Below are 288,358 nucleotides of genomic sequence, written 5' to 3' on the forward strand. Positions count from 1 at the left end.
CCTTTTTAGGCGCTAAAAAAAATTATCTCTATTTCCAGATTATTAAACTACATTTACTGTGAATAATTCACAAACCTTAATAACACACATACCAGTTGTTAGAATAAATGCTTGTTGCAATCCCATGCAATGGTACATATTTCATCAACCTCGAATGAATGAACGTCTCAGTAGGCCCAGCTGAAGTTAGAACCTTCAACCTTGATATTAAAACAAGCCTTTGTACTGGCACATTGACTCATTGAATCATAAGAAGGCACAACCTGCAAATATATATCAAACCTAAATGTATGCATTTACTGAAGCCTGAGACACTTTAAAAAGTACTCTGAATGAAAGAAAATGCAGTTTAAACAGTGCTTTTGCCCAAAATCGACTTTGATATTTTAGGCATTAAAAATCAATATCCTACAATTTTCTTGCATAATATGCATTACCAGAATGTCTATTACACAATCCATGAGTCAGCCATTGAAAATATTACTTATACTTTATAGAAATGAGCTTGTTTGCTCCTGCGCCAAGGGAAAATTGCACATACAAATGTCATTTTAGCGGTGCAACGTAACTTAAATTAAATTTTAATGTTAGGAGGTCATAGTATAGGTATTAAGCTTTATAAAAAAAACGATTTTGAAAGGCACTTATTTTTTAAATAATTTTTCCATAATTAATAATTTTCTTTAAAAAAAAAAAAAAAAAAAACAATTATTCTTTTTTTGTGATAATTCCACATATAAAAGCAAGCTGCATCCCTTGCCTATTATTTGGGATACATTAACTCACAAGCCTAAGCGCAGAAGCCTAACTTGAAATGCGTCACATTTTTGCGCCACTTTCATTTAAAAGGAAGGTTATGCAAAATTCCACCCATGTTTAACTGGGAAAGTGCTGGCTGAATTGAACATTCCTATCAAATAGACTGCAGCTGAAAAGTTTGCCTGTGAACATCTAATACAATGCATCTAAGAAAAATGCTGTAAATGTATTTATTTTTTTGCAAAAATAGATAATTTCGTTTTTTTTTTTTTGGGGCCCTATTTATATCTATTGAATGTGTTTTCTAATTTATTAAGCATTTAACGGCAGTTTTGTATATGTGCACAATTGCTCATTCTATAAATTAAAGAGCAACATATAGCTATGTTAGCACATCACATGGTTCATTTCTGGATTTTTTCTAAGTTTCTACTTAATATTAATTAACCAACATTTTACTTAACAAACTGTAAACATCAAGAAGACCCACAAACACACATTGAGCTCATTTCAGATATAAACAGAAAACACTCAGTACACATAATACAGCGCGCTTTAGCCATTTTTCATAAATAGCGCCGTCGCAATTTACTTACAGAACCGTTTGCAGATCCTAGTTGTAAGTCATATTTACAAGAAAAAAAAGAAAACTTTTCTCAATTATTTCCAAGAATAGCGGACCCATACTTTATTAAACGTGATGGGGCCCACTCCGTGCTTCACATATAGTTCATAGGTTGGAGTTCCAATCGGAGGAACCGGACATGAGTCCTCCAACCGGGAGTCCCTTTTACAACCAAGACAAAACAACTTTCCAAGTCTGCTAAGACCAGGCATCTTCGCTCACTAGTCTAGCTTCAAACTTCAAAGGATTATCGTTTACGATAGTCTCGTGAATACACGAGTCCTTCGGCTTTGGTACTTGCAAGTTCCAAATCAAAGTGATCCCAAAGGGATACCAAACCAAATGTCCAACTAAGGACCAAACCAAGTGTCCAACTAAGGACCAAACCAAGTGTCCAACTAAGGACCAAACCAAGTGTCCAACTAAGGACTGGGAGACGCTCCACTTATACTTAACTGAAAATATCAATGATGTCACCAGAAGACTCGTCTTATCGTTTCGCTCTTCCAAAAATCAAGGGTCCAAATCAGGGCGATAGCCAGGGCAGGAGTCCTTCATAGCCGTCGGGAAGCGGGGAACCTCGCAACAAAGACTTTCGGACCACGTCGACATGCAGGGGTCGATGAAGTGGCGGCCTTCCTCCAGAATTTTCACACGAAGCTCCCCACGGACCTCAGGCTTGGACCGGTACCGCTGGTATCGCCCCACGTTGGGCGCCAACTGAGGTACTGGGTTTTTCAGAACCGGTACTGATCCGGTAACCCAGCGGTGCCAGAGTACACCCAAAGACCTCGGGTACTTTCCTGATTCAGACTACAGAAACTCAGAGTCTTCTAGGTGAAGTCAAAGATCGAATTTATTGGCTGCAACCAATTGACAAGTGTCCTAGAAGTACAACAGCACGATTTGTATGTTCTCAGGAGACTGTGTTTCAATGCAAAGTCAGGTTTCCTTATATACAGTTTTTTAAGCTTCAGGCAAACATTCTTGACATTTTGGTTGGTCATTCACATGTTTTCACTACAAAGGAAAAAACAGTGTCATGATGAAACCTCATATTTCATGTCATCCAACCCATAATAAATTACCCGGCAAGGCCTAGTATTTTACATCAGATAAGTGTGGACCCCCAATAAAAACGGACACCTCCCCCTCGTAAAGTAAGAGGAAGAAAAGAGCAGGTGCAGGTGTGAGCAAGATTAGGTAGGGTGTGTGAGCGATAATAAGGGTTTTATGGCATGGTGTGCCTTGATGCTATCTGATTCGGCCACTGGGAGAGGGACTGACCAAACAGGTTTGGCCTGAGGCAATGGTTCCAGCTTGCCCAGGTCAGAGAAAAGTCAATCAAGGTGTACGTGTCCTTGGAATCAAATCTGACTGTATTATAAGCCTATGTGAGGGCAACTTTTAAAATGGCTGCCGTGTATAAAATGAGAGCCACGAGTGCAGGACGAAAATGGCGATTTCGAGGTGAAAACGCTGCTGGAATTGAGCGAAAATGCTCATGCTTAGTGTACTAGTCATTATCGGTCTTTTGATACTAAAATTGTACTGCTGTGGCAAAGTAAATTACATGGGTCCAGAATTTTTAGAACCACAACACTTCAAGTGCTATGAAATCCTCAAATGTCTCTTTCCATGCAGTCCATGTATCACCACTATTTCTTTTTGGCAGTGTTGAATAGTGGTGGGGCTTTGAGGAAGGCAACAGCATTGTAAACCAATGTGGAACTTACTTTCCTTGGCCTCTCTTCCTGGAAATCATGATCAGTTCTAATCATGCCCAGCCCTGTGATGAGCCAAGATGGGGGTCATCCTTGAGGGGCTCCATCGGCAGAACAGCCTTCTGCAAAGTTTCTGGCCGGTGTATTGCTCCTTTAGCACAACCCCAGTCACTTTCCTTGGGGCCACTGTCGACTGGGGTATCATGACTCAGTCTATCAGGCCAGGTATCTTATTAATTATATTCTTTCTATACTTCAGTTTGTATTGTTTTACATCTGGTTGATTACCCTACAGCTCAATTTGGTATCTGATAATTGTCTTTAACTGTGCTTTGTAAACCTGATTGAATCCGCCTTCAGTGCTAATGCTCTGTATATTGAATAACTTTATTTTGTGTGGCAGCACAATACCTTTTTGTAGGAACTTGGTTGTAAATTCTAGTGCAATGATAGACTTTTCCATAACGTTCTCTTTCCATTAACACACTTCACACCAGCTGGAGATGCACTGTGACTCCACATATGCCAACCATCAACTCAGCACTTCAATGAAGGCAGAAGTGACATGCACAAGCAGTTTGTTTATACCAAGCTAAACATTACATTAGAGCACTTTCTTCTTTGAGTTACTTTGAGTTACTTGTCCCCTATCTCATCGCCAGTTGTAGTGTCTTTCCCAGCCTGGTACCTGCTCATTAACAAGGTCACACATGGAGCTGTACATCACAAATCATTAATCCTCTGTGTGCAACTGTGAACCCCAACATTCTAAACCAAGTTTGCATACGTTCTATTCTAGCACACTGATACGGAGTCCTCGGGGAGCCAGAAAGGTTTGGTTCTAAATCATGCAAGCCAGCACAGGCCCCTGGTCATACCAGTTTTGAATATTATGATCCAATTTCAGCTCTTTCATGGCTGCTTTGTCCAGGTCACTGACAGTGCACAGACACACTGATCCAAATTCTGAATGTATTTACATCTAATATTCAGTGATAGTATGTTGTCAACATTATAATTTAGCAGCAGCTCATTAATATTATTGCTAAAAAAAACTTGTGATCCCCTGCTATTTCTCAATCATGAGTCCCTGTTTTGATCTAAAAGAAACTGTTTTTATGGATGTTGCATGGTGTAGAAAAACAAACCTTTTTCTGCTACATCTGTAATAAAGTCCAGGGAAGGTGATATTTAAATCAATCTGTTAAGAATTTGTTAAGGACACCATGGCAAGAAAGGAGCTGGATCTATAAGGGCCCGCCCTGAAAGGCTGGGACCATGGGCCAGGATCCACTTTCTACATCCCTTAAAACATCACTGTCTACAGGAGCAGTTTTGTTGAGAAATATCAATCACCTTAGTGGCTGTTGCTAAATATGATAGGCAAGACCAGTCTGCATTATACACCATCACCATCTGATACTTTACTAGTCAGAATTGTACACTACTAGTAAATATGTCATGTTCAATAAAAGACACAGAATACAACATTAACATTTTATGCTATGTGAACAAAACAAAATAAGTCAGTAGAACAATATCATAGTTGGGACAGCAGTGCATGTCAGAACACGCTTCCATTTTTTCTTTAGTACAAAAGACAGTATGACACTTCGGAATTAATTATTTACAACATATGTGCATTTTAATTTGGAATTTTTCAATATTTTAGTATAGAGCCAGATGTAGGAAAAATGTACCTGGGCAATTATTATTCAACAACAAATCCAAATGTGTGCCATTTGTGATGTATGTTTTATTATGTCTCATTTAAAACAACAGCAAGCAAATAGAACAAAGCAGTATGTAACTACATTTAAAGAATGTAAGCTTTTACAGGAAAGTCAATTTTGTCAATTAAAATAATGGAGAATAGCTATGTTTACAGTCTTGAAGTGCCAGTCTCTTTACAAAGTTGTCTGCTATCATATAAGTATCACCTAGACACAATAGTGCAAATGTTAGAGCTAGCATCATTGGCATGATTTCCCCTAAACACATTGCCTTCTGACCTTCGGTTTGATGACTTATTTTTTTATGGCTTTAGGACTCTGGGCACTTTACCACTGGTGATCAGTGCTGAAGTGCGTGTGTTCTTTCCCTAAAACATGATACAATTGGCATATCCACAATTGGCATATTTTGTTCACTTATAAGTCCTTACTAAAGTGCAATACATGTACTCAGGGCCTGTAAATTAAACAATTCTTGTGCCACACACTTTAGTAGCCTGTGTGTGCAGTTTTAAACTGCCATGTTGACAATACAAGTTAACCCCAATTGCCAGGTCCAAACCTTCCTTTTTAGTAGATATAAGCCACCACTAAGATAGGCCCCGGACAGCCCCAAGGGCAGGGTGCAGTGTTTTTAAAATGTTGGACATGTACATATTTAAGTTAAACATGTCCAGGTAGTGAAAAACCACTAAATCTGTTTTTCAGTACCACAAGGCCTATATCTCCCATAGGTTAACACTGGGATTGCCTTATTACATTGTTTTCAGTGTAATTCCTAATTGGAAAGGGATAGGGCCCTAAAGTTTGGTGTCTCTGGAATACCAATTTAAAATAACTACTTATGGTGTAGTTGGATTTTAAATTGTAATTCCAAGAATGCCACTTTTAGAAAGTTGGCATATTCTAACTTTAAATCATCTAGTGTCTTTTGCCTGTCCCTGAATACACATCTGGGTAGGGGACTGCTGGGCTCTTATGCATTCCCTCCACACACAAAGGGAGCTTAGGTGTGACTGAATAGCCATCTGCATGTTGATGGCCCATCGTGGGCAGGATGTAAGGGAGGAGCTGAAATGTACACCTCAATGGGCTGGATCCTGAGCCCTCACAAAGGGGTGCATAACCCCTTGTAGTGTGTCCGGAGCCAGGTTAAGAAGGACAGGAAGTTTGAGCACTCTCAAAGGCCTCTCTTTGAAGTCTCCCTACTTTAAAGGCACAACTGAGTATAAGTACAGGACCTCAGACACCACCAAATCAGTATACTTCTGGACCTAAGAACATTCTGCCAGGAAGAAGAACTGATGTGCTGCTGAAAGGACTGACAACCTACTGGAACTCTGCTGGACTTTGCTGGACTCTTGCTTTGCTGTTCCTGCCCTGCTGCCTGCTACCATCCTTTCCTAGGGTTGAGAAGGACTGGACCTGCATCTCAACAACCCCAGAACCAAAGTAACTTCAAGGACCTGTTGGCTTGCCTCCTGTTCTGAAGTCTCAGGGACATCAAAGATTTTACTCAGCTCTCCTACAGCTCCTGAACTCTGCCAACTATGAGTCCTACCCTGCCAAGTGGTGCCATTCCAGTCCTAGGCCCTTGGAAGTGGGTACTGCAGCTGTCTCCTACAGAAACCCATGCATAGTCATCACTGCGCCGGTCAGAACTGCTTGCTCTCTCCTCGATGCCAGCACATCGCTGCTGCCACATAGGACAAAGACATTGCAGCACCGACTGTGTGGCTCAGAACTGGTGCATGGCCCTCAGTCCCGAAGTATTGCCTTCGCATCACCAGCTGCCCAGCTTCAAGATGCATTGCCTTCATCAAAAAGGTTTTGACACCACACTGATGATCGAGGTCATCACATCAACAACTGCGCGACTCGACGATGACACATCTTTGACTGTGCAGATAGGAACTGCTGCATCGCCTTTGCACGGACCCCTTTGCTCCTCTCCTTGAAGGTGAAGCAACTCTCCACAAAAGGTACTATTTCAACAGGACAAGGTTGATCCCTGTAGTTGGGCCGAGCTCCATCACGGTTGGCCTGAACTTTGGATTTACAACGGTCTAGAGTGACCCGATAGCCCCAGTTGGCGATTTAACCTTTTAAGCACTACAATGACAGATATTCTTTAAAAATTCATATTGTGACTTCTGCGTATGAGATTTTTGTTGCTTTGGTCCAGTTTTGTTCATTAAATAAGATCTATTTGACTAAATTGGTGTGGATTATTTTTGTGTGGTGTCTTCACTGTTTTACTTCCTTTAGGGTTGTACAAATACTTTACAATTTGCCTCCTAAATTAAGCCAGCGTGCTTTGTGCCAAGCTATCAGCGGGTGAGCATAGGATAATATGTGGTGTGTAATAGACTTATCCTAACTAGAACTGTGGTCCCCATTTGGACAGGGTGCCTACCCCTGCCATCTAGATTCCTACTTTCTAACAGCACTAGAACATCACTAGAACAGGCAAGTCAGGAGGTAATTGTATGTGGTTTCCATATGTTATTAGGGATTTGATGACCTGCAGGGGTGAAAATGCAACATAGTAGTAAGACACATATTTGACCACTTTTTTTCCTAACGGAGAGATGGTATCTCCTTAAGGTATTTATAGAAGAGTTTGCCAGGCTTCCATGCATTGTCATAACTGTTAACTAATATTGTGGTGCATGTCTCTGTCAGCGCTCCACTTACCCTAACATGCTGTGACATAGAACATCATTCACACTGTTCATACAAATCATAACTTTTTTACTTACTAGTGACTTTTAATGATTTACCAATTTGCAAGCTGAAGTGGAACTGTTTAAGACAAAGTTGCAGATCCAACTGCTTCAGTGAACAGACTTTTGTGTACAGCAGCTTACCAGCCACACTTTTGTTTGTTAAGCTAATGAATCAGAGTTACATGGGAATCTGAGAGGCAGTTGGATAAGAATGGTGTCTTCAGAGTGCCTGTAGTGATTGAAGAATGCCCTTTGGTTTCTTCTCTGCTTGAAAGGCCTTCTCACTGCTATTTAGAAATTTAAAATGTATGAAGAGCTTTCACAAAGTGATTTGCACTAAAACTGTACATTTGAGAGGAAGTGTGGAAACGTTATATGAGCCCTTCACCTTGGACCTTTTATTTTTTCTACTCATGAAACAAGTATCTTGATTATAAGTTGCATAGTACTTACAGGTTGGAATGTCTGTGCAGTAAACATCAGAAGCACAGCATAAGTACTTTGCAATTGTTATTTAGTCCCCACAGAATAGGGAATAACTGTGTGGACCTGGTTCTTCCAGGTGCAATTCTGCACAGAATCTCCCATTTATCACCTGCTCTGAGCAGGCAGCAAAATGAGAGTGATGGGGCTGAACTACAGGGCAGCAGGAATGGAGGATGAGGTGGGTGGCAGGGGCCAGGGAAGGAATTGGACTGTGTGCCTTACCAACAGAGATAGAGATCGGGGACTGTGCTGTGTTGGTCTTGCACCCCAAACATTGAATGATCATAGTGGCCAGGTTTTCTGGCTGGTAAAATTGTGCCTGGCAATTCTGCACTCAAAAAAATTAATCTGAATAGAACAAACTACTTATAATTGTGAAGAAGGGAATTCCACTAGTGGAGACTGCTCCCCTCATTTCATAATCACTCCTCAGGAGGTAAACATTTTCTTAGTCACTCACTAGTTATAGTTTACAGATCTAACTATAACATTAACCTCCTAGCATGCATGGCTTATGACCTCACATATTACATCACTCATGCCATGTTAATGACATCTCTGATGACATCTCAAATGTCATAATCAATGACAACACTGATGCCTTCACTGATGATATCATAGTCATACACAGCATTGGGTTAGTGAGTGTAGCCATGTGGACTGATAGCATGAAAATAGTGTAATCTCTGGGGACAAGTGTATTTTTTGTATTTCAAAAGCTGTATGATGGACCATTTAAAAATCACTAAAGTTTGGATTTAAGTATTACTCCATGTTAAGCAAGGTAAAGACACCTAATGTGGGGTGCATATGTTTGAAACATCAGTGTGGCTTAAGGATATACCCTGTTCTTAGAAATCTGACACAAAGTCCAAAGCTGCTGTTGACAGTACATTAAATCCCACTGGATATCTAGGCACATGCCTGGGATAAATTGTCACACAGTCGACCCTCCAGAAGAGCAGCTGCGGCCAATCATCACCTGTGGAATTGTTAGAGTTCATTTAGTTTGTGGTGCAGTGGAGCTTGTACTTAATTACAGTGTGATAACTAACTAACAAATTCTAAGCTGACTGCATATTAGCCTTCATCTAGGAATGATTCACCCTATTCTCAACCGGGGCCTGACAGTTTGGTATTCATATTGCCAAAAGCAGCAGTGTACTGTAAGCTCGTTGGCTGCTTTTACTACTACAGAGCTGCCTGTAGTGCCTCCTCATGCTGCTAGGAGCTACTAATGTATGACTAATGCGTTTTAGTGCAGTGATGGGGATACCATTCCTAAAATGGTTTAGTCTAGTCCCTGATGCATGCTGCTTAGCAGGGCTGCAGCTTGTCGGTGTTGACTGAAAGCAGAAAGCATGGCTGCAGGAGGGGGGGAAAGACAGGGAAGGTGGAAGGACTTGCAAAAGGACAACAGGTAGGATATTTTTTTCACATTTCGTCAGTGTGGAGATTCCATGTTATGTTTGGCTCCCTATTACATTTCTGCCCTTCCGTAGCAGTTGAAAGCAGATGATTTGGGAAGGGAGTGGCATACATAACATAAAACTAAAGATGGATAAAAAGTGAATTATAGGGATGCCTTCCATCTCGGGATTCTGATTGAAATGTGTTCTAGTTGTTTATTTGATGTCACTCAGAACCGTTAATTGAAAACCTTACTAATAATTTTCTGTCACCCATATATAATTACATGTTGTGTTATGTACCATTTAAAGCAGCAGCAAGTAGATGGAACAATAGGTAAGTGCATTTCAAGAATGTACACTTTCACGGAAAAGGTGATTTTGTCAATTAAAATGAAGCAACACAACTATGTTCACAGTCTTGAAATGCCTATTTCTTTACATCCACGTCTGTTATAGAAGCGCCACAGAGACAATGACGCATAAGAGCAGGGTAATACAGAGTTTACTTTTCTCTTATCTTTTTCTACTCTGATCAGACAGTCTGAATTACAGTATAGCTACACCATGTTCAACACTTCCGTTTCTACACACTCTCGCCCGAGTCCATTATCTGAAGTCTTTATTCAAAAGCTTATTTTCATCAACTACTGTGCCTTGGGCAGCAGATGCTCAACCAGTTGGAGCCCACACCACGGGGTAAATGAAAAAAACGCATACAGTTTTTAGAAGAGCATACACTGAAAACCCTTCCGGCCCAACCTGCAGTTAATGTGATTAGACAGGTTAACACCCAAATGTCTGCATGTATTTTACAGCTTAAAAATAATCCACACCTTATAAAAAAAACACAAGATACAATCACAAGCGCAATGGGTGTGCTGTTGTTTTCTTTTTGAAGACCAGAAAAAAATACCAAACCAATTTCCTTCCTGTGCTGGTCTTTTTCCACTCTTATGTTGTGGTTAGCAGTATGCTATTTTTATGTTGGTGTTCCTCACATCTCTAGACTAATCCGATTATGTAGTCCTTGGAAGATTTGCAAGTGTGCTGGCAATTTCAGTGTGTAACTAGGATAAGTAGATGAAAGGTAAAATCTGACAACATATTACAGCCCTTAAAACAGTAAGGGCCTGATTCGCAAATGTAAACTAAACGTTTGTGATAGTTAACTCTTTTTCAGTAGTCACAAAACTGCAGTTTGATAGTAAGTTTTTGACTGCTGAGATTCCGACGTCATGGAGGAGAACCCTGCACATAAAAGCATAGGTTTGTCCTATTGCTCATTTTTGATAGTCATAAAACGTAAATATAACTTTATGACTGTGGAGACGCCAGAGTCCAGTCGAAGAACACCACACATTAAAAGATGGGCGTGCTGGATGTAGAGGTTTGTCCCTGGACAATTTGATTGTTGTAGTTATTTTATTATTTTATTTTTTATTTTCCGTAAGCACAGTAAAAGCACATTGGAGATCCCACAACATTGCACTTATTAACATGTTGTGCTGTGCCCATCACATTTTCTAGCAGTTTGCCGTTTTTTTGGGGTGTTCAGCTAATAAAAAAAACGTGGTATGTGAACAAAAGAGACACCATAGGAAGATCCTCAGTAGCAGGAAGAGCAGCTGAGGACCTCGAAAGAATCTATTGCCCGGCAAATCTTTCTGGATGGAGTAAACGGTGTTTCAGCTAAAGTGGTCACATGTAACCTGTGCAACAAAGAATTCAGATGAAATACAGGGAACAAGTATGTTTTTGGATTGTCAGGTATGATGAAGCACCATGTACGCGTGTCACAGTTGACAGTTTAATAATGCAAAGACGAGAAAGGAAGAGGAAAGACAGGTTTTTAACATCTTCCATTGCATGTATATCTGCACAACCTGGAAATCCTGTACTGCCACAAGTCCTTATAATACTGCACACAGTGCAACCTCTCTACACCAAAACAAGGTTGCACTGCACCCAGTGCTGTATGGTGATTCCTGTAAGAGAACAACGTCCTGGAGATTAGGACAAGCTTGTGGTTGTACATCAACGGTGCAAACAGTAAGTAATTGTATTATTATTGGATCCAGGTTCAGATGCCCTGTTTTTTATTTGACCCCACCCCCCAAAAACTCTAGAGAAAAATAAAAAAAGGTACACCCCCCCCACAGAAATGTTCATCTTAGAAGCAACTTTCTCGGTTGCTCACAGAGCTTGTCATCTACAAGCTCAGTGAGAAGAAGCTCAGCTGGGAGAATAGAGGACAATGCTCGTTTAGCACATTAACCATGCTTAGACACTTCAAGTGTAACCTTTGGGCAAGTATAATAGATGTCACTTGGAGAATGACTGAGCTGAGGTAGAGCAGAGTGGCAGTGAGTTGAGCATGCACCAGAAGTGTCTGGACTCCCATAAGGAAGCCAGCAAACCACCTGAGAGGCTCTGCACTATATGACATAGACGTGCACAATAAAAAATTAAAAAATAGGAGAAGAAACTGTGGTGAAGCACTACACAAAATATGACTGTTAAAAAAGTTGTTCAAAGTGGCTGTTTGCCAAAAGAGTTTGAAACCAACATTTTAAAATCACAAAAACGTTCTAACAAAAAATATAAAAAAACACAAAAATTCCTAAACCCCCACTTTTGTAAAGAAGGTTCTTTTGAGGACTACCCAATAAAACACTTATAAGAGCTCGTCCTGAGGAAGAGCCCTTTGCTATGCACGGCTGGAGTTGACACCTGCTATAAAGTGGGCACAGGACCTTGATGAAGGCAAGCATATGGATGGATTACTGGAAGAACAAAAGAGGAGCTTCCCCCTGAATGTGCAGTATCCTTAGAGGGGACATAGAAGACATATGAGAAAAACATGCTGGTGAGAGGTATAGTGAGCTGTGCACCAAATCATCTCTGGAGCATAAAACAGTGGAACTTAGAAATTAGTCAGAGTTGGAGTCAGACTACACAGCAGTCACAGTCCACCTAACTAACGTAACATTTGCCCCCTAAATACATAACAGGCCAGAAACAATTGCAATGCATCTAATAAAAATGGCATCCACAGCACTCAAATCTCCATTATATACTAGACATGAAGAACTGATGGACTCCTTCTACAGCACCAAGACACTTTGCGTAGACACTATGGGCCTCATTCCGCCAGGGTTGTTTTGGCGATTGTACCGCCAACAGGCTGGTGGTACAATCTGCCGTATTATGACCGCAGCGGTAGCAAACGGTTGCACCGCCGGGACCAGCGGTTTCCCGCCATGGTTGTCCCGGCGGTTTTAATCCGCCAGGGCAGCGCTGCCCAGGGGATTATGACTCCCCTTCCCGGCAGCTTGTCAATGGCGGTAAAGACTGCCATGGAAAGGCTGGCGGGAAGGGGAGTCGAGGGTCCCCCTACGGGGCCCCTGCACGGCCCATGCACTTGCCAAGGGCAGTGCAAGGGCCCCCAGGCACAGCCCCACCCTGCTTTTCACTGTCTGCACAGCAGACAGTAAAAAGCACGACGAGTGCAGCTGCACCCGTCGCACGGCCGCAACACCGCCGGCTCTATTAGGAGCCGGCTCCAATGTTACGGCCGACCTCCCCGCTGGGCCGGCGGGAATGTTGTAATGCGGCCGGCAGGATTGCGGCTGCATAGGCGGCCGCTCCGCGGTTCTACCTTGACGAGTGGCCTCCGCCGCCCACCAAGGTTGTAATGAGGGCCTATATCATAACTGAAAGAATACCAAAGAAAATAAAGCAATAAACAAATGACATAATCTAGAATTTGCCAATTCATTCAAAAAGACGTTATGGTTCAAAATTACGATAGCTGATTATGTTTTTAAGTCATATTTTGAATTCACTGACAGAGTTTAATGTTGCATCAGTTATTGCAGTAATGTAAGAGTGTACAAGGTCCTGATGCAGTGAAGACTGCGCTAGCCCTTGCATAATCACTCTAGTAGTACCTAGTACCACAATGTAGATGTATTCTTCAATTACCATAGTGTTGAAGTAGTCAAATCTAAATTCAGATAAGGGATATTGCCCAGCGTTAGAGCCCACATTCTCAAAGTTTTCAATGAGTTGACTATGCATGCCAGTGTGTTTTTGTGACTCCTGAATAAAGGCCTCTTTCATCAAGGGTCGCAAGTACAAGAGGTGTGGAGTTTACTTTACCCAGTAATTACTAGGTGTGATACAACTGGCATACCCTGCATACATTTCGGCACATCAAACCTAATGACAAGTATCAGGCGGACATGTCAAGTAAATATCGGGCATGCAGATTTAACTACAGAAAGAACCAGAATTTGCATTTTTTGTCCAAACCTTGAAGTCCAAATTAGTAACAGGTGAATTCTTTCGTATCACATTTTAATGCAATGAATATTGCATCCCCCATCTGGGCCCCTGTAATTGAGACCTATTCAACAATCAATTGTCTTCGGCTTTAACAAATGGTAAAGTATGAAACATTGCCCATTGAGCATTGGATTCAATACCAGGATATAGTAAGCGAACAATAGGAAAGGTGCTTCTCCTGTATTAAAAACATACAAGGTAATAAGCAATATCCGTCAAAATCAGGCAGTGAGTTGTTAATAGCTTTTTCCATACACCGTAGCAAGTTTGTGTTCTGTCAGGGGAAACTGTCAGAATAACTACCTTGCTAAATATTATTTTAATGTACTCTGTCAAAAAAAATTCCATTTACACCCAAATGCTGTGATAATGCATCCAACTGGAGCGGTCCCAAGTAATCTCATAGTAAATGTAAGTATCATTACACTTGGGAGATTTGATGAGTTGTACTTGAGTGCCAATAGGCAGTCAAATTATCCAAAGGTTTACAAACAGGCTCAGCCATATCATTTCTTTTTAATGATGTATTAACAGGGGACCACATTTCATTCATTTATCAGTTCACTCAAAATTATAAATTAAAAATATGCCTGAGCACAGGTCTATAATTCGTTTTCATTTTTCCCTTTAAATATGTAGAATTGAAAACATCTAGATGGCTGCCGGGCTTTATATTAAAGAACTTCTTTCTTCTTAAGCCAGATTTCCATTATTTTGTATTTGGCCAGAATAGAATTTCAGATTTCCACTAGGATGGAGTGACTGAGTTCTGTTGCCTGTTGTTTAGTTGGTGCCATGACTTTAGGGGTTGGTTTTGAATGTGTTACCTTAAGAAATTATACTTGCAAGTGGGGGTGAACCACCTGACATTTTGTTATTTTGATGCTCTTTTTTCATTTCAACTGGGGCATATCAACTACCAGTCATGCCTCCGCTATGGCTAGCGAAGGTATTTTAATCAAAAAATATTAATGAGGGTTTGTGTATTCTGAAGGAGGTCTTGGCCTCATGTCAAGCTGTATTTCTTGACGTTTAGGAAAATGGCTGTCCTAGAGAGTTAAACTGTGATTTTCTATTGTACTGTGTAAATGTGCCCGTAGCTAAAAGTCTTTCTCATGAGAACCGATTGCTAGAAGATGCTGTTTTTGCTAAAATGTAACATTATGAGTGCGATGTGCATTAGACTGACCTTTTCAGGAGGAGAACAATGGAGACACTGACTGCAGTATAAGCTGCATCTATATTGTTACCTGATGAGCCTGATGATGAGGACATTGCAGGAGGAACCAAACAGCGACATGTGAACAGAGTAGTGGTAGAATTCATAGATTTGAAGTTTTAGTTTTTTTGGACAAAGTGTGAGCATGCGATCCCTTGACCAATAGGGACTTGGGAAGTAGTTTTAGGAAATTTAACTTAGCAGGACTGCACCGAGGGAAGACAGCTCATTCTTGTCCATTTTCCATCTTGACAAGAGACGTGCTTAACCTTAATGCTTAAAGACGTTGGCCCTCATTACAACCCTGGCGGTAAATCCCGCCATACCGCTGTGCAGAAGACCACCAACATACTGTTGCGGCAGCGGAATTCCACTACAGGTATTACAACTCACAGCTCGGAATCCACCAAAATACAGACACCCACACAAGTCTGCCACACCAAAGGTCAGTGATAAACTGGCAATACCAAAACCTACACTGTCACGCCAACAGTAATACGCGCACACAATCACGACCCACGAATCAACGCAGCGCTCTTTCAACCGCGGTATTCCATTGCCGGTACACACTGCTGCGCTCAAAATACACACACATTTACAAAACACAACCACATTGGACAATTCAAAATACACACACCTAAATCCGATGAGCAATATGGCGTCGGCGTAACAGCGAGGCTCAGAAGCCCCGCCCGGAAACCAAGCCGCCGCTGTGTGACCGCTGAGCGGTCGCAACGAGGATCGCCCCAGCACTGTCTTATGGGGACGAGCGGGTGGGAACCCCCCTCGGCTTACCGGGATCACCGGGTGAAGGAGAGACGAGGTGGCTGCAGTCGCAGCGGCGCTTGGCTAAAGGACGCCGAGCGCCGCGCGGTAAATTTCAAGGAAACACCTAGAGCTGGCGAACGTGCTGGTTTTGGAAGAGACCCTGGATTTTTTGGAGGTGCTGAGAAGCTGGAGTAGAGGCATCAGCGTTCATGGAAAGGGGTGCATTCTGGCCATTTCTTGACCTAGAGGAGTAGAGGATGCGAGGAAGGATATCACTGTGGCTCCCAAATTGGTTTCTCGTGGAGCTTGCTGCAAAACAGGTACTGGGAGGAAGGCAAGTGGAGGAAAAAAAACAAAAAAAAGCTCTCTGATAGTGTGCATTGTAAATTTCTTTAGTCCTGACACTAATACAGATTATTTAAGTAAAGGTGTAGAGAGCAATAATAGTTGACATAGTTTATACCATCTGATATTACTCGACATCATCTGATATTGTTCTTTCCTCCCAGCTGGGAAAGAGAGGAGGTGGGGTTAAAATGTAAAAGTTAAGTAAAAAAAAAAAAAAAAAAAGGGGGGCATAAAAGGAGAACTGACGGAGCTAAGATGACACGTGTCGGAAGGGATAAAGGAGAGCCAGCAGGAGTAAAGAAACGCCTGACGTCTATAGCAGGGAAACCAGCTGTGAAAAATATGCTGGGATCGGTGAAAGACGCTAAGATGAGCAATAGTACTACCCCCCCCGCTCGAAATCAAGGGGAAAGGCAAAAGTTAATCTACTATTACGACTTTTCTTTCAGGCGGGGCTCAAGATAGCCTCGTTGTACATACCCCCCCCTCAGAAAATAATGCGCTAGGGAAAGAACCTACTCTCCCAAGTACCAGCAGCACGAAGTTGTGTAGTGAAAATAATGAATCCTTTATTAAAACTATACAATGCACCGAGAACCTGTCAGAGATTAAAGATAGTAATAGGGAGACAAGAGAGAAGGAGCTCGGTCCCCATGGGAGCAGGCAACCCCAAACACAACGATCTGATCAAGTCAAGCAACCAGAGCGTCAGAGTAAGGAAGGAACTGCAACTTTCCGCACTGGAAAGGGAAGACTTACATAAGCCCCTAGGAAGCCCTAAAAGATGGGGTAAAACAACTGGAAAGGAACCCCAACTCATGGATTGGGGCAAAGATAGCAGTGATAAATTTTACTCCTTGACTGAGGAGTCAGATCTTAGCAGCATCGATCACAGCTCTGGTGAGTCTGAAGATAGCGAGACATCTCAGGCTGGCAATAAATCCTCAAGTAATGAACATACAGTGCGGCAGGTGCGCCGACAGCGGAAACCAGGTAAAACAAGGCCTGCTCCTCTGGAGGGTTTTGAAAACTCAACATCTATGAGTGGTAGGACTTTAAAGTGGGACTATTCCGGTATTGGACTAGTAGACACTCCCACCATGAGTAAACAGGACTCAGTTAATGGTAAAATGGAAACAGATGTAGGTGCCCCTGCTGGTAATTCATCTATGATGGGCACTGAGGCAGTGATCTTGCAGTCAATATATAGCTCAATTAAAGAACTGCAAACAGAGACTAGGATCGAAAGTCGGTGTGCAAGGATTGCCACAAAGAGATTGCAGGGAACGGTCCGTAAAGTTGCGAAATCGTGTACAGGAATCGAAGCTAAGCTATGTTCTATGGAAGAAAGGATAGTGGCAGTTGAGGAGGATGTGGATACTCTTAAAGAACAGAGCGCTATGAGAGACGAACAACTGACGGATGTAATGTGGAAAATGGAAGATTTTGAGATTAGACAGAGAAGGAATAATCTTCGATTTCTGGGTATTCCGGAAGGGGTAGAAGGAAGTAATATACAGACTTATATGGTTAATTTTTGCATGGGGCCTTCCCGGAACTGGGGAATTGGGATTGGGAGAATGAGCTGCAGTGGGTCCACAGGTTTCCAACAACCCGGCGGGAGGGGGGCCAACGGGCAGATTTTAAATACTCTAGAGCTATCTTAGTTTATTTTGGGAATTACCTATTACGACAAGAGATATCTGATAAAGCTCGCCCTAATACCCCACGTACTGTGGATGGGGTTACTTTCTTCACTCGCCCCGATTTCTGTCATGCCACCGTTGAGCGGAGATGGTGGCTTCGACAGCTCATTAAGCCATTTTCAAACAAAGGAGGGGAGGCATTTTAGCTGGCCCCCGCTCGACTTAAAATAGTAATGAATGTAAAAGTAAAAGTATTCACTTCAGAAATTAAAGCCAAAGAATATTTGATGGGGGCCAAGCAATAGAGCATAGAGACACAGGGAAGGTAAAGGTGCTTGGGAGACTAGTGGGTGGGCGGGCCCACCTATACACAACACCAATATTCAGGCCATCGGTGGTCTAATTGCTCAACAGGGTGGGGGGCCAGTCTCGGGGAGGGAGGGAAGGAACCTGGGAGGGGGGTGGAGGAGACTGGTCCTGGATGGAGGCAGGGGGTAGGGGGAGGGAAGCGAGGGGGAGGAAAGGGATGGCGGGGGGAGATGGAAAATCAAGGGAATAAAATGGAAAGGAAAGGACCAAGGGAAGGGAGAAAAATGGGGGGGAGAAAATAGGAGGAGGGGAACAAGGAGAGAAGAGAAGTCAAGAGAAGATACAGTTAGACGTAAAGGTCTGGGGGGGCAGAAAGAGAAAAGAAATGAAACAAAAATATTAGCAGGCTAGACTTCAAATTGCCTCAATTAATATATGTGGACTAAATGACCCTCGTAAAAGAAGAAGAGTGGCTGAGGTATTAAAAACATTTAAGGCAGATATTTATTGCCTACAGGAGACACACGTGGAATATAAAAATTCTGAAATTCTTGGTTCGCTTGGTATGAAAGTGATCGCCCGGTCAGAACAAGAGGCTAGAACTAAAGGGGTGGCAATACTAGATTGGACCAATAAAGTACATTTTATCAGGCAGAAGGCGGACAGGGGCGGAAAATGGGTAATCGTAGAGTGCAGTTATGGGTATAGTAGCTTCACATTATGTTCTCTATATGGGGTAGTCATGGATGGCCCAGTAGTTTTAGATACCCTCGCTATCGAGCTAACAGGACGGGCCCCTCCCTATATTCTATGTGGCGACTTTAATTTTTATGGTTCTTGGGAGGGACCACAGGACTTATTAGCATCCACAACTAAGAAGTATCAGGGGCGTAAGCCTCGGGTATACAAGGCAATGATCGCCATTCAGAAAGAATTAGGATTAGTGGATGCCTGGGTGAAATTACTTAAATCAGACCCTGGATATACTTATTATTCCGCTCCTCATGCGAAATTAGCATGACTTGATTATTTTTTGATCTCTCCTCTACTTTTAAAGTGGGGTAGGATTGAGTCATACCCACGGATTATATCAGATCATAACCCCCTAGTATTCGATCTAGAATTGAATGGGCTAGAACCAAAGGCCAGGAGATGGACATTTGAAAGAGGACTCCTCAAGGACCCAGAATATTGTGAGCATATGAGAAAGTGGATAGTTGAATTCGTGGGGTTCAACCAGGGGTCAGCCTCAGTAGAGATAGTCTGGGATACCTTGAAAGCAGGAATTATAGGTGAAACGTTGAGTTTTGGTATTAAAAGGCAGAAAGACGCCAAGGCAGAATAAAAGACTCCCAAATGAAGCTGAGGGCAGCCGAAAGGCAATTGGTCATAGCTATAGAAACTGGGGCGGATAAAAAGAGGGCTCAGGAGGAAGTCGCTATAGTTAAAGCAGCAATTAACGAGGCTATGGCCCAAAGATTAGCGGAAAAATATTTAACACAGCGCTCACAAAGGTATGAGTATGGAGAAAAAAACGGGTGCTTGCTAGCGATACGGGCAAGCCAGAAGACAGCATCCGGGGTCATTAGAGAGATTAAAGATTGGCAAGGACAGATAGTATCAGAAGTGGATGAAATCAGAAAGGTATTTCATAGATATTACACGGAACTATATAATGATACATCTGTTTATCTGGAGGAAGAAATGTTGGAGTTCTTATACCCCATTAAGGCCGATAAGCTATCGGAGGGTGATAATCTATACATGGGAGAGCAGATAGATATCTCGGAAATTGATACGGCAATGAGCGATCTTGCCACCGGAAAAGCTACGGGTCCTGACTCGATCCCCTTAGAATTTTATAAAGCTTTCAGAGCAGTATTACTCCCGGTAATGGTAGAGATATTTATTCAGGTACAGAATGGAGGGGAAACCCCCCCCATCATGGGGTATGGCCAATATGGTAATGTTTTTGAAGAAAGGGAAAGCCCCGTTAAATCCGGCCTCATACCGACCGATTACACTAATCAACAGCGATGTTAAAATATATTCAAAGATACTAGCCGCTCGATTATCTCTGGTGATTAGGAAGTTAGTCTCCCCTAGGCAGCATGGGTTTGTCCCAGGAAGGGATACTACCAACCATATTCAGAGAGTCCTTGCACTCTTTGACGCTACGGAAGTAGCAGAGGAACCTATGGCAGTCGCATTATTAAACGCAGAGAAGGCATTTGACAGGGTGAACTGGAATTACTTGTGGTATGTAATGGAGTTTTACGGTTTAGGGAAGAAATTTATTGTAGCAGTGAAGGCTCTATCTAGATCACTGGCAGTGAAAATTCAATTAATGGGAGGACAATCTGAGAGTATCCAGGTCAGAAGAGGTACCAGGCAGGGATGCCCATGTTCTCCCCTCCTGTTTGCTCTATATATAGACCCCCTGCTTAGACAGTTGGAAGAAAATAGTAAGATTCCACCGATACAGAGGCAGGGATGGGATACAAAAGTTCCAGCTTACGCAGATGACATAGCTATATTAACACCCACCCCTGACTTGGCACTGAGAGAGGTTGAAGAGGTGACAATGAAATTTGGAAGATTTTCTGGATACCTGCTCAATAGAGCTAAAACGCAGTTATTGGCCAATCAATATACAAACACCCAGGATACACGGAGGGTGGATCACGCAGTATATCTAGGTATAAATATCACACCAAAAGTAGAAGAAATTGTTAACTTGAATGTGGATCCCATACTTGTGAAAACCAGAAAAGATATGTGCAGATGGAATAATTTACATCTGACTATTATGGGGAGGTGCAATATGGTGAAAATGATTCTCCTTCCTAAGCTGCTGTATCTGTTTTGTGCTGTACCATTGAGCTTTACTAACCTTAGATTTAAAGAGATAGACAGAGTGGTTATGAGATTTATCTGGACATATGGTAAGTGTAGAAGAGCAAGCAAATTTATGTCTCTCCCTCGAGAAAGGGGGGGTGGTCCTTACCGAATATAAAATTATATCAAATGGCAGCAGCTTTTCAGTATATGCGCCCATTATGGGGTCCTAAGAAAGAAGGGATTGCAGAAGAGGATTGCTCTAACATATACGAGTTGCAGATAGGAGCAGTAGCCAATGGGTGTTTGGCAACATATCATGAGCCTGGATATTATAAGAAAACTCGATATATGGTTTTGGAAGCGGCCTATAAGTGTTGGCGATCATGGTACAAGAAGAAAGGACTTGGTAGATATAATTATTATACTATGATTGAGAAGAATCCATTGCTCCCCGAAATATTAAAGGATAAGTGTATGGCAAGCTGGGCCTCTTTAGGTATTGTGAGGTTAGGACATTTTTTTGATAACTTGGGGATTAAGGCGTTCGGGGATATACAGGTACAGTACGGCTTAGAGCAAAGGGATTTTTTTTAATACTTAAAGGTACGGAAAACAGGGGGTGTGCAGGGATTTAGAAGTAATCAAGTGTTGAACGACATCCTGGATAATCCCAATATAGCAATTAGGTCAGTTTACCCATTACTTTTGGCAGAACAGCCTGATGATTTAGAGAAGAATAAGGAAAGGTGGAGGGAGAAGTTGGTGGATGGAAGTAAGAACTTTATGAGGTCATTAGAGCTGGGATACACTACTCTATTATCTACTTCCCTGCAAGCACAACATTATAAGACCTTGTTCGACCTATATCATACTCCAGCTCATATCGTCAAATGGGGGAGTCTATCAGGAACAAACTGTCCAAGATGTAGGTGTATGGAGCAGATATTGTACACATGATGGCTACATGTGGGGAGCTAATGGGGTTGAGGGTGGGTATTTCAATCTGTTTTGAATGAGGTTATGGGGTATGTTCTTGTTCTTACCCCCGAGATTAAGGTTTTAGGGGTCGCTGGAGAAGCGGGTGGTCCACATAGGGCATTTATCTTTGTGGCTATGGCAGTCTATCGAATATGTATATCAGCCGCATGGTTGAATGTACGACCCCCGTATTGGCAGCATTGGTTGGCTAGATTGCTGTCTGTATACCATTTGGAGATGGCATTATATGAACGCAAGGGGAAACATGCCAGGAGGAGAGGGAAAGCAATATGGGGGCCATTTCAGGACTGGATTCGGGCTCATAATGATTAATGTATAAAAGTGAAACCAGACTATCCTTCTTCAACTTAAATTAAATAACTGGATATTCCTCCCCGTCTGGATTAGTCGGACTGTTGTGTTTTTCATTATTTAGTCAGGTGGTACTCATCTCCTGATGTTTTTCTCTTTTGGTTCAGAATTTCATTTATCCAGTGTAAAATGATTCAAGAATGTATTTGCTGTATGATTCCTTTCCAAATAAAAAATAAAAAAAATAAAAAATATCAAAATACACACACCTGATACACATACACACACCACACCCACACACCCAATCCAATATAAAACAAACACCCACATCACCCACAAACCCTTACAACCAAAATTCAGAAAGAAGGCCAGAGAGAGAGACTACCTAACACAACACCAGCATCCACAGACACACAACACCATCACTCAAACAACATCGATGCACCTCAAACAACACACACCAACACATCCCCTCACACATCAGAACAGACACCACCTCATACATCACCCACACCACATCATGGCACCTCAAAGACACCCCAGGTTCTCTGAGGAGGAGCTCAGGGTCATGGTGGAGGAAATCGTCCGGGTAGAACCACAGCTATCCGGATCACAAGTGCAGCAGACATCCATTGCAAGGTAGATGGAGCTATGGCGCAGAATTGTCGACAGGGTTAATGCAGTGGAACAGCATCCAAGAACACGGGATTGCATCAAGAAGAGGTGGAACGACCTATGGGGGAAGGTACGTTCCGTGGTATCCAGACACCAGATTGCTGTACAGAGGACTGGCGGTGGACCTCCACATCCTCCCCCACAACTCAAAACATGGGAGGAGCAAGTGTTGGCGATAATGCATCCTGGGAGCTTCACAGGAGTAGCAAAGGGGTTGGACTCTGGTAAGGCAAACCTTTACTACTTTATCCCCCACACCCCACCTGCATGCCATCACATACTCCCACCCCCACCCTCACACCCATCACCCCAACAACCCACAGATGCCCCAGTAACACAACCCACACATCCTGAAATCAAGCCCTGCATGTAACAACAATGCATGGACATCCATCACCAAAGCATGTCCAGTAGAGAGACTCACTCATGCCCCAAAATCACCAATCACACAAGGGCCACGGCAATAGTGCAAGCACAGGAGTAGAGGGTCACTCACCCATTGCACAACATGGCACACACAGATAAAATAACTATGCATTTACACCCCAACAGGACCCCTACCCAACGTGACCGGACAGGAGGTGCCAGACATATCCAGTCCCCCCACAGAAGAGGCCCACAGTGGTGACATCAGCTCTGCACACCTGGATCAAGATGTCCAGCCCGGCCCATCTGGAACCTCGGGACAGTCGGTTCCCCTGACACGGTCACAAACCACCACTGAACCTCCCCCCCTCAGGAAACACCACCACAGCACCCACCCAGTGGGCCCATCCCTCTGACACCAGGACACGTCAATCAGCAGTGTGTCCACCACTACAGGGAACCCAGGCAACCCCACTAACACAGGACTATCAGGGACCTGGGGGCAGTGGCAGTGGGCACATGGTTCAGGGGACAGAGCACAGGATAACAGGGAAGCTGGGAGGACTGCTGTGTGACAGGGGGAGGACAGGCCCAGGGAACCCACTCTCCACGAGGCACTCTCCAACATCATGGGTGCTTACCACCATTCCCAGGAGACCATGGGCATGGTACTGGCCAAGTTTCAGGAGACCCCAGCGGCTGCAGGTAGAACACTACCTGTGGATCAGGGAGGACTTCAAGTCCATCAACACCACCCTGGTCACCATTGCAGGGGTGCTGGCAGAACTTCTCAACACCAGGAGGGACACAGTGGCACACCAACGGGCCCCTGACACTAGCCTGGATGATGAACAGCCCTCCACCTCTGCCGGCGCTAGTGGACAGGAGGCACCACCACAGGAACAACAGCCCACCAGCACCTCACCCCCTGCTGATGGAGAACCACCCCGCAAACGGTCCCTGAGATCCAGGAACAAGACAGAGAACATTGCCAAGTCCCCCGCCAGGAAATAAGACCCCCCTGAATGTTACCCTTCTGTCCCACTTTGTCACCCTGTCCACCTTAAACTGCCATTGCTCCACTTCCTATGCCCCATTGGACAATGCACCTGTGAAACCAATAGACTGGACTCTGCCATGGACATTCCCCCACCATCACCCCAGCCCATTTTACACACCTCTCCACTTATGTGCACAGAAATAAACACACTTCAATCACAAAACAATCTGGAGTCTGTCTGTGCTTTCACACATTTGTAATTGCAAACCCTCTGGAATATAGCATTGTCCATGTACTTGTTCACATACCAATATAACACAGGTGTAGGTCAGCAGTAAACATAGCAGAGGGCACAAAGTGGGCCCCAGCTCTGTGAAATGGAAAGGCAAAGTAACAAGTCAGGGTCAATACACTAAGTGAAAATGACAGACTTATGCTAGCTCCAACAATAGTATGAGATGTGGGAAGCAGTTACATCTTCTTACCTGTGTCTCACTGGAAGTATTGCATGATGATGTTGTTTCAGTTGTCGACATCTTCTTCTTCTGCCTCCTCTTCTTCACTGTCCACAGGCTCCACAGCTGCCACAAGACCACCATCTGGCCCATCCTCCTGCAGAAAAGGCACCTGGCATTGCAAAGCCTGGTTGTGCAGCATACAGCAGGCCACGATTAGCTGGCACACCTTCTTCGATGAGTAGTATAGGGAGCCACCTGTCAGATGGAGGCACCGGAATCTAGCCTTCAGGAGGCCAAAGGTGCGTTCTATAATCCTCCTAGTACGCCCATGTTCCTCATTGCAGCTTTCCTCTGCCCTTGTCCTGGGATTCCTCACTGGGGTCAGTAACCATGACAGGTTGGGGTAACCAGAGTCACCTGCAAATGTCGAGGGACAACTGTTAGACACACACTAACCCTTAGGAACACCTCATACCCAGACACCTATGTCAACTGTGTTGGGACCTTGGCCTCACCTATTAGCCACACACGGTGCCTCAGGAGTTGCCCCATCACATAAGGGATGCTGCTATTCCTCAAAATGTAAGCATCATGCACTAAGCCCGGATACTTGGCATTCACACGGGAGATGTACTGGTCTGCCAAACACACCATCTGCACATTCATCGAATGGTAGCTTTTCCGGTTTCTGTACACCTGTTCATTCCTACGGGGGGGGTACAAATGCCACATGTGTATCATCAATGGCTCAATCATGTTAGGGATATGTCCCAGGGCATAGAAGTCACCTTTCACTGTGGGCAAATCCTCCACTTGAGGGAAAACGATTTAGCTGCGCATGTGTTTCAGCAGGACAGATAACACTCTGGACAACACGTTAGAGAACATTGGCTGGGACATCCCTGATGCCATGGCCACTGTTGTTTGAAAAGACCCACTGGCCAGGAAATGGAGTACAGACAGAACCTGCACTAGAGGGGGGATACCTGTGGGATGGCGGATAGCTGAAATCAGGTCTGGCTCCAACTGGGCACACAGTTCCATGATTGTTGTACGATCAAGTCTGTATGTGATTATGATGTGCCTCTCTTCCATCGTCGACAGGTCCATGAGGGGTCTGTACACCGGAGGATGCTGCCATCCCATCACCTGCCCCAACAGACGTGCCCTATGGAGGAGAACAGCGAACAGAGGGTAATCCAACACTGAGGTATCACAATGTGTTATTTGCTGAAACGTTGGTAAATCGAAATGTGCCGGTATCTGTCTGTATTCCTGGCCTAGATAGGTGTGACGCAGTTTTTTACCATCCCATGTGGCCCCCTGAAATGGCGGTTGCCTGACCTGTAAGGTGGGACAAGGGGAAATGAGGTAACTGCACTGGCGTTGTACAGCGTTGCAGTGGGCGGTCGAAGACCGCGGCGCAATTCAACATTCGTTAACATTGGGCCCTATGGGTCCAAGGAGCCAATGACGATGTACGCCGGAGGTGACGGTACGCACCACCGCGGATGTGACCGCCATTTTCTTACTGTTCCCTCACTTGATACCTGACATTCAACAGGAGAGGACCTACACTGCAAGTGCTGCTGTGACCTGTGTCTGGAAGCGACAATGGCTACAGTGTCTGGGGAAAGGGCCCCTGCCTTCACTTCAGAGGAGTTGGAGAAACTGGTGGATGGGGTCCTCCCCCAGTACACGCAACTGAACGGTCCTCCAGACAAACAGGTGAGTACACTGTGAGCATGCTGCGTGGGCAATGCCTGTTTTGAGTGGTGTGGATGGAAGATACATGTGGGGGGGGGCTGAGTCCTACATGTGAGGATGGTGAGTGTACGTGCATCAGGGCATGGGTGGGAACTGGTGGGCAATGAGTATGATGGTCCTGACGTGTGAGTAATTTCCTTTCCTCCTGTACCTTTCCTCTAGGTCAGCGCCCACCAGAAGAAGGGTATTTGGCGTGCCATCGCCAAGGACGTCTGAACCCTGGGGGTCTACCATAGATGGAGCACCCACTGCCGTAAAAGATGGGAGGACCTGCGCCGCTGGAGCAAGAAGACGGCGGAGGCCAAGCTGGGGATGGCCTCCCAACGTTGAAGGGGTGCCTGTCGCACCATGACCCCCCTGATGTACCGGATCCTGGCGGTGGCCTATCCGGAGTTGGATGGGCGATTGAGGGCATCACAGCAGCCACAAGGGGTGAGTACCCTCTCATTCAGCTGACTCTGCGCGCATTACCAGGTATCTGGGTGCGGGAGGTGGGCTGTGGGTTCCCCTAGGCCAGGGCGAACTTGGTAGGCAAGGTCCCTTGTTAGGCAGGCTCTGTGGCACCCCAACCCCACCAGTGGTAAGAGCCATCTACACCTAGTCAGGCTCCTGTGACTTCCAGGTGTGCAGCAATTGGGCTTAAACCTCGTACCCCATGGGCATGAGAATTTGCTAGGAACTGTTAGTGCATGGCTTAGTGCAGAGGGCTGCTCCTTGTGTGTTTTGTCTGCCAAAGGTAGAGGTGTTGCATGCACTGAACATGTTTTTCTTCTGTCCTCCCCCCCTTTTTGTTTTGCCTCCCTTTTCTTGTGTGCAATAGCATCATCTGGCGGAGGAGCAGTGGCACCGGAGCAGGAGGGAACTGCAACCCACATGGCCCTGGAGGGTGAAGCAATGGAGTCTGAAGCCACCAGTGGGACGGAGGGCGAGGGGAGCTCCACGACGGGGACAGGAGCATACACCAGTGACAGCGACTCCTCCTTTGATGGGAGCTCCCTTGCGGTGGCGGGCACCATTGTGCCCCAAGCATCAACAGGAACAGCCACCACCCCCCTACCAGCACCGCCCTCCCAGCAGCCCCACAGCGTGTGTCCCGTGCCCGCTCACCCAGGAGGGTGGGCATCTCCTTCGCCCCAGGCACCTCAGGCCCTGCCCGAGTCAGCCCTGCTGCCCTCAGTGAGGAGGCTATTGACATCCTGAGATCCCTCACTGTTGGGCAATCTACCATTTTGAATGCCATCCAGGGTGTTGGGAGGCATTTGCAACAAACAAATGCATACCTGGAGGGCATTCATTCTGGGCAGGTGGCCCAACTTAGAGCATTTCAGGCTCTTGTCTCAGCACTGATGGCAGCCATTGTCCCTGTGTCCAGCCTGCCCCCTCCAACTTCCTCCACCCATACCCACTCCCCTGTACCTCAGCCTATCCCAAGCACACCATCAGACCAGCATGCACACTCATCAACACACAAGAGTGGACATGGCAAACATAAGCACCACACATCCCACAAGCACTAACACAAGCACCATCCCCATGCAGACACAGCAACATCCACTGCCTCCACTGTGCCCCCACTTCTACACTTCCTCCTCCTCCCTCCATGTCTTGTCTCCACTCACACCTGCATGCACTACATCCTCAGCCACTACCTCCATCACCAGCACGCCCATCACCACACACCGCTCACGTGCAATCACCACCCCACTACCATTCACACATCCCCAGTGTCCTCTCCCAGTGTGTCAGTGAGCCCTCCTCCCAAAGTACACAAACAAAGGCACACACCCACCCAACAGCCGTCCACCTCACAGCAGCCTCCGGCCCATGCACCTTCACCCAAATTCAGCAGACGTACACCTCCTACAACCACTACCTCTACCTCCACTCCCAAATCCCCTCCATCTTCTCATCCCAGTGTGTCTAAAAAACTCTTCCTGGCTAACATTGACCTCTTCCCTACACCCCCCCCCAGTCCTTCACCAAAGGCCAGGCTTTCCAGGTCCCAGCCCAGCACCTCAGCCACCACATCCCCAGGCACAGTGGTGCCAGCAACTGCGGGGTCATCGAGTGCGCCACCCATCAGGGCTGCCAGTATGCCACGTAGCGAGGGCAAGGACATTCCGCCACCTGCCAAGGTTAAAAAGGTGCCCACATCCCAGAGGGCGAAGCCAAAACTACCAGCCACTAAGGGCTCAGCAAAAACATAAGGGGATAGTGGCAAGACAACTGCGGAACCATCAAAGGTAGGAAAGGGCCAAAACCAGAAGAGCAGGTCAGGAGAGGGCATGGTGGCACCGACTGAGGGACCAGTGTCACACCTTCTGTCCACGACCACGCCAACCTGTACGTCGGCGAACACCGCTAGATGCCCCGCCACCACAACCGCCACCTGCACCGCCACCTGCACCGCCCCGCACGTCTACAGCCTCAGCGGCAGTCCCCAGGCTCTTCCCCACTGGGCAGCCGTCCAAAGCTGCAGGAGACGTCCTACTTTGGCCCTCAGCAGGTGCTGACCCATGCACCGCTGCCAGCACTGCCGCCACAGACACTGCCGCAAGCACCGCCGCCACAGACACCGCCGCAAGCACCGCCACTGGCCTAGCGGCGTCCTCGGACACTGGCACCACCGCTGACATGGCTTTCATCCCCAGTGGTCAGTCGTCTGAGGCTGGAGGAGAGGACCCTGGGCAGCTTCCATGAGGCATGACTTCCATCAGTGTTTGCACCTGCAGGCGGAATGCGAAGCCGCAGCAGTGTGGGGTATGTCGCTGCCTCCATGGTGTATCATGCTACCTGAACCTCGCCAATCTTGTGGCACGCACACCCAGGTGAGGGAATTGTACTGGCCACACTGCACATGGAGCACTCTGGGCACCATGCCCCCTCCAGAACCAGTGGAGTATCACATCCACTAACCCAGTCATTAACAGGATAAAGCACTCTGGGCACCATGCCCCCTCCAGAACCAGTGGAATATCACATCCACTACCTCAGGGCTTGGGAGACTGTGGCTTTGCACTCCCTAGGATAAGGCAGTGGGCAAACCACCCACTGGAGACACTTGAGAGACTGTGGCTTTCCACTTCCCAGGATAGTGCAGTGGGCAAACCACTCACTGGAGAGACTTGAGAGACTGTGGCTTTCCACTCCCCAGGATAGAGCAGTGGGCAATCCACCCACTGGAGGGACTTGAGAGACTGTGGCTTTGCACTCCCCAGAATACAGCGATGGGCAGGGAGCCCCCTCGTACAGCAGTGGCATTGTGTGTTCATCAGGGTGTATCCCTGATGTGCTTGTGTATTTTCGATCTGATGCCCCAGCAGTGTTCTCTCCGTTTCGAGTCAAGTATCATGTGTGGGCTTTGCCCATGCATTTTGGGGCCCAGTGGTGCACGGACAATGATTGGTACACTATCCGGACTTGTGTAGTTGGTGTACATATTTGTATATACTGAATTTTGACTTTTGACTAATGGATTTTTAATGTTTACAATCATTTCCTTTTGTCCTTGCATTCTTCCAGGGGGCGGAAGGGTGTATATGTAATGTTGCTGCATGTATTTGTGTGTATGTTGTTTGGTGTGAGGGTGAGGGTGGGGGTGTTGCATGCTGCGTGTGTGTGTCACTCTCTTTCCTCCCCCCTTCCCTGTGTTGTGGGTGCAGTACTCACTGTAGTCGCCGCCACCCGCCACCGTTTGTATTCCTGGTAGAAGAGGAGGTAAACCAACATCGGTAACACCTGAAGTTCGGGCTCCATGGTGTCCTGGTTCCTCGTTGGGTGTCGAGAGGTGAGTGTTTTCCCTTCTGTGTACTGCTTCCGCTGTGCTTTTGATAGTGTTGGTTCTGCCCCGGAAAAGGTGGCGGATAGGCGTCTTGAAATACGGTGGGCGGTACTTTGTCTTCCGCCTGTCTGTTGACTGAGAGCCTGATGTGATGCTGATCGATTGATGACCTGAGGACGAAGACTGATTCTGTTTGCCGACCCATACTGTGGATAGGTAGATATGACAATAAGACTGACATTTATTTTTGTGCCTTTTCTTTCTAGGTACCAACTGCGCTGTCTTAGTTATTTTTTCTTAGCTAGATGTTTTCTAAATTCTCGTTCTAAATTGTTTTGCATGAAGCCCCACATGCTGATGCTAATCTGGGTTAGGTGAGCTTTTCTACTTGACGATCGTCAAATTGCAGAGACAAATGTTTGACAGACTATTTTGCTGAACTTTATGGACCGTGTTGAAATATTGAAGCTGACTTTATTAATGATCTGCACTAATGCTTTGGAATGTATTGTGATACATGCCTTGATTAGATTGTGTTTTGACATCTTTTGGCTAATTAATACTGTTCTCACATGCATTTTGAATTGATTTTGAGTTTAATTCACAAGATTTAGTATTTTTTAAGATAAGGGAAATAATTTTACTAAATTTCACTAAAGGTGTGGTTATTTCATGGCTAAACGGTCATGATGTGTGACAATTACTGACTCCATTGATTGTTGATTATTGATTACAATATATTGATTATTGCTTCCTATACTAGAGCTAAGGTAAGATCATTTTAAATGAGTCAAAAGGTTCATTGACCTATACGCGTCCCCTTGTAAGTTTACTTATTAGGACCGGCGCGTTAGCACTGCTAAGACCCTGACTAAACACAGCCTGCTTGACTGACCCTCTGGAGTAATTTTTTCTCTCTCTATGTCTATAGGTGTGAAGTTAAAATCCTTGATGGATAACTGGTGGCTCACAGCAGCACAGGTTGATGTATTAAGTCAGTTTCAGACCCAAAATCAGTTCACTCATTTTAGAGCTTGACCACTTCTTTGACAGGAACGTATTTAGAGATGCTATTGCAGTCATTAATGCTAAGGAGCACTACTTCAAGGAGACTTGGCAAGGAAGCATTAGCATATGTAAGTATCTACAAAGAGTACAGAGGTGTCAGAATGCAGTTTAGGTTTGTATCACATAAATGATAATCAAAGTCTATGTAATAGAAAGTGCCCAGAGGACGCAAAGGGCCTTTGTGAACCTGAGGCAAATTTTTATAGCATCACAAGTACTTGTGCACCTCCCTCTATAATAAGTAAGACCAGTAAGCCATGATTGGCCTGGTTTCTCTTTTGCAAACCATTTCCAATGAAGTGAAATTGAGGTGCACTATTTTTGCCTAGTGCTCTAAAGAAACCAGCCCTGCTACTGTCTGTGCCTGTGGCAACCACTGTTTTTTTTTTTTTAATATTATTTTATTGTAGATACTGCAAAAGTGATACAAAATCCAAATGGGATCGAGGTCCCAACATTTACAAACAATGGTACAGAAAACAAAAAGAACCAAGAAATATAAGCAACTGGTGAGACATTGGAACATTGTCAGTTGTTCTTCGAAAACGTATCCCGATAATTCCAGTAGTATCATTAATAAAAATAAAGGTCAGAAAGAACAAGAAGGGGAACTGAAGAATGAAAGGAAAAGGGAGACAGAAATCGGGGATGGGGGTTGAGTAGAGCATAGTGCTATAGGACATCTTTGTACAGGAGGGCAGGGGAGAACAGGAGGGGTAGATGGTTTAATTTAGCGTAGTGGGGAGGGATGGGAGTAAGGATAGTGTTTCGTCATCAGGTCCCTTGGGAGTGGGGAGTTCACTCCTCTTTGTATCGATGTCCGGGATGTGAGCAAGTTGTAATGTTTGTAGATGGTGTGATATCGATTTGAGGTCGGGTATCTTTGTGTTGGAGGGCAGGATATCAGTGTGGTAGTATACGCCTAAGCAGCGGGTTGTCGGGGTAGCGGGTCAGTCTGGGTATCGGAGCCTGGGTTCTTTAGCTTCACTCGGCACAGTCCATGTTTATTACTTAGTGTTCTTATGCTGCCTCGGATGTATGGGTCTACGACTGACGCTTGCTAGTGAGAGTAGAAGAGACCTAGGTCATGCCCCTGATGGAACTGGGGGGAAGGGAGAGGAGAGAGGGAAAGAAAGAGAAGAGAGGGTAAAGGAAAGAAAAAGAAGAGGGAAAGGAGAGAAAAGAGGAAGAGAGAAAAGGAACTAGTAGGGGGAGGGAAGGAAGGGTAATCCACCAAGGGAAAAAAGGGGGGGAGGAAAAGGGGTGGGGGAGGGCAGATGGTTTCAGGCGGCCTGCTGGCGTCCCCCAGTGAGGAAGGGGGCCCATACTTGGTTGAACAATTGGGCTTGGTCTTGTACGTTACAAATGATTCTTTCGTGCATGGCGTTACGGGTCATAGCCACGATCCACTCCTCCGGGGTTGGTGAGATAGCCGATCTCCAATGACGTAGGATGCAAATTGTTGCAGTGGCTAGCGCTGTGTGCAGTAACGTCTTATGTGGTCTGGTTAAGTCTGGGAGAGATGTCATGTCGTGTAAAAGTATGAGAGAAAGGGGGAGAGGTGCCGGGAGTATCATGGATTCAGCCAGGGTGGAGCCCACCGTGTCCCATAGTGGTCGAACCGTTGGGCAGTTTGCTAGAATATGTTTTAGGTCGCAGTATGTCTCTGAACATCACCAGCATTTCGCATGCGGGAGAAGTCCCGTCCTGTTTAGCTTTGCTGGGGACCAGTGCCAGTCGTGTAGGACCTTAAAGAGGCAGAACTTTAGACGTGCCTCTCGGGTGCCTCTGTCCAGTGCCTTTAGGGTGTCTTCCCAGTCCTCCGGGTCTAGTGCCTGTTGTAGTTGAGTTTGCCATTTTAAACGCAGCTTATCAGAGAGGGGTTGGGAGTAGAGCTGTCGGATAATTAGGTCATAGAGACCCGCCATGACTCCCCTATGTTGTCCCCACTGTTGCAAGTAGGCCACTACGGGTGAAGACTGGGATCCCCATCGAATGGTCTTGGTCCCCTGGCAGATGCAGTATTTAAGTTGCAAATATCTCCACTCTTGGCTCGGTTGAAGATTGAATTTTTCCCGCAGCCTGAGGAAGGACTTGAGCGTGTCGTTTTCCAGGATCTGGGAAACCGTAAAGATGCCAGCCCTCCTCCATTGTGGCCAGTCAAGCACTTCACCGCCTATCCGGAGTCCGCTGTTACGCCACAGAGGTGCTTGGGCGTGGAGAAGAGGGTGGCTCCCAAGTAGGCGGTGGGCCCTTCGCCAGGCCCCTCGTGTCGCCTTCAAGATGGGGTTCACCGAACTGACGGATGGGAGGTCATCATGATAAGGCCCTCCGAGTCCCTCCTTGGCGGATAGCAGTTGCTTCCCCACGGCGATCCACTGGGGCGGGTCCGGCACTGTGGACAAGGTATGGGACAGGAGGGACAAGTGCAGTGCGATTGAATAATGCTCTACTGACGGAAGTCCCATGCCCCCGTTGGAGCAGCGGGCTAGGAGTTTGGCAGACGATAAGCGTGGTCGCATTGAGCCCCATACAAATGATCTGATGAGTACATCTATGTTTCGTAGCGTATGGAGAGGCACCTGTAGAGGGAGGAGTCCCAGCACATAGGTGAAACAAGGCACTGTGACCATCCTTACCGCTTGTACTCGGCCCCACATAGATAGACCTAATTGGCTCCATTTTGCGAAATCGAGCTTCGCCCGTGCAGTGAGGGGGTCGATGTTATCCGCCACCATATGCACTAGGCCCGGGTTGACTAGCACCCCCAGGTATTTGAGACGTTTCGGTGTCCAACGAAACGGGAAGCCTAAGAGTGCTGCTCTTGTGGTCATCCGCGAAAGGGAAGCGCCTCGCTCTTATCCCAGTTGATACTGTAGCCGGAGAGGATTGCAAAACCTTTGATGATCTCCAGCAGGGCTGGTATGGATCTTTCCAGGTCCGTAAGGGTTAGTAAGACGTCGTCGGCATATAGATAGATTTGTAGAAATACCTACCGGCAATGTGAGACCCTTGATGGAGGGAGAGGAGCGGATAGCTGCAGCGATGGGCTCTGTTGCTAGTAGGAGCAGAAGTGGTGAGAGGGGGCAGCCCTGCCGTGTACCTCTACGGATAGGGAAGAGGTCTGAGAGGAAGCCTCCACAGTTGACTCTTGCCACGGGCTGGTCGTAAAGTAGCCGCACCATTGAGATAAAGCTGTCTCCCAGGCCGCACCTCTCTAGCCTCCTGAACAGGTATGACCAGTCTATGCGGTCGAATGCCTTTTCCGATCCAAGGACAGAGCCAGCGCCTCCTCTTATAGGTCCCTAGTGGCCCATAGGGTATGGCATAGGGTGCGCAAGTGATTCCTTGAGGTGCGACCTGGTACAAACCCCACTTGCGTGTGGTGGATCAGAGACTGTATGACTTTGCGTAGTCTGTTGGCCATGATACTTGCTAGGATTTTGATGTCACTGTTTAAGAGAGAGATAGGTCGATAACTACCACACAGCAGGGGGTCTCTCCCAGGTTTTGGTATGATGGCTATCATGGCATTATTGGATATAGCCCCCAGGGACTGTGTTGAGCAGGCTTCGTTCAAAGCCACATGTAGTATGTCAGTTGCCTCCCTCCCTGTCCATTTATAGAATTCCGCCGGGAATCCATCCTCCCCTGGCGACTTGTGGTAGGGGAGGTCAGAGATAACTCTCTCTATTTCCTGCCTGCTTATTTCCCCTTCTAGGAGGTTGCGTCCCTCCTCTGACAGGGAGGGTAGGTCAAGGCCTGCCAGGAAAGCTGTGCACCGTGCTGGGCTGGATATAGTCTCTGATGTGTAGAGGTGTCTGTAGAAGGATGCAAATTCGTTGGCGATAGCTTGCGGGTGTGTTAATAATTCTCCGGAAGAGGCACGGATAGCTGGGATGGCAAGGGCAGCTGTCCTCTGTCAGAGCTGGGCTGCCAGCAAGCGCCCTGCCTTCTCTCCTTGTTCATAATGTCTTCCTTGTGGTCTCTGTAAAGCATACTCTGCCTGGGAGATATATAACTCGTTGAGGGGCATTTGGGCTCGCTCTAAGTTTCAACGCCCTGGTAGTAAGGGGTTTGCAGTGTATTGTTTGGTGAGCCGGCGGATATCAAGTTCCAGTGCCGCCTGTTTCTCTTTTCTGTCTCTGTTTGCCAGTGCCGCGTCCCGCATAAGTTGTCCCCGCACCAAGGCCTTGGTCGCGGCCCACATAATTCGGCTAGAGCTCACAGAACCCAGGTTGTTTTGAGCGAAGGTGGCTGCATGATCCTGTAGCTGTGACTTACCCTGGGGAGAGCGGTAGCGGTGGGCCGCAAATCTCCAAGGCTTATGGCCCGGGGATACAAGGTTCAAGTGGATAGCTATGCTAATCGGAGAGTGGTCTGAGAGGCCACCCTCCAGTATGCAATCATCCTGGGTACGGGCCACGAGGTTGTGGGACAGGAGAAAGTAGTCAAGTCGGGATTGGGTGCCATGCACCGGTGAGAGAAAGGTGAATTCTCGTTCTATAGGATGGGTCAATCTCCAGTGGTCCACTAGGCCATTGTCGATAGTATGTCGGTCTGCAGGGCTCTGTCTGTGTTGTTACTGACGTCCAAGGGGCCCGTTCTGTCAAGTACTGCATCTCTGACTATGTTCCAGTCCCCTCCTATTAGATAGCGAGATGCCCCTATCTCGGTCAAGAGTCGGTTGATTTGTAAGAAAAACAGGCGTTTCGGGCCCGTTGGTGCGTAGACCGAGCCCACACACAGTGAGGAGTCGCCCATCTTTAATTTAGCGAATACGTCATGGCCCTCGGGGTCAGTCCATGATCTAAGAACAGTATGGGGGAGGGTTTTACGCAGCATTAGCACCACACCACATTTTTTTGGGGTAGTCTCTGTGGTGGGGGAGGGGGAACTGCAGCTAAACAGGAAGGTGCCCACCCAGTCGCGTCGCAGTTTATCAGATTCCGGACCGTCTAGAAGTGTCTCTTGTAAAAGGGCAATGTCCGCCTGTTTGGAATTGAGATAGGATAGAACTTTTTTCCACTTTCTGAAGTGGGTGAAGCCATTTACGTTCCAGGAGATAATCCGCAGAGGTGCTGTTGGTACTCTGCTCGGATCGGACATCCCTGCGCCTTATTGAGACCTATCCAAGCATGGGGGCACTCGAAGCAGGGCAGAGAGGAGATACTGGGGGGAGAGTCGGGGGGAGGAGGGCTGGGGGCTTGATAGAAACTGTGGAGGTGAGGAGATTGGATAATAAGGGGAGAGGGGGGCGGAAGGCAGGTAGGGGAGGGGAAAGGGAAGAAGAGAAAAAGAAAGAGAGAGAGGGCGGTTGCTAAGGAATAGAACGGGTGAACGAAACTGAAGGGAAGGAAGATTAAAGAAAATAAAAGAGAGAAAGAGAAAAACGGGACAAAAGTCCAGATGTTCTAGGACTGTAAACTGCGGGTCTAGAACCCAGGCCTATCGAGCTCCAGTGCCCGACCAGCGGGCCCCCGACCGGGGGAGGCGGCGCATGCGTGGTGCCTCGGCCCCTCCCAATCTAGTTCCCCCATCCCCGTGCAAGTCTGTGTAACATTGAGGGGGGCACAGGAGGGGGGAGGCTGTGTATAGGTTGTGTGTGGCTACATCTCAAGAAAGGCGGCGTGTGGCAGTTTTATCGCTTTTATCGAAGCCGGGGGGGAGAGGCGTGGGGGTGCGAATGGGTTGCTGTTAGGGAGGGAGAAGCATTTCCCTGCCATTGTAGGTTATTCAGATGCAATAATCATTGAGGGCGATCAAAATTAAGGCAAATTAATGAATGAGAACAGAGTAACAGTTCTAAAGAGATGCTCGATATCTGTTTTAGCAGACAAACGGGTGTCATGTTACTGAGAGAAAATGCGTTGCTAGATTTCTAAGAAAAGGAGGAGCAGAAGAGGATATACTATTGCGCGTAATAATAAGCAAGAATGTTCAAAACACTATCAAGAACAAACAGGGGCAATGGCCCCCAGTAATAATATTTCTATAAGTTCACAAAATCTGGTACTCATCTCTCCCTTTCGTCTTCTTCGCGGCGAGGTCCCTTTGGTGCGGTCACGTCTGCCCGTAGTCGGTAGTAGGGAGAGTTCTGGGGGGCATGATGCTGTCTTGTCCTCAGGTGGGGTCCATTGTGGATTTCAAAGGGGAGCGGGATTTGTCTCTGTCCGATAGCTGCGTGTGCATCACCACTGCTTGAAGTACTTGACCCCTGTCGTCATAGCTTTTTGCGAGCCTTTCAAGATCTCTTCCCCTGATTTGAGGGTCTATGGTAAAGCGTACTTCAGGGTCAGATGCGGGTGCCGGGTGGCCGGTTCCCGAGATTGGGCCCCGTGTGGACTGGGGGGTCTGGACAGTCGTTTCCATGGATTGGGTTTGGTCTTGCAGACTTTCTAGAAATGCTCTCAGATCCTCCAGGTTGTAGAAGTTCAGTGATTCCCCATTTTTGGTGATCCACATCCTGGCCGGCTCGAATAGACCAAACTTCACATCTAAGTGACGGAGCTCTGTGCGGAAAGACAGGAAGGCTCTCCTCCGATCTGCTGTCTCCTTGGAAAAGTCTGTCGATATCCGGATCTCCAGATTACCCGATCGAGCGGCCCTTGCGTTCGCGCCACCTGTAATAGTTGGTGGGCCTGCAGGTGTTGTAGCATGCAGACTATAATTGGGCGGGCGGTCGCTTCCATCTTGTCTCTTAGGGACCAGCCTGTGCGCCCTTTGGAACTCCAGAGAGGGGTCACATGTTATGTCTGTTAGCTTGGGTAGTATGTCCCGCAAGTAGGAGAATATGTCTGCACTTTCGGCACCCTCCGGGAACCCAAGGAGGCGAACATTGTTCCTGCGGCTCCTGTCCTCCAAGTCCGTCAGCTTACTACGAAGGTGCGAAAGTTCGAGGTCTCTATCGTCCAGGAGGCTGCTTGAGTTTCCACCGTTGCCATGCGTTGGTCTAGTCCGGATATCTGCGATTGGAAGCCGGCTTTATCCAGGTGCATGGATCTCGTCTCCGCCGTCAGCGCCACCATGGCGTTGTCCATACCTTCCAATTTACGACTTATCGACGATATCTCCTGCAGTATGCGGTCCATTGTCGCACCTTGCATGTCGTCTGCCATGTTGGCGCTTGGGGAGGGGCGGGGGTCCTCTGCTGAGGGATGTTTCTGCTGGCAGAGGGCTTCAGAGAATAGTAGTTGTCGGGCTGGTTTACCCGTTGCTTTGCCCGTTGCCTTGCCTCTGGGCATTGCGGGCTCCCCCGTTCAGGCTGGGATCCAAGAAGTGTTTGGCTGTGGCGCAACTGACGTTTGCAGCAGTATTTCAAGGATCAGGATACCGGGCATCCGGGCATAGGTACAGGCCCAGGCACTCCCCCACCTGTCCAGGGAAGGTAGGAGATCAGTGCGGTGAGAAGACCAGGTGGGCGTTAATTGTAGATGGGTAAAGTCATCCCCGCCCCCCCTGCGCCATCCAGGTACTAGCACCCTGGCCGCCGAGAGAGGGATATCTCATCGCTGACCGCATGAAGAGAAATGGGGCTCACCTCTTATGCCTGTGCTCCTGGATGCTTGGGGCTATGGCTGACCCTTTCGTCATCGGCCTCAGCGGTAGTGGGGGTATAGGTGGGAGATCAGATGCCCCAGTAGGAGGGCAACCGTGATGCATCGTGCCATTGTTGTACGGCCCGTGCAGTGTATCCTTCCCCTCTCCGCCCCTACATCCGGGAGGGTGTGTGCCACCTGCCCCCTGTCTGTCTAGGAGTCCGATGAGTGTTTGGCGTGGGCAGGGTTCAGTTCTTTTCCCTTGCTTTCTTCCCGTTCTTTTTTCTTTGTGTTTTTTTTTTTTTTTTTTTAATTTTATTTTGGGACCAACTGCATTGACATCCTTGCTTTCTTTTTCGCGTCCTTTTCTTTTTTTTTTCCTTTTTCCTTTTCCTTCTCTCTCTTCCTCCTTCTCCTCTCCCTCCTCTCTCTATCTTACTCTCCCTCTCTTCTATGCAGCTGGAGCGGTGGGACGAGGGGGGAGGCAAGCAGGGACCCACCAGCAGTGTCTTTGCTCCTCCAGAGGCAGCAGCAGTCCCGGGATTGCCAGAGAAAAGGGGGGATTCCGTGGGTCTCGGTGCCCGTGGTTTCAAGAGTTGTAAAGGGGCACAACATTGTCTCCATTCTCCATGGGCTGCCCAGTTCTCCGGCGCGCCCGCGGGAGGCCCCCGAGGTCCAGGGAGGGAAAGAGAGAAGAGGGAGACCAGGAGCGAGGCAAGCGGTGGAAGCCTCCAGGCTCCCGCCTCCCTCGAAAGTCAGAGGAGGGAGGCACGGCCCCCGGTCTGGGCCCAGCTGAAACTTGAGGCCGCGGCTCAGCCTCCTGCAGCGGGCCTCAGCGCTCCCCTCCGCGTTCTCGATTTGTTTGGAGGGGGGGAGGGTGCCCTCCCCATGGATGGTGCACTGCCCTCACGCCGTCAATCCTTGGTGCTGGTTCATTGCTGGTCGGGGGGGTCCTCAGCGCTCCCCCGGCACCGCCGCCCTGGGTTCAGCTGCAACTTGAGGCCGCAGCTCAGCCTCTTGCCACGGGCCTCAGTGCCCTCTTCTGTATTTGCGTCTTGTTGAAGGGGGGAGTGCACTCTTCCCATGGGCAGTGCGCCTCTCCCGTGCCACCGATCCTCATCGCCCCGCCTGCCGCTGGTCCGTTGCTGGTCAGGGGGGACCTCGCCGCACTCCCGGCACCGTCGCCCCGGGATCAGCCACATCTGGAGGCCGCGGTTCAGCCTCTTGCTGCGGGCCTCAGCGCCATCTTCCGTGTTCACGTCTTGGAGGGGGGAGCGCGCTCTCCCCATGGGCGGTGCGCCACTCCCACGTCACCGATCCTCGGCGCCCCATCTGCCGCTGGACCGCTGCTGGTCAGGGGGGGGCCCTCAGCGCACCCTCGGCACCACCGCCCCGGTCCACGGGCCGCCGCCTAGCAGAGCTCGGCTCCTAGGCAGCCATCTCCGTTCCTGGCCAGACCACGCCCCCGGTGGCAACCACTGTTGTAGCACTGCATGCTAGACGCAGTTGGACTCCAAGGGTAATTATGTACAGTGAGTCTCTCACTATTTTGAACCTTATCATGGGATATAAACATCAGTAAATATTTTTTCTCAATAAGAATTTTATAGATAATTTGAATCCCACTGTATGTTTTAGCCCAATCAACATCTATCAATATACTGAACTCAAAAGAAAACTTCGGAAGAGGGAAAGTTCAATAAGCTGCATCTCTGTTTTGAACTTAGGATAGAAGTTCTCTATAAAAAATCCTAAATGTTGCCCACAACAAGGTAATGCAACCTTCCATCATACAAATTGCAGGACCCAATGATAAAGCCTGCCACCTTAGTGGGTGAGGGTCCCTGTAGCCTCACAAAATCAATCAAATCTCTTTCTTTTATGAGTGGAAACCTAGGAGTCTCTTCTTTATATGGGCTCACACTCACCCTTTAAAGTAGAGAAGAATGTCACTGCAATCTGTTTTCTTTATGTAGGTCTTGACACTAATATGCTGATGATCACCAAAATCACCTACCAAATTAAAGAGACAGTACCAGCAATAAGAAATATATTGTTCGTGTTAAGGTTAAAAAAAACTATACATTCCAAAGTCAACAAAAATGAGGTTGAAGGTGTGTTTTGTTTCAATTGAAAAAATCATGTGCAGCCACCTGCCGATTTCTCTAAACACAAATAATAATAAGCACGAAAAAGTACTGAATTAGACCAAGGAATGAGACACATGCAACCTGCCTTGCATCCGCCTTACATCATTATTAAACGTTGCGCAATAGAGAACTCGGCTTACATTGATGTTAAATGTACTGCATTGGAGTATGCACTATGACAATCAAAAATTAAGCATCATGGAGAAACTTGCCTTGTGTGCCCCTCCTGTGCTAGGCATACAGTGTACCCTCACAGCTGTCTAATAGCATTCCTTGGTAATTGGGCAAGAAACAGAAGGAGTGTATGTACATCTGAAGAGACATTTTGAACAATCGACCATTGCTGAAATGTACCACTTGTCTCTTTGCATTCTCTAAAATTCACAGGGGCATTAAAAGCTCAACCCCTTGGGTTATGTCTTTCCAGCACCACCCATCTAGTCCCATATGCCTGATTGGTCAGTATTTGAAAGTGTTCTACTAGAGGCGCTGCTTGTGTGCCACACCTCACTCAGTGTCAAAATTCTTGTTTTTACTTTTTTGTCTGGTCTGGCCCACATATGCTAGATCACAAATCCATTTCAGCAAATAGATCACATCTGTGCTGTTACAACTAGTGAACATTTTTAGAGTGAACTTATGATCTAGGTATTGTTACAGTATGAAAATAAATAATAAAATTGCATGATTAACTGAACGAAAAAAGTACCTTTAAAAAGTGTAAGGCTGAAATGAAGATGAGGCCTACACTGATAATTGTCACAGATATTTCGAAAATGAAATAAATCACTGTCTAATTAAATGTGGTTTATGTATTACTAACTAAGAGTAATGAAAAAATAATAATAACATGTTCAGAAAATAAATAGTTTGAGTTTTATGAAATGTTGTCCTGCACATTTTACTGTGTTTTTAAACAGGCCTATGTTAAGCTAAATTCAGAATGAAATAGTGTGATGCTCAGAAATTGCTGATGTAAATGGAAAGTCACTGCCAAGGTTTCCTGTCCTTTCTGAAACATTGTGTGTGATGATTTAAAGTCCAAGGGAAATGTCCTTCTGCTGTAACATTTATAACATTTTATTTAGCTCCCTAATAGATAATGTCCTACAGAAAACAATGGATTTCAGTAGCTTTATGTAATTGAAACATTTTTTACCTGTGCAACGGAAAACTGGCAAGGACAGTGGAAGGAGCTGAACCAATGAAAGAGAAAAATGAAAACAAGAATGCAATGAAGAAACGTGTATGGGGTTTTATTGGTTCTGTCACCACATAGTCTGACCAATGGTAGAGTACCTAGTTACTTTCTGGGGCTTTAACACAGCAAGGTTAAGGTGATGTCAGGTCAGACTTATTTACTTCCTGCCCAAGTGCAGACTAATTTCTTTCTTGCTGAAGAGAGACTTATTCTTTCTCACTCAAGCTCAGACTTATTTTTAGCTGTAGTTACTGTCTGTGCTGCATTAAAATGTGCATGCATTTCTGATAGTAAATAATGTGTCTGCTGAAATCTATATCAGGCTCAAAGAGTTTAATCAGAACTGGGAGTGATACATTATATACTCATCCATTACTCTCCCCACTTTGTTAGTGTCAATCCCCTATGGCAGTTGTTATTCATCTTTTGACTTCCATTGACCTCCACTTAATCATTACTGGAACCTGGAGCTCCCAACTGAATCATTACTGGAAGCCGGTGACCCGACTGAGTCATTACTGGAAACCAGAAGCTCCAGCCTCAGCACCTTTGCTGATTTGAACTGAAAACAATACACAAAAAATAGATGGAGGTTTTTCTAAATTCAATTAAGTCCTCTCATTGTCCATACTATGGCCCTCATTACGACTCTGGCGCTCACCGGTAATTTGGAGAAAGGTACTGCCAACAGGCTGGCTGGACCTTTTCTCAAATTATGACACTGGTGGTTTGCCTCAAGCCAAACCGCCAATGTACCACTCTGTCAGCCAGGGTGGTAATGGCCTGCTGGGCTGGAGACTTCGGTCTCCAGCCAGGCGGCCATCACAATCCCACCCTCTGGATTATGACCCTGTCTACCACTATGGTCTTCATGGCAAGTTTACTGCCATGAAAACCATGGTGGTAGGCACTATCAGTGCCAGGGAAGGAATTCTCTGGCACTGAAAGGGGTCTCCCCTGCCCCCCTCCCCAGAGTCCTCCCCCACCCGCCCCCTCCCTCTCCTGCCCCCGCACATTTACACACCCACATGCACACACATACACACTCATACACACACGCATGCACACATACATACCACACACCTCAACACCCACCAACATACATTGTCGCACACACGCATTCACAACACACAACATACACGTACACTCACACTCAGTCATTCACACACTCATTCAACGTGACTCACACCCGCATGCACGCATACAAAAACAGACCCCCCCCCACATACACACACAACACCCCCACACACGCACACACCACCCCCTCTCCTGTCAGAGAACCTGACTTACCTGCTTGCAGGGGGTCCTCTGGCAGGAGATGGGATGCGGCGCTGCTGCCAGCAGCAGCGTCCGCCAGTAAAACACTGCCAGGCCGTATCATTGCTCATGATACGGCCGGTGGTGTTTTGCTGGCGTGGCACTGATGCTGAAAGCAGCGTCACCTTACTGTCGTCCACCGACATGACGGTCTACGGTATTCCGCCAGCCTTCTGGCGGAATTCCATCTACGGTCATAATACGGGTGGGTGGCTGGTAGCCACGGCAACGGTATGTTGGCTGCCATCGCCATGGCGGTAGGCGGTCAATACCGCCAATGTTGTAATGAGTGCTTTTATTCTGTTTGATGCACTTGCACTGCTCCCACAAATCAATCTCAGAACACTAATTTATTTTGTAGCCTCCAGTCTTAAATTCCTTGAATGTTCAATAGCATATTTTTCTTCATTCATATACACTTTTAATCTGTTAATTTCATTTAATTTTTAAGAAGTCGCAGACCCCGAGAAAGCTTCACGGACCCCTAGGGGTCCCAGGACCGTAGGTTAAGAACCTCTGACCTACAGGTAATAGAGGAATTGGAAGACCACATCTAATGAAGGCCAGTCTTGAACAGTTGCGACCTGATAGTGAATGAAGAAAAGCGCTATGTAGCACTTTAATGAAAATGAGCATGGCTCATGAATGTGACCACCTTTTAATTTAATACGCTGTGTGTAAGGAAGCTTAGTTTCACCAACTGGTAAATTGTGATTCATCTATGTAGGAAATATGCCTCGCATGGACTTCCAGTTTGCAGTAAAAAAGATGGAGAATAAATGCATTGTGGGTTGTATGCCATTTAGAAAATGGAACTAACCTCTTGTTCCTGTCCAATGTGCCCTGAAGCTGGATCCGACTGTGAATTTGTAGAAGTACTCTATCAGTCTATTATAGAATCCAGGACTAGTTACCACGATTTGTGTCAACAACTTTGGGAAAGAATGAAAGATGTGAAGTACCATGGATGTCTGGAAATTTTAAGTCATGGCAGTAAAGATGTATGCTTCATTGAAGTAAGAATATCAGGTGTGAGTAGAGGACAGAGGGAATTGGTGCATTTTATTTTTCACTAGTCTAACCTTTTCAGGGAAGTTTGTTTGCTGAAATATAAAACAAGACTTGCATATGTAAGTGGTGGCCTCTCAACATATATTAATTTAGACTTGCTTTATAGTCCAAAAGATAGATTTTTTTCCACTCATGGTGTGAGATTTAAGGTTATTCAATTACATCCAGTTGGTATTTAAATTTGGATTTTCGGAGCTATTTGAGTTCCAAATGACCCCAAATGAGTTTTTGTTCTCAAAATTCATTGAGTGTTGGTATTAGTACTCATCAACTGAGACACTATTCCTCTGTGGAGGTTAGATATTGTTAGACCTGACACCCATAGGTCGGTCACCGCTAACCTTTTGCCTGCCTCCCTCCACTTTTTGGACATTGTTTTTGCTGGTTTTAGGACTCTGCACTTTTACTTATGCTGACCAGTGTTAAAGTGCATATGCTCTCTACCTTAACACATGGTGACATTGGATCATACCCAATTGGCTTATTTAATTTACTTATAAGTCCCTAGTAAAATGCACTATGTGTGCCCAGGGGTTGTAGATTAAATGCTACTAGTGGGCCTGCAGCACTGATTGCGCCACCGACTTAAGTAGCCCCTTAACCATGTCTCTGTCCTGCCACTGCAAGGCCTGTGTGTGCAGTTTCACTGCCAATTCGACTTGGCATTTAAAAGTACTTGCCAAGCCTAAAACTCCTCTTTTTCTACCTATAAGTCACTCCTAAGGTAGGCCCAAGGTAACCCATAGGGCCGGGTGCTGTGTAGACAAAAGGCAGGACATGTACCTGTTTAGTTTACATGTCCTGATAGTGTAAAGCTCCTACATTTGTATTGCGCTGCTGTGAGAGCTGCTCCTTTCATAGGATAACATTGGGGCTACCCTCATATACTGTTTGAGTGCTAGCTTCTGAGCTGAAAGGAGGAACAAGGTCATATTTAGTATGGCCAGAATGGTAATACTAAATCCTGCTGACTGGTGAAGTTGGATTTAATATTACTATTTTAGAAATGTCACCTTTAGAAAGTGAGCATTTCTCTGCACTTAAATCCTTCTGTAGCTGACAATCCGCACCTGGCTAGGTTTAGTTGACAGCTCCCTTGTGCATTCACTCAGACAAACCCCAACCACAGGATGCTCAGTCACACTTGCATACATCTGCATATTTATTGGGTCTTCCTGGAAAGGGAGGGTGGCGGGCCTGACACTTACATTTCAAAGGACAGTAGCCTGCCCTCACACAAAGGACTGCCACACCTCCTACTGGGACCCTGGCAGACAGGATGGAACTGAAAGGGGACCTTGTGCACGTCTAAGCCACTCTTTGAAGTCTCCCCTACTTCAAAGGTACATTTGGGTATTTAAACAGGGCCTCGGCCCCTACCAACTCAGACACTTCCTGGAGAAGAGAGCCTGAACCAGATCCTGCAACCTGCCAAGAAGAACTGCCTAGCTGCCCAAAGGACTCACCTGACTGCTTTTCTGAGAAGGAATGCTGCCTTGCTTTTGCCCTGCTGCCTTGCTGCTCTCTGGCTGTGCTGTGAAGTGCTATCCAAGGGCCTGGATAGAGCTTGACTCCTGTTGCCTGAAGTCTTGGGACCAAAAAGACTTTGGGGGTCATTCTGACCCCGGCGGTCATGGACCGCCGGGGCCAGGGTTGGCGGGAGCACCGCCAACAGGCTGGTGGTGCCCCGCAGGGCATTCTGACCGCGGCGGTTTGGCCGCGGTCAGATGCGGAAAACCGGCGGTCTCCCGCCGGTTTTCCGCTGCCCAAATGGATCCTCCTTGGCGGCGCAGCAAGCTGCGCCGCCATGGAGAATCTGACAGCCCATACCGCCATCCTGTTCCTGGCGGTTCTCCCGCCAGGAACAGGATGGCGGTATGGGGTGTCTTGGGGCCCCCGTAAGAGGGCCCCACTTTGTATTTCAGTGTCTGCTTTGCAGACACTGAAATACGCGACGGGTGCAACAGCACCCGTCGCACCTTCCCACTCCGCCGGCTCCATTCAGAGCCGGCGTCCTCGTGGGAAGGTTGATTTCCACTGGGCTGGCGGGCGGTCGCCCGCCAGCCCAGTGGAAATCCCAGAATCACCGCAGCGGTCTGACGACCGCGGTGCGGTGTTCTGGCGGGGGTACTTTGGCGGGTGGCCTCCGCCGCCCGCCAAGGTAAGAATCACCCCCTTTATGCCTGCAAGAGAACTCCCTGTGCAGTGGAAATCAACGCACAGCCTGCAGAAAACGACGCACAGCCTGCATCGCGGTGAAAAGATCACTGCACGCTGAACAGGAACGATGCAGCTCGACTTCCCATGGAGAAGATTGGTGCAGCACCAGTGTAGCGACCGGAAATTCGATGCACGGCTCACTGGATCGATGCAAAGCTGAGCCGGAACGACACAGCCTGACTTCGTGAGAGGAATTGACGCAGCACCTGCCATGCAGTAGAAATTTCCAGGCAACGCCCACCAGATCGATGCAGCCCCTGTGACTTTGTCCTGCAAGCACTGGCTTTCAACGCATCATCTCTTGGGCGTCCGAATACCCCGCAACCCGAAGAGGATACCAGTTTACATGCCGGCAATTGACGCAAAGCCTGGCCTGCGTAAAAACTCAACGAAGCATCATCTGTGTGTGCCAGAAAATTGACACACATCTCCCCGTTTTCCAAGCATCACCACCTCTGCGGTCTCTTGCATGGAATTTGACCGCAAACCAGGTACTTTGTGCTTCCAAGAGACAATTGTTTTAAAAAGACTAAAAACACTTTATATCATTTTTACAGTGATATTTATACATATACTTATTGCATCTTAATCGTTTTGACCTGCATCCTTTCAGATACATTTTATATATTTTTCTAAACACTGTGTGGTGTATTGTTGTGGTGTTCTACTGTGTTATTGCATGTTTTATTGCACAAATACTTTGCACATTGCCTTCTAAGATAAGCCTTACTGCTCAGTGCCAAGCTACCAGAGGGTGGGCACAGGATAATTTGGATTGTGTGTACTTACCCTGACTAGAGTGAGAGTCCTTGCTTGGACAGGCGGTAACCGGACTGCCAACCAAGGACCCCATTTATAAGAGATATGTATACTTTGTTTTAAAGATGAGCAGCATAGTGGCTCCTATTGCTCCCTTTCTCAAATATCTTGATGAGGTGTGATTCATTGCATCATTTTAGTGAGAAAGGTTATGATTGTGCTTCTAAATCCATGTCATCTGTTTCAAAGAAACTGCAATCACAAAGTGTCTTATATAGGTCCATCAGTGTTGACAGACTGACCACAGCAGTATGATCCAAAAGGATATGATGAGCATTTGTGACTGTGAGAGGTATATTACACTATGCTGCATTTTAAATCTTCCTGGGATGTGTCAGTGTCAAGGCAGAGGAAACTACAAGAGCACCCTTAAATAAACGAGTGGCACCGGATACAGCACTAGCATTTACACTATCCTGCTAATAATTATAGAAATCAACATTGCTGTATGTTATGTGAACATATTTGACCTTTTTGGGAAATTGTGTTCACTGTCTCAACCACAAGCACTGGTACTAGGCTCTTTTGCAGGCTTTTCCATGCTTCTTTTACTGCCTATCTGGTGGTGAAAAAATGTTAACTGTAAGCCATTTACATAACCATGAGAAGCTTTGGGTGCCCAATACCTTGCCTTATGCTACTCATCATCAGAGACTAAAACTGGTTGTTAAACAGCTAGCAAGTGAACCAGCCACTTTTTAATGCTCCAGAAAGAATCCATTGCATATCCATAATTACCCTTTGCATGACTAGTTGGGTACCACTGTTGTACATCTTCCTGGCTCACTTAAAGTCCGTTACACTTTGGCTCTTCAGACGTTGCTTCAAGTAGGGCAAGCAAGAAAAGTGATTGGTTCTTCCTAAGATTACAATAGCAGATGTGCATGATTTGCAGGCCAGTTTTTTAAAACGTGTATAACATGGCTCATACACCTCACAGCTTGATCCTCAACTCACAGGCCAGAAACCCTTTGTTTAGAGCTATTTAGCAGTGTACTCTACAAGAGCAGTACACCAGTAAAATGCAGAAGACTGATGGCCATGGGCAAGGCGATGCTGGTGGAGGGCATTTTCATTGGCAGGCAAACTCTCTCTCACTTTCTTTGTCTCTCTCACTCTTTCTCTCTCGCTCTCTCGCTCTGTCTGATGCTCCATCGCACTTTCTCTCTCTCACAGAGGGAAGGAACGAGAGCATAGGACTTTCAAGCAAATGTTCTTTCGATTGAGTTAATATATTAATAACATATCCTGTTGAGCTATGGTTGTAACATACCATTTCGTATGCTTCTTGTTACTGTGACATGTTAGAGGTTTCCTTCCTCCCAACCTTACCTATTTTGTAGAGCACATGTGCATAGTTGAAAGTGTAGCTAATATGGCGTATGATTTAATTGCTTAGTGATGTAGAGTTTCTGAGTGGCTTACATATTCCTGTATTTTTACTTATTTGTGGTGTCTTGTACACGGGGCAGCCTACTCTCTAAAATGAGTCTCTTTGGCACCTGGTCAACCTGAGGATCAGGATGCAAAGGTCATTAGTTATTAGAAAGCTAGACTTTTTTGGTGCTCCTATACTTGAGAAAATTTGACAAGGTGCGAATCTCCAAAGACATCATACCCTGAAGGGATACGCTTTGTACCCTAAAAAGTCTATTTCTCATTTTGAGTATTTATTAGAGAGGACTAGAAAGTTGTATTGATGATTTTGTAAGGGTAAGGGAAGAAAGGCATAATGTGGTGAAGAGTCTTGATTTGATGAAAGCAAGCATTTATGATGCAAGAGATCCAGGTATTCAGCTTAAGATCAGAATGGTTTAACTGCAAGTTCACATACTAATGTCACTGGCTGTGGACATGTTCCTAGTTCTGCAGACCATAGAGAGTTATCCCAGAGATTGACCTTTTTAAATAAGGGGAGAATTTCTGCTTGGGTGGGTTTCAGGTTTAGTTAATTGACATCCATCCAACTCACAATGTACTTCATGATAGCTGTGATGTTAGTGGGAAGATTAAAAAGGGCCTTATAGTACATCGATGACTAGTTGTGTATCATCAGAGTAAAGATGAGACATAGGTGGTCATTCCAACCTCGGCGGTAAAAGGCACTTACCGCCGTTCAGAAGACCGCCATAACACCGCCGTGGCCGCGGTAAACCGCCACGGTCATTCTGACCCACAACAGTCAAACCGCCAAAATACAGACATCCACAAAAGTCCACCACACCAAAGGGCAGCGAGAAACTGGCGATGACCAAACCTCCACCGTCACGCCAACAGAAATACGCCCACACTATCACGACACACGAATCCACGCGGCGGTCTTTCAACCGTGGTATTCCATTGGCGGTACACACCGCCGCGCTCAAAATACACACACACTTACAAAATACAACCACATTGGACAATTCAAAATACACACACCTGATACACATACACACACCACTCCCACACACCCAATACAATATAAAACACACACCCACATCACCCACAAACCTCCACTCCTAGAGATTCGTGAACATGCACTGAGAAAAGACATCCGAGCACCCAGACGCCCAATTCATTGTCACCCAGCAATATTTGCACGCACTTCACACAACACAACAATACACATCACCACACTTAGCACCACACAATCCACCCTACACATCACCCACACCACCCCATGGCACCGCAAAGACACCCCAGGTTCTCTGATGATGAACTCAGGGTCATGGTGGAGGAAATTGTACGAGTAGAGCCACAGCTGTTCGGGACAAAGGTGCAGCACACCACCATTGCCAGGAAGATGGAGCTATGGAGCAGAATAGTGGACAGGGTCAACGCTGTGGGACAGCACCCTAGAAATCGGGACGACATCAGGAAGAGGTGGAACGACCTACGGGGGAAGGTGCGTTCCATGGTATCCAGGCACAACATCGCGGTGCAGCGGACTGGCGGCGGATCCCCACCTCCTCCCCCAGAATTTACAACATGGGAGGAGCAAGTCTTGAACATCCTGCATCCTGAGGGCCTCGCAGGAGTAGGTGGAGGAATGGACTCTGGTAAGTCAAATCTTCACTACTTCTTCCCCCCACCCCACCTGCATGCCAACTCATACCCCCACCCTCACCCCCTCCCCCATCACACCTACTCCTTGCAAATGTCTCACTATCACAACCCATCCCAACACCTAGCCCTGCATGCGTCCACAAAGCATGGACACCCATCACCTAAGCATGCCCACTGCACATACACATACAACCCCCCCCCAACCACCGTCACAACAACCCCCACAAAGGAATGCCAGCACTGGGGTACACGGGCACCCACCCATTGCACGCTATGGCACACACAGAAGCAATAACTATACTTTTATACCCCTGCAGGACCCGAACGCCACGTCACCACGCAGGAGGGTCCACAAATGTCCACTCCACCCCCAGAAGAGGCCCACATTGAGGACAGCAGCTCTGTCTCCCTGGATCTAGATGACCAGACCGGTCCATTGGGGACCTCGGGACAGTCGGTTCCCCTCACACAGCCACAGGCCATAGCAGACCTTCCCCCCTCTGAAAACACCAGCACAGCACCCACCCAGCGGGCCCATACCTCTGTCCCCAGGACACGTCAATCAGCGGTGTGTCCACCACTACAGGGAACCCAGGCTAACCCAACACCCCAAAAACAACAGGGACCTGGGGGCAGTGGTAGTGGGCACACGGTCCAGGGGACAGAGGCCCAGGGAAACAGGGGAACTGGGAGGGCTGCTGTGCGACAGGGGGGGGACAGGCCCAGGGAACCCACTCTCCACGAGGCCCTCTCCTCCATCATGGGAGCATACCACCACTCCCAGGAGACGATGGCGACGGTCCTGGCCAGGTTTCAGGAGATCCAGCTTCTGCAGGAGCAACAGTATATGGGTTTCCGGGAGGAACTAAGAAACATAAGTTCCGCCATGGGTACCATCGTAGTGGCCCTGAATGAGGTAGTCACCACATTGCGGGACACTGTGGCACCTCAAAGGGCCCCTGACACTAGCATGCACCAAGAACTGCCTACCACCTCCGCCGGCGCTAGTGGACAGGAGGCCCGACACAAGACCAACAGGCCACCAGAACCCCACCCCCTGCAGAAGGAGAACCACCCCGCAACCGGGCCCTGAGATCCAGGAAGAAGACAGAGTAAGATGTCAAGACCCCGCCAGAAAAGGATACCACCCTGATTGTCACCCCACTGTCCCACATTGTCACCCTGTCCAACCTTAAACTGCCCCTGCTCCACTTCCCACAGGCATCTGGACAATGCACCTGTGAAACTGATAGTCTGGACTCTGCCATGGACAATCCTCCACCATCACCCCTCACCGATTTGCAACCACCCATCCAATTTAGAGCACTTGAATAAAAACACTTTTTGCACAAAACAATCTGGAGTCTGGCTGTGATTTAGAACAAATGTATTAGACATGACTGTGCCAAAATGTTCAGTCACATTGTGATGCCAACAAACCGCTGTCACACAGCTGTAGTCCATGGGGAAACAAAGCAGATGTCACGCAGTGGGGCCCACATCTCTGAAAACGGAAGGGAAAGTCACAACACAGTTACCATACACTGGGGGAAAAAGTCAGACAGTAGAGAGGTAGGAGTCTTTAAGTAAATGTATTATTCCGGTGTGTACTCTTACCTGTGTGTCACTGAAAATACTGCTGTATTACTGTGTTCCTGTTCTCTATGTCGTCCTCTTCGGCTTCCTCCTCTTCACTCTCCACAGGCTCCACAGCTGCTACAACACCACCATCTGGACCATCGTCCTGGAGAAAAGACACCTGGCGGCGCAAAGCCAGGTTGTGAAGCATACAGCAGGCCACGATGATCTGGCACACCTTCTTTGGTGAGTACATTAGGGATCCACCTGTCATATGGAGGCACCTGAACCTGGCCTTCAGGAGGCCAAAGGTTCGCTCGATCACCCTCCTAGTCCGCCCATGGGCCTCATTGTAGCGTTCCACTGCCCTTGTCCTGGGATTCCTCACTGGGGTCAGTAGCCATGACAGGTTGGGGTAACCAGAGTCCCCTAATAGCCACACCCGGTGCCTCTGGAGTTGACCCATCACATACGGGATGCTGCTATTCCGCAGGATGTACGCGTCATGCACTGACCCAGGGAACTTGGCATTCACATGGGAGATGTACTGGTCTGCCAAACATACCATCTGTACATTCATGGAATGATAACTCTTCCGGTTCCTGTACACCTGTTCACTCCTGCTGGGGGGGACCAAAGCAACATGTGTCCCATCAATGGCACCAATGATGTTGGGGATATGTCCAAGGGCATAGAAATCACCCTTCACTGTAGGCAAATCCCCCACCTCAGGGAAAACGATGTAGCTCTGCATGTGTTTCAGCAGGTCAGATAACACTCTGGACAACACCTTGGAAAACATAGGCTGGGACATCACTGATGATATGGCCACTGTTGTTTGAAATGACCCACTTGCTAAGAAATGGAGTACTGACAGCACCTGCACTAGAGGGGGGATCCCTGTGGGTTGGCGGATGGGTGACATCAGGTCTGGCTCCAGCTGGGCACACAGTTCCAGTATAGTGGCTCGGTCAAGCCTGTATGTCAGTATGACATGTCGTTCCTCCATTATCGACAGGTCCACCAGCGGTCTGTACACGGGAAGATTCCTCCATCTCCTCGCATGTCCCAGCGGATGGTGCCTATGAAGGACAACAGCGAGCACAGAGTCAATCAACCCACAGGTACGTAACCACAGCTTGCACATAACACGATTCCCAATGCATTGAATGGCTTGTGTTGGCGCAAGGCCTAGGTATGTGTGACGCAGTTGGTAATTAGGCCATGTGGGCCCTTGAAATGGCGGCTGCCTGACCTGTGAAGTGCGACAGTGGGATGTGAGGTCAATGCGCTGGCGTGGCACACCGCGGCGGTAGGCGGTCGAAGACCGCGGCGCAAAGCCCCATTGGTTAACATTGAACCCTATGGGTTTCAGGAGCCAATGACGATGTGCGCCGGCGGTCGCGGTACGCACCGCCGCGGTACGCACCGCCGTGGGCGTGACCGCCATTTTCTATCTGCTTAATCACTCAATACCTGATCTTCGACAGGAGAGGACCTACACTGCAAGTGCTGCTGTGACCTCGGTCTGGAAGAGACAATGGCTCATGCGACTGGGGAAAGGGCCCCTGCCTTCACTGCGGAGGAGTTGGAGAAACTCGTGGATGGGGTCCTCCCCCAGTATGCGCTACTCTACGGTCCTCCAGACCAACAGGTAAGTACACTGGGACCATGCTTAGTGGGCAATGCCTGGGTTGAGTGGGGTGGATGAAAGATGGTGGGGAGGGGAGCGATTGAGGCATGCATCAAACGACAGATGAGAGCATGTGCCACATGGCAAGGGTGGGGATGGGTGGCCACTCACATCGAGCATGCAGAAGGTGATGACAATTTTTCTCTCCCTGTACATGTCACATAGGTCAGCGCCCACCAGAAAGTCGCGATTTGGCGTGCCATCGCCAAGGACGTCCGGACCCTGAGGGTCCACAACAGATGGGGCACCCACTGCTGGAAGAGGTGGGAGGACATCCGACGCTGGAGCAGGAAGACGGCGGAGGCTCAGCTGGGGATGGCCTCCCAACGTAGGAGGGGTGCCAGTCGTCATTTGACCCCCCTGATGTCCCGGATCCTGGCGGTGGCCTACCCCGATTTGGATCTGCGCGTGAGGACATCACAGCAGACACAAGGGGGTGAGTACAAATACATTCTGCTGACTTTGCGCGCAGTGGAGGTGTCTGGGTGGGGGAGGAGGGCTGTGGGTATCCCTAGGCCAGGGCGATTTCTGTAGGCTAGGCCCCTCCGTAAGGCATGGCACTGTGCCCCCGCCCCCCACCTCTGCAGGGTGCCAAGTACAGGTATCCATGGCCCTGTGGCATCTATGTGTGCAGTTGTCGTCCATAGGCTTGTAGGCCATGTCCCACGGATTGCGTAGTGGACCCCAAGTGCACGGCGTAGTGCAGGGGGCTTCTGTGTCTGTCTTGTCCGCCAACGGTAGCGGTAATCCATGCACTCAACATGTCTTTATTTCTCCCCCCCCCCTTTTTTGTGGTCTTCCTGTTCATGTGTGCATTAGCATCATCAGGCGGAGGAGAAGTGGCATCGGATCACGAGGGAGCTGCATCCCACATGGCCCTGGAGGGCCATACAACGGAGTCCGAATACACCAGTGGGACGGAGGGCGAGGGGAGCTCCACAGCGGGGACTCATGCTGATGTCAGTGACAGCGACTCGTCCTCTGAAGGGAGCTCCCTTGTGGTGGCGGCAACATCCGTGCCCCCCGCAACAACAGGTACAGCCGCCACCCAGCGCACCAGCACCGCCCTCCCAGCAGCCCCTCAGCGTTTGCCCCGTGCCCGCTCACCCAGGAAGGTGGGCATCTCCTTCGCCCCCAGGCACCTCAGGCCCTGCCCCTGTCGCCCCTGCTGCCCTCAGTGAGGAAGTCATTGACCTCCTGAGGACCATCATTGTTGGGCAGTCTACCCTTTTGAATGCCATCCAGGGTGTACAAAGGGAGGTGCACCAGAGTAATGCATACCTGGAGGGCATTCATTCGGGTCAAGCTGCCCATCAGCGTTCGTTCAACGCTCTGGCCTCAGCACTGACGGCAGCAATTGTCCCTGTCTCTAGCCTCCCCCCTCCAACTTCCTCCACCCAGACCCAATCCCCTGTACCTCTGCCTATCCCAGACACACCATCAGACCAGCCTGCACACACACCTCAACACCCAAGGGAAGCTCATCCAGACATAAGCACCACACATCACACAAGCATTCACACAAGCAACATCCACATGCAGACATACCAACAGCCACTGTCTCCACTGTGTCCCCCTCCTCCTCGTCTCCCTCCTCCTTCCCTGTGACGTCTCCACTCACACTTGCATGCACAACATCTTCATCCACTACGTCCATCACCAGCACACCCACTAGAACACTCCGCACACGTGCAGTCACCACCCCCACTACCATTTACACGTCCCCTGTGTCCTCTCCCAGTGTGTCTGTCACCCCCTCTTCCAAACTACACAAACGCAGGCAGCCACCAACCCAACAGCCATCCACCTCACGACAGCCTCCAGCCCAAGCACCTGCACCCAAAGACACCAGACTTCACACTCCTACAACCACATCCTCTTCCTCCACTCCCATACCCACTACACCTACCCGTCCCTCTCTTTCCAAATTACTTTTCTTTTCCAAACTTGACCTCTTTCCTACAACTCCACCACCCCGTCCATCTCATAAGTCTCCAATCAGCACCTCAGCCACCACAAAACCGCGACCTGTAAAGACTGTTGTCCATGGACTGTGGAGTCCCCCACCCTCAAGGGCATCCAGTTCAGCTAGGAGCCAAGGCACGGCCAGCCCACCCCCGGAAAAGCATCCAAAGATTGCCAGTGCCTGGCGCGAGAGACCAAAGACCCCAGGGACCAAAATCCCTACATTGGCTACGGCAGGAAGTCGTGTGCCACCTGGCACACCGCCAAAGGTGGGAAAGGGCCACAAGCGTACAGGGAAGGATGGGAAGGGCAGCACGCCCGACAAGTCCGGCAGCAGGCCAGCTGGCCAGGAGGGCCCCACCAGCCCCATCCCAGGTGTGCAGGAGGACACCCACAGGCCCAGTACTGCAGCCCAGGAGGGCCCCGCAAGCCACGTCCCAGGTGGGCAGGAGGACACCCACAGGGCGGGTAGTGCAGCCCAGGAGGGCCCCGCAAGCCACCAGACAGATGGGCAGGAAGGCCCCGCCAGCCACATGTCAGGTGGCGAGTGACATCCATGCCTGGCCCGGATCCGCTGACCAGGACACTCATCTCAAGCACCGCTGAACTGGGCACCGCCGTCTCAAGCACCGCTGAACAGGGCACCGCCGTCTCAAGAACCGCTGAACAGGGCACCGCCGTCTCAAGCACCGCTGAACACGGCACCGCCGTCTCAAGCACCGCTGAACTGGGCACCGCCGTCTCAAGCACCGCTGAACAGGGCCCTTCATCTCAAGCACCGCTGAACTGGGCACCGCCGTCTCAAGCACCGCTGAACAGAGCCCTTCATCTCAAGCACCGCTGAACAGGGCCCTTCATCTCAAGCACCGCTGAACAGGGCACCGCCGTCTCAAGCACCGCTGAACAGGGCCCTTCATCTCAAGCACCGCTGAACAGGGCACCGCCGTCTCAAGCACCGCTGAACAGGGCACAGCCGTCTCAAGCACCGCTGAACTGGGCCCTTCATCTCAAGCACCGCTGAATAGGGCACCACCGTCTCAAGCACCGCTGAACAGGGCCCTTCATCTCAAGCACCGCTGAACAGGGCACCGCCGTCTCAAGCACCGCTGAACAGGGCACCGCCGTCTCAAGCACCGCTGAACTGGGCCCTTCATCTAAAGCACCGCTGAACAGGGCCCTTCATTTCAAGCACCGCTGAACAGGGCACCGCCGTCTCAAGCACTGCTGAACAGGGCACTGCCGTCTCAAGCACCGCTGAACAGGGCCCTTCATCTCAAGCACCGCTGAACAGGGCACCGCCGTCTCAAGCACCGCTGAACAGGGCACCGCCGTCTCAACCACCGCTGAACAGGGCCCTTCATCTCAAGCACCGCTGAACTGGGCACCGCCGTCTCAAGCACCGCTGAACAGGGCCCTTCATCTCAAGCACCGCTGAATTGGGCACCGCCGTCTCAAGCACCGCTGAACAGGGCACCGCCGTCTCAATCACCGCTGAACTGGGCCCTTCATCTCAAGCACCGCTGAACAGGGCCCTTCATCTCAAGCACCGCTGAACAGGGCACCGCCGTCTCAAGCACCGCTGAACAGGGCACCGCCGTCTCAAGCACCGCTGAACAGGGCCCTTCATCTCAAGCACCGCTGAACAGGGCACCGCCGTCTCAAGCACCGCTGAACTGGGCACCGCCGTCTCAAGCACCGCTGAACTGGGCCCTTCATCTCAAGCACCGCTGAACTGGGCACCGCCGTCTCAAGCACCGCTGAACAGGGCCCTTCATCTCAAGCACCGCTGAACTGGGCACCGCCGTCTCAAGCACCGCTGAACAGGGCCCTTCATCTCAAGCACCGCTGAACAGGGCACCGCCGTCTCAAGCACCGCTGAAGAGGGCACCGCCGTCTCAAGCACCGCTGAACAGGGCCCTTCATCTCAAGCACCGCTGAACTGGGCACCGCCGTCTCAAGCACCGCTGAACAGGGCCCTTCATCTCAAGCACCGCTGAACTGGGCACTGCCGTCTCAAGCACCGCTGAACAGGGCCCTTCATCTCAAGCACCGCTGAACAGGGCACCGCCGTCTCAAGCACCGCTGAACAGGGCACCGCCGTCTCAAGCATCGCTGAACTGGGCCCTTCATCTCAAGCACCGCTGAACAGGGCCCTTCATCTCAAGCACCGATGAACAGGGCACCGCCGTCTCAAGCACCGCTGAACAGGGCACAGCCGTCTCAAGCACGCTGAACAGGGCACCGCCGTCTCAAGCACCGCTGAACAGGGCACCGCCGTCTCAAGCACCGCTGAACAGGGCCCTTCATCTCAAGAACCGCTGGCCCATTGGCGGAAGGGGCAGGCCCGCATCTTTGTCCGGCAGGGCTGCACGAAGCACTCTGGGCACTAGTCCCCCTCCAGTACAGTGGAGACTGTTTTCCACTTGAGAGACTGTGGCTTTGCACTCCCCAGGAAGGCACAGTGGGCAAGCCACCCACTGTAGAGACTTGAGAGACTGTGGCTTTGCACTCCCCAGGATGGTACAGTGGGCAAGCCACCCACTGTAGAGACTTGAGAGACTGTGGCTTTGCACTCCCCAGGATGGCACAGTGGGCAAGCCACCCACTGTAGAGACTTGAGAGACTGTGGCTTTGCACTCCCCAGGATGGCACAGTGGGCAACCCACCACTGTAGAGACTTGAGAGACTGTGGCTTTGCACTCCCCAGGATGGCACAGTGGGCAACCCACCCACTGTTGAGACTTGTGAGACTGTGGCTTTGCACTCCCCAGGATGGCACAGTGGCCATGGAGGCCCCTCGTGGATCTGGCGTCGTGGACTCATCTGGCTGAGGTGCCCCCCCTTCCCCCTGAGGTGCCTGTAGTTTTCCTATCTGATGCCCCTGCAGTGTTCTCTCCATTGGAGGCAGGTATCCTGTGTGCTCTTTGACCATGTGTTTTGGCCCAGTGGCCCACGAACAATGGCTGATGGACATATCGGACTGGACAATTTATGTATATAAAGTTATAGATGTGTGATATATTTTATACTCAGTCTTACAATATAATTCTATATTTATAATCATTTCCTTTTGCCTTTGCATTCTTCTGGCTGGTTTGGGGGGGTAACTGTGATGTGTTGCTATGCATTAATGTGTGTGTTGTAGTGGGTGAGGGTGGGGGTGGGTGTGTTGCGTATGTGTGTCCCCGTAATATTTTCTCCTCCCCCCTCCCCTGTGTCGTAGGTGCAGTACTCACCGTTGTCTTCTGCGTCGGCGTTCGTGCTCCTGGTAGAGGAGCAGGAAGACAATGGCTGGTAGGATGTAGAGTTCGGGTTCCATGCTGTCCAGATTCCTCGTGGGGTATATGGAGGTGAGCGTTTTCCGTTTGAAATGTCTGTTTCCGCCGTGTTTTTATCGGCGGGGCTACCGCCCTGGAAAAGGTGGCGGATTGGTGGGTTGTGATAGGGTGGGCGGTACATTGTCTCCCACATGTCTGTTTGCGGTGACCGCCCCACTGTTTGTTTGTCCGGCCGTGGCGGGCGGTGTGTTAAAGTGGCGGTCTCTGTTGGCGGTTTCCGTCAGGGTCGGAATTGCATTTTTTTTACCGCCAGCCTGTTGGCGGTTTGGCCGCCGCTTTAACACCGACCGCCAGGGTTGGAATGACCCCCATAGTCTGTAGGGTGTTCAGAAGCTCAGCTGCAGCGCTACATACATGTATAGTGGGAGGAATAGGGCTGACTCTTGAATTACAACCACAAATGATGGCCTGAAAGAGGTAGAAAAACATGCCCTTTTGAACTGCCTGGTTTCCGCTTGACATGCATTTGTCAAGACATAAATGTTCCTATCATGGCTGTTGAACTGTTTAAGATGATGGAGCACAATTAAGTGGTTAATAACATGGAATACCAATGAAAGAGACAGAAAAATTATAACCCCTAAATCTCCTGTGTCTGTGATCATTCATAAATCATCTATGGCAGAAGTGATTACAACCTATTTAGAGAAGCTGGGTCTAAATCCCACCTGTTTGGGGGTAGAGGATATTGTTAATTGCTACAAAGCTTTAAAGCTGTTTCATCACATTTGTCTTCAAGAGCTTGGCCACAAAAGATAGTAATGGTATGTGCCTGAAGTTGGCTGGATCACTGGGGTTAGGTTAGGTATATTTGCAAAGGGGTGAATGGTTGCCATTTGTAGGCTGTCTGAGACTGATTAAGTCTTAAAAGAGGTGTTAGTAATAGATATGATAATTGGAACTATTGAGGAGTGTAGAGGTTTTAGGAATGGTGATGGGCAGATGTCAAAGGGTGTGCAAGAGGGTTTTACTGGCTTGGATTAGTTTGAGGCCTTCAGTCCAAGAGAGAGGAATTAATTCAGACAGTAAGGTGTAAGTATGTGTCTTTAAGTCCCTTGTTTCATGGATCTCTGGCTCTCTTTGTAGACTGTTATTCAAATTTTCACAATGTTTTCTTATTTTTTCTGTAAAGTAACTGGATTGGGAGTCAACCAGATATTGAGTTGGTTTGACCCTATGATTGAAAACGTATTAAGAAGAGAATGTGTCCACGCTAAAACACAAAACATAGACAGCAAATCAAATAAGAAACTTAGCAGTTTCACTCACTGTATCCTATAACATAATCCAAGTGTGCTTAGAACACAATTGAGTAGAAACTAACCAGTGTTAGTTTTGAATTGTATAGGATCCAAAAAGACCACTTAAAGTCAGGTTAGCTTATTTGCTTTTGTCTACCCAGCAATTATACCTAGTGTCTTTAATTCATGTGAAAATACAACAAGCCACATCCCACAGATTACTTCTTGACATTCAAAGCACAATCCCCCATAATACCTGGTGGTCAGTGCACCCTATTACAATGAATTTGATGCCCTAGTGAAGACGCAATCTCACACCTGCCATGGGGGTAGCACATTAGTATTTGTGAGGGACCAGATCCCAGGTATAAAAGGTAATGCCTGTGTGGGCGCGCCCAACCTTATATTTGTTTTGATAATTCATTTTATAAGGGGACACATAAGGGTAAGCAACCATCTACCCTCATGAGGTTGAATGAACTATACACCCAGATAGATGTGAGCTTTTGGCTTTGAATAAAATGAAGTCAACAATAAACAAATCCAAATAATACCATCATTAATCAACATTAGAAACAGTAATTTAAACACACCATGACCTGTTTGGCCATGAATCACCACACCAGTTTAGTAAAGTTCAGACATTTATTGCCCTTTAGATTAACAATGCTAAGATCAGGTAAGTCAACACAAAATCAAATTAGAAAGATACAGGTTTAACACCGGATGACCATACCTTAAAAAGAATTTCAGCTTTGACAGAATATGAATTATTAAGCATCAGGAACCAGAATAATAGCAATATCAGATGCACAGTTGAGATAAAATACATTGAGTTAACACAGATGTATTATTCACAATCACTTATTTTGCACAACCAAATTCAGAATGCGACATTCTAACGATTACCCTAATTAGATGAAGCATATTGGACTTCATGCAAAAAGGAAAAGAAGACAAAAACGAATTTGGAAACCATCTATCTATGGCGCTAGCAAAAATAGTGGTTGGGTTTCTAGCAGAGAAAATATGAAAACCTGAAAGAAAGACAAATGCGTAAACGATGTTATACCTCTCCTCTACCTCTCCTTAATGGGCTCAGCAGGCAGCGAAGTCTTCTTCAGTGGAGCATCTCCATTGTCAGCTTCAGTCGCCAGTGACATATATATGGGAATAGTTCAGTAATATTTGGCCTTAATGCATCTGAACTGTCAGTGGCACAGCACATTATTTCACTAGCGGAAATAAAAGCACATCTGAACACAGCGAAGAACAGAGAAAAACTGCACTCTAAACAGCAGGGGAGAATGCTGCATAAGACTGTTCAAAGCAAAGGACAAAGCAAAATATCCCCTAAGTCTGAGCTTACAACACAACATTAAAGTCCTAAAAAGCAACAAGATGCTCTGCTGTTGGTCAGACTATAGGGTGGTTTTGGACAGAACCAATTAAAACTAAAGCATGTTTCTTCATGTTGCATTTCTTGTGTTCTTTTCTCCCTCATTGGTTCAGCTCCATTCGCTGCCATCACCAGTTTCCCTCACCAAAATAAAATGTTTCAAACTAAGTAAAACTACTGAAAGCCATTGTTTTCTGTGGTACAGTATATGGCAGGAACTACACACATTTTTCAATATTAGTACATTTCCCTGCATCTCAACAGGATGCTTCAGGAAGGACAGAACAATGGCAGTGACTTTCCATTCACACCAGAATTTCTAAACATCACATTATTTCATCTGAATTAGCTTAACATAGGCCTTTTAAAAAATGTAGTAAAATATGCAGTTTACAACATTTCTTAAATCTCAAACTATTTATTTTCTGTACATGTAATTATTATTTCATTACTCTCAGTTAGTAAAACATACAATACATTTAATTAGACAGTGATTTATTTTCATTTTTTAAATATCTGTGTCAACTATCAGTCTAGGCCTCATTTTCATTTGAGCCTTGCACTTTTAAGCACATGTATTTCTTTCAGTTAATCATGCAATTTTAGTAGTAATTTTCACACTCTAACACCTCATTGAGATTCCTCTTGTGCTACATGGGCACCTGCACAACTACAGAAGGCGCAGATTTGTTCGCTCCTGGTGTTCTGTGATTCATGTAGGGGGCTTCTTGAAGTGGACACTTGCTGTTCACAGTCTCACAGGCTATAACTGACCCCGGTCCTTGACCTGATTTGTTTCTGACAATTGATGCTAAATTAGCTTTTTCAATCCTTTGTACTGATTGATGCTCTTGCTCATCTAAACTCACTTTTGCCTGATGATGACCTGTTCAAACCTCTCATATTGTCAGATTATTGGGATATGTGTCCAGGATTTAAAGCATTGTGCTTTTCCCTTTTTGTTTTTGTCCATTTAAAACACTCCTTGTACAGTTTTCTTCCTTACTCACTGCATGGTCAATTGAGCACGGAAAACTAATTACACTAGAATATGGTTAGTTTTTTATTAAATATGTGTAATTATTTTGATAAAAAGTGGGCCTACTACTATTTTGTTTGATAATTCTTTTCAAAACCTTTAATTGGATAATTATAACTTTAATGCAGTTGGCTTGAAACTTCTGTTCTATATTTATACTTTATCGCCCCTGGTTCCAGGTGCTCTTTGGGCTGCCCCTGTTTTAACAATCATCAATTACTGAAGGCAGAAGCCTCACAAACATCTGTAACACCAAAGGGACCCCAGTGAATATAAAAACGGCACACCAGCCTACTCTACCAACTGCTGATGACGCAGAAAAAGAGGGTCCAACATATATTCATATATCATGTAACCAAAATCGTATAATGTAGTGTGATTTTAGTAAAGAAAATAATGTATGAGGGAAATTGTGCCCTCGGGTTAGTTCGCCATAATTATAAACGAGCTTTATTAATCATGAAGGATTGAAAAATGTAGTAATCCGTCATAATTGCAAATGCCTGCCATGATTTCTTGTTGAAACTGTTTTATGCTTAGCTTAAATTTAGTAGAGGCTTTGACCTAGTTACCTGGTCTCAAATTCTAACTGCGTGGCTTTTCCTTGAAATAATGAAACATATATTCTTGCTTAAAGTTGTATTTTTCCAGTAGAGATGACTAATACACTTATCTCCAAGGTTTCGTGCTAGGCCGGTTTCATCCCCTTTGAAGCAAGGTCAGTCTTTGCAGGTGCGGACAATGAGGGTACAGATATCAAAATAATTGGCAAACCATGTTACAACTTGTGTTCCAAGGCTCCAAGGACAATGTATGCATAAATGAGTACTAGTAGAAAGACAATTTTCATTGGACAATTTGAAGCCAACCTATGAACCCTCCAATGGAAGACCCTGCAGAATTTGGAAGGTTTCTTACTTAAACTCACTGGACAAAGAGAAGTCAGCCATTTTCCTTGATGCCAATTTGAAGCCAGATGCCAGATTCCATTTTGGACGACACCCTGATGCCCTTTTCTCTATTCCAGAGAAAGAGACTTTAAGAATTCTCACCCTAGAGACTTTAACTTTGATTTGCCCCGTCTTGCCCATGCAGTAACTTTGCCCCATTCTCCTTGCTGCTGCAAGGAAGCTTGACCTTAACTTTGCCCCTTTTAAATCTGCCCCATGCTGATCGAACCGATACCTGAGGGACGAAGACTTTCTTGAATGCTGATTGTATTTGGTAAATATGAACGGATAATTGTATTATGCATTGTGTTTTTCCTTTTAGGTACCAACTGCTATTTTTGATAGGGCCCAAGCTAGACGTTTTCCAAATTTGTGTTGACTAAATTCGTTTTGCATGAAGCCCCACATGCCAATGCTAATTAGAGGTTAGTCGAGATATTAATTTGATGCACCATGCTAATTTGAAATCTTGTTATGCTGACCAATGTATGAAATTAGTCAAATACAGTTACTCATATTAGTGATTTGCATTGCCATAACTGAATGTATCATAATTCAGATTTTGCGTAGATTGTGTTTCTTCCACCGTTATGGACAGCTAGTAATGTTCGTATACATATATCATTTGGTTTTGAGACTTATATACATCGTGCTAGCTTTGTTAATATAGGGAAATAAATTCACTAACTTTTCATAAACTGGTGTGGTTATTCATGACTGAAAGGTCATGGTGCGCCGAAATACCAACTGTTATTGATCTCTGATGTGTTATTTTGATCTATTAATTGAGTATTGAGTACCGATTACAATAGTTATTGATTATTGACCTAAGTGACCCGACTATTCCAGGATGAGGAGAGCCGGACTCGGCTAAAAGGTTCACCGACCTCCAACGTGTCCAGGTACAGGTAATTTATATGGGCTGGACGCGTTATCAGTAGATGGTAGCAGAGATTGATGGTTTCGCCCTTTGGGATCCCATTCGAACAATAGACGGAGTCAAGTTAGAATTTTCTTTGATAAAACAAGTTGGAGGGATGATGATGCCCTAAGTCCCCAATGACTTTCCCGGAATCTCGGAGCTTGCGAATGGAGCACATGGAGGTGTGAGAATGTTTTCGGCGTTTCTAGTGACGGTATGAGAGAGGTTAGGGTTTTGCGCTTGCACAGCTTATTGCCGCAGATTAATTGAGAAGTTTGTGAGGATTTTAGGGGGTTAAAAGATATTATAGGAGTGTTACTCCAAAGTGTGAGAGTAGGGAAGTCGTCGAACTTCACGTGTGTGTAGCGCTTCGTGCAGAAAAATTGTCCACATGGTTGTTGATGTTGAGACGGGCCCTGCGAGGTCAAGAGACTCCGGAGTATGTTGAAAAGTGTATGAGACACTTGTTTGATGTTGTGATCTGGTCGGTTTAATAGGTTGATCGGGCGTGGTCAACAAGTCGGTATGAATATTGAGGAATGAAAGAAAATTTTCGACTTTCAGATTTGACGAATTCTAAGGTGCACTAGAATAGTTCATTGATCAGTTGAGAGTAAAGTTTGCGGGTCAAATTTTGCTTGCGAAAGCGGGAAACCAAGAAAGATGGAATAACTGTAGAGGCTAGTGAAAAATCCCTAAAGTTTCTGAAGCGATTGTATTACCCTTCCTGTAGTAAACCGACAGATTTGTTTTCTTCTTTTGGTTAGTGCTAGCGATAAATATTGCAGAAATTAGTTTTGAGTGAAGGTGAATGAAAGAGGACAAGCCGCGGGACTTTGTCAGCTGCAGTGTGTGGGTGTGACGTCACTAGGAGCCGCGCTGGGATAGGTTGGTTGGTGAGAAGGGTCGCGCACGGATTGGACACAGTCCGTGAAGCGCAACTGGTAGGGGAAATGCAAGCGAAGAGTATTCCGGGAATTAAAGTCACTTATTGATTACATTTTAGAAAAATAAAAGACAGAAAGATGAAATGTTTTAAAGCATTTAAGAGTGCCATGAGGGGAGATGTTTATATTAAAGCCAATGTACGAGAAGAAACACCGCCTGAGGGTACACCAGCTTGCATCGTGATTGAAGAAAAAGGGGTAGCACCATGTCTTTGGCTAAAGCAATGGTGCAAATTAACAGAGAAACATGGAAGTGTAGCGTTCCCTATCCATGGGTCGTTTAATCTAAGGGTTTTGGAGAATCTAAGATTTGCGCTGTACGACATGAAAGTACCCCCTAGACCAGCACAGTTTGAGGCACTAGCAATTTGGGAGCTAATAGTCAGAAACCAACAACAAAAGAAATTTGCGACAAGAATAAGAAAAGTAGAAAAGACACTAGCGGATGCTAGATGGGACAGCACACAAAAGGTTTGGAGATCAGATGTATTGCAGGGGATTAAATTGTTTCCAGCAATTACTGATGAAGCGGAGACGGAAGGAAGGAAAGCTACCTATAAGACAAACAGGAGTCAGTCCAGAGATAGAGAGAACAACAGAAACTCGAAAAGGTCAGACGAGTCAGACGATGAGGAGTTCATTATACAATTTCTGAATGATCGCCCGCCAACATATGTGGAAAGCGAAAAAGGCTCAAGCATTAGTACTGCCCCTCCAGAACCAATACAGGGTAATGTAACACCGAATTTGAGAATATCTCAAAGGCAGAGCAGTTCTGATATGCCTTTCTCACCACAAATACCACAGGTCCAGAGAATATATCCTGACGTGCCTAAATTGAAACCTGGTGATAATTATCAGCCACAGGTTCAAAGGCACTGCTGTGATGAGCATAACATGGGTATGACTTCTGATTTAATGGCGCAGGGAGGACAAAATTATCAAAGACTGACATTGATTCAAGCTGAATCAACACAATTCCTGATGCCTCAAAAGCAGGCACAAGAAGTGCAGAGGTATACTCGAGTAACAGAGAGCCAGTTAGGTATGCCAGCAATGATGAACCATAATGTGGGGATTAACATGCCACAGAATTCGGGGAACAGACAGAATCCAGACGCAATATCTCTGCCTATCACTGTAGGTCCACCAGTACCACTGTACATACAGGCAAACCCAAACGCATGCGACCAAGGGGTAGTGATACAAAGTGGGGCAGGGAGAAGATGCATAGAAAACACTCCAGAAACAACTCTGATAGCGACACTGCCAAATGGATCTGGGTCCTTGTCGGAATTTAGTCCAATTCCAATTTGTGCTCCGTCAACCGTGGTAAGGTCAAGTCCACCACTAATAGTACAGTTAACTTCAAATACTGAAACTTTTCAGCAACCATCAGTAGCAGTTTATGTAAGTGCTACATTGATGGGACTGAACGCACAGCAGCTAACACAATAGTTCAACAGTCTGAACTCCCCACAGAGCACATCCAGCGGGAAGGGAGAAGAGTACCTGAATAAAATAAGATTGGGCATGGAAGCAGATGAGCTGGTAGAGGGAACAATGGGTCTGAACAGATTAGAATCATACACAGAAGAAGAGCTGAGATACATGTGCCTTAGAATTACGAGAGAAGTAAGCAGCATACATAAGAAGCTACAAGAAATTGCAGACATTAACAAGATCGATATAGGTAAGACCAAACACTTGAGCAGAAGTTACAGGCTAGACTTTGAGACCAAAGACTTTGAACACATGAGATCTGCAGGGAAGAAAACACACCTTAAGGAGATACTGCAGAGTGCACAGGTCTGGAAATGTTTAGACAAGTGGGAAAGTAGATGGGTTAAGAAAATGGACAAAAAGAAAGAAAATACCCCAGAGCGGAATGAGAAAGCACAACAGAATGACGACCTGATAACCATGTTACCAATGAGAGAGACAGCAGGGGGAAAACTTGTACATGTACCATGGCACAGGTGCGATATTCCATCCTTTACGGATGATTTCCCTAAACTAAGAGAGAAACTGATCGAGTGGTATCAACAAACATATAGATTTGTGAAACTCGCAAAATGTCTCTGGGAAGACCTGAATACCTTATTTGAAATTGTGGTTCCGGCAGATTTGTGGGAAGATTGTAAAAGGGCTGTAGGTTGGCCGACGAGCGAACCAGAGAGAGATAGGGACACAGGTGCACCATCACCTACGGTAATGAGTTTGTACCACAAGGTGATCGAGCGCTTGAAAACCAAGGTTGCGTTGAAAATTGTGGATTGGCAGAGGATTGACAGAACAGCCCAAGAGGTTAAAGAGTCAATACATGCGTACTATGAGAGATTGTTGAAAGCGTTTAAAAATTACAGTGGCACAGAAACAATTGAGGCAAAGCACATGCTCCATTTTGTGTTCAGATTTGTGGAAGGGTTGAGACCCGAAATCAGCCAGATGATTAAAACGCATTTGATTTGTTGGCAGTCAAAGTCGATCGATGAAGTATTGAATTATGCAAAATACTGCAGTGATGAGATTGAGACAAAGCAGAAAAGGTTGAAAGAAAAGGTGATGGCGATGCAGCTTAGAGCAGCTCAGACAGGTTTGCAAGGTTTGCAAAGTTTTCAACAACGGATGCCGCAGCAGCAGGGAAATGCTATGTTTCAGCCGCAGATGAGAGGCAGAGGCCGAGGAGGTTTTGTGAATAATGGTCCTGATTTAAATACTGTCATGATTCCAAATGGCATACAAGCAATGAAGAAGGTAATGCCATGTCACACGTGCGGAATCGTCGGGCATAGGAAACGGGAGTGCCCAATGATGGTGCAGGAAGGTGTAGGTCAGCAAAACAACGATGTCAATGCATTTCAGAATATGAGACGACCGAAAGTGAGAGGTCCAAATCCAAATTTTCAAAACAATGTAAACCATATGCAGGGTTTACAACCCATACAATCGCAGCAGGTGCAAATGCCCAGTGTGCAAATGGCACAGTTGCAGCAAATGCAACAGCAGTTTCCTATGGTACCTAATCAGCAAATGCAAATACCCTTAGCACCAATGAATCAGCAACAAGCAATGCTTCCTCAACAGGTCACGGGTCAAGGAATGAACCAAAATGACACAGTACACCAATTCCCATTACATAGTGAGAATGGAATAAACGATGCATGGGAGAGTGAAAGTTCAGATAAGGATGGAAATTGTATGCTTGCAGCATCTTTGGAAGTTGATCAAAAGGGTCCGTATGTGGAGGGAAGAGTTATGGGTCACCGCGTTTCATTCTTGGTTGATAACGGAGCTACACGCTCCACTGTTAGGAGCATTGAAGTACCAAATTTGCCACTTTCAGGGAGAACAGTTCAAGTAGTGGGAGTAGCAAATAGGTACCTGACAAACCCAATCACAGATCCAATTCAAGTCAGAATTGGTAACTATCAAGGGTCACATAAATTTGTGGTGTGTGACTCAAGCCCGATACCACTATTAGGGAGAGACTTATTGTGCAAATTGGGGTGTTCGATTATGTGTTCAAATGATGGAATTAAAATTCAGACAAACAGTGATGGGGAAGAAGAGGACAGTGTAGGAGGGGACGAAGTGGAAACTGTCGATGAAGAGTATCCTCTGATTACTCTTTATCCAATGCTCACTGAAGCAGACATTCCTGCTGAATTACAGGAAACAGTCGGAAAGGAAGTGTGGGATATGACAGGGAAAGAAGTAGGATTGGTTAAAGGAGTAGAACCAGTGAAAGTGACTGTAAAACCCAATGTAACCTTTCCCCAGACCCCACAGTACCATATGGCGCAAGACACCCTCATGAAAGTCGCCCAACTCATTGATGAGTTTGTAAAGCAGGGAGTACTGAAAGAAGTGTTAAGCAGTCCATGTAATTCACCAATCATGGGACTAATAAAACCGAGTGGAAAGGTCCGGATTGTTCAGGATTTGAGGAAAATAAATGACATAATAGTCAAATGTTGTCCCGTAGTACCAAATCCAGCTGTGATAATGTTTCAAGTTCCCTATGATGCTGAGTGGTTCTCAGTCATTGACTTGTCACAAGCATTCTTTTCTGTGCCTCTTCATGAGGACAGCCAATTTCTCTTTTGTTTCAAATTCCTAGACAGAGTCTAGAGTTGGTGTCGAATTCCTCAAGGGTTTTCGGAGTCACCATCAATTTTCAATCAGATTCTAAAGAAAGATTTGGAATCATTGGAATTACCATTTGAATCAACCCTGGTACAGTACATTGACGATTTGCTGATCGCATCTAAGACAGAAAGTGACTGTACGGCTGACACCATTGCCCTATTGAACCATTTGGGAAGGAACGGACACAAGGTGTCCCCTTCAAAATTACAGTTCTGCCAGAAGAAAGTGAAATATTTGGGTCATCAAATAGAGAAAGGGTCACGAAGAATTATGAAGGAAAGAATAACAAGCGTACTTCAAATGAGTCCCCCAAAGACGAGAAGGGCGGTGAGAAAGTTTTTGGGAATGGTGAGCTACTGTCGCCAATGGATTCCCAATTTCTCAACTCTAGCAAAACCTTTACTGAAACTGACCCAAAAAGTTGCACTGGATGAAATAGAGCTGAAAGGAGATGAGATGGATGCTTTTATTGAATTGAAGGAATGCATGTGCAGGGCTCCAGCTTTAGGTATGCCTGATTACACAAAGCCTTTCACATTGTTTTGTCATGAACGTGATGCATGTAAAAAATGTAAACTTCGTACTTGTATAGCACACTACTCACCCGTTAGGGTCTCAAGGCGCTGTACGCATACCACTGTGGAACCCCTCCTGGCTTTTCCCTGTGAGGTGCCCACTCCTGGGCAACCTCCAAGGTGAAGCCAGGCATCCCAGCGCTGTTGGGGCTGTTGTGGAGATTAAGCAAGCTATTGCCCAGAGTTACAGAGTGGGACCCATGAATTAGATTAGGCACAGATGCGAGAATTATCAGGTCCGAGGAAATTGAGCCCAAGACCCACGAGGCAGGAATTGAACTCTGGTCCCGGGCCAGATTTCTGCATCAGGGTCTGCCGCTCTAACCATTGAGCCACACTTATCCACTCCACTCAGACATGTTCCTTGTCTGTCTTGACTCAAGCCCACAGTGGCGTAAACAGACCAGTAGCGTATTTTTCAGCTACTTTGGATCCGGTCGCAGCAGCACTGCCAGGGTGCTTGCGTGCCATAGCTGCAGTTGGTATCAGCCTAACTCAAGGTGAAGGAATAGTGATGGGACACCCTTTAACATTCATGGTCCCTCACTCAGTCGAGATACTTTTGACACGTTCCCGAACGCAGCACATGACTGGTGCCAGGCTCACAAGGTATGAAACAATAATTCTGAGATCACCTAATGTGCAGTTGAAACAGTGCACTACGTTGAATCCAGTAACCTTGTTTCCCAGTGAAAATGCCGAAATTGAGAACGCTGAAGACATCGAGCACGACTGTCTTAGGTGACTGAATTTTGCACCAAACCAAGACCTGATATCAAAGATACCCGATTGGAAGAAAATGATCAAGTTATTTTTGTTGATGGTTCATGTTTAAGAGATGCACTGGGAATATTGAAAGCAGGATATACTGTATGTACGGTAACAGGTGTTCTGGAAGCATCTTAGCTTCAAGGAGTTTACTCTGCACAAGTAGCGGAACTGGTAGCCCTTACTAGAGCTTGCCAACTTTCCGCATTATGAAAGTCACCAGTTACACTGACAGCCAGTATGGTTTTGGAATAGTGCATGACTTTGGACAGTTGTGGTCACAGAGAAGCTTCATGACATCTTCAGGATCACCAGTGAAAAATGGTGAAAGAATAAGAGAATTGTTACATGCCATCCAGTTACCAGGAGAAGTAGCAGTGGTAAAATGCAGTGCACACTCGAAATCACAAGACTATGTTTCTCTGGGAAATGGATATGCGGATCAAATCGCAAGGTTTTGCGCATTGAACTGTATGTTGCTCAGAGATGAGTGGAACTTGATAAATGAGCCAGAACTTGAACCAAGCGAAATCTTCGCCCTAAAGGTTGTAGATACAATGGATGAATTGAAGTCCTTACAGAATGATGTCAGTGAAGATGAGAAGCTCTCATGGACCAAATCGCAATGTGTAAAGAGACTAGATGAGTTATGGGTTTCAAGTGAAGGGAAATTTGTTCTGCCAAACAGTCTTTTGACACAGTTAGCCAGATTCTACCATGGACAAGCCCATCTTGGAAGGGATGCCATGATTAGACTATTTAAAACTGATTGGTTTAACCCCAAATTTCGTCAAGTTGCTGAAGCAGTTTGCCATCGTTGCGTCATTTGCCAACAAATGAACGCAGGGAAGGGAACAGTAGTAAATTTTAGTCACATTGGAAGAGCAGGGGGTCCCTTCAGCATGATGCAAATGGACTTTATTGAGATGCCTGTGCATGGAGGCTTGAAGTATGTGTTGGTGGTTGTGTGCATTTTCAGTCACTGGATTGAGGCATACCCTACACGCAGGAATGACAGTCTCACAGTAGCAAAACTAAACTTGAGAGAGCTAATACCACGTTTCGGATTCCGGATCTCCTTAGAATCAGATAGGGGAAGTCACTTCAATAACGAAGTAATAAAATTACTTTGTGCAGCGCTGAACATTGAGCAAAAGTTGCATTGTAGCTACCGCCCTGAAGCATCAGGACTAGTGGAGCAAATGAATGGCACATTGAAATCGAGGATGGCGAAAATATGTGCATCAACAAACGTAAAATGGCCTGACGCATTGCCCTTGGTGTTAATGTCAATGAGAAACACCCCTGATAGAAAGACTGGACTGTCCCCGCACGAGATCCTCATGGGCAGAGCCATGAGACTTCCGGCAGCTCCTGCAAATGCTCTTTTGAATATTACAGATGATATGGTGTTAGACTACTGCAAAGGTCTAGCTGATGTGGTCTACTCTTTCTCCCACCAGGTGGAGGCAACCACCTTGCCACCGATCCAAGGTCCAGGACACACCCTGAAAGCAGGTGACTGGGTCGTGATAAAGAAACACGTGAGGAAATCGTGTCTGGAACCCCGTTGGAAAGGGCCTTTCCAAGTGATTCTGACAACTACCACCGCTGTGAAGTGTGCAGGAGTTCCCAACTGGATTCACGCCAGTCACACAAAGAGGGTGACGTGCCCCACAGATGAGGAAGTTGAAGCGCCAAAATCACCAGTGTCTGACAACAGAGTACCAAGCACCGAGACAGAGTGAAGAGGACCTAGAGACGAACAGGTAGAAATAGAGGAAGGAGAAATATTTTCTGAAGAAGAAGCAACTGATTCATTCGAGGAGGACCAAGGAGGAGCCTCAGGGAGTGATGAAGGTCCTGAAGGTGACAAAGAGCCTGAAACAGCTGAAGGTGACAAAGAGCCTGAAGCAGGTGACAGTGACAAAGGGCTCGAGACAGGTGAAGGAGCAGGAGAGCCTGATCAGAGGAGGGCTTTCCCAGAAGCAGACGATACAGGAAAGGAAAAGGAAACCCTGATTGACTTCCCCGAGGGAGAAGACAAGACAGAACAGAGTGAAACTGTTCAAACTCCTCCAGAAGCGGTTGCAGGTCCATCAAGTGGAGACAGTGCAAAACGAAGACAAAACATATCTCCAGTAAAGTTAAGGATCAGAGAAACATTAAACGAAAGTGAAGGGCCAAAGGTGAAAGAGAAAAGAAAAGAAGTGTCTGTCGCAATAGCAGCACCAAGTGAAGAGAAAGACTTGGCCAAGGAAGAAAGTACCAGCAAGAGAGAGTTGAAGAGAGATGCAAAATTGAAAAGAAAAAGAATACCGAGCAAAAGATATTCTGGTCCGGAGTGGGCATACTTAGCCACTAACGATTGGTCAGACGAATTCTTGTCACTCAGTCTTGAGAACGAAGAAGCACTTTGGCACTTGAGAAGTAAAATTTCATGAATATTACTGAATAAAGACATGGATAACCTGATTGACTTTTTGAACCGGCTAAGACATTGATAACCTGATTGACTTTGAAACCGATTTTGCGACAAAGCTGCTAACCGATAAGAGACTAAGCTGCTAAAGAAAACTGTGTGAACATTGAACTCGTTCAGCTTTATACATATTTGCAAATCTGATTTGATAAAGTGTCTTCAACTTTCTGATTCTATATAGATCATGACAGGCTACACTACACAGGGACATAAGATGAAGTGTTGTAAATACATGTGTATAGGTCTAATAACCGCATGCGTACTAATCATTGTAGCAATAGTTCTAGGAATGCATGGAAAGAATGAGAGTGAGACAAATGATGCTTCTACTTCTAAACCTACTACTACTACTGAACTAACTCCTTTGAAGAAACTCGAACAAGACGAAAGACATTTGCATGATAAAAAGGAACTTTCGTCCAATGTTTTCTATCGCTTGTTGAGTGAGTATGTTGAGACAATCGATGCGAAAGATTGTTATGTGTGCACACAAATACCTACCTCAGTAGTGGAAGGGGTGACATATCATAGCATGCCTCTTACGTATGGAATTACATGTAGTTTAATAATGACCAGATTTTATGGCCAGGAGTATATTCATTACTTTTATTCCAACCAGGATGTCCCATTTGCATATATCCCCATAATCGAATACCTGAGTAAAGTAGCAAGAGATTGTTATATAAAATTGATTGAACCATTATCACCTTTTCACACAGCTCATGCACATAGAGAGAACCTTACATGCTTACTTTCACCATTGGAAATAAGCTTTTTAGATAACACTGACGACAGGAGGAAGGAGGTGAAGGAGAAATTAGAAAAGGAATTACATAAGAGGACATCTGTAGATAATTATGCTTTTGCCACAATAAAAACACAAGGGAAAATAGTGTTAGAGACATTGCACGTAGGGAGATTCTGTATACACCGACATAAATCATATTATGACACCGTTTTTGTGGGAACGAGTGAGTGCAAACATACATTTTTGTTTCAACCTAAGTGTACGTTCATGCTGAATGGACAAGACCCAGTTATTCCAGGGGTATATTATATTTGTGGACTTAACACCTATTATAGTCTTCCTAAAGGATGGTATGGGAGATGTTATTTGGGAATAGTATCCCCAAAGGTTTATCAACTGGACGACATAAAGAAATTTCCAAAGCTGTCTGAATCACATCATGTTCAGAAAAGGGAGACAGCTTCTGGTGTGGTAGGGGATATATTTGGAGCATTGATTCCTTCAGTGGGAGTCATATTGAATTCAATTAAAATACGAAAGTTGTCTACTATTGTGGATAACATTCTGACAAAATTCTCAGGAGCTATAATCCTGATGAATGCTGAACTCGCTGCAGAAACAGCTATGACTCTTCAAAATCAGCTTGCCTTAGACATTCTTTAAGCTAAGGATGGCGGTGTTTGCAAAATGCTTGGTACACGTCACTGTTGTACATATATACCAGACAGCAGTGGACAAATTAGAAAGATGCTTACAAATTTAACTAATGAAAGTACAGATTTGAAGGAATTGAAAGAACCAGGAGTCTGGGAGAAGGTTGGAAAAGGATTTGCTTCTGTGGGAAATTGGCTCAGCAACGTTTGGAACGGATTGTTACTAAAAATAGTGAAGGGAATATTAATAATATTAATTTGTTTATTAGGTATTTGGGGAACATGGAAAGCTATTAAAATATTGAGAACAAGAAATAAGAGGAGGAGAGAAGAGAAAGAACAAACCAAAATGGTAGAAATAAACAGAGAAAAATCTAAAGGGATTAAAAGTTAAAGGGAAGTGACTGAAGTGCCAAATTACTAAACAGAATTTTAATGGAATAAAATTTGTGGGTAGATTTGATGTGATGACATAATTAGTCATCAGAGGAGGGATTGATGACGCAGAAAAAGAGGGTCCAATATAAATTCATATATCATGTAACCAAAATCGTATAATGTAGTGTGATTTTAGTAAAGAAAATAATGTACGAGGGAAATTGTTCCCTCGGGGTAGTTCACCATAATTATAAACGAGCTTTATTAATCATGAAGGATTGAAAAATGTAGTAATCCGTCATAATTGCAAATGCCTGCCATGATTTCTTGTTGAAACTGTTTTATGCTTAGCTTAAATTTAGTATAGGCTTTGGCCTAGTTGCCTGGTCTCAAATTCTAACTGCGTGGCTTTTCCTTGAACTAATGAAACATATATTCTTGCTTAAAGTTGTATTTTTCCAGTAGAGATGACTAATACACTTATCTCCAAGGTTTCGTGCTAGGCCGGTTTCATCCCCTTTGAAGCAAGGTCAGTCTTTGCAGGTGCGGACAATGAGGGTACAGATATCAAAATAATTGGCAAACCATGTTACAACTTGTGTTCCAAGGCTCCAAGGACAATGTATGCATAAATGAGTACTAGTAGAAAGACAATTTTCATTGGACAATTTGAAGCCAACCTATGAACCCTCCAATGGAAGACCCTGCAGAATTTGGAATGTGTCTTACTTAAACTCACTGGACAAAGAGAAGTCAGCCATTTTCCTTGATGCCAATTTGAAGCCAGACTCCATTTTGGACGACACCCTGATGCCCTTTTCTCTATTCCAGAGAAAGAGACTTTAAGAATTCTCACCCTAGAGACTTTAACTTTGATTTGCCCCGTCTTGCCCATGCAGTAACTTTGCCCCATTCTCCTTGCTGCTGCAAGGAAGCTTGTCCTTAACTTTGCCCCTTTGAAATCTGCCCCATGCTGATCGAACCGATACCTGAGAGCCGAAGACTTTCTTGAATGCTGATTGTATTTGGTAAATATGAAAGGATAATTGTATTATGCATTGTGTTTTTCCTTTTAGGTACCAACTGCTATTTTTGATAGGGCCCAAGCTAGAAGTTTTCCAAATTTGTGTTGACTAAATTCATTTTGCATGAAGCCCCACATGCCAATGCTAATTAGAGGTTAGTCAAGATATTCATTCGATGCACCATGCTAATTTGAAATCTTGTTATGCTGACCAATGTATGAAATTAGTCAAATACAGTTACTCATATTAGTGATTTGCATTGCCATAAATGAATGTATCATAATTCAGATTTTGCATAGATTGCGTTTCTTCCACCGTTATGGACAGCTAGTAATGTTCGTATACATATATCATTTGGTTTTGAGACTTATGTACATCGTGCTAGCTTTGTTAATATAGGGAAATAAATTCACTAACTTTTAATAAACTGGTGTGGTTATTCATGACTGAAAGGTCATGGTGCGCCGAAATACCAATTGTTATTGATCTCTGATGTGTTCTTTTGATCTATTAATTGAGTATTGAGTACCGATTACAATAGTTATTGATTATTGACCTAAGTGACCCGACTATTCTAGGATGAGGAGAGCCCGACTCAGCTAAAAGGTTCACCGACCTCCAACGTGTCCAGGTACAGGTAATTTATATGGGCTGGACGCGTTATCACTGCCAAGGTAAAAATCTATGCAGCTCCTTCTCTAATCTGGACTTTATGTTTCAGCGACTAAGTTACATTTTACGTGGCAATTCAAATCAGAAACATAACAAACTACGTGATTTGTTGTTCTCAGGAGGTCTTAGACTGCTGTAGCCAGAACAATCCCAAAGGCACACCACCATATCTCTTTAGAGTTGAACAGTCATATTGTCTAAATAAACCCTTTCTACGAGCAATTCAATTAGGCACAATACATGTAAAGAGTTTTAACAGTTATAAGCCTCATGAAGACAACCTGAAGAAATTAAACTTTGCAGTGCTTAATTTGTAAAATAAGAGGTGCCGGTGCTCAAAGCCCTTCTCTTAAACACAAGGCTGCTGTATTTAAATCTGCCAGCAGTGAATACTGAGGCAGTGTAATCCTGAAGCCATTTCGGGCCTCTTCAATCCATTTACGGCCACCCCTGCCCCTTCAGCTCATCCTGCAACTTTCTACTTTCTCCCTTTATTACCCTTTTTAGTTTTTCCTTCTTCCGTCTTTCACATATGTGTCTTTTGCTCACAGCAAATGCTTGAGGCAGAAGAATAAGCCCCGGCCCTCACAAATAAGTGCCACTGCTCAGCACCGGAATCAACAAGCACAAATTAAGCACTGGACTTTGGTGGACAATATGATATGGATTTGTGGAAATCTGACACGTACAAATTACAAAGTCAGTTGATTATGTGTTGACAATGGTGTGAAAAAATACTATGAACGTAATACGATTTAAGCAGAAAAGGTAATGAGTATAATGGAATACATACACTGCTAAAATATAAGGATGGAAAGGTGTTGGCACCCAAAACTCATGCCGTTTTTGAAGAGCTGAAATCTAGAAGGCTCTCATGTTCTAGAAATATCATGAAAAAAGCAATGAGGTGGAGACAGGTATATAGATCAGTATAGAGCTCGAGCTGTGACCTGTAAAACAACCTAATGAAATCTCAAACACCTGGGGAAACATACGGCAGAACGTGCGCATACCCGTGGAATCTTTAAAAAAGTAAACCCAGGCATGTGGTATGCAGAGGTTGCAAGGAAAATTCATTAAATGTTCCCCTTAGGACATCTCACTGAAAATCTTATTGGACCACTGAGGTACAGTCGAAAAAATATGTTATACTGCATATTTCACCTAGAAAGAGCCATATGAAATGTTGAGGATATATTTTCACCCACTTTTTCGACGGGTTTTCTGATTTTGCTTTAAATGCATTTTTCTTGGCTTAAATGCAATTTTATTTTGATCGTTCTCTTTTAAAATGTAATTTTAACAGTCTCATATTTAAAAATATTTACGTTATCTTTAAGAAAACAAGCAAATGGTTTGCAGCTTCTTTCAATTTCTGTCGAATGTCAAAGTCTGGTACTGTCTCTGTGTGGAGTAAGGACAGATGTACAGAATTTTCACAGGTGCAAACACTCTGGAATAGAATAATACAGGGTTTGTCACCGCAAAAACCTTTTTACATATGCACTAACCACATTGAGCGATTCTGAAAAATCTTCCCCATTCACCAATGTGGTTAGAAATCATAATTGAATTGTAACTTGGAATCTATGTATCAATGGTTTGCTCTAACTATTGATCAGTTACGGGCTCTAAAGACGGGGTGGTAACTGATTCACAAAGGGAAATGGGTTTTCTTTTGACCACTTTCCCTTTGGGTACTGGGATAGCAGCTTCAGTGAAGGTGGTAGAGGCCCATAGGTCCACTGCCTGCTGGCACTAAAGTTTTCCAAAACAGAATCATGATTTTTAAAAAGAGCCCCAATTCCTTTAATAAACTCAGATGCTTTAAAAAATAAATTTCCATTTTGGAATTCATCACAGGGATGTTGGCCTACTGTCCTTTGCAGACCACCATCCCTTTATTTGTAGCCAATCATGTGAAGTCACAAATTGTGACCTGGCTAATGCAGCCTACACGGTTATCTTTTTTATACGGACGAGCATTTTTCCTTCAGTAAGCATGACAATCATAGAAGCTTACTTGAGATGCCCCAAGCTGTTTCGGTTTTGGTTATCCTCATGGCAATGGTCTAATGACTGGGAGACAAACAAAATGTACCACTTTCATTGTGAGGGTGACTCTAAGCACTCAACTCATGCTTTGTCAGCAAATGGAGACATACTAACTTCAGCCTTTCGGTACAATTGCCTTATCATGGATTCTGTCTGTCTGAACACCAAGAGTTTTGCTGGCTTGCAATACAAACTCATTGGGAAGCCAAAGAACACTCCTGCTCCCATATGACTTGTTCATGACTGTCAATGACTAACTGGAACTATGAATCTGTTAACAGATTCATGAGCTAAGAATGCTAAGCATTGTTGAAGGTGGGCAAGTAGCTTTCTACACTATGGAAAGGTACATGAGTTAGTTTGACTTGGGTCTCAACACTTATAGGTATCATTTCTATGCTTATCTACTTGGTCACCCTGTATTTTTCAGAATTCCCTTTTTGATAAGCCAAATAGTTGCTGAAAAATTGACATTATTTTACTATGCAACAAAAGTGTTTCTGTCTTTTTGTACTGCTGTTCACCTGCTATTGTTGTGGCTTACTCGCCTACATCGACCAACTAGGACAAGCCTGTAGGCAGCAACATTCTGGAAAGGAGCAATACATTTCTTCCAGGTTATACATGAGCACTATATCTATCCTTGAGGTTTTTTTTTTTTTTAACTGGGTCTTGTAGTCCTGCTTTTTTGTAAATGCAACTACAAAAGAGCAAGTCACAGAATAAACAAACATTTGCAATGTAACACATTCACTCGGGTTAGAGCATTTAGGGTTGTAAACTCCTAACTGGACTTTTCCTGCCACATAAATTGAAAATGAAAAGTAAAACAGTTGACATAAGTAAGTCAATTCAAAGCGCCATAGCCACCATGAGCGTGAGCAAGAAGGAGGGACACAAAAGGAAAAGAAGTTTGCTCGCAGTTAAACATATCAGCAAACATGCAACTATCCATGAAACACGGTCGATGACCAAGGAGGTAACAAAATTGCCACAAAGAGGGACAAACGTAAAGCATTTACCAATGATAACAAAGGAATTTTGAAAGGCAAACCCATGAACGAGTTATAGTGCTGGGCGTGCGGTGGGCATGGTTAACAGCCCGCAGATAGATTACAACATGTCAGAGTGCTTGTGCACTCAAACTAAAAAGGATACCATCAATGGGTGAGCTATTCACTCTGGTTCAGAGACATTGTTATAGCTCTGTCAATGAGTGGGGAAACCCATAAAATACCCACAGCTATACATTTAAAAGGCTATTTGTAAGTCCCCTGAGAATTGAGTGATTTTATAAAAGCATTCAACCAGAGGCCTTGTACTTCTTTACTGACATAGAATTCCTCTGCGACAAGCAATATTCTTTTAATATACAGTTTGGGACACACACACTTGCACACACACACACACACACACACACACCACACACAAACACACACACACATATATATATATAGTAACCTACTGATGAACTCCCATAGGTAGTTATAGATAGGGCCTAGATTCTGTAGAAAAAAGCTTTTGTTTTTTGACTTGCCTATATCTTTCGCACCGTTTGACGAATCTTCATGAAAGTGCCTTTTTCTTCTAGAATCTTATTGTAAATGTTCAGGATGATCCTTCAAGTGTGGGCTGGGAAAAAGGGGGGAGGGTCAATAAAAGTGCATTTCCCATGTTAATTTCCATAGACTCTTTAGACACACCTGCAGCCCGAACCCCTGGACAGAATTACATCAAATTTGGCAAAAAGGTAGCTTTTAGTCCTCAGGTAACGCTTTTTAATTTGGTGTATGTCCGTTCATTAGTTTTCGGGATATTAAAGGGAAAATACATTTGTATATCTAGGGCTGTGGATCCAGTGAGATCTCCTGCTGAGATCTGATTGGCTGTCAACACTTCAAACAAGAAGTGTTGACAGCCAGTTTGGGATTTGACTTCAGCCGAGTCCCAAAAAAAAGTAAAGAAAAAAGAAATGAAAAGCAGGTAGGGTATGTGTACCCAGAACCACTGGCCGTGGTCCAGGAGTCCCCCTGGGACCCTGCCAGGCCTAAAAAGTTAAAAAAGGCTGGATCTGCTGAGTTTGCTGACATTCTTACAAAAAAATTGTATCCTGCGTTTCTAAGTGCCTTTGGCTCCAGGTCAGCAAGGTACCAGGGGTATTTCCAAAATATAAAGTGGGAGGGACAATGGGGTCCCCCTCCTAGGGCTTATTAATACCCTGGGGACCACCACCTCCCTGGGATAAAATTTACTCCAAATGTGGGTGGCCATGTGGACCTTTCCCCATGCTTCATAGACCACCATCACCCTGAGGTGACATATTATAAATAAAATGGAGGAGCCCTGTAGACCACTACCTCCTGGAGCTATATGTAAGATGATGTGGGGGCTGCACAATCCCCTGGGGCCCTGGGGACCACCCCCTCTCCAGAACTAACTGTAAAAAAATTACAGGAGTTCATGCAAAACCTCCAGGCCCTTGAGACAACCACCTCCCCAGGGTCATTCACTTTTTTTATAAATATAGGAGCGGGGCTGCGTGGCCTCCTCACTGGGCCATATAGATGCCCGGGGAGGAGCACAAGTAATAGTTAACTGAGGGCACTAGTTACAGTTCCTTTAAATAACTCTAACCATAACAGCTGAATTTCTATGGTTCTTAATGTTTAAAATGTGAGCCTGTGAGTCTAAATGAATTCCTATGTTTTTTTCTATTTCCTAACTATAATGTCCTTGTAACCTTTTTTTCCAATTAATATATATATATATATATATATATATATATATATATATATATATATATATATATATATATATATATTTATTTGATTGTGATGTTATTTTAAATGTAAAGTGTTACATTAATTTATTTTGTATATTTTTGCAGGCATGTAAATAGGCACATTTTATGATGGCATTACTCAGCCTTGCCATAACCTGAGCGCGTTATCTAAATTTTGATTGATTGCTCAGTTCATGTTCCAGGCATTTTTATTAAACTTCAAGTTTGTCTGAAATAGCCACCACAACAGATCCACAACAGAACCTGCTTCGGCTCCTCCTGCTGCTTTCTTCCAACTCCCCCTGTTGTCTGGTTGCAGACATTGTCCGTGATGTACCCAAGAATCCATTAAGTGCATCACAGTTAAAGTCACACCACAACACATCCTCCCCCCAAACGAATAATTAACAAAAATGTATAAAAAGGACACTAAATCACAACAATACAATAGGCTGAAAACATTGCTCAAACTTTTTGTAAAATATAAAAGTACAACACAATGTGGAAAACCATGATCACACATAGGCCCTCATTCGGACCTTGGCGGGCGGCGGAGGCCGCCCGCCAAAGTCCCGCCGTCAAAATAACGTACTGCGGTCGCAAGACCGCGGCGGGTATTTTGACTTTTCCCCGGGGCTGACGGGCGGCCGCCGAAAGGCCGCCCGCCAGCCCAGGGGAAAACGACCTTCCCACCATGAAGCCGGCTCGTAATCGAGCCGGCGGAGTGGGAAGGTGCGACGGGTGCTACTGCACCCGTCGCGTATTTCACTGTCTGCTATGCAGACAGTGAAATACTAGCGGGGCCCTCTTACGGGGGCCCCGCGACACCCCCTACCGCCATCCTGTTCCTGGCGGGCGAACCGCCAGGAACAGGATGGCGGTAGGGGGTGTCAGAATCCCCAAGGCGGCGCAGCATGCTGCGCCGCCTTGGAGGATTCATTTGGGCAGCGGGAAACTGGCGGGAGACCGCCAGTTGTCCCGGTCCGACCGCGGCGTTACCGCCGCGGTCGGAATGCCCAAGGGAGCACCGCCGGCCTGTCGGCGGTGCTCCCGCCCCCGTTGGCCCTGGCGGTTCTGTACCGCCAGGGTCATAATGAGGCCCATAGTCTTTGAGATACTCTGGCCTCCTTTGAGTGTAAACTTTCCTGGGTGACAAAGCAGAATTATGATGCTGGAAGGTTACTCCACTGTCATCCAGCTCATCAGCACACAGTTTGGCTTCCACCAATTTAGTATTCCAATAACACCTAGCCAGTCTAGACATGCTCCAAACTTCTCCATTCTTAAGGATCACTACATTCTTCTTAAGTTTCTTAATGTGAAATGGTCCTACATATTTAGACTCCCCTTTGCATGACCACCTAGGTTTCTTTACAAACACCAACTCTCCTACTTTCCAGTTCCTGACCATTGCACCATGTTTGTTATTAAACCGTTCTTTGTACCTCCACTGATATACATAGACTCTGCGGCCATCCGCACTCTCACCATTACCATAGTGTCCTAACTACTTGGGGTACAACTTAGACCCTGCCACTCATCTTCTCAAACACTGAAATGGAGATTCCTCTGTCCCAAAATTTGGAACAGTGCGATGGGCTCACAGCTTATCCCTCAAAATATTTCTGAACCCTCCTCTATTTGTCATGACTCACAGAGCACAATCTCTTATAAGTCAATTAATTTTTTCAACAAGACCATTGGCTTGTGGAGTATAAAGTGCTGTACGCTGATGTTCAATTGACAAATCCATCAAAAATGTTTTCATTTCATCAGAAACAAATTGCACTCATTATCTGTAGCAATTACTTTGGGAATGCCCACCAAACCGAACACATCCTTCAAGAACTCTATCACAGTCTTAGTAGTAATTGATCCAACACAACAAGCGTACACCCACTTAGACTTATAGTCCACCAGAACCAATACAGTTCTCTCATTCAGGTTTAGCAAATTGAAAGGCCCCACTATATCCAATCCATGTTTGGACCAAGGTTCTTCAGGCACTTCCGTGGGAGATAAAGGTGCTACTCTCACCACTTTGGTTTTATCACTGTTGGCACACAACCAACAATCTCTCACTACATTTTCTGTTTCTTTGTCAAGCCCCGGCCCCAATATTTTTCTCATAATCTGGCTTTAGTAAGATTCCTGCCTAAATATCCTTCATGTGCGAGATTCATTATTTTATCTCTCAATCCTACTGGTGGAACCACTCAGTCACCTTTAAACACTTGGGAGGACATTCTGACCTTGGCGGTAAAAGGCCCATACCGCCGGTCAGAACTCCGCCATACTACCGCCGCGGCTGCGGTAAACCGCCACGGTCATTCTGACCACCAACTGTGAATCCGCCAAAAACCCGACATCCAAGGAAGGCTGCCTCATCAGCGGGCCGCGGAAAACTGGAGATGACCAAACCTCCACCGCCACGCCAACACAAACACGCCCATGCCATTCTGACCCACCAATCCACGCGGTGGTCTTTCAACCGCGGTATTCCATTGGCGGTACACACCGCCGCGGTCAAAATACACACACACCTCCAAAACACTGCCACATTGGGCAATTTGAAATACACACACCTGACACACATACCAACAACACTCCCACACATCCATATAACTATAAAACACACACCCACATCACCCACAAACCCCTACGACCGAAGATCAGAGACGAAGGAGAGAGAGACACATCACAGAATAGAGAGCTACATCACACAGAGGCACACTACACCATCACACACACCACATAGAAGCACAAAGCACCACACACCAACACACTCATCACCATATACACCACCCCACACCTCATCCACACCACCCCATGGCACCCCAAAGGCACCCACGCTTTTCGGACCAAGAACTCCGGGTCATGGTGGAGGAAATCATAAGAGTTGAACCGCAGCTCTTCGGCTCACAGGTGCAGCACACCACTATAGCCAGGAAGGCGGAGCTATGGCAGCGGATCGTGGACAGGGTCAACGCGGTGGGACAGCATCCCAGAAATCGAGACGACATCCACAAACGCTGGAACGACTTAAGGGGAAAGGTGCGCTCGATGGTCTCGCGACACAACATCGCAGTGCAGAAGACTGGCGGGGGACCCGCACCCACTCCACCCGAATTCACAGCATGGGAGCAAGAGGTACTAAACATCCTGCATCCTGATGGCCTCGCTGGAGTACACGGAGGAATGGACTCTGGTAAGTACAATCTCAACTACTTCACCCCCCCCAGCATGCTTACCCCCACCACCACCCTCACCCCCAACCCCCATCACACATCCTCCCTGAGAATGTCTCTCCAGCACAACCCACCCAACACCAACCCCTGCATGCCACCACAAACTATGGACACCCATCACCCAAGCATGACCACTGCACATACCCCCCCCAAAACACCCCCACAACACCTCCCCCAAGGGAATGGCAGCACTGGGGGACAAGGGCACCAATCAATGGCACGCAATAGCACACACAGAAACAATAACCATACTCTCTTACCCCATGCAGGACCCGAACGCCAACACACCGGCCAGGAGGGTCCAGAAATGTCCATCCCCCCCCCCCGGAAGAGGCCCCCAGTGATGACAGCAGCTTTGTCGACCTGGAACCTGATGACCAGCCCGGACCATCGGGGACCTCTGGACAGTCGGTTCCCCACACACATGCCACAGCAGACCCAACCCCCTCTGGGACCAACAGCACAGCTCCCACCCAGCGGGCCCATGCCTCTGTCTCTAGGACAGGTCAATCAGCGGTGTGTCTGCCACTACAGGGCACCCAGGCTAACCCACCACCCCAACAACAACAGGGACCTGGGGGCAGTGGTAGTGGGCACACCGTCCAGGGGACAGAGGCCGGGGGAAACAGGGCAACTCGGAGGGCTGCTGTGCGACAGGGGGGGGAGGAGAGGCCCAGGGAACCCACTCTCCAAGAGGCCCTCACCACCATCATGGCAGCCTACCACCACTCGCAAGAGACGATGGCGACGGTACTGGCCAGGTTCCAGGAGATCCAGGCACAGCAGGAGGAACGCTACATGGGGTTCACCAATCAACTCACCAACATCTCTACCGCTATGGGGAGCATAGTCCAGGCCCTCAACCGGATAGAAGACACGTTGCGGGACCATGTGGCACCACACAGGGCCCCTGTCACTAGCCAGGAACAGCCTACCACCTCCGCCGGCGCTAGTGGACAGGAGGCCCCACCACAACGACAGGCCACCAGAACCCCACCTCCTGCTGAAGAACAACCACCCCGCAAGAGGAGCCTGAGATCAAAAAAATCGACAGAGTAGGATGTCAAGACCCCCGCCAGCATGAGACACCCCCTGAACTCATCCCACTGTCCCACATTGCCACCCTGTCCAACCTTGAACTGCCCCTGCTCCATCCTTCCACAGGCATATGGACAATGTACCTGTGAGACTGAGAACTGGACTCTGCCATGGCCATTACTCCACCCCCACCCATCACCGTGTTTATATCATGTACCATTATCTAGCACAAAAAATAAATCACTCAATGCACTGAAATCAAACAGGAGTCAGGCTGTATTATTTACAAATGTATAACACATTACCGATCAATTATGTTCTGTTAACTTTGTGCTGAACACATACCAAGATCAATAAGCATTAGTCCATGGGCTAACCAAGCAGTAGTCACGGAGTGGGTCATACAGCACTGAAAAGGGAAGGGAAAATCAAACATCAGTTTAAAAGAACTGGGGGGTCATAGACAAAGTTGAGAAGCAGGAGGCTTGCAGGAAAAGTAAAATGGCGTGGGTGATTCTTACCTGTGTGCTACTGAAAATACTGTTGGATAACTCTGTCCCTGTTGTCTGTGTCGTCCTCTGAGTCTTCCTCCTCTTCACTCTCCGCAGGCTCCACAGCTGCTTCAACACCACCATCTGGACCATCCTCCTGCAGGAAAGGCACCTGACGTCGCAATGCCAGATTGTGAAGCATACAGCAGGCCACGATGATCTGGCACACCTTCTTTGGTGAGTACATCAGGGATCCCCCTGTCATATGCAGGCACCTAAATCTGGCCTTCAGGAGCCCAAAGGTCCTTTCTATGATCCTCCTAGTTCGCCCATGGGCCTCATTGTACCGTTCCTCAGCCCTGGTCCGGGGATTCCTCACTGGGGTCAATAGCCAAGGCAGGTTGGGGTAACCAGAGTCACCTATTAGCCACACACGTTGTCTCTGTAGCTGTTCCATCACATAAGGGATGCTGCTATTACGCATCACATACGCGTCATGCACTGACCCTGGGAACATGGCATTCACATGGGAGATGTACTGGTCAGCCAAACAGACCACCTGGACGTTCATAGAATGGTAACTCTTCCTGTTTCTGTACACCTGCTCATCGTCTTTTGGGGGGACTAAGGCTACATGGGTCCCATCAATGGCACCAATGATGTTGGGAATATGTCCAAGGGCATAAAAATCACCCTTCACAGTGGCCAAATCAACCTCCTCAGGGAATATAATGTAACTCCGCATGTGTTTCGTCAGGGCAGACAACACTCTAGACAAAACTTTGGAAAACATAGGCTGAGACATTCCAGATGACATGGCCACTGTTGTCTGGAATGAGCCACTTGCAAGAAAATGGAGGACTGACAGAACCTGCACCAGAGGGGGAATTCCTGTGGGTTGGCGGATGGGGGACATCAGGGCTGGCTCCAGCTGGGCACACAGTTCATGGATAGTGGCACGGTCAAGTCGGTATCGTAGTATGATGTGGCGTTCTTCCATTGTCGACAGGTCCACCAGCGGTCGGTACACGCGAGGATTCATCCTTCTCCTCGCAAGTCCCAGCGGACGGTGCCTAGGAATGACAACATGGAGCACAGAGTCAAGCCAATCACTGGTACGTTCACCACAGCTTGCATAGCACACGGTTATCTATGATTTGAAAGGTGTGTATGTGTGGCAATGCAAGGCCTAGGCCTGTGTGTCGCAGTAGAAATTATGCCATGTGGGCCCTTGAAATGGCGGCTGCCTGACCTGTGAAGTGGGACAATGGGATGTGAGGTCAATGCGCTGGCGGAGCACACCGTGGCGGTAGGCGGTCGAAGACCGCTACACGGAGCCGCATTGGTTAACATTGAAGCCTATGGGTTTCAGGAGCCAATGACGAGGTGCGCCGGCGGTAGTGGTACGCACCGCCGCGGTACGCACCGCCGCGGGCGTGACCGCCATTTTCTATCTGCCTAATCACTCGAGACCTGATCATCCACAGGAGAAGACCTATACTGCAAGTGCTGCTGTGACCTCGGTCTGGAAGTGACAATGGCTGCTGCGACTGGGGAAAGGGCCCCTGCCTTCACGTCTGAAGAGTTGGAGAAGCTCGTGGATGGGGTCCTCCCCCAGTATGCGTTACTCTACGGTCCTCCAGACCAACAGGTAAGTACACCGGGTGCACGTGGAATGGGCGATGCCTGTGTGGAGTGGGGTGGATGTAAGTTGGTGGGGTGGGGGGCGAATGAGGAGTGCAACGCACGACAGATGAGAGCATGTGCCATATGGCAAGGTTGGGGAGGGGGGCCAATCACATCTAACATGCAGTAAGTTGATGAATGTTTCCTTCCCACCCTGTACATGTCACATAGGTCAGCGCCCATCAGAAAGTCGAGATTTGGCGTGCCATCGCCAAGGAAGTCCGGGCCCTGGGGGTCCACGTCAGACGTGGCACCCACTGCCGCAAGAGGTGGGAGGACATCCGCCGCGGAACCAGGAAGACCGCCGAGTCACTGCTGGGGATGGCCTTCCAACCTAGGAGGGGTGCCAGTCGTACCCTGACCCCCCTGATGTCCCGGATCCTGGCGGTGGCCTACCCTGATTTGGATGGGCGCTTGAGAGCATCACAGCAGACACAAGGGGGTGAGTATCAGCACATTCTGCTATCTTTCTGCGCAGTGGAGGCGTCTGGGTGGGGGAGGAGGGTTGTGGGTGACATTAGGCCAGGGCGCTTTCTGTAGTGTAGTCCTCTCCCTTAGGCATGGCCCTGTGCTCCCGGCCCCCACCTCTGTAGGGTGACAAGTACAGCTATTGATGGTCCAGCCTCACACATCTGCGCGTTTGTCCTCTCTTGACCTGTTGTCTTAGTCAGAAGTACTGAGTAGTGTACCCCGAATGCGCGGCTTAGTGCATGAGGCTCCTGTGTCTGTCCTCTCCGCCAACGGTGTTGACATTGCATGCACTCAACCTGGTCTTCTTTTTTCTCCCCCCACCCTTCTTCTTCATCTTCTTGTGCATGTGTGCATTAGCATCATCAGGCGGAGGAGATTTGGCATCGGAGCACGAGGGAGCTGCAAGTCACAAGGCCCCGGTGGGCCCAGGAACAGACACCGAGGGCACCAGTGATCCGGAGGGCGAGGGGAGCACCACAACGGGGACCGGTGGTGAGAGCAGCGACACAGACACGTCCTCGGATGGGTGCTCCCTAGCGGTGGCGGAAACATCCGGGACCCCCGCCTCTACAGGTACAGCCGCCACCCAGCGCACCAGCCCCGCCCTCCCTGCAGCCCCTCAGCCTACGCTCCGTGCCCGCTCTCCCAGGAAGGCGGGCGTCTCCTTCGCCCCAGGCACCTCAGCCCCTGCCCCTGTCACCCCTGCTGCCCTCAGTGCGGAGCTCATTGACCTTGTGAGGACGCTCATTGTTGGGCAGACTACCCTTTTGAATGCCATCCAGGGGGTAGAAAGGGAGGTGCATCGGAGCAATGCCTACCTGGAGGGCATTCATTCGGGTCAGGCTGCCCATCAACGATCGTTCACTGCTCTGGCCTCAGCACTGACGGCAGCCATTGTCCCTGTTTCCAGCCTCCCTCTTCTGACTGCCTCCAGCCTGTCTCTGTCTCCTGTTCCTCAGCCTATCCCATCCACACCATCTGACCAGCCTGCACACACCTCAACACCCAAGGGCAGCTCATCCAGACACAAGCACCACAGATCCCACAAACACTCACCCAAGCAACACCCAGATGCAGACATTCCAACAGTCACTGCCACCACTGTGTCCCCCTCCTCCTCGTCTCCCTCCTCCCTCCCTGTGACGTCTACACTCACACCTGCATGCACACCAACATCAGCCAGTGCTTCCATCACCACCACACCCTCCTGTACAGTCCGCACGCGTGCAGTCACCACCCCCACTGCCATTTAAACGTCCCCTGTGTCCTCTCCCACTGTGTCTGTCACCCCCTCTTCCAAGACACACAAACGCAGGCAGCCACCCACCCAACAGACATCCACCTCACGACAGCCTACAGCACCAGCACCTTCACCCAATGACAGCACACCTGACTCTCCTACAACCACATCCTCTTCCTCCACTCCCATCACCACTTCTCCTACCCTTTACCTTGGCCCTAAAAAACTTTTCCTGGCTAATCTTGACCGCTTTCCCTCCGATGACCTACCCCCTCCATCTGCAAAGAGTCCCAAGAGCACCACAGCCACCACCAGCCCAGCTTCGGGTGTCACTGTTGTGCATGGGTTCTGGAGTCCACCCTTTGCCAGCAGTGACACCTCAATCAGCAGCAAGGACACATCCAGCCCCCCCCCCGGCAAGAGGACCAGGAAACACAAGGGCCGCCGTGCGAGGACTGACACGGCTGCCCCCAAGGAGCAAACTTCGCCCACTTCACCAGCCACATCATCTAGGGGAGGCAAGGGCCCGAGAGCCCCATCTAAGGAGCGTAAGGGCAGCAGGGCGGAGAAGTCAGGCAGCAGGAGCGCGGAGCAGGTGGGCCCCACATGCCACATCCCAGCTGGAAAGGAGGACACCAAAGGGCCCAGGACTCTGTCCCTGAAGGGTCCAGAAGCATCACGGTCGGAGGGCGACTGAGCAGGGAGTCCAGGCCAGGTCTGGTTCCCTTGACCTACTGGATGTGCACCGCTGAACAGGGCCCGCCGTGGAGAAGAGCACCGCTGAACAGGGCCCGCCGTGGAGAAGAGCACCGCTGAACAGGGCCCGCCGTGGAGAAGAGCACCGCTGAACAGGGCCCGCCGTGGAGAAGAGCACCGCTGAACAGGGCCCCGCCGTGCAGAAGAGCACCGCTGAACAGGGCCCGCCGTGAAGATAGGCACCGCTGAACAGGGCCCCGCCATGCAGCAGAGCACCGCTGAACAGGGCCCGCCGTGGAGAAGAGCACCGCTGAACAGGGTCCCGCCGTGAAGATAGGCACCGCTGAACAGGGCCCCGCCGTGAAGATAGGCACCGCTGAACAGGGCCCGCCGTGGAGAAGAGCACCGCTGAACAGGGCCCCGCCGTGCAGAAGAGCACCGCTGAACAGGGCCCGCCGTGAAGATAGGCACCGCTGAACAGGGCCCCGCCGTGCAGCAGAGCACCGCTGAACAGGGCCCGCCGTGAAGATAGGCACAGCTGAACAGGGCCCGCCGTGCAGAAGGGCACCGCTGAACAGGGCCCGCCGTGCAGAAGAGCACCGCTGAACAGGGCCCCGCCGTGAAGATAGGCACCGCTGAACAGGGCCCGCCGTGGAGAAGAGCACCGCTGAACAGGGCCCGCCGTGGAGAAGAGCACCGCTAAACAGGGCCCCACCGTTCAGAAGAGCACCGCTCCGCTGGGCCCCGCCGTCTCAAGCACCGGTCCACTGGGCCCCGCCGTCTCAAGCACCGCTCCGCTGGGCCCTTCCTCTCAAGCACCGCTCCGCTGGGCCCCGCCGTCTCAAGCACCGCTCCGCTGGGCCCCGCCGTCTCAAGCACCGCTCCGCTGGGCCCTTCCTCTCAAGCACCGCTCCGCTGGGCCCCGCCGTCTCAAGCACCGCTCCGCTGGGCCCTTCCTCTCAAGCACCGCTCCGCTGGGCCCCGCCGTCTCAAGCACCGCTCCGCTGGGCCCTTCCTCTCAAGCACCGCTCCGCTGGGCCCCGCTGTCTCAAGCACTGCTCCGCTGGGCCCTTCCTGTCAAGCACCGCTCCGCTGGGCCCCACAGTCTCAAGCACCGCTCCGCTGGGCCCTTCCTCTCAAGCACCGCTCCGCTGGGCCCCGCCGTCTCAAGCACCGCTCCGCTGGGCCCTTCCTGTCAAGCACCGCTCCGCTGGGCCCCGCCGTCTCAAGCACCTCTCCACTGGGCCCTTCCTCTCCTCTCAAGCACCGCTCCGCTGGGCCCCGCCGTCTCAAGCACCGCTCCGCTGGGCCCTTCCTGTCAAGCACCGCTCCGCTGGGCCCCGCCGTCTCAAGCACCGCTCCGCTGGGCCCTTCCTCTCAAGCACCGCTCCGCTGAGCCCCGCCGTCTCAAGCACCGCTCCGCTGGGCCCTTCCTCTCAAGCACCGCTCCGCTGGGCCCCGCCGTCTCAAGCACCGCTCCGCTGGGCCCTTCCTCTCAAGCACCGCTCCGCTGGGCCCCGCCGTCTCAAGCACCGCTCCGCTGGGCCCTTCCTGTCATGCACCGCTCCGCTGGGCCCTTCCTCTCAAGCACTGTTTATGGTTCACTGTGCCCACCATGCCTCCTCCTTGAGCAGTGGACACTGTCATCCACCAGATGGACTGTGGCTTTGCACTCCCCAGGATGGTGAAGTGGGCAACCCACCCACTGTAGAGACTTGAGAGACTGTGGCTTTGCACTCCCCAGGATGGTACAGTGGGCAACCCACCCACTGTAGAGACTTGAGAGACTGTGGCTTTGCACTCCCCAGGATGGTGAAGTGGGCAACCCACCCACTGTAGAGACTTGAGAGACTGTGGCTTTGCACTCCCCAGGATGGTACAGTGGGCAACCCACCCACTGTAGAGACTTGAGAGACTGTGGCTTTGCACTCCCCAGGATACATCAATGGGCATGGTGGCCCCTTCGTGGATCTGGCGTCGTGGACTCATGTGGCTGTGGTGCCTCCCCCATCCCTTCCCCCTGAGGTGCCTGTAATTTTTTCATCAGATGCCCCTGCAGTGTTCTCTCCAAAGGACTCAGGTCTCCTGTGTGGGCTTTGCCCTTGTGTCGCTACACTGTAGCCCACGGACTGTTCCATTTAACTTTCATGTACAGGACTAATTGCCTTGGTTCTCCATGGCAGTGTATATAGTATCATTTTGTTATGGATATTTTGCATAGTTGACCGCTCCATATCAGAGTCTATTTTTTATATAAATTTTTCGTCCCAATTTATTTCTGTCTTTGCATTCTTAAGGGGGGTTTGGGTGGTGTCACTGTGCATTGTTGCTCTGCATTAGTGTGTACATAGTTTGGGGGGTGGGGATCGCATATGTGTGTGCCGTAAGCTTCCCTCCTCCCCCCTCCCGTGTGTCGTAGGTGTAGTACTCACCGTTGTCGTCTGCGCCGGAGTTCGTACTCGTGGTAGATGAGAAGGTAGACGAGAGCAGGTAGGATGTTTAATTCGGGTTCCATGCTGTCCTCCTTCCTCGTTGAGTGTTTTTTGGTGCGCGTTTTCCCGTTCGTAGTCTGTTTCCGCCGTGTTTTTATCGGCGGGGCTCCCACCCCGGAAAAGGTGGCGGATTGGTGAGTTGTGATAGTGTGGGCGGTACATTGTCTGCCGCGTGCCTGTTGGCGGTGACCGCCACGCTGTTTGTCTGCACCGCCGCGGCGGTCGGAGTGTTAATGTGGCGGGCTGTGTTGGCGGTTCCCGCCAGGGTCAGAATTCCATTTTTTCGACCGCCGGCCTGTTGGAGGGTTGGCCGCCGCTTTATCACCGACCGCCAGGGTTAGAATCACCCCCTTGATCATCCAAAATGCTTAATTCTTCTCTCACTCCTCCAAACCTTTTTACTTCCATATTCAAATCCTTTGGACCAGGCCATTCATTCACTATCATGCACTTTATATCTGCCAAAACAATATCTTTATCACTCTCTTGACACCATTCCTCCTGAGATAAAGCTGACTCCATCACCCACAACACCAAAGCACTCTGCTCCATTGAGTCATCTCCTTCAACAGGTAATCTAGACAAACAGCCCCAGTGGCATTCCTCAGTCCAGGTAAGTATTCAATCTTGAAGTTAAAGTCCAGCACACTTTCCCACCATCTTTTAATTCTAGGAGTGGCCTTGTCTGACCCCTTACATGTGAATATTTGAACTAATGGCTTATGATCTGACCTTAGTGTAAAAGGTAGGCCCCACAAAAATAACTTAAAATAATGAATGGCCCATACACAAGCAAGTGCCTTTCGTTCAGTAACGGAATATTTCTCTTCCGCTCCTTTCAGAGAACGAGAGTCAAACGCAATCACCTTCTCTTCCCCATTGTCTACCTGGCTCAAAACTACACCTACCCCTTGGAGACGTGCATCAGTGGTGAGAAATGTTCTTTTAGTCACATCAAAATGGTTCAAATTTGGCATATTGCCTATGACGTTCTTGAAACATGCAAATGCCTTCTCCCACTCATCAGACCATACAAACTTGCTCCCTTTCTTGAGCAACATCCTTAGTGGCAAAAATATACTAGCAAAACCATAAACAAATTTTGAATAGTATTCTGCTAGACCTAAAAAGGATTGAACGCTATCTTTGTCAAAAGGAGCGGGCGCCTTGACAATTGATTCAGTTAGACTCATCTTTGGTTTAATGCCCTCCCCAGATATCACATGTCCTAGATATGTCACAGTGTTAACTCTGAATTGAGACTTTTCTCTTTTTACAGTAAGGCCATTATCTCTTAGTCTCTCTAAAACTTCTTTTAACGTTACGTCATGAGTCAATTCATTTTCACATAAATGAGAATATCCTCCTGAAAAAACAAGACATTTTGAACCCTTTACAGAACCTTCATCATCCATCTCTGGAAACAAGCTGCTGCTGATGCTAACCCAGAAGGCAACCTTTTAAATCTGCATGCTCCCAGTGGTGTCACAAATGATGTGAGATGTTTGGAGTCTTGTGCATTCTCAGTTGGGGGTAGGCTACTGACAGATCCATCACACTGAAAATGTTAGCTCCCTTAGGCAATAATAATGTCTCAGCTATGTTGGGTAGAGGCTGTTGATCCACCCATATACGTTGGTTCAAATCTCTCAGGTCAACACACATCCTGATCTTTCTGCCATTATCCTTTGGTACCAAAACCACTGGGGCCAACCATGCTGAAGATTCATTTTCCTCAATAACATCCATCTCTTTGAGTTTGTCTAATTCCTGTTCCAATTTACTCAACATGAGGTTTGGTACCTTCCTCACTTTATGAACAACAGGTGTAGCATTATTCTTGAGGATTATCTTGTGTTCGAAATTATTGAGCACTCCAAGCCGATCCGTAAACACATCAGGGAACTCTCTGATCACATCCTCTCCATCACCTACATTTCCTACTAACATGACTTGATCAGTGGCATTTGGATTTAATATGATACCCAAATCTTTTTGGTGGCTGCAACCCAACAGGTTGTTACCTCTTTTAGCCACATAGACTTTCCCGACTGTCTCTGGTCCTTTGAAATGGATACTCATAATGGTGTATCCAATGAGGTCAATCTTGGTTCCTCCATAGCCTCCTGGATTAATGTAAGTTTTTTAAAAATTGTATATCCAATTTCCCACCGATGTGCCCCCAATTCTTATCTCCCACCAATCTATATGGTGAACCTGAATCTGCAAGAACTGTGACTTCCTTGCCGTCAATAGTAACCTGGCATTCTGGCATTTTTATACGACCCACATTCACATAATTTCCCTGGACTTCATTGGGATTATCCTGAGATATGCATAAAACAGCGTGGTGATGCACATCATGTAATTCAACATTACTGATCTTGAGACTCCTGCAAACTTTAATAATTTGTCCCTTTTTTCCACACCCTTTACATGATAAGTTCTGAGCAAAACAAAATCAACGCTCGCCTGCAATGCGACCGAAGAATCTACGCACGGAGCTGGAGAAACGACACACAGCATCGCTGACATAGGCTGGGAGATCGCAACCCGCGCTGCATGGTTTTCGGATCATCGTGTGGCTGGATTTCTGACGCAAGTACAGCTGGTATATAAAAACAGCGCAAGGCCTGCCCGGACCCGAGAGTGCTGACTGGATCGATGCATTGTTCTCCTGCAGAGAAAAGAAACGATGCGCCCGACCCGACGAAAGGAGAAATGACGCAAGGTCTCGTGGGTGAGTGAAATAGACGCATCTCAAGCCCTTTTTGATGCACCCAAGGTACATTCTCATGCTAAAGTTAAAGTCACACCCCAACAGTCTGACGTCCATGTTTGTGATGATGTAAGCACAATTAACTTTAAATGGCTATTTAAAAAATGCCACCTCTGTCTGTGAACAGTGCGGCGGTGACCGTTGAAACGCATCAGCAGGAGCACAAGCACTTTGAAATATATCAATTTGGAAACACCTGTTGATGTTGGCGTTCCTTGTGTTATTGAGCAGGGAAGTGGTGATATTGATACAAAGTTTTCTGACTATTTCACGCCCAGTTCTTAACAGTACATTGTGGGAAACGTAGTAAAAATTGTTAAAAACCACTTTATCTATATTTTGGGGTTTGTATCACTATTTACTGTCTCATATGCTGCATATTTCATATATTTTTCTTGTTATATAATTTCAGTGCTGTGTTATTAATAATCCTATTGACTTCATTACATTTTTTTTTCCAATAAGTAATTTCTTTTATAAGTGACTATAAAGTTATTTGTCCCCATTTAAACCCTTTGGGGTCTTGGTCCGTAGCTTTATAATCAACCATTTTTCCAGGCGTCTTAATTTTCAATTCACGGTCTCCTCCTCTTTCATCTTTGTCTATACTGACAATGCCAAAGAAACTCATGTTTGTCAAATCCTTTCCATCATGTGTTGATAAATGTTTCGACATGGCGTAGTTCGAATCTTTGTTCTGTACAGCTCTAACATGCTCCAGAATTAGTTTCTTCAAGGGACATATTGTGCTATAAACCTACCGTAATCCACAAAAGCATTCAATTATGTATACTACATGAGTGGTGTTACATGTGATCCTTTAATTGATCACCATTTTAGTTCCCTTATAATCTTTATATTCATTTGTGTTGATCCCTATACGGCATGCCTTACATTTTCCACAACATGTGAAGCGATTACCTTGAGTCTCTAGCCAATTCAACAGTTTCTTAGTTTGAAAATGACTCCTTGCCAGAAGATCTCGCAATGACGGAACCTTTTTGTAGGTGATGGTTGGTCTAACTCCAAGTAATTTCCCTAGATCTGGATCTTTCTTGATAATATCTCAATATTTATTTGAGAATATTCAAGATTAGATGATTTTCTTTGCTAAATGTCATCACCATTCTTATGATTGAGTCATCTTTCTTTTTCCTTATTGCTGGCCTGTACAATATTTCAGTTCTAGTTCACCATAATTTATATCTCTATATTTATATTTCCTCTGGATAAATCTCTGTTTAGTCTCAGCAAATTTAATTTTCATTTCCTGTTCTGTGGAGCAATTTTGTTTCATTCTAATGAACTCCCCATAAGGGATGCTTGTCTTCAACGATTTGGGATGAAAACTTTCGCCATGGATGATACTGCTCGTTGAAGTTGTTTTTCGATATTATGTAGTCTCCATCGGGTTGTTTTCTACCTATACCAACACATCCAGAAATTGAACCTTATTCACGTTTATATTATATGTAAATTGTAATCCTATTTAATTGTTATTTAACTTATCAACATATTCCATAAACTCGTCCACACAATGAATAGGTCATCCATATATCTTAGCCAGATTATTACCTTCTCTGCATATTTTTCATTTTCTTCCCCCCAAGCTATGTGTTTTTCCCACCATCCCGTAGTCAGGTTGGCGTAGCTCGGTGAAAAAGAAACCCCCATCATTGTCCCACATATCTCTGCATAATTTTCTGAATAAAGAGAAAGATATTATTATTTAGGCACAATTCAATCATCCTCAATAGCATCTGTGAGTGCTTCAACTCTTTCATGCCTCTCTGTTGCAAAAAATATTGTACCCCTGTTGGGCCCAGACCATGACTTATCGATGTGTATAAGGATACAACATCAATAGTTGCTAGTTTGTATCCTTCTTCCCATCCTGTTTCTGCTAATATTCTCAGAAAATCCCCAGCATCTTTTACAGTATGTATGAGCTGAGATTTAATACTAGATGGCCAAAAAATAATCAACATATATTGACATATTTTCATATAGAGATCCACAACGTGATATTATCGGATGACCAGGAGGTTTCTTGAGACATTCATGTATTTTAGGAAGAAAGTAGATTGTAGGTATAATAGGGTTATCATTTCTCTCCATTATTCAAAAGCCCTTCATCACACCATTTGTCCAAATATTTATTCATCTCAATTGTTAATTCATTGATCGGATTTGTCTTGAGTATAGAATAATGAGTTGTAACACAAAGTTGGTGGTATGTTTCCTCCATATATTTTTCTTTCTCCATGATCACTATATTACCACCTTTATCAGCTGGTTTGATTTCCAAATTGTAGTTACTCATGAGTCTCTTCAAGGCCTCTCGTTCAAATGTAGTAATATTTACATCCGTATTTGTCTGTTTGATATATCCCAATTGCTCAAGTTCTTCCATAACCAAGTCATGAAATACATCAATCCTGTTTCCAGGCGATAGAGCTGAACAAAATTTAGACCTTGGCTTAAAGTTCGTTTGTTTGTGTCCTTGTATATTGATTTCCAGTTCTTCCAATATGTGAGTTTCAGATAACTTATAATGCTATAAATCACACATCAGATTGTATGCTGTTTTAATATCTGATTTATGTTCAATAATTAGACCAGTAGTCATAAGTTCATTTACATCCTGTTGTTTATCTTTCAAACCCTGTTCAGAAAATAATTTTGCTAATTTTAGTTTCCGTACAAACTTATATAGATCAATTCTAGTTTCCACATAGTCAAAACGTTTCTCCGCACAAAAGGTTAATCCTTATTTAAAAGACTCATTTCTTGTTTTGTCAACTGATGTTTGGAAAGATTGACAATCAAGTTCTCATTCTATTTTATACCCACTAATTTGCTTTGTTCTTTTGTTTGTTCCTTTACTTTATCCAGATCCCCTTCTTGTTTTACGGTGTTCCCTCGATCCAATATATACTTTTCTCCACATCCTCGTCCTTGGCCTCTGCCTCTGCCCTTTGGTTTTCTCTGGTCCATATACACCAGTTTCATTTTGTCTAAAAAAGTTGTCTTCTTGTGGGTATTACTGTTCCTTCACCTTCACTAATTTCCGCATCTGATTCACTGATTGATGTATTAGGGGATTGAATTTTATCACTGTGGCCAATATGGACCTGTTGTTTCAACACACCAAGGGCCAGATGTAGGTACAAAGCAAATTGCGATTTGCAATTTGCGAATCCGAGCGACTCGCAAATTGCAACTCGCAATTTGCTATGCAGAACGGTGTCTCAGACACCGTCTGCGAGTCGCTATGGGGTTGCAAAGACCCACCTCATTAATATTAATGAGGTGGGTCGCAAATTGCGGCCCCATAGCGACTATGGGCACTCACTAACATGGAGGCCTGCTGTAGTCAGCAGACCTCCATGTTCGTGACTGCTTTTAAATAAAGCAGTTCTTTTTTTTTCAAGTGTAGCCCGTTTTCCTTAAAGGAAAACGAGCTGCACTTAAAAAAAAATCTGAAACCTTTTGTTTCGGAATTTTTTCAGGGCAGGTAGTGGTCCCTTGGACCACTACCTGCCCTGAAAAAATATTTTGGGGTCCATTCACAAAGGGGAAGGGGTCCCATGGGGACCCCTTCCAATTTGCGAGTGGGTTACCATCCACTTCAAGTGGATGGTAACTGCGACTCCATTTGCGACCGCGTACGCAGTCACAAATGGAATTGCATCCCACTGCGACTCGCAAATAGGAAGGGAACACCCCTTCCTATTTGCGACTCTGAAATGCATTTTGCGAGTCGGTTCTGACTCGCAAAATGCATTTCTGCATAGGAAACTCCGGTTTGCGACTCGCAAACGGCAATTTTTGCCGTTTGCGAGTCGCAAACTGTTGCCTACATCTGGCCCCAAATCTTTTTTCAAATGTTAGTATCCGACCAGTCTCATAATCATTTTCATCTCTTTTAAATTTTCTCTGTTTACTTTCTTCAACCAATTTTTCATATTTGTCCAAATTGGCCTCAACTGTTCGCCTTAATTTTTCACTTTCTTCTTCCTTATTCGGAGATGTAATTTTCATTTCTATTTTACTTATCCTCTTCAAGATCTCTTCAATATCTTTTTTTGGCGTATTTAACAATAATACGCATCATATTTTTTTAACATTCCATGCTGTTGGCACCCAATTCTTCAAACATTTCTATATATTTTTCCAATGTTAAAATTTCCAAACTTTTAGTTATTTCCTTCTTTGAGAGCCGTTCCAATTGGATATAAAGTTGCTTTAAATTATCTCCTCCATATGTTTTTCCAGAGTCATTAATTACACCTGTCACTGTCTTTTTTTCTTTGTTAAACATATATTCAGCTCTCTGTATCCGTTTTTCAGCTCTTGTTTCCATTTTATGCACTTTTACTCCATTGTCTAAATTCCTTAAAGTAAACAATAGCAAATGTGTTCCCGAATCCTTGTTTATAAAAAGAAAAAATGTATGAAATATGGAGCATGTGAGATAGGTAATAGTGATACCAACCCCAAAAAATAGATAGATAAAACAACATATAGTCAAATCAAAAGGACAGTATTACTAATGCATGATGAATATAACATATGGTGGATTTGTTGAGGATCTAGGAGCAGTATGGCTACTAATGAAGAAATGTATATAATGAGAAGTTATTATAATAAGGACAATGTGGCTATTGTGTTGATAATTTCATGTACTCTTGTTAAAAGAAGAAATGTTAGCTCTGTTTCCAGATAGAATGTGCACCAAAAGACTGAATTAATTTAAGTGTTTTTTAACATTTTTTACTACGTTTCCCACAATGCACTGTTGAGAACTGTGCCTGAAATATTATAAAAGTGAGACAAATAGAAAATACACTCACAAAATGTGAGCAAGACCTGGTAGCTGAAAAACGTAGGTGGTGGATTTGGTTCTGTAGTATATTAATAAAAGGATTAACTCTCCTGGAGTGCTACGGTATTACAATTGGTTCGCAATTGTGTTGGTTTGGAAGATAAACAAGGGAAGGTCTATCCCTTCCGTGTGCACCGCTTAAAACGCGCGCTGCAATTAGGACCGATTTGCTGGAGAATATATATATATTAATATATATATATAAACATGTATAACTATATATTTATATATAGGTATATATTCATATATATATGTATATCTATATATTTATATATATATACACATATATATATATATATATATATATATATATATATATATTCATATATATATATATATATGTATATCTATATAATTATATACAGATATATAGATATATACATATATATACACACTTAAAAAAAACAAAAGTTACAGGGATATTATAGTTAGGCTCTCATTTTAAATGTATCAAACCACCTGTTATAGTTATAGTTATCTTAAGAAACTATAACTTGTTCCCTAAGGTAACTATAACTTGTGCCCCTGCCATGCACTGTTATCTAATCAATAACTTTACTGCAGATGTTGCAGTGACATTATCAATGATGTGATCAAAGATGTCATGAATGGTGTAATTTAGCAATGCATGGCAAGGGTTTGAGTTATAGTTACCTTAGGGCACAAGTTATAGTTACTTGAGCTAACTCTAACTATAAAAGGTTCATTTCCATGGTTTGGTATTTCAAATGTGAGCCTAACTGTAACGCCCCTGTAACCTTTATTTTTTTTGTAATGAATTTCTATGGTTTTCAAATTCTATTTCCTACATATAACGTCCCTGTAACCTTTGTATTTTTCAGTGAATTTCTAAATTTTAAAAAAAATTCAGTAATTTTCATTACTATATGTTAATCCAACCACCACTGTGCACGGCCTTCAACTGTGCGGGGCAGCAATGGGTCACAGAGTCTGCAACCAACCCCTCTAACAGCCCAACCCTGCACAACCCCTATAACAACCCTTTGGCCGTGTGCAGCGAGTGTTGGCCTAGGGCCTGTCCCTGTTGCTAACCAATATGCCAACCAAACCCCGCACGGTTTCCCCCTCCCCAGGTCGATCTTGACCCCGGGACCCCATCCTCCAGGGCCCAGCCCAGCCTAAATATTTACATTTTGTGGGGGGGGGGGCTCAAATAAAACAAGCACAGGAGACAACACATGTTTTTTCCAAACATTTTGTTGTGAATGTGAGGATCATCTGCAAATTCACAGCAAAAATGAGAAAAAAGCATTTTTGGGCCACACCACCAGGCCTATGGGGGTCAGAGTGTTGCTATTCTGCCCCATTGTGTCTTTTTTTAATTTTTTATTTTTAGGACTGAGTGCCGAGTCATACGTCATAAGATGGCGGCCACCAGTTCCTGGCTGAGGTGATGGCTGGCAATCAATTCTCAGTTTGGGATCTGTCGGGGATCCATGGAGTCTTTGCGTCACTAGATATACAAAGTTTTTGAGGTTTAATTGATAAAAAAAATACTGAATGGATTTACATCAAAACACAACGAGCACTCTTTCTGGACCTAGATCTAGCTTTTTGTCAAATATGGTGTAAACCCTATCAGCAGTTTCTGCTGTAGTTGTGCCTAAATTTACTATAGATAAATGAATAGGGAAAATGTGTTTTGGGACCCTATTTTTTCTCAGTTCCCACTTGAATGATCACCCCAAAACTGTCCAAAGCACAAACTAGACAAAAAGAGTACTTTTTTGGAAAGTTTCATATATATATATATATATATATATATATATATATATATATATATATACCACTTTTCACATCCAGAGTCTTACCACAATTCTCCCAGGCTCAGTCAGGAATACGGCACAATCCAGTACTTCTCGAGAAGCTTGCTTATTTCTCACTTTTTTTTTATTGTCAAAATTTTGAGCCGTGCATGGTGCAAACAAACAGTAGCCTACGTGTTTCGCCTGGAGCCTTTAACTGGGCCATAGAGTTGTGTGAATAGAGTGTCCACTTAAAGGGAAACATCCCTCCATGCCACCACCCTCCCTTTAAAAGCTAGACTAAGCACATTCCTTCCTATGACCTAAAATATGGTTGAGAACATCTTTCAATATCTCAGTCTCTCGTATCATAATCAAGTGCCAAGTATCATAATATGTGCTGAATTGTCTGATCATAGTTAAAAACTATTACAGAAAGCAACTTTAAAAAAAAACACAAACTCATTTTCAAATGTCCACTTCATTGAAAAAGACTGTAAATTCATCGGCAACGCTTTTCATACCTCCCTCTGTTCATGAAAGTGCCTTATAATCACATAAACGATAAGGTACCTTAGAATAAAATTATTGAGGGCAAGGCCCGCACATTCCATCTTAATGCTTTGAGAAAAATTGTCATATGACGATGTTCATTGCACATACTCCACTTAAAAATAATTCCTTTTTTTGTTCCACACACAAGGGCACAAAGGATCATCAGATAAAGTAACAAAACACAAACTATGCATAGAGCCTGCACACAAACTGCATCCAAACCTGCACCTCATGGTTGGTTTTCAATTCACAGAAAATACATTGTGACATACCTCCTGAACTAAAGGCAGTGTGGACATGTTGAAACAAGGTAGCTCATTTCCTTTCCAAACCCAGCATTGTTAGTGCACCCCACTTGAAATGTCTCAATCTCATTACTCCATTTCCTACAGTAACCAATATTATGTAAATGTAATGCAGGGCGAAATTGCCTCCTATCCTGCCTACAATCCATGCCTTAGAGTTAGTTTTCAAACCTAAACCCAACCTTTCATCAAGGGAGAAGACAGTGCAATAGACTGTCTTAAGTGCAATTCAGATGTAATATTTATGATATATAATCTTGACTTATCATTGTTCCTTTCACTCTTAAGGACAGGACCCTTCTATATAAAGGAACTGTATCAAAAGGGCTAGATTTAGCTCTCCAAAACTCTCACATTAACTGTGCTGCCAATATATCTCTTACCACATTTGCATTCCAACATATAAATTACGTGTGTTGTCTCACAAGAAATCCTTTCTTTAATCAGTTTTATCCTGTCATCTGATGTTTTAAACAAAGTGGTGTTGCGACCATACTAGCAAGCTTTGTATTTCTGACATCTAAACAAGCCCAGGTTATTAAGCCAGTTTTTTGTGTCAGTTCTTTCAACAGAGATAACTTTGAACACAGAATGTCCCCCATTGAGAGTGTTTTCATATATGTGATTCTGGGTCAGAGACCTCCTCAACATTACCAGCTTCCTGTAGGTCTCTCAATTCCATCTCTTTGCCACACCGATCATTCATTGATCCAATGTCAGCACTTGTTAAAAACAACAGCTCCTGAGGTGCAGAGGATTTTCTTCTATGATGGGATCTAGTTGTATTGTTTCTTTGCCCCTCTTTCAGCCTTTTCTTTTACAGCTCCTCCTGGTTCTTTTATATTGCCTACATTTTGGGCTCCCCTATATTTTCTCCTGGCTGTCATTTGAAAAAGGCACATTTGCCTGTCAAACTACAATTTGGGCAAAGCCCTCAAGGAGTCGTTATTCTCCAGAGCTTACATCCAAACTTTACACACTCGAGGGAAGTCCAGTCTCACACAGTATCTGATCTATTGTTTGTCTGCTGAATAGGGCATCAAAGTGTCGCACAAATGTATAACCTCTTCCTGCCTCATAGTCTGCTTTGTCTCTATTGAGTTGCTTAGGTTTCTTGATATGTACCTCTTTTTCATGTCTTTCAAGCCTTTTCTCTAGTTCAGCCATAGCTTTTTCACCTTCATCCGTTCCTTTTAATCCCTCCAATGCTTTTTCCAATTCCTTTATTTTGTCAGTGGCAGTTGCCAGACTGCGTTCAGCCTGCACAATGTTCTTTTTTATCAACTTCATGGAACAATCTGTTGCTTGTGTAGATCTCGGTCCATTTCATCAGGTGTTGGCAAGACAAATATTCGTAGACCTCTCGGAACTTGATTGCATCAATATATTTTTTCAAAGTAACGCTCTTTCACCACTTATTGATCTCCATTGTGTGCGCTTGTTTGAGTTCTTTCTTTAATTTCTTTGGAATACCACCCTGACTCAATCCTTGTGTGTGAAGAGGTACTTCATTCCCATCACTGTCATTATCAAATGTTTCTTTAGCCAATTGTTCTTGTTTACTCCATCTATCTACCATGTAGCTACAGTTTGCACCCTCGTGCCTTAATTTAAAACAGGTACTGATAGAAATGTAAGTCACTCAGAACCCATAGAGCCGTGTCACTACTGCAGGGCCTTTGTTTACTTTTCTGGGCCATGCAGGAGTACTATTGGACCCAAAAGTTTTTAAAAAAAGCTTTGTTACTATGTAAGGATCATTTTATTTTAGGGTTGAGACTAGGGCTTTGGTGACAGGCTCAAATACCTAAGGCATTTTGTAGTTTTTATTGTAATATCTGTGTTGTTAGGTACTGTGGAGTCACAGTAGTTAAAAATGATTCAGCGGTCACAGTGAATCTATTTGTGACTGATTCTTATGACTGTTTGTGTTCATTAGGTCTCGTCTACTGGATAGTGCATGCATTGTCGATTGCAAGATATATTGCTAGTTGACAGAAGACTTTTTCAGGACTAGGGCGTAGAGTCTCTGAGTCTTGTAATGGCAGCTGCACCATTTTCTTCAATGTTGTGGCCAGTAACTCAGATCATTACTATACCACTGGACCACGATCTGCCCATTATGGTAATGAGGCTACTGAATTTGAAAGACAGGATTACATGGATGGTGGGTACTAAGTATGTTTCCATACCACATGATGCCTGCCAGTCTAATCCGGGTTCTCCAGCTAGCTAGCAGCACCTCATCTCTGGCTGAGATGATTGTGGCAACTGGGCGCATGACAAGGAAGACTCCTTAGGGGAATCGTAGCCGATCAGATCCCATCCCTTTCTCTCAGTTACCAAAAAGTCTCATACAGGCCAAGAAAATAGAGGCAGAATATAGTTCAATAAGAATTTATTGAAGTGACTGCATCTTAGATAAAAAAGGCATGTATTGCAATAATCAGGATGATAAACACAATAAAAAAAGCAGGTGGCTAACAGAGTAAAACACAAGAACAGTTCTACCATACTGTCACTAGGAGTGATATATATTTCTCTTATCTAGACTATGGCCCTCATTACAAAAAAACAGCCGAAGCCGGGGGGCGCCAACATACTGCCAGTGCTAGCGGTATTCTTGGTGTCCTATCATGACTTTTCCGCTGGGCCAGTGGACGGAAACAGCGTTTCCTCCCGCTGGCCCAGTGGAAAAGTCACAACAACATTGCAGCCGGCTTGTAATAGAGCAGACGGCAATGTTGATGTGCAGGGGGTGCGGCAGCACCCGTCGCGCATTTCACTGCCTGTAATTTGGGCAGTGAAATGCGCGATGGAGCTGAGCCTGGGGGCCAACAGGGGCACACCGAGTCCCCCTTACCACCAGCCTTTCCATGCCGGTGTTTACCGCTATGGACAGGCTGGCGGTTGGGGACTCATAATCTCCAGAGCAGCGCTGCTTGCCACGCAGCCCTGGTGGATTACGACTGCCCGGCTGCAGCCTGGCGGTATACTGGTGGGACCGGCGGTATGACCATGGTGAATGCGCCACTGTCATAATACTCATGCTGGACGCTGCCAGTCTGTTGGCGGTACTACCGCCATAGTTCCGCCGGGGTCATAATGACCCCCTATATTTGAGCACAGCGTAATAAGCCTAATCTACCCTTCGGGTTTACTCCTTGGTGGTATGGCCCTCATACCTGGAGGAAAAAGCCTGTAGTTTAGAGAGACACTATACCGATATGGATCAGGGGTCCGGCCATCTAAGCAAGTACCTGCAGCGAAGCACTCAGCAATCAGCATGCAGTTGTGTTCATCTGGCTGGAATCTTCCTCTATTGTGTCTAGGACCACGGGGTACTTTTATAATACAACAGCTGACATTCTAAGAAATAGTCCCCACGTATGAGTGTGTGTTTTCTGTGAATATTGAAGACACAGCATACCACGTTTGTTGGCGACCTTACCTGACTGTAGCCTTGGAGAAAGCACAAAGTGAAATAAATGTCCCACTAAGAACGTGATGCTTTCCTCGGCAAAAGTACAATGAGATAAAGAATATAAAACAACACTGCAAATGTGGCTATTGCTATAAAAAATAAAGTAATGCTGAATAAAATGTAACAGGGTTAAAGTGCACAGCGGCAGGCATAGTTAGCTTAAAACAACATGTCTAAAACATGGCTAAAATAGCTACACAACACCCTCCCCTTGCCGGTCAAAGGTGGTTCAAAAGTTTAAGGAAAAATAAATCTAATAACTCACGCTAAAAAATGTATATGTCAATAGTGTCAAGTTAAGAGACACAGAGGCAGAAATTGACAACTTAATAGCCTAACCTCATATGGAGGGGAAGGTGTGAACAAAACTAGAACCAACAGCCTTTAAAAAGTGAGTGATTCCAGTAGTACTGGACGCATTAAAGATTTGTCCCATGAGTTCACCAAAGTGTCTCGGAAAGTTTGTAGTTAAAAGGGACTGAATTTCCGCTGATGACCTCGCAACCTGAAGCACATAGGTCTTGTGTGCAGATGTAAGCGCCACATGTTTTTGAAACAATGTAGCCTTTAATCTGCTCAACTTGTCAAAATTAACATCAGAAGTAACATATGAGGCCAAAGATCTGCCACTCCTTGAAATTGCGTAGGGGGAAAAAGGACATTCCAGCAACACGTAACAATTTGGGAAAACGAAAGTACATAAACTATTTTGGCTCACATTCCACAACAGCTCTCACTGTTAAGGAGCACATAGCTGCCATTTGAATGCAGGTCTAATCAAGGGGACTGGGACTCCCTTCAGATAGCAAGCCAAATTTGCCGTGGATGCATTACATGCCCCGTGCAAGGACAGCTGTTTACAAACCATTGAATGGCTCCCAGAAGTATAGCATTCACTACCGCTAAGAAAGACCTCTTTCATGCAACTTAAACATTTGTACAAAAAAGGAAGTTCCCACACCTTGTGTATGTAACTATCTCACAGCCTTTCATATCTACCCACTGGAATGTGTTTCAAGCAGGATGTAAATTGAAGTGTTAAAATGGGCAGATTGATAACCCAAGTATTAGCCATTCAGCAGATGGTATTTCAGCCACAGTAAAAGGCAACTTTTCCAACTTTTTAATATGCAGCATGACATATGTTGCTTCTTTCTTAGCCATTATTTGTTGCTGCCGCGTTTAATTAAATGTGGAAAAAAATCTCCTTTGCGCTCACGTGTTGCCAGGGAACGAGACATGCTTTCAATGTCTGTGGTGTCCAACTTAACTGCATAATGGATCTTAGCTGACTTTGTCCATATTGCAAAACTGATACATCACTCTGTACTATATTTGTTGCAGAGGATACTATGTTATTCAAGGTGCATATTCGGTCAGACAAAGTGTTAATTCCATTATCTACAACTGCTAATGCTTTCTGTAAGTTTTCATGATCTATTTGCCTTAACCGGGCAACCACTTCTTGTTGGGAAAGCTTCCATATTTCATTATATGCAGCATATAAGAAGCATTTTGTGCATTGTCATCTGGGGGTCTAACAGGAAATCCTGTATATCTGTGTTATTGGACATGTTCTTTAACAGCATCTAGTGAGGAGACCTTCATCCATTGCTGGCATAGTTTCCCTACACTATGGGGGTCATTCTGACCCCCGCCGGCGGCGGATGCCACCGGCCTGGCGGGAACCGCCAGAAGACCGTACCGCGGTCGAAAGACCGCGGCGGTCATTCTGAGTTTCCTGCTGGGCTGGCGGGCGACCGCCAGAAGGACGCCCGCCCGCCCAGCGGGAAACCCCCTTCCACGAGGATGCCGGCTCCAAATGGAGCAGGCGGAGTGGAAAGGGTGCGACGGGTGCAGTTGCACCCGTCGCGATTTTCAGTGTCTGCTATGCAGACACTGAAAATCTTTGTGGGGCCCTGTTAGGGGGCCCCTGCAGTGCCCATGCCATTGGCATGGGCACTGCAGGGGCCCCCAGGGGCCCCATGACCCCCGTTCCTGCCAGCCAGGTTCTGGCGGTCAAAACCGCCAGAACCAGGCTGGCGGGAAGGGGGTCGGAATCCCCATGGCGGCGCTGCCTGCAGCGCCGCCATGGAGGATTCCTCAGGCCAGGGGAAAACCGGTGGGAAACCGCCGGTTTCCCTTTTCTGACCGCGGCTTTACCGCCGCGGTCAGAATTGGCCTGGATGCACCGCCAGCCTGTTGGCGGTGCATCCGCGGTCCCCGGCCTTGCGCGGAATGACCCCCTATATGTTGTCACAATACCCGACTGTTCTGAGGACACATAGCGAGGGTCTGGCCTATTCATTCCAAAACCCCAGAGGAGTTTACAAAACGCGTTTGGCACCCATTGGTGTCTACAGGCCACAATAACCACCCACCAGGATGTGAAAATGATGTGTTAAATGTACCATTCTGGACCCATTCATTGAGCTGGTCTTTAGACACATTTGTATACTTTTGCCATTTGTAAAATTTTGCAGGAGTAGGAATACTGGGAGCATTCAATTCCTTGACATTTGCTAAGCCTAAACCTCTTGTTTGTTGTACTATTTCAATAACAAATATCATTTGAACAGGAATCATACATGCTCTAAAAAAAGCTTCTCTTCCCCTTATTTGCCAACTTTTTGTTCCCCACACACTTTTTAAGTCAATTAACTTCAACCGGTACTCATAGTCTTCTATAGCCAATCGGGAAACAAAGGAATCAGAGTAAATCAATTTTGTATCTGTCAATAAGACATGTTGACTTTCCATTTCTGGCAGTTTAAAATAATATGACTCAGCATTATTACCATTGTGCCCAGAGAAATATGCACATTTTTCAGTATATGTTTTAGAACTGTCTAATGGTGGAGTCGGGCAGTGTTCCCATTGCGTGTATTTAAAAATAATCTTTAGGGTACTTGCTTTGTGAATGAAATAATGTCTATAGCAATTATAACAGAACATATCTTCATAATTTCCTTTAAACTGGTACACATCTTCATTTTCAAATACTGTATAATACTTTAAATCAGACATCATAGTATCAAGAGTTTTCACATACCAATCATCAGAAACTACTCCGGGTGCGATCACATCTGTCATAGAACATTTAAAGCCATATAGCCCCTCCTTACATCCCTGGTGGTCGGTGATAAAGCGGCGGTAATACTGCCAACAGGCCGGCGGTAAGAAAAATGGAATTATGACCACAGCGGAAACCGCCAACACAGACAGCCACTTTAATACTCCGACCGCCACGGCGGTGGCAACAAACACCGCAGCGGTTACAGCCAACAGCCAGGTGGAAGACAATGTCCGCCTACTGTATTATAACACACCAATCCGCCATCTTTTCCAGGGTGGTACCAACGCCATCAAAAGCACGGCGGAAACAGTACACAGAAGGGAAACGACTCACCTCTCGACACTCAAGATAGAACCACCACGTCATGGAGCCCGAGCTGCACATTTTTCCAGTGCTGGTCTACCTCCTCCTAACCCAGAAACACGAACTGCGGCAAAGACGACCACAGCGAGTACCGCACCCAGCACACAAGGGAGGGGGGGAGGAAAAAGAGAGTGACACACACACACGCAACACCCTCCCAACACCATACACACAAGCAGATGCACAAACATTACATATACATCCCGTACCCCTCAGGAATAATGCAAGACAAAAGGAATTGATTAAAGTGAGTGTAATAGTACAAATTTAGATAAATATGTCCATAAAGTACTAAACAGTATGTACAATATATACAAATGGAGGGATAATGCCCACTCCAAAATGTCCGTGGCCCACCGCGCCATAACACATAGGCAAAGGCCACACTTGACTCCTCCCTCAATATGGAGAGAACACTTCAGGGGCATCAGGTCTAAAACACAGGCACCTCGGGGGGACGGGGAATGGGGGGGCACCTCAGCCAGAATATGGTACAACGCCACTGCTCCTGGAGGGGGCTACATGCCCACTGCTTGGTCCTGGGGAGTGCAAGGCCACAGTCTCTAGTGGGTGGTTTGCCCATTGCTTGGTCCTGGGGGGTGCAAGGCGACAGTCTCTCTAGTGGGCGGTTTGCCCACTGCTTGGTCCTGGGGAGTGCAAGGCCATAGTCTCTCAAGTGATGGCTTCGCCACTGGTTCTGGAGGGGGCCTTGTGCCCCGTGAGCTTCATCCTGGCTAGGAGGGGTTGAGTGGATGCCTTTTTCAACTGGTTCTGGAGGGGGCCTTGTGCCCAGCGTGCTTCATCCTGGCAAGGAGGGGGTTAGTGGATGCCTTCTTCCACTGGTTCTGGAGGGGGCCTTGTGCCCAGTGTGCTTCATCCTGGTAAGGAGGGGTGAGTGGATGCCTTCTTCCACTGGTTCTGGAGGGGGGCTTGTGCCCTGTGATGCTGATCCTGGATGGTGCAAGGTCACAGTCTCTCACCTGGGTGTCACACCTACAGGTGTTGCAGGGTCCAGGACGCACAACAGCCCATGTAGACACGACTACACAGTGCTCGCTGGCAGTGACGGCTGCTCAGTGGATGGCAGTTGGGGGGCTGGTGGCGGTGCTTCCCCTGCAGCCTCGGACGGCTGCCCGCTGGGGCTGCTGCTGCTGGCAGTGGTGCTGCTAGTGGTGCAGGTGGCAGCACTGGCAGCGGTGCAGGTGGCGGTGCTCTCAGTGGTGGGGGGAGGCTCCAGCCGTTCCCCTGCAGCCTCGGAAGGCTGAAGTGCCATGGCTGGTGTTGCTTGGCCGGATGCAGCTCCAGCCCCAGGCACCAGATCCATCTTGCCTGCTGAGTCAGTTTCTGTTAAATTGGCCTTGGCAGCTGTTTTCCCCTTGCTGCCCTTGGCAGATGGTGGTGCCTCATTGCTTCTGCCAGCTGGTGTTCCCTTCCTGCTCTTGCTGGTTGGTGTTCCCTCCTTCCCCTTGCAGGCTGGTGTTGCCTCCTTCCCCTTGCTGGCTGGTGGTGCCTCCTTCTCCTTACTGGCTGGTGGTGCATCCTTCCCCTTGCTGGCTGGTGGTGCCTCCTTCCCCTTGCTGGCTGGTGTCCCCTTCCTGCCCTTGCTAGCTGACAGCCCCTTCTTGCCTTTGGCAGGAGGTGCAGGCACACTGGCTGTGCTGACGGGTGCCTCCTTGGAGCCTCTCACACCTGCAGTAGCTGCAGAAACTACAGTGGCTGTGGATTGGGTGGCTGGGGTGCTGGGCTTTGTTCTGGCCACCCTGGCCCAAAGTGAAGGATGGGTGGGGGGAGGGAATAGGTCATGGGTGGATAGGAAAAGCCTTTTAGGGACACTGGGGCTGGAAGAGGGTGAAGGTTTGGGAGTGGAGGAGGAGGGAGTGGTTGTAGGAGGTGTCTGTCTGCTGTGTTTGGGTGCAGGTGCATGGGCTGGATGCTGTTGTGAGGTGGATGGCTGTTGGGTGTCTGAGTGCTTGCGTTTGTGTACTTTTGGAGGAGGGGGGGCAGACAGAGTAGGAGAGGACACAGGGGACGTGTGCATGAATGTGGGGGTGGTGACTGCCAGTGAGGGGCGTGTTGTGATGGGTGTGCTGGTGATGGAGGTAGTGGATGAGGATGTAGTGCATGCAGGTGTGAGTGGAGACACTACTGGGAGGAAGGTGGACGATGAGGAAGAGGGGGACACAGTGGAGGCAGTGGATGTTGGTTTGTCTGCATCTGGATGGTGCTTGTATGAGTGCCTATGGGATGAAGTTTTGTGCTTGTGTTTGCCTGAGCCACTTCTGTGTGTTGATTTGGGTGCATGCTGGTCTGAAGGTGTGCTTGGGATAGGCTGGGATTGAGAGGAATGGGACTGGGTAGATGAAGTTGGAGGGGGAGGGTAGAGACAGGCACAATGGCTGTCATCAGTGAGTTGGCCAGAGCCTGGAACGCTCTCTGTTGGGCCGCCACGCCAGAGTGAATGCCCTCCAGGTATGTATTTGTTTGTTGCAAATGACCTGCTAGACCCTGGATGGCAATCAGTATGGTTGACTGCCCAACAGAGAGGGATCTCAGAAGGTCAATAGCCTCCTCACTGAGGGCAGGAGGGCTGACTTTGGCAGGGCCTGAGGTGCCTGGGGCGAAAGAGATGCCCACAATCCTGGGTGAGCGGGCACGGGAAACTCGCAGAGGGGCTGCTGGTAGGGTGGTGCTGGTACGGGGGTTGGCGGATGTACCTGTTGTTGGGGTGGGCACAGAGAAGCTTCCATCTCAGGAGGTGTCGTTGTCTGTGGTGTCCCCTCCTGTCTCCGTCGTGGTGCTTCCCTCACCCTCCGCTCCACTGGTGCCATCACAGTCGGTGGGTTCGGCCTCCAGGCCCATGTGGGATGTAGCTCCCTCCGTCTCTGGTGCCTCTGCTCCTCCGCCAGATGATGCTGATGCACACATGGACAGGGTGACAAAAAAAAAAGGGGGGGAGAGACAGAGGATACATTTGGTCAGTGCCAGAAACAACACTACTGTTGGTGTACACAACTCACAAGGATCAGCCCTATGCACTAGGCCATGCACTACCAGTTACAATGCTAGTCACCAGGGCATGGGGTACAATGCCTAACGCCATTAGCTGCACACCTGAAACCCACAGGACCCTGCCCAGTAGTAGATGCCCACTAGCAGTATTGGGGTTGGAGTGCATCTGAGCTTGCCCATCATAGAACCTATCCTGCCATGTTCTCCCTGGCTTAGGGGCACCCACAGACCCACATCCCCCACCCAGGTAACACCTTAACGCGTGCAAATTCATGAATCTGCATCTGTACTCACCCCTTTGTGGCTGCTGTGATGCCTTCAAGGGCCCATCCAACTCCGGATTGGCCACCACCAGGATGTGGAACATCAGGGGGGTCAGGGTACGACGGGCACCCCTTCCTCGTTGGGAGGCCAGCACCAGCTGGGCCTCCGCCATCTTCCTTGCCCAGCTGCGCAGGTCCTCCCATCATCTGCGACAGTGGGTACTCTGCCTGTCAAAGACCCCTAGGTTCCGCACCTCCTTGACGATGGCACACCAAATACCCTTTTTCTGATGGGCGCAGACCTGCAGAAAAAGGCATAAGAATAGGTATTATTCATACCGTCCAGACTATTATACTCATGGCTCACCATACCCCTCCCATCCCCTTACGCACAGACATTGCCCACCATACATGCAGCACTCTGCCTAGCACCCCTCAGACCCCCTAACACGGGCCTTACACATACAGCACTCCTTACATTCATGCCCCACGCATCGTGCTCACAGTGTACTCACCTGTTTGTCTGGAGAACCATAAAGTAAAGGGTACTGGGGTAGGACCCCATCCACTAGTCTCTCCAACTCCTCAAAAGTGAAGGCATGGACCCTTTCCCCAGACACTCGAGCCATGGTCGCTTCCAGACAAAGGTCACAGCAGCACTTGCAGTTTATGTCCTCTCCTGTTGAAGGTCAGGTAGCAAGTGAGTGACCAGATAGAAAATGGCAGTCACGTCCGTGGCGTGTGCGTACCGTCACTGCCGGCGTACATCGCCATTGGCTCCTGGAACCCGTAGGCCCTAATGATAACCAATGATGCGTTGCACAGCGGCCGTCGACCACCTCCCGTAACAGCGCACAACGTCAGCAGAATTACCTCATTTCCACTTGTCCCTCCTCACAGGTCAGGCAGCTGCCATTTCAGGGGGGCACAGGCCAGGGCACCTAACTGTGTCACAGCAGACATAGGCACATCAATGGACCTACATGTTCACATAAAGTTTCAGTAAAAATATGCAAGGAATATTAATCTGAGTATATGTACGAATATGACCATCTGCTCACCGTTTTTCACCCTAGACTTCAACTGCTGAGGATGAATAGGAGATGGAGACATACCCCTGTGTACAGACCCCTGGTGGACCTGGCGACAATGGAGGACAGGCACATAATCCTAACCTACAGACTTGATAGGGCAACAATCCAAGAGCTGTGTGCCCAATTGGAGCCAGACCTGATTTCAGCTATCCGCCACCCCACTGGCATCTCCCCTCTAGTGCAGGTCCTGTCAGTGCTCAATTTCTTGGCAAATGGTTCCTTCTAAGCAACAGTGTTGTCTGCCCTGATAAAACACGTGCACAGCTACATCATATTCCCACAGGTGGAGGATTTGGTCACAGTGAAGGTTGACTTCTATGCAATGGGACATATCCCCAACATAAATGGTGCTATTGATGGTACATATATTATCTTTGTATCCTCCCCCAACCCCCGGGGAAATGAACAGGTGTTTGGAAATCAAAAGAGCTTCCACTCTCTAAATGTGCAGATAGTGTGCCTGGTGGACCAGTACATCTCCCAAGTCAATGCAAAGTATCCTAGCTCTGTGCATGATGCCTTTATCTTGAGGAATAGCAGCATCCCATATGTGATGTCTCAACTCCAGAGGCACTGGGTGTGGCTAATAGGTGAGCCCATGGTCCCCACCCAGTGTCTGTTGGTATATGGGTGTTGGGTTGGCCCTAAGGGTGAGTGTCTGGCTAACAGGTATCCATCGATATTTACAGGTGACTCTGGTTACCCCAACCTCTCATGGCTACTGACCCCTGTGAGGAATGCCAGGACAAGGGCAGAGGAAGTTACAATGAGGCACATGGGCGAACAAGGAGGATCATTGAGCGCACCTTTGGCCTCCTGAAGGCCAGATTCCGGTGCCTCCATTTCACAGGTGGATCCCTGTGCTACTCACTTAAGAAGGTGTGCCAGATCATCATTGCATGTTGCATGTTGCACAACCTGGCCTTGAGACTCCAGGTGCATTTTCTGCAGGAGGATGAGGCTGGTGATGGTCGTGTGGCAGCGGTGGAGCCTGTGGACAGTGATGAAGAGGAGGCAGAGGAAGAGGATGTGGCCAACAGAGCAACTATAATTCAACATTACTTCCAGTGACACACAGGTAAGACACTGTAACTTCACCTTCCATTGCAGTTTTGTGATTTTCAAAAATCTATGGCCACTTAGTGTACCCTTTGGCATCTCTGTTTTCAGATATCTGTGCCCCACTCTGGCTCCTGGTGTGTTTACTGCTGCCCACTACAGGTCATAACTATGTATATATAACTGTACATTTTAATTGCAATGTTTACAGCTTGTTAAACTAATACATTTTTCAATCCATTGACAGACTCCATACTTGTATTAGTTCCAAGGGTGTTTATTTCTGTGATAATAAGTGTAGGGGGTATTGCAATGGGCTGGGATGATGATGGAGGAATGTCCAGAATAGAGTCCAGTCTATCGGTTTCACAAATGCATTGTCCAAGGGGGCATAGGGAGTGGGGCAATGGCAGTTCAAGGTGGACAGGGTGACATAGTGGGACACAGGGGTGACATTCAGGGGAGTCTTATTTCCTGGCGGGGGTCTTAGCAATGTTCTCTGGCATCTGCCTAGATCGCAGGGACCTTTTGTGTGGTGGTTCTCGTTCTGCAGGGGGAAGGGTGCTGGTGGCCTGTTGTTCTTGTGGCGGGGACTCCTGTCCACTAGCTTTGGCGGAGGTGAGGGCTGTTCATCGGTGTGGCTAGTGTCAGGGGCCCGTTGGTGTGCCACTGCCTCCCTCATGGTGTTGGCCATGCCTGCCAGAACCCCTGCAATGGTGACCAGGAGGGTGTGGATGTCCCTCAGGTCCTCCCTGATCCCCAGGTACTGTCACTGCTGCAGCTGCTGGTTCTCCTGCAACTTGGCCAGTATCTGGCCCATGGTCTCTTGGGAATGGTGGTATGCTCCCCTTGGCCCTGGACACATTAGAAGGAGGACTGGACTCTGGTAAGTAAATTCTTTACTACTTTCACCTCCCTACCTGCATGCCATCACATACCCACACTCCTACCCTCACCCCCATCACCCCACTTCCTCACATACACCCCACCATCACAACCCACTCATCCCAGTAACCAGCACTGCATGCAACACCAATGTATGGACCCCCATCACAGACCTGCATGGACCCCCATCACCACAGCATGCACTCTAGTGACAATCACTTAGCCAACCAAATCACAACTCACACAAGCCAAAGCTACCTTGGTAATAACAAATACAGAAGGGAACATACCCATGCACAAGATGTCACACGCAGAAACAATAACACTGCATTTACATCCCCACAAGACACCCACACAACGTCACCGGAGAGGAGGTGCCATCAACAACCAGTCCCCCCCAGAAGAGGCCCACAGTGATGACAGCACCTCTGCACGCCTGGATCCGGATGACCAACCTGGCCCATCAGGGACGTCTGGACACTATACTAAGGTACTATACCTGGGAGTTTGCGTGATTCCCTGCCCGGTGCCGTTGGCGTCAGATTGTTGGGAACGACTCCGTCACAACGCCGGGTTAACACCTCATCGAAGCATTTTGTGTTTCTAACTGCTATTTTTAAATTTAATCTTTAAAAAATCATAACTTGACTTGTGTATATCGGATTTTTGTTGTTTTGATCTTGTTGCGTTTAGGTAAATATTGGCTGTGTTGAGTCATTTTGTTGTGTTTTTACTATATTACTGTGTGCGTAGGTACAAATACTTTACACCTTGTCTCTTAAGTTAAGCCTACCTGCTCGTGCCAAGCTACCAAGCGGGTGAGCGGGGGTTAACTGAGTGTGATTCTCTTTTACCCTGATTAGAGAGAGCATCCTTGCTTGGACAGGGGGTAACCTGATATCCACCCAAAGACCCCATTTCTAACAGTCCCCATGTAGATCAGGGGTCTGGCCGTCTAAGCAAGTAACTGCAGTGAAGCAGTCAGCAATCAGCATGCAGTCATTGTCATCTGGTTGGAATCTCCTTCTAATGTGTCCAGGGCCAAGGGGAGATTTTTTATAATAAAACAGCTGACATTCTAAGAAATGGTCCCCACCTATGAGTGTGTGTTTTCTGTGAATATTGGAGACACAGCATACCACACTTGTTGACAACCCTGTCTGACTGTAGCCTTGGAGAAAGGTCAAAGTGAAATAAATGTCCCACTAAGAACGTGATGCTTTCATAGGCAAAAGTACAATGAGATAAAGAATATAAAACAGCACCGCAAATGTGGCTATTGCTAGAAAAAATAAAACAATGCTGAATAAAATGTAACAGGGTTAAAGTGCACAGCGGCAGGCCTAGTTAGCTTAAAACAACGTGTCTAAACAATGGCTAAAATAGCTATACAACAGTACCAAATGGCTGACAGTAGGACATGGTCCCTTGGCCAATTCTGGTTCAAGCTTTTTTTGAATTTTGGTACCACAGGAGTACTTTAGAGCCAACTATGTAGATAGCTCTAACTTTTTCCTGAGGGCAAACCACTTCATGCACAACCACACTACTGTTTAATCATTGATTTCTCAGAAACAGCTTGGAAGATTTACCCCAATTCACAAAAGTCATGCTTTGAGAATAAATTCTAATTTTTGCCAAATATGGTGTAATTCCTTTCAGCCATTTTTTCTGTATCTGAGAGGAAAGTTTCCCATGGTAATTACCATATGAGATCACCCTTGGGACCCCTTTCCCTTTTTCTTGGCCCCAGCGTGACAGATCAGCACAAAACATCCAATGAAGGACCCACAACTGATAAAATATTTCATAGAAAGTTTTGTGCAGATTTTGTCAGTTGGTGTCATATTTATTATTAAAACAAATGACTTTCCTATAGAAACTCTGACCTAACTACAATACACAATGAAATGATTTGCTGCCTTCACAAGTACATAGGCCTTGATAAATAAGGATTTTCTTTAATATATTATATTCATTTATGGCCATTCGTCAAATTGTCATACAGCTGACTATAATAAGCAGCTTAAGGAAATGCCCTGTGACAAATGAATATATATGTATACTTGATCAAGAGCATGTTTCAACAAATTGCTCCAAGAGAGATTCTGCCAATGATTTTCAAGATTAGACCTGCTTGATCTACATAACTGCCATGTTATTTTCCGAAACCTCCTCAAGTATTATGGATAACAACTTAAAGTAGTACAACATTCATGAATGACTTAAAGAACTAAAAATATGTATCATATTTTTGTGTGCAATGTCACCTCCTCTCCACAGACATTAGCATTTACTGTAATTATTTTTACAGGCACACAATTCTCTGAGCTGTGTGTGAAACAGGGAGATGCAGTAACCCACGGTGTGAGCCATCGGTATGAACTATTGATTCAGAGGGAGGAGAGTGTGTGTGTGGGAGAGTGGTTACAATAGTGTTAGATTTTTCAAAACTGTCCTTAAAGAACATTTGGTGATTCTGATTCAAATGCCATCGATAGGAAACAGTATTTAGAGCAGGCACATGCTTTTAAGTCTGGGAGCAGTTCAGAAGCTGAGTGAGACTTTGGTCCTTATTATGAGTAGCCTCTTGAATCCAATGAGGCTAGGAGCAGCAGTTACAAGCACCGTAAAAATTATGTGATCCCCAGGAATATCTTGGAACTCTCCACTTTCACCCAGTGATTTCGGCAGCTGAAAATGTCCAAAATCTGTGTGTGAAATTACTGGAAAAATAATGAATTGCAGGGGGAATCAGACCATTAGTTCATCATTCCCTCAGTAATTCCTCATTTCTAAGGGAGTCATAGAGTCAGTTTGTAATGCCTTGGATTTTCCTGCCCTGCGCAGTTACCAGCACTTCTCTATTTCAATAATTCTGACAGTGGGATAAATCTGATACATTTTCTGGTCCACTTGTAATGAGGATCACAGTTGGATGTGAGGTTGAACGACTGGTGGAGCTGACTGAGAATAATTAGATGGGAATATCTTCCTACATTCCAGTACGATCCGTTCAGTCAAGCTCCCAGGGTCTTTTGTCAGTACCTAAGGTCAAAAGGGTGAGATGTGGGGTTCAGTCTTTCTCATTTCTGGCTCCCAGGATATGGAATACCCTCCCCACACCTATTCGGAAGCAGAAGTCTGAACTCAGGTTCAGAAAACTCCTTAAAACGTATCTCTTCGATCTATGAGGCGGGGTAGCCCATTTGGTGATCAGGAAGTGGGTGGTTAGAACTGGGAAGCCTGGTCCGGTAGCCATGTGCCATAGAAATCCTGTTTGAATTGAATTGAATTGGACTCGAGTTTTAAAGATGAGCTGTGGTAGCTCCAAGGATGAGCTGTGACAGTAATGAGCAGCACTTCCCCAAGGAGAGGGTGGCAGCGGTAAATAACTTGCATCACAACTCAGTTCCAAGTGGGACATTTAGAGCAGTTTGGTTCCTCATTGGGCTTAAGCCCAATCCTACAGGGTGACTCCATCATGCCTCCCACCTGACCTGACGAAATACAGGCAGCATTTCTAGCACCCCTCAAGAGACCCGCTACATCCTGTTGAAAAAGGGCAAACACCTATACACGCGTTCCAGGAAGGCACAGAAATTGCAACACTGGCTGTACCAACTGACGGTGAACACTTTCTTAGTTGTGGGTTACTGATAATATGATGAGCTGCATTTACTACAATGCAATTGAGAACTTTGTTGAGCAGTGTACTCCCGGTCTTTCCCTTGGCATGTATATGCATGAAAGTAGTCAATGTGTAATTAGAAAATGAGAAGGTAACTAACTTATTTTCCCTTCCTTGTACAAGTAGACTGGCAATACTTAGCCATTCAACGACAAAACAGAGGCCCTCTCATGGAATTTATCCGTTGAATCATATATATTTATTTTTACTACTTCATGTTGTCGGACACACTCTCAACGTCTAAATCAAAAGGACCACTACATTAAAGAATACTACACCATCTACAGTGATGATCTTGTAAATACCTCCACTGAGGGGCAAAGGCGGCACTTCAGTCTTTTCCAGCAAAGTGACACTGATGTTGATGTTGGAAGACTAGGATGGAAGTCAATATTTATTTTCACATTGGCAAACAGAAGGAGGAAGGAGGAGCTGTGAGAATACTGCTACTTTACACCTATTCAGGACTCATGCATCTCACTGCCTTTTTACTGATGTATATTTCCTCTTTCAGCTTTACAGGCCACACACTTTTCCATAATTACTGCTGCTTCTTTAGACTATTCTGAAATTCTGATGTAATCTACGTATACAAGAATTTTATACAGTATGTCCATTCCCTTGCCACTATTTTTCCGCCTATGTACATCTTTATCGTGTTTAACATACTTTGGAAAGTTGATCACGGGACATAATCATGTAAAGCGAATATGCCCTGATGTAAATTCATTATATAAACAACTTTCCTCTGCTAAAGCGCTTCCAGATGCCTAGATCAGTCAGCCTTTCAAACTGACATGACCTAATGGCAAGTAGCTTTCTGCATGTTAGTAGCAGCTCCTGTTTCCTGGCGGAACAGTGTGTTTTTGTTTTCAGTTAGTGATAGGACTTTAAAGTACTTTCGCATGAAGCATGTCACTGCTGTGTTTGCCTTCTCACCAATAAATCATATGACGGAATAATGCGGCCCTTTCCTGAAAAACCATATGTTGGGAAACGGTGATGAAGGATGTCAGTTAAAGACATTACCGCAGGCTTTCTTTTCTCTGTTTACTCAACACTGATCCACTTTTCAACTCTAAATAGATTGATTGCCTGTTGATATGTGCCCCAGTTATATGGTATTCATCTTCTTTTATGGATAGTCCTTTATTTCATATGGGCTGTTTCGACATCTGCGTGATGGGATAACCAATAACAGGGACCACGAGGCATATTTCACAACAATAAAAACGCAAATGAATTCGAATTAACTCACGCCATCTATATAACAGCCATGATGTATTGAAAAATCTGCAGATGTGCGAGCCTTGCAATTTGTTGTTCTGGTACTCAGGAGAGGTTTACTAACATGACTGATTCCAATCTCCAATCCAAGAACAGACGACAAGAAGCAAAGAGAGTCAGGAAAGAGTTAGGCGTTAATAATGACGAGGTGCATTCTAAGACTGTTGAAATGTGTCACGCGCTTTTCTGTGAGCGGTAATAGGATATATGCCTAACCTTGTTTGCGGATATTTCCTTACGGAGATATTTGTTTATTTGTCCTGCGACAAGGTCCTTCTGGGATTAACAGCGTTGTATAGAACGTTTCAAATCGAGGCCCTCATTTTGAGTGACACATATCTGTTAGGTGGGAAATTCGCCAGCTGGGAAAATACTGCACCTTGTGGTATTGCATGGGGCCACTATATTTGGCCTATTCTGAAATGATGAGGTTGGACTATGAAATAGTATAATGCGGTAGTGTCTCATTCATAACCTGAATTATTGACTTAGTTTGCTCCACTCTAATTAATCACCTGGCAAACATTCTCCAGGGAAATAAACGAGATCACGCTTATTTTGCACACCTCAGACTCCATTATCAGACACAAACACCATTAGCAGCAAGCAATAGATTGATTTACCTGAGACTTGCAATGAGAATCTAAGAAGAAAGAAAACAAGAGAAAGATGCACAAATCTTAAGGTAACATAACATAACAGAACAGAACATGAAGTGTACTATTGTTTCCCTCTACTGATTGGAAATTGTTATAAAAATGGTCAAAAGGTGATGCGGATGTGTGGAGAAAGGATTCGCTGTATGGTTTGACATATGGCCAGTGCCTGGCCACACCCATTCCAAATGACTAACCACTATTGCAGGCCGCCTTTAAGTGGAGGCTGTCCTTATTTGTCTGCTTACTGTATTTGAACTGTTTTATTATTTGTATAATTATTTACTTCAAATTATTTAGGGCTTTCACAGACCCAATGAGGTGTTCACAGATCATGAGACTCTTGGACCTGTGTTGGACCCAGTATTTGGTTTATAGACATGAGTCAAGGTCAAGAAACTCATAGGAGCACAAACAGGGGATGGAATTTCTAGGCCCCAAGGAGGATCAGGAAGGGGGGCCGTGTGCCCCCTCTCCTTAATTAGAAAGAAAAGGCCTAGGAGTGGGGTCTGTGAGGCTCCAGAAGGGTCAAGATCGGGGCCGCATGCCCCACCTCCCCATATTTAAGAATAAAGGCCCCAGAGGATGGAGTCTCCGAGGCCAATAAAGCTCAGGAAGGGGAGATGTGTACTCTCTCTCCAATTATTTTATGAAAAACTGTACAATACATGAGTGGCAAAAGCTGGTCATTTATTATTTACTGCTCCAGCATGGAACACCCCCACAATCACCTGTAAGGACCCCTAAAGTAGGGATGGGCATCATCAAGCACTTTTTTTTAATGTTGTCGGGGGGCTGCAGGAAGTGACGCAACCCCACTCCAACATACAAAAATGGTAAGTCTTCTGGGTTATTAAAGCCATGACCCCAGGAGAGCTTACAATATTTTTTAAAGCACTCCCCAAGCTGGAGCTTTTTGAAGTACAGCTGGGGTGTAGTGCCCTCTAGGGGCTGTTTCTGTGGCTGCATTTTACGATGCCTGAATGTATAAAGAAATAGATGCAAGGCCTTCTTGTGATTGTTTTATGATTGCATATCTTGGCTCGAAAAATGTTAAAAGAAATACTAAGAGACATGCTTGTTTTGATTTTAAAACAATATGCCTTTGACTATTTACTTTCACATTCTTCACCCCAAAAAATGTAATAATAAAAACTATGCAAAAAGAGTGAGACACAGATATGATTTTTAAATAAAACTTTAATAAACACTTTTAGTAATAAATATTGATAAATACTTCATTATGAGAATTATTGAAACATTTGATTAAAGTGATTGGTGTTCTATTTTGGTGTTGCAGAAGGGCGCGTGTCTTAGGGTTGGCTGCTCTGATACCAGGTGCTCATAGGGCCAGGCCCTGTGGCCAACCTCCTGCTCCACACGGCCAAAGGGGGTTGGCTTTACATATGGTAAGGCATTTTTGGTTCTGCTGTTTGACGTACCTGCACACAAAAGTTTCCCAAAACAATTTTAGTCACTTTGGTTCCTTTATAGAAAGAAACAGGAGTTTCACACTGATCCAGCCGAGCCATGGCTAAGAAACAGATGAAGAAAGGCCCAATGTTAATTGCCGGAGTAAGTTCTGTTCTCTGCTACAAAAAACAGTTTAACATAGTTACACCGAATTTAGCAAAAACGTTAGAACATTACTCTGAAAGCTCAGAAAGCAAACTTTTTGTAATTTGGTGTAAATCCATTCAGATGTTTAAAGAAACTGTTGTTTAAAGAGGGGATTGGTTGGACCTTCTGAGAAATTGGATTGGTTGACGCAGATGTGAGCCCTTTTCCAGTAACAGCCACAATCCCCATCTGGGTGAACCGCTAAAGTCACTAAATCAACTTGTGCTTAACGCTCTGTTGACTTAGCACAAAAAAAGTCAGGCTAAGCCTAAAGACAATTTGCAAAGTATTTATGCAACATACAAATAATAATAAAGTAAAAACACAGCACAGAAAAAAAATCCTAAACACATTTTAATAAAATATTTGACACCAAATTTCTAAATAGTAGCACTAGAGATATGCAATTTTAAAGTTGTAAGTAAAAATTGTGCCTAAAAGCACAAAGTGCCAATTGTGGTTATCTGGTCACACCAGACCGGGACAAAGTCATAAGTTCAGGCTTACCATTATGGAGGGCAAGCTGAATATTGGGACCAAATGAGTCCCGCTGAGAAATGTACCCTAAATCCTTTTTGCAGAGTGTTGTGCCACACAGTGGGGATCCCTAGAAGTGACACAAAATTCTCATTGGATATGGGTTGTACAGCAGTGGTTCTGATGAGCTGTGAGGTATGCGCCACATGATTGCTTTGAAGATGTGATGCTCAGGGGCAGCTCCAATCAGCTGGGAGGGCTGCCATGCAGGCTTGCACCAAGAATGCGTCATGCTGCCTCAGTTGTGATGAGGTGCTGCAAAGACCTGCGTTGGGTATTCATTGTGCTTTGTCGGTTCTGAAGAGACCATACATGGGCTTGCAGAAAGGGTCCAGAACTAAAGGGGCACCACTTGGTGGGTTGGGACTCACAACAAGCAGAGTCCAGGAGCAGTTTCAAGATAGTTGGGGCCTTTTTTTTCTCGGAAGCTTTGATTAGGAGGCCAGACAGCAAGCTCTTGGATTCACTCTGGTCATCCTGGATTCAAGGGGCACGACCAGTCCTTCTCACTCAGGCAGAAGGGCAGGAGAGTAGCACGGGAGCTGGGCAGTCCTTCTTCCAGAAGAACAACACAGCAGTCCTTTTTTTGAGTCTTCATCTGGTGTAGAAGTGTACTGAAGATTTGGGTCTGAGGGTCCACTGTTTATACCTGGTGCTCACTTTGAAGGGGGAGAGGCTTCCAGAATCCTCCCTCTAGAGAGGTGCCTAAAATGTATTTCCTCCCTGCCCCAGCTTGTCTGAAGGAACACATGACTAGTGTGAAACCCCTAGTGAGTGTACTGAGACAGAGTCTTTGTAATGAGCAAGTGTCAGCCTTGCCCCACATCAAGTCAGTGATGGCCTATCCTGTCAACACTTATACACACTTTGTCTCACTGTGTAGGAGTAATACACAAAGGCCAACTGCCAGATACACCTAGTCATGTGACCCAGGTACAGTCTGCAGGCACCAAATGGTTGTGACAAGACAATGTCAATTCATTAGACACCAAACTCAACATCTCAACCTTATCTGAACTAAAAGTTGTCATTTATGAAATGGTATAAGGTAACCCAATATTATCCTATGGAAGAGGTAGGCTGTGCAGTAGTGAGGGACAAATTCAAAAGTTGTTCTCTACCAGGACATGTAAAACTTAAAAGTACATGTCCAACTTTTTAAATACTTTAAACTATGTCCTCTAGGCTTTGTAGGTCCCACCCTACCCTAGTGGTGACTTACAAGTATTAAAAAAGAAGGTTTAGGCCCGACTAAAGGATTACTTAGCCAGATTGAAATGCTAGTTTAAAAATGCACACACAAGCCACAATGGCAAACCTGAGCCATGGTTAAAGGACTACTTAACTGGGTGACATACAAAGTGCCTTGGCCCCACTCATTGCATTTAATTTACAGTCCCTGGGTACCGGTAATACCACTTTACTAGGGACCTAAAAGTAAAATAAATGTGCCAAGTACATGTAAGCCAATGTTACCATGTTTAAAGGAAAGAACATGAGTAGTTTAGCATTGGTCAGCAGTGGTAAAGTGCACAGAGTGCTAGAAACCAACAACAACGGGTTCAGAATTTAAGAGGGGTGAAGGCAAAAAGGTTTGAGATAATCCTGCAGAGAAGGCCAAGTCCAAAAGACATGAAGTGGGTTAACCTTCAGAAAAAAGTTAGAGATATCTGGAGTTTTGGTCCAGTAGTCACCATTAAAGGACTCATATCCAGTCCCTGAGTCCTGAAAAAACATTAAAGGGTATATAATATGTCAGTATATGAACATTTTTAAACAGCTGTTTTTTCTAGAAGTGCGGAAAGTCCAGGAGACTCAGTTCAGGCTCCCATGAGGTACAGCGGTATTACCATGGCACTGCTAGTAATGGAGGAGTATCAGGGTACCAAGATATTAAGCAAAAAAAGAGAATAGCAACCTCCTGGTCAGTGGCCACAGGGCCTGGCTGCAGGCCCGATTCTGTAGCCAAACCATAATGTTTCCAGCTGAACAACATGCGCAGTAGGGTCAGTCTCTTCATGGGAGAGGTGAGCTCAGGGTCTGGTTGCAGACCAGTTTTTGTGCCAAACCTGCTGAGCATGGCCTTTTGCCATGCACAGAGGGAATTAACCACCCAGTTGAGAGTTGGGTGCAGGGTTGGCCATAGATCTGGCCCTCCTGCCAAACCCTGCTGCACATGTGTGGAAAATTGAGTTTGATGGTTTATTGGGGTGTGAGCCCTGGTCTGAGTTAATTATGTATGCAGTACACAAACAGTAATAAAGTGAAAACACAACACAATAAAAATTCCAAAGAAATTTAAAGAAATAGAGGACATTTAAATAAATGATTTGGCACCAAAACAACATAAATCCAATCAGATGTGACTTATATGTAATAAAAGGGATGTTTAAGGATTGGCAAGGGTTTTTTGCTGTTCAAATGGGTGGTGGCACAGTAAGTGCTGCAGGCCCACTGGTAACATTTAATCTACAAGCCCTGGCTATATGGTATACCCCTCTACAAGGGACTTACATGTAAATTAAATATGTCAATCATGTGTATGCCAATAAGACTATATTTTCGTAAGGCAGCACAAGCACTTCACCACTTTTTCAACAACATGGCTGAAAGCCATACACAGCAAGGATCAGCCACTCCACAGAGGTTGTCTTCTGTATGGGCTTTGGCCAGGCACAGCAAGTTTGCCTTCCTGTGGCAGGTGCTCTTTGGCCATACCCCCTGGGTACAACTGAAGGGCATGCACTGCAGTGTTTAGCCACCCCATAATAGATTGGCCAAAAACAATTCCAAACATGGCTCAACGTTTGAGAAGGTCAAATTTCAGCGAGAATTGTAGTAGACTGTATCTGACCCGTGCTCCATTGTGGATGGGCTGAACTTTTGGATTTCACCCAGTGTAGTGCGACCAGAGAGCCCTGGTTGGCACTTTATAGTTTTAAGCACTATATTGCATTTTAATATTTCTCATATCTCAACTTCTACTTATTGGGTTCTTGTCATTGTGGTTTTGTTTTACTTGTACAATTAAGCTCTATGGGGGTCATTCCCTTGACCGCCGGGGGCCGGGGTCGGCGGGAGCACCGCCAACAGGCTGGCGGTGCCCCGCAGGGCATTCTGACCGCGGCGGTTTGGCCGCAGTCAGAACAGGAAAACCGGCGGTCTCCCAGCGGTTTTCCGCTGCCCTCAGGAATCCGCCATGGCGGCGCAGCTTGCTGCGCCACCATGGGGATTCCGACACCCCATACCGCCATCGTGTTCCTGGCGATTCGCCCGCCAGGAACAGGATGGCGGTATGGGTTGTCGTGGGGCCCCTGGGGGCCCCTGCAGTGCCCATGCCAATGGCATGGGCACTGCAGGGGCCCCCGTAAGAGGGCCCCACAAAGAATTTCAGTGTCTGCTTAGCAGACACTGAAATTCGCGACGGGTGCAACTGCACCCGTCGCACCTTCCCACTCCGCCGGCTCCATTCGGAGCCGGCTTCCTCGTGGGAAGGGGTTTCCCGCTGGGCTGGCGGGCGGCCTTCTGGCGGTCGGCCATATGGCGGTTCCCGCCAGGCGGGCGGCTACCGCCGCCCGCCAGCCTCAGAATTAGGCCCTATATGTCCAAATAGGTGTGGTGTGTTTTCTTTGGTGTTTTCACTGTTTTACTGTAAATGCTTACACATTGCCTTTTAAGTTAAGCCTGACTGCTCTGTGCCAAGTGACAAAATGGTGAGCACAGGTTAATTTATGGTGTGTATCTGACTTAGCCTGACTGGGATTATATTTCAAGATAGGGCAGGGTGCGTATTTCTACCAATCAGAAACCCATTTTCTAACTTTGAGGATAGTCACCAGTATCTTAGCTGCAGCATTGACACAGTGGCACTTTATGCCCGCCTGTTTGATAGTATACTCCAAAGAGCTGCCCTGTGTTAAGAACTTTATACTAACAGAATGCAAACAAGAGATTTGCTGTACCACAGAATTTTCTCTCTGGGAGTAAAAAGTGCTTCCGCTGTAAAAGTGTGATAAGTACAGTATGGACTTTGCCTTACTATTCTAAATTACGTGCTTGTGGCAGGGAAATGCTGGAAACAATCATAATGTCTAGGTTTGTTTTGTTATTTCTAGTTTGTAAATTGTTTAGTCTTCTACATTATTTCAGTTCATGTGAGATAGCTGCACGCGTTTCCGTCCATTTGTTTTTTCAGGAAACATTAGAAACGTTAAATAATTCAAAGACTTTCCTCGCTAAACATCATATGGTAAGTAAACTCTCTCAGAGTTAAGAAATCTCATCCAGGATTAGAAAAGCAAAGTCATTGTCTCTGATGTACAATACTGAAACCTACTTGAAGAAGAAAGCAGTTAGAAACTGGCTTTCAACTGCTATGTTTTAGCTGAAAAATCTTTTACAGATGTCCAGTGTTGTTTTAATGTTTTTCTCGCTATGATAATTATTCTCCTTTGGTGTGAGCATTTTACACATCATCTGTGTGTGTACATATGTTACAATTTCTATAATTTATTAGCATTCTATATAATTTGTTAGAGTTTTTAACCCAGAAAAAAGAGTGATGTCCATTGTAGAACTGCAAGGCGCTAAAAATGCCTTGATATTGCAGCTGGTCTAAAATAGCTCTTATGTCATATTTATCTTCTGGCTTCAGATGATATTCAGTCTGCACTTAGAGCTCAGTCAAGGGAATGGTGGGTGGAACTGAATCTTTGTCTAACCCTGCTTGATTTTTGCAAAGAGCTAAAGAATATTTTAAATCCCATTCACTTGCATACTTTTCCCAAACTTCTTCAGGTCCTTAGCAGGAAAATGTTCACATTATTACCTCCTCGCCTCAAAGTGCATCACTTGTAAGACTGGAGGCCAGCCTTTCTCTGCAAGAATAATATCATAAAGATCTGCTAAATGCAGGCAGACTATTACTTTTATTTTGTGTGGTATGTCCACCTTTCTCTATATCTGCTTTTCCAGCTGGAGTTACCACCATATGCTTTTTTGAGAGTCTGATGAACTATTGTCATTTCTGCTGTTCTGGGCAGAAGTACTTTTTGTCGACAGATTATGGGCCTGATTACAACTTTGGAGGACGGTGTTAAACCGTCCCAAAAGTGGCGGATATACCACCTACCGTATTACGAGTCCATTATATCCTATGGCACTCGTAATACGGTAGGTGGTATATCCGTCACTTTTGGGACGGTTTAACACCGTCCTCCAAAGTTGTAATCAGGCCCTATGTGTATTGCAGCATGCACATGTTATGCGGGGCCAAGAGAAACTAGTCCTTTAAAAGTAAACTGTAACACCTATTATCCAAGTGAACTATGACAGACACTACTTAAATCAGTAAGGGTGACACTTTTTTGAGTGCTTGTTTTAATATATAAGGATTTGATGTAAACCTAGCCAACAAGAGGCAGATGACTCCGTTGTTACTTAGGGGATTACTTTACTATCATCACTTAGAGGGCAGCTTCTAACCTTCTGTATGAATGGGGTATCAAGTCCTCAAACCATGCCTTGTGTTCTTGGTAAGTCAGCGGGACTTCCAGGTTATCGTGAACTACATAATAAAATAGACACTGTACAAGTCTGTCTGTGTGATTAATCACAGTGTTGAGATCTATAGCATCGAACTCCACTAACTCAAGGATGCAGGAAAACATTTCAAAAGAGGTATGCAGCAGAAATTCTTTTGAATTGTGATCCAATAGTCTCCTGGTGACAACTTACGTGAGGTGACCCCTGTTTTTTACCACCTAGTGGCATACCAGCTAATAGAAATTGATTTTAACAAGTGTATACACAACAAATGAAGCAGATTTTTAACTTTCCACTGATGATGGAATGAATCCAGAATCACATGTCTAGTGGTACAAAGCACACCCTGCACCAACAATGGTGAAAAATTGAAGACTACTTCTGAAGTAGGTGTTTTCAAGCATTGTATTTTTTACATGGTGCATTGGGTCAAAGTGAGTGCTGAGATGGAAGGCAGTGTGTTCCCACCTTACTTCTGTTTAAAAAAGCTCCCTTGAGCTACTGTGCTGACTAACTTGTTGATTCACCTTCACCAAGTGAGTGGTACAGAGACCAGCACCCCCAAAATGACTTGTTGTTCTCTACTGATGAAGGAATGAATCCAGAAACATGTTGCTGCACCAATAAGGGTGCATTTGTTTTCTTAAAATGTTTAAAAAAGACCCTGGTATATTTGCCTGATCAGTCTTGTAAGATAGTAATTCGCACAATGATCAAGACTAATTTAGAGTATATGAACTCACTGTATCTGGAATTGCCAAGAAGATGTCTTAATAAACTGCAGTTAGTTCCAAATGCTGTGGCTTATCTCATTTTAAGATACCCAAAAAGACAATCCTCTCTGCAGAATGTGAAAACCTTACATTGGCTTCTCATTAAACAGAGGATAATGTTCAAAGCATCACCTATAGGACTCTTCACCTTTCCGGTCCTCTCTATCTAAAGAGGAGATTTAAACAGCATGTCCAAAATAGAACTCTAAGTTCCACCAATCAGGGATTAATACACATCCCTAAGATTCGTAAAAAGAGGCGGGTGCCCCTTTGTTTATTTGGCAGCAAACTACTGGAACTTGCTCCCTAAATCTCCTGGAGAGATGGACATGGAAAAGCTTTTAAAACTTCACTAAAAACACATCTCTTCAGAGAACTTTTATTGATTTACCACATTGCAAGCTTGAGCACCCAGACACTTTATTTAGAGCAGCTGCAAGCTATATAAATGATATTTCGAAACTTAGGGGGTCATTACAACCCTGGCGGATGGTGTTAAAACGGCGGTAAGACCGCCAACAGGCTGGTGGTCTTTTTTTTAGTATTATGATCATGGCGGTTACCGCCATGGTCATACGCCGCTTCCCCGTTCCGCCCGCCAGGGCGGAGACGACCGCAGGGCTGGAGACCTGGGTCTCCAGCCCGGTGGCCGTGACAATACCGCCGCCGGTATTGTGACCCGGCTTACCGCCGTGGATTTCCAGCGGTAGGAACCGCCATGAAATCCATGGCGGTAAGCACTATCAGTGCCAGGGAATTCCTTCCCTAGCACTGATAGGGGTCTCCCCCACCCCCATCCCCACCCGACTCCCTCCCCTACACCCCCCACCACCCCTGCCACCCCCCAAAGGTGGCATGGCCCCCCTCCCCACCCCGACCCCCGACATTACCTTACACATACACACCCGACACCCACGCAGGCACCACCAACACACATACACGCACACACACCGACATACATGCCAACATCCACACACACAGTCAGACACCCACATTCATGCACACATTTCCGAAACATGCAACACCCCCGCAAGCATACACACACTCACACACCCCCCTACATACACAGACGCACACCCCCATGCACCCACACAACACCCCCCACCCCCCTCCCCTAACGGATGATCGACTTACCTGTTCCGTCGATCCTCCGGGAGGGGACGGGAGCCAAGGGGGCGGCTCCGCCAACACCACACCGCCAACAGAACACCGCCGCGCAGAATCACAGGACGTGATTAGCTCGGCGGTGTTCTGTTGGCGTGGCGGTGGAGGTGGAGCAACCTCCACTTCCCCGCCGCCCGCAAGTATGGCTGTAGGCGGCTCTCCGTCGGAAAAACGACGGAGAGCAGCAAACGGTTATAATACGCCGAGCGGCAAACCGCCACTACTGGCGGTCTTCCGCACGGCGGTCCCTCAGCGGTCTTCTTAAAAGACCGCCGAGGTTGTAATGACCACCTTAGACTACTACTGAAGTAAGTGTTATCATGCGCTATATTTACCGTGATGCATTGGGGTGAATTGAGAGCTAGGATGTGAGATAGTGTGCTCCGACCCTCCTTCAGATTTTTACCCGGTCTTCTCCCTCATATGACATTTGTTTTAGAGGCTTTCAAAGCTTTTGAATAATATTAGGGCTCCTGTAAATAGGTTAGTTTTTGTTGAAATGTTCTAGAATAGCTTACCCACTGTTCTGAGTCCAAGGACATCATGTCTGTTCAAAAACAAACAGACCTAGCACGAGCTAGTGGAGGCTAAGTGCTTCTCAGAGCCTTGGAGGAGTTCAGCTGTATGCTGTTTTTGGTTAAGGTGGAATCTGGTGCCATGCCGCCCATCTTCAACTTCACCCTCTTGAGGTTACTCTCCTAACTACGGTCTGAAACTTTGGGTTGTTAGACTGTTTGCCCACTGATTGTATGTCATAGTAAGACCACTGCTTAGACAAAACTAAGAAGATGTGAAATACATCAGCTCTATCCATATGTTGACATTAAGCCTCCATCTTTATAAGCAATACATTTATAGTATAAGCTTTTTATATTGTATTGGCTGTGCCCATTAATAAAAAAGTAAAAACATGTCAGCTTACAGGGTGATCAGCCATGATGTTAGATTTTTCTGTGTCTGTTTCAGAAACGTCCCACTCCCTACTAAAAATGAACAAAAGAATCTATAAAGAAAACCAACATTTATTTAACCCATAGTATAAAGAAAATATAAAAATATAAAAATGCATTTCTGAGCATATCACTTTCTATGAAAGAATAGAAAAGCCTGAAAATACAAGTGATGCAATAGAAGAGCTGGGAGGAACAAATGATTGAAATAATAGAATCTGAAAGGCAAGATCCATAGTGTTTACGCCATGCCTGGAATAACTTCTAAACTTAACAACAAACATAGGGCATCCAAGTGTTCTTGCAGCTATTTGTTGAACATTTTTAAACTAAACAATCACAGAAATAGTTAACAGTTATTAATGCATTTTTCAATAGCTTGATTATCACAACTTCATGACACATTTGCAGAACAGAAGCATACTGTAAAGAAGTGCATTTGATGGAATCAGTTATTCACATGGTGCATGTTCAATAACATGTTTTCATATTGAAATAAAAAGGTCTTTATTGACAAACAAATTGTTCTGAAAGTTTAGAGGAGCATGGTAATGAGGAATACCAGATAAAGCAAGTAATTTACAAGCAAGGCTAGACCTCTCAAAGTGCCAAGGGAGTGCATTGTAATAGAGTCGCAAAGCAATGAGGGTCCCATAGGGATAATGCACAAAGATGTGCTTGTAAGCACAGGATCGACATTCCTTGATCAAATAAATTAACACAAAAATTCCCAGCAAGGTATGAGGTACTCATTATGCATAGGCACAGACCACCCCTTAGAAGTTTACTGTTTATAGCCTCAGAAACAAGATGTGGCGAAGGGCTGAGAAATGGCCTCATGTATGAGCCACGCTTGATTAGGGTAATTAGTCAGAGAAAAAAGAAGCCACACTATCGGTTGAACATATAAGAGCATCTTAAAAGACAAGAGTTTATAAAATGCATTTTTGTGTTGGTGAAGTGACATTGAAGCGAAGTGAGATTGTACGTTGTAAAGAGTGCAGTTTCATTAGGAAGGGACCAGGGCACCCTTTGTGATTTGAGCAATTGCAAAACCTGATGCAGCTGTATGAATGCACACATCTGAACTTGTTCTTGACATGTGTATCTTCTCTTTAGTTAGCTCCAAAACCGATGATGTTATAGAGATAGAATAGGCACATTTGATAGTGTTACAAACCTACTATTTACACTGAAATATATCCTGATGCGCTTCTTATTTGTATCCTTAAAATGGGCAACAGCTTCCTTTTCAGGCTATGCAACACTTTCTTGCATCAAACTATAAATTAAAATAGGAAAAACACTTATTATCTTACAGGAACTGTACCCGAAATAAATGCCGTCAATTTCATATCATCATTTATTTTTATCATGTATTCTGTCACATAATGAATTGAATTGTTGCACAATACTGTAGTGAAATGCACCAGCTATTGAAAATAAATAACTTCCACAACCTAAGTAAATGAGTAAATGCACCATATGGGGGGGGGGACTTAAAGGGCAAATAAGGAAAATATATGATAATTCAATAGGTTGTAAGAGACTGGAAGCTTGTGGCAAAACATTAATATAAAGTGAAGTGGAATGCTTTATATTATTGTTATGTTAATATTATAGAGTTCAGATATATAAATGAAGTCCTTCAAGTCTTTGTTAAAATATATTATTTTACTTCTGATCTAAAACATCATATTGATGTTCACCATATTCAAGGATACAATCATCTGCACCACCTACATACACATCCCCACCAGCTACACTAGCAGCAGTTCATGTTCAATATTCATATTATAGCCAACTCCTCCCTAGACGGAACCCTTGTGTACAGACCACAAGGATCTCGCACCAAGTTTACCAGCAAGATCATGCACTTTGTCACACCCCTCATCATCAGCACCAGCACCTTCATCCTCCTCAGAGATCTTAACATTCACCTAGAAGGCTACACTGAACCAAAGCCTAAGGCTCTTCTAGAAGACCTTGGAAAACTTCACCTCACCCAGTATGTTACTAAACCAACCACATTTCAACATCACAGTGGACAAACCAGCAACTATAACCAAGACAGGTCACATCCTTTGCTGTTTCAGCATACCCATCCCACCCCACAACAGACTTACTACCACTGGGACTGCCATCCTCAGCTAGAAAAGCATCACAGTAGAGGAGGTGGATTAGGCACTCTCCTCATACTGACCAGAGCACACCATAATCTTGCCAAAAGCCATCAAGAACCTTAACAGCAGGATTACAGCATGCACCAACATCCTGACTGCCCTCACACACAATTTAATGCCAAGAGCCTTGCCACAGGCCAGCTCGTGAACAGAGGAAGTCAGGCTACTGAAACGTGACTGGTAGCAAATGGAGAACATGTGAAGACACCACAGATGAAGACATCTTCAAATCAGCCTAAGATGCTACAACCACAGATTTGGAGGACCATGCACACATCTCTTTCAACTTTCATCCACAACAGAACAGAAGCAAGGAAATCTTTGCCATCATCAGTGATTTCATTGCGCCTCCTGCTGCCTCCAGCAACATTAGCCCCTCACAAGGCCTTTGCTGCAATCTCTTGGAATTCTTCTGTAACATAATTCCCTCAATATACAGCAGTTTTCGACCCTGAATCAGACTCTGTCACTGTCGCAACTTAACTTTGCATCACAACCAAAGGAGAAACTCACCATCACCACTGCTGAAATCGCAGCTACCATTGAGACAATACACTTAAGGGCCACATCCAAACCTTGCCCCTACTACTCCTTTACTGAAAGACTCCTACGGATCAGCAAAACACTAACACTCACACTCACCCTCAACACCTCTATTAACTCATCCACTTTCCTGGACATGTGGAAACATTCTACCATCATGCCTCTCAACAAGAAACCATTTGCTGACACATCCATGCTTTCCAACTACAGATCGATCTCCTTCCTACCATACCCAGCAAAGATCTTAGAGAAATGAATCAACAAGTGCCTCACTGACCACCTCAGCAACTACTAGGTTCATTTATGCCAAACGGTAAGGATGGGGCACAACTACAGTACAGAAAGCACAATCATTACCACTACATATTGAATACACATGATCCTTAACATGATCCTTAAACAATAGACACAGCAGCATTCATTCTCCTGTACATCTCTGCAGCATTTGGTCTCAAACTCAATCCTCATCAGGTTCCTGCATGAGATTGGCATCCAAGGACCTGCTATTCACTGAATGTGCTCTTTTTTAATGGATAAATCACAAGCTTTCAGTCTGACACCTGATTCTTCTGAAGCCCACAAACTAATCTGCAGAGTATCTCAAGATGCATTCCTCAGCTGCACCCTCTTCAACGCATATACAATCCCTCTGACCAATGTCAGACACACGCATGGCATCAACATCATATGTTGATGATACATAACAAACAAGTTCAAAACCTGCATGACCAAAGTTGCTAAATGGATAAAAGTCAACTGTCTGAAGGTCAACACTGACAAGATAGTAGTAGTGATCTTTAGCAAGAACACCTCACCATGAGGCTCCAACTGGTGGCCAGCCAAACTTGGACCCACACTCATGACCCATGTCAGGAACCTCAGAATAATCAACAGCAAGTTGGACCTGACTGCACCAGTCAACTCCATCACTGCATCCTGCTTCCACACCCTGAGGATGCAGAGGAAGATCTTTAAATGGCTCCCAAACAACTCTGGAAAAACTGGCACTCGTGCTCTAGTGTTGAAGAAGATCACCCTTTACACTGGGATTAAAAGCAACACACTAAAAGACTACAAATGACCCAGAACCCAGCAGCCAGCCTCCTCCTCAACCTCCCAAACAGAAATCACATCACACCACACCTCAGGTAGTTCTGCTGGCTTTTGCTACAAAGCCTGCTCATTTCAAATTCATCACACACACATTCAAGGCACTACACAACTTACGCTCCACTTACCTGAAAAGTTACATCCCCTTCCACCAACTGCGTAGACACCTTCACGCTACAGGACTCCTCCTCACACGCATACACAGAACCAGATCAAGTGTTTTCTTATATCGTTCCTAGAGCATGGAAAAGATTCCACATTAGAGCCTCTTCCTTTCTTCTTGAATTCCGCAAGAAGGAGGAGACCTGGCTTTTCAATTAACCAACCTACAATGGCAAGGCTAAGCATGCACATCTGCTTAGCACCAGCATACCCCTGCAAGTGATAGTGAGCTTTACAAATGCACATAAAACAGATTTATATTATATCATCTAATGATCTGGGAGATGAGTTACTGTCATGTAATCGCTCATTTGCAACAATTGGATGGGGTTTACTCTCAAGTGTTTCTTCTTAATAGAGCTGTGTTTTCCCTGTTCGAATGCCACCATGTGTGCAATTCAGAAGTGTTCAACTCTGAGCTATGATCTCCCCACTAGCTTAGCAACATGATCATGTTCCAAATGCATTTTCTCCATATGCACATACCTCAACCCTTTTCTGAAAAATGTATTTCTCTAGCCTGACAGTCAATCTCCCTCAGAACAATTACTGCAAATATGATTAAGAAGCTATCCAGCCAAATGTTCAAGAACTTCCAAACACCACAAAGCTCTGTAGTTCACTTCACATATGAAGTAAAATATTCTGATCAAAGACACCTCACAACAAAGCAACATATCTCATTCAAAAGATGGTGCTTGACAAGCATCTTACTACCTAAAGAAGCTGCTGCTTGCATACTACCTAAGCCACGCTTCTCCAACAAGTAGCTCATGTGGTAGTGGTAACTCTTCAGCTACTTGCACGTAGCTCTCCAGTGTGCGTCTCAGCCTACTAAATTAGAAGCTTTGTTTGGTTGAGTTAAAATATGTTAATCAGCATATGTATACTGAAATTGAGAGTGTGTATTCAAGATGTAAATCTGTATTTTTTCAGCACATGTAAGTTGATATTTTGGGAAAAACTGATGAAATTCCAAAATAAATTAAAAGCTGATATTTGTGTGATAAATCGTAATGTTGCTGGAGAGACTTATTACTAATATTATTACCCTGCTGCCAGCTGCACTGCAGCTATGGTTGCCATGTATTACCCAGTGGAGGCATTTGAAATTGACAAAGTTTTTCACATTACTGCTGGTAACCCTGTCTGATGCACTGAGGTGATGACTACTAGCAATCTTGTATATGGTGGCCACTTATGTAATCTTGTCAAATGTGGTCACTGATATAACACTACCAATATAGTCTTATAGCCCCTGTAGCGGGCTATATAGGCTTTTAAAGGCCTGCTCCAGCATAAAAATGCCAGAGCTGAAGGCAAGGGTCTTTAACAAGGGAGAGCCTTTAATGGCCGGTATAGCCCAGTTACGGCGGGCTATAATGCTATTAGAACATTACGTCCCATCGCAGCAGAGTGTTCTAATGAGTAAAACAAAGGCCTCTGGAAGCCCAAGGGGTTTGAAATCCCCATAGGCTCTGTGAAGCCTTTATTCACAGCTGTTGTTGTGAGACAAATATTGGAATGTTGGAGCTCCAGGCTTATACCACTCATTAGAAGCATGGAGCCACTCCATTGTCTTCAATGGAGAGTTCAAAATTCCAATGTTTTAATATTAGTTGCTCAGGTTGATTTTCATTAAACATAAGTAGCTCATGTTACAGAAACATTTGGAGACTGCTCACCTAAGCAGGGCTGATATTTAGCTTCACAAAACCGCCTCATGTGACAAGTGGAAATATACAATCAGAAGGAGAGGAGATATTCTACATTCTGCCCAATGGATTTCTGTTCATTGATTCTGCGCCACAAGACCATCTTCAAAACCACTATTTTGCCAAGTTTGATAAGGAAATGTTGCATAATCTCCTGTAACAGATTGATTTTTGAATTCAACAATGTAAACAAAGATTCAAATAAGATAACACAATCAAAAACATTAATATAATAAAAGTGTATATAAACCAAGGCCCAGGTTTATCAATGGCATACACTGCCCTTGCTTCACGTAATGTGATGCAAGGCGACACAAGCCTTTAAGTCAGATTTAGTGTGCCATGCAGTGCCACCTTGCATGGCTCGGCGTGGCATAGTAAATCTGGAGTAACACAAGGCAGCCCAAGTCACTGCCTTGCGTTACTCTGTTGGAGAAAGCTTTCTGTGAGTGGAGTGTGGGTGTTTCCACTCATCCACCATGGTTTTTGGTGCATTCTCAGATGAAAATGCATCAAAATGCTCCCCCTTCCCAGGTGAGTCATAATGTGGAGAAATGGTATTTCTCTTCATTGTTCCTTTTCTAAAAGAGCTGCATTCTGCACAGCACAGTAAAAGAGGGAAATTCCTCTGAAGATCATTTTCGGGGAGGGGTTTGTCCTCACTTGCGCAAAAACAATCCTACCTGCAGCCAGGCACCCCTGCACCATGGCACAAGGGTGCCCGCTTTGGCTCTTGAAGCCGTAAGTGTGCCAGCACTGAGAAAGAGAAAGCAGAAATGCTCCACATGTTTGTAAACAAGGTGCACTGCTGCTCTCTCCATTTGATCATGTGCAGTAAGTTGCATTGTGTTGCATGGCCCCAATAAATTATAAATCTGGCCCCAAAAAACTTAAGCATACATTAAGAAAAAGTTAAAAATATTAATTGAAAGAAAGAACATAAAATATAAGACAGAGAAAGAGAGAGATAGAAAGGAAAGAGAAGGCAGAATGAAATATGAAAGATCACTGTTATGAAATTAATTATACTTGGAAAACATTTGAAAGAAGGATAACAAAGTATATCAAAGTAGAAGAGAAAAACAAGAACAATGAAAAAGAAATATTCATGCAGGTTCAACAATTTCAACAGGTTAAATACAAGTAGATTTTGTTGATAAAACTTTGATAATGATAACCTATAAATATCCAATTTACCAAAATCTTTGGTGGAGTAACTTGCAAAGCCATGGAAATTAACAGATCTAGTAATTTGTAGTTGGTAACTGTTAGAAATAGGTTCTCTAGTTGGCAGAGGTATACACCCTTGTCCAAGTAGGGACCACAATCCTAGTCAAGGCAAGTCACAACACAATCCACATAATCCTGTGCCCACCCTCTGACAGCTTTGTACTGAGCAGTCAGGCTTAACTTAGAAGGCAATGTGTAAAGTATTTGTGCGATAAACCATACAGTAACACAGTGAAAACACCCCAAAAATAAACCAGACAGGTTTAAAAAAATAGATAATATTTATCTGAATAAAAAGAGTAAAAACGACAAAGATCCAATAAGCACAAGTTGAAATATCACTTTTAAAAGGTTTGAATCCTTGGAAATAAACAGCTGTCTCTTTGCACACACAGTAGTTGGCATGCGTCAAAAATAATGATACACGGAGACCACAGAGGAGGAGATGTGAGGAAAAATAAGGTGGCGCCTTGAATGCTCCGACGCAGCACAGATGATGTGTCGTTTCTTTCCACACTGCAAGGGTTTTGTGTCTTTTTTTGGCCCGTAGTCTTGGTTCCTCACTGCAATAAGGGGATATTTTGATGCCCAGGGATGATGCAGGGAAAATCCTTGACACGCTGGAAGAAGGCATGGACGCTGTGTCAATCCGGTAGGCGATGTGTCAAATTTTCCGTTGCAAGGTGGTGCTGCATTGAATTCCACTCTGGAAGTCGGGCTGCGTCATTGTGGTTGGTTGTGCGGCGATTCCTTGGTCGCAATGCAGGCTTTACGTCAATTTCGCTAGGTGGTGCATCGATTTTTGACACACAAGGACTTTCCTGAAGAGATTAAGGCCCTCATTATGACATTGGCAGAAAGTGCTGCTTACCCCCAAGCTGACTGCCGCCAACCTACCCCGACTGCGGCGGTATACTGCTAAGTGTATTATGACCCACACATAAAAATCCGCCACTCTACAGACACACACACAAGTCCGCCACACCAAAGGTCAGTGATAAAATGGCGGTTACGCCAACAGAAATACGTCCACAGAATTATGACCCACGAATCACCATGGCGGACATTCAACCGTGGTAAATCATTGGCGGTACATACCGCCGCTCTCAAAATACACACACACATACAAAACAACACCACATTGGACAATTCAAGCTACACACACCTGGCACACATACACACACCACACCCACACCAATATAAAACACACACCCACATTAACCACAACCCTTTACCACTACAAAAATCTTACAACAGCGAGACTCGCCAGGAGCACACACAGAACCAGAGCCACAGAAAACCATCACTCATACACCATCCACGCGCCTCATAGCACACACCCCAACACATCACCCCTCACACACACCACACATACTACACCCATGGCACCACACAGACACCCCAGATCCTCTGAGGAGGAGCTAAGGGTCATGGTGGAGGAAATCATCAAGGTAGAGCCACAGCTATTCGAATCACAGGTGCAGCAGACATCCATTGCTAGGAAGATGGAGCTAGGGTCAACGCCGTGGGACAGCACCCAAGAACAAGGGATGACATCAGGAAGAGATGGAACGACCTACGGGGAATGGTGCGTTCCGTGGTTGCAAGACACCAGACAGCAGTACAGAAGACTGGTGGTGGGCCCCCACCTCCTCCCCCACAACTAACAACATGGGAGGAGCAAGTCTTGGCAATAAAGCATTCTGAGGGCCTGGCATGAGTAGCAGGAGGATCAGACTTTAGTAAGACAAATCTTAACTACTTTCACCCCCCTACCTGCATGCCATCACATACCCCCACCCCTACCCTCACCCCCATCACCCCACCACCTCACATACACCCACCCATCACAACCCACCCCTCCCAGTACCAACAACAATGTATGGACACCACTCACAGCCCTGCATGGACACCCATCACCACAGCATGCACACTAGTGACAATCACTTAGCCAACCAAATTACAACTCACACAAGCCAAAGCTGCCTTGTTAATAACAACCATAGAGGGAAACATACCCATGCACAAGATGTCACACGCAGTAACTATAACACTGCATTTACATACCCACAGGACACCCACACAACATCACCGGAGAGGAGGTGCCAGCAACATCCAGTCCCCCCGAAGATGCCCACAGTGATGACAGCAGCTCTGCACACCTGGATATGGATGACCAACCTGCCTCATCAGGGACCTCTGGACAGTCGGTTACCCAGGCACAGTCCCATCCCACCACAGAGCCTCCCCCCTCAGGAAACACCAGCACAGCACCCACCCAGCTGGCCCATCCCACTGTCCCCAGGAAATGTCAATCAGCAGTGTGTCCACCACTACAGGGACCCCAGGCAACCCCAGAAACACAGGATGATCAGGGGTCAGTGGCAGTGGGCACACGGTTCAGGGGACAGAGGCACAGGACAACAGAGAAGCTGGGAGGACTGCTGTGTGACAGGGAAGGTCAGGCCCAGGGAACCGACTCTCCACGAGGCACTCACTAATATCCTGGGAGCATACCACCATTCCCAGGAGACCATGGGCCAGATACTGGCCAAGTTGCAGGAGACCCAGGGGCTACAGGTGGGACAGTACCTGCGGATCTGGGAGGACCTGAAGGACATCCACACCACCCTGGTCACCATTGCAGGGGTGCTGGCAGACATGGCCAACACCATGAGGGAAGCAGTGGCACACCAACAGGCCCATGACACTAGCCACACCGATGAACAGCCTTCCGCCTTCGCTGCCGCTAGTGGACAGGAGGCACCGCCACAGGAACACCAGCACCCCACCCCCTGTAGAAGGAGAACCACCATGCAAAAAGTCCCTGCGATCCGGGCAGAAGCCAGAGAACATTGCCAAGACCTTCACCAGGAAATAAGACTGTCCTGATTGTCACCCTTGTGTCCCACTCTGTCACCCTGTCTACCTTGAACAGCCATTGCTCCACTTTTTATGCCCCTTTGGACAATGCACCTAAGATACCAATAGACTGGACTGTATCCTGGACTTTTCTCCATCCTCACCCAAGCCCATTGCACATCCCCGTTTACTTCTCAGCACTAAAAAAACAAGTATGGAGTATGTCAAATGATTTAAGGATGTAGTTGTTTAACAATCAGTAGACTTTGCAAATAGACTGTACAGTGATGTATACATAGTTATGACCTGTAATGTGTTGCAGTCAATACACTAGGAGCCACAGGAGGGACAAATATCTGCAAATAGCCATGTTAAAGGGGGCAATAAGTGGCCTTTGTAGTGGGAACAGCAGCCAGTCAGAGAAAATTCACTTTGCAAAACAGCAATGGAAGGTGCTGTTACAGTGTCTTACCTGTGTGTCACTGGAAGTACCTTTGAATTATAGTGGTTCTGTTGTTCACATCCTCCTCCTCTGCCTCCTCTTCGTCAGTGTCCACAGGCTCCACCACTGCCACACGCCCATCTCCAGCCTCAGCCTCCTGCAGAAAAGGCACCTGGCGTCTCAAGGCCAGGTTGTGCAACATGCAACATGCAACAATGATCTGGCAGACCTTTTTGGGTAAGTAGCACAGGGATCCACCTGTCAGATGGAGGTACCTGAACCTGGCCTTCAGGAGGCCAAAGGTGCGCTCAATGATCCTCCTTTTTTCGTCCATGTGCCTCATGTAATGTTCCTCTACCCTTGTCCTGGCATTCCTCACTGGGGTCAGTAGCCATGAGAGGTTGGGGTAACCAGAGTCACCTGTAAATATAGAGGGATACCTGTTTGCCAGACACTCACCCTTAGGGCCAAACCCACACCCATATACCACCAAACACTGGGTGGGGACCATTGGCTCACCTATTAGCCACACCCTGTGCCTCTGGATTTGAGACATCACATATGGGATGCTGCTATTCCTCAGGATAAAGGCATCATGCACAGACCCAGGATAGTTTGCATTCACATGGGAGATGTACTGGTCCACCAGGCACACTATCTGCACATTCATAGAGTGAAAGCTCTTTCGATTTCTGTACACCTCTTCATTTCTCCGGTGGGGGATAAAGGCAATATGTGTACCATCAATACCACCAATGATGTTGGGGATATGTCCAATTACATAGAAGTCAGCCTTCACTTGGCCAAAGCCTCCACCTGGGGGAATCCGATGTAGCTGCGCATGTAATTAATCATAGCAGACAACACTCTGGTCAGCACGTTTGAGAATATAGGCTGTGACATCCCTGCTGCCATGGCTACTGTCACTTGGAAGGAGCCACTTGCCAAGAAATGGAGCACTGATAGGACTTGCACAGGAGGGGGGGTCCCAGTGGGGTGACGGATAGCTGAGATCAGGTCTGGCTCCAATTGGGCACACAGTTCTTGGATTGTGGCCCTATCAAGTCTGTAGTTTATGATAATGTGCCTGTCCTCCATTGTTGCCAGGTCCACCAGGGGTCTGTACACAGGGGTATGTCTCGAATCTCCTATTCATCCTCAGCGGTTGAACTCTAGGGTGAAAAACAGTGAGCAGATTGTCATATTCAAAGATATCCTTAGAGTAAAATGCCTTGCAATTTGTGACAGAAACAGTATGTGAACGTGTAGTTCCGTAAATGTGCCTAAGTCTGCTGTGACACAGTTAGGTGCCATGGCCTGTTCCCCCCTTAAATGGCAGCCGTCTGACCTGTGTGGAGGGACAAGCAGAAATGAGGTAATTCCGCTGAAGTTTTGTGCCGTTGCGGGAGGCGGTCGACTACCACCGTGCAACACCTCATTGATTATCATTGGGCTCTATGAGTTCCAGTAGCCAATGGTGATGTACGCCGGCGGTGACAGTCTGCACCCCCATGGACGTGACCGCCATTTTCTATCTCTTCACTCACTTGCTACCTGACCTTCAACAGGAGAGGACCTACACTGCAAGTGCTCCTGTGACCTGTGTCTGGAAGCGGCCATGGCTCAAGTGTCTGGGGAAAGGGCCCCTGCCTTCACTTCGGAGGAGTTGGAGAGACTGGTGGATGGGATCCTACCCCAGTACTGTTTACTTTATGGTCCTCCAGACTAACAGGTGAATACACTGTGACACAATGCATGAGGCATGAATGCATGGAGTGCTGTGTGTGTAAGCCTTGTGTAAGGTGGGGTGGCTGAGGGGTCCTGGGCAGAGTGCTGCATGTATGGTGGACAATGTCTGTGCATAAGGGGAAGGGTGGGATATGGTGAGCCATGAGTGTAACAGGCCAGATGGTATGACTAATACCTTTTTCTATGTATCTTTTTCTGCAGGTCAGCACCCATCAGAAAAAGGGTATTTGGCGTGCCATTGCCAAGGACGTGTGGACCCTGGGGGTCTTTGACAGGCGGAGCACCCACTGTTGCAAATGGTGGGAGGACCTGCACCGCTGGGCAAGGAAGATGGAGGAGGCCCAGATGGGGATGGCCTCCTAACGAGGAAGGGGTGTCCGTTGTACCCTGACCCCCCTGATGTTCCGCATCCTGGAAGTAGCCTATCCAGAGTTGGATGGGTGCTTAAAGGCATCAAAGCAGCCACAAGGAGGTGAGTACAGTTTCAGAATCAGAAAATTGAGCCTGTTGAGGTGTTATGTGGGTGGGGGATGTGGGTCTGCGAGTGCCCCTAGGCCAGGATGAACATGGCAGGGTAGGTTCCATGGTGGGCAGGCTCTGATGCACTCCAACCCCAAATATGCTAGTGGGCATCTACTACTGGGCAGGGTCCTGTGGGTTTCAGGTGTGCAGCTAATGGCGTTAGGCACTGTACCCCATGCCCTGGTGACTAGCATTGTAACTGGTAGTGCATGGCCTAGTGCATAGGGCTGATCCTTGTGAGTTGTGTACACCAACAGTAGTGTTGTTGCTGGCATTGACCAAATGTATCCTCTGTCTCTCCCCCTTTTTTTTGTCACCCTGTCCATGTGTGCTTTAGCATCATCTGGCGGAGGAGCAGAGGCACCGGAGACGGAGGGAGCTACATCCCTCATGGGCCTGGAGGCCGAATCCACCGTCGGAAATGGCACCAGTGGGGCGGAGAGTGAGGGAAGCACCACAACGGAGACAGGAGGGGACACCACAGACAGCGACACCTCCTCCCATGGAAGCTCCCTGGCGGTGGCGGACACCTCTGTGCCCACCCCAAGAACAGGTACATCCGCCAACCCCCATACCAGCACCACCCTACCAGCAGCCCCTCAGGGAGTTTTCCGTGCCCGCTCACCGAGGATTGTGGGCATCTCCTTCACCGCAAGCACCTCATGCCCTGCCCCAGTCAGCCCTGCTGCCCTCAGTGAGGAGGCTATTGACCTCCTGAGATCCCTCTCTGTTGGGCAGTCAACCATACTGAATGCCATCCAGGGTCTAGCAGGTCATTTGCAACAAACAAATGCATACCTGGAGGGCATTCACTCTGGCGTGGAGGCCCAACAGAGAGCATTCCAGGCTCTAACCAACTCACTAATGACAGCCATTGTCCCTGTCTCTACCCTCCCCCTCCAACTTCCTCTACCCAGTCCCATTCCCCTCAACCCCAGCCTATCCCAAGCACACCTTCAGACCAGCATGCACCCAAATCAACACACAGAAGTGGCTCAGGCAAACACAAGCACAAAACTTCATCCCATAGGCACTCACACAAGCACCATCCAGATGCAGACACACCAACATCCACGGCCTCCACTGTGTCCCCCTCCTCCTCGTCCACCTCCCTCTCAGTAGCGTCTCCACTCACTCCTGAATGCACTACATCCTCATCCACTACCTCCATCACCTTCACGCCTATCACTACACGCCCCTCACTGGCAGTCACCACCCCCACATCCATGCACACGTCCTCTGTGTCCTCTCCCACTGTGTCTGTGCCCCCTCTTCCCAAAGTACACAAACACAAGCACTCAGGCACCCAACAGCCATCCACCTCACAACAGCATCCAGCCCATGCACCTGTACCCAAAAACAGCAGACAGACACCTCCTACCACCACTCCCTCTTCCTCCACTCCCAAACCTTCACCCTCTTCTAGCCCCAGTGTCCCTAAAAAGCTTTTCCTCTCTACCCTTGATCTATTCCCTGCCCCTCCCCCCTGTCCTTCACTTTGGGCCAGGGTGGTCAGGACCCAGGCTAACACCTCAGCCACCCAAAGAGAAAGAAGGGTCCAAACGGATTAACTTCCTGTGTGGAATGCCTATTTACCTGAGCTGTGGGATCTTAAGCCGGAGGACATGGGCCCTAGTCCTCCTATGACGAGGAATGCTACTAACTGATTGGTAAGATCCCACAATTGGTTGTAGTATTTCAAAGGAAAGGAATACATGAGCTAAGTCTCTTAAGTCCAATTCAACATGCTTTTATTTAAAGAGAAATGGTATATTCCAATTTTAAGTTTCAAAGTTCAACGGAGTTTCAGCCTCCAATTCAACACGCTTTTATTTGAAGAAAAAGTGGTATATTCCAAAATTGGATTTCAAAGTTCAACGGAGTTTCAGCCAACACGTGTTTCGCCCCACACTGTGAATGCGCCAGGGCTTTCTCAAGGCTGTGAAAAAGAAATAGTATAAGGCTCGAGATAAGGCTCAGACTGGATAAAAGTGACACTGAGTCGGTGAAAACCCTGGGTGCATGAGAAAAGAGCATGCATCGTTTTTACTGTGCTCTCTTAAAAAGAGGTTAAACGAAGGTGGTGAGTGTCCCCTCCATAGGGGTCACTAGAAGGAAAAGGTAACACCCTCAATACGTAAGATATAGATCCATGCATTATAATATGAGGAGTGCAATATAAATCCTGAGTAGTGTTAAGGAGTATAAATAAAGAAGATTTATATCGATGTTCGATAAATTATTAGGGAATTGTCAATCATGGGATTTTATGCTGGCACTAGACTACGTAGTATTAGTAATTAGTTATCATGCCAAAAAGAAAATAAATTAAAAGAGGAAAATAACATAGTGTGAGTTATAGAGTTTGAAGCTTAACCAATATCAGTTACATACCAAGTTATTCAGAGAGCAAAATTCTTGAGGCAAAATTGCCATAGTAATTATAAAGGATCTGTACATCAGAAATACATGACATTTACTATATAAGCAATCCAAGATGCGTAATGTTATCCAAATAGTAGCTAATGTATGCCCAATATATCACAACAAATCCTGAGATGGTCAGTGTGTTCCAAACTAGTTTGTTTTCAATTTGATTCATATTCAAAACAGAATAATAAAAGTCAGTATCTCAGTTAATGAGACAAGTAGCCCCTAACTTTAAGGGAAACTAAGAGTTAAGTATGCCAGGTAAAAAACAGCATTGTCGATCAGTAACCAGTGAAAGTTATAGGCAAAGCGAAATCGCTAACAGGCCCCCTTGAAGTGTATGAGAAGCCGGTCAGTGAGTAACTGGGTCCTTACCTAATTTTGGAGAACGAACAAAATTTAGAGTTCCGACGCGTCCATTGCCTATTCTCAGGGGACGCCACGGTAAAAAACACCGTTTTTATTAAATGTAGTCCTTCCTCTGATCTGATGGCACAGACACAGAGGAAGGACTAAAGGAAACTAGAGCAAATTTGAGTAATGGCGTCGCCGTTAGAAACCCTAACGTGATGGCGCCATTTTGGAAGGGGGAGGCATATTATTACTAAACTACGAACAAATGATTGAGAACAAGAAATAATATACAGAAATGAAGAAACTGAGAAAAAAATAATACTAAGTAGCTGAGCTATACATTAAAAAAAAAAGTGAATGCTAGCTCCTAGGTGTAATAAAAAAGAGGAAAGAGAGAGAATAAAAAATGAAAAATGAAAATTGAAAAGCGAATAATAAAGAAAGTTATAATCTGGGTGACATGACAACTGAGAGACAGATGTCATGATGTTACTCTAACATATAGAAGAGGTTGCTATACTAGTACCTCTATGCTATTCCCAGGGGATAGTTCCTCCCAGTATATATACAGGTAACGTAAATGGTGTGAAAATTGAGAGACAGGTATCACTATGTCTTATATTACAGGGTAACTAAATTGGTTCCACTATGCTAATTTATTTTCTTTTTGGCATGATAACCAATTACTAATACTACGTAGTCTAGTGCCAGCATAAAATCACATGATTGACAATTCCCTAGTAATTTATCGAACATATAAATCTTCTTTATTTATACTTCTTAACACTACTCAGGATTTATATGGCACTCCTCATATTATAATGCACGGATCTATATCTTACGTATTGAGGGTGTTACCTTTTCCTTCCAGTGACCCCTATGGAGGGGACACTCACCACCTTTGTTTAACCTCTTTTTAAGAGAGCGCAGTAAAAACGATGCATGCTCTTTTCTCATGCACCCACGGTATTCACCCACTCGGTGTCACTTTTATCCAGTCTGAGCCTTATCTTGAGCCTTATACTATTTCTTTTTCACAGCCTTGAGAAAGCCCTTGCGCATTTGCAGTGTGGGGCAAAACATGTGTTGGCTGAAACTCCGTTGAACTTTGAAATCCAATTTTGGAATATACAACTTTTTCCTCAAATAAAATCGTGTTGAATTGGAGGCTGAAACTCTGTTGAACTTTGAAAATTCAAAATTGGAATATACCATTTCTATTTAAATAAAAGCGTGTTGAATTTGACTTAAGAGACTTAGCTCGTGTATTCCTTTCCTTTGAAATACTACAACCAATTGTGGGATCTTACCAATCAGTTAGTAGTGTACCTCAGCCACCCAGTCCATGGCCACTGCCGTTTCTGCAGCCACTGCAGTTGAGAGAGGCACCATGAACAGACCCGTCCACACAGCCTGTGTGCCCTCACCAGCTGCCAAGGGCAAAAAGGGAGCACCAGCTGGCAAACGCAGGGAGGCACCACCAGCTGGCAGAAGCAAGAAGGCACCACCAGCTGGCAAATGCAAGATGGCACCACCAGCTGGCAGAAGCAAAGAGACACCACCAACTGGCAAATGCAAGGAGGCACCACCAGCTGGCAGAAGCAAGGAGGCACCACCAGCTGCCCCGGCAATGAAAGAGGCATAGATGCCGCAGCCAGGATGGATCTGGAGCCTGGTGCTGGAGCCTCCCCCCACCACTGGCAGCACAGCCGCCAGCACCACCGCCAACACCACCGCCAGCACTGCCACCTGCACCGCCACCAGCACCACTGCCAGCACCACTGCCAGCAGCAGCAGCCCCAGTGGGCAGTCGTCTGAGGCTGTGGGGGAAGGCTAGAGCCGCCAGCGCCGCCGCCTGCATCGCCACCAACACCACTGCCAGCAGCAGCAGTCCTAGTGAGTAGCCGTCTGAGGCTGCGGGGGAAGGGCTGGAGCGTTCACCCGCAACAGGCAGCACCGCTGCCAGCCCCGCCACTGCCACCACTGAGCAGCCGTCAGCGCCGGCGGGCAGTGTATAGTCGTGCCTCCATGGGCTGTAGTGCGTCCTGGCCCCTGCAACAACTGTAGGTGTGACACCCAGGTGAGAGACTGTGAACTTGCACCCTCCAAGATCTGCATCACTGGGCACAAAGCCCCCTCCAGAACCAGTGGAGGAAGCCATCCACTCAGCCCCTCCTTGCCAGGATGAAGACACTGGGCACAAAGCCCCCTCCAGAACCAGTGGAAGAAGGCATCCACTCACCCACTCCTTGCCAGGATGAGGCACACCTGGCACAAAGCCCCCTCAAGAACCAATTGAAGAAGACATCCACTCACCCCCTCCTTGTCAGGATGAAGCACACTGGGCACAAGGCCCCCTCCAGAACCAGTGGAAGAAGGCGCCCACTCACCCCCTCTTTGCCAGGATGAAGCACACTGGGAACAAGGCCCCCTCCAGAATCAGGAGAGAAACCATCCACTTGAGAGACTGTGGCTTTGCACTCCCCATGACCAAGCAATGGACAAACTGCCCACTTGAGAAACTGTGGCTTTGCCCTCCCCAGGACCAAGCAGTGGGCATGTAGCTCCCTCCAGGAGCAGTGGTGTTGTACCATCTTCCGGATGAGGTGCCCCCCACCTCTTCCCCCTGAGGTGCCTGTGAATTTTCAACCTGATGCGCCAGCAGTGTTCTCTCTGTATTGAGGCAGGAGTCAAATGGGGCCTTGTCCTGTGTGATATGGCCCTGTGGACCACAGACATTTTGGACTGGGCATTGTCCCTCAGTTTGTATATATTGTAGATACTGTTTTGTGCTTTAAGGATGCATTTCTTGAAATTTATATTATTACACTGACTTTACTCACTTTCTTTTGTCCTTGCCTTATTCCTGAGGGGCACGGGGTGGATATGTGGATATGTAATGTTGTTGCATCTGTTTGTTTGTATGTTGTTGGGGGTGGGGGCGGGGGTGTTGCGTGTGTATGTCACTCTCTTTTTCCTCCCACCCTCACTTGTTTGCTAGGTGCGGTACTCACCGTGGTCGTCTTCACCGCCGTCCGTGTTCCTGGTGTAGGAGATATACCAGCATAGGAAACACCTGTAGTTCAGGCTCTATGGCATTGTGGTTCTTCCTTGACAGTCCAGAGGTGAGTCTTTTCCCTTTTGTGTACTGTTTTCGCCGTGCTTTTGTTTTGATGGCGCTGGTACCGCCCCGGAAAATCTGGCGGATTGGCTTGTTGGAATAGGGTGGGCAGTACATTGTCTTCCGCCTGGCTGTTGGCGGTTACCGCTTCAACGCTGGTTGCTACCAAAGTAACGATCAATGTGTTAAGGTGGCTGTCTGTGTTGGCGGTTCCCGGCGTGGTCAAAATTCCTTTTTTTTTTTTTTACCACCGGTCTGTTGGCGGTATTACCGCCGCTTTATCACCAACCACCAGGGTTGTAATGATGACCTAAGTGTTTTTGGCCCTGAAACTTCAGAAAACATGAGGCAAACTCAATCCAAGCCCTTGCAGAGCACTTTTAAGGGAAGGAAGTCCTTCCAGCAAAGTCAGAGGCCAGCAGGGTAACACCAGGGCAGCAGTCCTTCTCAGCAAAGCAGTACAGATGAGTCATTTGGGCAGCCAGGCAGCTCCTTTGAAGGGTGCAGGTGTATGTCCATAAGTGTCTGAGTTGGTGAGGCCAGAGACCCAGTTTATATACCCTAAAATTCCTTTGAAGTGAGGGAGACTTCAAAGAGTGGTTTTGAAGTGCACACATTCCCCCCAAGTTGGGGGGTTTGGTAGTCCATTGTGGGAGGGCAGGCCACTGGCCTTTGAAATGTAAGTGTTAGGCCCTCCACCCTTCCAGCCCAGGAAAACCTATTCAGTATGCAGATGAATACAAATGAGACTGTGTCCTGTGTTTGTGGTTGTCGGGTGGAAATGCACAAGGGAGCTGTCAACCAGACCAGACGTTGATTGGAGACAGGCTGTAAGGTACAGATGGTTTAAATGCAGAGAAATTCTAACTTTCTAATTATAGCATTTCTAAAATAGTAATATAAATTACCAATGAGCAAACTTTTCTATTACCATTGTGACCATACTAAATATGACCTGGTTACCCTTTTCAGATCAGAATCTACCACTCAAAAAGTATATGAGGGCAGCCCTAATGCTAGTCTATGAAAGGAGCAGGCCTCACAGTAGTGGTAAATGAATTTAGGAGTTTTACACTACCAGGGCATATACAACACATATGTACATGCCCTGCCTTTTATCTATAGAGCACCCTGCCCTATGGTTTATCTAGAGCCTACCTTAGGGGTGACTTATATGTAGAAAAAGGGGAGTTTAAGGTTTGACAAGTACTTTTAAATGCCAAGTCGAAGTGGCAGGGGCTGCTTATGTAGGTGGCACAATCAGTGCTGCAGGCCCAATAGCAGCATTTAATTTACTGGTCCTGGGCACATGTAGTGCACTTTACTGGTGACCTACAAGTAAATTAAATATTTCAATTGGGTATGAGACAATATTAGCATGTTATTAGGGAGAGAGCACATGCACTTTAGCACTGGTTAGCAGAGGCAAAGTATCCAGAGTCCTAAAGCCAGAAAAAATGAGGTCAGAAAAAGAAGAGAAGGAACGCAAAAGGTTTTGGGATGACTCTTTAGAGAGGCCATTTTTAACAGTAACACTATTAGCATTGTTCTGAAGGAAAAGAGAACCGAAAAATAATTTTGAGAAGATGAGAGGTAGATTCAAATTAAGAATATATTAAACTATGTACCTTGGAGGCTTCCAGAATCTAAAAATATTATCATGTGAAAACAATGTGTGACATAAGTCTCCTTCATTTTTTTTATCAAGACAGCTATAAATCATTAGCATTCTGGGCATTCTTTTAATTCAAGCAGTGTAAGTAATGTAGTGATATAAATTAAAAACAAGGTGTCAGTTATTGTGACAGCTTTAAAGAGTTTATGTATTTTAGTCATATTTTACCCCACAAATTGAAAGGCCAACAACAAACACTTAAATCTGTCTTCCATTGTGCTTCAATTTGGAGACTTAGGTACAGCCCAAATCTTCCAGTTCAGCATTTCTGTGCATTCAAATATTTTTTTGCTAAGTACTATCCCTTTTTTAGGATTAGAGAAAGTTCTTTGGACTCCTAAAACTGGATTCTTAATGGATACTGATTTGGCGTATGGAAGGGCATGTTGATGGCATCCCTTCCATATGTCTATGGACTATTGCCAACTCTCAAACAGACAAAAACATTTTGTCTTTCTTTTTAAATGCAGCCTTGATTCCATTAAGTAAAATGACATCAATTATAAAAATGTTTACTTGTTTGAAAGGCTATCACAGACACAGCAGTTAGCAGACCCTTATAGGCCACCATCACTGTGAAGTCTCATTTTGCAACCTACATCATGAATATTGTTGAGGTAGGTGGGCTGCGACCACTATGAATCTCAATTTTCCCAAACTGACCTATTTAGACATAGGTCGGTCTGGAAACTTGTTAATTAGTCACAAATTGTGACAAATATTTCACAGAAGTTAATAGTGCATCATGCCAATAGTTCTGTAAAATCTGTGAGATGTGACTACATTTGATAGTATTCAGTTTGCAGGGGTTCAAATTATAGATAACTCAGGTAACTATAACTGCTGAATTTCTATGTTTTTGTGTGTGAGAAATCTGAGCCTAACATCCCTGTTACCTTTGTTTTTTTTTATAAACAATTTTATTGATTTTTGATACAATACAACAGGTCATAAGCAAATCAAGCATTTTGTCACAACCACTATTTTTTACTTTTAACAAGATAGGTACTACTGCACCCAGAGAACTAGCAGGACAGCAAAGAAATCAATGTACTGTTGGATTTAAGACAGCAAACCCATTCCTGAGTCAACCCACCATTTGTTCCATATCTTGCTGTATTTAGCAGGCATCCCCTCGCCCCATACACAGTTTTTTCTTGATGGGCGCTCTAGTCTACCCCACAGCACCACTTAGCCATTATAGGAAGACCAGAAGATTTCCAGTGAGATTTTATATCCCTTTTCACCACCATAGTTGCCGTGCCTAGCAGGGTCCGGTCTGCTCGAGTGCCCCCTCCGCTCTCAAGCACTCTCAATATCAACAACAGTTGGGAGAGGTCCACTTCCCATCCGAATACTGCAGAGAGTTCTGTGACCATGGCCTTCCCTTATTGTTTTATGGCTGAAAAGAACCGAACCATTTGGTAGAAACCTGCAGGAGTCTGGGAGTAGCCAACACATTTGGGAAGTGCAAGGAGACCTGCCCTGTACAGACGGTCTGGAGTAAGTTATGCGCAATGGAGATTGTTTGTATCAATCTCAGTATAGAAGATATTGTAATTACTTTTGGGGGCCATCATTGCATCCCTCCACTCCTCATCCTCCAGGGGACCCAGCCAGCCTTCCCACCGGGTTTGATGTGAGTCATTGTATTGTGGGCATTTATGATCAGTGTACAGTAAACCTGAGTGTCTCCGCCCTTCCCAAGAGCATTCACCATAATCTTAGCCTCAAAAGGACTGAACTCCAGAAGGGACGCACCTTGGGTGATGTGCATATGTCATGCGTAGTTCAATTGTAGGTATTTTGTGGAATTGGGTTGTTGGCAATGCATATGTGGTTTGAACCCTTGAAAGGAATACAGGTGAGTACTGGACCTGACATCTCCTAGCTGTGTAATGCAAATATTGTCCCAGTGGCCAAATCCTTACAGTGCCGCCACCTCCATAACCATTTGCCCTGCAGCAACAGAGTCTGTTGGGTGATTGTAGCGATCCATCCCATTTGACAAAGTGCCACCTGCCATCCAAGAAACATGGTTCGGGTCACCTCTGGTATTGTGTTGCCATAGAACATCACCATAACTCTATAAGCCTAGTGAGTTAAGTTTGACTCTATAGACTGGGTCGGGCTGTCCTTCGGTGAGCCACTCATTGATCACTAGGGCTGCGATGCGCAGTAATATAGGTATAGGTTGGTCATGCCAAGGCCTCTATTGTATTGGGTGCACTGACAATTGGCGTAGGCCAAGCGCGGTCTTTAATTTTGCGTCAAAAAGGTGATGGACAGTGAGTAAATCTCTTGAAACCAGTGGCAGGGTAGCACCTGTGAGATGCTTTGAAAAAGGTAGAGGAACATTTGCAGCACCATCATTTTATAAAGGTTATCCTACCCATTACATTCAGTAGGAGAGACTGCCATTTTTTATGATCCATTTTGACTCTACGGGCCAAGGAGGTGATTTTAAGTGACCATGTCAGCTTGGGGTGAATCGCTACTTGGATGCCCAAATTATGAACACTTGATCGGTGCATCTGGATATTGGTTTGCCATGCCACACATCTCCACAACAGCTGTTATAAGATCGACTTGGCTGGATTGACATTTAAACCAGAAGTTTCAAGTTGAAGACAATGAGGGCCGCTGGTCTCAGGGTCCGAGAGATACAGGAGGATGTTGTCTGCATATAATGCAATGCGGTCCTCATGGCCTGTATCTCATGTCCATCTGCGCATTTCACCAAATGAGTCGAGCAAGAGGCTCAATCGCTAATGCAAACAGGAGGGGGGGACAGCCCTTTCTCGTCCCGTGCATATGGGGAATAAATCCAAGACCACTCTGTTAATTTGCACTCAGGCAGTAGGGTTAGAATAGTGTATTTGAATGAAGTTACAGAAGCGAGGCCCAATCTCATCCTTCTGCACGATCAGAGCAAAGTATCCCCAGTTCACTGTGTCGAAAGCCATCTCAAAATCAATGAGAAGCAGGGTCAGCTCGGGTGAAAGAAGGTGATGACAAGTGAGAGCCATGTGTAGGCACCCCAGAAAATGTCTTATGCCCCTAGCTGGCACAAAGTCACTTTGGTCTCACTGTATGAGTGTCTGGAGGACCTGTTTAAGGTGCGAGACCAGGATGGTCTCTAAGATTTTGGCTTCTCTGTTGATGAGGGAGATGGGGCAGTACTCCACACAGGAGACAGATCGATGGCGTACCTTCAGGATAATCATGATTGTGGTTTGGTCATTGTCTTGTGGGAAGGAACCCTCCTCCACCACTTATTTATATAGGTTCAATAAATGAGGAGCAAGGATTTATCTATATGTGGCGTAAAACTCTGCGGGTTAGCCGTCAGGGCCAGGCATCTTCAGAGAAACTATCGCTGAGATGGCCACTCCAATCTCTTCAATCGTAATGAGTTGATCTAAGTTCTACCTCTCAGTGGGAGAGAGTTGGGGTAGAGGCACTGTACCCAAGGGTGGGGAGCCTACCTCATTCAGAGGGTGGGGAACTGCAACGTACAGTTGAGTGTAGTAAGCAGTGAGTATCTGGGCTGTAGCATGAGAGGTGTGGGGGAGAGTACCATTTTGGTCCATAATCTCCGGTATGACCATACCAGCCAGAGGTCTGGAGGACAGTCAACACAGCAATTTACAATTTTTGTCTCCCCACCCATATATTTGAGCAGTAGATACTCGCCAGAGCTGTTTCACTGCCTTGAATGATATTTCAAATCTTTTCTTGGATCAGTGTTAACTGTCAGGTTATGTCTTCTTGAGGGTCTGCTGGAAGCGGTGCCTCCATTCAGAGGGCACTAGCCTCCAGTTTGGTGATAAGGTGATGTTTAGCCTTCTCTTTCTTTCTAGGGACACTTTTAGCATGGCCCCAGATGATGGCTTTGAAGGCCGCCCAGAGGGTACTCACGGAGCACACTGTGCCCTCATTAGATTGAAAGTATGCCCTTATCTCCTGTTCTACTGTGTGAGTGCATGTTTCATCTTGGAGGTGTCATGCATTGATTCCCCACAAGGGACGTGGGGCAACGTTTGCCCCACCTATATGGAGAAGCACAGGGGCATGGTCGGATGTTCCACGTGAGAGAATTTGTTTGTGGAAGTCAGACAGACAGTTGGTAACAGGGTACAAAAATCATATCAATGCATGCATGTGTATGATGTGCGGCTGAGATATGTGTGTATTGTCCTTGTGTAGGATTCCATAATCATCAGCACAGAGGCTCAATGAGCGTATCCCGTTAGATAAGTGCTGGGCTCTGCTGCAACAGTGTTAGAATAAACTGCAGGGTCAAAAACAGCATTAACGTCACCTCCTAGAAATGTGGACCCATCAGGTAACTTTGCTATTATTGTTGTGAGTGCATCCAGTAAGGAGCCTAACACTGTGGGGGGAGCATAGAGGCAAAGAAAGTTTAGTGGTCAACTCTCCAGAATCCCAGTAAGTGTGACATACCTAACTTGGGGATCAAACTATGACTGGACAACCACAATAGGGAACACGTGGTATAGAAGGATTGCCCCTCCACAAGAGCACCTGGCGTAGCTTGCAAGGTAAACCCTATCATATTCCTGACTTGTCAGGAATGGACAGTTCATACCTATCAGGTGCGTTTGTTGTAGCATCAGGCAGAGTGTAGGAATTGGTGGGCATATTGGAGCACCGTGAAGCATTTACCATTGGTCTAGGAGCCCGTTCACGTTCCACGTATAATGTGGAGAGATGTTATGAGAAATCAGGGTGTAGCTAGAGACAGGAAAGATGGTCCATTAAGGACATGTGGGGCGGCCTGTTCTGGAGTACCGCACTCCACTGGAAAGGTGTAGTTGTTAGTCATCAGGTACAGCTGTGGCGTTGTGGTATGACCAATTAAGTAATTGCAACCATAAAAAGACATTACCAAAGAAACCCTCTCAATATCCCCCGCCAGATAAATCTGTTGCCCTGAAACCTGTAAAAACTTAGAACCAATGTGTCTTGAGGTGTAGAGTGGTAGACCCCTCCATACTGTAGGATCAATATCTTCTGTAAGTGTGCAGCTCCGCGGGATGCCCAACTCAATGTTAGATTGGTTCAGATATGTCAGTTGTTGAGGAATGAGGTGGATGTCCCCCTCCGATCATCTCTGCCTTTGATCAACTTGTCAGCCTTTCCTCCAGCATGTTACACTTGGGTGGAGTTCCTGACTGATGGCACCAACAAGCCGGAGCTTGGCAAGGAGGCCTGTGTGCAGAGTCACACCTTCAGATAGAGGGTGTGGCTGAATCGCTTCTGAGACTGGTTTTGCAGATGTACCAGCCAAAATGGGAGGTGAGCAGTTCTATTTGTGGAATTGTTTCTCTTCAGTAAGCCAGTCCGAGCTGATTCCAGTGTCTCAAAAATTGTGTTTTTGCTTGCATGGATCACTTTCAGCCGAGCTGGGAACGGGGGCATCAAGGACAGATTAAGGGCTCTGAGGTTTTGCTCAAGCACTTCGTACCATCATCGCTTTGCCTGCACTTCTTTGGTATAGTCCAGAAATATAAGGATTTTAGAGTCTTGTAAGTGGATATCTGGTAGGTCTCGAGCTTCCCTAAGGATGCAGTCTCTGTCAGTGAAATTGAGGAATTAGGCAATCATGGGTCGATGCGGTGCTCTAGGAGGAGGTTTAGGAGTGAGCACCCTGTGAGCATGTTCAACAGCAAACCAGGCAGTGAATTTATCAAACGACATCCATGGTTTCATCCATTATTCCACAAGTTCATCCGACTGTGTGGATTCTATACCCTCCGGACAATCCACAAATCTGAGGTTGTTACGTTGGGAGAGGTATCAGCATATTTTGCACAATGATGTAAGCTGTCTGGGAGAGGAGGTGAGTGACTTTTATTTTACTATCCAACATCTCACTCTTAACTGTAGAGAGATGCCTCTCTGCCTCTGTGATTCTCCCAGTGGTGTTCTGTAAGTCTTGACAATGGAGTGCCACATTAACATGAACTTCACCTATGTTGGACTCAGCTGCAGTATGTAATGCTTAAATGGGCTGCAGAATCATGGACAGATCTCCCTTAGGAGACACCCCTCTATTACCTGTTCCATTTCCATTCGCACCGGGGCCCGTAGTATAACGGTCAATGTGGGGCTGGGAGGAGTGCAGGTTCAGGGTTTTGCCCTTTTTCATGCTTGTAGCAAAGAATTGCTGTTGAAGTGTGCTGGGCCTGGCCCGCTTCCAGCAAATGTGCATCAGCAACAGTAGCCAGGGGCTGGGAGAGGATATTGAGAGAATCAGGGGATCATCAGGCCACAAGAAAGTGAGACTCGAGGACTGGATTAGGTGAGATCTGCAGATTACCCCTGCTCCTGTGTCTGGAGTTCTATGAGGCCTCTCGCTTGATTCCCTTTTAGCAGTCTTGTGCCGAGGAGAGTGAGTAAAGGGCATACTAGGCCCACCTCAGTAGGAGGGAGAACTGGCCCTAATCTGTAGTCGCCATCCATGGTTCAGGTTCTAGTCATCGGTAGCGGACCTCAAAAGATTGCTTGTGGTAAGTCAATGGGTCATGGGGTCTGTTTCTTCAAATGCTGCAGGGAGATAAGTGATGTAGCCAACTCCAGGTAGGGAGGACAAACAGAAGTCCAGGCTGTAGAGGAAGAGGGAGAATATATTGCCTGCTTTGCATTGCACAGGGCGATGTTAAAACGGGGACCTTCCCGTGACCAAGCAGGTCCCATTTGTTCTGGGCCTCAGAAATGGAGTGGGAAGAGCCAATGCCAGTCTTAGTTCAGGAGTAAGTGGGCATCGCACAGTAATTTATGATGCGCAGGCCCAGATGCTCCAAGGGTGAGCCTAGAGTGGTCTGCCTCCTCAGCACAGAGCCGCAAGGCCCCACGTGGCTGCGATGTCAAGCGCGCATGTCTTCCCCCACGCCAGCATTGCTCATCGTTGGCCTTTTGGACACTAAGCGGCCCACTCGTAGGATGCCCGGTCGAGCCTTTGCTAGTGTTCACCGTGCTCGTGGTGCATGGGGACGGCAGGCCTGAAGGCCTTGTGGGGTCACCATCTTAGGTCTAGCCTCATCATCCACAATGGTGCGGCTACTCTAGGAGCGATTTGCAATGTTTTGGGTACATTGGTAGCACAGGTATGAGTAGTTGTGTTGAGACTTCAAGTCAGAATAATGGGAACTCCTGGAGAGAAAGGTGGACAGCTTCAGATGATGAAGGGTCTGAAGCACTCTTAGAGCCATGCCCCTACCCTTTGGATTTTTCAGTGAATTTCTATGTTTTTTTAATTTAATTTCCTAACTATAACGTCACTGTAACCTTCATTTTTTTCAATGAATTCCACCATTTATTAATGTAAATTGTACTGCAATTTCACCCACAAGTTCAATTTAGAAACATACGTTTTCACAAATTTATAAATATATAACGTTTTTAATACTGCTGTATACTGTATGGGATGCATACTGTGAGCCATACTGCGAGGGCTGCACTCAACACCAAAACTTGACACAATAACTATGTATACTGGGAGTGCTGTTTTAAATTAGTGTTTTATTGTGTGTGTGTTACGTTTGTGTTGTTTTACCGCTGGGTGCCATCTGATGTGGAAAGAACTGGTCTTCTCGGCCTGCTCGCACCTTTAGTGAGCCACTGGACCGCTGCCATTTAGGAAGGTCAGCGGTCAGATGCACGGCTCCCGATCAAAGTACTGCATATGAACAGCTATAGGGAGTGTACTCACTGTGCTGTTTTCAGGCAAAGGACACTTATTTTATTTTATCTGGCTAATCTTTGTAACACAACATTAGTTTTTAACCTCATAGCTGCTGGGCCTCCCCCCCCAGTGCTGAGCCCTTTTTTGGCTATTTGGGGTAGTTCGCGCTTAGGCCTTCATAACTTTTTTTCCACATAAGCTATCCACGCCAAATTTGTGTCCTTTTTTTCCAACATCCGAGGGATTCTAATGGTACCCAGAGTTTCTGGTTTCCCCTGGAGGAGACCAAGAAATTAGCCAAAATACAGTGAATTTTTTTTTTTTTTTTTTAAATGGGAAAAAAGGGCTTCCGAAGAAGGCTTGTGGTTTTTTCCCTGAAAATGCCATCAACAAAGGATTTCTGGTGCTGAAATCACCATCTTCCCACCTTTCAGGAACGGGCAGACTTGAATCAGAAAAACTAATTTTTCAACACAAATTTGGCATTTTACTGGGACATACCCCATTTTTACTATTTTTGGTGCTTTCAGCCTCCTTCCAGTTAGTGACAGGAATGGGTGTGAAACCAATGCTGGATCCCAGAAGGCTAAACATTTCTAAAAACCAGACAAAATTCTGAATTCAGCAAGGGGTCATTTGTGTAGATCCTACAAGGTTTTCCTTCAGAAAATAACAGCTGAATTAAAAAAATATTGAAATTGAGCTGAAAACAACAGACATTTTTCTTTATGTTTTACTCTGTAACTTTTTCCTGCGATGTCAGATTTCTGAAAACAATATACCGTTTTGTCTGCTGGACTCTTCTGGTTGCAGGCTTGTAGGTTCATCAAGAACTCTAGGTACCCAGACCCAAAAAATGAGCTGCACCCTGCAGTTGGTTTTCATTCTATACTGGGTATACATCAATTCATTTGCTGAAATATGAAGAGTGAAAAATAGGTATCAAGAAAACCTTTGCATTTCCAAAATGGGCTCAAGATAAGGTTTTGAGGAGCAGTGGTTATTTTCACATCTCTGAATTCCGGGGTGCCCATACTAGCATGTGAATTGCAGGGCATTTCTCAAATAGATGTCTTTTTTACACACTCTCTTATATTTGGAAGGAAAAAATGTAGAGAAAGATAAGGGGAAATAACACTTATGCTATTCTATGTTCCCACACGTCTCCCGATAAAAATGATACCCCACTTGTGTGGGTAGGCCTAGCGCCCACGATAGGAAATGCCCCAAAACACAACGTGGACACATCCCATTTTTTTGACAGAAAACAGAGCTGTTTTTTGCAAAGTGCCTAGCTGTGGATTTTGGCCTCTAGCTCAACCGGCACCTAGGGAAACCTACCAACCCTGTGCATTTTTGAAAACTAGAGACCTAGGGGAATTCAAGATGGGGTGACTTGTGGGGCTCTGACCAGGTTCTGTTACCCAGAATCCTTTGCAAACCTCAAAATGTGGCTAAAAAAACAAATTTTCCTCTCATTTCGGTGACAGAAAGTTCTGGAATCTGAGAGGAGCCACAAATTTCCCTCCACCCAGCGTTCCCCCAAGCCTCCCGATAAAAATGATACCTCACTTGTCTGGGTAGATCTAGCGCCCGCGACAGAAAATGCCCCAAAACACAACTTGGACACATCACATTTTTTGACAGAAAACAGAGCTGTTTTTTTCAAAGTGCCTACCTGTAGATTTTGGGCTCTAGCTCAGCCGGCACATAGGGAAACCTACCAAACCTGTGCATTTTTTTAAACTAGAGACCTAGGGGAATCCAAGATGTGGTGAGTTGTGGGGCTCTGACCAGGTTCTGTTACCCAGAATCCTTTGCAAACCTAAAAACATGGATAAAAAACACGTTTTCCTCACATTTCAGTGACAGAAAGTTCTGAAATCTGAGAGGAGCCACAAATTTCCTTCCACCCAGCGTTCCCCCAAGTCTCCCGATAAAAATGATACCTCACTTGTGTGGGTAGGCCTAGCGCCCGCAACACGAAATGCCCCAAAACACAACGTGGACACATCCCATTTTTTGACAGAAAACAGAGCTGTTTTTTGCAAAGTGCCTACCCGCAGATTTTGGCCTCTAGCTCAGCCGGCACATAGGGAAAATTATACCTCACTTGTGTGGGTAGGTCTAGCGCCCGCGACAGGAAATGCCCCAAAACACAACTTGGACACATCACATTTTTTGACAGAAAACAGAGCTGTTTTTTGCAAAGTGCCTACCTGTAGATTTTGGCCTCTAGCTCAGCCGGCACATAGGGAAACTTACCAAACCTGTGCATTTTTGAAAACTAGAGACCTAGGGGAATCCAAGATGGGGTGACTTGTGGGGCTCTGACCAGGTTCTGTTACCCAGAATCCTTTGCAAACATCAAAAGTTGGCCAAAAAAACACTTTTTCCTCTCATTTCGGTGACAGAAAGTTCTGGAATCTGAGAGGAGCCACAAATTTCCTTCCACACAGCGTTCCCCCAAGTCTCCCGATAAAAATCATACCTCACTTGTGTGGGTAGGTCTAGAGCCCGCGACAGGAAATGCCCCAAAACACAACTTGGACACATCACATTTTTTGACAGAAAACAGAGCTGTTTTTTGCAAAGTGCCTACCTGTAGATTTTGGCCTCTAGCTCAGCCGGCACATAGGGAAACCTACCAAACCTGTGCATTTTTGAAAACTAGAGACCTAGGGGAATCCAAGATGGGGTGACTTGTGGGGCTCTGACCAGGTTCTGTTACCCAGAATCCTTTGCAAACATCAAAAGTTGGCCAAAAAAAGACTTTTTCCTCTCATTTCGGTGACAGAAAGTCCTGGAATCTGAGAGGAGCCACAAATTTCCTTCCACCCAGCGTTCCCCCAAGTCTCCCGATAAAAATGATACCTCACTTGTGTGGGTAGGCCTAGTGCCCGCGACAGGAAGTGCCACAAAACACGATGTGGACACATCACATTTTTTCATAGAAAACAGTGCCTACCTGTGGATTTTGGCCTCTAGCTCAGCCGGCACCTGGGGAAACCTAGCAAACCAGCGCATTTTTGAAAACTAGAAACCCAGGGGAACCCAGGATGGGGTGACTTGTGGGGCTCAGACCAGGTTCTGTTACCCAGAATCCTTTGCAAACATCAACATTTGGCCAAAAAAACACTTTTTCCTCTCATTTGGGTGACAGGAAGTTCTGGAATCTGAGAGGAGCCACAAATTTCCTTCCACCCAGCATTCCCCCAAGTCTCCCGATAAAAACAGTACCTCACTTGTGTGGGTAGGCCTGGTGCCCGCGACAGGAATAGATCACACAACGGTCAATGTTGGTCCTTACATGAGGCAGCTGTTGACCCTGGGGTGATCCATTCCTGATGCAGGCACTAGGTGTAGGCACTCAAGTGGGGTAGTGTTTTTATCAGGATAGGTGAGGAGTCACTGGGTGGTAGGAATTTTGTGGATCCCAGCATATTCCTGTAGTTTGTGTGACAGAAATGCGAGAAAAATAGAGTTTTTATTCAACATTTCAGCTTTGCAGGGTATTCTGGGTAAGAAAACTTTGGGGAATCCATACAAGTCACACCTCTGTGGACTCCCACAAATGTCTAGTTTCCAGAAATGTTTGGGTTTAGTGTGTTTCTCTATATGGCCGCCGAACCCAGGACCAAAAACAGAGGTGCCTGCCTTACTAAACCAGTTTGTTTTGCCATAGATAATTTTGATGTCTCCACAATACGATTTGGGCGGTGGAATTTGGGGCTGAACTAAATTGGGGAGCTCCCAAGAGAGCACTCTCTCTCTCTCTCTCTGCTTGCCGCCGCATTCACCTGCTCTCTGGGTTGGGCTGACCCACTATTACCCAGTTGCACAAACTGCTTGCGAAGGGACAGCAGGAATGTCCTCATCACCTCCCTCATAATGTACTGGAAGAGGAGTTATCGAATGGGACTCCTCCGACTGAAAAATCACTCCCAGAGTCTGCGCCATTGTCCTATCCCTCAGATGCTGTCTCAGTATCTGATGTCTCAGTCTCTGATCCTATGTCAGAGCTGTCCTCTATAACCTGAGTGCCGGCAGCAGTCATCCATCAAGATGCCATCTCTGCTATTGGCTAAACTGTTGCTCTAAAATAAAAGCCTACGTAGACAGTCACAAAATCGATGGTATGTGTGAGATACGTGCAACAGTAGAGGCCACCTTACCTGCGCATCTTCCCTCAATCAGCACGTTCTTTCAAGACACTCAAAAAACACCTTGTCACATACCATTCGTCACAGTCTTTAGCACCTCCTGCGCCCAGTCCAACAATCATTATTGGTGCTCCCACTCCCTCCTCCTCGGATTCCCTCATTACCACCCAGCAAAAGTGCCCTTCATCTCTCCATAGCCCCCCTCCACCCCACACATACATTTCATTGGTATTATAGCGCAGGTAATGGCTGACTTCACTAATGTACTCAGCTATTTACATAAAATACAGATTTGCTCTTTGCAGTAGGCATATAAACCTTCTGCGCTTCTTTATGGCACTAAAACTGCCACTAGACAAGTCTGACCCTTTTGTAGCAGAAACATAGTCACAATACTTACTTGACTTTTTTATTGCTGCCTAAAAGCTACAGTTGAAAAGCGTCAGTTGAAGTATGTGCATTGCTTTGAAGACGCAAGCTGCAACTGCAAGACAACTGGCGGCAAATATATATATATAATGCTGAGATTACCACTGACCTAGGAGTGACCCAACTGTTATCTAAGATCTAGAGACACTTAGACTTAAGCAAATAGTGTATGGCCCAATGCAGAGGGCGTGACACACGTTGCATCTTGTGTTTTCAAACACTGTGGTAGTAATGTGTGAACCTCTACTTCCTAGCACCTTGTCAGATCACTAATTAATCATGTTTTCCACTTTCCAAAATGATATTCTTTAAAATCCTAGCAAAGAGGTCAGCAGCCCTCAACATCCTTGGAAAACTTTTCTGAGGGTTTCATAGCCCCTTCACTAACATTTCACATGAATGTGGACATTGCTCTGTCCACCTACCATGACTCCCTAATATCAACTTTTGATACCATACCTCCTCTTAGAATCATACCTCCTGGTATACAGACACCCTGCGTCTGGAAAAAACTTTCTGCCAACACCTTAAACACGGATGGCGTCTCTCAAAAACTGCAGAGGACAAAATAGAATATAGGACTAGGCTATGTAATTACCATAACATGATCAAGGTGATTTATAATGCACATATCACCCATACAATCACCAATGTGAGTAACTAATCAAAAGAACTTTATCAAGCATTAAAGAGCTTTACAAAACCACGTGCCTGTACTTCCACCACAGTGACCTCTTTAGAGCTTTGTGATAATTTAGCAGACTTTTTTAAAGCTAAAAATAGCACAGACTATCAAACATTTCCAGCCAGTTTGGTACAGCTTGTAACAGAACCTAATTTTAGCCAGCATAACCCAAGTGCTACTGCTGGCTTGAGCGAGTTTGAACCTTGCACTGTGGCCCAGTGCAGGGACTGATTACCAATACCAAATCTGGTTCACCACAGGATCTTTGTCCTCTTACGACAGTGGCCAATCTAGCCAGTGTTCTGGCACCAACAGTGAGGGAAATGTTCAATATTTCCCTAACTAGTGGGAAAGTGTCCAGCAAATGGAAGTATCCCCACTTCTAAAGAACCCTTCAGCAGGCCCCAAAGTTCTCTCTAACTACAGCCCAATTTCACTGCTACCCTGACTTGCAAATACCCTAGAAAGTCATACTAGCAAACAGCTCAAGGTCTTTCTGGAAGAGCATAAGTTCTTAGACTCTTCACAGTTGGTTGTTAGAGAGATGCATAGTTTGAGTCCGCCCTACTGACAATCACTAATAGTATCTGGCTTTCTTTATACAATAGAACACAAGTCATGTTAGTGCTACTGGATCTACCTGCGGCCTTTGACATGGTCTACTATTCCATCTTAACCCGCAGACTACATGAGAGAAGTCTCCATATTAGAGCACTACATTGGCTCCAGGACTTCCTAGACAACAACACACATAACATGTGTCTTGGCTCCTTTCAGTCAAGAAGGAAACATATAAACAGGGGAATCCCCCAGGGATCATGCCTGATTCCTGAGCCCAACATTGTTCAATATCTATGTAGCGCCACTTGCCCAAAACATGAGGCCATGCAGGGTAGAGATTGTGTCAAATGCAGACAGCACACTAATTCTCATCTCCTGTGGCCCTGATCCAGACAGGGTGAAAGGCAAATATGTGGGCTGCATGAGGGAAATCACCACATGGATGAACAACAACTGTCTCCAACTAAAAAGCGAAAAGACGGAGATCATACTTTTTGGCAAAGCCAAGGAGATATGGTTGGTGGATTGGTGGCCTCTGGAACTTGGCTCGTCCCCAGATCCAAAGCAGGTAGTGAAACATCTCAGTGTAAAAATCGATTGGGCAATGTCCATGAAAGATCAAGTCAATGTCACATGTGCCACTTGTTTCGCCATAATGAGGCTTTAAAAGAAAGTTTTTCCTTGGCTCCTTGATGCTGTCTGAAAAACTCTTGTTCAGGCTCTTCTAATCAGATGCCTGGATTATGATAATGCCTTATTTGGCAGCAGGTAGTGCAAAGCACAGCTGCCCAGCTAATCTGCAACCTCCTGGCACAGTGTTCCTTCGCTCTTATCTTAAGGAAACTGCATTTGCTACCCATCAGAAAGAGGGACGTTTTAAAAACTTTGCTGTCTGATGCATTATACACAGGCCACACAATTTTAATGTTTACAACAGGGAAACTATATACATAAATTAATATTTGTAGGCATATATATGTGTTTCACAATATACTCATTTATTTAACGAGTTGGCAAATCTGCTGATCTGCCGCAATGCCACTGTGGATGCACTGTGATTACAGGAACACACACAAACCTCAACTCCTCATTGGATACAGTAAGTCCTGCCACATACACATTAAAAACCACACCCTAAATCAGTTATTTGTGTTTCACATCTCTCCAGAGATAAGCTGAGAATCACAGCTCCACCATTGTTGTTGGTTTTCATTCAAAAGAAGAGAGTTTCAAATTGCCTGCTGCTGAAGATAGAAGAGAAGGGAAGGAGCAGCATGAAGAAGAAGAGTGCTTGCTACCTCCAAAGAGGGACTCCTTAATTGAGAAACAAGTCTCCATCCCTTCAAGAGAAAAGAAAATTGTTGCAAACATTGTCTAATGCAATATATGCAGCAACAAATTACAAAGTACGAGGAAGAAGTCTTTCATGGCACGTACTCTATGTGGAAACATCTGAAAACCATACATACAAGGATGTATGAGAGGATGATCTGAAAGAGGGAAGATGGCCCAACATCATCAATGCCAGACCATCTATTAGACCCTTGCTGCCCAACCCAATGATGATCATCCCCACTGTTTCATCTAAACTTCAAGATATGTAACTCGGTAAAGCATTGTGGACATTCCAGTTACTGTAAAAATTGCATCTTTTGCCCAGTTTATGGGTGCTGTCAACAAGCTTAATTATGATTTTTGTTCACCTCACCATTCCAGCTTCCATTCCTTTTAAAGATTGAAACCAGTTGTTTCTTCTGAGTTGCCTTCCCTTACCCCTTTTACTATCCTTGTTATTTTTGTTCTACAACAAAATGGCAAAAAAACATTGTTGAGAAAATCCACCACCAAAATGAACCACTTCATCTGGTCAAAGAAAGATCTAACTACATGTTTTATGCTTTTATACAATTGCATGTTTAAGTGTTTGTGAGTTTTTCTATGTATACATGCATCATACTTTGCATAAGTGAAATCAGAGTAGCACATATGCCCACTTTAATATTTACCAAGGGGTTATATGCCTATAAAGTATTAAGAAAGACACTAGCAAATGTTGTGCAATGTCATTTAAAATATTAAAATGCAAATTGTAAATGACTGTATGGGTGTCTCAGTGGATGTGCGAGTGGCTGCGTGGGTGTATTAGTGCTTGTGTAAGTGACTCCCTAGGTATGTGAGAAGCTGTGTGGTTCTATGAGTGGGTGTGTAAGTGACTGTGTTGGTGTGTGAATGAGTAAGTGAGTATCTGTAGGGGTCCATGTTAACCTATGTGAGTAGGTTTGTGGATGGGTAAATGGGTATGCAAGTGGCTGTATGGGAGTTTCGGTGTGGGTGTGTAAGTAGCTGTGTGAGTGACTGTACAGGTGTCTTAGTAGGGATGTAAATGTGTGTGTGGGTCTGTAAGTGGGTGTGTCAGTGTGTGAATGGGTTTGTAAGTATGTGGACATGTGAGAGGGTGTCTGTGTGGTTGTGTGGGTGTATGATTTGGTGTTTGAGTACCTGTATGGGTGTGTTAGAGGGTCTTTAAGTGACTGTGCTGGTGTGTTTGTAGCTAGCTGAGTGTCTGCATGGGTGTGTTAGTGGGTCTCTCAATGACTGTGGGGGTATGTGAGAAGTGAGTGTCTGTATAAATGTGTCTGAGTGGGTGTCTGAGTGGCTGTATGGGACTGTAAATGGGCGTCTGACTGTGCAAGTGAATGTATGTTTTTTAATTGTAGTCTGATACACCCGCACAATGTAATCTAACACAACAACATTGGAAGAAATAATTTGTAAACCACATTACTCCACTAGATGGTCCATTCATCTGTATAATAGAAGAAAAAAGCAAATATGACTTAGTATTGTAATTTATACAATTGTAAAGTAAACTTGGAAATTGTAGCAATGCATAACTTTATAATAGCAATAAATCACTACATATTCCCCATGCTCTAAAGCTTTTGTTATAAAGAAAATCAACACTTAATTTCCCCTTTTTTACTGTTCTCAGACTTTACATTCATACAACATAAATGATGTAATGTACAATGACTCATCCTTGAACATTGGTGAAAAACAATCACATACTATAAATTACCCCTACAACAGCACAGTATGTCATTACAAATAAGCAACACAGTGCTCATTACAAATAAGCAACACAATGCATTGCACACACTGAAATTTATTAAACAATAATTTCTATACTTGCAGTTCTAATCCAAAGAAAAATATGGTAAAATAAGAACTTCATCATTAGAAGTGCTACAGTAGCATTACTAGATATATAAGGCACACCAGCATAGGCAAAGCCTTATAAAGTTATCACCCTTGGATGATGGATGATGTAATAAATCCTAATAATGCATCTACAGTAACTAGACTATTCCACTTTTACAACTATGACCTTTCTTAGACCATTGCTTCCAAAAACTAAATACAGGAATTTGGTATCTTCCAAGGCAATCATTGCCTGAATTTAAGGTCTTATCATTACATTCTGTCCCTCAACTTCTACTTTTTAGAAAGACAGTATAATGACCAGATCTGAAACTAACTCCTTCATGAAAAATTATAGAGATTGTACTGAAATAACAGGAATAAATGTTTGCCCTGCTTTAAAGTTAGTCCTCTCAGTATCTAATTTATTGCTACCTACTCTGCATCTCTGTTGCATTAAAACAACAAACTTCCCAGTTCCTGCTACACGGTAAGAGCAGAACATCTGTATGACAATTTGGATCTATATTATTGTGACACACTTTCTGAATCTGGTAACATTAAATAAATAAGATATTATGATTCTATTTCTGTAGTTGATGTTTATAAGCAATCTTCACATTCATGGTGTCACAAGTAACAAAGTCCAAATAACTCATTAAAATGTATTTCCTCGTCTTCTAAAATATCACCATTAAAAACTTCTGTGCATCCTCTTGAGTATTTTGAGTAAACTGTACAGATCCACTACATATATCTACAATGTCTTGAATTATTAATGCAGAACGTATTTTAGTTCTCTCACTATGCAGACGGTCCAACAAAATACACAATACATTAGCATAGCAGTTTACACCAGAGGGGGTTGACAATTCATAACCAACATCTCCCTCATTTTCAATGTTTTTTTTAACAACTTCTTTTCTTTCATTTTCTTCCAAGAAATAGCATCACTATACTGATTTGAAACTTTCCATTCTAGACAGATGGAGCTTTTCACATAAACTGGATACTGTCCTAAATGAGGAGCATGCAGACTTCATAATCGGTTGTACTCTTTAACACAACCTGAGTCAGTGTTTACTCTGCTCTCATCAAATGCAACTAAATACAAACCAGACAAGGTCTTAACTCAAGACAAAGGGCCTGATGACGAGTCTGTTGGTCATTAGATTCTGCTGTGATGGTATGACCACTACATTACGACCCTGGCGTTCAGACCACCAGGGTACTGCCGTCTCCACTGGAATTGGTAATCCTGACAGGTTAATGGCAGGTACAGGTCTCAACCAGACATGCTGGCACTGCGTGCTGATTACAACCTGGTTCTCCACCAACGTTTTTATGGCGGTTTTACCACCATGAAATGGCTGGCAGAGAAAAGGTGCAGAGAGCCACAGGTACTCCTGCACAGCACCCTTGCATTGTTCACTCTCTGTAGTGTAGACACTGAGCATTGTAAGGGTGCTTCTGCCCCCTGTGACAACGCTTCCATCACTTTCCCACTGGGCTGATGAACAGAAACCATGGTTTCCTCCTGCCAGCCCAGCAGGAAAGTCATAATGGGCCTGGTGGGAAGGTAGCCAGTAAGGTGGCAACCACTCAGTTGGATGTTCAGCAGATGGGTCTTCCCGTCCGCCAAATTCATAATCAGGTCCAAAGCTACAAATGACATCCCTTCTGTAAACACTGTATTATCAATATTAATACGTGCTACATCTGACCTTAAATCTAATGAATAGTAATAGCATATGCTAGACAAACTGGAAACTGCTTCTGTTTCACAAACAAAAAAGTGCAGTACATTGTCCAGCTTGCTTTGCATTGTCAACCTGATCAAATTTATTCAAAAGCATTTCCACCTCATTCCTATCACAATGATTAATAAAATCAACAACTTTACCCTTAGCACCATCAACCAAAACTTCTTCAATATTTACATTTCAGCACAAAATTACCCTACAGTTTTGCATAGACTTAAACATTTCCTCAATCCTGCAGTTTGTGAAACAGATTTTACTAATGAATCCAGTTTTGCTTGTAACTTTTCTTTTAGAAATACAGTGACACTATGGCCTTCTATTTTATCTATTGTCTTCAGCTGCGAAATGTTTTCTTTCTCTAGTTCCAGCAATTAATTATTGACACATGCACACTCCTCCAATATAGGCATTAGGCACACAATATGTTTACCATCTTGTATAATACTAAACATTAGTTATGCTTCTTTCTTCATTGTTGGATAATGTTTTTGAGAAGATCAATTTGTAGAACACACCTTCCCTCTTTTGAAAGAACACCTACTCCAAAAGCATTCAAAATATTACCATATTCAAAATCAGATGCTTGTTGCATATTCCCAATTAATTGTTTGTATTAAAAAGCTAACTAAACTTTCACATGCATTTCCAATGCTTCCCAAAGAATTCTTAGTTTAGAACAGAGGCTGATCCTTCACAGGAGGAAGTTGCAGTAGATCTCTTCAAATGTTTTCCTCCAAATAGGACATCATAATCCATTCTCAGATCCTTTTGCATTCTCAAATGTGCAAAGGCAAGCATTAAGTTTGAAACCATGTTCACCTCATCAATTATTAAAAGTTTCAACTTTTTTAACACACTTGACACTTGATGACAAGCTTCACCAGCAAACCTTTGATATTCTAGTTTGTTTTCATGTTCCACAGGCAGCATAAAAAGTTTATGTGAAGTAATAATTTTGCTACTGTGTGCAGCTAATCCAGTAGGTGCTGTAACCACACATGATATATTGCACTCAACAGTCTTTTGTGGAAAAGCAGTAAGAACTTGTCTTAAAAAACCTTTACTAGGCCCAGCTTGACTAGTGACATGCAACAGTATAAGTTTAAATATTGAGCAAGCAAAATCTTTCTCGTCATGAAGCAGTCCATGCCTATCTGTAGCTTTTAGCTCCATATATATTTGCATTTGCACATCATTACATGTGAACATCATTTAGCTGTGCAACTAAATCTGTCAAAGCAATTTTTTCCTGTCTTTCTTGCTTCATAGAAGTCTCCACCTTATTCATTGCAATAGCAGCCTCCTTTTCATTTATTGGCTGTCCAAGTGGGTACTGACTTTGACGAGCTGAGCTGTGGCTACTTTGTGAACTCTCCTTAGCTACCTCAGTGGTAATTGTATCTTCCTGTTTAATTTCATCGTTCAACATTTTCAAGTAGATTGCAAATACTGAGCGCTCAATGTCATGCTTTGGAGCACTGAAAGAGTCTTAACAGCAGTTAAACTCTCCCACTAATTCTGTTTTACAATACCAGGTTTTAAACAGCTGCAAAAGTGGCAAATAGAAATATTATTTTTTCTGAATTCTGGCAACTCAGTATTCTTTGATTAATCAGACTGCCTTTGCTATGTCACACCAAACACCCATTGCAACCAACTACTGCAAATGTTCATTCCTCTATATTTTCTGTCACATTGTTTCTATATGTTGTACTTTAGTATTTCATAAAGGCAGTCATTTATAAGATGTGGACTCCTTTTTAGATAGTAAGTATTCAACATGTTTGCTTTTACAATGTCTTTACTATGTGGCTCAAGTTTGGCAAGATAATGAATTTATGGAAAATATTTCAAAACTATCTTTGGAGTTGATGGCAGGTCAAGACGGACCCAAATAATTACTTTTGACTTAGAATTTAAACTATTAGAATTCAAACAATTTCAACATCTATAGGATCCAATTTCCCTGCGTGAAAGTACAATATTTTTGTTCAAGACTTTTCAGCAGAGATATCTTTCCACACGTTTCATTTCTATCTCCTCAAATTGTTATATATAAGTAACATTACGAGCAACAGCTATGGAGTTGTCTGCCACAAATTGAATATCCATATTGGCATTTTACATTATCAAAATGACAGGATTGTAGTCATTAATACATTTCAAATGTATGTATGTTCCAAATGTAGGGTCATCTTTTACCCACAACAGCATATGAATATGAAGAGCTTCTCTTGTCTGAAATTCTTTTCACCAAACAAAATCAGTAAGAGATGGAATATTTTATTGCAGATGAAGATAAACATAGCTTAAGATGAAGGACAACATAGCTTGAATTCTGTGGTTAAACTACCTGCAAACATTTGTAGGATCCAATGAGCAACATTCTCCTGATATCTTCAATTCAATACCTTTAAAGGTTAGAATTTGCGTCTCTCAAACACTTATGTAAATCATCCCAAGTATAGTCTGGACAACTCAGTGTTACAAACCGAGTTGGTGCACCTAAATTTCACAACATACACTTGAGATCACCCTGATGATGATACCAGTACTCCTTAGTTCCACGTTGGCATGCCATCAAAGTTATCAAATCACACTTGACCTTCTCATCTTTTCCATTAATCACGGAAGGCCTTTTTGGGTATATAAACTGCGTCTCTGACAACATCAAAGCAGACTGATGCCCTGCTGTTGCCCTGCTGCCTGGCTGGCCTCTGACTTTGCTGGAAGGACTCTGCCTTCCCCAAAAGTGCTCATCAAGGGCTTGGATTGAGCCTGCCTCCTGTTTCTGAAGTCTCAGGGCCAACAAAGACTTCATCTTTTCGAAAAACTCCATGTGAGTTGAAAATTGATGCAATGCCTGCAGAAATCGACAAAAAGCCTGCATTGCAGCTGACAAATTACTGCACAGCGACTGGAAAAACGCAGCACTGACTTCCCAACTGGAAATTCAACACAGTGCCTACCTTGCTATGGAAACTTTTACACCGCCTACCGGATCGACGCAGTGCCTGCTCCTGCTTCCAGCATGTCACGGATTTTCAGTGCATCTTCCCTGAGTGTCAAACTATCCCCACATCGCAGTGAGGAACCAAGACTGCATGCCGAAAAATGATGCAAACCCTTGCAATGTGTAAAGAAATGATGTCTTGTCTGTGCCACTTTGGAAAAATCGGACCCAACACGTTATTTTTCCACGCATGTCCTCCACTGCGATCTCTGTGCAACATTTGTTTTGGCGCATCCCAGGTACTGTGATGTAACAAATAAACTACTGTTTATTTCTAAGGATTGAGACTCCCTTCAACCTTTTTAAAGTGACATTTCTAATTGTGCTTATTGGATCTTTGTCATTTTTATCTTATTGTATTCAGATAAATATTGTCTATTTTACTAAACCTGTGGGGTGCATTTTTTGGTGATTCACTGTGTTAGTGTCTGTTTTATTGCACAAATACTTTACACTTTGCCTTCTAAGTTAAACCTGACTGCTCAGTACCAAGCTACCAGAGGGTGGGCACAGGATCATTTGGATTGTGTTTGTGATTTACCCTGACTAGGATTGTAGTCCTTACTTGGAAAATGGTGTATACCTCTGCCAACTGGAGATACCATTTCTAACATTGGTGATCAGAGGCAAGGATAGGACTTGTGTTTCTGCAGTGCCATACAATAGCTTTATGTACACTACCTGCCCACAATTCAAGGTCAATTTCATTTATTTTCTTTTTGCTGCAATTTCCTGCTTGACATTCTTTAATCAATCCGATATATCATGTCTCTGGCTGGGTCTGCAAGTGGAGCTGGGGAGTTTGACCTGGCTAAGCTGGAGAGATACACAGTTAACCAGTTGAGGGAATTTCGCAGGGGATGGGGGCATCTACCCGTGGAGCCTCCAAGAAGGAGGAGTACCAAAAAGTGCTGAGGGCCTGGACAGAAACCCGCTCACAAGAGCATGATGAGTTGGGGGAGAAAGTGGATGGCTCTCCTGAGGAGCTGCCAACAGCAGTGGAGGATGACACCCCCTGGATTTGTCCCCCCTGCTAAACCAAGGAGCAGTGTCTCAAGTCATGGCCTGACTGCAGAGGAAAGGAGGGAGGAGAGCGAATTCCAGATAGAGGTGGAGGGGAGGAGAGCAGAGAGAGAGGTTGAGAGAGAAACCAAACAAGCTGAGGCTGAAAGTGCCCTGGCTGAAAAGAAACTTATCTTGGCTCATGAACAGAGTCTGAAAGAGCTGGAGCTCACGTCTAGGCAGTCTGAGTCCAGCAGTGATGGTGGCAACATAAATACAGGACTTGCTGGAGACAAGAACGTTCTTATTCCCAAGGATTTGGTGCCAAGTTATGTGGTGGGAGATGACATTGATAAGTGGTTTTCTGCTTACGAACGTTCCACTGAGGGCACATGGGGTTCCTGAAGAGCACGGGGAGGTGGACTTTTGGAAACATGCACCAATACTTGGGAGGGTCATACTTCTGACATTAGAGGTTGGGGACCAGAGCAAGTACGCACCCATGAACACCATTTTGATTCATGGACAGTAGCAAGCTCCTCAACCAAACCTGGGTAGACTTTATTGATTTTTCTAGTAAGGCTCTGAATGGCTGGGTACGAGGCAGTAAAGTCAGTGATTATGTTGGGTTGAACAATTTGATCCTGGGAGACCATGTGCTCAGTATTTGCTTTACAGAGTTGCACCTTGTTGACAGTAAGTTGACTGATCACAGGAAGCTTGCTGAGGAGGCAGACCTCTGGGCTAGCACCAGAATGTCCAAAAAGGTATCTGGGGGTGAGGGGGGAGCAGGGTTCCCAACAGAAGAAAGAGGAGGGTGACAAACTTAAATATAAGGAGTTCTCTACAGGTCCCCAAAATAATTCCCAAGGGAATAGTGGTAACCAGTCCTAGTCTGATTCTAAAAAGTAAGGGTTCTTTGACCATAAGACAGGGAGGTTTGTACCCCAATGTACAGAGTGCTCCAAGTATGGTCACTCTAAGGGGGCGACTACAAATGTCCAAAAAGGGCACAGCCCCCCACTGGTGGGCAGAGACCTGGGTTGGCTAGTGTAGCATTCGGGGAGGAGGTGGTCCAAGTTAGTTTTGGGAAACAGAGAGAGGTAACCCTAGTGTCTCTGGGTGTTGCAGAAATGGTGCCAAAAGCCAACATGCCTGCCAATACTTCTAAGTAAAGGCAGTAGGTCACCATTAATGAGCAGCGGGTGGAGGCTCTGTGTGACAAAGAAGCCAGCATGACTACTGTCCACACATTCCACTAAGTCATAGTCGCCGACAATCATAAGAGTCATCTACTGGTGGCTCTGTTTCCCTTTGAGTGGGGAGGGGGTCTCTGGTACTCCTGCCATGTCTATAGATTGTCTGTTAGGTAATGACCTTGAGCACACTACCTGGAGGGAGGTAGAGCTAAGGTCTTACTTGGAGATGATGGGATTGCCTGAGTGGGACTGCATGGCCACAAGGTCAATGGCTGCCCAGAGGGAAGTTTAGGGCATCTGTAGGCTGGTAAAATGGCCCAGACAGCAGCCAAGGAGAGGAACAAAGGGTGCCGAAAAACGGTCCCAGAAATTCCTGCAGTGGAGGTTGACGGGGTTCCTGAGGAGGCCTCCTGAGCCAACTAGGGAAGACATTGCTGCCCTGAGTGACTTACCTGAACTTGCTGGCTAGCAAGATGAGGGTGGGCCAATCAGGGAAGAACTCTGTGAGACGCAGAAAGAGTGTACCACTCTTGAGGGCTTGAGGCAGCAGCCCTTACCCTAAGCAGCAGGAGAAGCCTCTGGGGATCACCTTATCTACTGGGAGAATGATCTCCTTTACAGTGAGCCTAATGTTCCGGGTACTGGGGCAGCTCATGTGCTGGTGGTCTCCCAGTGTTACCGAGCCTTCCTACTGGGCCTGGCTCACAACATACCCCTGGCAGGACATTTCGGGCAAGACAAGACCTTTGCCAGGCTGGCCACCCACTTTTTTTGGCCCCGAATGCAGACAGCCTCAGATACATTCTGTTGATCCTGTCCCACCTGCCAGGCTAGTGGGAAGACAGGGAAAGAGCTCAAGGCTCTCCTGATCCCACTTCCCATCATTGGCACCTCCTTTGAAAGAGTGGGCATCAACGTCATTGGTCCATTGGACCCCAAAACTGCCCTAGGCAACAGGTTTATCCTGGTTTTGGTGGATCATGCCACCCGCTACCCAGAGGCAATCCCTCTGAGAATGTGACTGCACCCCTGATGGCCAGAACTCTGACGGGGATCTTTATCCGTGTGAGGTTCCCCAAGGAGATAGTGTCTGACAGAGGCACTAACTTCATGCCTGCATGCATGACGCCCATGTGGGATGTGTGTGGGGTGAAATACAAGTTCACCACACCCTATCGTCCTCAATCCAATGGTCTCATTGAAAGATTCAAAAAGATCTTGAAGGGCATGATCACAGGACTGCCTGTGGCCATGAGGTGTGAGTGGGATGTCCTTTTGCTATGACTTCTCTTCGCTTATAGAGAGGTACCCCAGAAGAGGGATAGGGCTCAGTTCCTTTTAGTTTATCTATGGGTACCCTGTTAGGAGACCCCTAAGCAATGTCAAAGAGGGGTGGGAGAAAGCTCCCAAGAAACCCCACCAGGATGCAGTCACCTACATGTTGGCCCTCTGCAACCAAATGCACCACTTCTTTAAAAAAGCAAGAGCAACCTCAAGGCCAGTCAAGAGAGTATGAAACACTGGTCTGACCAGAAGGCCACCCTCATGGAATTTCAGCCTGAAGACAATGTATGGGTGAAGGACCCAGTGGAGCCTAGAGATCTCCAGAATCACTGAACTGGCCCATATGAGAACAAGGAGCGTAAGGGGAAGGCCACTTACTTAGTGGACATCCAGTCCATTAGAAACCTCTCAGAGTGATCCATGTGAACAGACTGAAGCCTCATTTTGAGAGGTCTGAAGTCAACATGCTTCTGGTGACAGGTGAGGGTGTGTAGGAGGAGAGTGAGTCTCTCCCCAACCTCCTCTGCACAGGAGGATGATGGGTCAGTGGAGGGTGTCAATCTCTCTGACTCACTCACCCACGTTCAGCGCTGTGACTGTTACCAGTTACTGGAGAAGTACTCTGCTCTGTTTTGCCTCACCCCTGGACTCACACAGCTGTGTATCCATGACATCGACACGGGACACAGTCCCCCCATAAAGAATAAAGTTTACAGTCTGTCAGAGGGGGTGAAGGCCAGCATCAAGGAAGAAGTTTCCAAGATGCTGGCTCTAGGGGTGATTGAGTAATCCAGCAGTCCTTGGTCCAGCCCTGTGGTGCTGGTACCAAAGGTTGCCCAAGCGGGCGCCAAGCTAGGGCTTGGATTCTGTGTGAATTACTGGGGTCTCAATTCTATCACTAAGACTGACGGTCACCCCATCTCCGAGCTGATGAACTCATTGACAGGCTAGGTGCTGCCAAATTCCTCAGTACTTTTGATTTGACATCAGGTTACTGGTAGATCGCCTTGACTGAGAGGGCAAAAGAGAGGTCTGCATTTCCAACACCTGAAGAACATTAGCAGTTCTGGGTAATCCCCTTTGGCTTGAAAAAACTGAATATATTGAAAAGATGGAGTCCATTTCACAGACACAGGCAACAGGGTAGTCCTCAACAACTTAAAGACTGCATGGTTGTTCTTTGTAAAATTATCATCTGCACACCATAAACATAAAGGGTCTTTTCAGAGCCAATCCCCAAATGGTTGCTCTTTTTGTTTTCAAATCCTTTTTTGAAATTACTCACTCGGATATGAGAATCACCTGTGGATTTCCTGCCAAGTAATGGGTCAGGGGGTTACATTGCAGACAGAACCACTGTGGATCCTCGGATATGTTCCCAACCAAAAGCACACATTCAATACAAAACAACACCACATTTAATTCAAACATTTCCTGTGGCAGTTTATATAACTGGGCTCTTGGGGTCTGTGAGTGGGTGTGTGAGTGGCTGTATGTGTGTGTACATGACTGTGTGAGTGAGTATGTGAGTGCTTGTGTGGGTCTGTGAATGGGTGTGTGAGTGGTTCTCTGCATCTCTGAGTGGACGTATCAATGACTATGGTTGTGTGAGTGGGTGTGTTAGTGTATGTATGGACGTGTGAGTGGTTGTGTGGGTATGTAAGCGAGTGTGTGAGTGTATCTGTGAGTGAGTGCATGTTTTTTTTTAACTGCCATGGATTCTTATAGGGGGCATGCTGAGCACCGCAGTGGATCCACAGATTCTTGCACCACCCCAAAAGAGGGTTTGGGTAATTTCTTGTCCATTAGGGGCCCCTCACAGACCCCTCCATCAGTCCCATGGGGTTAGAATACCTCTATCCTGACCCCTTATACCCTATTTACACTTTATTTTGTCTGTGGATCCAATGCAGTGGATCCACAGTGGATCCTCATCTCTAGATCATAAATCTTTATTCTTTATTAACTATTGAACAGATGTACACCAAATTACAAGAAACGCTCTTTCTGGACCAACATCTAGTTTTCTAGTGTGTGTAATTCCATCGGTTCGGACTGTAGTTGGGTCTAAGATCCCCATGGGAAATTGCATGTGGAAAAGAGTTTGGGACCCCCCCCCTTGTTCCTGGTCCCCACTTGATGAATCAACCTGAAACTTTACAGACAGCAGCTAAAGTGACTGGCACACTAATTTTAAATGTTCATCAAACGGCTCCAAAGTTATTAGCAAAACAAAACTGTTACATCTATGGAAACAAAAACATGCTTTTCCTAGGGAAACTAGTTCCTAACTATAACGACCTACTGCTGACCACCAGTTTTTTCAGCAAAAATGTTACTGCAAATATTACATTGAAATTATCAGTGATGTTATCAAGGATGTCATGAGTGATGTAATTTGTCGAGGGAGCAAGTTATAGTTACCTTAGAGCGTGAATTATAGTTACTTTTTTTAAAAATATATATTTTTATTGATTTTATGTTTCAGGCATGTAATACAATTTGTTCAATTTTCAACCACAGGATAAACCAGCGTAATATCTAGTATCTAAACCATTTAACAATCACAAACCCCCCCAATAAGCACATCGCGGAACACTTCCAGTTTTACAGTATCATTTCTAACTGCACCTGCCATGGATTTATCCTTTGTTATTTATTTTATAAAGGCATTCGCTCGTGACCAGTGTGGGCCCTGTTTTGCGTGCGTGAGTTCCCTGGCTGCCTGACGAGGGCTCCATCCAGATTGGTGAGTGCAGGTAGCTACCCATGTTTTCTGCTCCTCATGTGTCGCTAGTGCTGCAGTGACGGAGATTTGACGGATTATTGTTACTAGAGAGAGGGAAAGAGGTGATGCGCATGTGCTGTGGTGCCTGGGTGCCCTATGGGCTTTGTTTCTGTAGCGGGGGATGCAGGGGGATTTATGTCGTAGTTATTGCGAGTACATGTGCCCCAATTCAAGGAGGCATCTCATCGTTTTTGGCCTCCAATTTTGTTACCTGATCCTCCCAGGTGGTGCACCCTGTGCGTTGTCGCCCCTCGCGTACCATTCTTTTTAGTACCTGGTATTCAGTGCGAGCCCAGCGTATCATTAGAGAAAGCCAGGATTTCAAATCGGGAGCCTTGGGGGCTTTCCAGTGTATTGCTATTAGTCTTTTGTACATTAAAAAGGCTAAGTCAATAAACTTGTGCAGGTATCTTTGTTTGTTTGGTCTCTTTCTCAGTCCCAGCAGGCAGGACCCAGGGTCTGCTATCAGTGCAAGCCCCGTTAACTCAGATACCTCCTCTACCACCTCCGCCCAGGCCGTTTGTATATTGGGGCAATCCCATACCATATGGTAGAAGGGTGCTGACGGTGTTTTGCATCTTGGGCATACTGGCACTGAATCGGGGAACATACGCTTTATCCTGGCTGGGGAGAGATATGTTTGATGCGTGTAGTTGAATTGAGTATATCTAAATCTGGGATTCCTTGACACGCCTCGGATGTGGGACAAGGCCTTTGGCCAGTCTGCCTGTGGGATCGGGGTGGGGAGTACTGCGTTCCATCTCCCCCAAGCTTTCCCTGCCTGTGGATCGGGAGTCTTGTTGAGGGTTCTGTATAGATTGGATATCATTTTTGTTTGGTCATTGTGTTGTAGAAGCTGGTGGAGCACTGGGGAGATCTATGGTTCCGAAGTGCCTACCCCCCATATTTTTCTAATTTCATGACATACGGCGTGGTATGTCAGGAACTGACCCGGATTTATCTCCGTGAGGGCCTGGAGAGCCTCGAACGTCATTAATTTGCCATCTTCAAAACAATCCCCTATTGACTGTATTCCAGCTTCACTCCACATCCTTGCAGCTTGCATTCCGGCTGCGGTCCCCGCCAATAGATTGTTTAGTGGTATGTGTGGGGAGTAAGGAAGCTTGTCCGCTCCTTTTTGCACATATTTAGCCCAACACACGTGCGCAACTGCAAGCAAAGGGTTGACCTGTTCCACTTTGGGGGGCTTAGACGTCAGCCAATTTATGAGGGGGGTCCCGTTCCTCCGAGACTCTAGGCTCGTGGGTTCTGCCTGCTCTGGTCTGTGGATCCAATATTGGACCCACTGGAGTTGTGCGGCTGCGTAGTATCTTTCAAAATTAGGAGTTCCCAGGCCGCCGTTATCCAGCGGGCATTGCAATGTGGTTAGTGCCACCCGTGCTCTGCCACCACCCCAAATGAGCTGCAGTAGAGCTGTGTTTCAATTGCCGAAGAAGCTTTTGGGAATAGTTATCGGCAGGGCCGCAAAATAATATAGGAGCCTAGGTAGGATCAACATATTGGCAATCGCCACCTTGCCTGGTGGCGAGAGCGGGAGCTTGTTCCAGAATTGCAGGGAGCCTTTTATGGAAATTAGCGCCCTCCCCAGATTCCCGTCTCTTAAGTCTTCTGTGTCATGATATATGTTTATCCCAAGATATTTGAATGTTGTCGGGCACCACTTTAGGTGTCCTAGCTCAGGGGCATCCTGATTATTGGGGGCCCTTTTTACCAGGGGGAACACACAGGACTTCTCCCAATTTATCACAAGGCCTGACAGGCCTCCAAATTCAGCCAATAAGGATATTACAGATGGAATAACTGCACAACCGTTTCTGATATATATTAAAGCATCGTCTGCATATAATAAGACCGTGTGGTGTAACCCGTTTCTAATAATTCCCCATTCGCGTTCCATGAGGCGTATTCTTGCCGCTAGCGGTTCCATTGCAACGGCAAACAATAGCAGGGATAGGGGACATCCCTGCCGTGTCCCCCTGGAGATCAGGAAACTATCAGAAATCACCCCGCCCGTCTTCACCCTCGCACTTGGATTGAAATACAATGTCCGGACCCAACGGATGCAATTAGGGCCTATTCCCATGCGGGCCATCGTGGCCAGTAGGAAATCCCATTCCAGCGTATCAAAGGCCTTTTCTATGTCTAGTGAGAGCACCATTTCCTCTTGTGCATCTCGGGGGTGTCCCCTATTATACTCAGCAGTCTGCGAATATTTAGGAAGGTGTTACGCTTTGGGATGAAGCCATTTTGATCTGCGTGTATCAATGAATGCATGAGGGGAGCTAATCTATTAGCTAATATTTTGCCTAATATTTTGCAGTCTGTATTTAGCAGCAATAGTGGTCTATAGGATTTAACATCCGTATGGTCTCGGCCCTGTTTAGGGAGTACCACTATCATAGCTTCCCTTTGGGATATAGGTAGGCTTTCTTTAGTCCACGCCTCTTGGAACACTCCTAGCAGATGAGATTTCAAGCTGGGTAAATAGGCCTTATAGTATTCCGAAGGGAGGCCGTCTGCACCAGGCGCTTTGTTCCTGGGCAGCTGCGCAAGGGCTACTTCTATTTCTTCTGCTGTTATGGGGGATTCGATTGTATCTCTATCTGTTTGTGATAGTTGGGGCAGGAGGGAGTCCGAGAGAAAAGCCTCAAGTTGTGAAGTTGTGCATGAGGTGCGTTTAGTGTATAAGTTTGAGTAATAATTCCTAAACGTCTCGTTTATTTCTGCTTGTGTAGTAGCCATCTCTTGCGCGCCCACACGGATGGCACCTATCGGAGCTTGCTGTCTATCTTCGCGGAGTAGCCATGCTAGCATTCTACTTGATCTATCTCCCTCCGTTTGCAACCTAGTTAAGTAGTAGTTATAGTCGTGGCAACGGAGTCTGCTATCTGCATCATTATATTTTGAGCGCTTTTCTTTGAGGACAGTGTTGGAGATTTCCCCTAGTGCTACCGCTTTTTCTGCTGTCCTTAGCTCCTTCTCTAATTTGCTAATCTCTGCCTGTAAAGAGCGTCGCACTCCCCACGTAGTGGATATACATACTCTGCGTGCTACTACTTTATGGGCGTCCCACTCTATCGCCCGAGTTGTTGCAGACATAGCGTTTATTTCCCAATATTGTCTTATAGATTTCCCCAATGTTGCGGCGAATGCTTGGTCTTGTAAAGCCTCCGCCTGGAATCTCCAAGTGGGAATTGCCTGACGTGCTCTACCCCAATTCAGTGTTACTCTCAGAGGCGCATGATCCGAGAGCGTCTTTGCTAAGTATTCAGATTCGGTGACCAGTGCCCCTATTTCGCGAGTGCCCCATACTATATCTTTTCTAGTGTGGGTGTTATGTGGTACTGAGTAAAATGAATTTTCTTCTTGCTCTGGATGGCCTAGTCGCCATATGTCATGAAGTCCCGTAACGTTTGCCCATTCTTGCAGGGGACCTATGGGCTTCCTATTGGTTAGTGTGCTCGGATAGGCACTGGTTCTGTCCAATGCTACAGATGGAGTACTATTGAAATCACCGCCCCTGATGGCTAGGGCCATGGGGTGGGACAGCAATGTTGGAGTGAGAATGGTGAGAAAACCCGTGATGCCACTGTTTGGAGCGTATACCCCGACCACCGCCATTTGTCTGCCGTCTAGTCTGCCCTCCACAACTCCGTATCTCCCTCCCTGGTCTATCTTGTGTGATGACAAGAGGAATGGAACTCCTGCCGCTATCCAGATCAACACCCCCCTTGAGAAGGCCGAGTATGTTGTGCCTATCAACTGGCCTCCCCACTTCGTGCGCAAGTCGCGTAGGTCCCCCTCTAACATGTGTGTCTCTTGCAAAATAGCAATATGCACTCCTAGTCGTTTAAGTCGAGCGTGCACTCTAGCCCGTTTACTCAGCGCTCCAAGACCCCTGATATTCCATGTTAGTATAATATACTGTTTTTTAGTATTATTACGGGAAGACATCATATGGGGTACTGAGGGTGCATTGCTGTGTTGAGGATCTGAGCTCTAGAGTTGGCCCGCCTGGTCTCTGCCTTTCTGTAGCTGGTATTTAAATATAGCGGGTGCAGGTGTACATTTTGTGCATTAAGTAATTCCGGTCCTTGCGTTTCTACTAACCTATTGACCCCAACTCCCCTAATTAAACCCCCTATACTACTTGCAACTACAGTGAAAGTACAAAACTTAAAAATGTGTGAAATAACCCATATCCAGTTGGATTTGCATAGTGGGATTCTCATATCGTACAGATGTGGCTCTTATAAGGGGCTCACATCATGCCGCAGACTTAGGCCCTCATTCTGACTTTGGCGGGCGGCGGGCGCCAAAGGAGCACCCGCCGGCCCAGCGGGAAAGGCCCTGCAACAATGAAGCCGGCTCCGAATGGAGCAGGCGGAGTTGCAGGGGTGCGACGGGTGCAGTTGCACCCGTCGCGATTTTCACTGTCTGCAATGCAGACAGTGAAAATCTTTATGGGGCCCCCAGGGGCCCCACGACACCCGTTCCCACCATCCTGTTCCTGGCGGTAAAAAACGGCAGAAACAGGGTTGCGGGAAGGGGGTCGGAATCTCCATGGCGGCGGGCGGGAAACCACCAGATTCCATTTTCTGACCGCACCTTTACCGCCGCGGTCAGAATGGGCTAGGAAGCACCGCCAGCCTGTTGGCGGTGCTTCCGTGGTCCCCGGCCCTGGTGGTCTTGGACCGCCAGGGTGGGAATGACCCCCTTAGTCTGCTGATATCGTCAGGCGCCCCCCCAGGTGTGAGTTTGTTCCCTCTGGCCCCGCCTGTCAATCATGTACCGCCCTCGTATGCCCCCAATCACTTAGCTTAGTATTTATACCAAAGATGCATATTGTTGGAGGCACATTGTCCCCACATCTCGACGGTGCCGCAAAGTCTCTGCAGATTTCCGGGTTTCGAGCATCATCGCTAGTGGTCTCTCTGGGCGTGTACAAATAGGTTAAAGTTCGTCAGCGGTTCTAGGGGTGACCTTTGGCCCACCTAGTTCTCCTGTTATCGTGGATGCGGAGCTGGCCGTGTCTGAGTCCGATCCCAGCTCTGGAAGTCCCCTAGCAGTTGCACTGTGACTTTGCATGTGTAACGGTGTCTCTTTTAGCACTTTTGCTCTTTCTTCTGCTGCTTGCCAGTCATTAGGCTGGCCTCTGGTGCGCCTTTTGGATCGCTTCCTTGCAGCGGGATTTTGCCATTTCTCGTCCCCCTCCTTGTCCTCCCGGGGGTGTGCAAGGCCCTTGGCGTGTAGCCATGTCCAGGCATCTTCGGGGTTAGTGAATATATGGGTACGGTCCTCCATTACCACCCTTAGCTTGGCTGGGAAGAGCAAGGCATATTTTATGTTGTGTTCCCGTAGGCGTTGCTTAATTTTGACGAAAGAATTGCGTTGGTTCTGCACCTCTTGCGTAAAGTCTGGGTATGCGTTAATGTTCGAGTCTTCATACTTAAATGGGCCTTTGCTGCGGAATTGTTGCAATATTGCATCTCGATCTCTGTAGTTCAAAATTCTGCAATCAAGGGCCTGGGGGACTGTCCTGGGGCCTGAGGTCTGCCCGGTATTCTGTAAGCCCTTTCGACTGAAAAAAACTTAGATGGAGCCCCATTTAACACCTCCTTGATTAGCCACTGCTCTAGGGAAATGTCTGATTCCAGTTGTCGCATACTTTCTGGAAAGCCCAGAAACCTCACGTTGTTGCGACTCGCCCTGCTCTCCATTTCCTCCGATCTTCTCCAAAGTACCTTCAGCTCCTCATCCATGCGCTGAATCTGTTTTTGGTTCCCTTGCGCTATTGGAGTTAGGTCGGCTATTTCAGCTTCAGTTGTTTTCACTTTTTCAGCTAGGCTTCGATGGTCTACTCGTAAAAGGTTCAAGTCCTGCGCAACTGCATCAATTCTGCTTTCCAGAGATGACTTAGGCCCTCATTCTGACCCTGGCGGTCGGCGGAGAGACGGCGGTCGGACCGCGAACAGACCGGCGGTATTAAAAATGGCATTCTGACCGCGGCGGTCCCCGCCGCGACCGACCGCTACTTCTCCACTCCGACCGCCGCGGCGGTCATGACCGCGGGGCTGGAGTTTGCGCACTCCGGCCCGGCGGTCGTCCCAAGACCGCCAAGGGTATTATGACCCTGCCTACCGCCGCGGTTTCTTGCGGGCGGGAACCGCCGTGCGAACCATGGCGGTAAGCACTATCGGGGCCAGGGAATTCCTTCCCTGGCACTGATAGGGGTCTCCCCCACCCCCCACTACCCACCCGAGTCCTCCCCCCACACCCTCCACCCCCCTGCCACCCCCCAGAGGTGGTACGAACCCCCTCCCCACCCCCACCCCGACATGCACATACATGTACCGCGACATGCACACACCCCCAACATGCACATATACACACCCCCTACACACACATACACAACGGGGACACATACCCGCACACATACATGCCGACATGCGCACCTGCCGAACAGCACACATTACCCATAGACACAGCAGCACCCCCCGCCCGCATACACGCACTCACACACTCCCTCTACACACTCACACGCACACCCCCATGCACGCCCACATCACACAACACCCCCCCACCCCCTCCCCTCACGGACGATCAACTTACCTTGTGCGTTGGTCCTCCGGGAGGCGACGGGAGCCATAGGGACGTGACCGCCAACAGAAGACCGCCAACAGAAGACCGCCACACAGAAATGTGGGTCGTAATTCTGTGGGCGGTGTTCTGCTGGCGTGGCGGTGGAGGTTGACCAGTCTCCACTTTCCCGCCGACCGCCAGTGTGGCTGCTGGCGGTTTTCCGGCGGAACGCTCCCAGCGGTCAGAATGCGCACAGCGGCACACCGCCGCGGTCGGCGGTCTTCACCGCGGCGGTAACTCAGCGGTCTTGCGAAAAGACCGCCAAGGTCAGAATGAGGGCCTTAGTGTCCAATATTGCCTGCAATACTTTCTCGAACTGAGCAGAATGCGCAAGAAGTGTACTTTCCAGTGACTGTAGGGATGGGCTAGATTGTTGGTCGGCAGGCGTTAGCCCTTGAGTGGTTCGGTCTGGGTTCTTAGTTGATTTGGCTCTGCCGGCCATTTTGGCTGTTCTGAGATCACCTCCCAGTCTGCAGTGATTTTGCACTTTTTTAGTTTTCCTAGTTCGTTGGTTTAAGCTTTTACTGAGTGACCTAGGCGTGGAGTACACATTTGGCGTTAAGAGCGTGAGATTGGCCAGCCAAGCCAAGGGATGGTTTAGCCTTATTCAGGCGCGTTGTAGCCTGGGTCCTTGTATTCAATAACAAATGCTTCAGCCATTGATTGATTCGATGATCCGGTGTTAAGTTCTTGTGGGACTGTCCGCAGGGCCCACCGGGGTGTGCAGGAGGCGTAGGAGCTGGAAAGGAGCACTCACTTCCTCCTGTGTGATGGTAGGGCTTGGTGTCAGAGGTTCCCCCAAATAGAGGGGGAGCGTATTTGGGGGGCCGGGAGAGGCGGCGCCGCACAGGAGAGACCACAGATCAGGGCGTACGTCGGGCGCCGCGGATGGGCTCCGTGTAGCAAAGGACAGTCGTGGCAGGCACCCACTGCAGGGGGGTCAAGCGCAGACCACGTGCCCGCGGATTGCACCAGCTGTCTATGCTGTGCTGATTGATTGGTCCGAGCTCACGGGGGCACGCGGCCCACATTAATCTTGCGCCCTTGCGTTAATGACGAGGTGGGGTGGGGGGGGTGTCCAGAATTCCAAGAGTTTCCCCACTGCTTGGTTTTGATATTCCCCCCCCTTCAGGTGCCCTCCTCACCTCGCTACTTTGGCTCTATTTTGATATCTCCTGCATCCTGCTGAGCTGCCGCTGCTGTGTGTCTTCATTTCTGGACAGTGGTGCCCCTTCTCCGTTCTTCTGCAGCGCATACCCGCGGCTTCTGCCGCGGCAAGATTCAAAATGGCGCTCCAGCCCCTCAGGCCGGCACCAGCTTCACGAGCCTCAGGGCGCCTTGCTAAGTTTGCTGTGTGGCCGCGGCGCTCCAGCCCCACCGGCCACGAGCAATCCCAGAGGCGGGAGGCGGGAGGCGGCCGCGTCCGGCGAGCGCGCGATCGGGGCCACAGGCGCAGCTCCTCCCGCTCGGCGCCGCACCCGGCGCGAGCCCACAAGTCCCGGCTCCAATTCGCCCGCTCTCTGAGGGGCGCAGACGGCTCTGATTAGACGCCCCGGTCCCCCCTGGTCGAGCTGCCGTCCCGGCCGCCTCAGCCAGGCTGCGGGGGGGCGCCTTGCAGGATGCTTCGAACAAGCCGGGGACGGAGCGCTCGAATCAAGCGACCGTCCCGGCCGCCATTTTGGCTCCTCCCGAATTATAGTTACTTGAGATAACTATAACAGGTGAATTTCTATGGCTTGGTACTTTCAAAATGTGAGGCTAACTATAACATCCCTGTATTCTTTGGTTTTTAAAGCAAAATTCTATGGTTGTTTTTTTCCCTAACTATAACATCCCTGTAACCCTTCTTTTTTCCAGTGAATTTCTGGTTTTTTTTTAAATAGAAAGTAATTTTCCTTACTCTAGGTTAATCCAACCACTCCCATGCATGGTTTTTGGCCATGACTGGCGGCGGTTCGCTGCAGGGCCTGGCCTATGGCCAGACCCGGCAACCAAGCCCCCTTACCACCCAACCCCACGCTATGCACGGCCCTTTGTTGTGTGAATCAGGAGTTAGGTGCAACCAGTCTCTCTGGGTGAGAGAATAGGTAGTGTGAATCTGGGGTGAGTGTGGCTGTGAGAGTGTCTGCCTCGGTGAGAGTCTGTGCATCAGTGTCTTAGTGGGTGCATCAGTGTCTGTGTCAGTCTATGAGTGAGTGTGTGAGGACTTCAATGGGTCTGTGACTAAGTGGGTCTCTGAGTGGGGTGTGAGTGAATCTGTGAATGGGTACGTAAGGGTCTGAGTGGGCCTGTGAGTGGGTGCACGAAGGTCTGAGTGGGTCTGTGACTGGATGCATAAGGGTCTGAGTGTCTCTGTGAGTGGGTGCATGAGTGTCTGAGTGGGTCTGTGAGTGGGTGTGTGAGTGGGAGAAAGAGATTGAAAGAGAGGGAAAGAAAGAGAGTGAGAGAGACAGAAAGTTTTTTTGGCTATTTTAAGTAACTATAATTTGTGTCCTAAGGTAACCATAACTTTTTCTGAATTAGAAATGGAAATACATTTATTCGGGTGCTCAGGTATTCCATTAAAATCATGATTAAAATATACAAATAGCAGTGCATATATAATCATGTAACAATACATAGAATCCATGTGGAATATTTAGAGAAAGAAAGGAGCTAATAAAATCACTCAAAGTGCTTAGTGCTACGTCACCATACAGCTAGTCTCAGGAAAGATCCTACATAAGAACAACATTCAGTATCTGCCATTTGCTGTAGGACATATGTGGCTGGTCTACATGGCTTAAAACTGCAAGAAATTGTTTTGTGTATTTTGAATAGAATTTACAGAAAAAAAGAAATGTAACATTGTGTGGGTGGATCTTCCACCATAGGGACACATGCTAACATTTTATTGAAGGCCCAAGGGAAAACAAAGTAGGTTAATGACAGTATCAGCCCTAAAGCAAAATAATAGGCATCTTTTCCAGCGCACATGTGCATTAAACAAAAATTGCGCCGGAGCACTATTTGTACTCAAGTGAGAATATAATAAAACTGGCGGTATTTCCCTCAGAAGCCTTTGTGAACAGGCATGGTTCAGCACTAGTGCTTTCATGGTCTTTTTAACTAGTTCCCCACTGGAACAGGGCTCAGTGAAAGCATGAGACAACACTATCTCCTGAAGAAAATGCTCCCTTTTGATAGCATGGTATACTAAAGCCCATTTCACATGCTAGACAATCTCTAATAATTACTTGATTAGTGGCTGCCTCCTCGGTTCTCCATATGGAAGTAGGGGGCTAGCTCTGGTACAATCCTCCACATAGCTCATGCCCAGTCCCTCATGAGAAATAAAATGGGAGGTGGATGGAGGGACTGAAGAAACCTTTCTACAGAATTGATTTTCCTCCGCTTGAATAGCTGCTCAATTAGTGATGCCCCAAATCTCGTTTTCGTACACTACCAAAGGCACACACTGTGTTATATAAATTTGCAAAAGCGGGTAAAGTGCTCTCCCCTCAGGAGGCTGCATGAGACTAAAGAGACAGCCAAATGCTCTAGATAACTTCAGCCTACGATATGTAATGCATGATATCCAGGAACCTGAGGAGTCAAAGATAACCACAAGATAAGAAAAAAGTGATAGTTTTATCTAAATGATTGGTAGCATCTGCAAGAGTGGAAACTCAGTTCATTTGGGGCTCAGGCCATGATATCCAGTTTTGAAAAAGTTGTAAGAAGATCATGGTCCGACATGAAATTGGTAAAAGAAATCACAAGCAGCTGCAAAGCTTTTGGAATGCAGGCCACCAACCCTGCTTCAGTGATATAAATCAGCACAGACAGTGATAAACTATTAACCTTGTGAACATCAGAGGTAATAGTGTACAGATCGGAGCTTAGCTTGTCAATGTATAGTATAAAAACTAAAGGTGCCAGTACACAACTCTGTCTAACACCTTGTGAGATTTTCATCTCACTGGAGAGTTCACCATATGCCACAAATCTTATTCTACCTTTCATGCTCTCGTGTGAGGTTGGTAAAAAATGCATAAGCGCCTCATTCAGTCTCATGGACAGAAGGAGTGTCCACAACTTTGAGCGATTTATGCCTACAAATGTTGAGGATTGATCCATAGAAACAGTATGTAAATGCCCATTGTTTAGCTGCTGTGTACTTGCTAGTAATTACATATAAATTCTGACATTGCTCTTTTGTTCCCAAACGACTCCTGAAGCCAAATTACCAGCTATATAAGATGGAATTTTCTGAGTCGCAGTCCTTAATTCAACTATAAATAACTCTACCTAAAATTTCCACAGAAGCATCAACAAGTAAAATGGGGTGATGGCAGCTGGGATCAGACCAATTGCCTTTTTTGAATATAGAAAAATTTATCAGAGGACCATACACCCGTTAACAGAGAACATGCAAGGTTTTTAAAAACATTAGCCAATGACGGCACCCACAAATCAATATTGCACTTAATCAAGTCTATAGGAACTCCATCGGGTCCTGCTGCCCTTTTACTAACACTTCTGGATAAACTGAAAACGTCATACAGTGAGATCAGTATGCCCTGACGGTTGTTACTGATCATGGTAAACTCGGTAGTAGGGGCTGTGACCGAATATATTTTAGGAAAGTGGACCACCATGCTGCTTTAAAAATGTAATAATAATAGAGGTCAGTGCAAGGGGAAAGTAGGCTAGACTTCCACGGTGTATAAACAGCTTAATGAAATCTCTCATAAATGTAAAACAAAAGAGATTTATTAATAATTTAAAACGTTTTCTCCATTTGTATCTTGTGCTAACATATACTTCTAATAATAAACTATCGTATTATTCATAAGCAAAGGTAGGTGCTCCTAAACAAACAGTGAAAGTGCTAAGGTGCAAGTGAGTGAAGGTGATATGTACAAGTAGTGCAGAGTGTGGTTGTATAAACATTATCGACTTCCAGTGGCTCCTACAATCCAGGAAGCCCTGGCATGTCACAAAATTGCTTTTATGCTTTTCTCATCCACACTTTTGAGATGTGTCGACGTTTCGACCCCTGATGCAGGTAAGTCAGGACGGGGTCATAATCAAGACAGGGATGATTGCAGTGGAAGAACCTACGGGGGCATAAGTCACCTGATTAAGGGGAGTCTGATGAATCATTATCTACTACTAATAGGGAGATCTAAGTGCAACTCACCTATGTTCCAGTGAAGGGAAAAGGACCAGTAATGGCTGAGATCTCTATTGAAAAATAATAAATGAACCGTGAGTCACGGGCATTGATCAGAATGTGGAACATACACTAAAATGATTAGAAAGTGAAGAGGGACTTACAGAGGTTGTAGTGCTAAGAGGCTGTAAGTTAGTATCAGTCTGTTGGTTCCTGTTAATTGGGCAGGCCAAGTGTCGCTTCCATTCGACGTTGAGGAGATCACTAAAAAATATATATATATTAGATATTGAAACATCTCTGAATCAGAATCAGATAATGGTAATTATTCCAAAGGGTATGGGAAAGCAACTCACATCTGCTAGAAAAATCCATGGGCTAAGTATAGCCAGGGGGCGCTGAGGCGGTGGGGTTCAAATTATCTATAAACCAAAAAAATGTATAAAAGTCTAAATAGTGAAAGATGAATGTTATTAAGTGATATGGTAAGAAACTCACATTAGCTAGAACCATCCATCGGCTATGTATAGCCAGGGAGCTCCAGTGAGATTCTAATTATCTATAAATAAATATAGGGGGTAAACCTGATTATTAATATCCCCAGTCTGAGAGAAGCATGTGTAATACATAATGAATTTTCACCTACTTGTAACTAGAAACACTCTCAAGGCGGGCGTTGGCCGCATTGGTCGGCCAATGCCCAGTATTCTTAGCGTGCGGTCTTTTAAAAAAAGTCAGCAAGAACACCGTTCGTAACGTGGACGTTCTATATAAATGGCTCCGTGTCCGGATTGGAACTAGTACTTCGGGCTGTGATTGGAGGAGACCCCCTCCAATCACTGAGCAGCATCGTTAGGGTGGCCGCCGGACCAAGCAGGAGGTGTTCCCCTTCTGGTCCGCTCCGCTGGAAAATCATATCGGGAAGCCGAGCGCGGCCGCAAACTGCGTGCAAGTGCAAGCGCTTCGGGTGCATTGGGAAATTGTTATAAGTGTTGGTCATGTAGGCCGTATGCACCTACCCCCATGTCAGGTAAAATCGTGAGCATGCATGGTGACTACAAGATATCATTAATATAGTTAAGAACGTTCAATTATGCAATCGTGTGGTGAACATCATCATATATGTGCCATAATATCCAGATCCATATTATGTCCTGTTACATTGTATCAACAATAGGATAATTCGTAATTATAAGCAATCACACAAGTAAATGGATATAGTTATAAAGTATAAACATAATATCAGGGTTTTCAATGAAAGGCTCATACAATACGTGCTATCATATAAATGATGGTCGTCAAGAGGACCCTAGTCCTTAAAAAATTATTTAATTGTGCGTCTCCAGAGGGGTATAAACTAATAACTAAAAGCTAGAACAACAGCCAAACCACATATCCAGGCTTGGGAGTTACCTATCGATATGATGTCAATTTGGTAGGTCTGTCATATAGTAAAAGCTTATAAAACCGGATGTCGCCAATCCTCGGTGGTGTTGAGCCCCTTATTGATGGTGTCACATTTTTCTATCCAAAAGAGTTCGCGCTTTGATAGGATGCGTTCCTTATCTCCACCCCTTGGTCCCAAGGATATGCGCTCAATCACTTGCCATTTTAACTCTTCAAATGTATGTCTTGCTATATCATAGTGCTCTACTAATGGAGCGCCGATCTTTTTGCATCTAATCCTACTTTGGTGTTGGAGGATCCTACACTTGACTTTTTGCGTGCTCTATCCTATATACAGTAAGCCACAGGGACACCAAATGGCGTAAATCACATCCTGCGTGTTGCAATTGCTACATTTCGGCAGTGTGAGTGTACAGTTATTGTGACCGAAATCTGTTGTATTGAAAGTTGTTTTGCAGGCTGAGCAATTACTGCACTTGTAGTGACCAACTACTGCAGGTAGGACCCACAATGTGTTTACATCCTTCTTGGGTTCCTGGGGCAAGAGGGCACTTGTGAGGCTGTCTTTCAAATTTCTACCCTTCTTGTATGAGAACAAGGGTGCCTCTTGTGTATGCATGTGGTCCTTAATCAGTGGCCAGTATTGGAGAATTATTTTGCGGATGTTATTACTGGCAGGATTAAAGGTGGTGACGCAAGCAAGTCTATTGTTTTCCGATTCAGTTTGTTTGGGCTCCAGAAGGGTTTCCCTATGATTGAACCAGGCTCTTTTCCTCGACCTTTTCACCAATCTCCTGGGGTAACACCCTTCTATCAATCTATTGATCAGAATGTCAGATTCCTTGAAAAAATCTTTTTTATTCGTGCAATTTCTCCGGATTCTGAGGAATTGCCCGAAGGGGAGATTATCTCTAAGGCTCCTAGGATGATGGCTTGTGTAATGCAAGAGTGTATTCCTGTCAGTGGGTTTGCGATATAGGGTCACGTAAAGCTTTTCATTTTCCACTCCCAATTTCAGGTCAAGGAACGGGATGCTTGTTTTGCGGGTTTCCATCGTGAATTGGATGTCCCCAGATTGGTCGTTTAACCATACATGAAAGTCTCTCAGTTGAGTCACAGTCCCACGCCAAATCAGTAGAACATCATCGATGTATCTAGACCATTTTCTCAAATTGCCTAGAAAAGGATTTGATTGGATGAAGATGTGTTTTATTTCATAGTCTACCATATACAGATTTGCTAGATTCGGTGCAAGAGTAGCACCCATAGCTACACCCTTGGTCTGGAAATAGAATTGATTGTCAAAAATGAAGTAGTTTTTACCCATGGCTATTCTCATCATCTCTACCAGAAACCATGTGGGTACCTGTACCGGTTGGTCCGGGGTGTCAAGAATCTTAGCGAGGGTGGCAAGTGCTTGTGTCTGGGGGATATTGGTATATAGTGATTGTATGTCCATAGTCACAAGGATTTCTGTTGAAACATTAAGGCCCTGGAACAACATGATTACATGCATGCTATCCCTAGTATATGCCTCAGTAAGGGGTACAAATGGTTTGATAAAATAATCTAAATATTTGCATATGGGTTTCCCACGGAGAACAGACCAGACGACAACAATATTCATGATAGCTAGACCGGTTGCCGAGGACATTGGCAACTACAAACAGGAAATCCTCAGACAACTTAGTGATCAAGACTGTTATAAAACAAGTACGACTGATCCCACCAAACAATTGAGTAAGGAAATATTAGAACTAGCAACTAAAGGTTTTGATTTGGGCTTCATCTCTAAGAAAGAATACCAATTCCTCAACAAGAAAGATCCACGTATCCCAGTCATCTATACCTTGCCCAAGATCCACAAAAATTTGATGAATCCTCCAGGCAGACCAATTGTCTCTGGTTGCGGGTCCATTTTGGAACCCCTATGCAAATATTTAGATTATTTTATCAAACCATTGGTACCCCTTACTGAGGCATATACTAGGGATAGCATGCATGTAATCATGTTGTACGAAGGCCTCAATTTTTCAACAGAAACAGAAATCCTTGTGACTATGGACATACAATCACTATATACCAATATCCCCCAGACACAAGCACTTGCCACCCTCGCTAAGATTCTTGACACCCGGGACCAACCGGTACAGGTACCCACATGGTTTCTGGTAGAGTTGATGAGAATAGCCATGGGTAAAAACAACTTCATGTTCGACAATCAATTCTATTTCCAGACCAAGGGTGTAGCTATGGGTGCTACTTTTGTACTGAATCTAGCAAATCTGGATATGGCAAACTATGAAATACAACACATCTTCAGCCAATCAAATCCCTTTCTAGGCCATTTGAGAAAATGGTCCAGATACATTGATGATGTTCTACTGATTTGGTGTGGGACTGTGACTCAACTGAGAGACTTTCACGTATGGTTAAACGACCAATCTAGGGACATCCAATTCACGATGGAAACCAGCAAAACAAGCCTCCTGTTCCTTGCCGGAAATTGGGAGTGGAAAATGAAAAGCTGTACGTGACCCTATATCGTAAACCCACTCACAGGAATACACTCTTGCATTACACAAGCCACCATCCTAGGGGCCTTAGAGATAATCTCCCCTTCGGGCAATTCCTCAGAATCCGGAGAAATTGCACGAATAAAAAAGATTATTTGAAGGAATCTGACATTCTGATCAATAGATTGATAGAAAGGGGTTACCCCAGGAGATTGGTGAATAGGTCGAGGAAAAGACCCTGGTTCAATCATAGGGAAACCCTTCTGGAGCCCAAACAAACTGAAACAGAAAACAATAGACTTGCTTGCGTCACCACCTTTAATCCTGCCACTAATAACATCCGCAAAATAATTCTACAATACTGGCCACTGATTAAGGACCACTTGCATACACAAGAGGCACCCTTGTTCTCATACAAGAAGGGTAGAAATTTGAAAGACAGCCTCACAAGTGCCCTCTTGCCCCAGGAACCCAAGAAGGACGTAAACACATTGTGGGGCCTACCTGCAGTAGTTGGTCACTACAAGTGCAGTAATTGCGCAGCCTGCAAAACAACTTTCAATACAACAGATTTCAGTCACAATAACTGTACACTCACACTGCCGAAATTTAGCAATTGCAACACGCAGGATGTGATTTACGCCATTTGGTGTCCCTGTGGCTTACAGTATATAGGACAGACCATGCAAAAAGTCAAGTGTAGGATCCTCCAACACCAAAGTAGGATTAGATGCAAAAAGATCGGCGCTCCATTAGTAGAGTACTATGAGATAGCAAGACATGCATGTAAAGAGTTAAAATGGCAAGTGATTGAGCGCATATCCTTGGGACCAAGGGGTGGAGATAAGGAACGCATCCTATCAAAGCGCAAACTCTTTTGGATTAAAAAATGTGACACCATCAATAAGGGACTCAACACCACCGAGGATTGGCGACATTCGGTTTTATAAGCTTTTACTATATGACAGACCTACCAAATTGACATCATACCAATAGGTAACTCCCAAGCCTGGATATGTGGTTTGGCTGTTGTTCTAGCTTTTAGTTTTTAGTTTATACCCCTCTAGAGACAAACGATTAATTAATTTTTTAAGGACTAGGGTCCTCTTGATGACCATCATTTATAGGATAGCACGTATTGTATGAGCCTTTCATTGAAAACCCTGATATTATGTTTATACTTTATAACTATATCCATTTACTTGTGTGATTGCTTATAATTACGAATGACCCTATTGCTGATACAATGTAATAGGACATAATATGGATCTGTATAGTATGGCACATATATGACGATGTTCACCGCACGATTGCATAACTGAACGTTCTTAACTATATTAATGATATCATGTAGTCACCATGCATGCTCACAATTTTAGCTGACATGGGGGTAGGTGCATACGGCCTACATGACCGACACTTATAACAATTTCCCCATGCACCCGAAGCGCTTGCACGCAGTTCGCGGCCACGCTCGGCTTCCCAATATGATTTTCCGGCGGAGCGGACCAGAAGGGGAACACCCCCTGCTTGGTCTGACGGCCGCCCTAACGATGCTGCTCAGTGATTGGAGGGGCTCTCCTCCAATCACAGCCCGGAGTACTAGTTCCAATCCGGACACAGAGCCATTTATATAGAACGTCCGCGTTACGAACGGCGTTCTTGCTGACTTTTTTTAAAAGACTGCACGCTAAGAATACTGGGCATTGGCCGACCAATGCGGCTGTCCGTCCGCCTTGAGAGTGTTTCTAGTTACAAGTAGGTGAGAATTCATTACGATTTACACATGCTTCTCTCAGACTGGGGATATTAATAATCAGGTTTACCCCCTATATTTATTTATAGATAATTGGAACCTCACTGGCGCTCCCTGGCTATACATAGCCGATGGATGGTTCTAGCTAATTTGAGTTTCTTACCATATCACTTAATAACATTCATCTTTCACTATTTAGACTTTTATAAATTTTTTTTGGTTTATAGATAATTTGAACCCCACTGCCTCAGCGCCCCCCTGGCTATACTTAGCCCGTGGATTTTTCAAGCGGATGTGAGTTGGTTTCCCATACCCTTCAGAATAATTACCATTATCTGATTCTGATTCAGAGATGTTTCAATATCTAATATATACATATTTTTTAGTAATCATGTGACGTATGCCCCCCGTAGGTGCTTCCACTGCAATCATCCCTGTCCTGATGATGACCCCGTCCTGACTTACCTGCATCAGGGGTCGAAACGTCGACACATCTCAAAAGTATGGATGAGAAAAGCATAAAAGAAATTTTGTGACATACCAGGGCTTCCTGGATTGTAGGAGCCACTGGAAGTCGATAATTTTTATACAACCACACTCTGCACTACTTGTACATATCACAGTCACTCACTTGCACCTTAGCACTTTCACTGTTTGTTTAGGAGCACCTACCTTTGCTTAGAAATAATACGATAATTTATTATTAGAAGTATATGTTAGCAAAAGATACAAATGTAGAAAACGTTTGAAATTATTAATAAATCTTGTTTGTTTTACATTTATGACACAGAGATTTCATTAAGCTGTTTATACACTTTGGAAGTCTAGGCTACTTCCCCTTGCACTGACCTCTATTATTATTGCATGTATTACCCTGGTCATGAGGGTTAGTGGGCAATTGCCTCATTGTATCACGCTTTAAAAGTGTGGCATCTCTTAGGAGTCAAGATCTGATTTGAGGCTCGCATAGCTGTTACTACAGACTAGAACGATTTAAAATTCTTCACATACGCTGCTTGGACTAATTTTTCCCATTGCTTGAAGGGGACCTTATTCCATCTCTTTGTAACAACAGTTTTATGCTTCTATCGTGTAGTGACTACTATGACTGGGTCCCTAGGGCTAGCATTGAGAGCCCTACACAACTGTCCATTGCCTTTCGAGCATCATTGTTGAACTACCCTGGTGCAGCGTGGTTGAATCTAATTGGCTTCATACTAGTTTTTTTTAAAGCAAGTACAAAGGGAAACAAAAGAATAGACTACTAAGTCACCACCTTCCTCATGCTCCAAACATTGCTTAAGCGGCTTCCGGTTTTCTCCTATTAAGGATTCAAGGAATTTGAATGTCTAAGGAGTTTCTAAGCCAATTACTGGCCATCAGAAGATGGATGAGGTTTGCTAATCCCGTCAACTGCATTGGTTACCCTCCCCAGAGATACAGAGACAGATTCTTCTATGGGATTATGGCCACCAAAATTTGAGGCTGTAATGACTCCATACACTAGTGAGTTAATTAAGCCATTAGAGATACAAATATAATATAATTGATTACTGAGGCACATCCTCTATCTCTATAAGTTGGCAGCACTACTTCACTGGGCCTCCTAAATCCATAATGTTACTGAAATCATAGGATGCTATGAAGGTTACTAACTCACCTTCCACAACATGCTCCGCATCATGTCACATTGGGTACTGGACCAGCTTGGCTTTAAAATCACCTGCTAGGATTAAATGTAGCTAGGTCCCCTTAACACTTGATTTTTATATGCTAGTCATTGAACTCAAACAAAATCAGGAACTTTGCATTTGGGATATTTACAAAATCATTATGTTAAAACTTAACTGTATACAACCTTCCTCCCTTGATAAGTACAGGTTAAAAATCCTTTCAGGGTGTTTCCTGGGCCTGGGCACTCACACCTAACACAAGATTAATCCAAGTAGATAGGCCTCGCGAAGCATGCCCATTACATGATGGTTTGGCAGACACACAGAAACACTTGTACCCCTCACATGCCAAAGGGTGGGATTCCCAGGTCTCCTGGAGCAAAATAAATGTCATAATTTCCTATAAACAGCTGTCAGTCAGTAAGGTGTACCTTGGTGCAAAGGCCAGCTTTGTTCCAGCTGAAGAACCTTAGCAGAGATAATTGTGAGTTAAAGTTTGCTAAAGATGGGTAGGCGGGAGTGTATGTAGTGTGCTCAAACACTGTATCCTGACTTGCAGCCACAGTACCAGGAAGTCAATCAATGTCAGTGAGCTTGCATAGGGTTGCAGATCTATTGTCCATCTCCAAAGCTGGCATAATTGGTAGATAGCATTGTGTGGCAAGTGTAAGCTGTGGCATAGAGAAAAAACTCAAAGGTAGGATGACAACCCCTTAATGGGGATGCTCGCCACCTACCTGTAAATTAAGAAGATTTCTCACACCGGCTGAATATCTAAAATTAACCACAATGCAATCTCCCTCTATGTTTTTGTTCAAGAGCCTCACCCAGCCCACTCTTTGTACTATTAAAATCTTATTGCACTCCGTCAACTTTCAAATCCTTACGACTGCAAAGCCAATAAATTACTGAGTTTCAGAGGGGTTCCCAAAATTCAGATTAGTTGTGCCTTAGAGGCAGTGCTCCAGCTTGCACCACAACAAAAGGACACAATGCTGGAGGTAAGTTTAAAGTTGTTTTGTTGGAAGCGAACACATCCCACAGATGACCCACAGGTTTTGGGATCCTAAGTGTTTGATTATCCCTCAAATTTGAAGCACAGGTGTTCATTTGAACAGGGATATGAGACAACTGCAGGTGTTATTGGAGAAATAGCTGACAGGGACCTGGTGGAGGTAACCCACTTGAAATTACTACTTGGTAATTAAGTTTTCTTCTACATTCAATAGTCCATCTTCCTTTAAAGTTTTGAGTGAGCACTGCATCAAGTGCAAATCTGGGATTTGAATTGGGAAAGCTCTTGCCTGAATCAGCTGCTTGAAGGCTAGCCAACTGTACCTCAGTGTGGTCTAGGCGTTCATAGAGAGGGCTGAGTTGTACCAGCAAAATGTCAGACATTTAACTGCAGTATTTCTCAAAGGGTGGAAAGTCCAAGTTATGTGGGGAACCTGCCTTAGACAGGCATGTTGGAAAATGGATTATTGGTAAGGGCAGCTAAGTACCTACACTTAGCAATAGGCCACTAACCTCCACTTAGGTCCAGTTAGGTCTCAATAAACTAAACTTAGCTCAACCCTTGGTAGCTTGGCAAGAGTGACAAGGCTTAACTTAGGAGACATATGAGTAAAGCATTTAAAAATCACGAAACAGTAAATAAGTAAAACACAAAAACAATAAAAATCCAACATCAATTTATATGATTATTATATTTTTATCTTTAAAATGACACCAAAACAAATAAAATTGGATAAGGGGAATTGGAGATATGAATTTTTAAAGAATGAATGCTTTTTAGTGCATAGAATCGAATAGCGCCAATCTGGTCATCTGGTCGCACCTCGACCGGGGAAAAGTTAAAGTTTGAGACTGACCGCAATGGAGTCCTGCTCAGCTACAGCTCTCGGGAGACCGCAGTCAAAAGTTTTTCTGGAGATTTTCTTCAGCAGGACCAAGTCGACAGTCCAATCCGACCTCCTGGAACTGTTCCTCGGGTATGCGTCTCAGTAGCCCTATGTTGAGATTTTTACCTTCAGGCATAGTCATTTGTTTGAGATAAAAATCCTTCGACCAGGGCAAACCTTAATCTTGATCCGACGTCCCTGCAGCCCACTTCGGATACACTGCCTGGGAGGTCCTGATCAACTTCCTACGTTCGGACGTAGTCACTTTTTTTGTAGATTTTCTTCACCGGGACAAACCTGCAAGCCAGGCTGGGACGCGGTTGAGGCAAGACGGCTAGAGTTGCCACGGCGGGTCGGTGCCTTTATGGAGCTTTTTTCCAAAAGTTCTTTAAACTTCTGAATGTTCTTCCAGATGTTCCTTTAAGGTTCTTTTGAGGTCCACAGCTCACCCCAAGGGTCCAGAACCTCTGAGATGCTCAGACTCTATTTTGGCCACTGGACATTGGTCAGCTGGTCAGTTTCTTTAGGAGTTGGTACAGGGGGCTCTGGTTAGCAATTTGTCACCTGTAGCAAACAAGGAGTCCCTTCTTGAACCAGTTGAAGCCAGGCAAAATCATTCTTGTGGTGAAGCCCAAGTGTGCAGCTGGTGTAGTCCTCCAGAGTGCAGTGTCCAGGTGCAAGTCTGGGGTCCATCAGGGCAGTCCTTATTCTTCTGTAGTTCTTCCTTGTTGGAATCTGGTAGGGATCTGAGGTGTGGGTGCAGGTCTGCCAGTTCTATCCTTGCTCCTGTTTGAAAAACAGGGGGGTTCTGGTTCTTCAATCAGGTGCAGGATCCTTCCCCCTGTGATAACCACTTCCTGGGAAATGTGGCAAAAATCAATCATAGGAAGCAACATTCCTCAAAAATCCATCATGGCTGAAAATTATTTTTGGAGCTTACATCTGGCTGAGTCCACCCACTGGTGTGGCTACAAATCTTAAACACACCCTTCTCCTGTCCTCTCCTCATCTAATCAAGGGGGCACTTAATTGTCTGGGTTTGCAGGATGTGACGGAGGTGCTGGGTTGCTCCAAATGTCCTTCCCTTCCTTTGAAGAACAGTTTGGCAGCCCTTCCTTCTTCCCCATCTGCTGAGGGAAGATCTCCTCCCCACGCACATCTCTTTGTGTTGAACCAGGCCACTTCACACCTCATCAAAGCAGCTTGGCCATGCTGCCAGAGGCTGGCCAATCAGAGCAAAGCACTACAGGGCTGAAATTGGCAACTTCTTAGGTAAAGTTTAAAACTTTTCACCTGCACGTTATATTAAATCCAACAGTTGTAAGTTGTGGGATACATTACAACAATTAATTTGATACCAAACTTAAGGTATCTGTTACTTAAGGCGACTTTTGTAAATTAAAATAAAGTTTCCCCATTCTAGCCTACAGGGGCCATGCACTACAATGAGGGGAAAATTAATTTGGCTGTTTTACCTCGCCAGGGCTTATAAAACTATTTTTATAAGGTCCCTGCTCATAGTTACGTGGCACCCAGCCCTAGGGGCACATAGGTCACACCTTAGGGGTGACTTATATGTAAAAATAAGGTATTTTAAGACTTTGGAGCTACTTTTAATTCCAAAGTCGAATTTGCATCTAACTTTAATTTAAAAGCAGCCAGCAAGGCACTGGGCACCTCAACAGGGCACCTCTGGGGACACCACCTGTTCTGGGGTCCCTAAACCTACATGCCCTACCATATACTAGGGAGTTATAGGTAGGTTATCTTAGCCAATTATAATTAGCCTAATTTGCATACTCATTTTATACAGAGCACAGGCCCTGGGACTGGTTAGCAGTACCCAGGGCACCATCAAAGTCAGGAAAACACCAGCAAAAAGTGAAAAATGGGGGCACAAAGTCAGGGGGCCTCTGCATTCACCCCTGTTTTCCCAGAAGGCACAACTGAGAGGATGGCAATCTTTTGTTTTTGCTTTTAACTGCTGGTACTTGGGGCGATAGAATGGCTGATGGGCTGACTGAAGCCGGGGAAATATCAATCTTACCACTAGATTTAACACAAATTCTATGGTGAATGATTGATTGCTGACCCTCTCTAACTTTTAATCCACCCCTATGAGAAGTAACTCCATAAGGTGTATCGCCAGGTGCTGGCCTCCACTCAAGGGATGACCAGCACTCCGCTAAAGCAATTTCCTGCGTTATCACCCCCACTGCCCTTTGATAACGCATCCCATTTAGGAAATTTACTTAATCTGGGACTCGTTTTAGGCTAATGGATCTTTTGATCCTGTTTGGAGACACATTAAGACGAGATAACTAATCAGCACGTCAATCAATAACCTCATCAATATTCACAATAGCAAATCAATCAGATTAGTTAATGACATTAATAAGAATCGGAACACACCATGACCTTTCAGCCATGAATAACCACAAAGAATTTAGTAAGATTTATGATATTTATTCCCTATTGATTACACTCTTCTAGCAAGTTTATTAGTCTCAAAACCAGAAAACACATCAGCAATGTCACAATATGGCAACTCGAATAAGATTTCATCAAAGCAAAGATCATGAACATTAGAACAAAGCAAGACGTCAACATGGATTAACTTTAGCAGAGCATCATTAGCGCATTATTCAACAAGGCATTGATTCAGTCATTTGTCAATTTGCGTCTGTTCAGTGAACCCCTTAACTAGCTCGAATTAGCATTGGCATGTTGGGCTTCATGCAAAACAATTTGGCAACACAAATTTTGAAAACATCTATCTATGGTCTCTATCAAAAGAAGCAGTTGGTACGTAGAACGAAAAGGCAAGCAGACAATTACAAGTTCATCATCATATAGTTACCCTCTGTTTTGGGTCAGCATGCAGAGTCAGTCTTCGTCCTCAGGACCTCAGTTGATTCGCCATCAGCCAGGAAACTCAGCAAAGTTCAGCAAGACAGGCAATAAGGAATACCTCCCTCATAAGGAGGAAAAGTATAGAAGGGGCAAGACAAGGGTAAGGATGGTTTGAAGAGTCTTAACATATAACTCTTAATACTAATACAAAACCACACATTAGTACATCAATAATTCATTATTAATCAATTTCATTTAATCATCGTATACGTTGGTGGCCACTTCCCGTGGGCACATTTCACACGCGTGTGTTAAAAGCATATTAATACAATTTTCTATGTGAAATCCTTATACATTAATTTGCAACCATTTCATGTTAATTTTTTATTATAATAACTACACTCCAACAATCCCTCCTCTGATGACACTTGTCATCACACAAATCCATTCTTTTACAACCCTTTCACCTTTTCATTTCCTTCATTTTGATTTCTTCTTTTTGCTTCGCCTTTTCATATTTTTCTCTGAACATTTTCTCCCTTTTCTTCTCCTCCCTCCTCGCTTTATGCATTGCCCACTTTGCTTTACTTCTTTTGCAAATTTTGCTCAGTACCAATAATCCAAATAAACAAGCCAAAACAATTACTATTCCCTGTATTAATTTTCCCAAGAACCCATGTCAAAGACCACTAAACCAACTTCCCACATGCGCAAATCCCTCTCCAACCTTTTCGCAGACTCCTGGCTCTTTCAATTCCTTCAAATCTGTACTATCTCTTGTTAGGTTAGTAAGCATACTTCTAATCTCATTACTATTGTCAGGTATATAGGCACAACAGTGCTGCTCATTAAGCATCTTACAGACTCCGCCACTTTTCGCTAAAAGAATGTCTAAAGCAAGCCTATTTTGAAGAGTCATAGCCCTCTCCGCAGCAAGTTCAGTACCCATCAGTATAGCCCCTGTGAAGTTTGTCAGCATGTTATCCACAATAGTAGACAACTTTCGAATCTTTATGGAGTTCAAAACAACTCCCACTGAAGGAATTATTGCTCCAAATATGTCTCCTACTATGCCAGCATCAGTTTCTCTCTTTTGTCTAGCACGAAGTAATTCTGTCACTTTCGGAAATTTCTTTAAATCATCTAGTTGATAAATCTATGGAAACACTATTCTCAAATAACATGTCCCACACCATCCCTTTGGAAGACGGTAATAAGCACTAAGGTCCTCATTACAACATTGTCGGTAAAAGCCACTTACAGCCGTGCAGAAGACCGCCAACACACCTCCGCGGAATTCCGCCACAGATATTATGACCCACAGCACGGAATCCGGCAAAACTCAGACACCCACACAAGTCTGCCACACCAAAGGTCAGTCAAGTGAAAACAAAACCGACACCGTCACGCCAACAGAAATACGCCCACACTATCACGACACACGAATCCACGTGGCGGTCTTTCAACTGCGGTATTCCATTGGCGGTTCACACCGCCGCACTCAAAATACACACACATATATAAAACAAAGCCACATTGGACAATTCGAAATACACACACCTGACACACATACACACACCACTCCCACACACCCATTACAATATGAAACACACCCACATCACCCACAAACTCCCACGACCAAACATTCCGAAAGAAGGCCAGAGAGAGATAGCACCAGCAAGAACAACAGCATCCACAGGCACACAACACCATCACCCACAGAACTTCCACGCACCTCACACAACACACTACTACATATCAGCACACTTAACACCACATACTCCACCCCACACGGCACTTACACCACCCCATGGCACGGCAAAGACACCCCAGGTTCTCGGAGGAGGAGCTCAGGGTCATGGTGGAGGAAATCGTCCGGGTAGAGCCACAGTTATTTGGAGCACAGGTGCAGCACACCTCAATTGCAAGGAAGATGGAGCTATGGCGAAGAATAGTGGACAGGATCAACGCAGTGGGACAGCACCCAAGAAATCGGGAGGACATCAGGAAGAGGTGGAACGACATACGGGGGAAGGTGTGTTCCATGGTCACAGGACACCACCTGGCGGTTCAGAGGACTGTCGGCAGACCCCCACCTCCTCACCCACAACTAACAACATGGGAGGAGCAGGTCTTGGCGATTCTGCATCCTGAGGGCCTCGCAGGAGTAGGTGGAGGAATGGACTCTGGTAAGACAAATCTTAATTATTACATCCCCCACCCTACCTGCATGCCATCACATATCCCCACCCTCACCCTCACCCCCAGCACCCCAACTCCTCACATATGTCCCAACATCACAAACCACCCATCCCAACACCAAGCCCTGCATGCAACAACAAAGCATGGAGACCCATCACTAAAGCATGGCCACTGCACATACACATACAACCCCCTAAACCATCCTCACACAAGGTCCCACACAGGAATGCAAGCACTGGGGTACACGGTCACCCACCCATTGCACTCCATGACACACACAGATGTAATAACCATCCTTTTATACCCCTGCAGGACCCCTACCCAACATCACTGGACAGGAGGGTCCATACATGTCCACACCACCAACAGAAGAGGCCCACAGTGATGACAGCAGCTCTGTCCAACTGGATCTAGATGACCAGCACGGCCCATCGGGGACTTCAGGACAGTCGGTTCCCCTCACCCAGTCACAGGCCACCACAGACCTTCCCCCCTCTGGAAACACCAGCACAGCACCCACCCAGCGGGCCCATACCTCCGTCCCCAGGACACGTCAATCAGCAGTGTGTCCACCACTACAGGGAACCCAGGATAACCCACCACCCCAACAACAACAGGGACCTGGGGGCAGTGGTAGTGGGTGCACGGTCCAGGGGACGGAGGCCCAGGAACACAGGGGAACTGGGAGGGCTGCTGTGCGACAGGGGGCTGACAGGCCCAGGGAACCCACTCTCCACGAGGCCCTCTCCTCCATCATGGGAGCCTACCACCACTCCCAGGAGATGATGGCAACGGTACTGGCCAAGTTTCAGGAGACCCAGCGGCTGCAGTAGGAACAGTATATGGGTTTGAGGGAGGAACTCAGAACCATCAGCTCCACCCTGGGCACCATCGTAGGTGTGCTGAAGGAAATACTCAACACCAGGAGGGACACTGTGGCACTACAAGGGGCCCCTGACACTAGCATGGACGATGAACTGCCTACCACCTCTGCCGGCGCTAGTGGACAGGACGCCCTGCCACAGGACCACCACACCAGCACCCCACCCCCGCAGAGGGAGAACCACACCACACATGGTCCCTGAGATCCAGGACAAAGACAGAGCACGATGCCAAGACTCCTGCCAAGAAATGAGACCCCCCTAATTGTCATCCTACTGTCCCACTTTGTCACCCTGTCCATACCTTAACTGCCCCAGCTCCACTTCCTATGCCCATTTGGGCAATGCACCTGTGAGACTAATAGACTGGACTCTGTCATGGACATTCCTCCGCATCACCCCTCACCATTTCACTACCCCCTCCAATATTGAGCACTTAAATAAACACACTTAAAGCACAAAACAATCTGGAGTCTGTCTGTGGTTTCGAAATAGTGTATTAGCAATTACAGTGACAAAATGCTCTTTCAATTGTAATGTCAACATACCTATGTCACACAGCTCTAGTCCATGAGGAATCTAAGCAGATGTCACACTGTGGGACCCACATCTGTGAAATCGTAAGGGAAAGTGACAACTCAGTGACCATACACTGGGTGAAAATGACACACAGTAGAGAAGTAGTAGTGTTAAAGTACATGTAGTAGGCAGGTCTGTACTCTTACCTGTGTCTCAATGGAAATATTGCTGGATCACTGAGTCCCTGTTGTTCATGTCTTCTTCCTCTGCTTCCTCGTCTTCACTGTCCACAGGCTCCACAGCTGCAACAACACCGCCATCTGGACCATCCTCCTGCAGGAATGCCACCTGTCGTCGCAAAGCCAAATTACAAAGCATACAGCAGGCCACGATGATCTGGCACACCTTCTTTGGTGAGCAGACTAGGGATCCACCTGTCATGTGGAGGCACCTGAACCTGGCCTTCAGGAGGCCGAAGGTCCGCACGATCACCCTCCTAGTTCGCCCATGGGCCTCATTGTAGCGTTCCTCTGCCCTTGTCCTGGGATTCCTCACTGGGGTCAGTAGCCATGACAGGTTGGGGTAACCAGAGTCACCTGCAAATGGTGAGGGACAACTGTTAGACACAAACTAACCTGGAGGGATATCCCCAGACCCAGACAACCATTCCCACTGACTTGCCTCCAGGTGCTCACCTAATAGCCACACACGGTGCCTCTGGAGTTGACCCATCACATAAGGGATGCTGCTATTCCGCAGGATGTAGGTGTCATGCACTGAGACAGGGAACCTGGCATTCACATGGGAGATGTACTGGTCTGCCAAATATACCATCTGTACATTCATAGAAATAACTCTTCCGGTTTCTGTACACCTGTTCACTCCTGTGGGGGGGGTACCAAAGCCACATGGGTCCCATCAATGGCACCTATGATGTTGGGGATTTGTCCCAGGGCATATAAATCACCTTTCACTGTAGGCAAATCCTCCACCTGAGGGAAAACGATGTAGCTCCGCATGTGTTTCAGAAGGGCAGACAACACTCTGGACAATACGTTGGAAAACATAGGCTGGGACATCCCTGATGCTATGGCCACTGTTGTTTGAAAAGACCCACTTGCAAGGAAATGGAGCACTGACAGCACCTGCACTTGAGGGGGGATTCCTGTGGGATGGCGGATTGCTGACATCAGGTCTGGCTCCAACTGGGTACACAGTTCCTGGATTGTGGCACGGTCAAGCCTGTATGTGATAATCAAATGTCGCTCCTCCATTGTCGACAGGTCCACCAACGGTTGGTACACCGGAGGATGCCGCCATCTCCTCACATGTCCCAGCGGACAGTGCCTATGAAGGACAACAGCGAGCACAGAGTCAAACAACTCAGAGGTACGTACCCACAGTTTACCCAGAAGACCAATCATACACAAAAGGTGGCCTTCATGTGTGTTGAGTCTAGGCCTAGGTATGTGTGATGCAGTTGGAAATAAAGCCATGTGGGGCCCTGAAATGGCGGCTGCCTGACCTGTAAAGTGGGACAATGGGATGTGAGGTAACTGAGCTGGTGTTGTACACCGTCGCAGTAGGCTATCGAAGACCACGGCGCAATGCTGCATTGGTTAACATTGGACCCTATGGGTCCCAGGAGCCAATGACGATGTACGCCGGCGGTGACGGTACGCACCGCCGCGGATGTGACCGCCATTTTCTATCTGTTCAATCACTCGATACCTGATCTTCGACAGGAGAGGACTACACTGCAAGTGCTGCTGTGACCTCGGTCTGGAAAAGACAATGGCTTGAGTGTCTGGGGAAAGGGCCCCTGCCTTCACATCGGAGGAGTGGAGAAGCTCGTGGATGGGGTCCTCCCCCAGTACTCGCTACTCTACGGTCCTCCAGACAAACAGGTAAGTACACAGGGAGCATGTTGTATGGGCTATACCTGTGTGGAGAGGGCTGGATGTAAGAAGGAAGTGGGGAGAGTGCGGCGTGCATGAAAGACGGTGAATGCATGTGCCACATGGCAAGGGTAGGGATGGGGGCCAATAAGTTTGACGGTGCAGTTGGTAATAACTTCTCTTTTTCCCTGTACATTTCATGTAGATCAACGCCCACCAGAAAAAAGATATTTGGCGTGCCATCGCCAAGGACGTCCGGACCCTGGGGGTCTACCACAGATGGAGCACCCACTGCCCGTCGCACCATGACCCCCCTGATGTTCAGGATCCTGGCGGTGGCCTACCCGGAGTTGGATGGGCATTTGAGGGCATCACAGCAGCCACAAGGGGGTGAGTACACTCTCATTCTGCTGACTTTGCGCGCAGTGGAGGGGTCTGGGTGGGGGAGGTGGGCTGTGGGTTTCCTTAGGCTAGGGCGAGTTCTGTAGTCAAGGCCCCTCCGTAAGGCAGGCCACGTGGCACCCCAGCCCACCTCTGTAGAGTGCCAAGTACACCTAGTCATGCACCTGTGTCATCTATGTGTGCAGATTTCGTCCATAGCCTTGTACACCATTTCCCAGGAATTGAACAGTGGAGCCCAAGAGCGCGGCGTAGTGCGAGGGGCTTTTGTGTCTGTCGTGTCCGCCAACTGTAGCGGTAATGCATGCACTCAACATGTCTTTCTTCTGTCTCCCCCCCACTTTTTGTGGTCTCCCTGTTCTTGTGTGCATTAGCATCATCAGGTGGAGGAGCAGTGGCACCGGAGCACGAGGGAGCTGCATCCCACATAGCCCTGGAGGGTGACACTACGGAGTCTGAATTCACCAGTGGGACGGAGGGCGAGGGGAGCTCCACGGCGGGGACAGGAGCTGACACCAGCGACACAGACTCGTCCTCTGATGGGAGCTCCCTTGTGGTGGCGGCAACATCTGTGCCCCCCGCATCTACAGGTACAGCCGCCACCCTCCCCTACCAGCACCGCCCTCCCAGCAGCCCCTCAGCCTTTGCCCGGTGCCCGCTCACCCAGGAGGGTGGGCACCACCTTCGACCCAGGCACCTCAGGCCCTGCCCCAGTCACCCCTGCTTCCCTCAGTGAGGAGGCCATTGACCTCCTCAGGTCCCTCACTTTTGGACAGTCTACCATTTTGAATGCCATCCAGGGTGTAGAGAGGCAGTTGCAACCAATGCATTCCTGGGGGGCATTCATTCTGGTCAGGAGGCCCTTCAGCGAGCTTTTCAGACTCTGGCCTCAGCACTGATGGCAGCCATTGTCCACGTCTCTAGCCTCCCCCCTCCAACTTCCTCCACCCCAACCCAATCCCCTGTACATCAGCCTATCCCAAGCACACCTACAGACCAACATGCACACACCTCAACACCCAAGGGAAGCTCAGGCAAACATAAGCACCACACATCCCACAGGCACTCACGCAAGCATCACACACATGCAGACACACCAACATCCACTGCCTCCACTGTGTCCCCCTCCTCCTCGTCTCCCTCCTCCCTCCCAGTCTCGTCTACACTCACACCTGCATGCACTACCTCTACAGCCACTACGTCCCTCTCCAGCACACCCACCACCACACCCCGCTCACGTGCAGTCACCACCCCCACTACCATTCGCACGTTCCCTGTGTCCTCTCCCAGTGTGTCTGTGACGCCCCCTCCCAAGATACACAAACGCAGACACACACCCACCCAACAGTCATCCACCTCACCACAGCCTCCAGCGCATGCACCTTCACCCAAAGTCACCAAACGTACACCTCCTACAACCACCACCTCTTCCTCCACTCCCAAACCCCCTCCAGCTACCCGTCCCAGTGTGTCCCAAAAACTTTTCCTGTCCAACCTTGACCTCTTTCCCACATCTCCCCCATCCCGTCCATCTCATAGGTCCCGAACTAGCACCTCAGCCACAACATCTCCGGGACCAGTGGTGTCTGTAGTCACCGGGATCTGGAGTGCACCGGCCACCAGGGCAGCCAGTGTGGCACAGAGCCACAGCACAGACAGTCCCCCACCTGTCAAGCATCAGAAGTTGGCCAGTGCCCGGCGGGAGAGGGGGAAGACTCCAGCCACCAAAGCTGCTCCCAGTGGTACAGGTGGGATTGTGGAGTCAGCCTTTACACCTTCCAAGGTGGGGAAGGGCCACAAGAAACCCGGCAAGTCTGGGAAGAGCAGCACGGCGGCGTAGACCGCCATCATCCCCGATGCCCAGGAGGCCACCGCCAGCACCAGCCCACCTGCCCAGGAGGCCACCACCAGCATCAGCCCAGCTGCCCAGGAGGCCACCACCAGCATCAGCCCAGCTGCCCAGGAGGCCACCACCAGCACCAGCCCAGCTGCCCAGGAGGCCACCTCCAGCACCAGCCCAGCTGCCCAGGAGGCCACCGCCAGCACCAGCCCACCTGGCCAGGAGGCCACCGCCAGCACCAGCCCCGCTGGGCCATGAAGGACCGCCAGCACTAGCCCCGCTGGGCCATGAAGGACCGCCCGCACTAGCCCCACTAGGCCATGAAGGACCGCCAGCACTAGCCCGGCTGGGCCATGAAGGACTGCCAGCAAAAGCCCCGCTGGGCCATGAAGGACCGCCAGCAAAAGCCCCGCTGGGCCATGAAGGACCGCCAGCACTAGCCCAGGAAGGAACACCAGCACTAGCCCCGCTGGGCCATGAAGGACCGCCAGCAAAAGCCCTGCTGGGCCATGAAGGACCACCAGCAAAAGCCCCGCTGGACAATGAAGGACCGCCAGCAAAAGCCCCGCTGGGCCATGAAGGACCGCCAGCAGCTGAGACCCTGCAATGGAGACCGCCGTCTCAAGCACCGCTGCACAGGGCACCGCCATCTCAAGCACCGCTGAAAAGGGCACCGCCGTCTCAAGCACCACTGCACAGGGCACTGCCATCTCAAGCACCGCAGAACAGGGCACCTCCGTCTCAAGCACCACTGCACAGGGCACCACCGCCTCAAGCACCGCTAGCCCATGAGCGGCAGGGGCACTGACGCAACTGAGTCCGTCACGGGGTGAATGATGCACTCTGGGTACCATGCCCCCTCCAGAACCAGTGGAGAGATCCATCCACTACCTCTGTCCTTAGCAGGATGAAGCACTCTGGGCACCATGCCCCCTCCAGAACCAGTGGAGAGATCCATCCACTACCTCTGTCCTTAGCAGGATGAAGCACTCTGGGCACCATGCCCCCTCCAGAACCAGTGGAGACTGTCATCCACTTGTGAGACTGTGGCTTTGCACTCCCCAGGATTGAACAGTGGGCAACCCACCCACTGTAGAGACTTGTGAGACTGTGGCTTTGCACTCCCCAGGATTGAACAGTGGGCAACCCACCCACTGTAGAGACTTGAGAGACTTTGGCTTTGCACTCCCCAGGATTAAACCGTGGGCAACCCACCCACTGTAGAGACTTATGAGACTGTGGCTTTGCACTCCCCTGGATTGAACAGTGGGCAACCCACCCACTGTAGAGACTTGAGAGACTGTGGCTTTGCACTCCCCAGGATTGGACAGTGGGCAACCCACCCACTGTAGAGACTTGAGAGACTGTGGGTTTGCACTCCCCAGGATTGGACAGTGGGCAACCCACCCACTGTAGAGACTTGAGAGACTGTGGCTTTGCACTCCCCAGGATTGAACAGTGGGCAACCCACCCACTGTAGAGACTTGAGAGACTGTGGCTTTGCACTCCCCAGGATTTGACAGTGGGCAACCCACCCACTGTAGAGACTTGTGAGACTGTGGCTTTGCACTCCCCAGGATTGAACAGTGGGCATGTGGCCCCCTCGTGGATTTGGCATCGTGCACTCAAGCGGCTGAGGTGCCCCCCTTCCCCCCCCCTGAGGTGCCTGTTTAGTTGCTGTCTGATCCCCCTGCAGTGTTCTCTCCGTCATGGTCTGGGATCTTGTGTGGGCCTCGCCCATACCGTGTGGTCCCAGTGTTCCACGGACTTTCTTAGAGCACTACCTGGACTACTATGCTTGGTATATATTTTGTTCATGGTGTATATATATATTTCTGCCTACTTGCTTTTAATATATTACAATGGTTACACTCATTTTCTATTGTCTTTGCATTCTTCCGGGGGGTTTGGGGGTGTAACTGTGATGTATTGATATGCATTAGTGTGTGTGTTGTAGTGGGTGAGGGTGGGGGTGGGGGTGGGGGTGTTGCGTGTGTGTGTCACTGTTTTTTGCCTCCCCTCTCCCCTGTGTCGTAGGTGCAGTACTCACCGTGGTCTTCGCCGCCGTCGTTCGTGCTCCTGGTAGAGGAGCAGGAAGACTATTTAAGGGAGAATTTGGAGTTCCGGATCCATGGTGTCCTCGTTCCTCGTGGGGTGTGTAGAGGTGAGCGTTTTTCTTTCGGGATTCCTGTTTCCGCCGTGTTTTTATCCGCGGTGAATCAGCCCCGGAAAAGGTGGCCGATTGGCCTGTCATAATACTGTGGGTGGTACATTGTCTCCCTCCTGTCTGTTGGCGGTGACCGCCAAGCTGTTTGTTTGTACCGCCGTGGCAGTCAGAGTGTTAAAATGGCTGTCTTTGCTGGCGGTTTCCGCCACAGTCGTAATTGCAAATTTTTTACCGCCGGCCTGTTGGCGGTATTACCGCCGCTTTAACACCCACCGCCAGGGTTGTAATGAGGGCCTAAGTCCACAAATGTTATAAACCCCTGGGATCGCTTGTTCCATTCCATTTAGCATGAAAGTCCATTTATTCTGAAACAAAAACACATGCTTACACTCACTCGTTCCCACAAACACATTGTCATAGTATGATTTTGGTCATGTGATGCAAAGCCTACCTACATGTTTTGCATCTGAAGCTAGCTTCCCTTGTTCCCTAATCCCGTTATTACTATTACTAAGAAATGGTCGTTGCTGCAAGCCCTTTTCTAATTTCCCCTTTAAAACTCTCCTTCTATTTTCAGTGTGATCTAGAAAACTCTTTTCTACAGGTGTAAGCAAGCATGCCAAATTATTGCGGTGCGCATATGAAGTACTAATTGTCGTTCTAGGCTCAAAGAGTCCCTTAATCAGCTTTATAGCATAATACTTAGCTACACTATTCAAATCTTCTATGATAGGCACATAAGAGAACACTAAATCGTAATTCAAATAAAAATATTGCATTTCCTCTTGGTTATAGAAATGCGTTAGTAGCAGACTACAGCTAATCCCGTATCTTAATGGCAAGCTGTGATATGTAACTCCCTCTTGGACTGAAAGAGGAATTTGTGTACACATGTAACAAGCCTTCGCATCCATAGTGTCAACATACTCACTCAGCAAATGATAAAAAACGTTAGTAGACAGCTCCCCTTTTGTATACGTTTCGTCATGCAATTATTTTGTATCTTGCTCAAACCTCTCCCATGGTGTTAGTGTAGCAGTCTCAGAAACTGTAGCATTGTTAGCATCATTCTCATCCACCAAACGCATTTCCACAAACAAAGCTATAATGAATATCACACACATAACACCCAAAGCAATACCCAAATATTTACAGCGCTTATTCCCCTCAATGTCATCTCCTGACCTAGGCATGATCCATAAAGAATCAGAAAGTAAAGTACTATAAATGTAATCAACTAATATGAGGATGGTTAATAACTTTCTTTCTTTTTTGTTTTCAATAGAGCCAAGCAAAAAGTCTTTCTTCAGCAAGTATTTACAGCTTTCTCATTCACTCCCAGGGTCTTTTGTCAATCCAGTTAGCAGCCTGTCACAATCGATTTTCAAAAGGTCAATTCAGGGTAACAGTGTCACATCCGATAGTTTATCAGTCTCTATTCTCAGGTTTCCCTTTATTCAATTTCAGCTTAACACAGTCTCTTTTATTTGTAGCCAACTTCAAGTCCCATAATATTGACCTGGGACTTCGCGATCAAAACAGAAAGCCAAGAACTCTTATTGCCATTCAGCTGAGGTTGCACAATCCCATTCAAGACCTGCGTATCTTCTGTTTGCTATTGTCTTTCTTTTCAACTTGCAGTCACCTTGCAATTCTCCTTCACTCAGATCTTCTTTCCTTGTGGTATCGATCTCTTCCTCTATTGTTTCATTAATTACCACTTTCCCTTTTTCAGCTTGTGGTTCTGGCCACTTATCTCCTCTCAGTGTTCTTTTACTGTTCGACTTTTCAGGTTGCTGTTCAATGCCCTCCTCTTGTGGTATGGTGTTCTCTCTTGGTGGATCTGAAAGTGGCTCGGGAGGAGTCTGAACACTTTGACTGTCGTCTGCCTCAACGCCTTCGCCTTCTGGGTCTGTCAGGGGTTCAACCTCAAACCCGTATCAGTCTGCTTCCGGGAGAACCTCTCTTTGGGTCGGTCCTCCTGGTGCCTCGGTTGAGATAGGCTCACCGTCACCCGTCTGGATCTTGTTTGCTGTTTGAATGACCAAGCCGTCCTCAACGGGCTCTCCTCCAGTCTCAGTTCCCCTTTGATTACTCTCCGGCCCTGAGACTTCCTTTTCTGTAGCTGTTATTTTCGCCAACTCAAGTTCCTCATCAGTTGGACATGTCACCTTCTTTGTGTGACTGGCATGGATCCAGTTTGGAATTCCCGCACATTTCACAGCAGTAGTAGTTGTCAGTATCACTTGATACGGCCCCTTCCAACGTGGCTCCAAACACGACTTCCTCACGTGTTTCTTGACAACAACCTAGTCACCGGCTTTCAGATTGTGACCTGGATCATTTATCGGTGGCAGTGAGGTTACTTCCACCTGGTGAGAGAAAGAGCGGACCACGTCCGCCAGACCCTTGCAGTAGTCCAACACCATATCATCCTTGATATTCACAAGAGCATTTGCAGGCACTGTAGGCAATCTCATAGCTCGGCCCATGAGAATTTCATGAGGAGACAGTCCTGTTTTCTTGTTGGGTGTATTTCTCATTGACATTGGCACTAAGGTCAATGCATCCTGCCATTTCAGATTTGTAGCTGCGCACATTTTCGCCATTCTCGACTTCAAGGTATCATTCATTTGCTCCACTAGTCCTGAGGCTTCAGGACGGTAGCTACAATGCAACTTCTGTTCAATGTTCAATGCTGCACACAAGAGCTTAACCACCTCATTGTTGAAGTGACTTCCTCTATCTGATTCTAAAGAGATCGGAAACCCGAAACGTGGTATTAATTCCCTAAGCAGCAACTTCGCTACTGTGAGACTGTAATTCCTACGTGTAGGGTAAGCTTCAATGCAATGACTAAAGATGCACACAATCACCAAAACGAACCATCTGCACCCTGCTAAATGGACCTCCTGCTCTCCCAATGTGGCTCAAATTCACCACAGTCCCATTCCCTGCATTCATCTGCTGACAGATGATGCACCTGTGACAGATTACTTCTGCGGCTTGTCTGAATTTTGGATTTAACCAATCGATTTTGAACAACCTGATCATGCAATCTCTCCCAATATGTGCTTGACCATGGTAAAACCTTGCAAACTGTGACAAAAGACTGTTTGGCAAAACCATTTTCCCCTCATCTGAAACCCACAAATCATCAGGTCTTTGTACAAATTGCATTTTAAGCCAAGAACGTTTCTCTTCTCTGCTGGCAACAATTTTAACTCTTCCATCGTGTCAACCACCCTGAATGCATAACCTGTGCATGTCTCATTTTCAGTTTCAAGTAACAGTTCCCACTGATCTTTGAACGATATACAGTTCAAGTGACAAAACCTTGCAACTTGATCTGCATATCCATTTCCCATTGACACAAAGTCTTGTGATTTCACATGAGCGCTGCATTTCACCATGGCAATTTCAAGAGGTAACTGAATCGCGTGCAACAACTCCTTAATTCTTTCACCATTTTTCACTGGGGAACCAGAAGAGGTCATGAAACCCTCTGTGACCAGAACTGGACAAAATCATGGACAATTTCAAATCCGTATCTGCTATCAGTATAGATAGTGACTTTCAATTTGTCAGTGGCATGGCAAGCCCTAGTAAGAGCCACCAATTCAGCCACTTGAGCAGAGTACACCCTCTCGAGCCAAGATGCTTCCAGGATACCAGTTATTGTACACACAGCATGTCCGGCTCTCAGTACTCCTACTGAGTCTCTCAGGCATGAACCATCAACAAAGATAATGTAATCGTTTTCCTCCAATTGAGTATATTTAATGTCAGGTCTCGGTTTGGTGCACAGTTCTGTTGCTTCAAGACAATCATGTTCTACTTCTTCAGCATCATCAACATCTGTATTTTCATTAGGAAGAAAAGTTGCCGGGTTTAACACAGTGCAGCATTTCAATGACACATTAGGTGACCCCAATATAATTGTCACGTATTTGGTCAGGAGGGCTTTTGTCATATGCTGCGTCTTTGTTCGGGTGAGCAGTATCTCGACTGAGTGTGGGACCATTACTGTTAAAGGATGTCCCATCACTATGCCTTCAGACTGAGTAAGGCTTTGACCAACTGCTGCAACTGCACGCAGACAGCCCTGTAAGGCTGCTGCAACTGGGTCCAAAGTAGCTGAAAAATATGCTACTGGGCGATTCGCACCTCCATGGACCTGCGTCAGGGCAGACAAAGAACAAGCATCACGTTCATGACAAAACAGGACAAAAGGCTTTGTGTAGTCAGGCACACCTAAAGCTGGAGCCCTGCACATACATTCCCTCAGCTCAATGAACGCCCTCATCTCTTTCTCTGACATAGTTAGGGTATCCGGGCCATCCTTAACCTCCTTGACGGTCAACCTCACCAAAGGCTTAGAGATAATTGAGAAGTTTGGAGTCCACTGGCGACAGTAGCCCACCCTTCCCAAAAACATCCTAACGTCTCTCTTGGATGTCGGAGGACTCATCTGTAATATGGCTGTCACTCTTTCTTTGGATATTCTCCTTGACCCCTTCTCAATTAGGTGGCCTGAGTACTTCACTTCTTTCTGACAGTACTGCAGCTTCTTTGGGGACACTTCATGTCCGTTCTTCCCCAAATGATTCAGAAAGGCAATAGTATCATACCTATTGTCATCTTTCATTTTGGAAGCGATAAACAAATCATCAATGTACTGTACTAGAGTCAAATTAAAAGGCAGTTCCAATGATTCCAAATCCTTCTTCAATTTCTGATTGAAGATGGAAGGCGATTCTGAAAACCCCTGAGGAATTCGACACCAACTTTAAACCTTGTCCAGGAATTTGAAACTGAAGTGAAATTGGCTGTCCTCATGAAGAGGCACAGAAAAGAATGTTTAGGACAAGTCAACGACTGTGAACCACTCTGCATCACATGGAACCTGAAACATGATCACGGCTGGATTTGGCACTATAGGGCAGCATTTTACCACTATCTCATTAATTTTCCTCAGATCTTAGACAATTCAAACTTTCCCACAAGGCTTTCTCAATCCCATTATTGGTGAATTACATGGGCTGCTCATCACTTCTTTTAGGACCCCTTGCTTTACAAAGTCTGCAATTATCTGCGTCACCTGTATAAGGACATCCTGTGCCATGTAGTACTGCGGTACCTGGGGAAACAAAGCATTTGGATTCACATCTACTTTGACTGGTTCTACTCCTTTTATCAATCCCACTTCCTTTCCTGTCAAGTCCCACACCTTCTCTGTGACTGTTCCCTGTAATTCGGCTGGCAAATTGGTCACTGTAAACATCGGGAAAAAACTTATCAAAGGGTACTCCTCATCTGTTGTCTCCATCTCTGGTTCTGAGATCTGGCCATCATCCCCCTCTTCATCACTGTTGGTCTGTACTTCAATTCCCTCATTGGAACAGGTGATTGAACACCTCATCTTACACAGCAAGTCTCTTCCCAATAGGGACACAGGACTTGAATCACAGAAGACAAACCTGTGCAATCCCTGAAAGGTACCAATCTCAACCTGAACCGGATCTGTAATTGGATTAGTCAGGAGCTGATTTGCTGCTCCTACCACCTTTATAGTACGCCCTAAAAGCAGCAATTTTGGAACCTCTGCACTTCTGACTGTAGAGCGTGTAGCTCCTGTGTCAACCAGGAACGAAACCTTGTGACCCATCACCTTCCCTTGCACATAAGGTCCTCTCTGATCTACTTCTAGGGACGCTGCAAGCCTGCACTCCTCACTATCTGAACAGTCATCCGACCATTCATCATTTATTCCATTCTCACCACGCAATGAGAACTGTTGTACTGCATTATTTTGACTCATTGTTTGGCCTGTGACCTGTTGAGGAAGCATCACCTGTTGCTGTCCCATCAGAGCTAAAGGCAACTGCATTTGCTCTCTAGGTACCACGGGAATCTGCTGTTGCACTTGCTGCACCCGCACTGGTTGTACACGTGGCATTTGCATTTGTTGCATGGGCTGAAGACCCTGCATCTGAACCATGTTATTCTGGAAGTTCAGATTTGGACCCCTCATTCTTGGACCCCTCACATTTTGAAATGCACCAACATCATTGCTTTGTTGAACAACACCATCCTGCACCATCATCGGACACTCCCGCTTCCAGTGTCCCACGCCCCCACATGCATGGTGACATCTTTTTCATACCTTGCACGTCATTTGGAATCACAACAGTATTCAAGTCTGGACCACGGTTCACAAAACCTCCCCGACCTCTGCCTCTCGTTTGCGGCTGAAACATTCCGTTTCCTTGCGGTTGCTGCACCATGTGCTGTACTCAATTTCCCTGCATCCCTGCTTGAGCTGCTTTGATTTGCATCACCATCACCTTCTCTTTCAGCTTTCTCTGCTTCAACTCAGTCTCATCACTACAGTACTTCGCGTACTGCAACACCTCATCAATCGGCTTCCCTTGCCAACAGATCAGATGATTCTTAATCATCTGGCTAATCTCTGGTCTTAATCCTTCAATGAACATGAACACAAGGTGATTCATGTCTTTCGGTTCTATGACCTCTGTGCCACTGTAGTGCTTGAACACCTTTAAGAACTTCTCATAGTAAGCATGGATCAACTCCTTGCCTTCTTGTGCCGTTCGATCAATTTTCTGCCAATCAATATTCTGTGGCGACACCTTCTGCTTCAAAAACTCAATCACCTTATAGTAGTACTTCATCACCTCAGGAGACGGTGCTCCTGTAGCTCTGTCCCTTGCCGGTTCTGCTGTCGGTCAATCAACACTTCTCTTGCACTCAAGCCACAAATCAGCTGGAACTATAATCTCAAACAGGGTATTCAAGTCTTCCCAAAGACATTTAGCAAGTTTCACAAACCTATCCGTCTGCTGATACCATTCTATCGGCTTTTCCCTCAGTCTGGGAAAGTCATTTGTGAATGACAGAATGTCACCTATAGACCATGGTACATGAACTAGAACCCCTCCAGCTGTTTCTCTCATCGGTAACATCTTTATGGTTCCTGTGTCTGGCACAGCTTTTGTCTGCTGCTGTTCCAGGCAGTCACTTTTCCTCTTATCTCTCTTCTTCGCCCATCTGCCTTCCCACTTCTCTAAAGCTCACCAAACTTGAGCACTCTGTAGTATCTCTTTAAGGTGTGCCTTCATCCCAGTAGACCTCATATGGACAAAATCTTTAGGTTCGAAGTCTAACCTATAATTCCTCTTCAGATGCTTAGTATTGTCTAAGTCTATGCCGTATTTGTCTGCCAAATTTGCCAACCTCTGGTGCACCTTACTCACTTCTTTGGTTATTTTCAGGCACAGATATCTTAATTCTGCTTCAGTGTATGATTCCAATCTGTTCACTCCCATGCTCCCTTCAACTAGCTCAGCTGCTTCCACTCCCAACCTCACAATATTCAGGTATTCCTCTCTTTCTGACCGCTCTGCTGTCGCAGGAGTAGTCTGTGGAGTGTTAAGCTTGTCTAACCATTCATTTAACTGTTGCGCTGTCAAGCCTTGCAACAAGATATTTCCAGCTGGCACCATCGGAGTTTGTGACGTGTTTGCACTCAGTACCTGTGGAGTTAGTAGACCCAAACCTGCTTGTCTCATGGTTTCTAACGGAACCCCAATCGGACTGAAGTCCAATAAGGATCTAGACCTCTCCGCTGTCTGTTTCTTCCAGTGTCATCCCTTGGGAGCTTCCTGAGAACCCTCCTCTTATCATCTCTTGAGTCATTACTCCTTGGTCACATGCACTAGGCTTCGCCTGTGCATGCAGCGGTACTGGCGGACCAACGGTAATTGGCAAAGATATAGCAGCTGATGTCTGTCCATTTCCCAATGCCGGTGGGGCATTGACTCCCATATCTTGATTCATTATAGGTGCTGTAACTGATTGCGGTCCTGTGACCGAAGTATAATTCAGAACCACCTGTTGCTGCGGCTGGGGCAGCAAATGTGGAGTTGGCTCAATCTGCACTAACTTTGATCTCGTGCATACTGGATCAGGTGGCACCATCAAATTTGTAGTCGTCTCTAATACTGGGACATCAGGGTAGAGCCTCTGAACTGGTGGTGGCTGCAACCGTATCTGCGTCTCGGGTGCAGTGGATACACTACCACCATTCTGTATCGGAGCTGATGTGGTAACATTATTTGCCTGTACTGTATTCGTGATCCCCTGATTCTGTGTCGAACTTACAGGACCTGCACTAGTACTCGGTCTATTGTCGTTTATGGCATATGGTGGCGGTCGATCATGTAACAACTGATTTAGAAACTCATCATCATCAGAATCGTCTGCATCTACCCAAGACTTCTGAGTCTCCTTTTGCCTACTAGAGCCCTTGTCTGTTTTGCAAGTGGCCTTTCTTCCCTGTGTTTCGACCTCTTGAGTTTTGCCGGAGACATCCTAACTCCGTCTATTATTTCCCTTCTCCACATCTTGGTCTCACTATCCCATCTAGCCTCCACTAGAGTCTTTTCTGCTTTCCTCATTCTCCTCTCGAATTTCTGTTGCCTCTGTCGTATGGCCATTAATTCCCAAATCGCTAACGCCTCAAACTGAGCTGGTCTCGGAGGCAGCTTTTGCTTTTTAACGCTTTCCGCAAATTCTCTAGAACCCCTATGTTAAAGGTACCATTCTCTGGAAACGCCAAACACCCATCTTTCTCTGTTAATTTGCACCATTGCTTTAGCCAAAGACATTGCGCGACTCCCTTCTCCTCCATCACGGCATAAGCCGGAGTATCCTCTGGCGGTATAGGCTCCCCCACACTCGCTGTAATGTACACATCTCCCCTCAACGCACTCTTTAAAGCAGTGAAAAACTTCATTTTTGTGTCTTTTATTCTGTTTATAACTGAATCAGAAAGTGACTTTAATTCCCAGAACACTCTTCGCCTACCTTCTCAACCAATTGCCTCTCACGGACGGCTGCCAATCCGTGCACGACCCTTCTTAGTAGCTGACCTATCCCATCGCGGCTCCAATGACGTCACACTCACACACACTGCGGCTGACAAAGTCTTGCGGCTTGTCTTCCTCACTCTAGATCCACACAAAACTAATGCAATATATTGCGAGCATCTTAACAACAAACTCAAATTTGCTGGTTTACTACAGGAAGGGTACCACAATCGCTTCAGAACTTTAGAGATTTTACTTGAAGTCTCGGCCGCTACTCTCTCCTTCTCAGATCCCGCACTCGCAAGCAAAATTTGACCCGCAAATTTCACTCTCGACTTGTCAATGGTTCGTCCTAGTGCACTTTAGAACTTACCAAATCTCCATCGAAGGTTCCACTCACACACTTTAACTCAAAGTCGACTCGGCAACCACGCCCGATTGACCTATTAAACTGTGCAAACTACAACATAAACCAAGTGTCTCATACACTTATCAATATATTCCGGAGTCTTGGACCACGCCGGGTCCGTACATCACCAACAACCACGTGGACAATTTTTGAGCACAAAGCGCCACACTCACATGAAGTTTGCCGACTTCCCTACTCTCACACTGCGGAGTACGCCCACTCCTACTAAAACATTACCTGGCCTAAGAATCCTCACAGACTTCACAATTCACCTGCTATATGCATAAGCTGATCAAGCGCAAATTCTACTTCACGCATACCTATCACTAAAACGCCGAGAACATACCCAACTCACTTCGGCAAGCTCCGAGATTCCGGGAAAGTCATTTTGGACTTGGGGGCACATCATCTCCCCAAGTTGCATTATTTCGAAAATACTTCTAAAACAGTGGTCCCTCGTCCTAGGGCCCCAAAGGGCCTAAACTGACCACTGCTACCAGAACTGATAACGCGTCCTGTTTAGGAAATTTACTTAATCTGGGACTCGTTTTAGGCTAATAGATCTTTTGACCCTGATTGGAGACACCTTAAGACGAGATAACTAATCAGCATGTCAATCAATAACCTCATCAATATTCACAATAGCAAATCAATCAGATTAGTTAGTGACATTAATAAGAATTGGAACACACCATGACCTATCAGCCATGAATAACCACACAGAATTTAGTAAGATTTATTATATTTATTCCCTATTGATTACACTCTACCAGCAAGTTTATTAGTATCAAAACCAGAAAACACATCAGCAATGTCACAATATGGCAACCCGAATAAGATTTCATCAAAGCAAAGATCATGAACATTAGAACAAAGCACGACGTCAACATGGATTAACTTTAGCAGAGCATCATTAGCGCATTATTCAACAAGGCATCGATTCAGTCATTTGTTCATTTGTGTCCGTTTAGTGAACCCCTTAACTAGCTCGAATTAGCATTGGCATGTTGGGCTTCATGCAAAACAATTTGGCAACACAAATTTAGAAAACATCTATCTATGGTCTCTATCAAAAGAAACAGTTGGTACCTAGAAAGAAAAGGCAAGCAGACAATTACAATTTCATCATCATATAGTTACCCTCTGTTATGGGTCAGCATTCAGAGTCAGTCTTCGTCCTCAGGACCTCAGTTGATTCGCCATCAGCCAGGAAACTCAGCAAAGTTCAGCAAGACAGGCAATAAGGAATACCTGCCTCCTAAGGAGGAAAAGTATAGAAGGGGCAGGACAAGGGTAAGGATGGTTTAAAGAGTCAAACACAGCAAAGTCTTTAAGACAGAGTGATCAAGTGGCTAGGTAATAGCAAAAATGGCAGGTAATGGCAATAGCAAAAATGGCTCGGAATGGCTGGCTTCTCCTTGTGACACGGGGTTATATCAATCTTGTTGTACAGTCTCCTAATTTCCAATTGGGCAAATTTTGGTGCATCATTATCTCCAACCAATAATTTGGTTGTCACCTCATTAGGGTTTTCACTTTAAAACATTTCTCACGTAGTTCATTGGCTCCTGTAATTGACGTCTCCAACTGGTAGAATGTCAGGTACAAACGTTTATTCTCGCAGGCTCAATCAGTAATCCCATTGTCTTTACCTGTTCAGGTGACCTTGTACCTGTTGCAAGTCTACACTGTTGCATTCAGCAAGAATGTCTCCTTGAGCAAGTCGAGTCTCATGAGAAAGAATTTACTACGGTTACACACATCTTCTAGCTTCTGGAAAAGTACGACTACATGTCCTTCAGCAAGTCAGCACATTGCACGTTAGAAAAACACATTTAATATGAGACCAGCAGCTAGGCCCTGACTCATGCTAACTAAGGCCTTGTAATTAATTTTAGCAAAATCTTAACATATAACTCTTAATACTAATACAAACCACACATTAGTACATCAATAATTCATTATTAATCAATTTCATTTAATCATCGTATGCATTGGTGGCCACTCTCCGTGGGCACATTTCACACGCGTGTGTTAAAAAGCATATTAATACAATTTTCTATGCAACATCCTTATACATTCATTTGCACCCATTTCATGTTAATTTGTGATTATAATAACTACACGCCAACACCTTTCCAGCATGCTGTCAATCACAGTTACTCTGCGTGAAGAGCTAATGGAGCCTTTTGTTTGCCCACAAAGAATAACAGTGGTGGCACTCACCCAAATGGTCGCTGGGTACAAAATCTTCTGGGTCAGGTGAAAGAGGTTAGGCCCTGCAAAATCCATTAGCTGCAAAATTACCTATGAAAAGTTAAAAAGCATACATTCAGCTGTCTTTCAACTCTTTCAGATACAGCATTCCAAATAGGGAATTATGACACCTTATGTAATGTAAATATTCTCCAACCACAAAAAAGGGAAGAAAGGATCTTTTTCTAACATTCAATACCGGGCTCGCATGACACAATATTTTTTAAAACTGAATGCCCAAGTTATGTACTTCTTGACCAAATATAAACTAATCGTTGGGTACTTATCTCATAGTTTTTGACTGAATAATTAACAAATTATTGCTTCAGATACATGCCTTTGAACATTTAAAATCTGCATTGAATAAAAATTGGGATGCAAATTCATATCCCCGATATTGACAGTTCAATGTTTACACGCCATTGTGAGAAACAGGTCCATGCTATTTGCCTTGTTTGGATTGCTTGCTTTTAATCATGGAAATCCCTAATTTTTTCAAGGATGCTGTTTAAGAAGACAATTTAACAATAGCTGAAATTAAAGCACTATTTATGGAAGTCCTGGAAGGGCACACAGGGCCACATTTACAAGGTCCTAGCAGCACACTGCGCCACTGGAGCATAATTTGTTTTGCGCTCGGGTGGCACATTATGCCAGGCCATATTTTCAAGGCCACAAAAGCCACATTATGTTGCTTTTCATGGCATTGTAAATATGGCACACTTCAAGCATAATTCTGCGTGAAAGGAGCATTCCATGGGTGTTACTGTGGGTGTTCTCATGTGGGACCCATGGAACCTGATGGAATCTGATGTGTTCCAGGATTTACAAGGCTGGGAATGATAAAGATTCCTACGCCATCTCAGGGGTGGCATTAAAGTGTTTTTTTTTTCTCTTTCTATGTGTGCCGCTTTCTGCAGAATGCAGCACACATAGAAAGAGGAAAACTACATTAATGATTATTTAGATGCAGGAAAGTGTCCCTTCCAGCACACAAACTATCATCCCTGCAATGGAGGCACCCTTGGACCATGGTGCAAGTTTGTGCACTAGAGCAGAGAACAGTACAGGGATGCATTGTATTTCTGTAAATACGACGCATCCCTGATTTTTCAAAATGACAGAGTGCAGCAAGGTAGCTTGCAGCTCCACGCTCAGTCATTTCCTCTTAAATGAGGCTCATGGTGCGTGACTAATAGAGATGGCTTGTCGACTTGTTTTTAGACATTCCTTTGCTTGAGATTTCAGAAAAATTAAATAGCACAGCCGGTTTAACGATTGCATAGAGTTACCTGCTTTTCACATTATTTCCAGATTTTACACACCTCAGTAATACCCCCAGACAGTAATATTTTCAGTACGCAGTAACAACTATCTTAGCTGAAAGATAATCAGCAGTTTTTTTGTACCATCAGCGCAGGGGAGGTTGCACTAATATTAATGAGATATTGATGTGAGGGAAGTGTCTTCTGCGTTGAAGGGATGGTGAAACAGAATGTAATCTTGACCATTACTGCTACTTGAACATTAGCTTCAAGTTACATTATCAGCTTTTACGTTGTTGTGCATATTAAATGTACATCTTGATAATGGATGTGGCATATCTATTACAGAAATTCTATGAAAATATACCGAAAACAATTTACAATGATTGTCTTGTGGTGTGAGGAGAACGAACACTACACTTTTATAATTAGATCACAGTTTAGTTCCTCACCATAGAAACGCCTTCTTGTTTACATGATTGTCAATACATGACATTTCTGGACAAAAGAAAAAGCGTTGTTAAAGAACAAACATCAAATAGCATCTAATTAAACCTTTTCTGTGTACACCTCCATTATCGGAGCTCTCTTAACTATGAGTCGGTGCATTGTACCACACAATGCAATACAAATAATATCTGTGAGCTGGGTTACACCTTAACCACTTAGATGCTGGGCCTCTCCCCCCTCCCCCTTCCCCCCTGTGCTGAGCACTTTTTGGGCTATTTGGGGTAGTTTGTGCTTATGCTTTCATACCTTTATGTCCACTGCAATGTCATATTTTCAAAAGTATTATACCGTTATGTCTGTTGGACCCTTCTGGTTGCGGGGATATATAGGGCTTGTAGGTTCATCAAGAACCCTGGGTACACAGAGCCAATAAATGAGCTGCACCCTGCAATGTGTTTTCATTGTATACTACGTGTAAAGCAATTCATTTGGTGAACTATGAAGAGTGAAAAATAGGTATCAAGGAAACCTTTGTATTTCCAAAATGGGCACAAGATAAGGTGTTGAGAAACAGTGGTTATTTGCACATCTCTGAATTCCGGTGTGCCCATACTTGCATGTGAATTACAGGGCATTTCTCGAATAGACGTCTTTTTTTAACACTGTCTTACATTTGGATGAAAAAAATGTAGAGAAAGACAAGGGATAATAACACTTGTTCTGCTGTTCTGTCTTCCCCCAAGTCTCCTGATAAAAAAAGGTACCTCACTTGCGTGGGTAGGCCTAATGCCTGAGACAGGAAACGCAACATGGATACATAACATTTTTACATTGAAATATTACGTGTTTTTTGGAAAGTGTCTACCTGTAGATTTTTGACATTAGCTAAGCTGGCACTTAGTGAAACCTACCAAACCTGTGCATGTTTGAAAACTAGAAACATAGGGGAATCCAGAACAGGGTGACTTGTTGGGCTCTTGCCAGGTTCTGTTCCAGAGAATCCTTGCAAACCTCAAAATTTGGCAAAAAATACACTTTTCCCTCAGATTTCGATGCTGCAAAGTTCTGGAATCTGAGAGGAGCCACAAACTTCCTTCCACCCAGCATTCCCCCAAGTCTCCCAATAAAAATGGTACCTCACTTGTGTGGGTAAGCCTAGTGCCCACGAGAGGAAATGCCCCAAAACACAATGTGGACACATCACTTTTTTCCAATGAAAACGGATGTGTTTTTTGCAAAGTGCCTGGCTGTGGATTTTGGCCTCTAGCTCAGCTGGCACCTAGGGAAACCTAGCAAACCTATATATTTTTGGAAATAGACACCTAGGGGAATTCACAATAGGGTGACTTGTGGGGCTCTCACCAGGTTCTGTTACCCAGAATCCTTTGCAAACCTCAAAATTTGGCAAAAAAACACTTTTCCCTCAGATTTCGATGCTGGAAAGTTCTGGAATCTGAGAGGAGCCACAAACTTCCTTCCACCCAGCATTCCCCCAAGTCACCCAATAAAAATGGTACCTCACTTGTGGGGGTAGGCCTAGTGCACACAACAGGAAATGCCCCAAAACACAACATGGACACATCAGTCTTGCCCAAAGAAAACTAACCTGTTTTTTGCAAAGTGCCTAGTGTGGTCTTTGGTCTCTAGCTCAGCCGGCACCTAGGGAAACCTAGCAAACATATACATTTTTGAAAACTAGACATCTAGGGGAATTCAGAATGGGGTGACTTGTGAGGGCTCTCACCAGAATCTGTTACCCAGAATCCTTTGCAAACATCAATATTTGGCAAAAAAAACATTTTTCCCTCACATTTCAATGATAAAAAGTTCTGGAATATGAGAGGAGCCCCAAATTTCCCTCCACCCAGCATTCCCCCAAGTCTCTCGGTAAAAATGGTACCTCACTTGTGTGGGTAGGCCTAGTGCCTGCAACAGGAATAGGTCACACAGTGGTCAATGTTGGTCCTTACATGAGGGCAACCGTTGACCCTGGGGTGCTCCATTCCTGACACAGGCGCTAGTTACAGGCACTCAGACGGGGGGTAGCGTTTTTATCAGGACAAGTGGGGAAAAACAGGGTGGTATGAATTTTGTGGATCCCAGCATATTCCTGTAGTTTGTGTGACAGAAATGCAAGAAAAAATTGAGTTTTTATTCAACATTTCACCTTTGCAGGGTATTCTGGGTAAGAAGTCTTTGGGGAATCCACACAAGTCACACCTCTGTGGACTCCCCCGGATGTCCAGTTTCCAGAAATGTCTGGGTTTGGTAGGTTTCCTATATGGCCGCTGAGCCCAGACCAAAAACGCAGGTGCCTGCCTTACAAAACCAGGTTGTTTTGTGATAGATAATTTTGATGTGTCCACAATACGATTTGGGTTGTGGAATTTGGGGCTGAACTAAATTGGGGAGCTCCCAAGAGAGCACTATCTCTGAGCTTGCCGCCTCATGAACCTCATCTCTGGGTTGGGCTAACCTCTTATCGTCCCGCTGCACAGACTGTACTTGCGAAGGGACCGAAGGGCTGTCCTCATCACCTCCCTCATAATCAATGGAAGAGGAGTTATTAAATGGGACTCCTCCAACTGGAGAATCACTCCCAGAGTCTGCACCATAGTCCTTTCCCTCAGATGCTGTCTCAGTCTCTGATCCTACGTCAAAGCTGTCCCCTATAACCCGAGTGAGGGCTTGAGCAGCAGTCATCCAAAGGGATGCCATCTCTGCTACTGGCTAAACTGTCGCTCTAAAACATTAGCCTACGTAGACAGTCACAAAATTGCTGGTGGGTGTATGAGTGTGATACGGGCAACAGCAGAGGTCGCCTTACCTTCACTTCTTCCCTCAGTCAGCACGTTCTTTCAAGACACGCTATTACTTCACCTTGTCACATACCAATTGTCACAGTCTTTAGTGCCTCTAGCACCCAGCCCAGCAATAATTATTGGTGCTACTACTCTCATGACCTTCTCCTCGGATTCCCTCACTACCACCCAGCAAAAGTGCCCTTTATCTCTCCATAGCCCCCCTCGCACATACATTTCATTTGTATTATAGCGCAAGTAATGGCTGACTTTACTAATCTACTCAGCTATTTACATAAAATACAGATCTGATCTTTGCAGTAGGCATATAAATCGTCTGCACTACTTTATGGCATCAAAACTTCCACTAGACAAAAGTCAGATCCTTTTGTAGCAGAAACATAATCACAAGACTTACTTGACTTTTTTTTATTGCTGCCTAAAAGCTACAGTTGAAACCTGTCAGTCGAAGTATGTGCATTGCTTTGAAGATGCAAGCTGCATCTGCTAGAGAACTGGTGCTGAATACATATATATATATCCCAGGTGTCTAGTGGGGTTTCCCTCGATCGCAGCTGCGCTATGATCGAGTGCCAGGAAAACTGTTCAAGAAGGTCTCATGTGAAAGGGGAGAAACTCCCCCTTTAAAACAAGGCCTTCCCGAACGTCTGGGAGGCCTGTTTGAGCCCATTTTCTGTCCCCTAGCAGTAGGTGGCCACCTGCTCCGGTGGGGAAAAAATGCTGACGTCACAAAGGGGTGAATGGAGGGGTGGGGGGAGACACAGAAAATCTTCTGTTTCTCCCGGGGTTTTTTTAAATAAAAAAAAAATCCTCAGGTGCGATGGAACCGAGGATTTTTTAACCTACTCCCTGGTTTCGGCCACTGGTCGTGACCGGCACCAGGGAGGTAGTGTGGGCGTCAGCCACTGGCCGACACCTGCACTGAAGCAGTTAAGATGTATTAGGGCTTGCAAGTGTGCCAGCCTGAAAACAGTGAACACAGAGAACAATCACACTAGCTCAAAAGTCCCCACCTTGCTCTACCCTCCTTTCGGTCTAGCAAACATACGATGTGGAGGAGGGGTGTATTGTTTTTCAGTCTCTGTAATATTACATTAGTGAGCATAGCTGTGTAGGCTCACCGACGCTTCATGTATGAGTGAGTGTGCATAAAGGAAGCAGTGTGACTGCTGCAGGTGCCCTGGCAGCCCAGCACAACTCATCCCATGCGGTTGTTAGTCTTGGGGTAAGCTGACTTCTTCTGACCACTAAGATGTAAAGATATTTTAAACAGTTACAGTGTAACTAATGTCTCGAAGAGTGACAGAGACCTGATGATGACAGACAGCCTGCGCAGGTATGTGCCTTAGTTTATGAGGGTCAAAACCTTCCCGTAGGTTAAAGAGTTCAAAAATAGTCTCCAAATGAATGGCGTGGCACTTTTGGGTACTGCCATCAGGGCACCTCCACAAGGGCTCTTGCCTGCCAAGCATAGCATAGATGGCAAGGACCTTGCACAACTTTTTGCAGTTGAAACCTGTGAGGCCTGGGTGTAGATCCATGAGAAAAGACTGGAAGCAAGAGGATTGAAGGGTACCCATGTGCTGCTACCCAGGTAATATGCCCCATTAAATCATCGACAGGCAGTTTCCCCAAGGCTCTCTGTGTCATTCAGAGAAGGGAGAGGAGTTGATGATCCCACCAATTCCTTGCTTAAGGAATATGTGAATGATGCTTAGACATAACCACTAAGGGATACCAAGTCTGTGGGTGATCGTCAAGCCACCAGATGGGACTTTAGTATTCTCCAAGGGGAAGAGAACCTTCCCATAGAATTTAGCCTTCAATCAGTGCAACACGTTTCATATCTTTCAGGTAGTTTAAATGCAGATTAGAACATGTGTCCAGGAAGATTGAGTGTTTAAAGGCCTAAACCAATAGCCACACTGTTCCTTAGTTGATCTGAATTAAAATATTCCATCAGCACTTCTCCGCAGATTGCTGCTGACAAGGATGTGCTGGAATGACACAAGACCTGAGTTGTACCATGCACCAGCATCATCAACGGCACTGAAAGGAGCTGCAGCAAAAATCTGCACATTGAGAATAGTCAAGTAGGGCAGCTGCTGTTATCCTTGATCTAGTGTCTCTACTGCCTATGCAATAACGTTTACCACTCAGGTTACCTCTTAGGTTAATGTCCTAAACGCACCCATTTCATATTTTTCACTTTATCATGAAGTATGCATACAGCCTAATACTGTATGGTAAAATCAGAAGGGGGATTTCATTCTCAGGTTTCCTGAGGATAAGTCAACCTGATACTGTTCCTAAGTGGGTGCACATTTGGATAAGGTTAGTAGTAATATTAAGCATATTATTATTTAATTTTCTATACCACCTCCACTTTGCCTTTGAAAGACCTCAGCCACTGAAACTAGTTATAAAGCTGGAGGACACCATGGAGACTGACAGACCCTTTTCAGTGGTCCCTCCATAACAGGCTTCCCCGCTTTCGTTTTTTTAATTCACTTCTCCTGCCTTAATGTACGATGGATACTATTCTACTATAAACACACAGGAAGACACATTTCAAACACTGACCATATGTTTAATAAGGTTTCCTCTAATAATGTGGTCATTGGAATCCAGCTGTTTATCTCCTCTGTTAAAATACAATGTACCACTAAACACCTTGCAGTCTCTACAAGCAGGTTTTTATTAGCTGTCTGTCCCACACGCAAAGGCAGCACTACAACCTTATCAGCTGCTGGTTTGGAAAGCGCTATCATGTGTCTATGCTATTCGGAAAGCCTGAGTGTAAGTTAAATGATATAAGATTAAATAATAATGAAGAAACATATTCTTTGGTAACAAGGCAATGTACTGCTTATTTTGCTAGCAAATGTACAATTGTTTTGTACAATCCAGAATATTAATAATACGTTTATGAAAGACTGCAACACAAACTTGCAAATAATCCCCTCATCACAGTATGGAGCTACAATCACATAATGTCCATTGTTAGATGGGACAGTGTACTGCAAAGTATTGCGAATGTTCTGCTCTTCTAACCAGCTTAAACATAACAAATAAATGTATAGCTGCAATGCTTAAATTCAAATGTCTAAATACTACTCTTATAATATTCTTATAATACGGGAACATGTTGTTTCAGTACAAAGGTCTGTACATTATTTTCTTATTATAGGTATGGTCTGATATCGAAACATGTCTGTGAATAAGGACAATGCAATGCTTCTCATTAGTAGTGATAATCGGACAATGTCCTCAAATAATGTGCTTTTTGGCCCCCAGGAAAAAGTCTTAGAATACCCCTTTCTTAGGTCTACATGAATAATGATGGAGCAAAGACATGACCAAACACGCATTTTTATGATATGATATTCAGTTATTAAAGCACAGATATTTATCACGTGATAGCTAAAAAAAACACTCCCATCTCCAGTTTTAGGTGTGTAGCATTATAATGAATTTACCTAACCAGCCAATCCTATACAAATAGTCACAGAATTAATTTCTGGCATTTAATTGCCAGTGAACTTATTTTGTTGTGTGTTTATGGTACACTGTTTTAATCTCAACTATTTAATTGCTTTGACATAAATTTCCATTCGCATTGTATTGCCTTGATAACCTATTGTTTATCATAGGATCCCAGGCTGTTACTGAAAAAGGCATAAAATAAATAGTTTCCCTTGAACATTTAAATTAGTAAACTGCAGTGTCCAGGTAATGAGTGAAACCCCAATCAGTCCCACACATGACCGCTATTCCTAATTGAGCTTTCCTCAAAGTGAAACCTATTAATAAAATATATCTGTGAATATGAGTTGAATTGCACGGACATCTGCTACGAATCGATAAAGCAACCCCCATTCATGAACACTAACTGAACAATTTCTCATCACACATTTAATGCTATTTTTCCCCTCAAAAAATCCAAATTGAAATGATGAACTACTATGGGTAAGAAGTTGCTCCTATCATCAGTATTGTGAAATTTCACAAAATAGTACACACTATTTCCGTACCAATTCAAACTCAGCCTACATTAAAGGGGATCTATGTACGGGTCTGTCAAAACCCATTGTGACCAATTTCCATGCCCATCAGATTTCAGAAAACTCTTTTAGTTTAAATGCACCTGTGATACCACCTGCACATTCTTCTTTTAGGACCATGACCTTGCATTACACCGCCTCTAGTGATAATCAGAACACCACAAACCATCTCTCAGATGATCAAAGGGTCTCATGTTCACTTGTCTATTCTGTCATTCCTGCATTCTGTCTGTCAGCACCAGTTCACATGGTGCCACTAAACGTGAGACCCTAATGTTTCATCTGTGCTCAAATTACAATAAGTGGGTATAACTGGGTATACGCATAGATACAGACAATGAAGTTAGAACTACTGTGTAGTGACAACAGTAAAAGTAAAAGTCAATGAATGCTTGAATTGATCAGACAAGAGAAACTAAATGTTATTATTGATAAAAATATGTAAAGTATCCAGGAGTATGCAAAGAAACTGGTGACAAGAAATAGAGTGAGTGGCACAGTCGTCAGCGAAAAGTGGACAGTGTTGTATGCTTACTAGAGAATGAAAACAACCAAGAAATTTAAACATGTACACAAAGAGAGTGCAACATTTTTGCACAGTCTGATGGAATGGACACATCTGTGTTTTTATCCCATCATCAAGGTTTCCCCGGTGTAATCATAATGAGGGGCTAGCCTACTATTTATAAAGTTTGTCATTCAGTAATGATATATAACAGCTTGAGTCAAAACAGAGGAAAACTATTTAGCCTTAGTCAAAAATGATTAGAAACTCAAAGCTACCGGAGCTATGCTCACAATTACTCAGAGGCTAGGCCATTGCTCTATGACACAGTCTGTGTCATCAGGATCCTGGGAACTCTATTGATTTAGTTTGATGCTCTGAGGAATGATATAAAACTAAGGACTTCTGTAGGACCTAGCTGTATGAAACTAAAGACTCACAGCTCCTAGCTTTCATCCTCTCCAACCATAAATCTAAATGCTCATTTTGCCTCATTTCTTTTCATGGACATTCATTCAACATTCATTCAGCACCAACCCATTACATTATGATGATATTACAGAGTGTTTCAGCTCTGGCTAATGTCAGATCATTCTCCATGTTCATGTTTCACTTTCACACTGAAAAACTAAAGAACCATGATTAAATTGACTCTTAATAAGTATATTGTCAGATGCTGATATGAGAACATGCTCATTCTCTGGGGATCATTTAGACCTAGACCTAGTTTACCAATCTGCCACACAACTGGTGTAAAGACCCTGCCTCTGCCTGTCTTACCAGAAGCCCCATGGGTTCTAGTTTTAAGGGTAGATTGTTATTACGCTGTGCTACAGCCTGAAGGTCAGAATTGTGTTACAAGGAACCTCACAGATTGACTTAGAAGGGAAGGGTTTTGGTGTTGCCGACAAACCATGGAGTAAGAAGATTTGTGTCCTGAGGATCCTTACTTTGAATAGTTTATTTTTGTACACATTTTTGATTTTACTATGGGGTACCTGATGGTTGGCTTGGAGGAAAGCTTATGCCTAACACAGTTAATCAGAGTTAGGTATGGTGACAAGCCAATGATAAAAATTATAGGGCTGATTATTTATTATGAAAAGCTACAAAGAAGTCATTAGGCCTTGTGTATTGATTGTGATAAGCATATGGTAAAGTCAAAAGGCATTTATGGGTGCATGTTGTTACTCAGTATCAATGCTTGCCGAAAGCCAGGTTTTTAATTTTTTAGGAGAACAGCCAGTGCTGGAGAAGACATAAAGCAATGGAAAGATGATTCCATTGTTTGGCTGCTTGAAAGGCAAAAGAGATCTGCCAATACTGATAATTTTGAGGACCTACAAAGTCAGTTTTCCTTGGTTCTTAAGGCTCATCCAGGAAAATATGACTGAAAAAGCATTTGCAAAGTAAGACTATGGCCTAAAATATCACTCTTTCATGTAAATGATGGCAATATAGATCACATGTTTGGAAAGCAATGGAATTAACAGAGCAGCCACATTCAGAATCACTTGCAATCTTTGAAAAAAGTATTTATGTAAGCAAAGGTAGAGGGAGTTATCATAAACTAGCCTCAATAAGATGATGATATGTTCCACATGTCTTGGACTGAAGAGGGCAAAGGATATCCTGATTGACAAGAGTAAGTAGTAGCAACAAGCTGATGCTGCTGAAAATTGTGACTTAAAACAGGCCATCATCAACATGGATCTCGAAGTCCTCGTTTTCATAGACTAAACAGGAACAGGTCCTGTTTCTGTTAGCCACTGGTTCAATGACCAAATACTTTACGAGGAGACAAAGATCATGATTTCACTTTTACCTAAAATTAGTTGCAAGTGGTTACTATGCATCTACTTGGCTACTGCTGATAGACATTCTTTAAAACACTTTTAAGTGTGAGAGATAGGATTCTAAATAGACAACACTAACTGTGTGTTGTTGGCATAAGAAATTATTGGATAAATGAAGGACTGAACTAGTTATGCAAGGCTGTGAGATGTACATTAAAATGTGTGAGACTTGAAAATGAACCCTGAGACACTTCTTGTCTGATTATGGCCTTGGCTGATTTGTAGGGAGCTAACATCACTGTTTGGGAACATTCAGATAGAAAAGAATGACGTTATTTTAATGGAGTATCTAAAATTCCCAGAGAAGAAAAGCACTCTAGCCAGATAGTGTGAGACATGGGGGGTCATTCTGACCTCGGCGGTAAAAGGCCCTTACCGCCGGTCAGAAGTCCGCCATTCTACCGCCGCGGTAAACCGCCACGGTCATTCTGACCCACAACGGCGAAACCGCCAAAATCCCGACATCCAAGGAAGGCCGCCTCATCAGCGGGCCGCGGAAAACTGGAGATGACCAAACCTCCACCGTCACGCCAACACAAACACGCCCATGCCATTCTGACCCACCAATCCACGCGGTGGTCTTTCAACCGCGGTATTCCATTGGCGGTACACACCGCCGCGGTCAAAATACACACACAGCTCCAAAACACAGCCACATTGGACAATTTGAAATACACACACCTGACACACATACAAACAACACTCCCACACATCCAACCAACTATAAAACACACACCCACATCACCCACAAACCCCTACGACCGAAGATCATAGACGAAGGAGAGAGAGACACATCACAGAATAGAGAGCTACATCACACAGAGGCACACTACACCATCACACACACCACATAGAAGCACAAAGCACCACACACCAACACACTCTTCACCATATACACCACCCCACACCTCATCCACACCACCCCATGGCACCCCAAAGGCACCCACGCTTTTCGGACCAAGAACTCCGTGTCATGGTGGAGGAGATCATAAGAGTTGAACCCCAGCTCTTCGGCTCACAGGTGCAGCACACCACTATAGCCAGGAAGACGGAGCTATGGCAGCGGATCGTGGACAGGGTAAACGCGGTGGGGCAGCATCCCAGAAATCGAGAGGACATCCGCAAACGTTGGAACGACTTACGGGGAAAGGTGCGCTCAATGGTCTCGCGACACAACATCGCAGTGCAGAAGACTGGCGGGGGACCCCCACCCACACCACCCGAATTCACAGCATGGGAGCAAGAGGTACTAAACATCCTGCATCCTGATGGCCTCGCTGGAGTACACGGAGGAATGGACTCTGGTAAGTACAATCTCAACTACTTCACCCCCCCCAGCATGCCAACCCCCACCACCACCCTCACCCCCAACCCCCATCACACATCCTCCCTGAGAATGTCTCCCCAGCACAACCCACCCAACACCAACCCCTGCATGCCACCACAAACTATGGACACCCATCACATAAGCATGACCACTGCACATACCCCCCCCCAAACACCCCCACAACACCTCCCCCAAGGGAATGACAGCACTGGGGGACAAGGGCACCCATAAATCGCACACAATAGCACACACAGAAACAATAACCATACTCTCTTACCCCATGCAGGACCCGAACGCCAACACACCGGCCAGGAGGGTCCAGAAATGTCCATCCCCCCCCCCGTAAGAGGCACTCAGTGATGACAGCAGCTCTGTCGACCTGGAACCTGATGACCAGCCCGGACCATCGGGGACCTCTGGACAGTCGGTTCCCCACACACAGGCCACAGCAGACCCAACCCCCTCTGGGAACAACAGCACAGCTCCCACCCAGCAGGCCCATGGCTCTGTCTCTAGGACAGGTCAATCAGCGGTGTGTCTGCCACTACAGGGCCCCCAGGCTAACCCATCACCCCAACAACAACAGGGACCTGGGGGCAGTGGTAGTGGGCACACCGTCCAGGGGACAGAGTCCGGGGGAAACAGGGCAACTCGGAGGGCTGCTGTGCGACAGGGGGGGGAGGAGAGGCCCAGGGAACCGACTCTCCAAGAGGCCCTCACCACCATCATGGCAGCCTACCACCGCTCACAAGAGACGATGGCGACGGTACTGGCCAGGTTCCAGGAGATCCAGGCACAGCAGGAGGAACGCTACATGGGGTTGAACAATCATCTCACCAACATCTCTACCGCCATGGGGAGCATAGTCCAGGCCCTCCACCGGATAGAAGACACGTTGCGGGACCATGTGGCACCACACAGGGCCCCTGTAACTAGCCCGGACCAGGAACAGCCTACCACCTCCGCCGGCGCTAGTGGACAGGAGGCCCCACCACAACGACAGGCCACCAGAACCCCACCTCCTGCTGAAGAACAACCACCCCGCAAGAGGAGCCTGAGATCCAAAAAAAAGACAGAGTAGGATGTCAAGACCCCCGCCAGCATGAGATACCCCCTGAAGTCATCCCACTGTCCCACATTGCCACCCTGTCCAACCTTGAACTGCCCCTGCTCCATCCTTCCACAGGCATATGGACAATGCACCTGTGAGACTGAGAACTGGACTCTGCCATGGACATTACTCCACCCCCACCCATCACCGTGTGAATATCATGTACCATCATCTAGCACCAAAAATAAATCACGCAATGCACTGAAATCATGCTGGAGTCAGGCTGTATTATTTACAAATGTAAAACACATTACCGATCAATTATGTTCTGTAAACTTTGTGCTGAACACATACCGAGATCAATAAGCATTAGTCCATGGCTAACCAAGCAGAAGGCACGCAGTGGGTCATACAGCACTGAAAAGGGAAGGGAAAATCAAACATCAGTTTCAAATAACTGGGGGGTCATAGACAATGTTGAGAAGCACGAGGCATTCAGGAAAATTAAAATGGCGTGTGTGATTCTTACCTGTGTGCTACTGAAAATACTGTTGGATAACTCTGTCCCTGTTGTCTGGGTCGTCCTCTGAGTCTTCCTCCTCTTCACTCTCCGCAGGCTCCACAGCTGCTTCAACACCACCATCTGGACCATCCTCCTGCAGGAAAGGCACCTGACGTTGCAATGCCAGATTGTAAAGCATACAGCAGGCCACGATGATCTGGCACACCTTCTTTGGTGAGTACATCAGGGATCCCCCTGTCATATGCAGACACCTAAACCTGGCCTTCAGAACCCCAAAGGTCCTTTCTATGATCCTCCTAGTTCGGCCATGGGCCTCATTGTACCGTTCCTCAGCCCTGGTCCGGGGATTCCTCACTGGGGTCAATAGCCAAGGCAGGTTGGGGTAACCAGAGTCACCTATTAGCCACACACGTTGTCTCTGTAGCTGTTCCATCACATAAGGGATGCTGCTATTACGCATCACATACGCGTCATGCACTGAACCAGGGAACATTGCATTCACATGGGAGATGTACTGGTCAGCCAAACAGACCACCTGGACGTTCATAGAATGGTAACTCTTCCTGTTTCTGTACACCTGCTCATCGTCTTTTGGGGGGACTAAGGCTACATGGGTCCCATCAATGGCACCAATTATGTTGGGAATATGTCCAAGGGCATAAAAATCACCCTTCACAGTGGGCAAATCAACCTCCTCAGGAAATATAATGTAACTCCGCATGTGTTTCGTCAGGGCAGACAACACTCTAGACAAAACCTTAGAAAACATTGGCTGAGACATTCCAGATGACATGGCCACTGTTGTCTGGAATGAGCCACTTGCAAGAAAATGGAGGACTGACAGCACCTGCACCAGAGGGGGAATTCCTGTGGGTTGGCGGATGGGGGACATCAGGGCTGGCTCCAGCTGGGCACACAGTTCATGGATAGTGGCACGGTCAAGTCGGTATCGTAGTATGATGTGGTGTTCTTCCATTGTCGACAGGTCCACCAGCGGTCGGTACACGCGAGGATTCATCCTTCTCCTCGCAAATCCCAGCGGACGGTGCCTAGGAAGGACAACATGGAGCACAGAGTCAAGATAATCACTGGTACGTTCACCACTGCTTGCATGGCACACGGTTATCTAGGTATTGAAAGGCGTGTATGTGTGGCAATGCCAGGCCTAGGCCTGTGTGTCGCAGTAGAAATTATGCCATGTGGGCCCTTGAAATGGCGGCTGCCTGACCTGTGAAGTGGGACAATGGGATGTGAGGTCACTGCGCTGGCGGAGCACACCGTGGCGGTAGGCGGTCGAAGACCGCTATACGGAGCCGCATTGGATAACATTGAAGCCTATGGGTTTCAGGAGCCAATGGCGATGTGCGCCGGCGGTCGCGGTACGCACCGCCGCGGTACGCACCGCCGCGGGCGTGACCGCCATTTTCTATCTGCTTAATCACTCGAGACCTGATCATCCACAGGAGAGGACCTATACTGCAAGTGCTGCTGTGAACTCGGTCTGGAAGTGACAATGGCTGCTGCGACTGGGGAAAGGGCCCCTGCCTTCACGTCTGAAGAGTTGGAGAAGCTCGTGGACGGGGTCCTCCCCCAGTATGCGTTACTCTACGGTCCTCCAGACCAACAGGTGAGTACACCGGGTGCACATGGAATGGGCGATGCCTGTGTGGAGTGGGGGGCGAATGAGGAGTGCAACGCACGACAGATGAGAGCATGTGCTATATTGCAAGGTTGGGGAGGGGGGGCCAATCACATCTAACATGCAGTAAGTTGATTAATGTTTCCTTCCCACCCTGTACATGTCACATAGGTCAGCGCCCATCAGAAAGTCGAGATTTGGCGTGCCATCGCCAAGGAAGTCCGGGCCCTGGGGGTCCACGTCAGACGGGGCACCCACTGCCGCAAGAGGTGGGAGGACATCCGCCGCAGAACCAGGAAGACCGCCGAGTCACTGCTGGGGATGGCCTCCCAACCTAGGAGGGGTGCCAGTCGTACCCTGACCCCCCTGATGTCCCGGATCCTGGCGGTGGCCTACCCTGATTTGGATGGGCGCTTGAGAGCATCACAGCAGACACAAGGGGGTGAGTATCAGCACATTCAGCTATCTTTCTGCGGAGTGGAGGCGTCTGGGTGGGGGAGGAGGGTTGGGGGTGACATTAGACCAGGGCGCTTTCTGTAGTGTAGTCCTCTCCCTTAGGCATGGCCCTGTGCTCCCGGCCCCCACCTCCGTAGGGTGACAAGTACAGCTATTGATGGTCCAGCCTCACACATGTGCGCGTTTGTCGTCTCGTGACCTGTTGTCCGAGTCAGAAGTACTGAGTAGTGTGCCCCGAATGCGCGGCTTAGTGCATGCGGCTCCTGTGTCTGTCCTCTCCGCCAACGGTGTTGACATTGCATGCACTCAACCAGGTCTTCTTTTTCTCCCCCCACCCTTCTTCTTCATCTTCTTGTGCATGTGTGCATTAGCATCATCAGGCAGAGGAGATTTGGCATCGGAGCACGAGGGAGCTGCAAGCCACAAGGCCCCGGTGGGCACAGGAACAGACACCGAGGGCCCAAGTGAGCCGGAGGGCGAGGGGAGCACCACGACGGGGACCGGTGGTGAGAGCAGCGACAGCGACACGTCCTCGGATGGGAGCTCCCTAGCGGTGGCGGCAACATCCGGGCCCCCCGCCTCTACAGGTACAGCCGCCACCCAGCGCACCAGCCCCGCCCTCCCAGCAGCCCCTCAGCCTACGCTCTGTGCCCGCTCACCCAGGAAGGCGGGCGACTCCTTCGCCCCAGGCACCTCAGCCCCTGCCCCTGTTGCCCCTGCTGCCCTCAGTGAGGAGGTCATTGATCTCCTCAGGACACTCATTGTTGGGCAGACTACCCTTTTGAATGCCATCCGGGGGGTAGAAAGGGAGGTGCATCAGAGCAATGCCTACCTGGAGGGCATTCATTCGGGTCAGGCTGCCCATCAACGATCGTTCAATGCTCTGGCCTCAGCACTGACGGCAGCCATTGTCCCTGTTTCCAGCCTCCCTCTTCTGACTGCCTCCACCCTGTCTCTGTCTCCTGTTCCTCAGCCTATCCCATCCACACCATCTGACCAGCCTGCACACACCTCAACACCCAAGGGCAGCTCATCCAGACACAAGCACCACAGATCCCACAAACACTCACCCAAGCAACACACAGATGCAGACATCCCAACAGTCACTACCACCCCTGTGTCCCCCTCCTCCTCGTCTCCCTCCTCCCTCCCTGTGACGTCGACACTCACACCTGCATGCACACCAACATCAGCCAGTGCTTCCATCACCACCACACCCTCCTGTACAGTCCGCACGCGTGCAGTCACCACCCCCACTGCCATTTACACGTCCCCTGTGTCCTCTCCCACTGTGTCTGTCACCACCCCTTCCAAGACACACAAACGCAGGCAGACACCCACCCAACAGACATCCACCTCACAACAGCCTACAGCACCTGCACCTTCACCCAATGACAGCACACCTGACTCTCCTACAACCACATCCTCTTCCTCCACTTCCATCTCCACTTCTCCTACCTTTTACCTTGGCCCTAAAAAAGTTTTCCTGGCTAATCTTAACCTCTTCCCCTCCGATGACCTACCCCCTCCATCTGCAAAGAGTCCCAAGAGCACCACAGCCACCACCAGCCCAACTTCGGGTGTCACTGTTGTGCATGGGTTCTGGAGTCCACCCTTTGCCAGCAGTGACACCTCCATCTGCAGCAAGGACACATCCAGCCCCACCGGCAAGAGGACCAGGAAACACAAGGGCCGCCGTGCGAAGACTGACACGGCTGCCCCCAAGGAGCAGAGTTTGCCCACTTCACCAGCCACAACGTCTAGGGGAGGCAAGGGCCCGAGAGCCCCATCTAAGGAGCGTAAGGGCAGCAGGGCGGAGACGTCAGCCAGCAGGAGCGCGGAGCAGGTGGGCCCCACATGCCACATCCCAGGTGTAAAGGAGGACACCAAAGGGCCCAGGACTCCGTCACCGAAGGGCCCAGGAACATCACGGTCGGAGGGCGTCTGAGCACGGAGTCCAGGCCAGGTCTGGCTCCCTTGAACCTACTGGATGTGCACCGCTGAACAGGGCCCGCCGTGCAGAAGAGCACCGCTGAACAGGGCCCGCCGTGCAGAAGAGCACCGCTGAACAGGGCCCGCCGTGCAGAAGAGCACAGCTGAACAGGGCCCGCCGTGAAGATAGGCACCGCTGAACAGGGCCCGACGTGAAGATAGGCACCGCTGAACAGGGCCCGCCGTGCAGAAGAGCACCGCTGAACAGGGCCCGCCGTGCAGAAGAGCACCGCTGAACAGGGCCCGCCGTGAAGATAGGCACCGCTGAACAGGGCCCGCCGTGAAGATAGGCACCGCTGAACAGGGCCCGCCGTGCAGAAGAGCACCGCTGAACAGGGCCCGCCGTGAAGATAGGCACCGCTGAACAGGGCCCGCCGTGAAGATAGGCACTGCTGAACAGGGCCCGCCGTGCAGAAGAGCACCGCTGAACAGGGCACGCCGTGAAGATAGGCACCGCTGAACAGGGCCCGCCGTGAAGATAGGCACCGCTGAACAGGGCCCTTCATCTCAGGCACCGCTCCGCTGGGCCCTTCATCTCAAGCACCGCTCCGCTGGGCCCCGCCGTCTCAAACACTGCTCCGCTGGGCCCCGCCGTCTCAAGCACTGCTCCGCTGGGCCCCGCCGTCTCAAGCACCGCTCCGCTAGGCCCCGCCGTCTCAAGCACCGCTCCGCTGGGCCCCTTCATCTCAAGCACCGCTCCGCTGGGCCCTTCCTGTCAAGCGCCGCTCCGCTGGGCCCCGCCGTCTCAAGCACCGCTCCGCTGGGCCCCGCCGTCTCAAGCACCGCTCCGCTGGGCCCTTCATCTCAAGCACCGCTCCGCTTGGCCCCGCCGTCTCAAGCACCGCTCCGCTGGGCCCCACCGTCTCAAGCACCGCTCCGCTGGGCCCCGCCGTCTCAAGCACCGCTCCGCTGGGCCCCGCCGTCTCAAGCACCGCTCCGCTGGGCCCTTCATCCCAAGCACCGCTCCACTGGGCCCCGCCATCTCAAGCACCGCTCCGCTGGGCCCCGCCGTCTCAAGCACCGCTCCGCTGGGCCCTTCATCCCAAGCACCGCTCCGCTGGGCCCCGCCGTCTCAAGCACCGCTCCGCTGGGCCTCTTCATCTCAAGCACCGCTCAGCTGGGCCCCTTCATCTCAAGCACCGCTCCGCTGGGCCCCGCCGTCTCAAGCACCGCTCCGCTGGGCCCTGCCGTCTCAAGCACCGCTCCGCTGGGCCCCTTCATCTCAAGCACCGCTCCGCTGGGCCCCTTCATCTCAAGCACCGCTCCGCTGGGCCCCGCCATCTCAAGCACCGCTCCGCTGGGCCCCTTCATCTCAAGCACCGCTCCGCTGGGCCCCTTCATCTCAAGCACTGCTCCGCTGGGCCCCGCCGTCTCAAGCACCGCTCCGCTGGGCCCCTTCATCTCAAGCACCGCTCCGCTTGGCCCCGCCGTCTCAAGCACTGCTCCGCTGGGCCCCGCCGTCTCAAGCACCGCTCCGCTGGGCCCCGCCGTCTCAAGCACCGCTCTGCTGGGCCCCGCCGTCTCAAGCACCGCTCCGCTGGGCCCTTCATCTCAAGCACTGTTTATGGTTCACTGTGCCCGCCATGCCTCCTCCTTGACCAGTGGAGACTGTTATCCACTTGAGAGACTGTGGCTTTGCACTCCCCAGGATGGCACAGTGGGCAACCCACCCACTGTAGAGACTTGAGAGACTTTGGCTTTGCACTCCCCAGGATGGTACAGTGGGCAACCCACCCACTGTAGAGACTTGAGAGACTGTGGCTTTGTACTCCCCAGGATGGCAGAGTGGGCAACCCACCCACTGTAGAGACTTGAGAGACTGTGGCTTTGCACTCCCCAGGATGGCACAGTGGGCATGGTGGCCCCTTCGTGGATCTGGCGTCGTGGACTCATGTGGCTGTGGTGCCCCCCCCTTCCCTTCCCCCTGAGGTGCCTGTAGTATTTTCATCAGATGCCCCTGCAGTGTTCTCTCCAAAGGACTCAGGTCTCCTGTGTGGGCTTTGCCCTTGTGTCGCTACACTGTAGCCCACGACTGTTCCATTTGACTTTGATGTAGCGGACTAATTGCCTCGGTTCTCCATGGCAGTGTGTATAGTATTATTTTGTTATGGATATTTTGCATAGTTGCCGATACATATCAGAGTCTATTTTTTATATAAAATTTTGGTTCACAATTTAATTATGTCTTTGCATTTTTCAGGGGGGTTTGGGTGGTGTCACTGTGCATTGTTGCTCTGCATTGGTGTGTACATAGTTTGGGGGGGTGGGGGTCGCATATGTGTGTGCCCGTAACCTTTCCTCCTCCCCCCTCCTGTGTGTCGTAGGTGCAGTACTCACCGTTGTCGTCTGCTCCGGAGTTCGTACTCGTGGTAGATGAGCAGGTAGACGAGTGTAGGTAGGATGTTTAATTCGGGTTCCATGCTGTCCTCCGTACTCGTGGAGTGTGTTTTGGTGAGCGTTTTCCCGTCCGTAGTCTGTTTCCGCCGTGTTTTTATCGGCGGGGCTCCCGCCCCGGAAAAGGTGGCGGATTGGTGAGTTGTAATACTGTGGGCGGTACATTGTCTGCCGCCTGCCTGTTGGCGGTGACCGCCGCGCTGTTTGTCTGTACCGCGGTGGCGGTCGGAGTGTTAATGTGGCGGGCTGTGTTGGCGGTTGCCACCACGGTCAGAATTCCATTTTCTGGACCGCCGGCCTGTTGGCGGGTTGGCCGCCGCTTTATCACCGACCGCCAGGGTTAGAATCACCCCCATGGTGTTGAAAGCCACAGAGAGACCCAGTGGAAACAGTACGGTTTGACCACCCTTGTCTAAACTCGAGCGAAGGTGTTCTGTGGAAGAGAGCAGTGGTGTTTATGTGCTGTAGTGGGTTTTTCCAATATGGGAATCCTTTTGAGAATCTCTAAGGATACATAGCATTCTTTGTCAACTGCCATTTTGTATACTTTTGTAATTTTTTGACTGCATACCTGATGTTGCCTTGCAGTAAAGTTTGTGCTCTGTACAGTAGACCTGAGTTGGTTATCTTGACATGCCAGCAATAACAGCTATGAACCTGATTGGTGCACTGTGGAACATTGTGCCAGATGCTATAGATCTGGCCTGTTTTTGTGAAAAAGACAGAGGGTCTAATTTTGTTTTATTATAAACACTTATTTTAAAACCAATATGTTTTTTTAAGACAGGTGTTTATGCACTGTGTTAAAGTCTCACAGATTACATGTGAAAGAAGTACTTTGGTGATGGCTGCCCCATATGACAAACCCTATGGGTAGAGTACTTGCACTGTTATCATTCTTGCTAGAATCTCCCCTCCATGACAGCGTATTGCTTGGATAACGGGTCAGTCCACATCAGTCATTGGGTCTCTTGCTTGTGAGTGCCAGCATTTTCTTATCACATATGCACATCCACCTGAAAATGAATGCACTACAGTGTAGGACTGTTTGGCCAGTACCCTAGAGTTGACTTTCCTCCTTTTATAACTCCCCTTTCATTTCTGTGCTTCTCCTCTTTATATATTTTTTTTTTCTGATGAAGATAACACAGTTCACCAGACAGCACTGAAGAGCTGCTTGCTTGCTGCTCATTTAATCTGCAGTGTGCCACATCCCATGTGGCTTCTTCCTCAAAACCTGGCGCCCATTATGGAATGCTGCTTTTCTCTCCAGTATATCATTGATTTACCACTCCAAGGCCGATATTTATACTTTTTGACGCAAACCAGCGCCGACGCTGGTTTGCGTCAAATATTTTACCGCTGGCTAACGCCATTCTTACGCGCTAGGCGGGCTCCTTATTTAAGGATTGACGTTAGCCGGCGCTGAGGGCTGGTCAGAGTAAAAGAAAATGACTCAAACCAGACAGCGCCAGCGTAGGGGGAAATGGGGGTTGTGCGTAAACAAAATGGTGCAATTCAGGTTTGAGTAAAAAATCATGGCTCAAACCTTCTTGACGCACAACCCCCATTGAAATGACTCCTGTCTTAGCAAAGACAGGAGTCATGCCCTCTTGCCCAATGGCCATGCCCAGAGGAGTTCTGTCCCGTGGGCATGGTCATTGGGCACAGTGGCATGTAGGGGGGCCCAAATTAGGCCCCTCTATGCCACTTTCAAAAAATTAAATAAATGATCCTTACCCCAGCTTACCTGTACCTACCTGGGATTTGTCCCCCCATCCATGGGTGTCCTCCAGGGATGGGCGAGGGTGGCAGGGGAGCAGGGAAGGGCACCTGGGGGCAGGGAAGGGCACCTGTGGACTGCTTCCAGAGGTCAGAGACCATGGAAGTGACCCCACAGGTCCCTTAACGCCTGCCCTCACCCAGGCGTCAAAACATGGAGCACATCAGGCTGTGCGCCGTTATTTAAGGCCCGCCCCCTCCTGTGCGTCAAAATGACGCAGGAGTATAAATAAGGTGCGCAGGCCTTAAAGTCATTTTTAGGGCAGGAATGTCTACCTTGCATGTAATTAAGACAAGGCGGTTTCCCGCATCCAAAAAATGACGCACACAGAGGAATTTTTACGTCCGCGGGATCGGGCGTCAAAGTATAAATATGGGGCAAGGTTTGCGCCAAATGTGCGTCAACATTCGCCGCAAACAGAGTATAATATGCCCCCAAGTTGGCCAACAAGTTAGTGCTAAATGTGGTGCCCATGCTTGAACTCTAAATAAACTATAGACTATGTACAATACAACTGCAAGACAAACACCTGCTGCTAAGTTTAGTTTTGTTCTCCCAAGAAAATGCCCACATATTTTGGATGGCAGAAGGTTTTCTACTTTCTACTTGTACCTTGCATATATTGTTAAATTTCTGTATGTTTTATTCTGGCCATGTCAGAGAATGAAAGGGTCAGTTGATTGATGAATGGACGCCTGAGTGGCAAGATAAGCGTTAGAATGTAAGTATGGTGACCTATGGAGTGCCTAAACAAATCAGTGGCACTAAAGGCACTTTAATGGATAAGCCAGAGCTATTAGCATTGCTAATCCTTGTTATAAACGTAGATGCGTCCAGACATAAGGACATATACAAAATGTACTAAAACAGGGGCTCAAAAGCAAGGCAGAATTCACCCATGATATGCCACTTTTTACGAACCATTCAGTACACCTATTAAATACAAACCCGCTATCATCTGCTTGAGGATTGTTTTCCTTGTAAGAATATTTAATAGCTCAAAAATTAAATTAATTCTGTTTGGAAATGAACTGTTCTTGCAAAGGTCGTGAATGGTATGCGAAGTGCCATTTTAACTAGTAATTATCCTTGACCCCTTGCCACTGTTTAAACAAAGCTGTCTTAAATCAAAATGACTGCTCAGGTGTTAGAGAGAAGACAAACAGGAAGACGTGGCAACTGTGTAAATCACTTTGTGTTAAGAACCTAGAGAATACACACTCGTTGCAAACAAGGTGAAATCTTTCTATTGACTAGTCTCGTATATGGAGGGTATCCAGACAGGGAAGAAAGAGTCATTAAAAATGAAGATAAAGGACGTCGCTGTTAACAAAGCTGGCATTTCACTCAATGGTTTACGCGCGGGAAACAAAGGTGTCTGCAAGACTAAACAGCACTCTGTGCCGTAAAACAATTTAAATGTCAAAAGCTGGTTGGGCCTTGACACAATTCTGAAAATAGCAAGGGCGCTGGTACCCAGAGTTTTAATTAAGAATGTTTACATGACAAAATTACAGCAGTGCCAAATCCCACTGTGCCTCAGGTTAAATGGCCAAAGGTCAGGAACCTCATTGGTAATGTGATACTCTTCTGTAGAAGCAGTTTTCTGGTTTGATGCTGGTCCATACCGAATTCCTGCCACTGAAATGTAAATACAGCATTAACTTGATTCTTAATGGTGTGAATTGCTAAAATGAATAATCTTTTAAGAATCTGCTGCTACTCAAACACAAATTAGAATAGCAGTGTAAAATCATTGCACGAAAGCAAAGTGAACACCATTGCAATTAGCTCCATAATTAATTGTGGTTTAGTATGCATAATGGTACTATTCTCCTGTGTATTTCATTCTGTACGCTAACTATACCAAGGGGGCACTTTCTCTGCAACCATTTTGATGCTTAACCTGACTTACATTATAATGGTGAGATTTAACTAAATAATGCAGTGTAAAAACTTTTAGTATAATGCCAACATAGTGGTAGAATAATTCACTATTAGAATGTGAGTTTAAATGTATGCTTATTTGCGAGAAAGTGACATAACACAAAATAATGGGCCTCCCATGCAAAATGCGATGAGGGGCTCTTGAGTCTCATGTATCTCACGAATATCCATTGGCCTTAGGTTGAATGGGGCACCCTGAAGGCCGTGGAGGTCCTTGAAGAAGGGTTCCCCCCGAGCCCCTTCAAGCGCCAGCTTCCCCGCCACACTTAGTGCCAAAGGGGCTGCAGGGGCCTTTGTTACACCAAGGTTCTGAGACACAGACATAAACATCTTTGGGAATCAAGATGATTTTAATATAACAGTCGACATGACTTGCTGCCGGTTGGTCATGAATCAAAACTGATACTATACAAATAACCAACAGTGCTGATGGTTGACTCTGGAGCCTAGATTTTCAGTGCTTTGACATCAGACCAGTTAATACAAAACTTCTTTTCAACTGTTCCAACATCGGAGCTGTGAACAACTGGGTTTGAATACTGGCATTCATGTAAATAAGGGCTTCCTATGAAAGGCACACCAGTAATACAATATCAGCATTAGTCAGGGTGGAATTAGCTGACCAATCCACTGCAACTCTCAGCACAACAAATAGTAGAAAACGGGAATATTTAGACAAGAACACTTTATGAATATCTATTTACAGCGCTCCAGGGCCAGTAGATATACAATTAGAAAAACTCTAAGGTATCTTATTCACATCTGCAACATTCTTCAGCCTTAAACCCTTTTCAAGTACATTGTTTTAAAATGGCCTCTACTGATTGGCTGATGGGCCCGTAAAAGGAAATTACACAGGTGGAAGGCGGAGGAACTATTACCCATGAGAAAAGTGAAGATGCTAACTCGCAAGGGAAGCTGGTGGACAAAACCAACCTAGCCACTTCAAAGGAATGGCTCCTACCACTGACTGAACCATAAAAAAGACTTGATTAACCTGGAGAGCAATCCACTGCCCATGGGAAGGATGGCCTGTCCTCAACAGTTGCCACTAGCCATATTCACAGAGAAAGCTGTGAATGAGAGTCAGGTGCTCCTTTGCCTTCATCTGTAATATCAGGATTATGGTTTCAGGCAAGTTGATAAGGCAAAAAGTACATTTACTCAAATGAATATTGGTAAAATTGTTAACCCCTGAGTAATCCTAGTAATAGATGACCCTAGGGGTTGGGGAAATAAAAATACATAAATCAATGGGGAGATGATGAGCCATAACCTCTGAAAACCTCTAAAGAATCTTCCTTTTTTTCTCATCGAGGAATTTCGGTGCTTTGTATGTGATGATGACTGAAACACAACTTTATTATCCAACATATTTGTATTTTTCTCATACCGAAATGGAGTATTTAAATCCTGTATCTAATTCACCAATATAACAAATTCCCAAGAATATTCTATCTGTGACAATACATTGCCTCAGCACAAATTGCAATAGTTAAGACAATGCACATTCTTAAGTCTGAAATGCCAAGTGTATAAAATATTGTGATAACTCAAATTACATTGGTCTGACATCATAAAAAAAGGGCAGATCAATCACCAAAAATACCAAGGATAGCGAGTGTCATTGCACACCCTTTGACCTTAATTATTTCACATGAAGTGATGTCATAAGACCTTTCACCCTAAGTCTTTCCTTGAAGAGGTGTCACATGACCTGAACTCTGATGGTGTCACAATAATTAAACATCACTGATGTCCCATGATCTCTACATGGTTAAAAACACAACTTAACACAGAGGCATTTCTATTTAAAGTATCTTATTTATTAGGATCCTGACATGATCTTTGAAAGTGGTGGGGCATAATACATGAACTGTAGTGAGCATGTGAAAGAAGTGAGCTAGACCTCTTTAATGGGGGTTCACCACAAGAAACACTTGAAAAAAATGTGGCCAAACTGTGCCTCTTAAAGCACAATTTTCACATACCTTTGTTGAACAACCATAGAATCTGAAAGGGCACTCTTTAAATATTCAATTATTTTGAGAGTGGTCCTCCCTTTTGAGAAGAATTACCTACAATGTGCTAGTGCAATAATTTTTCCTACAGGTGCTCCCTATCCCAAGAATGTTTTCTAGAATGCCACTACTGGCATTTCACCACAGAAGCCCATTATGCCAAGAATAACTTCCACTATGCCAGTGTCAGTACTTTGTCACGTATGCTTTGCATGCTATCAACTGCCTCCAGTATGCCAGTGCAAGTACTTTGCCTTTTGAACCTCTCTAAGCAAAGCATTACTATCAGTCTGCACAGGTCAATGTCCATCACATCATATTCTCACTTATGCTAGCATACATTCAGTCAGACTCATTCTCATTCTCACACTCATTATCACTTACTGATTCTCATTCACTTGCACTCACTAATTAATTCTCATTCACTCTCTTGCACTCACTCTTACTTTCACTCACTCATTTTCTCGTACTCTCACTCATTCCTACTCTGACTCACTCATTCTCTCTTGCTCTCACTTATCCTCACTCACTCATGCACACTCACATCTCAGGTTACATTCACTTCTACCTAAATTCACTCACTTGTATTCATGTTTGTGCTTGCTTTACTCTCACACTTCTCACTTCCAGTTACACTCACTGCCACTCACTTTCACTCATTTTCACACTCATTCTCATTTACTGTCTAACAGTCCCTTCTGTAGCATAATCCCCAGCTAGGATACTCATGAATGACTACCCCACATGCAGAGCTTGGTCTTACATTTCTTTACTGCACTGCATGTAGCTGTGAACCTAACATTATAAACATGAAATCTATTCACCACACAGAACACTTACGTAACAGTTCTACAGAGTCCATCAGGAACCAAAAGGGTCCCATCATCACTACTCACATGACACTACATATCCCGCTTTGTTAAATAAAAATGCAGTTTTTTTTATAGATTGATATATTACAACTCCTGTGTAAGTCACGCAAAGGTCTGACCAAACACCCAGATTGTGTCCTCGGAGGCTGCGGGGATAGAAGTGAAACATCTATGACTGCCACCAGTGATGTAGCGACAGATGAAGTCAAGGGGCTATCTACAGTCTCAATGAAACCAGTCTCATCTCTGACATCAAGAACTGGTGAATGATGAGGCAGATGCCTGAAGTGTGAAGAATCTTGCGTAATGTACTTTCTAGGATGGTGGGCAGCCACCATGTGTCCTTTGCTAGTTCCAAATTCAAAGGGTTCAGCATCAAAGGGAGCATCAGATTTGCACTTTCTCTATTGTTGCACCAAATCTCAATCTCCTTCATTGAAAACAATGTTCTTGGCACATCAACGCTTGTTGGCATATACTTTCATCTTTTGTTTACAACACAAGTCTGTTCGACGAAGTTCACCATCTGTTGTAAATCTTCTGTTGGTCAAATGTAGTAACCTGGTCATCAATGCTCTCCTTAACGTCAGGGTAGCAGGACTTTCACCAGTTGTTGAACATGCATTCAACTGATACTCTCGAATGGTTAGCATGGAGATCTGACTTCAGATTAAGCTTCCCCAATTTAGCATGTTGGATAGTCTTTTGAGTGTGCTCATAAAGCACTCAACAACACCATTTGCTTGTCGCCAAAGAGGACTGTTATCCTGATGCTTCACATTGAGATGATCAAGAAAGTCTCTGAATTTTGCTGAAAGGCAAGTCATTGTCAGAATTCAGAGTTGAAGAAACACCCAATATTGCAAAAATGCCATATAACCTCTCAATGACTCTTTCTAGAGTAATGGATGAGAGATCTTCTACTAGTAGTAAAAAGGAGTATTCATCGACAATCATCATCCAGTGATATCCACTGTCAAGAGAACCAAAGAAATCAAAAGCAATTCTCCCCCACACGTGTTTGGGTAAATCTGACATGTTTAGGGTATGTTGAGTGATTTTGGGAGATAAGCAATTGTACAAATGTCAGGACTTCAACTCTCTTTTAATTCTTTTGTCAAGATGAGGAAACCAAACTCAGGGCCTGATTAGGACTTTGGCCGATGGGATACTCCGTCACAAAGGTGACAGATATCCCATCCGCGTGTTACAAGTTTCATTATAGCATATGGAACTTGTAAAATGGCAGGCAGGATATCCGTCATGTTTGTGACGGAGTATCCCATCCGCCAAGGTCGTAACGAGTTCATTTACTGGTAACAATTCCATGATGTCCTTCATGGGGTACTTCAAATACATGTTGTTGCAGACTCTCTGCTACGACAATTCTCAAACCTCATAAGACAAAACCTTCTTGAGTAATGGACAGTTCTTCATTCACATTTTTGAACTTCTGCTAATCTTTGCCACGTGTGAGAGTTAGAGTGTGTTTCCATGATTGATGTGCAATAATGTGTTTTGGTCTCAACATGTCACTATCTTTACTCATTGTAGTGATAATTTGTTTCAAAGAAAGAGTGACAAGGGTACTGGACTTTAAAATGAAGTTAATGTAGGCTTCAGCAGCTTTGGAAGGGATACCATGACACTGTACTGGCAACTGTGAAAAATAATCAGCATGGTTTTGATCTTTCCCTGCTTGGTGCACTATAGTGTAGTCATATTTCTGTAGTTGCAAACCCCAATGTTCAGTTCTAGGAGGCACCTTGGTTTTCGGGTTGCCAAATATGGTAAACAATGCTAGATGATCGGTTAGAAGAGTGAAAGGTTTTCCAAGTTAAAATACCTGGAAATGTTCATAGGCCCAAACCACTGTTAAACTTTCTATCTCAGGTTGGAGATAGGCACATTTAGTGTGTGACAAACGTCTGCTTGCATATTGTTACAAATGGGATCTTTGGTTGGAAGTCGGGTTACCCCCTGTCCAAGCAAGGACCCTCACTCTAGTCGGAGTAAAGGAGAATTACACTCAGTTAACCCCCGCTCACCCCCTTGGCAGCTTGGCATGAGCAGGCACGCTTAACTCAGAGACAATGTGTTAAGTATTTGTTCAGACCTACACAGTAATATAGTGAAAACACTACAAAATGGACACCACACCAGTTTAGAAAAATAGGTAATATTCATCTAAATAAAACAAGACCAAAACGACAAAAATCCAGCATACACAAGTCAAGATATGAATTTTCAAAAGAATAAGAGCCTTTATCCTTAGAAAATAGTTACAATGCAGTTATTATACAAAGTACCTGGTTAGCATAAAAAATAAAGCCGCACGGGTGAGCATGCATCGGAAAAGGGTAGCGATGCGTTGATTCCTTACTTGCAAGTGAGGCTGTGCGTTGTTTCCTTCTCTGGTCGGGTCAGTGATGTGTCACTTTTCTCCCTCACAAGCGAGCGATGCATCGATTTCCAGACGGGTCACCTCGGATTCGTGTCAACTTGGACATCCAGGGATGATTCATGGAAAATCTGGTCACACAGTTCGAAAACCGTGCTGCGCGGGGTTTGTGCTATCAGCCTCCGTAAGCGGAAGATGCATGTCGTTTCTCCAACTGTGATGTGTCTATCTCCCAGCTGCCATGCAGGTGGAGCATCGATTTCAGCCATGAAGCCAGTGGCACATCGTTTATCAGCAAGGTTGCAGAAGGTAAGTTGAAAATTTCCCCTCAAGGCATTCTGTGTGTGGATTTTCAGTTCTTGTCTGTCAGCTTCATCTTTCAAGGGCCTGGGACTGGATAGGGCCAGTTGGCAAGGCAGGAGTCTCATCAGAGAGTCCAGGTGCTGGCAGGGGAAGTTGTTGATGGCCCTGACGTTTCAACAACAGGAGGCAAGCTCAGTTTAAGGCCTTGGAGATTCTTCTAAAACAGGAATGCACAACAAAGTCCAGCCTTTGTCCCCTTTCACAGGCAGAAGTAGCAACTGCATGATAGCCCAACAAAGCAAGGTCACAAGCAGGGGCAGCACTTCTCCTCCGCACTTCAGCTCTTCTCCTTAGCAGAGGTTCCTCTTGAATCCAGAAGTGATCTAATTTTCAGGGGTTTGGGGACCACTACTTATACCCCTTTCTGCCTTTGAAGTAGGCAAACGTCAAAGGAAAGTATCTCTTGTTTGAAAGATCCAGCCTTGCCCTGGCCAGGCCCCAGACACATGCCAGGGGGTTGTAGACTGCACTGTGTGAGGGCAGGCACAGCCCACTCCTCCCCTCTCTTCTAGCACAGATGACTCATCAGGATAGGCAGGCTACATCCCAACTCCCTTTGTGTCACTGTCTAGAGGAGAGGTGTAAACAGCCCAACTGTCAGACTGACCCAAACAGGGAATCCACAAACAGGCAGAGTCACACAATGGTTTAAGCAAGAAAATGACTACTTTCTAAAAGTGTCATTTTTAAACACACAATCTAGAAACAAACTTTACTTAAAGATGTATTTTTAAATTGTGAGTAAAGAGACCTTAAACTCTATAGTTCCATCTGCTCCCAAAGGGAATCTGCACTTTAATAATATTGAAAGGCAGCACCCATGTTAACCTATGAGAGACATAGGCCTTGCACAGTGAAAACCGAATTTGGCAGTATTTCACCTCAAACATACACTGCACCCTGCCCATGAGGCTACCTAGGGCCTACCTTAGGGGTGCGTATGTGTATAAAAAGAGAAGGTTTATGCCTGGCAAGTGGGTACACTTGTCATGTCAAACTGGCAGTATGAAACTGCACACACTGACACTGCAGTGGCAGGTCTGAGCCATGTTTATAGGGCTACTAACGTGGGTGGCACAACCAGTGCTGCAGGCCCACTAGTAGTATTTAATTTACAGGCCCTAGGCACCTCTAGTGCACTGTACTAGGGACTTACTAGTAAATCAAATGTGCCAATCATGGAAAGCCAATTATACATACATTTTACATAGGAACACTTGTACTCCAACACTGGATAGCAGTGGTAAAGTGCCCAGGGTATCAAAAACAGCAAAAACATAGCCCAGCACACATTAACACCCTGGCAAACAGAGGCCAAAAGTTAGGGTAGACTACGCCAAGGATGCCAAGTCTAACACATATGGCACAGTGTGGCTTCGAGCATTTGGGTGCCCACTTTGTTGGACAAGGACTGTGCCCAACCCAAATCGGCTTGTGTCAACAACAATCTCTGTATGAAACTTTGGATCAAAGTTGACGATTTCAGTGGTGTTCTCCATTGCATGTTTGATTTTCTTAAAACTTTGTTCACATTTGTTTGACCAGTTAAATTAAGTATTTCTTTTTGCTAAGTCTTTTATGGTCACGTCAAAGTCATGTATGTATCTGGAGCAGTAACTGTCCATGCAAAGGAATGAACATAGCATGATAACATCTTGTGGGGGATTGATGACTGACAAAGCTTGTACGTTAGCTAGCTCTGGCATCATACCCTCATCAGAAATGATATGGCCAAAGAATTTGAGTTTTGTTTTGTGAAACTTACATTTCTCAGCATTCAGAGTCAAACCTGCATCAACAAGTAAACAACACACGTTTGTAAGAGCTTTATCATGTTCTTTTTGGGTAGCTCTAACCACCAATATGTCATCACTGTAATTGAAAGCACTCATGACAGCTTGTATGATATGTTGAATTACACCTTGAGAAAGTTCTGAAGCGGATGACACACCAAAACTCAAGAATTTATACCTAAGAAAAGCAATATGGGTAGAAAAAGTGGTAATGTACCTTCAATTTTCTTTGACTTCCAGTTGATAATATCCTTTGTTCAGATCAAGGCGAGAGACAACTTTGGCACCATTTAGCTGTGTGATCATGTCAACAATGTGTGGATCAGACTATCATTCTTTTTTGATTGCCTTGTTAGCTAGATGCATACCAACACAGATGTGTACAGCTCCTTCACTGTCCTTTTTGGGCTCAACCACTGTGGGCAAAACCCACGGAGTTCGACTAGTAGATTGCGCAATGATATCATGCTTTAGTGATGTCTCAAGCTCTTTCTCAACAGCTTCTTGTGGATAAAATGCAATTCATTTATGCCTTGGAGCAACAGGACAGATGTTCTCATTGATGTGTAGTTCCAATTTCATGTTCTTAAGTTTTCCTAATCCATGAAACAACAACAGGAACTGACTTACTATTTTGTGATGGGCATTCATGTTGTAGTTCACAGATATCAGTCCTATAACAGCAGCAGTATTGAAACTGAGTATACAGGCCTTGACGCAGTACCTTGAAGTACGTGAATGAGTGCTTGAACTTTTGACTTTTTGTGTCTCATGGTTGTTACAAATGAACCATAACTCTTTATTGATATTGATGCAGCCCATGTATACACGTTAGTCTTCAATGGTGTGAGATGGAGCAATAAAGACATGAAGACATGACAAAATGAAGACAGGTAAACATTGACATGGCACTACCTTCTTACTCACTGTCACTTGACAATGAGACTGCAGAACTCTTGGACAAAGATTTGGATGATGGCCAGTTTCATTTAGTGTTGATTTGCCTCAGTTTATGCTGCCGCTTGGCCTTGTGGGGAACGTTGCTTCTGGAAGGTTTGGGTATCCATATTGTTTCCTCACTGTGACACACTTAGCTTTTCCTTTGCCTTGCAGACAGTAACAAAAAGGTTCTCCTTCCCACAGCCCTTGCATTCTTGTCCAATTGTGGGACATTTACCTTAGTGTGGAAATGGAAATCCCCATCTAAAGCAAAGGTGCTTTTTCTTTAGAGGCATCACTTTGTGTCCTTCAACTTTGTGTTTCTGCTTACTTTTCATGTTTGTGACTGATTCATTTGGAGCACCTTTGCCCTCCATTTCGGCAGCTTGTCAATCAGCATGTTACTCATTCCTGGCAGCCATGAGAACTCACTCCAGTCTAAGGGTTTCTCTCAGTATTCATTTTCTTATTGAATCCAAAAGAGATTCATCCATAATTCAGAGACATAGCACTACTTCATCATTGAATTCATTCAACGTACAGTGTTTGACAAGTGTATCACATGTCTCAACAAATTTGTTGATTGTTTCACAAACTTTCTGTCTTTCCTGACTGCAAACATATCTTTAGTAATTGATTGAACTTGATTTAACGGTTTGTTGATTTGACAGTATGTGACTTTTTCAGTTTGTGGCAGTTTATTTATTACCTCTTTTACTCCTTCACCAACAAGATTTTTGAGGTACTTGACAATCTTTTTGTTGTCTGATTCTTCCAGTGCTTGATGAAATCATCAAATGTATCTTTCCAGGCAGTTTATCTGTCACCAACATTTTGCTTTTTGGTGGTATTGAAGGGAGGAGGTGGTTTCAAAAAGGTGGTGGTGCCATATTTTGTTGTCTTTCCTGCAGCCATTGAAAACATTGTCTATTCCATCCACCACTCATGGCCTTTCAGTCTGTCTGATGTGATTCACCAGCTTCATAAGCACAACACTTGTGCTTCATGCTTGGATTGGGGTACCTATGCTGAGGTCAAATGGCTCTCTTTTCTCAGGTTTTGGTAAGCGTGATTGTATGCCTTATATACCTGATTATCACCACCTTAATGTTTCTCTAGACTTATCTGCTATTATTCACATCATTCTCTTGCACTTGACTATTGCTGCTTATTGTATTTTCCATACCTGGTTGTTATCCCCTTTAGTGTTGCTCTGTACCTGGTTGTCGCTGCCTTGAGTGTTGTTGTACTGTATGATTGATACTTCTGTGTGGCTTAGTGGCGCAGTACCACCTTTACAGCCTTACTAGCAAGTTTCTGGACAACGATGAGTAAACTTCTCAAAGAGGGTTTTTTTACCTTCAAAAGCTTTACAATGGCTAGACTAGGGCTTTGACTCCACAGATGTAAAACCTCGATCTTTACTTAGACTGAGGCATGTTTGGCATACATGAGCAGTTTTCTGGACTACTGCAAACTATCTTGGAGAGTGCTGTCGATCTTTGGATCACTTATCCCCGACCTCGTCACCAGTTTTAGTGTCCTACCCATCTAGGGTACTCGTATATGACTGTGCCATAGATGGAGCTTGGTTTACACTTCTTTATTGCTCTGCATGTAACTGTGAATCCAACATTCTAAACATCCACACCCAAACACTTTTGTCTCAGTTCTGCAGAGTCCATCAGGAACCAATAATGTTCCGTCATTGCTAACTTACAAGGCACTACACCTTGACCTCATTCTTAATCATTCATGATCCCTCCCCCAATCTCACTCACTTGCAGTTGTTAGCGTGTCTGACCCTAATAGGTAAACTTACAAGGGGACGCGAATGGTCAAGGAACCTTTTGGCTCGCAATTAAGATGTCCCCACCATAACTCCAGTGCATGTAGGTCAATAATCAATAATCAATAAGTAACATCAATAATCAATGATAATCAATAATATTAATAAATAATGGAGTCAGTAATTGTCACACACCATGACCTTTCAGTCATGAATAACCACATCTTTAGTAAAAGATATAGGGGGTCATTCCGACCCTGGCGGTCATGGACCGCCAGGGCCGGGGACGGAGGAAGCACCGCCAACAGGCTGGCGGTGCTTCAGGGGCAATTCTGACCGCGGCGGTAAAGCCGCGGTCAGAAAAGGGGAACCGGCGGTTTCCCGCCGGTTTTCCCCTGCCCCAGAGAATCCTCCACGGCGGCGCTGCAAGCAGCGCCGCCATGGGGATTCCGACCCCCTTCCCGCCATCCTGGTCCTGGCGGTAAAAACCGCCAGGAACAGGATGGCGGGAATGGGTGTCGTGGGGCCCCTGGGGGCCCCTGCACTGCCCATGCCACAGGCATGGGCAGTGCAGCGGCCCCCTAACCGGGCCCCATTAAGATTTTCAGTGTCTGCAAAGCAGACACTGAAAATCGCGACGGGTGCCACTGCACCCGTCGCACACCAGCAACTCCGCCGGCTCCATTCGGAGCCGGCTTCATCGTTGCTGGGGCTTTCCCGCTGGGCGGGCGGGCGCCCTTTTGGCGGTCGCCCGCCTGCCCAGCGGAAAAGTCAAAATGACCGCCGCGTCATTTGACCGCGGTACGGTCTTTTGGCGGTCTCCGCCCGCCGGGCGGCGCCCGCCGCCCGCCGGGGTCGGAATGACCCCCATAATATTTATTTCCCTATATTAACAATGCTAAAGTCACGTAAAATAATCTCAAAATCAAATGGTACACATACAGGCACAACACTGGCTGTCCAAATCTGTGAAAGAAACTCAATCTAATCAAGGCTTGAACTATTACTCATTCTAAGGTTACAGTGCAAATCAATAACAAGAATAATTGCACAAATGATATCACATACATTTAGATTCAGCAAGGAAAGACATCAAACGTTATTCCCTATAACAGACTTTCATTAGTGAGAATCCTTAGCTAACACCAGATTAGCTTCAGCATGTTGGGCTTCATGCAAAACGATTTAGCAAACAGAAATTTGGAAAACATCTAACTATGGCTCTATCAAAACAGTGCAGTTGGTACCTAGAAAGAAAAAGGCAAACAGGCATAACAAACACATGGGTACAAGAATACCTCTCCTCAATTGGATCGTCAAGCTAAGATAGTCTTCGTCAGCAGGACATCAGTCAGTCAGCAAGGATTCAGGATTCAGCATCAAAGTTCAGAAACGCAAAGGAGAATAATGCCGAATGTGCGTCAAACATTTTTACGCACATTCAGTGCAAACCTTGCCCCATATTTAAACTTTGACGCCCGAGCCCGCACACGGTGAAATCCCGCTGTGTGCGTCATTTTTTGGATGCAGCAACCCACCTTGCATTAGTCATATGCAAGGTAGGCGTTCCCGTCCAAAAAATGACTTAAATGGCCGTGCGTCGTATTTATGCTTTCAGGCAAAAATGCCGCACGGCCGGGAGGCAAAGGCGGAAAATGATGCACAGCCCGATTTGTGTAAAAATTTAACGCCTGGGTCAGGGCAAGCGTTAAAATGGGGCAAACACACCTGTATTTAATCAGAACACACAGAAGCAACAGAAGAGCAGCAGAGCAGCAGAGCAGCAAAAGGGAGACATGGAGGTGCTTCTCATCCAGCGTGCACGCAGACGCAGAGCCCAGCAACAACAACAGCAGCTACCACAACATCAGCAGGGACCCCAAAGGCAGAGCAGAAGGCAGGAGAGGATATTCCGCACCAGAACAACCCTTCATGGCCTCAGGGAACATGACATCATCCCAAGGTACAGGTTGAACTGGCAGGCCATTCAGCAGCTGCTGCGCAATATAGAGCCACAGTTGGCACCCACCTTGCTGACACCCTGCACCATCCCAACAGAAACCAAGCTGCTTGCCGTACTTCACATGCTGGCAAGTGGCTCTTTTCAAACAACTGGTGCCATGGTTGCCGGAATATCACAGCCATCATTCTCTGCCTTTTTGCCCAAAGTACTGGATGCCATCTTTGGACTGACACCCCGCCACATCTGCTTCCCTAACACACTGTAGAAGCAGCAGGAAACAAAACAGGGGTTTTACCTCATTAGTGGCTTCCCACATGTCCTTAATTCAATCGACTGCACACATGTACGTCTTGTGCCACCTGCTGCAACTGAACACCTCTACTGCAACAGGAAGCACACACATTCCATCAATGCCGATCACCAAGGATTGATCACCAACATCGTGGCAAAATATCCTGGGAGTGTCCATGACTCATTTATCTTCCGTCACTCTACCATCAATCAACACTTCCAGGATGGACGGTATGGCAATGGACTACTTGTTGGTAAGTACAGAAACCTACTTATATACACACTGCACAGCAACCCTCTAGGACACACAACACATACACCACAACAGCATCATGTCGACAGGAACACACTGAGGTCGTGACATCGCTAGCCATGTTTCATAGGTCACCATTGAACCTGTCACACATCTGAAATTAGTGTACAGTCTAATGTTAAGACGTCAATGATCACAACGTTTGGAGTGGTTTGCCTAATTGTCTCCTTGCAAAATGTAAGCTCAATGATGTTTAAAGTAATCCATTGCATAAATCTAAAGGTATGGGATGTCCGGGGTACATTGATGTGAACGTGTTAACAACACTTTCAAATTGAACCTGTGTATGGAACTATCATCTCACCCCCAGTGAAGACACAGGGACACCTGTATCCCAAGCCACAATGCTAGGGAGTGCACACTGTACTGCAAATCCCAAAACATACTGCTGACAACCGGTCAGCAGCCAAACACTTGTTCAGCCAAGGAAACAACACAATACAGATGGTACATCCTACAAGCCCGGGATGCAACACAATAACTCAGAAGAGTCACAGACAACACAAGACACCTACTGCCATGCAAGGTGATATCAATGGGGCAAGCTACATCAACATGATCCCATTCATTTTCTCTTTCAGCTGATCAGGGGTATGGGATCCAGCCATGGATTATGACACCATTTTGCAACCCAAGCACTGCAGCAGAGCGTGCCTACAATGACGCACATAGAAGGACAAGCAGCATAGTCGAGAGGACCTCCGGCATCCTCAAGTCGAGATTCAGGTGCCTCGACATCACTGGTGGTAGCCTCCTATATTCCCCTGAAATGGTCTGTAGGATTATTCTAACATGTGCCATCCTGCACAACATTTGCATAAGAAGGAACATTCCCCTCTTGGAACCAGAGCCACACATGCCTGAAGAGGAGGAAGAGGAGGATGGTGGCCTGCAACATGAGGGGGAACAACAAAACACCGGTGCTGGTTTGCTTAGGCACCAACATATCGTGAACAATTTCTTTTGAAAATAATCACCATCACCACTGTATGAACTAATGTAAATAAACACCGATAATAATCATCATAGCATGGTCTGGCTAATCATTTTTGCTCACCTTTATCTCTAACTATCAGAATAAGAGTGTAGCCTCATGGAGCATTGCTGATATACTGATCAGGACACAGAAAATACCCACAGCAATTGTGATGCGTATCATACAACAGTCACATACACAAACACTGTAAATGACATATATCCTGTATATTTCACCTTTGAAGGGCAATAGCAGAGGACCACACCTATTTCACACATACATGTTGGAAACATGGTTCATCGCAGCATATGGCACACAACTAAGACACCATCACTCAATAAGGGGAAAACAAGCCTGATACATGAGGCAGTTGATGTGCTATTGCATTGGTAACAGGAATATATAACCAGACCCTTGCCAGCAGTAAGTCCAACTGAATCTAATCTTTGCAAGGACTATCTGTGACTAGAGTTCCCTAGAAGCAGAACATAGACAGCACATGTGCCATACCTATGACAAGCATTGCGCACATGACATTCCATGTACATGTCAGCCCATTTCCTAACTCCTGACACACCCATGCTCCTGGTCACAACCCACCTGTCTGAAGAGGTCCCTGGAATAGTAATATGTGTACCCAGATATTCCCTCCTCTACACACACAGACTAACAATAGTAATCCAGTGTGCTACACCCTTTCCTATGGTATACCATTGTCATAGTACATCTGACTGCATGGACGTCAGGTCAATTAATACACTGGCTTGTAGTTATTAGGCCCTGTTAGCACCTGTAGATTGCTTCCCATGTGAAAGGTACTGTTGGCCATTTGAATGCAAATCTCACATACAGGACTTGTGAGAAACAGATGCAGCACACACCTGTGATCACCTCCATGCACCCCACCCATCTGAACATGCACTGCCCCTGCTGATGCCTGGAACAGCATAGAAGTTGCCATTTTGTCAAATACATCGTTATGCATTGCTAGTAATTAAGCCGTGTAACACAGCCCTTGGGTTCATGTGTCACCTTCAAAAACACAGGACATACACAGTTTTCTATGTCAACTGTCTTGTTCTTCCTCTGACCAGTCTTAGTCAGACCACTGATTATGTAACTTGTGAAATTGCTGGATCCTGATTGAGCCTGCATCCTGTCAGCCTGACTGGCACCTGTCTGTGTGTTACCATAAAGATTTCTTGTGGCTACATATGTACCACACTTGCTTTACCAAACCTCTCATTCCTCAGAGGGTATTTTGTCATGTGCTTCATCAATGCATACCCAAATACATTGTATGGCATCATCTGCCTTTTAATTGTACCATATTTGTTAAATTGTCTTTGAATACCAAATTCATGGCCCATCCTTTGTCTGGGTCTCATGTATGCATGAACGACAAAGTGTGACAGTGTACCAGGGCCGTATGCAGGGATTTGGTACTGTACCTCCAGCAGAACCAGCTACCTCTGATAATGTCCAGGAAAAGTCCACACGTTAGGACCCTGACAGTTCACTTGCTGAATCACATTGCTCACAACATATTGATGGGCCGTGTGTGGTGAATAGCTGCGAGAATAATCAGCACAGAGGCTATGATGTTCCCAGATGCAGTGGGAATTTAAGAGGCCCACCTGTGTACAAATGTTGTAATGACACCTGCCGGAACATGACACCTGAGACATTATCTAACTCAGCACACCAAGGTTGCCCTCTTGACAGTCTCATAACACGTCTTCAGTGACAGGGTGGGACCATCCCCATGTAGGTTCTCATGTCCTCATTGACTTTACTCACATTGGTCTCCGAAGGATACTCAGTAGATACAGGAATAGCTGCCACTGACTCATGATGAGACCTGGACGTAACTGTGACAACATACACCCCTAAAAATATACAGGATCAATATTGGACCACACACATGAACAAGACACCTCTGTGCAATTGATCACTGGAAAAATGTGGACACGTGCTGCCTCGTCTGCTGGTCCACCACAGCCACTGGAGAGTTGTGGCTCAGTTATATGACCTCAACTGTGGCATCATATTACATTTGTAGTTCACCTTAGGCTGTCTGGGACAATTACTTGGTACCCACTTTGTTTGTGCATGTGCCTGACTCACTGTGGGGATTCATCAACAAGTGCCTAGGAAGCAGTTACCAAAACTCTAGAACATGGGATGGCCAACTTGTGGACCATTGACATGAACAAGCATCTGCCATCTATCTGGTGCATGCTTTGTCATTTGTGGTGTCTATGTTACCCAAAATCTTGAAAGTGCACACAACGGATGTTGCTACATGTATGACTAACACATGTCCTCTCTCATTTCCACAATGACTTGCATCTAAGGTTTGGACACATTGACTTCACATTCATACAAGCATATTTGCAATAATGCATCTTGTGATGCACACACACTGGGTCAACTAATACATTAGTAGCCACTGCACATACATTGAGCCATAGGCATTGAGGTATTGTACTCATGTGCGTCACCTTGCTATCCACTCCTGATGCCAAACGTGCCCAAATTGTGCAATACATATATGTAGGCCACACATATGGCCATCTAGTGCGTCAGCCAAGCGTCAAAAGCGTTAAGGAAGTAGCAGGGCATGGTCTGTTGCAGTATGTCTCACATGTGAACATACACCATCAACACCAAAGTGGGTGCAATCAGCCTATCTCAGTTGTGTCCCAAATGTAACATAACATTAAAATTGAAAAAATCCCCAAAACCAGTTCATGCCCTGAAATTTCAACGTTTTTATCGTTATGCGTCATATTTTTTCACGCATACAGATTGTGCGTCATATTTTTCGACGCACAGGAGTGAAAATTAGGCCGTATCCAAATAATTGTAAAGACTATTTACTATTATTTGGTGCGGCCTAATTTTCACTCCTGTGCGTCGAAAAATATGAGGCATAATCTGTATGCATGAAAAAATATGATGCATAACGATGAAAGAACAGCGGCCATTTTATGCAGGAAGTGATGTAATAGGATATCCTGTTTACAGATTATGTACAGTGGGTGTACTTTAACTTTCACTTTGCAGTCTGTGAATCTTCTAGACTGTGTGGCTGTGTTCAGAGTGTTGTCCAGTGATTTTGTGCTTTTGTGTCCTGTGTGCTACCTTACTTGTTACTTTGTGAAATAAATATTGTTGTTGTATACTGTCTGAGTGTGTTTTGTTTACAATTGTCCGGTATTGTATTGTATTTGTTGTTTGTGGGAGTCTGTTGAGGGTAGTGCTAATTTGGGGATAGTTGGGCTCTTGTAGTTGTTAACTTTACTTATTTTTTGTACTTCTACTTTCCCCCTTTTCTCCTTTCTTCTTCTTTATCCCCTATTCCCCTTTTCTGTGCTGAGATGTTGGGTAGGCCACGTCTTGGCAGGATGGGTGAGGACGCGCTTGGGGCGTTTATATGGCTGGTGTGCCATTTCCTTCCACTCATGATTGAGGCAGGATGATACAGGGGTATCACACTGAGGTGCGACGAATCCGGTGGGGAAAGGTGCTGCATCACTTGCATCAAGTGTATGGGAGTCAGAGGAATGACCATCAGCTGAAGCACCGCTGGGCTGACATCATCACCAGGGAGCAAGATCTGCTGGACCACCTGGGAATAGTGATTGGTGGCACTGTTGGTGAGTACAAATAATGTAAATCTGCACAAAAAAAGCTCTGTAATGACATCAGATGATTTGTACAATATCTGCTGTCTAAGTTGCTGACTGTGTGGAATGCTGAGGAAACATACAGGGTCATTGATGGACTATGTGAAGGACCACAATTGCTAGCTGTCAGGAAGCATGTGCTCTGCAAACTTAGCAAATACTTTTGCTTAATGTAATTTGGTGTGGCCTTTGTGTCAGACAGCAACACAAAATAGGAGCCAATCATGTCTATATAGGTCACATTTGCCAGTGAAGTATAGATTTACTAAAATATTGGCAACCTTTGTTGACGCAATAGCTAGACTGACTTTAGAAACACTACATGATGCAGAAAATGAGTGCTGGCTTCACTGCAATTGATGATAGAAATGTGGCCCAGACATATGTCTCATGTGTGTCTGGTGAGTGTGTAAGGAAAGCGTTTTTGGAAGTTCTATGAATTTTAGGGATTATTGTGGTCCTTCATCTTTTTGGATACTAGTCAGATCTGGATTTGAAAACATCGGGAAAAGGTGTAAGGTGCCCTCAGCTAACATCTTACACTGGTATTTGGAGTTTGTTGTGCCACATTCTAATTGGGGATGGCAGTCCAAAGGTATGCACATGGGTTCATGTCTCTATGTTTGGTGCAAATCACCATTGCTGGGCCACATCAAATGAAGAAACTGTAACAACATGAGGGCTTACAAAAGTCCCTGCCCCTCTGTACATTGTACCTATGTGTCATAAATGTGTCATGGCCACATGGGCTGTTTGACTGGTAATGCAGTCCTCAAGTAACCAGGCTTTGGATGTCTCTCTTGGATGCACATGATGAGACGATTACACTCCATTATTATTTCTGCTCACTAATGAAGGAGCATGTTTGCCACCACATGATAGTTAGGGCCATTGCATGTGTGCAGATATGTGTGTAATTGTCACAGGAGACCCATGCTATGTACATGTTAGCTGTGCTATATCAGATGCAGTATCATCATGTCTGAATGGCTTTCATTACTTATGTCATCTTACACATTGTTTTTGTCTTTGGAATTGTTGGTCAGTGCACAGATTTTGAGCACATTTCTTCCTTCCATGCCTTACAGGTGGACAGGCACCCTACACTGTGGGGGAGGGGCCTTCATTTGAGGACCCGAACACTCCAGTAAGTGTTGATATGTCTGTTATGTGTTGTGTTTCCTGGTGATGTGTGATGGACTCCTGTGTGTTGAACACATAGCAATATATGAAGCGCTGGCCAATCATTTGTCTTGTTCCATGAGTGGGATTTCAGTTTCTCACCATTTTTGAGTTGCCAGTGCTTATCCTATTGTATTATCTAGGGATTGTAGGTCATTCCTGTAGGCCCCGCAATGAGAACTGGGGTGAGTCATGTGGATAACACTTGTATCAACAAGAGTCGCACTGGAACTCATCTCAAATTTAGTCTGCCTGTCAGACCCACATTCTCCCAGATTGGGACTGCAAATCGCTTTCCAACAGACTTCTGCTTCCCTATTCACCAAAGTACTTATTAAAATGTAGGTTGAACTTCCTAGCAGCATGTAGCTCCACATGTAGTGCTACAAGTATGTGGCACTTGAGTGCAATGGCCTAGGTGTGCATGCAAATCATGATCATGGGTGTTCTTGCAACTCTGTGTCTGTTCTAAGTCATGCCTTACTGGAAGTATATGATATGGACAAAGGTCTGCATTTCCTGATATGTGTGGCGCTAGGATTGGTCAAGGGTTTGCTGTCTCCTATTTGTTGATAGACCTTACCTGTGGTGTGTGTGTAGAGCGAAACACATGTCCAGCTTTCTATAGACTCCTGGGTGTCCATGTTGTTTGGAATTGTTAGTTGTTTCAACACCCCCCCACCCTCAAACACAGGTATGGGTTTGTGAATAGGGAACCTAGTACTGATGCTACCAGTATGTTACACAGACATGTGAATTAGTGAATGTTTGGTCGGAACCAAGTATACACACTCAGGTATGGCACATGAGTACTATACTAGCAAGTCCAATTACAACTTGCAGATCATGTGGCTTTAGATTTCCATCCGTACACTGACATCTGTAGCCCTGGCATTGGCGGAGGATGTGCAGCATGATTGTTAGCTGACAACTGGCAGAACTCAGATGCCAAATTAATACCAGTTGTTACCCATCTTGTAGAGTTTGGATGCGCTATGTGTGATATGACCTTTGTAGGCTGCCCTGCCATGTATTTCCTCAGGGACATTCAATGATCTGTATGATGATATGAGCTGTTACAAGTACAGTAGAAGTACTGTCTGATTTACTTCTTGTGCCATTTCACACAATGCAGTTCCTAATGTAAATTGTTTGCCTTTGTCTTCACAGCTGCGAACATGACACCCATCCAGGTCCATGAGTTCCAGAGGCGGGCTATGAGGTACCAGCATATCCTGCTGGTAGAGTCGGGGTTCAGACGGATGGCCCGAAGATCCGGAGCATGGAGGGATTTCCCACAGGGTGGCCCTACTTTGCCCACCAAAGCCACCACCAGCACAACCACCACTTCCACCCAGGTGGCACCATCCACAGCTGGGACTGTTGTCCCAACGTCTGCAGTTGCTCCAGGCCCCAGCAGTGGAACACCTTTAGGGCAGCCCACACACATCCTCTGCCAGTACCCAGACTGCCCCAGCTGCTACAGTTGACCCTGCAGCTTTTCAGGCAATGGAAAGAAAAATGGACGTGTGCTACGGAAAATCAGTCACCTGCAGCGGGATGTTCGACATATGAACAGGCGTGTGCAGTCCATAAAGCGGACCCTCCAGAGGGCCAACCTCTAGACTTTTAATATGGACATGATTCCCTCCCCTCTCTCCTCTTTCCTTGTTCTTATACTTAGTGGGCTTAGGGGGCCTAGTGTTAGGTTAGTATAGGCTGTTAGTTTAGTTAGTGTTAGTAGGTGGGGGGTGGGAAGGTACTGATACTTTCCATTTTTACTTTTTGAGCGTGTGGGTGGGTGGGTGACGGGCTATGTTGGGGTTCTTGTGTGTTTACTAAAAAAATAAAAAAAATAAAATGTAAAAAATAAAACAAATATCAAAAAAATACAAAAAAATATATATTTGTTTAGGATAGTATAGTATGTGTTTAGGTTAGTATCTGTTGTCCTCCATGTGTCCCATCTCATAAGGGGGTTGATGTTTAGAACGTTTTGTTACATGTGATATGTAAGTTTAGGTTAGGTTGGTTAGGGACAGTTTTGGGTAATGAGTAGTTAGGGTAGATTAGGGTAGGTAAGACTTTCCCATGAGTTTCCTCTTCTGTTATTACCGTTTAGTAAATATATAGTGAACCCTTTACAGTATATGTTAAATGCTTGTTGATCAGGGCCTTGGCATAAGTATACATTCATTTTGTTCTATTACATTTGTGTCCTATGCTACGAACAAATCCTAACTGTGCTGTAAGATTTGCAGCTACCCAAGAGCTACCTTGAAAAGATTCCACCATTCATTGCAACCACCAATCACAGTTAATATGGATCCCAAAGTGTTTTTGAAAATAAGTATGTTTTCAAAGTCACAAACAGTGCTTCCAGATTTGGTATTGGGGGAACTGTTTTAGGTGGGACTGCAGTGTGATGTTCAAGGACACCCTTATAAGGTGAGTTGTCGTAAGCACTCTTGTAGTATCGTCTTCATCACTCACAGACATCATTTGTGACACTGTTCAGCTTGATTACTTATTTGGATGTAAACTCAGACACCTTCATTCATGCAGTTTTTGGAGTGTTTGCTTAGATTTGTGGGCACTGTTATATATGTTAGTATTGCATGGTAACAACATTTTGCTACCACTATTTGATGACTTAGATATCCCTTGAGGAAGCAGTATTCTGTCCAACACAGCATGATGGTGTATGGTTTCTCACTTCATCAGATATTACCCTCAGGAAGGGCAGAGTATGATGCCATCCTGGCCAGTGTGCAAATTTATCTGACTACATAATTTCAGGACAGTTGTATTGTCAAGCTATGTAAGTTGACAGGAGTCACATTTCAGTTATCTACTGCACAGTTGATGTGTCACATTACACAGAGGCAAAGATGTTGTGTAAGTGCTATTTATTGAAAAGTCCTGTAGTGCTATATGTACATTGTCCATGATTGTGAGTCCATTATAGTGACATCTTCCATTGTGATCCTACACAAGTGGTAAAGAAAAATGCTTTTGACATGCTGGGGTGATGTGTCAGAAAGTGCAGAGGGACAGGATTTGCCAATGAGTAAGTGAGAGACAATCACTGGGCAGGATGACAAGATTAACAGTGGTTTGCAGAACAGTCATTGAGTACAGCTGTTGTAAGACTGGCATGTTACAAAGCGCTGGACCTTGGTAATAGTTGGCCATTTGGCAGGGACTAGTGCTTCTGGGTACTTTTCCGTGTGAAGGTGATCTGTTCCATGTCTTCTTCTTCTGATGTGTGTGTTGCCTTCTCTGTCCTTGGTGGTGGTGGTTGTGAAGGGGCAACACACACCTCAGTGTTAGAAGACGTGGAGTCAGACATCCCGGTCACTGCTACCTGTGAATTTCTTAAGGGCAGTACTGCTGCAAGGAGGATCTGCTGATTCTTAAGAATAGCAGCCACATCACGATAGTAGGCACCCAGGTCCGCCCTGAGGGGGTCATGATTGCATTCGTGCATGCAGTGGAAGGTTTGGGGTGCGAGGTGTTGTGGCAACTCCCTTTCTGCAGTGGTGAATTCCTTGACAGTTTCTTGTAGTCCTTGCAGGATGGATGTTAGGGCTTGCATAGCTGCTGCCTGATCTGCAGATGACATCATGCACGAACGCACCCCCTCTAGGCTGGCTGCCATAGTTTGCATCCCCACCCGCACCTCATTGGCCAGCTCCCGCTGTACTCCAACTACAGTTCTCTCAAAGCTGGTGCCTGTGTCGTCTGAGTCCTCAGCTGTATTGGAGCTGGCAGGTTTTACAATTGGGGTGGTGGGTGGATCCTCTGCGATGGCTGCTTGTTCTGTGCTCCTCCTTGTGACTGAAGGTGGGGTCTGGAGGGTTTCAAGAACATCTTGGATGGTCTGCTGGGGAGTGTTTGTCAGCTCGTCATCCATGTCATCAGGGTATTCCGGGACAGGCATATCGGCAGGAGATCCATCGTCCTCTGAAATGAAATGGGGTACAATTACTGTGTGTGTGTGTTGTGGCATTTGTGATGTGACATGCCTGCCTTGTGATGATTTCACATTGTGATCTTGTTTCCTGTTCTTTGCTCCAGTCTTTCAGATGGGCATTCTCCCAGGCCTATTGCCCACCTGCATGTCATATGTATTGTATTAAGTTATTGGACTTGTCAGCATCATCTCCTCTAGTGTTGTTTTAGGCCAAATAATGAATTGCCACCTTCTTGTCCTACTCAAGCCTCTGTCTACATCTATTCTCATGGTGAGACCTTTCACTGGCTGTGGGTGCTCTGATGGCACTGGCACCACACTTAACAATCTGGACCTGTCCCAGTCTCTGATCTTTCACATCCACTTATATGTAGTTGACATGTAGCGTATCCTATGCGTAGCATTGTTATTGCACGATATGGATGTTGGCATTGGTAATGTGTACAGCTGATGTAGGGGAATGTGTGGATATTGGATTGCCCCGATAGTCGTAGCAGTGTCCTATTTTCTCCTCTGACTGTGCAGGTGTATGTCAATGACCAATTACATGTGTCCTCCCCCTCAATGCTGTTGTCTGAGCAGTATGACATTTGGGATATTGCATTGTGACCCAGGCACAGGATGGACCCTGACATATGCAGCATGGGTGTGACTTTAGTGCTGTGTAGCTCCTAATGTGGATGACATTGGCTGATGTTTGCGACAACTATGGGCATTCACATTTGACAGGACTGGAGCCTTTGTCATGTTTCAGGGAATTGTTGAAGTTGTAATCCTCAACCCTCTAATTTAGGTGTGTATGATCCATGGGGATGTTACTGCCATTGGCTATTTGAGCTGCACACAGAGCAGAGGTGGTACTGGCATCTGTTGTCACTGTTACATTCCAGTTGTCGGTATGAATAGAGGTTGTTAATTGGGCCCTAGTTATTGTAGGGGATATAGTGGCTGACGAGTGCCTGGTGTCAGTTTGATGTTGTGCCCTTCCCTCCTGGAGTGACTTTACCTTTGCTCTATCGTTGGCATGGCAGCATGCCCCCATGGGACTGTTGTTGGTGTAGTGTTATGGTGTGCCCCAGCTTCTCTCTGTGCAGGCCATGCCCCCATGCCATACCCCTTTACCCATGCCACTCCATGTATATGATGACTTCCATGCATTTTGTGGTCCGTATCCCCCCCGCTTACAGTTGACATTAGTGCATTATAATTCCCCATCTGACTAACCGTGCATGTGTGTTGTCTCCCGGTAGTCTGCGCTGTCCTGTCCTTGAATCCCTGTGACGATCTCCTCAGGGATGACGGCTGCGACCATCTCCTCCATGTGGTCCAGGGCCTCCTGGTGTGCTGGACTCCCACCTCCAGTCTGCAGTGCTGCCTTCCTGTTCCTGCCCATCTTTTCCTTTGTCCTGCGCTTGCAGTCATGGCAGCGTTTCTTGCACTCGATGACTGTTCTGTGTACTTCTGCCACACTGTTAATCTTGTCAACAATTTGTTGCCATATTGCCTCTCTCCTACTGATTGGCAAATTTGAGGTGACAAACAGTTGGTGCTGGTGTTCCATCACTTCTTTAACCAGAATTTCCTGTTCCTCAGCACTGAAGCAACACTTTCTTTTCTTCTTAAAAGTGTCCTGGTTCTTGTTTGGGTCCTCCTGACTGGTTCCTGGTCTGTTGTCTTCTTTCTGGGGTCTGTATAGGCATCTGGGATCCATTTTCGCTCTCCTCTGCTGAAATGGCTGTGTTCGCGGGGAATTTTTACGCTATTGCGTCAAAAAACGCTGCATATCCGGTTTGCGGTGTTGTAAATCGGCCCACAGTTATTTCCGCCGCGTTAATGTCATTTTGCTTTACGACTTGACGCTGCAGTGTGCGTAAAAAAAAAATTACTTACACCTGTGGTTTGCACGCAGTTTTGCGTCAAGTCTTTGGTCCAAAGTCTTTAAGCAATAAAGTTAAGCACGTCTCTCATCAAGAGGCACAAGAAAGTTAATGATGGTGGCAAAAGGGAAAAACGCAATGCCGGATTCTTCTCAGTGCAATCCTGTGAAGTTAAATTTCCTAAAAAGCCCCTATTTGTCAAGGGATCGCATGTTCACACTTTGTCCAATAAAACAAGAACTTCAAATCTATGATTTCTACCACTACTCCGTTCACATGTTGCTGATTGGCTTTTCTTGTAATGTCCTCATCATCTGCCTCATCGGGTAACAATATTGTTGCAGCTTCTACTCCAGTCAGTGTCGCCAATGTTCTCCTCCTGAGAAAGTCAGTCTAACACATATTACAATCATAATGTTACATTTAACAAGAAGAGCATCTTCTAGCAATCGGTTCTCATGAGAAAGACTTTTATCTACAAGTACTTTCAGACAGCACAAAGGAAAATCACAGTTTAATCCTCCGACAGCCATTTTATTAAACGTTAAGAAATACAGCTTGACATGAGGACGTGCAATTAGGCCAAGACCTCCGCTAAATTAAGCCAACAGTTAATAAAGCTAATACATAATGCATAATCCTTAATATGACATATTACTACATTAATCAAACATACACTCAACATTTCATATTAACAAACCATTAATAAGTATACTTCATGAACATTGGCGGCCACTCATCGTGATCACATTTTCAAATGTGTGCATTATTTTTCTATGTTATTACATTTTCTACACAAATCCATTACTCATAGTACATGAACGCTCATTAATATTCTTGTTAAAACACCTGTGCTAGCACAGTCATTTACTCCAGCGCACTCATTGTCATTCACTCTGACTCAATCATACTTGCTTACTGAAACTCTCTCACTCATTCTCATTCACTACTTGTCTCTGACTCAATCATTCACTTTCACTCACACTTAATTGCTTATAGGTGCTTATAGGTGCACACACTTCCACTCACTAGCACAATCCCACCCGCAGGCACAACACTCATACATTTGAAAGGATTATTTTTACTTACATCAGCTGCCAGGGAAGGTCCTTTATCAGCTCCTGCTGATCGATTGTATTACACTAATAATGACTAACAGACTAATATTCGCTTTCAGCTTAACAAAACGTGGGCAGAAATCACGGAAGTTAAAGCCCTGTGCCTGTAAGTGAGAGTCATCCCTGTGTTATTGTCACTGGTTTTGCATTATATGTGTCCAGGGGCTACAAAGGCAGTGCCCAGGATCACAAGAGCAAGCCAGGGTTCCCAGGTGTTCTACTCCTAAGTAACATCCATAAGGCAGATATTCTTTAAAACTTTTAAAACATTTAAAGTAGCTGTGAAATAAAACATAGAGGGACATTAAATATTAGCAATTCTTTCATGTTAAGATCATATCAAAGCATACATCATTAATTGCTCTGTGCAGGTTTGTAAAAATCTGTTGCGGATTCTGGGTTTAGGCAGCAAGCCACACTGAGACTGTGGTGATTTTCAAAGCAAGAACTTACCATCATTAAAAAAGTCTGAAATTGTAAAAAGTAGTGGGTAACTTTGAGTTTGGCAGACAGGGGTAGTAAAATTGCTTTCGAATATAATTAGAACCTTAATTATTGACAAAATAAATGTTAACAAAATAAATCAGTAACACAGTTTATTGGTGAAAAAACAAACAAAGTATCCTGGGTGTTTTAATGTGTTCAATGTGACATGCTGAACTTAGTGTGAGAAAATGTATTTGACATTTTGTACTTCTGCTAAAAAAGTATATAGCAGTAATTAATTTAATTGATGGCTACTTAAACCCTGTGCAATGATTCATCTCAATTTAAATATTTAACATTTCAAAAAAAATTAGTTAAAATTCAACTTTAGCCTCTTGGTACCTCAACAGGGATAGACTACGTACAACATGTTTTATATTCTTCTCCCATATTAAGGTGGTCCCCTGAGGAGACACACGACCCACTCACACTCTTTCATGCAGATTAATGTTGCCCCCAGGTGGTTTTCTAAACTCTGTGGGGAGGCTGGGAGAAGGCCTATAAACATAGCGTTTCCTTCTTGTGCTTCCATGTGATTGGTTCGGGAGAGAAGGGAACCTATTCTTGCTGGACTATACCAATAATTGGATGCAAAGGTACTGGCACTGTGAAATATTTTAAGTGTAATTGTATTTATATAGCACTTACTACCCCTGACAACGTGTCAAAGTGCTTTTTGGTGAGTAGCATGCTACTCCGGATCCCAAGAGGAATTAGTGGTGGATTAGTATAGGGAACTATGGGTACAGTATGAGTATTATTATGAGTTAATTTGAGCAGAGGATATGTGCGTTTGTTAGTTGGATTGACTAAAGTAATGGAGGGATAGAGAAGAGTCCAGAAGTGCTAATTGGGAGTTTATAGCAATAGGATGAGGCTTTGGATGAGTAAAGGAGAGATGGAGGAGGGAAGAGTATGTGGAAAGAGTTAGGGAGTATCAGGATGGTTTTGGATCAGTCAAATGTGAGATAAATGAGGGAGAATTTAGTAGGATTGTTTGGGAGATCATGGTAGTAAACTGAGGTTTGGGGTGAGCTAGATGCAGTACAGGAGCTTAGGCAGGGTTATTTTGGAGTTGAAAGTAGTAGAGTGGGTTTGGGATGAGTCAAAGTGGGGATGAAGGACAGATTGATAGAGACATAGGGTGGTGGGGAGACAAAGTAAAGCTTACAAGAGAGTAAAATGTATATAATTTTTTATTTATTTATATGGATATATAATTATTATTCAATTGAATTCTTCATAATTTAAATTTTATTTATAAATTTCTTTTTCTAGTACAGTAGGACTAGAGTAACAAATAAATTGATATGTAAATACATATGTGCAAGGAATATAATAATGGGTATTATAATAATATGAGAAGAAAAGTAGTATTGTATGAACACAGACTGTCAATATTTGTTGTATTTGTAGTATTTGAAGTTAATAAATAAGTGTACTTTTCTAACATTCATTTATCTTTCCTTAATTTTTGAATGGTGAAATGCTTGCTGTTATATAGTTAACCCCTTCGCTGCCAGGCCTTTTCCCCCTCCTGTGCCAGGCCTTTTTTTGCCTATTTGGGGCAGTTCGCGCTTAGGCCCTCATAACTTTTTGTCCACATAAGCTAACCAAGCCAAATTTGCGTCCTTTTTTTCCAACATCCTAGGGATTCTAGAGGTACCCAGACTTTGTGGGTTCCCTTGAAGGAGGCTAAGAAATTGGCCAAAATACAGTGAAAATTCCGTTTTTTTTAAAAAAAAAAGGAAAAAGTGGCTGCAGAAGAAGGCTTGTGGATTTCCCCCTGAAAATGGCATCAACAAAGGGTTTGTAGTGCTAAACTCAGCAGCTTCCTAGCTTTCAGGAACAGGCAGACTTGAATCAGAAAACCCAATTTTTCAACACAATTTTGGCATTTTACTGGGGCATACCCCATTTTTGCAATTTTTTGTGCTTTCAGCCTCCTTCCAGTCAGTGACAGGAATGGGCATCAAACCAATGCTGGATCCCAGAAACCTAACCATTTCTGAAACGTAGACAAAATTCTGAATTCAGCAAGGGGTCATTTGTGTAGATCCTACAAGGGTTTCCTACAGAAAATAACAGCTGAAAAAGAAAAATATTGAAATTGAGGTGAAAAAAACATCAATTTTTCTCTACGTTTTACTCTGTAACTTTTCCCTGCAATGTCAGATTATGGAAAGCAATATACCGTTACATCTGCTGGACTCCTCTGGTTGCGGGGATATATAGGGCTTGTAGGTTCATCAAGAACCCGAGGAACCCAGAGCCAATAAATGAGCTGCACCCTGCAGTGCGTTTTCATTCTATACCGGGTATACAGCAATTCATTTGCTGAAATATAAAGAGTAAAAAATTGCTATCAAGAAAACCTTTGCATTTCCAAAAAGGGCACAAGATAAGGTGCTGAGGAGCAGTGGTTATTTGCACATCTCTGAATTCCGGGGTGACCATACAAGCATGTGAATTATAGGGAATTTCTCAAATAGATGTCTTTTTTACACACTCTCCTATATTTGGAAGGAAAAAATGTAGAGAAAGACAAGGGGCAATAGCACTTGTTTTGCTAATCTATGTTCCCCCAAGTCTCCCGATAAAAATTATACCTCACTTGCGTGGGTAGGCCTAGCGCCCGCGACAGGAAACGCCCCAAAGCGCAACGTGGACACATCCAAAATTTTGGGAGAAAACAGAGGTGTTTTTTGCGAAGTGCCTGCCTGTAGATTTTGGCCTCTAGCTCAGCCAGCACCTAGGGAAACCTACCAAACCTGTGCATTTCTGAAAACTAGAGAACTAGGGGAACCCAAGGAGGGGTGACTTGCGGGGCTCGGACCAGGTTCTGTTACCCAGAATCCTTTGCAAACCTCAAAATTTGGCTAAAAAAACACATGTCCCTCACATTTCTGTGGCAGAAAGTTCTGGAATCTGAGAGGAGCTACAAATTTCCTTCCACCCAGCGTTCCCCCAAGTCTCCCGATAAAAATGATACCTCACTTGCGTGGGTAGGCCTAGCGCCGGCGACAGGAAACACCCCAAAGCGCAACGTGGACACATCCTAATTTTTGGAAAAAAACAGAGGTGTTTTTTGCGAAGTGCCTACCTGTAGATTTTGGCCTCTAGCTCAGCCGGCACCTAGGGAAACCTACCAAACCTGTGCATTTCTGAAAACTAGAGACCTAGGGGAATCCAAGGAGGGGTGACTTGCGGGGCTCGGACCAGGTTCTGTTAGCCAGAATCCTTTGCAAACCTCAAAATTTGGCTAAAAAAACACATGTCCCTCACATTTCTGTGGCAGAAAGTTCTGGAATCTGAGAGGAGCTACAAATTTCCTTCCACCCAGCGTTCCCCCAAGTCTCCAGATAAAAATGATACCTCACTTGCGTGGGTAGGCCTAGCGCCGGCGACAGGAAACACTCCAAAGCGCAACGTGGACACATCCTAAATTTTGGAAAAAAACAGAGGTGTTTTTTGCGAAGTGCCTACCTGTAGATTTTGGCCTCTAGCTCAGCCGGCACCTAGGGAAACCTACCAAACCTGTGCATTTCTGAAAGCTAGAGACCTAGGGGAATCCAAGGAGGGGTGACTTGCGGGGCTCGGACCAGGTTCTGTTACCCAGAATCCTTTGCAAACCTCAAAATTTGGCTAAAAAAACACATGTCCCTCACATTTCTGTGGCAGAAAGTTCTGGAATCTAAGAGGAGCTACAAATTTCCTTCCACCCAGCGTTCCCCCAAGTCTCCCGATAAAAATGATACCTCACTTGCGTGGGTAGGCCTAGCGCCGGCGACAGGAAACACCCCAAAGCGCAACGTGGACACATCCTAAATTTTGGAAAAAAACAGAGGTGTTTTTTGGCGAAGTGCCTACCTGTAGATTTTGGCCTCTAGCTCGGCCGGCACCTAGGGAAACCTACCAAACCTGTGCATTTCTGAAAACTAGAGACCTAGGGGAATCCAAGGAGGGGTGACTTGTGGGGCTCGGACCAGGTTCTGTTACCCAGAATCCTTTGCAAACCTCAAAATTTGGCTAAAAAAACACATGTCCCTCACATTTCTGTGGCAGAAAGTTCTGGAATCTGAGAGGAGCTACAAATTTCCTTTCACCCAGCGTTCCCCCAAGTCTCCCGATAAAAATGATAGCTCACTTGCGTGGGTAGGCCTAGCGCCGGCGACAGGAAACACCCCAAAGCGCAACGTGGACACATCCTAAATTTTGGAAAAAAACAGAGGTGTTTTTTGCGAAGTGCCTACCTGTAGATTTTGGCCTCTAGCTCAGCCGGCACCTAGGGAAACCTACCAAACCTGTGCATTTCTGAAAACTAGAGACCTAGGGGAATCCAAGGAGGGGTGACTTGCGGGGCTCGGACCAGGTTCTGTTACCCAGAATCCTTTGCAAACCTCAAAATTTGGCTAAAAAAACACATGTCCCTCACATTTCTGTGGCAGAAAGTTCTGGAATCTGAGAGGAGCTACAAATTTCCTTCCACCCAGCGTTCCCCCAAGTCTCCCGATAAAAATTATACCTCACTTGCGTGGGTAGGCCTAGCGCCCGCGACAGGAAACGCCCCAAAGCGCAACGTGGACACATCCAAAATTTTGGGAGAAAACAAAGGTGTTTTTTGCGAAGTGCCTGCCTGTAGATTTTGGCCTCTAGCTCAGCCAGCACCTAGGGAAACCTACCAAACCTGTGCATTTCTGAAAACTAGAGACCTAGGGGAATCCAAGGAGGGGTGACTTGCGGGGCTCGGACCAGGTTCTGTTACCCAGAATCCTTTGCAAACCTCAAAATTTGGCTAAAAAAACACATGTCCCTCACATTTCTGTGGCAGAAAGTTCTGGAATCTGAGAGGAGCTACAAATTTCCTTCCACCCAGCGTTCCCCCAAGTCTCCCGATAAAAATGATACCTCACTTGCGTGGGTAGGCCTAGCGCCGGGGACAGGAAACACCCCAAAGCGCAACGTGGACACATCCTAATTTTTGGAAAAAAACAGAGGTGTTTTTTGCGAAGTGCCTACCTGTAGATTTTGGCCTCTAGCTCAGCCGGCACCTAGGGAAACCTACCAAACCTGTGCATTTCTGAAAGCTAGAGACCTAGGGGAATCCAAGGAGGGGTGACTTGCGGGGCTCGGACCAGGTTCTGTTACCCAGAATCCTTTGCAAACCTCAAAATTTGGCTAAAAAAACACTTGTCCCTCACATTTCTGTGGCAGAAAGTTCTGGAATCTAAGAGGAGCTACAAATTTCCTTCCACCCAGCGTTCCCCCAAGTCTCCCGATAAAAATGATACCTCACTTGCGTGGGTAGGCCTAGCGCCGGCGACAGGAAACACCCCAAAGCGCAACGTGGACACATCCTAAATTTTGGAAAAAAACAGAGGTGTTTTTTGGCGAAGTGCCTACCTGTAGATTTTGGCCTCTAGCTCGGCCGGCACCTAGGGAAACCTACCAAACCTGTGCATTTCTGAAAACTAGAGACCTAGGGGAATCCAAGTAGGGGTGACTTGTGTGGCTCGGACCAGGTTCTGTTACCCAGAATCCTTTGCAAACCTCAAAATTTGGCTAAAAAAACACATGTCCCTCACATTTCTGTGGCAGAAAGTTCTGGAATCTGAGAGGAGCTACAAATTTCCTTCCACCCAGCGTTCCCCCAAGTCTCCCGATAAAAATGATAGCTCACTTGCGTGGGTAGGCCTAGCGCCGGCGACAGGAAACACCCCAAAGCGCAACGTGGACACATCCTAAATTTTTGAAAAAAACAGAGGTGTTTTTTGCGAAGTGCCTACCTGTAGATTTTGGCCTCTAGCTCAGCCGGCACCTAGGGAAACCTACCAAACCTGTGCATTTCTGAAAACTAGAGACCTAGGGGAATCCAAGGAGGGGTGACTTGCGGGGCTCGGACCAGGTTCTGTTACCCAGAATCCTTTGCAAACCTCAAAATTTGGCTAAAAAAACACATGTCCCTCACATTTCTGTGGCAGAAAGTTCTGGAATCTGAGAGGAGCTACAAATTTCCTTCCACCCAGCGTTCCCCCAAGTCTCCCGATAAAAATGATAGCTCACTTGCGTGGGTAGGCCTAGCGCCGGCGACAGGAAACACCCCAAAGCGCAACGTGGACACATCCTAAATTTTGGAAAAAAACAGAGGTGTTTTTTGCGAAGTGCCTACCTGTAGATTTTGGCCTCTAGCTCAGCCGGCACCTAGGGAAACCTACCAAACCTGTGCATTTCTGAAAACTAGAGACCTAGGGGAATCCAAGGAGGGGTGACTTGCGGGGCTCGGACCAGGTTCTGTTACCCAGAATCCTTTGCAAACCTCAAAATTTGGCTAAAAAAACACATGTCCCTCACATTTCTGTGGCAGAAAGTTCTGGAATCTGAGAGGAGCTACAAATTTCCTTCCACCCAGCGTTCCCCCAAGTCTCCAGATAAAAATGATACCTCACTTGCGTGGGTAGGCCTAGCGCCGGCGACAGGAAACACCCCAAATCGCAACGTGGACACATCCTAAATTTTGGAAAAAAACAGAGGTGTTTTTTGCGAAGTGCCTACCTGTAGATTTTGGCCTCTAGCTCAGCCGGCACCTAGGGAAACCTACCAAACCTGTGCATTTCTGAAAGCTAGAGACCTAGGGGAATCCAAGGAGGGGTGACTTGCGGGGCTCGGACCAGGTTCTGTTACCCAGAATCCTTTGCAAACCTCAAAATTTGGCTAAAAAAACACATGTCCCTCACATTTCTGTGGCAGAAAGTTCTGGAATCTAAGAGGAGCTACAAATTTCCTTCCACCCAGCGTTCCCCCAAGTCTCCCGATAAAAATGATACCTCACTTGCGTGGGTAGGCCTAGCGCCGGCGACAGGAAACACCCCAAAGCGCAACGTGGACACATCCTAAATTTTGGAAAAAAACAGAGGTGTTTTTTGGCGAAGTGCCTACCTGTAGATTTTGGCCTCTAGCTCGGCCGGCACCTAGGGAAACCTACCAAACCTGTGCATTTCTGAAAACTAGAGACCTAGGGGAATCCAAGGAGGGGTGACTTGTGGGGCTCGGACCAGGTTCTGTTACCCAGAATCCTTTGCAAACCTCAAAATTTGGCTAAAAAAACACATGTCCCTCACATTTCTGTGGCAGAAAGTTCTGGAATCTGAGAGGAGCTACAAATTTCCTTCCACCCAGCGTTCCCCCAAGTCTCCCGTTAAAAATGATAGCTCACTTGCGTGGGTAGGCCTAGCGCCGGCGACAGGAAACACCCCAAAGCGCAACGTGGACACATCCTAAATTTTGGAAAAAAACAGAGGTGTTTTTTGCGAAGTGCCTACCTGTAGATTTTGGCCTCTAGCTCAGCCGGCACCTAGGGAAACCTACCAAACCTGTGCATTTCTGAAAACTAGAGACCTAGGGGAATCCAAGGAGGGGTGACTTGCGGGGCTCGGACCAGGTTCTGTTACCCAGAATCCTTTGCAAACCTCAAAATTTGGCTAAAAAAACACATGTCCCTCACATTTCTGTGGCAGAAAGTTCTGGAATCTGAGAGGAGCTACAAATTTCCTTCCACCCAGCGTTCCCCCAAGTCTCCAAATAAAAATGATACCTCACTTGCGTGGGTAGGCCTAGCGCCGGCGACAGGAAACACCCCAAAGCGCAACGTGGACACATCCTAAATTTTGGAAAAAAACAGAGGTGTTTTTTGCGAAGTGCCTACCTGTAGATTTTGGCCTCTAGCTCAGCCGGCACCTAGGGAAACCTACCAAACCTGTGCATTTCTGAAAACTAGAGACCTAGGGGAATCCAAGGAGGGGTGACTTGCGGGGCTCGGACCAGGTTCTGTTACCCAGAATCCTTTGCAAACCTCAAAATTTGACTAAAAAAACACATGTCCCTCACATTTCTGTGGCAGAAAGTTCTGGAATCTGAGAGGAGCTACAAATTTCCTTCCACCCAGCGTTCCCCCAAGTCTCCAGATAAAAATGATACCTCACTTGCGTGGGTAGGCCTAGCGCCGGCGACAGGAAACACCCCAAAGCGCAACGTGGACACATCCTAAATTTTGGAAAAAAACAGAGGTGTTTTTTGCGAAGTGCCTACCTGTAGATTTTGGCCTCTAGCTCAGCCGGCACCTAGGGAAACCTACCAAACCTGTGCATTTCTGAAAACTAGAGACCTAGGGGAATCCAAGGAGGGGTGACTTGCGGGGCTCGGACCAGGTTCTGTTACCCAGAATCCTTTGCAAACCTCAAAATTTGGCTAAAAAAACACATGTCCCTCACATTTCTGTGGCAGAAAGTTCTGGAATCTGAGAGGAGCTACAAATTTCCTTAAACCCAGCGTTCCCCCAAGTCTCCCGATAAAAATGATACCTCACTTGCGTGGGTAGGCCTAGCGCCGGCGACAGGAAACACCCCAAAGCGCAACGTGGACACATCCTAAATTTTGGAAAAAAACAGAGGGATTTTTGCGAAGTGCCTACCTGTAGATTTTGGCCTGTAGCTCAGCCGGCACCTAGGGAAACCTACCAAACCTGTGCATTTCTGAAAACTAGAGACCTAGGGGAATCCAAGGAGGGGTGACTTGCGGGGCTCTGACCAGGTTCTGTTACCCAGAATCCTTTGCAAACCTCAAAATTTGGCTAAAAAAACACATGTCCCTCACATTTCTGTGGCAGAAAGTTCTGGAATCTGAGAGGAGCTACAAATTTCCTTCCACCCAGCGTTCCCCCAAGTCTCCCGATAAAAATGATACCTCACTTGCGTGGGTAGGCCTAGCGCCGGCGACAGGAAACACCCCAAAGCGCAACGTGGACACATCCTAAATTTTGGAAAAAAACAGAGGTGTTTTTTGCGAAGTGCCTACCTGTAGATTTTGGCCTTTAGCTCAGCCGGCACCTAGGGAAACCTACCAAACCTGTGCATTTCTGAAAACTAGAGACCTAGGGGAATCTAACGAGGGGTGACTTGAGGGGCTCGGACCAGGTTCTGTTACCCAGAATCCTTTGCAAACCTCAAAATTTGGCTAAAAAAACACATGTCCCTCACATTTCTGTGGCAGAAAGTTCTAGAATCTGAGAGGAGCTACAAATTTCCTTCCACCCAGCGTTCCCCCAAGTCTCCCGATAAAAATGATACCTCACTTGCGTGGGTAGGCCTAGCGCCGGCGACAGGAAACACCCCAAAGCGCAACGTTGACACATCCTAAATTTTGGAAAAAAACAGAGGTGTTTTTTGCGAAGTGCCTACCTGTAGATTTTGGCCTCTAGCTCAGCCGGCACCTAGGGAAACCTACCAAACCTGTGCACTTCTGAAAACTAGAGACCTAGGGGAATCCAACGAGAGGTGACTTGCTGGGCTCGGACCAGGTTCTGTTACCCAGAATCCTTTGCAAACCTAAAAATTTGGCTAAAAAAACACATGTCCCTCACATTTCTGTGGCAGAAAGTTCTGGAATCTGAGAGGAGCAACAAATTTCCTTCCACCCAGCGTTCCCCGAAGTCTCCCGATAAAAATGATACCTCACTTGCGTGGGTAGGCCTAGCGCCGGCGACAGGAAACACCCCAAAGCGCAACGTGGACACATCCTAATTTTTGGAAAAAAACAGAGGTGTTTTTTGCGAAGTGCCTACCTGTAGATTTTGGCCTGTAGCTCAGCCGGCACCTAGGGAAACCTACCAAACCTGTGCATTTCTGAAAACTAGAGACCTAGGGGAATCCAAGGAGGGGTGACTTGCGGGGCTCGGACCAGGTTCTGTTACCCAGAATCCTTTGCAAACCTCAAAATGTGGCTAAAAATACACATGTTACTCATATTTCTGTGGCAGAACGTTCTGGAATCTGAGAGGAGCCACAAATTTCCTTCTACCCAGTGTTCCCCCAAGTCTCCCGATAAAAATGATACCTCACTTGTGTGGGTAGGACTAGCGCCCACGAAAGGAAAGGGCCCAAAACACAACGTGGACACATCACATTTTTTTATAAAAAGCAGTGCCTACCTGTGGATTTTGGCCTGTAGCTCAGCCGACACCTGAAGAAACTTAGCAAACCAGTGCATTTTTTAAAACTAGAAACCCAGGGGAATCCAAGATGGGGTGACTTGCGGGGCTCTGACCAGGTTATGTTACCCAGAATCCTTTGCAAACATCAACATTTGGCCCAAAAAACACTTTTTCCTCTCATTTCGGTGACAGAAAGTTGTGGAATCTGAGAGGAGCCACAAATTTCCTTCCACCCAGCGTTCCCCTAAGTCTTTCGATAAAAATGGTACCTCACTTCTGTGGGTAGGCCTAGCGCCCACAAAAGGAAATGGCCCAAAACACAACGTGGACACAACATATTTTTTCACAGAAAACAGAGGTGTTTTTTGCAAGGTGCCTACCTGTGGTGTTTGGCCTGTAGCTCAGCCGGCCCCGGGGGGGGGGGGCAGAAATGCCCTAAAATAAATTTGCCACCCCAACCCCCACCCTCCCCGGGAGCGACCCTTGCCTACGGGGTCGCTCCCCCTGCGTGACATTGGCACCAAAAAACAAATCCCCGGTGCCTAGTGGTTTCTGCCCCCTTGGGGGCAGATTGACCTAAACTCTGCCAATCTGTCCCCAGGGGGGCAGAAATGGTCTAAATACAATTTGCCCTACTGGGGAGCGACCCTTGCCTGATGGGTCACTCCCCATCTCTAAAAAAACAAACAAACAAAAAAAAAAAAAACACAAAACAAAATTTGCCCTGGCGCCTAGAGGTTTCTGCCCCCCCCGGGGGCAGATCGCCCTAATAATAGGCCGATCTGCCCCCAGGGGGGGCAGAAATGGCCTAAAATAAATTTCTCTCCCCCCAACCTCCACCCCCCCCGGGAGCGACCCTTGCCTACGGGGTCGCTCCCCCTGCGTGACACTGGCGCCAAAAAACAAATCCCCGGTGCCTAGTGGTTTCTGCCCCCTTGGGGGCAGGTTGACCTAAGCTCAGCCAATCTGCCCCCAAGGGGGGCAGAAATGGCCTAAATACAATTTGTCCCCCAGGGGAGCGACTTTTGCCTGATGGGTCGCTCCCCATCTCTAAGAAAATAACCAAGAAAAAAAAAAAGAAAAAAAAAATTCCCCTGGCGCCTAGAGGTTTCTGCCCCCCCCACGGGGGCAGAAATGGCCTAAAATAAATTTGGCCCCCCAACACCCACCCCCCCCCGGGAGCGACCCTTGCCTACGGGGTCGCTCCCCCTGTGTGACATTGGCGCCAAAAAACAAATCCCCGGTGCCTAGTGGTTTCTGCCCCCTTGGGGGCAGATTGACCTAAAATTGGCCAATCTGCCCCCAGGGGGGCAGAAATGGTCTAAATACAATTTGCCCCCCCAGGGGAGCGACCCTTGCCTGATGGGTCGCTCCCCATCTCTAAAAAAAGAAACAACCAAAAAAAAAAAACACAAAAAAAAAAATTGCCCTGGCGCCTAGAGGGTTCTGCCCCCTCCTGGGGGCAGTTCGGCCTAATAATAGGCCGATCTGTCCCCCGGGGGGGGCAGAAATGGCCTAAAATAAATTTGCCCCCCCCAACCCCCACCCCCGGGAGCGACCCTTGCCTACGGGGTCGCTCCCCCTGCGTGACATTGGCGCCAAAAAACAAATCCCCGGTGCCTAGTGGTTTCTGCCCCCTTGGGGGCAGATTGACCTAAAATTGGCCAATCTGCCCCCAGGGGGGCAGAAATGGTCTAAATACAATTTGCCCCCCCCAGGGGAGCGACCCTTGCCTGATGGGTCGCTCCCCATCTCTAAAAAAAGAAACAACACA

This window comes from Pleurodeles waltl, chromosome 7, assembly GCF_031143425.1.
Source record: "Pleurodeles waltl isolate 20211129_DDA chromosome 7, aPleWal1.hap1.20221129, whole genome shotgun sequence".
Lineage (NCBI taxonomy): Eukaryota > Metazoa > Chordata > Amphibia > Caudata > Salamandridae > Pleurodeles > Pleurodeles waltl.